The sequence below is a fragment of the Emys orbicularis genome, chromosome 4 (genome assembly GCF_028017835.1).
Source record: "Emys orbicularis isolate rEmyOrb1 chromosome 4, rEmyOrb1.hap1, whole genome shotgun sequence".
Taxonomy (NCBI): Eukaryota; Metazoa; Chordata; order Testudines; family Emydidae; genus Emys; species Emys orbicularis.
In genome coordinates this window covers 30,806,612-31,094,969 of record NC_088686.1, presented here as the reverse complement: position 1 = coordinate 31,094,969, position 288,358 = coordinate 30,806,612, and the positions used below count along the sequence as shown (strand labels likewise).

Genomic DNA, 288,358 nt, shown 5'->3' with positions numbered 1-288,358 from the left:
AAATTTGGCCCAGCCACTCCTACAATTCTATGATCATGTCAGACAGAGGACTGGAAGGGACCTTGAGAGGTCATCTAGTCCAGTCCCCTGCACTCATGGCAGGACTAAGTATTATCTAGACCATCCCTGACAGATGTTTGTCTAACCTGCTCTTAATCTCCAATGATGGAGATTCCACAACTTCCCTAGTCAATTTATTCTGGTGCTTAACCACCCCTGACAGTTAGGAAGTTTTTCCTAATGTCCAACCTAAACCTCCCTTGCTGCAATTTAAGCCCATTGCTTCTTGTCTTATCCTCAGAGGTTAAGAAGAACAATGTTTCTCCCTCTTCTTTGTAACAACCTTTTACATACTTGAAAACTGTTATGTCCCCTCTGTCTTCTCTTTTCCAGACTAAACAAACCCAATTTTTTTCATCTTCCCTGATAGGTCATGTTTTCTAGACCTTTAATCATTTTTGTTGCTCTTCTCCGGACTTTCTCCAATTTTTCCACATCTTTCCCAAAGCGTGGTGCCCAGAACTGGACACAATACTCCAGTTGAGGCCTAATCAGCATGGAGTAGAATGGAAGAATTACTTCTCGTGTCTTGCTTACAACACTCCTGCTAATACATCCAAGAATGATGTTCGCTTTTTTTGCAATAGTGTTACACTGTTCATTCATATTTAGTTTGAGATCCACTATGACCCTCAGATCCCTTTCCGCAGTACTCCTTCCTAGGCAGTCATTTCCCATTTTGTATGTGTGCAACTGATTGTTCCTTCCTAAGTGGAGTACTTTACATTTGTCCTTATTGAATTTCATCCTATTTACTTCAGACTATTTCTCCAGTTTGTCCAGATCATTTTGAATTATAATCCTATCCTCCAAAGCACTTGCAACCCCTCCCAGCTTGGTATTGTCCACAAACTTTATAAGTGTACTCTCTGCCATTATCTAAATCATTGATGAAGATATTGAACTGAACTGATCCCTGCAGGACCCCACTCTTAATGCTCTTCCAGTATGACTGTCAACCACTGATAACTACTCTCTAGGAATGGTTTTCCAACCAGTTATGCACCCACCTTATAGTGGCTCCACATAGGATGCATTTCCCTAGTTTGTTTATGAGAAGGTCATGCAAGACCGTATCAAAAGCTTTACTAAATTCAAGATATGCCAGTTTACCACTTACCCCACCCTCCCATCCACAAGGCTTGTTATCCTGTCAAAGACAGCTATCAGGTTGGTTTGACACAATTTGCTCTTGACAAATCCATGCTGACTGTTATGTATCTCCTTATTATCTTCTAGATGTTTGCAAATTGATTGCTTAATTATTTGCTCCATTATCTTTCCGGGTACAGAAGTTAAGCTGACTGGTCTGTAATTCCCCAGCTTGTCCTTATTTCCCTTTTTATAGATTGGCACTATATTTGCCCTTTTCCAGTCTTCTGGAATCTCTCCTGTCTTCCATGACTTTTCAAAGATAATTCCTAATGGTTCAGATATCTCCTTAGTCAGCTTCTTGAGTATTCTAGGATGCATTTCATCAGGCCCTGGTGACTTGAAGACATCTAACTTGTCTAAGTAATTTTTAACTTGTTTTTTCCCTATTTTAGCCTCTGATTCTATCTCACTTTCACTGGCATTCACCATGTTAGACGTCCAATCACCACCAACCTTCTTGGTGAAAACCAAAACAAAGAAGTCTTGAAGCACCTCTGCCATTTCCACATTTTCTGTTGTCCCCCCCTCCCCCCATTGAGTAATGGGTCTACCCTGTCCTAGGTCTTCCTCTTGCTTCTAATGTATTTGTAGTATGTTTTCTTGTTATCCTTTATGTCTCTAGCTAGTTTGATCTCGTTTTGTGGCTTGGCCTTTCTAATTTTGTCCCTACATACTTGTGTTATTTGTTTATATTCATCCTTTGTAATTTGACCTAGTTTCCACTTTTTGTAGGACTCTTTATTTTATTTTATTTATTTTTAGATCACTGAAGATCTCCTGGTTAAGCCAGGGTGGTCTCTTGCAATACTTTCTATCTTTCCTATGCAGTGGGATAGTTTGCCCTTAAGAACGTCTCTTTGAAAAACTCCCATTTGTCTTCAATATTTTCCCCCTTACACTTGCTTCCCATGGGATCTTTCCTACCAACTCCCTGAGTTTGCTAAAGTCAGTTTTCTTGAAATCCTTGAAATGATGTGGGGATGCGAGGGGTAAACAAGGCCAAATTTGAGTGGCGATGAGACCCTGTACACCAGGTTACAATGCCACTCAAATTTAGGGCAGCCAGGAAGCTAACCTGGGCCCTCCGTTCTGGTTATACTTCTGGCTCAAAAACTGAGCCTGGGTCTGCTTTCCAGAATGTTGGTGGAGCCTGGGCCGCACATCCTACGTAACCCAGTGCCTAAGTTGCCCCCCATATTGTCTGTGCACCTCACAATCTCTAATGTATAAGTCCTCACAACATCCCATTTTACAGATTGGGAACTGAAGCACAAAGCAGCTAAGTGACTTGCCCATGGTCACATAGGAAGTCTGTGGTAAAACAAGGACTTGAACTCAGGTTTCCCAAGTCCTAGATTAGTGCCCTAACCACTTCTTCTCCATAAAGGGTAGTATAGTTGGTTATTAGCCATGGTTCTAAGGCGACCGGGTCAAAGAATAAAAACTTAGTTCTGCAAAAGATTTCAGTATTTCAAAGTTGTTTTCATTTAGAAGGGTTTGAAACTGACCCACTTTCATTTTTCAAAATATCTGACAAACTTGATAGCAATTTCTCCCCCCAAAATTCCTATTGGAAATGTTATTGAAAATGTCATCTGAATGAATGTTGACATTTTAAATTTGCCAGAAGCCTTGTTTTTGATAAATGAAAAATATTGTTGATGTTTTTGACAAACACTTCAGTGAAAAAGATGGCAACATTTTTCACTAAAAAGAAGTATTGACAATGTTTATGGAAATTTTTCCTTTTTGAACAAAGCTTTTTCATCAAAAAACACGTGTGTCTTAGTTCAAATATTTTCAATCAGCTTTAGTTATTTGTAGTGTTGGGTGAATAACTACCTTTTTTTTTGGTGGCAGCTCCTAATAATAAAAAAAATTGGTTTGAGTCAAACCGAATCTGAAAATGTTTGGAATTTTTCAGAATTGAAAGTCTCTTTTGGGTCTGTTCTAGGCAAATAATTCAAACCTGGGTCTTCCAGTTCTTCAGTGAATTCTCTAACCATTGGGCTAAACCTTGGTGGGGGTGAAGGCAGCAGCACCATCACCTCTTCTGCCGCATCCTCTGACTTTTTGGTGAATGGCTAAAACGATCTGTATCAAATTTGCAAATCGTTTGGAGTGAAACTGCATTTTTTTGTCAAACTATTAGTCAAAAAAATTTCACCCAGCTCTAGTTGTAAGTAGCTTATGACCTCTATGACAATTGAGTGACCATTTTAAACAACATCTGTTAGTAATTTATTTCCCTTTTATTTATAAATGTTCCCTGACTAGAAAGTGTGTCCAGAAACCCCATTAACATATTTTGTGTTGCACTTTCTCAAACAATGGTCTTATGACTTCCAGGGAGCTTTATTGTTTAAAATGTTTGCTGACTGGAAATAGACGATTTGGCTCTATAGCAGGCAAAATGTCATTGGAACGATCTGTACAGTATGACAGAGGCAAGGATAGCACTACACATTTCCTTTGGCTCCCTGAGAACCAGCATGTTTAGATTAACATTTTCTGAGGAAAAGTTTGACTTAAGTGGGGTTTTGTCAGTAAAGTGAGTTGATAATTTGGCTCCAACGTACATGTAGCTCCTTTCCTGCACTACTGAATTTTTACTGTGATGGAGCAGTAGCTACATCATACTTAAGGGCATGTTATAGATTTCAGTTTAATAGGAGCTGTGAGCCTTTATTTTGTAAAGTTTTTATTGGAATGGCAGAAACTAAAACATAAATATAAACTCTGAGCACTATTTTTCATGGTGTTGGAAACATGGATTGAGAGAGAACAAGGAGAGTTCAAAAATTACCCCCTTTTGGTAACTTTTCCGTCTTGTCTCACTTTTTCTTTTCATCCCTTTTGAAAGAAATCTAAATCCAACTCCATGATCTGTCCTCTGCCCACAACAGTGCTGCTCACATGCTGATTCCTTGAATAGCGTTTTAGACATTGGTAGTGTTTGCCTATTGAACACTTCAGAACTTTGGAACCATAATGGCAAACTTGTGCACCAAGCCAAACCCACCAAATTTGACAATGTGTCTGCTGCAGTATGAACATGTTCCCCACACTGTACAACAGGTGAAATCCTGGCTCCACTGAAGTCACTCGTGTCTGGGGGTGCCAATGGGTGGGGAGTGGAAGAGACCCTGCAAATAGGTACTGTATATACTCGTTCATTAGCCCGTTCATTTATAAGCGGCCCCCCCAAGATGGATAGGTAAAAATAGCAAAAGCAGTATAACCCTTTCATAAGCTGACCCTATATTTCAGGGGCTGGCAAACTTTGGCTCCTGGCCCATTAGGGTAAGCCGCTAGCAGGCCTGGACGTTTTGTTTACCTGGAGCGTTCACAGGCTCCGAGCCCCTCAGCTCCCAGTGGCTGCAGTTTGCCGTTCCCAGCCAATGGGAGCTGCGGGAAGTGGCACCACTTCCCGCAGCTCCCATTGGCTGGGAACAGCAAACTGCGGCCGCTGGGAACTGAGGGGCTCGGAGCCTGCAGACGCTCCAAGTAAACAAAACGTTCCGACCCGCCAGCGACTTACCCTGACAGGCCGGGAGCCAAAGTTTTTCAACCCCTGCTATATTTTAAAAACTGGCATCACAAGAAACACTCAGAAGTTTTGCTAGAATTATTTTAATGTAATCTAATGAAAAACCTGTTATAATTATAACTGAACAAATATGTATTCACCTTCAAAATTACAGTCAATATTTAAAATCAGTAAATGGATATTTAAAATCAGTAACTTAGAACAATATGAGACTTTAAAAAGTCTTAAAATCCTTCAAAGTCTAAATCAGTCTCTGATTCACCATAGTAGCAGTAACTTCAAAAAGGGGAACTACACAAAAATGAGGAAGCCAGTTAAACAGAAATTAAAAGGAACAGTCACAAAAGTGAAATGCCTGCAAGCTCTATGGAAACTTTTTAAAACACCATAATAGAGGCTCAAATTAAATGTATACCCCAAATTAAAAAAAAAAACATTGTAAAAGGACCATCAAAGTGCCACCGCAGCTAAACAACAAAGTAAAAGAAGCAGTTAGAGGCAAAAAGGCATTCTCTAAAAATTTAAAGTTAAATCCTACTGAGGAAAATAGAAAGGAGCATCAACTCTGGCAAGTCAAGTGTATATATATAATTAGGTAGGCTGAGAGAGAATTTGAAGAGCAACTAGCAAAAGACTCAAACTGTTTAATTACACCGGAAGAAGGAAGCCTGCCAAACAGTTAATGGGACTACTGGATGATCAAGGTGCTAAAGGAGCACTCAAGGAAGATACGGCCATTGTGGAGATGCTAAATGAATTCTTTGCATCTATCTTCACTGCAGAGGATGTGAGGGAGATTCCCACACCTGAGCCATTCCTTTCAGGTGACAAATCTGAGGAACTGTCCCAAATTGAGGTGTGAAGAGAGGATATTTTTGAACAAATTGATAAACTAAACAGTAATAAGTCACTAGGACTATATGGTATTCACCCAAGAGTTCTGAAGGAACTCAAATGTGAAACTGCAGAACTACTAAGTGTGGTATGTAACCTACCACTTAAACCAGACACAATTTGTTGGGGAGGAGTCAACACAGCTTTAATAAAGGGAAATAATGCCTCACCAATCTATTAGAATTCTTTAGGAGGGTCAACAAACATGGACAAGGGTGACAGTGTACTTGGACTTTTAGAAAGCCTTTGACAAGGTCCCTCACCAAAGGCTCTAAGCGAAGTAAGCAGTCCTGGGATAATAGGAAAGGTCCTCTCATGGATCAGTAATTGGTTAAAAGACTGAAAACAACGGGTAGGAATAAATGGTCAGTTTTCAGAATAGAGAAAGGTAAATAGTGGTGTTGCTCATGAATCTGTATTGGGACCAGTGCTGTTCAACATATTCAGAAATGATGTAGAAAAAGGGTTAAACAGTGGTGTGGCAAAACTTTCAGATGATCGAAAATTACTCGAGACAGTTAAATCCAAAGCAGAGTGTGAAGAATTACAAAGGGATCTTAAAAAACTGGGTGACTGGGCAACAAAATGGCAGATGAAATTAACTGTTGATAAAGCAATGCACATTGGAAAACAATCCCAACTATACATACAAAATGATGATCTAAATTAGCTGTTATCACTGAACAAAGGGATCTTGATGTCATTGTGGATAATTCTCTGAAAACATCTGCTTGATGTGCAGCAGCGGTCAAAAAAGTGAACAGAATGTTAGGAAAGGGATGGATAATAAGACAGAAAATATCATAACGCCGCTATTTAAGTCCATGGTACACTCACACCTTGAATACTGTGTGCAGTTCTCAAAAAAAGATATACTGGAATTTGAAAAGGTAGAGACTGGCAACAAAAATTATGAAGGGTGTGTTGTCAGTTCTCTCTGTCTGCTGTGTAGATAGCTGGTCCAGCAGACCGCGATCAAACTGCCCAAAGACACCGCAGACTCAGTTCACTTGACCAAGTTTATAGACAACAAAGCACAGTCCTAGCTCCTCGGATCAATGTCTACAGTTACACTAGCACATGTATGCCTGTTACAATGGACTCTGACCAGTGAGCAACAGGACTTTCCACCACCTCCACCCCCAGGCTGAACAAAGACACCCCCTTCGCGACCTCTCTTAGAATCATAGGACTGCAAGGGACCTCGAGAGGTCAGCTAGTCCAGTCCTCTCCATTCAGGGCAGGGCCAAGTATTACCTAGACCATCCCTTACAGGTGTTTGGATATTTTTAAGAGCAGGTTAGACAATGAGGGAGATTCCACAACCTCCCTAAGCAATTTATTTCAGAGCTTAATCACCCTGACAGTTAGGAATTTTTTCCTAATGTCCAACCTGAACTGCCCTTGCTGCAGTTTAAGCCCATTGCTTCTTGTCCTATCCTCAGCAGTTAAGAAGAACATTTTTTTCCTCCCTTCTCCTTGTAACATCCTCTTATATGCTTGAAAGCTGTTATGGCTCCTCTGTCTTCTCTTCTCCAGACTAAACAAACCCAATTTTTTCAATCTTCCCTCATAGGTCATGTTTTCTAGACATTTAATCATTTTTGTTGCTCTTCTCTGGACTTCCTCCAATTTGTCCATATCTTTTCTAAAATGTGGTGCCCAGTTGAGCCCTAATCAGCATGGAATAGAGCGGAAGAATTACTTATCATGTCTTGCTTACAACACTCCTGCTAATACATCCCAGAATGATGTTCGCTTATTTTGCAACAGTGTTACACTGTTCATTCATATTTAGTTTGTGATCCACTATGACCCCCAGATCCCTTTCCACAGTACTCCTTCCTAGGCAGTCATTTCCCATTTTGTATGTGTGCAACTGATTGTTCCTTCCTAAGTCAAGTACTTTGCATTTGTCCTTATTGAATTTCATCTTATTTATTTCAGATAATTTCTCCAGTTTGTCCAGATCATTTGGAGGATAGGATTAAAACCCCTCCCATCTTGACATCATCTGCAAACTTTATAAGTGTACCCTATGCCATTATCTAAATAATTGATGAAGATCTTGACCAGAACCAGACCCAGAACTGATCCCTGCAGGACCCCACTCGATATGCCCCTTCAGCTTGACTGTGAACCACTGATAACTACTCTCTGGGAACGGTTTTCCTACCAGTTATGCACCCACCTTATAGTAGCTCCATCTAGGTTGTATTTTCCTAGTTTGTTTATGAGAAGTATGCGAGACAGTATCAAAAGCCTTACTAAAGTCAAGATGTACCACATCTACTGCTTCTTTGCTGCCACTGCATGTACTCCCAACATTGCCTGTCTGAATGCAGGGTTTGTTTTTGCACTCAGCAGCTCTTTCTTGGGCCCTTTTATTGTCAAAGAAGACTTTTTAATAGCATGTGAGGCTTAGGTTTACATAACCCCTCTACTCGACAAAGCAAACTTGTTGGAATCTAAATCAATATGAGGTCTAGAAAGTGTTTGACATCTGTTGTTAGGTTTACCCGGGTGCAACAGGATTACCATTTTATTTGGCAAGGTATAGAATTTAATTACATGCATTTTTTCCAAAACTTTCTTCCTCTTTACAGCAATTATTACATTCTGCTGTGTTCATCCTAACTGTTGCCCTCCTTGCTCACCTGTAATTGACATGAGTTCCCATTATGTGGAAATGCTTCCTTAACACCACCTGCTTGTAAAACTCTGGATGGGCAAAATTTATCAGGTACCAAATGACAGAGCACAAAACTGGGCATGTGAGACCACACAGGCAAGCTCAGAAATACCAGTTTTAGAGCCTGATCCAAAGTCCCCTGAAATCAACAGGAGTCTGTCCATTCACTTCTGTGGGTTTGGAATCAGGCCATTAATGATTTACAAATGCAAGCTGCAATTTATATGTGAACCTTGCAGTTGCTATGCTGAGCAAAATAGGTGCAATTTTCTTTTAACAACTTCTAAATATAACAATCATGTTTAGTACAACTTTAAATGCCACGTAAGCTCGCGCGCGCACACACACACACACACACACACACACACACACACACACACATAAATACATAAGGGTAACCTCTGAGTTTAAAGAGGATAAAAGGGATAGTGTGTGTGTGTGTGTGTGTGTGTGTGTGTACACACACACACACACACACACACACACACACACACTCTCTCTCTATCCCTTTTATCCTCTTTAAACTCAGAGGTTACCCTTATGTATTTACTCCACTGGGGTTGGACATGACAGAAACAAGCCCTTGTTTGGAAGGAAGCTTGTGAAAAGATTTCACTGATGTTTTCTGTTACCTAGATACATACATATGCATTAAAGAGACACTGTCAGGTGCCTTAAACTCCTGATTTAGGCTTTGTTAAAAAACAGAACACAAAACAAGATGTTTTTTGGGAAAAATCTAACAATAGAAATGTCAGGCTTTTTTTGTTCAGTTTGGGTTTTTTGCATTTCAATGAAAAGTGTTATTTGTGCCTAAACCTTCCTATATAAGGTTGGCAAACCTAAGCTGAGTGAAATGCAAAAAGGAAAGAATAACTTCTAAGATCAAAATGGTGACATGTAAATTAGATTTCTAAATCATTCAGTTTTGCAGAGTTACAGTGTTGGCAGTGACAGCTAGAATGAGCATCTTGGAAGGAAACGTTTAAATTGTTCATATACCTTAGTGTTCTAAATTAACGTGCATCAACTCAGGAAAAGAATATGAGCATCATTACGGACAGCAATGAAGGCCTCTGCTCAATGTGCAGCGGTGGTCAAAAAAGCAAACCAGACGTTATCATATTAAACCAATGGTGCAGTCTCATCCAGAATACTGTGTGTAGTATTGGTCACCCCATCTCAAAAATGATACAGCAGAATTAGAAAGGGTTCAGAGAAGGACAACAAGAATGATCTATGGCCAGGGAGAAAACTCATAAAGAGAGACTGAAGGGATTGTTCACCTTAAAAAGGAGACAAATAAGCGAGGACATGATAAATGTATATAGTACATCCTAAAGAAAATAGATCAGGAACTTCTGTTCTCTCTGCCTTATAACACAAGAAGGAGGAGGAGACATTAAATTAAAAGGGAGTAAATTTAAAACTGTGTGGTTAAAAGGAAACTTTTTTTTTTATCAATGCACAATTAGACTGTGGAACTCATTGCCACATGAAATCACTAAGGCCACAAACTTTGCAAGATTCATAAAGGGTCTGGACATTACTATGGATAACAGGTCAGTCTCTAGGTTTTATCCTGGTCTCTAATAGTTAATGTCGGCGGTGGGGCAGATTACCCCACATCTGCCTACTCCTCTGAAACATCTGGTACTGTTGGAGGCTGTATACTGGACTAGATGGACTGTGGGTCCAATCCAGTCTGGCAATCCTTATGTTCCTATGCACCATATCATTAAGTAAATTGTTCCAATGATTAATTACCCTTACTGTTAAAATGTGCATTCCCAGGTGATCCAATGACCCAGTCTAGTCAGTGCAAAAAAACTCTGCTGGCCCATTGGGGGTTAGGAAAGAGAAGACAGTTCCTGGCGTTCCCTCATCCCACTCTTCCCTTCTCCCTACAGTGCAGGGGAACGAGGCACAGCTTAGTCTTTGAGCTGCTCCAAGTGGAGCTTTTACACTACAGGCAGAACAGATCAAAAAAGAATCAGAATGGGAAGCTCTTGAGCACTTCACAACCAGGCAAAATATTGCTACAAAAGTGTCCTGTGTTTTTTTTAATTTTATTTTATTTTGAAAATCTGGTCACATTATCTGTGGGAATCAACTCAGTATAAAGAAGAGTCAGTATAAGGGGATTGCTCACTTTAGAAAGGAGCCAAATAAGAGGGAACTTAAATTACACAAGTAGGAGAGTAATTAAATTATACAACACCTCTGCGTTTGGCCCAAAGGGTCTACTCCTGTAGAACTGGACTCAGTGTGTCCTCACAGGCAAGCCTATGCTGTGAATTTCATTCTACAATGGATGGCTTTATACAATAGCACACTATATCTACCACAGGGATAAAAATATAGAGCTAACTCTGTACTCCTGGGGCAACCGAAGCTCACTTCGAACTGAATGGGAGTTTTGGATGCCCAAGGAATACGGGATTCGACTCTTAATGGAAGTAGATGGAGTATAAGAGTCATCCAAGTGGAAAAACTTCAGTCAGTCCTTGTGCATAAATTATGCTCCAGTTTGAGCTAACGGGGGAGCCACATCTCAGCAATGATCTTTAGGAAGTGCAGAGGCTGTCGTGTGAGCTCAGGAGCTTCATGATGCTTGTGCCTGTCTAAAGCTTTCAGTTATTATACTGACCTCACTAACCTTTTTTTAATGCTTGTATCATAGGAAAAGATCTGCTATGTCCAGGTGATACATCTGTGTGCAATTTTCCATTGAAAGTCTGGTAATTTATTTAGGCTATAACTCTGCCTATTAGGTTTAAATAAACATTTCCTCATTTGAAAAAAAAAAAAACTAATTAAAAACTCCAGGGCTTGTTTGCCATCACTAACTCCCAGCCATAAACCACACTGGCGTCTGTAGTGTAATGAAATAAGACTTTATACACCTGTATCTTTGAAGGTGCGTAAATGTTGTGCAATATGAATGTTCTAATCTGTTTGATCATTTGCTTTAGGCCAGTGTAGATCTGGAAAAATTGTTTCATGCTACTTTAAATGTTTTTTTTTAATGTGACAGGCTTTACCACCACAATCAAATAAATAATCATCGTTTTCCATGGGAATAATCAATTTACAGTAGATGTTGCAGAAAGTTCCAATCAGACTGATAGATAACATTCATCTTTATGGGTCTGTCTCCTCAACCCTTACACACGTCAGGTAGCCTTTATTAACATGAGTCAATGGGACCGATATGCATGAGTTAGTGCTACTGCTCTGAGTTAGGGTTACAGAATCAGTCTTTGCATGTGTGTAAATTTTCAGATTTTAATGCAATTTGATCATTAATGGACTTTGGAAACCAATATGTTCATAATAGCAACCTCTTGCTACACCTTGACCAACTTCTGAGAACTAATGGTCTGTTCTCCCATCAATTCACATGTCCCATGGACATTGCCCAGAAGAATGCAAGTACATCAAGGAGAGAATGGGGATAGATACCTAGAGCAGTAGCAGGATTTGGCACTACATTAAACATTTTTGACAGTTTGTAAGAAAAGGCCTGAATGGTATGATTGATTAATTTCAGATTAGCGTAAATGCAGTCTAGACTAAGAAAATCAAAGCAAGTCAACAGCAGTTTGCTGCTGATCTACAAAGGAAAAGAATGAAAAATGCCATTTAATAGTGTGCACGGATGATCGCAGCAGCAGTATGACCTTTGATAGTCTGGTCTGGTTACGGACACAATACATGGAAATATTCTTGGCTTGTACTGGAAAAATGGCAATGCTCATGGGGAGAAGTGAGTGGAGAAATGATTAAAGCATGGGCCTGGCAGCTGAGTGATGTCTGTCCTGTAACTGACTCTGCCATGTACTTGACCCGTGACCACAGCCATCTTACTTGGAGCCAGACTTTCAAAAAACAGAGAGCCAAATATCTGTGTGCAGTCTCATGAATGAATCAGGGTGACAGTTACAACTTGTATGCACAGGTTAATTCCACATGCAATCATGGCAATTGTAGGTAAAAATACAGATGGACAGTTGTGCATGGACCTTGCACTTCTTTACATCTTTTCTGAGAACTTGGCTTTAAATCTCTCTGCCTCAGTTTTCCTACCTATAAAATCACAAGGTGGCTCAGGTGGTAAGCACTGTTGAAGTGCAAAGCTCTATTTCCAAACTGAATACAGTGAATTTGGACTGGATAAATTGCCACATAAATATACCCATTAAGCATGACACTGTGTCTGAACTTCTCCAGTTACACAACCAGACCTTTTTCATTTTCTATCTTCTGAATATAGCAACTCGGCTCTCCTCATCTCATGGTTTTAGTGGGCCCATCACCATGTTTGTATATAACTAACTTGGGGTGGATTATGGAAGAGGGGACTTTTTATTATATCAGCAGCCAGGTTTTGGGGGCAGCGTTCATGAGCCTTTTCTTACCACACTGTTGCATATTTATATCTACCTACCCTCACCATGTTAGTGATCACAGTAGGTTATAATGGAAAATTATTTATTATTCATATTCTGGTCATGCCCCCAAATGGATCAGGACACTATAGTCCTAGATATGTACAACCATATCAAAGAAACAATCCCTACTCCAGTGAGCAGGCTATCCATTGGAAGCATGCCGTAAGCAGGGATGGAGCAGCTGGTGGATGTCTAAAATGTCACTTTGCTAGCTACTAACAAGCCGTTTCTGTCTGCCACTTAGTCTCAGACTCTTTGAGAGACTCGCAACCTCCCTCATCCCTTGAAGTCTGTTTTTCAGCATAGACTGCCTCTCTCTGACTAGCTATCTTTTACACTCAGCTTTGATCACTTTTGTACTGCCTTTTGACATAATTCTTATCCTGATATGCTTTACTTCTGCAGTTCCTAATATAGCTTTGCCTAATGAGACAAAAGTCAGATAGGCAAAGGAAAAGACTGATTTGCTGAGTTAACAATTTCATATCCATTCATCTTCAGCTAGAAATAGACAAATCAACAGGACATTGGCAACAGGGCTGGTGAGCCCAAAGGGATCATTCATGCTATAGTGCAATGTAACATTTAGGGCCCAGTCTTACTGTTGACTTCAGTGGAAGCACTGTTAGACCCTCACAGAAGGGAAAAAAAGTACTTTTAGTGGGAATTGCAGGTGTTTCCACACCTCACAGCAGCAGGCCCCAAGGGAGGAAAGCACAGGATAAGCAACTGGGTAAGGGCTGAACTAACTTATAGCACTAATACAGTCATATTTATATGGAAGGATGAGTGAATGTTGACTATATTAACAATAACATGTTTGGTCAATCTGTTTTTTACTGTATGAAGAACATATATGAAATAACCAATTCAGTACTGTTAAATGTACCAGATGCATACTCCAAAATGCACCTCCAGGCCACACATCAAAAAGCTATTTGAAGGGAGAGAGAGGACAATGGTATATGAAAAGAGGAGAAAGATCATCTACTTGAGGGTACAGATTTCCTTAGACAGCAAAGCTGTCATTGGTGTTCATTTCATGGCCTCATAAACACTTAATCAATATAATGCATAAAACACTTTTGAACTGACCAATTCACCACTGGCTCTTCAGTATAGTTTAAGGAAAAATATGTAAGCAAGGGAATTCTACTTCATATATTTTTTTATGAGTGGGCTTCTGCGACCCAACCCTATGTTTAGGGACATGCCCTTAAACGAGAAAGACACTGGTGGACATTTGACAATTCAGAGGCCATATGAAAATGTAAGTAGGAAACCTGCTATGGAATTTGAACCCTTAGTTAAATCAGTCCCACAGTAAAGATCTGGTAATCTTAGATCTATATTACATTCTAGCTATTTCAGGAGGCACTGTCCTCCAGGGGCTAGACCCATGCAGTGGGACTCGGGAGACCTAGGTTCTGTTCCTGTCTCTGGTTTGTTAAATGATCTTGGATAAGTCACTGTGCCTCATTTTCCCCTCCATGTGTCAAGTGGGGATAATGGTACTTAACTCCTAAAGTGCTTTGAGAGCTATGGATAAAAAGCACTTTATAGCTGAATGCTTTCTTCAGGCTTGGTGATGGTATTGAACACATTGTACATATTGAAAGGAGCAAAAAATTTGCTGAACTTGTCCTAAAGAAACCGTGTATTTGCCTAGAAAAGGAAGTTTAACTGACTAACCTGACTGATCCCATAATCTAAAGATTAGGTCAAGACTCTTAGCAGCTGCATCTTAATGTCATCTTGTCTGTTATGAAAAGGTCTGGAGTATGTAAATAATCCTGGTAGAGATGTGGCAGATTGCAGTGCCAGGGAGAGGGCACTGGCACTAGTGCCAAAATCAATCCATAGATTCCAAGGCCAGAAGGGCCCATCCTGATAATCTGGTCTGACCTTCTGTATAATACAGGCCAGAGAACGTCTCCAAATTTTATGTAGCAGATCTTTTAGAGAAACATCCAGTCAATTTTAAAATTGCCAGTGATGGACAATCCAGCATGACTTTTGGGAAATTGTTCCAATGGATAATTACCTTCACTGTTAAAAACTTACACCTTATTTCCCGTCTGAATTTGTCTAGTTTCAACTTTCAGCCATGTTACATTTTTGCCTGCTAGATTGAAGAGCCCATTTTCAAATACCCGTTCCTCATATAGGTACTTATAAACTGTGATCAAGTTACCCCTTTAACCTTCTCTTTCAACTAAATCTATTGAGTTCCTTGAGTTTATCATTCTAAGGGCATGTCTACACTTACCTCTGGAGCGATCGATCCAGTGGGGGTCGATTTATCATGTGTAGTGAAGATGTGATAAATCAACCGCCGAGCGCTCTCCCATTAACTCCAGTACTTCACCGGAGTGAGAAGTGGAGTCGACGGGGGAGCATCAGCAGTCAACCTACCGCAGTGAAGACACGGTGGTAAGTAGCTCTAAGTACGTCGACTTCAGCTATACTATTTTCATAGCTGAAGTTGCATAACTTAGACCGATTTAGCTCGCGTGCCTCCCCCCACCCCCCTAGGTAGACCAGGCCTAAGGCATGTTTTCTAATCCTTTATTCTTGTGGCTCCTCTCTGAAACCTCTCCAATTTATCAACTTCCTTTTTGAATTGTGGATACCAGACTGGGACACTCATACCAATGCCAAATACAGAGGTAAAATAACCTTTCTACTCCTACTCGAAATTCTCCTGTTTTTACATCCCAGGATCACATTAGCCCTTTTGACCATGGCATCAGACTGAGAGCTTGTGTTCAGCTGAATATCCACCATAACCCCCCAATCTTTTTTTTATTAGTCACTGCTTCCCAGGTTAGTGTCCCCCATCCTCTAAATATGGCTAACAGTCTTTGTTCTTAAATGTATACATTTACATTTAGCCATATTAAAACACATATTGTTTGCTTGTGCCCAGTTTTCCAAGCGTTCCAGATTGCACTGTATCAGAGATCTGTCCTCTTCATTATTTACCACTCCCACAGTTTTTGTGTCAGCTGCAAACTTTATCAGTGATCATTTTGTTTTCATCTAGGTCATTGACAAAGATGTTAAATAGCATAAGACCAAGAACCAATAAGTGCAAGACCCCACTAGAAACACACTCACTCAGTGTTGATGCCCCACATGCAATTACATTTTGAGACCTAGCAGTTAGCCAGTTTTTAATCCAGTGTACCATGCTAACTTCATACCATTCTAATTTTTTAATCAAAATGTTGTGTGGCACCATATCAAAACCTTACAGAAATCTATTGTGTCAACACTATTACTTTTATCAACCAAACTTGTAATAATCAGCTAGACTTACTTGCTCCAATTTTGGAGACACGTTAGCAAGGGGAATAATACCAGAGTTTGTTAGGCTGTGTGTCGGGGAGGGGATAGCTCAGTGGTTTGAGCATTGGCCTGTTAAACCCAGGGTTGTGAGTTCAATCCTTGAGGGGGGCCACTTAGGGATCTAGGGCAAAATCAGTACTTGGTCCTGCTAGTGAAGGCAGGGGGCTGGACTCAATAACCTTTCAGGGTCCCTTCCAGTTCTATGAGATAGGTATATTTTCCAGATAGACTGTGCTGAGCAAAGAAGAACTAGATGGCATGTCTTCTTGCACAATCCTGACAGCCTTTGTCTGCCCAGACTGGCTGTTTGCCGACCAAGGCTGCATGTTATGTTGCCTGTCTTCCAGCACAAGAAGTGACCTGTCAGCTCCACTGGAAAGATGCCCAGATGGCTGTAAAATTGAATCATTCCACCGGGCTAGGGGTTCTCAAACTGGGGGTTGTGACCCCTGCTGTGGTTACAGGGGGGTTGCCAGCTGTCAACCTGCTGAGCCTCTGTTAAATTAAATTACTCACCCCATTTTTAATTTCTAAGGGAGCGTCGCACTCAGAGGCTTGCTGTGTCAAAGGGGTCACCAAGACAAAAAGTTTGAGCCCCAGTCCACTAGTCCTTGAATAACCCTCCCTTCCTCACCCCCACTAATTGGCCCTGTTCAATGGGTGACTTTGATCCAGCTCTTCTATGCTTGTTACCAAAAATAAAACGTGTGACCAGATCACACGCTCCCTTCCTGCCTGAGTCAGCCGCGTGGGAGGCGATGGGGGTCCCGAGCTTTGCTGGCCGGAGCGCAGCGCAATGGCCAGCAGTTGCCGGCGGAGTGTGTGTGAGCCGCAGGGCGCTCCGTGCCTGGGCGCCGCAATTCCCGGCTGAGCAGGGGCTGGCAGTGGGCGGACGAAGGGGCGGTGGCTTGCTCCTGACGCCATTTCCGAGGGCCGGGGTATATAAAGGAGGGGGCTGCTGCTGCAGTGCCCTGTCGGGATCTTCGGCAAAGGCGGCGGGGTGCTCTGGGGAGAGGTGGACACACACACGAGCTAATCCCGCCAGCGAATCTGCGCCGGCCCGCCCCGGGTCAGAGCCCCGCGTTACCTGCTCGCCCTAAGCCGTCCGGCAGCGCCGCAGGGGGAGGAGCGCATCGCCCCGTCCCGCACCCGGCCAGCCTTCACTCCGGTCTGCCGGCGCCATGGGCTGCAGAGGAGGCTTCGCTGTCCTGCTGCTGGCGGTGCAGGGTAGGTGTGGGGCGTGGCGGGGCTTAGCTGGCCCCGGGCAGAGGGAGGTGGCCCGGGACGCTCTTCCGCAGTGACTGTCCTTTCAGCACCAAGGACAGCGCCTCTCCGCTTGCGGCGGCTGGGGCAGCCGAGAGCCGCTAGGGTCGCCCGAGCCAGCCGCAAAGGTGTTTCTAGCCAGCGCTTCCCCCCAGCCTTGCCTGGTCGCAGACACCCAGGGGTGTCTTCTTTGGGGGCACTGAGACAAGCCTCTGCGTGGGTGGGAAATGAAAGTGCCCCGAATACATCCCCGATGCACTGAGTACACCTGCAAGGTCATCTCCGCCCGCGGGGACTTTATAAAGCCCGATCCAGCCACCAGCTCGCCCCTCCATTGCTCTGCTCGCCCGTCTCTCTGTAGCTAGCAGCAATACGATCGGTCTCTAGCCCCTAGCTCAGAGCTAGCGGTAGCCGGACAGGTACTGGCTACCGGGAACGGCTCGATTTCATGAGCCTTGGCGTTGGAAGAATTCTGCACAGGCTCAGCCACATGAGGCTGATCATTGCAAAACGTCTGGTCAGATAAAATCTCGCCTGCAGTCCCGTCTGCTTCACTTTGGGGGCCTGTTTAAGTCAACCTCTAAGGTTGGATAGGGAGAAACCCAAGCCCTATGGTTAGAGTCCGCCCGATTACTGCTGATTGGTGAAGCCCATAGTTAATAAGCTGGTGTGGTTTATGGTCGAAAATCAAGCCCAAGATTCCACCTTCCTGCTAACATTCTGGACACAGCTGGAGCGCTCTGCCTGCGTTTCCCCAGCCGTTCCCCGGTTCTCTGGAAATGTGCCAGGAGATGGAGACTAACCAGGTATTCTTTCCTTCTTTTGATGTTTACAGTCATTGCCCTCCCGGTAACCAATCCAATGAATAAAGGGGATGCTAAGGTAAGCTCTGAGCCCCTGTTGTTAAAAATCGGAATGCTGATGTCTCTCTTGCTGTTAATTCAAGAAACCTGAGGGACCTCCTTCTCTTTTATCTGTCCAGAAGCATTATTGGAAATAATACTTGAAATGTTAATGAATCATTTCTTATTAGGGCAAAGATTTTCCAGCTGCATTATCTGGATTTACATTTTATGCATAATTCAAACTGTTTTTGTTTGTTTGTTTTTGTTTTTTGTCAACCCCTTGACAAGTTCAGCAACAGACAAAGGAGAGTGTGAATGGTCAAGGAACTGGCTTTCTAGTTACATTGTATTTTGACTGATTATAAACACATCGTGAGCCATCTTTGTTGAAAATGTAAAGACTTTATGCAGGTGCACACATGCATGTTTAGAGGACTCACTTTTTTCTGGCTGTTAATATTTCTTCAGATATCTTGACTTGCTTAGTGATATCTTTCTAGATGCACACCCACATGTATGTATGTATGTGTGCATAACAGAGAGATACATATGTGAGTATGTACGTATTTGCACATACATATGCATGTATACTTATACATGTGTATAATTACCTACTTATTTACATCTACCTATCAACCTACCTAGCTGTGAGAGAGGTGCAGTCAAAAATTCTCTAACATTATTCTTTCAAGTATGTACCTTTTCAAATTAACTTCTCTCTCAAACTAGCTAATTACACTTCTCTAATATTTGCAAAAGGAGCAGAAATGCCAGTCCTCATCCCCTGCCTGTTGAATGTGTTTGTTAATCAAAATCTTCTCTCAAGGATAAGCTACAAAAGGCGCTTTCCCTTTTCCTTACAGAGGGGGGGGAAAGCGCCTGTCAATCTCCGTGCTAGCTCCCTGGTACTCCACCATTCATCATCACTGTTACTTACAGTGCAAGTACTACAAGATAAAACTCCCCCTCCTTTGTCTACAGTCTGGAACCTGGAGAGCTGTTGCAGCTGCTTTGTTTAGAACTACTAGCCTGCTAGCAGTGCTGTGAGCTAAGCTGATGGCTCATGAATGCAGCAAGGCATTTGCTATTGTCTCAGTCTTTTTTGCTGGCTCAAATGACTGTAATTGTAAAAGGTTACATGGGTAGGTAAGGAGCAGAAACGTTTTCTGCTCTGTACAGACTGCTTCAGTGGTTGCCATCTGAGGACGCCTATTAAACCCATAATTTACCCTCTACTGTAACTGGTGATTTTCTGAGTCTGCTTTGTGATGGCTTCCCCAAAGTTAAGTGCACCATCTGTGTGAAGTGCTCATTTTCCAATCCTTTAAGATTAAAGGGCTAAATCCAGCCTTTGTGTAAGTAGATGTAATGATGTGGAAGTCAGTGGGGTTACACCAAGTCTGAATTATTCCCCAAGAGCTCTGTTTGTTCATGATCCCAACTCCTGTAATGGGACCTGGTCCAGCTCCCAGTGATTTCAGTGGGGGTCTTTCTATTAACTTTAGAAGGAATTGGATCAAGCCCTTGATGAGTAATTAGGCTACCAACACACTAGTATGAGCCAGGCAAAATTCTAGTTTGTTACAGAGTAAATAGAAACCTCATCAACCTGCCCATGGTGCAAGACTTTGAGGTTTCAACACAAAGCCTCCATTGTAGGATTCTGTCTGCCATGTTGCCCTGTGTTCCCAGTTCTTGACGTTGGCTGAGAGGTGGAGTAAAATTTACGCATGTGCAGGTGTGGGCAATGGGAGTTTGAGCACTGAAAGCTGTTCCTCCATAGCTAGGTATATTTTCTTAACACAAAATTACTTCCACTGAGAGTCTGACCATAACTTCTTAAAACATTTGAAATACTCCTGGTCCTTCATCAGTTCCAGGGCCCCAGAAGGCCAGTATTTCCCACTTAAAGGCCTTTATTGTTGCTGAAAATATTTCAAAGGTTCTCATCTTTTGTTCCACTCCTTATAAGGGCTTGAACCCTTCAATGGGATTTTCTTCTGTGTAGATACAGCAGGATGGGATCTTTTCAGAGTTTAATTCCATGATCTTACTTAGAATAGATCTATGGAGAATGTAATGTCACAGTGGAGTATTAGATCCTGAACCTGCAGACCTTACTCAGGCAAAACAATCAGTGGAATCAATGAGTTTTGCCTGAGTGGGGACTACATGATTGTCACATTAATAGCTGCCACGTTCTACCCAGATGTGGCAGCATTTCTGTGGTGAGTGAAGTGAGGGGTTTGGGGTGCAGAAGGGTGCTCCGGGCTGGGATCGAGGGGTTCAGAAGGCAGGAGTGGGATCAGGGCTGGGGCAGGGGGTTGGGGCACAAGAGGGGCTCAGGGGTGCAGGCTCTGGGCAGTACTTACCTCAAAGAGCGGCATATCCCCCCCTCTGGGTCCTATGCGGAGGTGCGGCCAGGTGGCTCTACGCACTCCCCTGTCCGCAGGCGCCACCTCTGCAGCTCCCATTGGCTAGCAACTGCGGCCAATGGGAGCTGCGGGGGTGGCGCTTGGGGTGGGGGCAGCGTTTGGAGCCCCCGGCTACCCCTAAACGTAGGAGCTGGAGGGGAGACATGCTGCTGCTTCTGGGAGCTGCGTGGAGCAGATGACGACCCTCTCCCTGGCTGGAGTACGGGAGCAGGGCAAGGCCCAGCCCCGCTTCCCAGCGGGAGCTCCAGGGCTGGATTAAATCGGCTGGTGGGTCAGATGTGGCTCCCGCGCTGTAGTTTTCCAACCCCTGATCTAGTCCAATATTTCTCAAATGTGGCTACCAGGGGCTTTTCTTGCGGCCATAGCCTCCTGGGCAGTGATTAGGGGTTGGGGAGAAGCAGAGGCCCTGCCCCTGGCGCTGCCAGCAGGGGTTGGGCCTGCCCCCCTTTGGAGACACAAACACTAGAGGAGCAGGCAGCCAGTGAGTCTCTCCCACCCCACCCCACTTCCCAGGGGCAGTGAGATCAGACTTCAGCCCTGGGGTAGGAGGTGGCAGGCTCCAGCCATGGGGCTTTGGGCTCTAGCTGCTGAGATTCAGTCTCCGTCTCCGGGCCCCAGGCTCTGTCCCAGGACTCCATCCCCTGGCCAGGTGGTGGCAGGTTCCAGCCCCAGGCTCAAGTCTGCCCCCCTCCACCCTGGCCCCTGCTGCCGCCTCTGGCCTTGGCTCCTGGTCACGTGGCAGTGGGCTCTGGCACTGGACCCACCACCCCTCCCCCATTACTAGGGCCCTACCAAAGTCACAGTCCATTTTAATCAATTTCATGGTCATAGGATTTTAAAATTCATAAATTTCATGATTTCAGCTATTTAAATCTGAAATTTCATGGTGTTTTACTTGTAGGGGTCCTGACCCATAAGGGAGTTGTGGGCGAGACACAAAGTTGTTGTTGGGGGGGGGGGGGGGGGTTGTGGTACTGCTACCCTCACTTCTGCACTGCTGCTGACGGTGGCTCTGCCTTTAGAGCTGGGCGCCCGGTTAACAGCCGCCGCTCTCCAGCCACCTAGCTCTGAAGGCAGTGCAGAAATAAGGGTGGCAATACCATGACCTCCCTAAAATAACCTTGTAACCTCCCTGCAACTCTCTTTTTGGGTCAGGGCCCCCAGCTTGAGAAATGCTGGTCTCCCCCGTGAAATCTGTATAATATTGGGTAAAAGCACACAAAAGACCAGATTTCACAGGGGGAGACCAGATTTCACAGTCCATGATGCGTCTTTCTTGGCCGTGAATTTGGTAGGGCCCTACCCATTACCCCCGGACCCCACTGGCTTCTCCAGATCCCGGCTTTGGCTGCGCAGTGGCAGGCCCCAGGATCCAGCCACAGGCATCAGGCTCGGGCTCTGGTATCTGTCCACAGGGGTTTGAGCTCGGGCTGCCAGCAGTGTGGCGACAGGAGCCAGCCTCGGGGTCACCTCCCCCTCCCCCATCGCTCTGGGCCCCTGGTGCCTCCCTCAGGTCCCCATTCAGGGCTTAATTTGTCCCTGAGCTTGCCGGGGCTGAATAAGTCTGCTGTGAAAAGTGATATTTGTATGTTTATTAATATCACTTTTCACAACAGACTTAGTAGCTAGCTGTGAGGCTGTGAAAAGTGATATTAACATACAAGTACCACTTTTCACAGCAGCAGACTTACTGGCTAGCAAGTCTATTAGGGAAAAAACCGCAAAAGAAACAACAACAAAAAAGACAAGAATGTGTAAAGCACCTTATTTGTTTTTCTATTCTGCTTAGGTCCAGTAAAGAATAGAGACAACTGTACATTATTTTATTATTGAGGCTGCAAAAAAACCCTACATAAATAAATTACAATAATTTGGACATGTATATGTGAATATTTCTTTGTTTTTCCTAAAGTTAATGAAGTATTTTAGGAAAAATTGTCAGAATGGCCACCAGCAAGAGTTGGTGGCTGCACTCTGAGGCCACCAAAAACTTTGTGGGACCCCCAGATCTAGTCTGACCTGCACATTGCAGGCAACAGAACCTCACCCACCCACTCCTATATTAGACCCATAACCTCTGGTTGAATTACCAAAGTCCTCAAATCATGGTTTAAAGACTTCACGTTACAGAGAATTCACCATTTATTTAGTTTAAACCAGCAAAGTGACCTGTGCCTTGTGCTGCAGAGGAAGGCAAATACTCCCAGGATCTCTGCCAATCTGACCTGGGGGGAAATTCTTTCCCAACCTCAAATATGGCAACCCTGAGCATGTTGGCAAGACCCACCAGCCAGACACCTGGGAAAGAATTCTCTGAAGTAACTTAGATCCTCCCGATCTAGTGCCCCTCTATGGCGTTTGGGGAAATTGGCTACTAGCAGTCACAAATGGGCCACATCCCATTGTAGGCAATCTCATCATGCCATCCCCTCCATTAATTTATCAAGCTCAGTCTTGAAGCCAGTTAGGGTTCTTTGCCCCCCACTGTGCCCCTTGGGAGGCTGTTCCAGAACTTCACTCCTCTGATGATTAGAAACCTTCATCTAATTTCAAGCCTAAACTTATTGATGGCCAGTTTATATCCATTTATTCTCGTGTCAACATTAGTGCTTAATGTAAATAACTCCTCTCCCTTCCTGGTATTTATCTCTCTGATGTATTTATAGAGAGCAATCCTATCTCCCCATAGCCTTGATTTGGTTAGGTTAAACAAGTCAAGCCCTTTGTGTCTCCTCTCATAAGTTAGGTTTTTCCATTCCTCTGATCATCCTAGTAGCCCTTCTCTGCACCTGTTCCAGTTTGAATTAATCTTTCTTAAACATGGGAGACCAGCACCGTACACAGTATTGCAGCTGAGGTCTTACCAGTGCCTTGTATAATGGCAATAACACTTCCCTATCTCTACTGGAAATACCTTGCCTGATGCATCCCAGGACTGCATTAGCTTTTTTCACTGCCGCATCACATTGGCGGCTCATAGTCATCCTGTGATCAACCAGTACACCCAAGTCATTCTCCTCTTCTGTCGCTTCCGACTGATGTGTCACCAGCTTATAGTAAAACTTCTTCTTGTTAGTCCCTAAGTGCATGACCTTGCACTTTGCACTATTAAATTTCATCCCATTTCTATTATTCCAGTTTTCAAGGTCCTCCAGATCTTCTTGAATGATATTCCACTTCTCCTCTGTACTGGCAATACCTCCCAGCTTTGTGTCATCCGCACATTTTATTAGCACACTCCCACTTTTTGTGCCAAGGTCACTAATGAAAATGTTAAATAAGATTGGTATCAAAACCGATCCCTGAGGAACTCCACTAGTAACCTCTCTCCAGCCTGCTAATTCATCTTTCAATATGGCCTGTTGTAGTCTCCCCTTTAACCAGTTCCTTGCCTTTCAATTCTCTCATTCCCCACCTCTCCAATTTAACTAATAATTTCCCATGTGGAACTGTATCAGGTGCCTTACTGAAATCCAGGTAGATGAGATCTACTGCATTTCCTTTGTCTAAAAAATCAGTTAGCTTCTCAAAGAGATCAGGCTGGTCTGGCACAATCTGCCTTTTGTAAAACCATGTTATATTTTATCCCAGTTACCATGTACCCCTATGTCCTTAACTAAAAATTTAAAATTTGTTCCAAGATCTGGCATACAATTGAGGTCAAGTTAATGGGCCTGTAATTTTCCAGATCACTTTTCCCCCCCTTTCTTAAAAATAGGTACTATACTAGCTATTTTCCAGTCATAGATTCATTAAAAATCCTTGCTATTGGGTTTGCAATTTCATGTGCCACTCCCTTAATAGTCTTGGATGGAGCTTGTCATCCAATCTATATCTGGGAAATTAAAGGAATAGGGAAATTTTCACGAGTAAAGACTACAGGTTAGGTCTGCGCACTAGCGTAAACACAGCATTGGTTTGAATCCAGCAATCATCCCTCACTTTCCCAATCACTTCATTCAAACACAAACACACTACTGTGTACTCAGATGTTGGGGTTTCCATGTGCAATGGACTCACAGACACACGGCACATTTGTTGCACTTGTATTTTGAAATCTTCAGCCTTGTGTCTCTTCTCACATCAATATTAATCAGACGTAACTCCAGAGACACCAATGGAGTTACTCTTATGTGAGAGGAGAATCAAGCTCATTGTCTCATTTCTGTTCAACAAATCAATGAGACAAAAATGGTGCAAAATTCTCTTCTCATTTACATTGATGTAAATGGGAACCTAGAAACACAGGAACGGCCAGACAGGATCAGAACCAAATCATCTATTAGTAGTAGTATTACAGTAGCAGCTAAGAGTCTTAGTCCAGTATCCTGTCTCTGACAGTGGCCAACACCAGATGCTTCATAGGAAAGTGTAAGAACCCCACAGTAGGCAATTGAGGGACAAGCTGCTCCCCATACAGGTCTCCTCCTGGACTCTAATAGTTAGTAATTGGCTTAGGTCCTGGAGTACAAGTTTGAATAGTCCTTCCTAAATTTGTTATTAATTATAACTTTGGATATTCTTGATATTCATATAAATGTCCAATCCCTTTTAGAATATTGCTAAATTATTGGCCTCAAAGACTTCCTGTGGCTATGAGTTCCTCAGGTTATTCACATGTTGTGTTCAAAAGAATCTACTTTTATTTATTTTTTAATTTCGCACCTTTTAATTCCATTGATTGCCCCCTTGTATTTCTGAGACAGGGAGAACAGAAACTCCCAATCTACCTATTGTGGAACTAATGTATGTATATATGTATGTGGAATGTAAATATTTGTAGGATTTGCCCTATGATTTTTTTCACTTAGCTTGGGTAATAAATAAAGCCAAGATGAGAGATATTTTAATCTGTATGTTTGTATCTTTCTAGGTGATGAAGTGCATTGTAGAGGTCATTTCTGATACTCTGTCAAAGCCAAGCCCGCTGCCAATCAGCCAGGAGTGTCTAGAAACTCTCAGCGGAGGTACAGAAAGACACTCAGTATTTCATGAGACCATGGAAAAGTATCTGTTAGTTAGGAAAAATCTATTTACCAATTCAGAGACTTTAACCTTTGGCAATGAAGCTCTTGTGCTGCAGTCATAGCATTGATTGTCCCGAAGCTGAAGTCCGGGGTCACTTGCATGAAATTAAAAACCTAAGTCATCATTTTTTTTTTTAATTTAATTGATTTTTGATGGGTCTGCAATTAAGAGCAAATTCAGTAAATAAACTGACTAGCTAAAGGAGCATGTGACCAGAACGTTTGCTTTGCTGCACCTATAACAAGAATCTTCTGTTGCAGATGAAAGGATCATTTCAATCCTTCGTCATCAAAATTTGCTGAAGGAGCTTCAAGAACTTGCAGTTCAAGGTACAGTTCTGCTACAATTAAAGTGGCAGGAGGGTGTTATTATTTCTGAGTCATATAAATGTTCTACAGATAACTTTATAAAACTGAAAACTTTTCTATCAGGGTTTCCAACAAATAAGACCATAAACTCAGAGGGTCAAATTCTGCCCTCAGTTACACCTGTGTACATCCAGATTGACTCCACTGAAGCCAATTAAGTTACTTCAGGTTTACATCGGTGTAACTGACTGTATAACTTACCCAAGAGAGCCTACTCTTTTATGGATAACAGATACCTAAGGGAAACACTATGGCTTATTTAAACTAAAGCAACCTTTATAGTTAGAAATACAGCTGAACTTTGACCAAATCAATGTCTGCTGATTCTGAACTATAAGATCCAGAGCCAAAGCTCATAGAAGTCAGTGGGAGTCTTTTCCCCTGTTAAATGCTGTATTTCGGTCATCATTTAGACTGGAGGACTTCAGAGCATTAAATATTAATTCTTATCCCTCTTAACAGCAGGTAGGGAGAAATGAGGCTCAGCTGCAGAGAGCCCAAAGCACTTGGGTAATCTGCTGGTGTGCAAGCAGGAGTGTTGAAATCCATCAGCCCCAACCTGGGGCTATGCTGGGGGCCTGCAATGCTGTTTCCTCTGTGGAACTTCATGTCCTCTGCACCTGTTGCTTGGAATGTTGGGGCTAGTGGATTCTGTGGCCTCTCCCCCAAACCACCTGCATCACTGTCCTCTGGAACCAGGCTCAGCCACCGAGAGCCAGAGCATTTGGGTAATCTGAGTTCTGCTCCTGGTTCTGTCTGTGTGACCTTGAACACACACATTCTGAACAGTGCAGAGCAGGCATGGTTGTCACTCTGCCTCCGTCCTCCCATGCAGCCACAAAGCAGAATTTAAGTCCTGCACATAGGGCCGACCAGTTCCCCCTTCTCAGCACATTACCTGTGTGGATGAAAAGCTGCTGCCTGCTCCCACTAGTAGGTACAAGTGTTGTACCACATTTGGGTCTGAGCTCAAATCAACGTAGCAGGAACAGAAGCAGCATCTAATTCTTGTATTCATTCATTCATTCATTCATTCATTCATTCACTGTCATTAAGGGATATTGAATGTTGAGGCTCTGGAATTTCATTGCCAGTGTTTCCCACAGCCCTGGTAAGAAGTAGAAATGTGGTCTGCTTTGGATGACCAGGAATAACATGAACTAACCTCAGAGAAGCGAAACCAGGAAGTCAACAGACAGGGCGAGAACAAACAAAAAGGAGAGTGGAAGGTCAAGAGATTAGGAAAAGTATCTGGTGCGTTAAAGAGCCTCAGTTATATTCAAACACAAACCAACCCCATGTGGGCCCCAAAGCAGCTTAAAAGCAAAATGTAAACTGTGCAGAGGGGGCAAAAGCAGCATTGACCTGCCCATCCTGCCTACCACGGAGGTCTCAGCCAGAGCTCACCAAAGAGAGGCGGGATGTGGGTGAGCCAGGAGCATGACCAATGACCAAAATGCTGATCCACTGGCCCAAATCCCTACTTGTGAAGAGAAGTAATGGGTTACCTCCACTCATTGCCCAGTAGCAGCAGCAGCAACAGTCCAGCTGCATGGACACCCTGACCGATGGACTAGGTGACTCAGTCCCTTTGGCCCTCATTTACCCTACACAGAGCTTTTACCCCCATGGGGTGCCATTCCCCACGGTTTGACCAAGCCCCTATTAAATGCTCATGCACTCTTTGGAGCTGTTGTACAGGGTGAGCCGTTGTTATGCTCTCAACTAGAGCTACCCCTGCAGTGTTCTCCACTGGGGTCTTTTCTTTCACTCACAAAATTAGGCCATGTTTAAAATAATGCAAGTTAAGCTAGATAAAGGCACTTCCTTCCCCCCCCCCTTGTGATTATTCTATCACATGCTGCCCTCCCTCCCCCGCCCTGACTACTGGGATCAGATCAAAATGTAGCTCACAGATCTCTAGTGGAAAATGGTTCTTGCAGAATAGGGAACCAGCGGGAGGAAGGGGAGGGGAAGCACTGGCCATGGAAAGCTCTTGCCTGCCTCCCTCCCTCTTCCGCTCATCTGGCTGAGGTAAAGTGGTCTGGAAGAGCCCAAATGGTTTTGCCTGTTCATAGAGGTGGAGAAGGATTGGTCTGAAAAAGCTGGCCTGTTTCCCTCTACAAAGATTTGGAGGCAGGGGCTAACTTGGGATTGGAGAGGCCATGCCTGGAGAGAGAGGTTGTTGTTCTGATGGAACTGCACTGTAGAAGAGCTGAGTGTTATGATGTCACTCAGGCACTGGCTGGCCTCAGGAATTCTGGGATCAATGCCTGTGTTTGCTTCAGACTTCCTGACTCTTCTTTCTCCAGTGGGCAAGTCACCTCATGTCTCTGAGCCTCCCATCCCCCTCTGTAAAATGAGGGTAATCAGACTTCTTTCTCCCACCCTTTGTCCTCCTTGTCTATATGGATTGGAATCTCTTTGGGGTAAGGCCTAAGTGTTTGTATGGCCCCTTGCACAAGGGGACTGTGATCGTGGTGAGGCTGGGACTTCAGGGCACTATGTAATACAAAGAATGTCATAATAAATGCCACTCCTTGCTGCTCTTCTTCAATGGCATGAGTTGTAAAACACCCTGTGTGAAGGAATCCCTATTTATCTTCTCACTGGGGGGATCAGGCATACGGGGCCTCTGGTGGCAGCTGATACATCAAAGGGGAGAGGAGCATGCATGGGAGAGGGGCAAGTGTGTGGCACAGTGGGGACAGCAAGCACTGAAAAGGGAACAGGTGCGCATGTACTAGGTGCTCTTGTATGATGGTAGAAGTGGGTAATTCATGGAAGGAGAAGGGTGAGGCTTCTATAGGACTATTCAGATGCTTAAAATAAGCACATACCTAAGTACTTTGCTAGACTGAGGCCTCACTGCAATTCAACAGCTACTTTTCTGTCCCCTTTCACCCCTAAGTCTCCTTCAGCATTACTGTTTTCCAAGTGACTCTTCCCATTAAATGTCTGTTTGCTTAGGGGTTATCTGTCTCCAGCTGCGCTGGCTTGCACATGATGTACTTTGCTGAAGCATGGTTAATACAGTTGGTTCATGTAGCTCCTAGTTAATGCATTTTTCTCGTTCCAGCTTCTTATTGTCAGAGTTTAGTATTAAAAGTGTACTGAAACAGTTTTCCCGACACAATTCTTTAAAATATAGTGGGGAATGTTGCTTTTTGACCCCCTCCCTATTTGACACAGGGGCCAATGAAAGAACCTGGCAGCAGAAGAAAAACGGTGGCTTTGAAGATGAACTTTCAGAAGTCCTTGAAAGCCAGAATGACAAGAACATGCAAAGAGGTTAGTGTCAGCCTAACCCCCAGGAAATCCAAGTAGTACAGTAAACAGGGATGTTCTTTCTAACAGCCTTGATGCATACAATCTGCTTCACATTTTAGCCCTTTTGTTGTTGTTGCTGAAATAGACTAGCGACCTTGGGTTTGCTTGGAATTAGTTAATGGCTTAAGAAACATTTCATTTCGCAGCCATAATTACTGGAAAAATTCTAAATCATAATGGATACTGATTTGCCATCCTGCTGCCATTTTCAGTATTCAAATGAGTAACAGGTGAGTCCTACAATGAAAGATGTGACAGATCCCATCCTCTTTAATAGTCCATCTTAGCTCTATGTATCGGACTAGGTTTTCATGCGACACCAATCACCATTGTATCTGAGCACCTGCAGCACTAATGGCCAGCTCAGGTATCCCTTGAAGCCAATGGGAGTTTTGGATGCACAAAAAATGTACGGTCCTAAACAGGGCCGGCTCCAGGCACCAGCTTAACAAGCAGGTGCTTGGGGCGGCCAAGGGAGAGGCGGCACCTGCGGCAATTTGGGGGTGGCAGGTCCCTCGCTCCCTCTGGGAGCGAAAGACCTGCTGCCGAGCTGCCGCCGCCAATCCAATCGCAGCGCTTTTTTTTTTTTTTTTTTTTTTTTTTGCTTGGGGCGGCAGAAATGCTGGAGCCGGCCCTGGTCCTAAAACAGACCAAACTCAGCTGTGATTATTTTCCCCCAGTCCAATCCTATTGGTTAACTGGAGTTGCCCCAGTGGAAGTAAAAGGAGACTTTAGGTCATTCTCTCTGGCTCAGAGCCTTCTCTTTTCCATATCAGAAGAAGGTAGTGCCTGTGGGATTAGTTTGCTACAAATATAGTTCAATACAGAATGGATTCCAAAGTAAAATCATGTCACCATCTAACTTAGCAAGTAGGATTTCTGGAAGAGCTATTTGTATTAAGCAAAATAAGCAGTCATGGGATAAGAGGGAAGGTTCTCTCATGGATTGGTAACTGGTTAAAAGATAGGAAACAAAGGGTAGGAATAAATGGAGAGTTTTCAGAATGGATAGAGGTAAATAGTGGTGTCCCCCAGGGATCTGTACTGGGCCCAGTCCTATTTAACATGTTCATAAACGATCTGGAAAAAGGGGTAAACAGTGAGGTGGCAAAATTTGCAGATGATACAAAACTACTCAAGATAGTTAAGTCCTAGGCAGACTGCGAAGAGCTACAAAAGGATCTCACAAAACTGGGTGACTGGGCAACAAAATGGCAGATGAAATTTAATGTTGATAAATGCAAAGTAATGCACATTGGAAAACATAATCCTAACTATACGTATACAATGATGGGGTCTAAATTAGCTGTTACCACTCAAGAAAGAGATCTTAGAGTCATTGTGGATAGTTCTCTGAAATCATCCACTCAATGTGCAGCGGCAGTCAAAAATGTTGAATGTTGGGAATCATCAAGAAAGGGATAGATAATAAGACAGAAAATATCATATTGCTTCTGTATAAATCCATGGTACGCCCACATCTTGAATACTGCATGCAGATGTGGTTGCCCCATCTCAAAAAAGATATATTGGAATTGGAAAAGGTTCAGAAAAGGGCAACAAAAATGATTAGAGGTATAGGATGGCTTCCGTATGAGGAGAGATTAATAAGACTGGGACTTTTCAGCTTGGAAAAGAGGCGACTAAGGGGGGATATGATAGAGGTCTATAAAATTATGAGTGGTATAGAGAAAGTAAATAAGGAAGTGTTATTTACTCCTTCTCATAATACAAGAACAAGGGGCCACCAAATGAAATTAATAGGTAGCAGGTTTAAAACAAACACAAGAAAGTATTTTTTCACGCAACACACTGTCAACCTCTGGAACTCCTTGCCAGAGGATGTTGTGAAGGCCAATACTATAACAGGGTTCAAAAGGGAGCTAGATAGATTCATGGAGGATACGTCCATCAATGGCTATTAGCCAGGATGGGTAGGAATGGTGTCCCTAGCCTCTATTTGCCAGAAGCTGGGATTGGGTGACAGGGCATGGATCACTCGATGATAACCTGTCTGTTCATTCCCTTTGGGGCACCTGCCATTGGCCACTGTCCGAGGACAGGATACTGGGCTCGATGGGCCTTTGGTCTGACCCAGTATGGCCGTTCCTATGGTCTTATGTATTTACCATGCTTTGTTATTCCACACTGTGCAGTGTTCTGAGCTGTCGCATTCACCAGTGGAGCGCCCGTGGCCATCTCAGTTGATTAAGTTGTTGCAAAGTCTAATATATTCAAACAAAACTGAGGGGACAGGAAGCTCCCCATCACCAAGGCTTGCTCCTGCTTCCACTGAGTTCAGTGGGAGCGGGATCCAGCCATCAGCCTTTCATTTAAACCAAATTGAAAAAATTAAACTGCTGGCATGTGCGCTCTTCCAGCCCCAAGGGGAGTATCAGTCTGAAGATTCTTGGCCCTGACCCTCTCACCTGCTGGGACAGCAGCCAGTCATTTCAGTGCCACGTTTCTGCCAGGAATATATGCTATAATGCAGGAGCTTGAATACATTAATGACATTTACTCATCTTAAGCTTTTTTTTTTTTTTTTAGCATTGCTTCATTCCATCTTCTCTCTCTCTTTATGCCCATTTACTTTTACCTCTTTTCTAGTTTTCTCGCCTCTCGTCTCTTCCTCTTTCTTTTGCTCTTAAAATACGATTGACTTTTTTGTACTGCCTCTGCCCCTTCTGAGATCAAGCCCCATTGTGAACGACAATAAATAAATAAATAAATAAAACCCTTTGGCCAACAGTAGCTGCCCCTGACTGTCTGAGCAGCCTTGGCCCAGTCATACTAATCCCATCTGTATAAAGTGGGAATAATACTTCCCTTTCTCTTAGGGTTGTTGAGAGTAGGAATTAGCCAGTCTTTGCACAGGACTTTGAGCATGTCAAGTGCTATCTAAATGTAAAGCATGATTATAATTCTAAGAGATTTTCTATTTTATATTTAATCTCAAAGGCATTGATAGTTGATCATCTGAGACAAGGTAGTAATATAGGCTCTGCTTCAGCAAAGCACTTATGCACATACTTAACTTTAAGTCTACTATACTGAATAGTGGGTTGGCTTAAGCACATGTTTATCTTTAATTCCACCCATGATTCAGTACAGTAGACATCAATGGGCCTACTCACATGGTTAAAGCTCAACATATATTTAAATGCATTGTTAATAGGATGGACTTACTCATGTGCTTAAAGTGAAACATAGGTTTAATTAAGTGATTTTTTTTTTTTTTTGGAGTTGAGCCCATAGATCAGTAAGAAGCCTCCTCATTTGTGAAATAGACTTCTAAAGAGAGGTTCTGGTTTTGCCATGTTGCCACTACAGATAAATCAAGGGAAATTGCTGCGGAGGAGCCCACAGCCTCATTTGCTGAGCTAGCGGCAGAGAGAAGCCAGCAGAACAGTGAGAGGGAGGAGTCCAAAGAGGATGAGAAAAACAGCCTGGAAGAGAGGGAGCTAAGACTGCGTGAAGCTGGCCCTGAAGACGACAAGGAGAACGCAGAGGAATCTGACAGCAACGAGGTCAGTGAGGCTGAAGAATCGCCAAGGGAAGATGCTTTAGACAACCACATCAATGACGACCTCCAAGAGGATGAGCTGGCCGAGCACAAGCTCCAAGAGGCTGAAGAGGAGCAGCTTGAAGAGACCGATAGAAGTCGGGAGCTTCAGGGAGAGAAGCAGATTTCCAAAAAGGGCCAGGAAGAGAGCCAAGAAGCAGAAGAGGAGACCCTACAAGAGCATACTGAGGAAGAGAATGCTGGGAGAAGCACCCTGGAAGATGAGCAGCCTACGGAAGCAGACAGGATACTTGGCTCAGCTGAGGATGAGACTGAGGCGACTCCCAGGGAAGGCGGTATGTATCCCATATGATGTCCCAGCCATCTTATTCATTTTGTGCTGTTTGACAAAAGGAGAGCTCCGGGCCAGTTTCACAAAGGTATTTAGAGGCCTAAAAGTGTAGCTAGGCGCCTAGTGGGATTTCCAAGTGTACCTAAGCATGTTAGAAGCATAACTCCAACCAGCAGTTATACATAAATCCCATTAGGCCCATCTGCATCTTTAAACACCAAAATACTGTTGTAAATCTGCCCATCAGTTACTTCACTCTGAGCCTTATGATGGGGTCTGGTCAGTTTTCAAAGAGCTTTTACATCATTTATTCAAGCTTCTCAGGCTATTTAAAAGTTTCTTGACTACTACTAGCTCCAGTCTCTTTGTCGTCAGTACTGCAGTGCATATGTGTCTTCTCCTCCTGCACGTCTAGCTGTATTTTCATGTGACGTGTGTTGTATACAAGAGGTCAGACTTGACATTCATAATGGTCCCTTCTGGCCTTCAGATCCATTAATCTGTTGCTTCAACATGTCCGTCAGTTCACGTAGAGCAATTCAGTAAGAAATAAGGCTTGGTGCAAAGACTGGGTCTAACTAATCTAAACACCATTTCATTGTCATTCTGTTCAATAAATACTTCAGATAACAAAGATGCTTTGGGCTTTGGCCAAGGTTTGAAGAGCTCGGAAGAGGAAGAGAAATCCCATGGACTAAAAGGAGGGAGGCATCGGTCAGAGAACGAAGCAATGCAGGCAGAGGACACCTTCCACCCCAGGGATGTCAAAAGTGAGGAAGAGGAGGAGGAGCCCTCCAGAGCGTGGGAAGACTCCAAGAGATGGAACAAAATGGATGAGCTGGCCAAGCAGCTGACATCCAAGAAGCGCATGGAGGAAAACGACAGCAGCGAAGACCCAGATAGGTCCATGAAAATGTCCTTCAGGTCTCACAAGTATGACTTCCATAACCCAGAAGAGGATATGAGAAGGTCATGGAAACATCATGCAAAGGAGGACAGCAGCGAAGCAGGGTTTCCGCTTGCCGCCATGCCTGAAGAAAAGAAGGATGAAGAAGGAAGTGCTAACAGAAGAACAGAGGTTGGTGTGATACCTGTGCATGCATTTGTTTATTTTTTTAAAAAAGCCCATCCAATCATTTTGCAGGGTATCAAAAGTGCACTGAGAGGTTTAGGAAGGTGCCATATTTTTTTTAATAGCTGACACCATTACTTTATTATACCGTGTTAGGCAGGTAGCTGTGTTTTGTTAGTCTGTGATCCTCTCTCAGTTCAGGGTTGGTTTTTATTATTTGTATGGTATAGCACCTAGAGGCCCCAGCCACATTGTGCTGGGAGCTGTAAAAACATGTAACAAAAAAATCCCTGCCCCATAGAGATTACACTCTAATAAGGCCATGAAGTTGGCCTGGTATGTGCAATAGTACAAATTAGTGCCAGTAATCCAGTAGCATTAGCCTGTGCACCAGGACTGATCCAAAGCCCATTCAAGTCCATGGAAATACTTCCGCTGACTTCACCAGACTTTGAATCGGGGACAGAGGGTGCAGATCTGGAATTTACTGTCACAGGCTTTTTTTTAAAGGATGCATCCCCAACATGGGGAGGTAAAAAGCATTTCCAGGTTTAAGGTTTATAAGAGAAATGTAAATACCTGATCCAGACTTCTAGGGCCAAACTTAAATAACAAAAACAAAAAAAAGAGGCCTAGATCCATGTGCAAAAAACACCCATATAAAAGCGTAGCTGCAACTACCATTACTGTAGTTGCATGGGTCAGTCAGGTACATTCACATGCATCTTGGCAGCAGGGTAACTAACTAACCTTTAGTACTTCACCCAGCTTGTCTCAGAAATATTATCTTTTGTTGGACCAACTTTTCTGTTGGTGAAAGAGACAAGCTGTCGCGCTACCCCGAGCTCTTCAGGTTGGGAGAGTCTGCAAGGGAAAAGATTGACATTGTGCTAAACACCACCACAATGTAGTCATTTTCTTCCTCCCTTCATTTCTATTTAAGGCCTTTAATTGTCATTTATCCAAAGCCCTAGCAGTTTCATCACTAGAGCTGAAGTCAGGCTGGCCTATGAATAGCAGGATGGATGATTTTGCATTTAAACCAGCAAAATGTTAAATGACTGTTTGCTATTGTATAACTACTTGTATGTCAAAACTCTAGCATGTCACTGACTAGAAGGTCTGTGGCCACCGAGCCATTCTGAGCACCTGAAGGATAAACCAGCCAGAATAATTAGAAGTTGTGATTAAATTGAGCAATATTGCAAAGGCGATGGTTCAGTAGGAGTGATCTACTGCCAGACATGGCCCCTTGCCACAGGATTTCAGTTGTTTCTGTGAAGGAGGAAGAGTTTTATTTAGTTTTCTGATCAGCTTTCAAGTCATCGGGGTCCTGATTATCCATTGCAATCCATCCACTGTACCATTAGTCCAGCAGCATCCAGCGGATGGAAAGTTGGTGGAGGTTGTCCACAGGAAACACCCTGAGCACAGGGAGTCTCCCCACCCAAATGCCAGGAAGGAGGCAAGAATTCTGGAATTCTGCTTTTATAGCACCTTACCATTTTTTCCTCCCTCCTTCCTGGACTGCTTCTCAGCTCAACCCTGGAATTAGAAAACAGACAATCAACTCCATAGTTGCCATGTTGGGTCAGACCATAGGATCTTAAGGTATCCTAGCTTCAGCAATAGCCTAGTACCTGATGCTTTGGAAGATGATCTTCCCCCATCCCATATTGAACTAGGAGTGTATGTTCATCCTGTTCTTGGAGCATGTTGTAAACTAAACAGATATTTTATGTATAAAATTTCTTCAAGTCACTAGTGGCCTGAGAAGACTCAGCTGCCCTGGTAGCACAAGGCAGGAGGAAAAGCATCACAACAGGAGCCACTTTTTTGATTGCTCTGTGAGTTTATAAGACTCTGGAACTAATTTACACATTGTCCTTCAGACCCTCTGAAGTCCAGGCACACGTGTCACTCTGAGCACCAGGTTTGCACACAGAACCAGGAGCAATGGCTTTGTATGCTCAGGAAACTGCAGGGAGCCCAATCTGCTCCTGTTTTTGAACCAGTCTTAGAAACAACCCAACCCCTTCACACCAGTTAGCCTGGCTCATAGGACTGGGACCAGCAGTAGAATTTCTCTTTTTGCAAGCTGGCTGTCTCAGAATGGGGCATCTTAATTTGGAAATCACCCCATTGACTAGGCGGGGCTGGGGGCAGGACTAGACAACTCTTGTGAGAGGCAACACCAAGACACCAGTAGCTGAGGGAAGATAAGCCATTGACTTTAGCTCAACAAGCGAGGGGCTACCTCCACTGTGCCCTGCTCAGCTACAGGAGGTAACATCATAGGTGTAGTTTAACTTCTATACTGGGGGAGAGTAGCAGGGAGCTTAATACTACTACTACTAACAGAGACAGTTCAGACTTTAGGATTTACTGATTGACAGACTGCCTCACACCCGCAGGGATACCCCTGCACCCTATAGGGAACCCTCCCCAGATCCTGTCCCTCTGCTCAGGGAGGGACTAACAGACCACCCCCGGCTCACCATACCCCATAGGGTGCCGCCTGCATCTCAGCTGGGGGAGGGATCAACAGCCCCCCCCTTGCACTCCTAGGGGATACCCTGCCCCGGAGAGGGACTGACAGACCCCTGGAACCTACCCCCCCCCCTCCAAGGAGGGATTGATAGATCACACCACACGCCCAGCGCTAACGTCTACAGATTTCCCCCCCCAAGTGGGGCCCCCCCTGCACCCCTCCATAGAGAACCTGCCAGATCCTGCACCCCCGTGAACCTCCCCCTTGAGCCCCCTCCTGGGGAACCACCATTGATCCTCCACACTGAATGCCCACCCCGCACTCAGGGAAGGGAGTGACAGACCCCCCCCACATGCACACCTCCTGGGGACCCCCCCCCCCACGCCCATAGGGAACTCTTATGGCACTCAAGTCCCCTGCACTGGGAAGAGCCCAGTGGACACCCCCACCCCCACCGCACTGCCCTCCCCACAGTCTTGCCATAGGGAACCCTCCCCAGGATCCAGCACCCTCCCATGGGGACCCCCTCCTGAAGCCACACCCCCCACCAAAGTACAACCCCCCCTACCAGGCAGCAGGGAGGTGTCAGAGCTGGGGGTGGGAAGAGCCTCGCAGGAGCCCCTCCGTGGTATTTCTTATTGCAGGTAATTTTTACCATAGGTCAGTGGGTCAGCACCCCATTTTAATGGGGTCACCAGGTGTGGCATTAGACTTGCTAGGGCAGAAGCTGAAGCCTGAGCCCCACAGCCCAGGGCCAAAGCTGTAGCACAGGGCTGGGTGGAGGGGGCTCAGGTTACAGACCCACCCCCACCTGGGGCTGAAGCCCTTGGCCTTTGACTTTGGTCCCCCTGCCCAAGGTGGTGGGGCTTAGGCTTTGGCAGGCTCAGGCTTCAGTCCCCTCTCTTGGGGTCATGTAGTAATTTTTGTTATCAGAAGGGGGTTGTGGTGCAATGAAGTTTGAGAACCGATGCCATAGGTCAAGCTGGAGCAGTGGTGGTTGGAGTGCAGTGAATTAGGTTTCATAACATCTTTGTCCTTGGAACAATGCCTGGAGAAGTAGGACCTACCCACCAGCTACCACGAGGAACAGCCCAGGAAAAGCTATACATTTTGGCTTCGGCAGGATGCTGTACTTGTCCTTTTGTGTGAAGTGGATTTAAATTCAATAACCATAATGGAAGTTACCCATACTGTCCCGTAGGGAGCCACTGCTGTTTACATAATGCTGAAAACGAGCGCTAGGGTAAGCTTGACTTTTTAATGGCAGAGGCTTGACATGCTCTCTACCTGCTGCAGCAGGAATGCAGCCATAAAGCCCCCAACCAAAGCTGGAGCATCTGCCATTTTCATGACCCTGTATAAATATGTCACACACACCCCTGACTCTAGCAAGGACAAGACCCTTCTACTTAGCGGAGACCTTTCTTTACCTCAGTTGGTGCAGAGTTGTGGTTTGGTGTTGCTTAATGCTTAGTTCACTTTTTGCAGATAATCAGTGTCTGTGCTTATGCAGCCATGGTCAGTGACACATGTACCAAATTAGCCTGCTGATTTAAGTCCCTGTTGTTGAAATATATTTACATTGTTGTAGCAAAAAATAGGATTTCAGGACAGACTGGAATTTGGACCAGCACCATACAGTTATGGAGGCTTAATCTGTGTATTTAAATTACTAACAAAAATATGCTCAGGTAAAGTAGCAGCTGTGAATACACAAGAGCAACTTTAGAAAAACCATTATCAATTTTAGAGCACATTTTCAAAAGAGTTGCTCATATTGTATACTGAGTTCTTCCCTATGATCTCTCAACTTCTTGTACACAGGTCATAAATGCACAACTAGGTGTAGCAACTGCTCTACTTCTACAAACACAGGTAGCTAGGCAGATAAATGTTGCAGGTATTTAGGCACTTTGATTTCAAGGGAAGTTAGGTGCCTTTGTGAATCCCACCCTCTGTCTCTCAGGTTTCTTCTCTCAAAGTAGGGGCACTGCTTACCTGGCTCACAAAGGTGTTGTGAAGACTGATTAATGTATAGTACATACTTTGAAAATATAAAACATCACAAAAGTGCCCAGAACGATTAAACCCAGATTATTCTACACATGCGTCTAGATTGGGGTTATGTTTCAGAAATGTTGTGCTGGGATGTACAGCACATGAATATTAACAATATCCAGCTTGTTTATAGCTTCTCTGAACAACCCAGCTCTATTTAAAAGAGATTAAACCCCCCAAACAACAGCTTCTGATCTCCTCTCTGCTCAGCTGGATGCCTCAGAACTCCTACATCAATGTATTGTAAATACCTTCCTTTTCTTAGATCTCAGAGAGCAGTGAGGCGCTCCCACAGCACCGATGTAGGTGCGAGGAGCATGACACCTGATTCTTAATTGAAATACTGTATTTTCAGAAAAAAAGGGAATAGGTGGGATGATTTCCACTTGCCTGAAGCCACAGCCAAAAATAGTTTATGCAAAATTCAGCTAAAGGGCTTGTGGAGGTGTCCAGTAGGTAGATGTCCACACCACCAAAAAAAACCCCAAACACATACTGATATTTATATTATAGTAGCACTTAGAGCAGTGGTCCCCAAACTTTTTACCTTGTGCCCCCAGTTACCCCTGTCTGTCCCCCCCACCGGTGACCCCAGAGCCAGGGCCAGGAGCTCTGGGAAGGGGGGAGATGCAGACATGGGTAAGGGGGCCGTGGTTGGAGCCATAGCTGAGATGGGGGCGGGAGCACTGGAATGGGTTACCTACGGAGGTGGTGGAATCTCCATCCTTTGAGGTTTTTAAGGCCCAGCTTGACAAAGCCCTGGGTGGGATGATTTAGTTGGTGTTGGTCTAGATGACCTCCTGGGGTCTCTTCCAACCCTAATCTTCTATGATTCTATGAGTGGTGCCTGAGGCCAGCAGCCACGTCCGGAAGCAGAGCCCCAGGAGAGGAGGCAGCAACTGGGACCCTGGGTGCGGGGCCCTGGGAATGGAACAGGGTGGTGCTCCCTCCCTGCCCACCATGGGGGCTGGCCCAGGCCACCACCGCACCCTCCACCCCCCAAATGGGCATGCCCCACACATTGGGGACCTCTGACCTAGAGGTTCTGACCAAAAGTCAGGCCCTAACATGCTAGGTCAGGCCCCACATTGTAGGAGACTGTCTCTGCCATGACAAGCTCATAGTCTAAATAGAGGCGCAAAGGGGTGATATGACTTGACCAAGATCACACAGTAGGCCACTGGCTGAACTGGGAATAGAACCCTTATCTCTTGACTTCCAGTGTGTTATCCACTAGATAACACTGTCTCTCCCCCTGCTTCATCTGTCGGACCCCAGATAAATACCATAAACTCTTTGATTGGTCAATGCAAAGAAAGAGACTTAGGGCTGACGTTATGCTGTGTAATTACCTCTCATATTTTTATTTCTGATGTTTTAGGATCAGGAGTTGGAAAGCCTGGCAGCAATAGAAGCTGAACTGGAGAAAGTCGCTCACAAGCTCCATGAATTGAGGCGGGGGTGAAGTTCCCCCTACGCATAACATGAGCAAAAGCCAGAAATTAACTCATCCTTTTACACTGCATCTTAAGTTACTGATTCAAAAAGTAAAAAATAAAAAATAAAGACGGAGCAGAAGCATTTCGTCCAGGAAGCCAAAATTGCTAGGAAATGACAGGCTTGCCCTCTTTGCAGTAATGTTACACTCATCGTCGGCTTCTTCCTTGATTTTGTGCTCCCTTAGCCATTATGGTTCTCTCTTGTACTCTTTGGATAATTGTATCCCGAGCAGTGTGACTTACTCATGTACTTTCTGTTTGTTTGGGTTTTTCTTTTTCTCTTTTTTAAAGACAGCTTTCTAGAATGTTTTACTTCTACCGTTAGATTCACTGGATAAAATTGCAATAACGTCTCTTTTGATTAAAAGCTGAGAACTCTGACTGTAATATATTCTATATAAAAATTTATCTAAGGAAAAATAAAACTGTGATGGGTTCCTTCCTTTGCCTTTCAAGCTCCAGCCTCAATCGTCAGTACTGAACTCAGCAAGAGTTTCTCTTTATATGGTGCCAAGTAGAGGAAGTGTTGAAGTCTCCACTAGTACCATGAAAAGATTTCAGTGTAACCTCCAGGTTTTGCATAGGCTTCCATCAGCATGAAACAACGGAACACATCAAGACTGCCACAGGGCATAGAGTAATTCAGCCCCCCCACTCACAAGCTGCACAGTGGTCAGGAAGTATGGTGATAGGCAACAGTACAAACCCCGAAGATATGAATGGCCTTTTTCCATTTTGCTAAGGAAAGCACAGGGCCCAATCCAATCGATCGACTTCAGTGGGTGATACAGAGCAAGGCCCAGGATCTATAGACCTACAACACTAAGTTAAGCAACGTGAATATAGTTAGACGTTTAAGGAATTGGTCAGCCTGGGGATTAAAAGGAAGTAATCTGGGGAGCATGTGAGACTCCTGTAAGTGAATTTTTAAACCCTAGTAAATATGAGAATGTAATTTTTGTATTTGCAGAGAATTAAACTATTGAAAGTCTTCCAGCAACAGTAAAAGGCCCAGCCTTAAGGAGTCTAATTCTGGTTTCAGTCACTCTGATCCCCAGGAAGCTGGACAACTTTAATTATAACTAAGAGCAGAATTTAGGCCAAGGTGGTCACAGAATTCTCTTGCATTCTGTGGGCCAAATTCTAGCCTCAAGACGCACATGTACAACTTCAAACATTTCAGAGAGCATCCCAGGAGTGTAACTGAGGACATATTTTGTCCTCTAAGGGTCCCACTACACTATAATACACCCATGCAGGGTCAAACAAAGCTAATGACAGGGTGGTACATCGTGCCAGCACTTATACCATAGCCACATCAGATTCTATAAAATAAACTTTTACCTTACAGCCACAAAGGCAACCTCTCACACATGGCTTGAGGAAGCAGTGTCTAACTGAGTCTACAGTACAGCAGTCAAACTACAGCTCTAAAAGGGTTGAACTGTCCCATTCATCTCAATGGGTGTTAACTCTGAAGCTTATGCTCCAATACATCTGTTAGTCTATAACGTGCCACAGGACTCCTTGTTGCTTTTTATAGTTAATTGATGAACATCATTTTAGCATACGCATCAAGCTAATCTGGGATTGTGGATAGAATTTAGGAAAAGTTCTTTTTTTAAAGACACCCCCTCGCCATCTGACCCCAACCCCATATTACAATAACCAGAAGAGCAGGCTAAAACAATGTTCCAATCTGTGGCAGACACCTCTTGCCTGTGTTTCACACCCAGATACAGTCTTGCATGTGCCTTAGGCTGGTTAGGGAACACTGTCATGGAACTGTGTTTTACCCAAATCAAGGTACAGTTTTCTTGTAGTCAGAGACCCCCATTCAGTTGTTCCTAGTATAGAGAAAGCTAATTTTCCCACTGCCCGAATTGCAGTGCAAAATTTTTTAAAAAAAAGATACATCTGGTACAACAAGTACTTTTTTTTTTGTGATATACCATCTGTGACTCTAACAATAAAATCCTTTAGCCTATTAATTTTATTTTTTGTACATGGATTTTTACCCCTGGATTGCATTGCAGTTAACCTCGCTAGTTAAATTCCATGCTTTGTTTGGGTAAAAGGAGCCTCATTGTTATTATTTATGTTGTACCAGTGCCTAGGGTCTCTATCCAAGACCAAGGCCCCACTGCATTAGGTCCTATACATGCACATCATGGGAGAGCCTGAAGAACTTACATTATAGATTTCAGAGTAGCAGCCGTGTTAGTCTGTATCCGCAAAAATAACAGGAGTACTTGTGGCACCTTAGAGACTAACAAATTTATTAGAGCATAAGCTTTCGTGGGCTACAACCCACTTCTTCGGATGCATATAGAGTGAACCATATATTGAGGAGATATATATACACACACATACAGAGAGCATGAACAGGTGGGAGTTGTCTTACCAACTCTGAGAGGCCAATTAAGTAAGAGAAAAAAAACTTTTGAAGTGATAATCAAGATGGCTCAGTACAGACAATTTGATAAGAAGCAAGTGTGAAAATACTTACAAGGGGAGATAGATTCAATGTTTGTAATGGCTCAGCCATTCCCAATCCCTATTTAGCCCTGAGTTGATTGTGTCTAGTTTGCATATCAATTCCAGCTCAGCAGTCTCTCGTTGGAGTCTGTTTTTGAAGTTTTTCTGTTTTAAGATAGCCACCCGCAGGTCTGCCAAAGAATGGCCAGACAGGTTAAAGTGTTCTCCCACTGGTTTTTGAGTAACATCACTGAACAAAAACACTGACCCAGGAACCTATCCTTGTAACAAAGCCCGATGCCAACTCTGTCCACATATCTATTCAAGTGACACCATCATAGGGCCTAATCACATCAGCCATACCATCGGTGGCTCGTTCACCTGCACATCTACCAATGTGATATATGCCATCATGTGCCAGCAATGCCCCTCTGCCATGTACATTGGCCAAACCGGACAGTCTCTACGCAAAAGAATTAATGGACACAAATCTGACATCAGGAATCATAATACTCAAAAACCAGTGGGAGAACACTTTAACCTGTCTGGCCATTCTTTGGCAGACCTGCGGGTGGCTATCTTAAAACAGAAAAACTTCAAAAACAGACTCCAACGAGAGACTGCTGAGCTGGAATTGATATGCAAACTAGACACAATCAACTCAGGGCTAAATAGGGATTGGGAATGGCTGAGCCATTACAAACATTGAATCTATCTCCCCTTGTAAGTATTTTCACACTTGCTTCTTATCAAACTGTCTGTACTGAGCCATCTTGATTATCACTTCAAAAGTTTTTTTTCTCTTACTTAATTGGCCTCTCAGAGTTGGTAAGACAACTCCCACCTGTTCATGCTCTCTGTATGTGTGTGTATATATATCTCCTCAATATATGGTTCACTCTATATGCATCCGAAGAAGTGGGTTGTAGCCCACGAAAGCTTATGCTCTAATAAATTTGTTAGTCTCTAAGGTGCCACAAGTACTCCTGTTATTTTTACATTATAGATAGGCATGACAGACAAAAGAGGGAGAGGAAAGAGCGACACAGGGAGGGTAAGTGACTTGCTTAAGGTCATACACAGGTCAGTGGCTGACCCGGAAATAGACCCCAAGACTACTGACCCCTAGTCCAGTGTTCTGTTAGCCCACAGGGCCATATCAATTATGAAAATGATTTTAGAGAAGAAATCAGTGGGGTTCCATAGAAATGATTCTAAAATGCTATGGACTATTAGAGGGTTATAGCTTTCATGTAGGATTTTTGTTTTAAACCATCCTATGAAGTTCTTAGCAGAGATTGTAAATTCTTTGGGACAAGGACTGTGTGGACAGTGCCTAAAACAATGCCGGTGCTATTAGAATATAACTATAATAATAATTTCTATAGAATGGCTCAAAAAACCCACAGAAAGGTGGCTGTTTTCTATTAAATTCTACAGGACCTTTCCATAATGGTAGCTCAGCAAAGATAATTAGTTTGTTGGGGTATCAATGGAAAGAAGAACAAATGTTGTTTTGAGGGAATCCTACAAGATACAGAGGCTCTTTGGGAGAATTTGATTTTCATTTTTTAAATAATTTCGATAGATATCAACGTTTACTTTTAAGCATTTTGTTCAATTTTTATTAATTTAAATTTTCACAGTTGTGGGAAATTATGGGAGGAGCCAGACAATTATTATTTAATGCCAGTAGTTGTTGAGACTCAAAAAGTAAAAGTTTTATAACCATTAAAACACAAAATTGTCAACATCACATTTCAAAATATACAAAATAAACATCCTTAAACCAAACGCTAAATTCTCAAGCAGTATTTTTCCTACTTTGCCTATCAGTACATTTTGATCATCATCAATGGAAAATTTTTTGGGGGTCAGTTTGTGTATGAACAGTGAATTGACATTCAAAGATACTAAATGTCTGTGCCTAAAGGTACATATCTTTTTTAACCAAGTAAAAAGCAATAAAAGGTATTTAGAATTCAGAGAATTTCCCTCATCTGAATAAATCTATTTTAAGCTATACTAGAAAACAAAAAAAAGTCATTATTTGCTGACTGTTGCCACAGATGAGTTAAGAATACCCAGTGTTAAGGAGAAGAAGAAATGGAGGTAAACTCAGACACCAGTATGGGGCTGTTGGTAAATGCTCAGTTGTACTGGACAGTGTCCCATTAATTCGCCAATTAAGGGGCTCATGCTTATAGAATAAACTGAAAGGTACACAAGGAAATAAGACACGGATTTTATTTCATACAGGCCCTGTTCATGCTTGTAACAAGAGCCATGTTTAAACAATGTTTGCTACTTAGCAATGTTGTAACATCCCTGCCAGCGTGGACAGGGATTTTTTTCTGTGGCCAAATTATGCTATTCATTACTTAATGCCCAGCAGAATTTAATAACAGGCTTCTCAGACCACAAATTTCATCTCTACTACAATCAAGGGAAAACCACACTAAAGCACTACCAATCAACAACCATAAACAAAGTTGTAGCTAACATGACTCCGACTGTATTGAGGGCCAAACCTCAGTGAAGTTTGATGCATATCCTACTTTCCCACCAGTCCTACTAGGGGAAAACACCTCCCTCATTAGCAATGGCAATACAAGTAGGTCCACAATTATCAATCAAAATAACTGGAAGTTTGGAAAGGGAAGAGGAAGATATTAGATGTGGAAACCAAAGTCCTGCAGGTGAATTTCCCATAACCACCTTTCCCCCTTCCCACTCATTAACAGAATGCAAGATAAGAGATGTTGTAAGGCATTTATTTCATTATGTGTTGGAAAGGGACAGTTGTGTCTCCAAAACAGTTACAGAAATAACAATACAATATGTACTGCATATTATTCTACTGTTAAAATCAAAATAGTGTCCATCACAGGTGCTTGGCAAATGAGGAAAAGGGGTAAGTTGCCACTGAAATAAATGGTACCAGAGAGAACAAAGCACCATCTTCATTGTCATCATCACATGTATTCAGTCATGCAGTATAAGTAAAAAGCCAAAGAGTAAATACTTTTGGTTTTTACAGTAAGCCATGAATTTTTCTCTTTTATATATTTATATACAAATTAAGTACAAAACTGGTTTTATTTTTCATAAGTCATTTGTGAACAGGACTGAAGCAAATCACAAAAACATACTTGTTAACACTATAAAGCTGGTTCATGTGTGGACATTACTGTACTTGTGAAACTCCGCACCCAAAAAAAAAAAAAATGGTCCCAAAAACTGATGGCTTTGGACTGGAGACACTGAATTTTAAACATGCCTAAGAGGACAACAAAGGGGGTATACAACTCCATTCACACATGAAGGGATATTTTTTTAAAGCTGTAGGATTTTAAGGGATTATTTGTAGGGAGAATTACTGCATTTTAGTGGGACGTGTGGTTCTCACAGGGATATGCAGGAGCTATGTAAAATACCAAAGAAATGATCCAAAGAAATAAATAATTAAAAAAAATACATCTAATACATTTTGTTGTTTTTTTAACAGCACTGACTTTTTACAAGAGATAAACAACTCTCTCATTCTTTTGGGCTGCTAACGTCTCAAACATAGGAGTCACTATTTTATACTTACATAGATGTGCCCTTTTATAATTTTAATATATGTTTAGATATATATGCCTTTTCACATACAAGATTGTTAAATTAATTTATATCTGAAAACTACTGTAGAAGGAATGGAAGATAAAGAAAATACAATATGGATTTCCTTAAAAGGATTAACAGGAAGACCTGATTTCTATGAGCTCTATTCATTAGCAATTATGGCTGATTCTGTTTTCCAGGGCACCAATGAAACAGCCCATCAGGAGCTTCAAGCCAGCAAAGGGATTTGGATTCTTGTTATTCACCATCCTTCCCTGTGCAAATAATGACAAATTGGCTCAAGCCACAGTTCCAAGTCCATGTGACACCATCAGACTATCTCTGTCTCTTGCACACACACACACAATCTTCTTATAGTGACGTCGTTGTCTTCCCACTACAGAAAAGCTTCACAGTAAGCAGAGGTTCAGTATAAATCAAACAGCAACCAAACATTGCTATGTGCTGGAATACTCCATAACGTTCACTCTACTTTACTATAGATTTCACTGCACTATTTAGAACCAGATTCACTTAAATGTATTTTAAAACTCTAACCACATGAGAGCTTGTTGAATCTAGTGGAGATATAAACAAACACATGCAGTCACGAGTTTAGCTTTTGGTGGCCTAGATCCATAGAGTGGGTGGGGGAAATGAAGGTGCAAAAGGATCTATTCTGGTGAGTACATCCCTATGATACTGGTATTAAAGCAGCAGGTACAAATAAAATCAACAAGCTGATCTGGAAGACAGAGAAAGTGTGAGTGTGTGTAAAAGGAGATTATATTAAAGGAAACATTTTAATCTACACTGAATGTTTTCTTCAACTTCTAATTTTTAAAAAGTATTGCAATACTGTGCATAATTTACATGTAAAGGCTATAAAACAATATAGCAGTTACTAAAAAGGAAGGGGGAAAAGAAAAGAAAATTAGCAAAGGTAATGCAAGTAAATTACCGCAAGTGGCACAGGGGTAACTGTGACAAACTATGTACTAGAATTTATTCATTTAAAAAAAAAAAAAACACACCACCAAGGTTTTCTGCACAGCTGTGCAGGCTTAGAGCTGCTAGCTAGTTTGGGGGAAAAAAACCAAACAAAAAAACAGATCCACTTGACACTACTACCACTCACACAATTTGTGAAGCAAATGTTTGCCTAAAAACTGAGAAGTCTGGAAAGGATCAAAGATTATTTTTTCCAGAGACATCTAAAGCTTTTGGCCAGTTTTACTCTGTTGCCTTTTGGCTGTATCCTGATACTGATTTCTGTGCAAAACACCAATTGCATGTTTCGTGATACAGTCCTAAATTATCTGAAGAATTTTGGGATTTACCTTGGGAGAGCCTTAGCACCTGCAACTCTCACTTAAGTCTCAGGGCTTATCTACACTGGCACTTTACAGCGCTGCAACTTTCTCGCTCAGGGGTGTGAAAAAACACCCCCCCGAGCGCAGCAAGTTTCAGCGCTGTAAAGCGCCAGTGTAGACAGTGCACAGCGCTGGTAGCCGTGCTCGTGGAGGTGGTTTTTCTGTGCCGTGACTACAGAAGCCACGTTAAAGCGCTGCCAAGGCAGCGCTTTAACGTTGCCAGTGTAGACTAGCCCTTAGGGTCAGGCTCTTAATGTGTATTCACCTACTTAAAAGAAAATGAAACAAACAAACAAAAACCTTATCAGTGGTTTTGTTTCTGCAACCTGCTGCAGAAGATTACACCAAAATCTAACAGATCTCGTACATACAAGTGCACATGCATTTAGAACTGGGATCTTTGAACCACTTTATCATTCAGATTTTTAAAAAGCCTAGATTTACAAATCAACAGTCTACAAGCTACAAGAGGCATCCTATAAGCCAGCCAGCCCAGTCAGTCAGCATCTAAAGCACATAGGTTTTGTATACTCAGACATGTGGATAAAACAAAAGGAAAAATGCCCTAGTCCAAGTGTATGTTCTATTTCACTAACCATAACCACTGATCATCATCACAGTTAGGTTGCATTTTAAAACTGCACTTTGAATAAAGCAGTATGTAACTTCTGAATGATTTACCATTACAAATCAAAGCATAATGTGGCAAAGCAAGCCGGTCGGGTGGATAGATGGATAAATGGTAACGGCTTTCCATTACAGGTTATTCTAATACCATGCAAGTATTCTCTACATAAAGGCAAATCTTGATCTTTGAATTGCGAAACTATAATTGGATTCAATAGGATCAAGACTTTGACCTTCACAGTCAATTCTGCTCCATTTAAACAAGAGTAAATGTGGAGAAAGGCCAATGAAGTTAATAGTGTTACTGCAGACTTACAACAGTTAACAGGACAGAATTTGGCCCATTCTGGGTAACAGTTGACCATTCTAATTACCGTGGAAATGATATCAATCCATACAATGATAAGTATGTAAACATCTGAAACCACAGCAGAATCTCACTAATTCACACACCCTATAATTCACATACACAAAACAGTGGTCTCTCCCTAATTCTCAGGAAAGTTTTAATAGCAAGGACACTATAGTGAGGTCTAATATTGCTAAGACTTCATTACTTTTATAAAATATACTATAGAATATTAACTAGTTTACTATGAAGCATCATCATAACTAAAGCTAGTCTACACTTGCCAAATAAGGCACTGATTCAGCAAAGCACTTAAGCACTTGTTTAAAGTTATGCATGTGTTTAAGTGTTTTCCAGAATAAGGATGGACTTAAAACATGCTTAAAGTTGAGCACACGCTTGAATGTCTTTACAGTGAAGTAATCTTGGGTGGTTTGTTTTGTTCCTTGTTTTGCTGCATTTGTTCGTGTACTTGATACATGAACACACATTTCAATAGTTCATCATTGGTCTCCCAGCTGTGCATGTGAATTAGCAAAATTATACTGTGTGAGTCAATCTGAAGAAACATATCACGATTGTAGCTACTTGAAATTGTAGCTACATGCAGCTATCTGGAAATCCCATTGTAATGCTATGTCATTAAAGAATATTTGCATGATATTTGTGCCTAGTAAATTAAAGTGATACCAATAAACTAGATAAATAAAAATAAATTATAGAATTTTGGAAAGACCCTGTCAGGGATCATGCTAGTGAGCTAAGCTTATTTTCTAATTATTGCCAAGGTCTGGATTATACTTAAATAGGTAAAGTATCTTGTAAGGCTTCAGAGAATTACAAAATAAACTTTTTAACAATCATTTGTAAACAAGTGTAAAATGCACAATTGTATTTCAGTAGTTTATTTTGGAGAAATAAAGCAGTGCAAAATAGGCCAACCAAAATTCAGAAGGTAGCCAGGGAAAATAAATTCTTATTCAATGTTATAACTAGGAAACAGCATACAGACATTTTAACTGGATCCAACACTCTGATTCACGTAAACAGTTAGTTTGAAAGGTCTCGTGTTACTAAACCATATTAAGCATCGCTTCTTTTCCTCCCACCACCACCCATTACATTTTTTCCATTTTAATAAAGGAAGCAAATGGCAAATCTATAAACATTCCACCCACCAGTTACACAAGAGTACCATACAAAAATACACACTGGTGGGTTCCTTCCTGAGGGCATCTTTGTTTTACTTGAAACATAAAAAGATCTCAAAAAAACCTTTAGATGTCTATTTTATTTCAGTCTTGGCTCTAGGAAAGGTTTGGTCAATCATGAACATTGTTATAAGTCCATAACTACGGTTGTCCTCCTCACTCCCACCCCTGCCACCTGGGACCTACAACATGCAGTAAATAAAATGCTGCAATTATTCAGCAGTCTCAATGCATACTAGGGTTATGACAGGTGCCCAATTCAGAATTGATTTGTACACAAATCCAGGAACCTTGCTGTATTCGTGTTTCATACAAATCTGACTCCAAAGACAAATGACATTCCTTATGGAACAGTCTTGTAGAATTTAACAGAAATTGATAGCCCCTCCCCCCAATAAAACCCTATAGAAAGGTTAAGAGTGATTTTTACAGGAACCTATAGGACTTCTCCATGAGGGATGGCCACCACCATATGGCAGTGAGCATTTTTCAAATGGTTTGGCTCACTCCTCCCTCCCTGTCTTCCTGCTCTGGCTACCTCCACTATCCTAAGGTTGTGTTACATCCCCTACCTGCTCCTTCCCTCCACACTGGCTATCAGATACTAGAATAGTTGACGCTACGGTGTTATGGTGATGCATGCTCTATAAATGCTTAACATAGAAAAACATGGAATTGTTACATCCCAGAGCTTAACTAAGGTGACGCTTTCGTAATAGCATCTCCGTGAACATATTTTAGGGATTTCTTAAAGATGGAAAGGCCGTGAGCCCCATAAAAATAATGTGTATGCTTGAAACCTGCTTTTACAGCATTGACTGATTCAGTTACTTCCGATTTAGTGTTCACGATTGACAAAAGCTGCAGGAAATTGAAAAGGACAGAAGATGCTGCCATGTTGCAGGAAGAGAACATACATTTTAGTTTTGCTACGGTATCTCAACTGTAATGTATGATCAGCCTGTGCTACAGTTCACAAACGAGTACACCCACTACTCTTGTAATTTACCTGCCTAGCCTCCTCTGGCAGTCCCAGACAGTAACAGTCTCTAAATCAGAAAAACTGTCACAAATCATAACCTACACAAAACCCCGCTCGCTCCAATTTTGCTCATGTTCAATCACTGTTGAGAGCAATGATTTATGCATAGCCGTGTATTAATGGAGAATAGTGGCTACAAATCTGAATTACACATGTATTTACAGGATGTGCAAGGCTGGTGTACTACTCTGTGAAAGTAAAAATGGATCCATTTGCTAGCCCTCTAGCAAAGCATTCCTATGCTTTGCCTGAGTGAAATGGAAGCACAATTATTTTCTCGGCTAAAGAATAAGCTTTAGGGTCTCATGGCCAGTCAAAAGTACAAAGAGCAGTGTTTTATCTACCAAGACACACAACTTCCACTAGTAGTATTCATCCTTTGCTTTTAAAACTCAAGCCTTGCTGGATCAGAAAAGATTCTTTACTGCCATGGTAGCATTCTTGTGGCAAAATACAATTTGAAGCTTCCTTTATCTTAAACAACTCGGTTCAAGGAAGAGAACCCCCGAGTTGGAACTGTAGTCTCCACCTCAGTTTTAAACAGGAGGGCAGCTGCAATCTGTTTTGAGCCATCAAATAAGGTGCAGCCCTACTGCCCGCAGCAAGTTGCCAATGAAGCTCTGGGCACACCTATTCTGCTGATACTGAAGCTTTTTTAAATGTTCTTTTCAAGGGTCCAGCTGGAAAGAGGGAATGGGAAGTACTCTGGAAAGGTGAAAATCTCTAGCATTGTCACGCACGCCATGTCAACTATAATTCTTTCCGGTTCCATGAGGTCTGATTTTAAAATGTTGGTCACTGGTGATTACAAATAAAATCTAAAACGAAACGCAAAAGCAACCCTCCACATTAAGGTCTAGTGTTAAAAACACAAGCATGTGCAAGCTCACTACAGATTTGCAACTGGAATCTGAAGAAATGTATCCGGATCATTTTTCTTCCCCACTCCTTTTCAGATAATTTCATCAACAAATCGTGTTAAATCAATAGAAATTTGTTACAGCCTGCTCTGATTCTAGGACCGTGATTTGACTCCCCACGGCTTTTCCTCAGTCCATGGTGTTGTCTGGCTATTGAGAGGAAGCTTTTGTTGCCAACGTGGCAACGCAATGCTGCTGAAAGCTGGGGGACACTGCAGAGTTGCAGCCTAGTCTCTGGTGCTGCAGCTTTACTGAGCTGTTGGTCTCACTTTCCACAATCCAGGAGGAGTCTTTTCCCACCACGCTTCGGCAGCCTGTACTAGCACAGCATGTCCGCTCCCCTACTATGCCGCCGGTCTGCTCAGCCAGGAGTTTGCTGAGGTTTAGCTGGGTCACCTCCGGTGTCTGGCCCTGCAGGACAGCAGCTATGTGGTTCAGGAGGTCTGTGAAGAACTCTGCAACACCCTCATAACCTGAGAAAGAGAGAAAAGCAATGCCATCAATTCCATCTTTCCATTTCACTGGCCTTGTGTACAAGTCTCCCTTCTCTTACCCCTTTCCCTGCACACGCACACACACACACAAAAAAGTGGCCTTTATTTTTCTGGGCACCATTTGGTGCACACAACTAATTGCAGAAGACAGACACCTGACTGCACCCTCAAATAAGCTAGTTAAACATCTACATGCTAATTAACTGCAGAAGCCAAACTCCACCTCCCACACCCCGCAAATAGATATTGGGTTGATGCTCTTAAAAAATGGCTCCCCTCATTACTTTATTTCTAGTTATGTAGGGTTACCATCCGTCCGTATTTCCCCGGACATGTCCGGCTTTTGCGTCTCTAAATAGCCGTCCGGGAGGAATTGGTAACAAGGTTAAAATGTCCGGGTTTTTTTTCTCCCTCGCCTCCCTCCCTCCCTTCCATGCAGAGTGCGGCTGCTGATTGGGCGGCTGGGCCGATTGAACCGCTCCCATTGGCCTCCAGCAGCCAGAGCCCTCCCCTGCTCCCCCCTCCCTCTGCCTGCAGCCCTGTGTAACACACAAACCGACCCACCGGGCAGCGTGTTTTGCAAACACATGGAGCCAGAATGGTAAGGGGAGTCGGGGGGGGGGGGCAGTCAGGGAGTGGGGGAGTGTTGGATGGGTCCCCGGCCTCCACCTGCCACCTCTCCTCCACGGGGTCCCCCCTCCCTGCCTGCCTCTCCCTTGCCTGCTTGTACTGCCAGAGCCAGCAACAACTGCTGTCTGCTGCCCCCGGGTCCTAGCGTCCCCCATCCACTAATGGGAAGACAGGCTGCCCTTACCCTGCCCTTCCACCCTAGCCCTGAGCCTCTCCAACGCCCCAAACCCCTCAGCCCCAGCCCTCATCCCCCCGCACCCTAATCCTCTGCCCCAGCCCTGAGCCTCCTCCTGCATCATGAACCCCTCATCTTCAGCCCCAACCCTCATCCCCCCGCACCCTAATCATCTGCCCCAGCCCTGAGCCTCCTCCTGCATCATGAACCCCTCATCCCCAGCCCCAGCCAGAGCCCTCATCCCCCCACACCCTAATCCTCTGCTCCATCCCTGATCCCCCTCCTGCATCATGAACCCCTCATCCTCAGACCCACAGCCCTCACCCCTGCATCCCCTCCTATCCCCAAACTCCCTCCCAAACCCCCTCCCCCCTTCCCACACACCCCCTCCTGCCCTCAAGCTCCCTCCCAAAGCCTGCACCCCCTCCCTTTGCACCGCCTCCCACCCCCAAACTCCATCCCAGAGCCTGTACCCCTCACCCCCTCCTGCACACCCACCCCCTGCCCCAGCCCGGAGCCTGCACCCAGTACCCAAACTCTATCCCAGAACCTGCACCCTGCACCCCTCCTGCACCCTAACCCCCAGCCCAGGACCTGCACCCCAGACCTCCTCCCCCCACCCAACCCCCCTCCCAGAGCCTTAGGCGGGGGGGGGGGGGGTTCTGGGCACCACCAAAATTTCTACAACCCTGCCACCCATGTGAGTGGATAAGGGTCGGGGCAGTCAGGGGACAGGTAGGGTCCTAGGGGGGGCAGTTAGGGTGGGGGGTTCTCAGCAGGGCGCAGTCAGGGGACAAGAAGCAGGGGGGGTTGGGGTTCTGAGGGGGGCAGTCAGGGGGTGGGAAGTGGGAGGGAGTGGATGGGGGCGGGGCTAGGGCGGGGCTCCCCCCCCCAATGTCCTCTTTTTTGATTGTGGAAATATGGTAACCCTAAATTATGATGTTCCTAAGGAAAAATTATTCAGCAACCAGAGATAATCTGGTCTGGTTGATCGTAAAGCCTCATGAGGGACTAAAACAACAAGGTGTTTGTAAAAGTTGTAGCAAAGAGACTCTAGTAAGTTCCCCTTACTTCGCTGTAGAATTTAAATTAACTTTTGTTTAAATATTTTGATGAGGTGACTTGTGTTTCTCTCTCAATTCAAGCTCTGGTTTCTGCTTCTCCCAAGTTGTTTGTTTTTATATCTTATCATCTGTCCTCAATTCCACTTTTACCCCTAAATTGCAGACTATTTGGGACAACCTTAACAAACTCTTGTCATCTGATTTCCAAATCTTCCTCTGAAGACTCCTTCTAAAGTACAATTGCCCTGAGGGGCTGATTTAAGGCACCCTCTAGAAATTCCTCAAACGAACCCCATCTGCAGGTATTTCACAGAGCAATTGGCCTGGCCTTACAAACTACAGAAAATGCACTTTGTGAACTTTCAATTCATGCTTGTCTAACCTAATCCAATGAGGTCTTTATATCATGCACCCCTCTGCGATACTGTGTGCCAGTGTTAGGGCAACGCTAAAGCCAAATCAACAGGGCAATATTATTTAGAAACAAATCTTTCATTTCAATCCTGAAACCTGGCAAGCAATTACTCAAACCAATATTGGTCTAATGGTTGGGAGTGGGAGGGGGCAAAATACTGAAATTTAAGAATTGTCCGTGCATGGGAATGATTCCTTTGTTCTGAAAGATTCCAAAAGATTTACATTACACAGTTTAACAGAAACACCATTATGGTTTTCTGAGTAAATAAAATTGGCCAAATCCTGGGAGATTACTTAGATTATAAACTCTTTGGGAAAGGGTCTGTTCTTTTTGTTCTGTGTTTGTACAGCGCCTAGCACAATCAGGTCCTGGTTCATGACTGTTTCTTTATATTCTATAAAAGAAGAAAAAGAAAGAAATAGCATTGAACACTTAGTATCTTGAATGTCAGCTGCAGGTGGTCAGAACCTTTATTTCAATTGTAGGCTCTTGGGAGCAGGGTCTATATATGTTTGTACAATGCCTAGCACCGAGTCAGTAGGTGGTACTGTAACATTATTATTATAATAAGATCAAGGATTTGGACTAATTATGTAAGAAGTATATCTATCAAATACATGACATTTAAAAAAGGCTATATACATATTTTAATGATCACTAGGCTACTGTGTAAATAACTAATATTTTTTAAAATTTCATTTGAAACCCATTCCCAGGCCACTGTGAAATCAGAGCAAAGAGAGCATGAACGAAGTAAATATATATTTAAAAACATCTGTAATCGTGTGGGTACAAGGTAGAGCAGGACAAGGAGGGAAAACTCAAATATTTATATTTTTAATCTCCTTCCCCTTTAAAAAACACCTTATCAGAATAAAAATACTACTACAGACTGAAAAATGTATGCTAAAATCAGAATCTAAACAGGGGTACTTTTGTGATTTTAAGGTGTATTTATAAACAATGTGTGAATCAATTAACTGTTACTTATATAGTGCCTTTTTAAAATTTTAGTGATGACTACAGGTACAAATTTTCATATGCTCCTTTGATAATGCAATTAGTGTGCTGTTCATGGTCTAAGATGGTAGCTTTTAAAATTCAGTTTTCTTAGCAACTTGGAGACCATTAAAAAAAAATTCAACCCACTTAAAAATGACAAAGTGCCAGGCCACCAACACTAACCATCACTATCTATTCATCAGCCAGGGTCTAGCTAAGACTGTTAGAATCACAGGAGTCATGGAATCCCCAAGCTCTCTCACGAAGAGTTGGCCTTCTAAGATTTCTTGCTTATGTAAACCCTTCCCCCAGGATTAGCCTTTAAATCTACTCTGTGTGCTTCAAACGCCCTGGGAATAAGCCATCTCCATAGTAACAGCTTTAATGTGCAGAGAACAGATCCATAGTTCCTTGGGGTGTTTTGGACATGCTCAGTGAGAACAAAATCAGACCTATTAGAACTGCACAAGGGAAACTCACAATGAAGTTGCTCTTAATGCTTTATGGCCATAGGACAGAGACAGTGATTAACTCCTGGTAGCAGCATGAGAGAACCCTGCACACGGTCACAGTCAGGTTGTTGGGTGCTGTTCACTGACACTGCTGCTGCAGCTATTTTGACAAGACAACTGGGGGAAAGGATTGCACATTTACATTCAGGAGATCAAGTGGAAGGATGATTTAATTAAGTTTGAAGAAATTTTAAGCAGCTGGGATGGGGTTTACATTGCATCAAGGAATAGTGGCAGGACATACTTTTCATAAGCCTCTAAGTGGGTGCCACTCCCTTGAAATCCATTCCAATCAATGTAGTTGCATCTGCTTACATGAGGTCTGAATTTGGCACTGTGTGGGAACGGAATGAAAATACTGGGTGTAAGTGGATAATATCAGTGTCACCTCATTGAATTGAGTATAAGAAGGAAGTCCACACAGAACTAGAGATGGGGCTGAACCAGGAATTCAAGTCCCCGGTCCTGAACTTTGGGGGCGTTCAGATTCAGATCTAGATTTGGAGACCAAGGCTCGTCTCCGCACAGCTCTGGGAAATGATTAATATTCCCAAGCTAATACTGCAAATGCTGTGGGCCTGCTTTTTAAAAGGGCACCTTCACTCATGCATATTCAGTTGAGTACCCATTTTTTGTGTGCAGTCACCTAAGCACACAGGAGAGGATAGTCACTGCCTTGTTCACACACACAAAAACCATATGTATCCAGATAGAACTGACACACTCAACCCCTGCCTAATGCACATGGAGTCTACACCTTGCATGTGCAGGTGATAATGCACAAGAGTATGCACAAAATTCCACAGAGGCAAGCAGAAGCCAAGTTAAGGCAACACGGAAAATCAAGCCGTTTGAAACCTTTTGCACCTTACCAGTTGCTCCAGATCAGGAGACCATAAAAACCACATGCTACCTGACTATTGGCTAGTATTAAAGATCTCCATGTGTAATCACAGCCAAGTCCAATCCAACCAGTTTTCTGCAGCACAGGATAGACAGTAGGCAACATTCATCTTTTAAATTTGCTGAGAGAGGGACTGTTACTAAGTGGAGCAGGTGACAGATGAGGTACCCCTACGGATATATCTTCTCCCAACTGGTTACGCTAAATCAGTCCCGAGATCACAGCACTGGCTTGGGGAAGTGACAGATTTAAATGAACTTTGAATCTGGTTGCAGCAGCAGCAGGAACCAGGTCTGGGGATGGACTGACACAGGCTTTGGCCTGGCCAATCGCATCCTGCCATCTGTGATTATACTGAGGAGGGTGTGAGCCCTTCTTAAAGGAACCCCACACACCTCCACTGAGTATGGATGGCCAGGTTTGGAAGCCACTACACTTGCATGGATCTTGCTTAGCCAAACTTGTATCCCCCACCAGCAAGTCAGGTAGATGGGACAGAAACTGCATCATAGAATCATAGGACTGGAAGGGACCTTGAGAGGTCATCTAGCAGGGTGGATAAAAATCAATGATTTTTAAAAAAATAAAATAAAATAAAAATCCGATTTTTTTGATAAAATGCTTTTTGAGGAAAAAACCTATCTAAAGATAGTTTTAATTAAGATACATTATGGCTCAAAGATATCTCATCATGGAATAGGGATTATAAATTCTAATTCTATAGTATGAGACAATATACTCATGTAATGTTTAAGAAAAGTTTTGTAAATTAGTTCCAATGGTTTAGAGACCCAATCTTATGGGGTTCCAGGGGCTTCTGTATAGTTTATTTAGGTTCATCTTTCGATCTACCCAATGGGACTAGAAGATACCATCAGAGATGCTTAGTTCTGCAGTTCTCAAACTGTGGATTTGTGTCTCCAGAGATAACATGCTTGTTAACAGCAAAAATGTTTTTAAATAAATAAATAAATAAATTAGAGAGGTGAGAAATAACAGACCTCCACCCTCTGCAAATTTGTGTACACAGAGTCAGTCCCTTACTTCTCTCTAAAAGTGCAAAGTTTCAAAAAGTTCAATGAATAGAAGATTGTTGGGAGTGGAATAGATCTGGACAAGGAGAAGAAGTCTGGAGATAAATGTGAGAAGGGAGGGTCAGGCAGCAGAAACAAAAGGGAAACTGTTTGAGCAGCATATTCCAGAAGTCTTGAGGTCTTTCTGAGTGTAGCCTTCATTGATTTGAGATCTACCATCCCATTCTCTCACTAGAAGGGAAAACCTATAATGGCAGCAGGCTGTAAAAGAGACCCAGTTTGGGAATAAGAACCATTCAAGAAATATATGTTTGCTGATGATGTTTTAAAGAAAGTCACACCAGTGAACTGGTGGAAGTCACTTAAGCACTTGGATTCAGAGACTGTTGAAGTGATAATCTCACTTTTAACAGCAGTAGCTTCTTATGCCGGAGTAGAAAGAATATTTTCTTCCTTTGGATTAATTCATTCCAAATTGAGAAATCATTTGGGACCTGAAAAGGCAGGAAAGCTTGTTTTTCTTTTCCAGATTATGAACAAATGGGGAAATGAAGGTGAAGACGACTGAGTTAGCTGCAGAAGCCAATATTTTAAGTTTCTCATGTTGACCTGGCTGACATAGTCGATTTAATTTTTGTTTAAAAAAAACCAAACAAATATTTCATTTAACTATTTTAATTAAAAACAATTTTAACAAAAACAAACCTGATTTTAAAAATCTTGAATGTTTAACTAAATTCAAAAAACCATATGCTTGTTTTGTTAAAATATTATATGTTTGCTGTTGAAGAAAAAAATCCAGAATACATAACATTGTTGTTTTAGTTAAATAAAACAATTTAAATGTCTGTCTGGTGATGTTCTCGTCCTAATACAACATGGCAAGAAAATCCTCCAAATATTAATGATTAACTTGTTGAATTGCAGATAGTTCACCTCCCAATGACTTCATAAATATCTGCTTCAGTTACCTTTGGTAAATGAAATAACCAAACAATCATTCATTTTGTGATATAGCTGTAAAACTAATCTGAAAAGTTTTCAAAATAAATTACTTTAAAAATGTATAGTGTGTACCTTCTAAGAATGAAATCTACATCTATCTCTGAGTTACGAAGAATACGTATCAAGGTTATACCAACCAACAAGAATGCACTTTTATGTAGAAATCCATGATTAAATCGAGTCTTCCTGACTAGTGATTTAAATCAAATCCACCCTGTTATCTAGTCCAGTCCCCTGCACTCATGACAGGACTAAGTATTATCTAGACCATTCCTGACAGGTGTTAGTCTAACCTGCCCGTAAAAATCTCCAATGATGGAGATTCTACAACCTCCCTAGGCAATTTATTCCAGTGTTTAACCATTGGTGGCATGAGGGGCTGATCTCCTCCATGAAACAGCTGAAGATTGGTGTCCAGCTTGATATTGTGAGATCCATCAGCTTCCTTCAATACTATTGACCAGGGGGTGTTGCTGACTCACTTGCAGACTGCAGTGCGGAGGAGTAAGACAGTTCTCAATGGCTCAATTCCTTCCTCAATGAGCACTCCCAGAAGGTAGAGCTGGGCAGTTGCTCTTCAACCCCAGGGGCATTGTCCAGTTCCATAGGGCTCCTTCTTGTCTCCACAATTGCTCAAAGTGTATACAAGGCTAATGGCTGGGCTGTGGGGCTCTCTATATTCTGAAGCCACCATGCTACAAGACTCCAGCTCACTTGAACAGCCAGTGCAGTCAAATGCGTTTCAGTGGCTAGGTGAGAGTGGGGCATGGATGAGAGCTAGCTGGCTAAATCAGGATAAGACTGGAGTGACATTCATAGATTGAGGAAAAGCAAATGGCAAGTGAGGATTATATCTGCCCTACCACGTGTGTCTGCCATTTGTGACTTAGGCTCACAATCTGGGGGTACTGTTGGATCCCCAGTTTGGTTAAATGATCCTAGCGCAGCAGTGCCCAGGGGGCTTTCCCCCTCCCCCCCAGCTACATCTGACCAGGAGACTGTGCCAGTTTGTTTTGGATGCGGTCAGTGTTACCATTATCTATGCCTTTGGCATTTCCAGATTTGAATGACTGCAGTGCATTCTATATGGGACTGCAACTTAAATCCACCTGGAAACTAAAGCTGCTGCTGAATGTGGCAGCCCAATTGTTTTAAAGAGAGATGAGCACACTACACCAGTGCTCCAGGATCTACACTGGCTGCCTGTAGGTTAAAGGCTGGAGTATTTGATCTTTCTTTTTTTTTTTTAAACATAAGGCCCTAAATAGGTTGGATCCTGCCTACCTACAAGACTCTCTCTCTCTCCTTGTAATACTGCCACCACTCTAGTAAAGTCAGCAGAGCTGCTTGAGAGCTGTACTGAAAGGGATCCAACAGAAAGGGCTGCTGGAAAGATGTCCTCTCTACGTGGTCTTAAACTTGGGCCTTCTTGGCTTGAAGCAATACCTTCAGGGCACTCTGCAAGGCCCATCTCTCCCTACCCAACCATTTGGGGAGGAAGCAGCAAGCTAAGGGCTGACGTCTGTGGGGAAAGAGTATTGTTTGAATTTGTTTTTATCGTGGTTGGCCATTTTCTTTAGCTCAGGGAAGTGGATTATTTTTGAATTTACCACATTTTTGACAAAGGCCCCTAGAGATCAGGACAGGTGTATAATTTCTTACAAATCTAAAATAAATACATGTTATAATACCAATGGTCAGCTGCACCTCCATACTGTCTGTAATGTTTGATAACAAATTTAAGAATATGAAACAAAAAAACGAGATAAAAAGTTACAGCGCTTCTCTGCTCTTTCAAAAGGGCAAGAAATTTACTTGCATCTTTGTCCAAAACACCTATTTACAGAGAATAGACTATTGATCCAAACCCCCTTCAAAGCACAAGCTATCATGCAGCTCAAAATGCAGGACACAAAGGGAATTTCTAATGCATAGCTCAAGATGCAACCTCATGCTGGAAGCACAACAAAGGAGAAATGGTGGGGTGCAGAGTGATTCCACGTGCTCCATGGATGTTTCTGCCCCAGTGAGGAAGCACTCCCCTCTTTAAACAGTTAGCTTGCATCCTAACCAGGATGCTCAACATTTTGGGAGGGGAGAGAGATTGAAGTTTAGTTGGTTAAAAGCACCACTGAAAATCCTAAGTGATTCTTCACACTCCGCTTTTTGCAAATCTTTTGTCATTTGTTTACGGATCACACGAACACCAGGAGGGGTGGCAAACACAGAGAAGGGCAAAACCAAGTTGTAAAATGTCCTGAAGAGCAGCTGGAGAATTGCAGATAACACGGGGAAAGTAGGTGTTTTTAAAGGAAGTCCTGTATCTATGGAGAGGAAAGACAACACAGATCCAATGGGAGGGGATCAAATCCGATAGTGATATTCATCACATTAAAGTGAGTTTATTTTCATCTAGACGCCTTAGTTCTACCTACTTCTCAGGGAGGTGAGGAAACAGGACTGAAAGATTAGGTTTGTGATAGGATCTCTATTTCAACAATCAAAAGAGAGGACGGGAGGAGCCCTGCCCCCGTCCTGCCCTAGCCCCGCCCCTGCCCCTTCCACTCCCTCCCACTTCCCGCCCCCCTCAGAACCCCCAACCCCCCCCCACTCCTTGTCCCCTGACTGCCCCCTCCTGGGACCCCTGCCCCTAACTGCCCCCCAGGATTCCACCCCCTACCTAAGCCTCCCTGCTCCTTGTCCCCTGACTGCCCCCTCCTGAGACCCTCCCCCCATCCTAACTGGCCCCCTAGGACCCTACCCATCCCCTGACTGCCCCAACCCTTATCCACCCCCCCACCCCCAGACAGACACCAGAGACTCCCACGCCCCATCCAACCACTCCCCACCCCCTGACAGCTCCCCCCCAGAACTCCCGACCCATCTAAACCCCTCTGCTCCCTGTCCCCTGACTGCCCCCCTGCTCCTAACTGCCCTCCAGAACCCCACCCCCTACCTAAGCCTCCCTGTTCCTTGTCCCCTAACTGCCCCCTCCTGAGATCCCCCCACCCTAACTGCCCCCCTAGAACCCTACCCCCTACCTGTATCCTGACTGCCCAAAACCTTACACCCCCAACCCCCAGACAGCCCCCCCCCAAACTCCCGACCCATCCAACCCTGCTCCCTGTCGCTTGACTGCCCCCTCCAGAACCTCCCTGCCCCTTCTCTGACCCCCTGGCCCCCTTACCGTGCCGCTCAGAACAGAGTGCTGTGGAGCGGCGCGCTGGGCAGCAGGGGAGGGTGAGCAGGGGGAGGAGCTCCAGACTGCCGGAGGCCCGAGGCGAACGGCCAGCCGGCGATCTGCGAATGCAGGGAGGGGGAGGGAGGGAGAGAGAGGAGGGGAGTGGTCTCAAGTTGCAGGGGAGAGGAGGGGGAAGCGGAGGAGGGGCTCTGGCTGTCAGAGCCCCGTGCGAGTGGCACGATCCGGCCAGCTGCCCTGTCAGCCGCGCGCGCTCTGCATGCGGGGGAAGTCCGGACATTTACAAATTCCCCCCGGATGCTATTTTTAACTCAAAAAAGCCGGACATGTCCGGCAGAATCCGGACGAATGGTAACTCTAATCTCTATCTTAAAAAGTGCTCTAAAATACAAAAAATGTGAGACCCACTGTAGTGGAACTACACCATGATAACAGTCTTGCATGTGTCACTTGAAGCCAACACCACTATTCGCTAATGAGATAAATATGTCAAATGAAAAGCAAACACAAGGAAATAGCTCCTGAACCTTGGACAATACATTCATTAGCCTGACCCCGGAAATGTAACGCTGATTCAGATGTTCCAAAGATTGAAACACCTTTTTTTGTTTCTGGGCTGTATCCTGCACTAACAGGACAAGGGGGAAAATATCAAATTAAACCTGATTATTTTTATTGTTATATTTCAGGGTTCAACTCTAGCAACTTGCCAGGATACTGAACTAGATGGAATGCTGGTTGATCCACTATGGCAATTTCTGTGCTCCTAGGATTCCAGCATCTTTCCCGAATCAATTACTCTCATTTGTGACTCCTAATTCCCCACAAAGGGAAGGTATCTTTTAAATGTTTTGCGTAGGGACAGATTTTTCATGAGAACATAGCTGATTGAGGGTTGGAAGTTTCCTAACAAGCAATGCCTTAGAATCAGGGAGCCCAAAAGAGAGCCGTCTTGGGAACCTGCTTAAAATGGAACACACTGTTGAAGGAAAAAGACCAGGTAGGGACCATCGAATTGTGGAGGTAAATGCGTGGTTACGCAGGTGGTGTCGGAGAGGAGGCTTTGGATTCTTCAACCATAGGATGTTGTTCCAGGAAGAAGGATTGCTAGGAAGAGATGGAATCCACCTAACGAAGAGAGGGAAGAGCATCTTCGCAGGCAGGCTTGCTAACCTAGTGAGGGGGGCTTTAAACTAGGTTCGCTGGAGGATGGTGACCTAAGCCCGAAGGTAAGTGGGGAAGTGGGATACCGGGAGGAAACACAATGAAGAAGGTGCAACTGGGGAGGCCTCCTGATTCATACTGAAAAAGTAGGGCAACCGGCTAGTTATCTTAGGTGCCTGTACACGAACGCAAGAAGCCTGGGAAACAAGCAGGAAGAATGGGAAGTCCTGGCACAGTCAAGGAACTATGAGGTGATTGGAATAACAGAGACTTGGTGGGGTAACTCATGTGACTGGAGCACTGTCATGGAGAGGTATAAACTGTTCAGGAAGGACAGGTGGGGGAGAAAAGATGGAGGAATTGCACTGTATGTAAGGGAGCAGTATGATTGCTCAGAGCTCCAATATGAAGCTGGAGAAAAGCCTGTTGAGAGTCTTTGGGTTAAGTTTAGAGGCGAGAGCAACAAGGGTGGTGCTATAGACCGCCAGACCAGGAGAATGAGGTAGACGAGGACTTCAATCACCCTGACCTCTGCTGGGAGATCAATACAGCAGTTCACAGACAATCCAGGAAGTTTTTAGAAAGTGTCGGGGACAACTTCCCGGTGCAAGTGCTGGAGAAACCAACTAGGGGCTGTGCTCTTCTTGACCTGCTGCTCACAAACAGGGAAGAATTGGTAGGGGAAGTAGAAGTGGGTGGCAACCTGGGCAGCAGTGACCATGAGATGGTTGAGTTCAGGATCTTGACAAAAGGAAGAAAGGAGAGCAGCAGAATGCGGACCCTGGACTTCGGAAAAGCAGATTTTGACTCCCTCAGGGAACTGATGGGCAGGATCCCCTGGGAGACTAATATGAGGGGGAAAGGAGTCCAGGAGAGCTGGCTATATTTTAAAGAAGCCTTATTGAGGGTGCAGGAACAAACCATCCCGATGTGCAGAAAGAATAACAAATATGGCAGGCAACCAGCTTGGCTTAACAGAGAAATCTTTGGTGAGCTTAAACACAAAAAGGAAGCTTATAAGAAGTGGAAACTTGGACAGATAACTGGGGAGGAGTATAAAAATATTGCTCGAGCATGCAGAGGTGTAATCAGGAAGGCCAGACAGAGCACAACTGGAATTGCAGCTAGCAAGGGACATGAAGGGTAACAAGAAGGGTTTCTACAGGTGTGTTAGCAACAAGAAGGTGGTCAGGGAAAGTGTGGGACCCTTACTGAATGGGGGAGGCAACCTAGTGACAGGTGATGTGGAAAAAGTTGAAGTACTCAATGCTTTTTTTGCCTTGGTCTTCACAGACAAGGTCAGCTCCCAGACTGCTGTACTGGGCAGCACAGTATGGGGAGGAGGTGAGTAGCCCTTCAGTGGTGAAAGAACAGGTTAAGGACTATTTAGAAAAGCTGGACATGTACAAGTCCAGGGAGCCGGATGCAATGCATCCAAGGTACTGAGGGAGTTGGCTAATGTGATTGTAGAATCATTGGCATTATCTTTGAAAACTCATGGCGATCGGGGGAGGTCCCAGACAACTGGAAAAAGACAAATATAGTGCCAATCTTTAAAAAAGGGAAGGAGGACAATCCGGGGAACTACAGACCAGTCAGCCTCACTGCAGTCCCTGGAAAAATCATGGAGCAGGTCCTCAAGGAATCCATTTTGAAGCACTTGGAGGAGAGGAAGGTGATCAGGAACAGTCAACATGGATAGATAAATTGGAGGATTGGGCTAAAAGTAATCTGATGAGGTTCAACAAGGACAAATGCAGAGTCTTGCACTTAGGACAGAAGAATCCCATGCACTGCTACAGGCTGGGGACCGACTGGCTAAGCGGTAGTTCTGCAGAAAAGAACCTGGGGATTACAGTGGATGAGAAGCTGGATATGCATCAACGGTGTGCCCTTGTTGCCAAGAAGGCTAACGGCATATTGGGTTGCAAAAGTAGGAGCATAGCCAGCAGATTGAGGGAAGTGATTATTCCCCTCTATTCAGCACTGGTGAGGCCACATCTGGAGTACTGCGTCCAGTTTTGGGCCCCCCACTACAGAAAGGATGTGGACAAATTGGAGCGAGTCCAGAGGAGGGCAACAAAATGATTAGAAGCTGTGGCACATGATTTATGAGGAGAGGCTGAGGGAACTGGGCTTATTTAGTCTGCAGAAGAGAAGAGTGAGGGGGGATTTGATAGCAGCCTTCAACTACCTGAAGGGGGGTTCCAAAGAGGATGGATCTAGACTGTTCTCAGTGGTGGCAGATGACAGAACAAGGAGCAATGGTCTCCAGTTGCAGTGGGAGAGGTCTAGGTAGGATATTAGAAAATATTATTTCACTAGGAGGATGGTGAAGCACTGGAATGGGTTACCTAGGGAAGTGGTGGAATCTCCATCCTTAGAAGTTTTTAAGGCCCAGCTTGACAAAGCCCTGGCTGGGATGATTTAGTTGGGGTTGATCCTGCTTTGAGCAGGGGGTTGGACTAGATGACCTCCTGAGGTCTCTTCCAACCCTAATCTTCTATGATTCTATGAACAGCAATACTAATTCTCACTGAACACACACGGTATGGTATCCACACAGTTTAGTGAAAGCTGAAAGGTCTCTCTTACCTGGGAATGCATTGATATCAATGACTGCATGCTGGCCGGTCTGATTGTTAATGATAATGTCAATCCCAAAGAGGGAAACCCCCAGAGCCTGTCTCAGTGCCTTGGAGATCTCCCGGATGACGTCGTCATTTGGCCGTTCAAACACACCTTCGATTTTATCAAGCTACAGTGAAAAAGACAAAGAGAAACAACTGAGGGGTTCTGAACTGGGCTCTCTCTTTAGTATACGTGTTGATTTACAGAGCTTCCCCATTCTATATCCTGTAGGATCCAACTGCAGGGAAGAAGCCACAAGAGCTTTTCTTGATTCTGCATCCTATATACAGTAAAAGTTAGGCTCGTCTATTGTACTCAGTGGGCCTGATTCTCTATTTGTTACACTGGTGTAACTCCATGGAAATCAGTGGATACACACACCAGCACCAAGCTGAATGGAGAATTAGGCCCAGTATCTTAAATATTAGACACACATTTTAAAATCAAAAGAAAACTGCAGCCTCTACTCCTGCACTGCAGATATTCTGCCTTTCATCATGTACGTTTGATAAGCCAATCTAAAATTAAACCTGCCTTAAGGGACTGATTAAGGGGCTGACAAGAATGAGTTACTTAACAGAAGGTGTTAAGGTGCATCACTACTGCGCTCAGCATTTTGGGGCATTGCTCAGGGCAGTTGTTTAATAAGGGAGGTCTGGGTTTGAAGTCTGAGTTATTTTAGAACAGTTTATTATTAAGAGTGACTCGGGTCACTTGTGAATGTGAAATTTAATCACACTCATTTCTTAGCCAAGAGGTTGAGCAATACAAGTACCGTTTTGTGTACAGAATAGCTGTGTATATATCCAAAAACATGCATAAACATACACTCATCACAAAATTTAGCCACTGGAAGGGATTTATGATTAGTTCAGTGACATGAATAATATTTAGCATGTCAATTAGTGGGACATTGCAATTCTACATCTGGTCACTGTATTAAACTTTTGACTACAAACCAACTAGATCACATGAACCAGAGAAGAATCTGGAGACACACTATGGGCTCAATCCTGCAAGATTATTACTTTAGTGGGAGTTGAGAGTGCTCAGCACCTTGCAGGATCCACCTTTACCTCAGCTATTAACAGGGCTAGTCATAAACACAATAAAGGTGTGCTTGGGGTTAATGTACTCTGAGGACATAAATAAAGAGGTGTGGCCTACTGCTCAGAGCTCAGGAATGCTTACATTCTAGGTGCATATCTTCATGGTCTTGGGCAACTCACTTAACTTCTCTGCTTTGGGTTTTCAAATGGGGATACCACTCCCTTACCTCCAGGAGTGCTATAAGGATTCATTAAGGCTTATAAAATTCTCTGGAGATGAAAGGTACTAGAAATTATTACTCAGGAAATTTCCTTTCCCCATCTGGGCTGGCTTTCAGTTAAGGCAAAGCACAGCAAAGCAGCAGACAGACATGCAGCAGCATCTCTGCTCCCACAACGGAAAGGAGAAAAACCTTGTAAGGGCTATCAAATGAACAGGGAAACAGCTTTAAATTGTGCTGGTTCTAAGTAGCAAACAGATCTCAATTTGCTATCTGGGAGCTGACAGGGCACAATTCATGTACAAGAGTCACTATTCATTAATAGCTTCATAAGAAAAAGAGATTTGTTTTCTATCAATGTTAAAAAAAAAAAAAAAAAAGACCTGGATTACTTACTGCTGTTAAGACAGAGGAGGATTCTGGCTTCGACACATTGTGGCTGTTGAAAAATATTGATTCTCTATCTGAAATTAAAAGGAAGTTATAAATGAATTGATAGTTGGATTTGAATTTTAAAAGGATTGGTTTATACTGTATGTAACACTAGGTGGCAGTGCAACGCCGGGGAATCTAATCCAGCTCAATGGCTGATAATGTCCTCCACTCTGTCATGGGGGGCATAGATCAGCGTGCATGTCAGTATCTGGCCCAAGCTGGGGAAGCTAATGATCCAACCAGCGGACCAAATTTGGTGATGAATCCTGGTCACATGCCATCTGAGGCACATTGTGCATGTACTAAGACGACTCTGTCGTGCAAAGCTTCCTCTTGCACATAGGCACCTGGCCATGGCAGAAAACCTAGCCCAAGACCCACACAGCTTCAAGATTTCAGGACACAGATAAGGTAAATAAAACATGGGTGTGTGTATATTATATAGAACTGGTTTCATTTCTGCAGTCAAATAAATCCCACTCATTAAAGAACGTTTTCTGTAAGTTAATGCAATAATTCCTAGGAAAGTGTTAGGAATTAAAGTGACCATTCAACTGAAAATGTGCAAGATTTCATTTACATGACAGATGGGAAAAGCAGATGATTTCACAGTTGGCACTAGATCCACCCAAGCAAGTGCAGGGGAGGTGTAAATTATACTGCCCTGTACCCAAGGTGGACCCCCATGACTAAGAGAGCAAACTTCACCCCAGTGGGGGGTAGGCAGGAAGGATCTTTAATTTGAAGACACCACAGCAGCTCTGCCATGGAGGCTGCTCAGGGAATTATATTAGCACATTCTCCGGCCATGCACCCTCCCAGGCCAATTTATCCTCCTAGAGGACCCCTCCAACGGGGGTTAGAGGGGTGGCGGGGGGGAGAAATGTTGTGGCAGCATTCTATTATGACAACCTGTCCTCTTGGGTTTACCAGAGGACACCGCCATGGTATACATCAACCCAGACGTGAATCTGGGACAGCATCAAACCAAACATAATGTTGAATGTGCAGAGTTATCACACACTTGCAGCATGATGTAGGATGTGTTTCTACTAGGCTGCTCCCTCCACAGACTGGATCACGGCAGCTAATCACAGCCACAGGCTTACTGCGCTTTATTATGGGAAAGATGCAGGAATCATGGGAGGCAAAATCAAAACAATCTGTGTGACCTTTGGTAACATGTTAGAGAGCAGTAGCCAAGATCTGAGGCAGGTTTTTTAAGTGATCTGTGGCCTGATTTTCAGAGGCGCTCAGCAGCTGCATCTCCCACAGAGGTGGGGGGCTCAGCAGCTCTGAAAACCAGCCAGTGTGTGCTTAGCTGTCCATAACTACGCACGTTCCTGAGAAGCAGGGACAGGTTAGAGTTGGACTTGGGCAAAGTTGGTGGGAACACAAATACAAATCTGACTTAGCAGAGGCCGAATATCCCACGCTGGCTTTTTAAATAAAAGGAATGTCAAGATAAGTCCCGAGATATTGTTTCAAAGGGGACTGAACTCCTTCTAGCGCTCCACGCCGACCAATCTAACCAATGCAATCCTCCTAGCCAGAGGAACGAATGCCAGGGAGCGTGAAGAAGGGCAGGAGCAAAGAAGCAGCCCCAGAAGGAAAAGATGCCTATTTGTTAAAAATCCTCATAACACAAATGACAAACGTCCCACAAGCTCTCTATTGAGGATGCTGCCAGGTCAGTTTTATTCTTCCTATTCCAGTGCTAATCACTGAAGGAGGAAGTGCTGCTCAGGAGGTGGAGCCAAGGGGCAGAAATTCAAATAGCCTGTCTATGCTCCTACTTTGTAAGACTTCACATTTCTGCAACCAGCTACTGTAGACTCTTGAAACAGTCAGACCTGCTTGATCCCTTGCTCATAATATGTCCCTTGCCAGCAGCAGATTTTAGGCCAAGAAATCCGGACTTGGAATCCAGGGATTCATTGAAACCAGTCTGCAAATTTCATTTTTACATGGGATTCAAAATAACATTAAAACTTTAGACTAACAAGCTAATGGCTGCATCTAAGGCACTGTCCTTCATAAAGATGCCTTAAAATTAGTTGATACTTCAGTACATTTCCCTAATGCTAATTTCTCACACTAGCTGATAAACGTATCACTATTTCACTCATACTAGTCCCACTAAAGATTTTCTGCTTCCTATAGTCCATTGAATGTAGTTTCTCAATTCCTCAGGCTTAACAACAGAAAGCTGTTCTTCTTGCAAAAAGGAAATTGCAGCAGATTCAATTAATACCCTTCAAATGGTCTCTGTTGATTTATAACTATACCTGTTGATAACTACAGGAAGACCATTAGCCCAGCAGCTCCACTCCGCTTATCCCAAAAATAGTTTCCAACTAGAACCAAATGAAAATGATCAACTGTATTTCCCCTGAGAATGTCAAGAACTGGCCTTCACATGAACAAACCTAGAGGCTCCTGCATGGGAGAACTCAACTGCTCTTACTTTAAACACAAACAAAAAATGAACAAGGTAAAGACAGGGACAGGAAGTTCCAAAATGATGGAATCCAGGAATTTCCCTCTATCTTGCAATTATAACTCAAGAGCAAATGACAAATGAACCTACTGAGTGTTTAGAGAGTTTCTAGTAAAGGAGCTTTCTCCACTTCCACAGTGACATAAAACACAGCTTTTAACAGGTAAGATTCAGGTTAATTTCACATAAACATTTACTACAAGAACCCTATTCACATGTATTCCAGAGCAGATGAGTTATCTCCCTTCCTGTTGAAATAACACAGAGGAGGAAATACAGCATGGAAAAAGCAGATGCTTTAATTTTAGCAGCCTATTCAAAAACATTTTTCATTCAGGATCTCTGCTGCCAAGGGCCTCTGAGCTCATGCTAGCAGTTAAGCTGGCGCACACAGGCACTTTACCTGAAATGCCTGCCGAAAAGTTCTTTAAAGATGGTCTTTTTACCACAGTGTAGGATTCCCCAACCACAAACACTTTATACAGCACAGCGTTGTGATTGATGAAGCTCTGAATCACGCAGGGGGGCTGGATGGCCTTCAAGCCTTCCTGGTTGAATATGATTGCCATCTGAAACACAAAATGCAAACAGTTCTCCACAAGGATTTGGGCTTTCATTTATTTCACATTGTCTGGCTGAAATATGTGATCTGGGAAAAATCTATCCAGGGATAATAACCAAGTGCAAATCCCTTCTCATCAGCTAGCTTCTCTTTTATTACATTTACTTCTGCAAACCAAGTGCAAATCCCTTCTCGGCAGCTAGCTTCTCTTTTATTACATTTACTGCTGCAATAAGCCTAAGTCCCTGAGGGTGTTATCAGCGTGGCTTTCAGTTGCACACATCATCATTTTAAATTAAGATTCTTTTTAACATGTACAATGGCATTTTATCTTTGTTAGTTATGTAACAATCCCAATTTCATTTTTAATTTAAAATCAATAAAATATCTGAGTGACAGAACCTGGAAAATACCCATCAGATTATACAGGGAATCAGAGAGATGAAGAAATAGATGTATTAGGTCATCCTGACCCTCTTTGCCAATGAAAGTTGTTCCCTACAGTTCTTTTTTTGGTTCGGTCCAGGTTTAAATCTCGCAAGCAACTGTGGTTTCTGCCACTTCACTGAGAGATTCTTTCAGAGTCTAACCGCCCTCTCTGCTAGGCAATGCTCAGCCAACATTTGCCTTGGCTCAGTTTCATCCCATCGCCCACAGTGTAGAGCCCCCTTAAATGAATGACACAGGGACTGGAAGAAATATGCCACAGAGAAAGTCATTTAGCGGCTCAACGATGAACAGCGGCTGGCTCAAACCTAGCCCATATAAGATGGAAGGGATGCTGATGGGTAAAAGGAAACACTCTGAAGAGCCAGCAGAATCCACATCACATGATACACAGTTCCACGCTTGGGCATCCTGATTAAGTCACTGGCCAGAAATGCTTATTCACATCTTTAATTAGCTTGAAGGCTATGCCCGCTCTTTGTGGGCAAAGACCCGGCTGCAGTGATCCATGATCTTGTCACTTTGAAAAGGGACTACTAGTTTTCCTATTGAGTTCAAATCGGTCCAGAATAATGCCCAGAGAGTTTAAGTGATTTGTCCTAGGTCACAATGGCAGAGTTCAGAACACCGCTTATGAGCCCTGACTCTGAATCCCTCTCAAAGATAGCCATTTCTCTCCATAAACTCTGCCCCTTTTCTTGCTTTCTACAATTAACTGCATCTCAGCAAAGTCAGGCTAACCGGAGGGATTTTACAAATTGCATACCATGGAACACTTTCTATCTCCTCTATGTGTACCTGTCAATTTGATTTATGTTGTACTCTTAGTTTATGGAGCTTTTTCTGAATTCATGTTAGCTTTCTAGTTTGTTCCTGTATAATAAGATGATAAATATTTCAACAAAAAGTAATACTTTTAGTCAAATAAGCAATGGGATGACTATACATTTATGACTAAAGGGCTGAGAACATGTTTGTCTCTAGCTAGCTGCTTATTATTCTGTTCTCTTCTATATCTGGCAGACCATATGAGATCACATAATTTTCTGCATGCATACACAATCAGGAGATTCTCTAACATTTTCTGAGTGCAAGTTAGTGCATGTAGCCAATGCCTATTTGCAACTGATTTTTTTACTCTATCATTATTCTACTAGATGCTATCTATTTGGCAGCCCATATCCAATATGTGCATGTTAATAACCTGTGCAAGCAGGCTTCTGTAACTAAGTTGGATGGGGCCTCTAGACACAACTCCAATACTGTACATAGAGGTTAAGCATCTTGCCTAAGGCCACAGAGAGGACAACTGAACTACAGTTACTTGCTTCCAGTCCTGTGCTCAAGTCACTGGACGTGCTGCTTTCACATCAGGAGCTTTCAACAAACACAACATTCCATGTTTCTCAAGCAGCCATTCTCCACATGTGGCTATTACAGGAGAGATTGCCGTCTGACAGTAAATGAGCCCCAATACTACTCCTGGGGGAACATGGCAACTTCAACAATGGTTCTGCTCCAGAGGGACTGAAGTGTCATGCAGGACCTCAGGCATCGCTGAGGACACCAGCCTGTGCAATAATGATCAGCTCCCATGAAAAGCCACAGAAGTACAACTCTATTTGAGCATCACATCTTGCAGATGTTGGGGTTCTAGCAGAAAACTTAAATAAGTCAGTACTTTTCATAAGAACTGCAAGGAGGGGCTTATCACGGTAATGAAATTCCATGCTAACTCATTAGGCACTGAAAGCTTTGTGCATTTCAGGTGGCAGTTACAGGAGAACCAGCAGCAGGGTCACACGATTCTGATCTCCAAAAGAACAGTATCTGAAAAATTGAGTGGCCAGCAGCTATCAGTCAATCCCTTAATTAAACTCCCAAGGGACCTATGTGCCTTGTCTTTGTAAAACAGGATGCATGGTCCAACTGAAAAATGATTTCTTTAACAGTGAATATTGGTCACTCCTCATTTTACCAACAGGCACCCTGTTCCTTTAGATCTGCATTTCACTCCAGGGCCCTTCGTTCTCAAAGGTGCTGCAGTAACACACAGCAGATTTTAGAAGGAGCTGGGAAACTTGGATGTGGCCATAGATAAGTTGTGAATGAAAGAACGAAAGCATGAATGAAAGAAAATATTTATTTACAGGGAGTAGGGCCTGGATTCTCACACTGGGATTTGAGGAGGAGGGAGGCAAGAAAGCTACAGGAGAATGAGCTGAAATAGGGTCTCTCAACCTCTGCTCCCAAGATTCTGGAAAAGGTGGAGGTGCTTCACCTCAGGTTCCCTATATTTATGGCCAGCTAAATGCACAGGAGATTCACTTACATCAGGAATAGTCATTTCAGTTATGGCCACCTCCCTGAAAGGTAAGTGGCCTTCTCCCAGCCCAATCCTTTCCACTCTCCCTTCCCACCTCATGAAGAGAACTGGGACTATGTGTGGCTCTGTCCCTACTTGCTTCTCCCTTCTCCTTCCCCCCGCCATGAAGAGGAGTACGAGAGGGCTGCTTCTCCTCACCCATCTTCTCCCCATGCCCATCTCACTGAAGAGAAGACACTGGGCAGCCCTTCTACCCGGAAACAAGATCAAAGGCTCAACATTTCAGAACCAATTCTCACCATCAGCACCACACAATGGAGCTGAGAGATAGGGGGTGAGGGGGGAGAAGACCCAATTGGCCTAATCTCCCACCAAAGGGCAGATTGAAGAAGGAAGGCCTCACAAGCCCAGCTCTTGCCTCACTCTGTTGCCAGAGATGGAACTTCTGCTCAAGGGCGATAAGCCCTGTTTAAACTGAGCCCAAGTAACCTTACAAAAGGTATCTGAAGTAAGGACATGTAAGGGGGGAGGGGAAGTAGTTTGGGGGATAACAATCACTCTATTATTGCACAGTAGAGCTCCCAACCAACCCATAAGCAGTCAGGAGAGGATAAAGCTGACTGAAGCCCCAGAGGTCTTTTACTCACCTCATGAGAGTTGGTTCCATGGGCCACTCTGGTTTTACAAACTGTGTAAATGAAGGGGGGGGGGGAAAAAAAGGAGAGAGAGTGAATGAGCGAAACGGGCCACACACAAAACTCTTTGTACCACCTGTTCCCAACCGATATAGCAGTTCACAAGGCTAAGACCTCAATGGTACCAGCTAGACTTGCTAGAGCTCACTGTCTCAACTCTATGTGCTGTCCATTGCCATGGAGTTTGGACTGCTCTAGACCCGTGTCTCTTAACTGCTATTCTGGAACTGGAGTGATACGCACTGGGTTAGAGTACACAGAACCCAGGAGAAGGCAGGCAGCACTAGCACCAAGGGCTCAGCACAGAAGCTGATCATTTAGGTGGGAAGGTAGCACAAGGCACCAGTTACGAATGCCTGAAATAGCAGTGCCAGTGTTCATAACTCTCGTGATTTCTTTGTGAGTCACTTGATTTCAGCCGGGGCTCAAGTCAGCCTGGCGATCATGTGAACAGCGCCAGTCCTCTTGTGCAAACCCGCTCTGAATGGCTGCCTTCCCCACTTGCCTGCTGCCTTCTGGGGAAGAGCAGCCAGCCAGGACTGTGCATAAAGCAGGAAGAGCTCTGTCTCCCTCTCATCACCAGCCCACTCCATTCTCACACGAGGGTGCAGAAAGTGCTCTCGGCAGTTCAGAGCAGCTCCACTCCCTTCTTCCCTCTGCCCAGCTGTGAACAGTGGGTCAGCCTGCTCTCTGCTCCCCCTCTCCATCCCTACAACACCAGGCTTGACAAGGGGGAAGGGGAGGAACCGGCTGCAGTTACTCCCCAGACCTGGAAGAGTGGGGTGAAGAACCCAGGAGCTGCAGGAGCAGCAGAGGTTAGGCTAGAAGGGCGGAATTGACGTGATAGGCAGATGTGAGGGCAGAACTAATGTGGGAGCTGGGGGGGGGGCAGGATTGATTTGAGGGATGGGGCAGAATTAATTGCTGTGCAGGGTGTGGGAGCTCCTACAGAGAGGATTCTCCTTAATACAATTGAGAGAGTGGACAACACTAATCATCATCACACATACACACAGGGGATGGGCAGGTGGAGATAAAAATAACCATCAAAAGACAGACAAAAAACCCCACAGCATAATCTCTCTCTAAAAAGATCTCATGGTGGTGGGGTTTGTTTGGTTTTTTTTTTTTTTTGGGGGGGGGGGGGGGGGAGGTCTGACTTCTGGCTGTTGAACCTTGGGGTTGGCAAAACTGCAGTCCGAGTGGCTGGGAACCACTGCTGTGCAGTTTGACCACCCCTGTGCTGCAGAACCAGACTGCTGCTAGCCAGTCTATAATGTGAATGAACTGGGGAGTCGAAATCATTCAGTTGGCTATAGGGTGTTGCTTCACAGTATAACTTCATGAGATCTGCATCTCATTTCGGTGAGAAGAGGGCAATACAATAATTGTTTTACCTCAGTAACTTACAAAGTACTGCAGCTTAAGGGTTTGTCTACTCTGGCACTTCATCGGCAAAACTTTTATCGTTCAGGGGTGTTAAAAGAACACACACTTCTGAACAAAATTGTTACCAACGAAAAGCGCCAGTGTGAACAGCGCTTTGTCGGCAGGAGTGCTCTCCTGATGACAAAGCCGCTGCCGCTCGTGGGGGGTGGAAGTTTTTTGTCGGCAGGTGAGCTCTCTCCAGCCGACAAACAGCAGCTACGCTGTGTGCCTTTTAGTGGCACGGCTGTAGTGGCACAGCTGTGTCGCTAAAAGCCTCGTAACGTAGCCATAGCCTAATACAGGAGACTAAGTCACAGAGCAGACACCACTTCTGTTCATTTTACACTGACGGGATCAAATGAGGAAAGGAATAAAAAAAAGTCTCAGTGTGGATGTCTGTTACAATGGGACAATCAGCTTACTGCAGCTGCCTGAGGCTGCAGCCCTCAAACCTGCCTTACACACTTTATTTTTTTTTTTTTAAATTTCCTGGCATTTAAAAGGCACATTTTCCATATGGATTTTGGGGTAGGGGAAAAAATGATTCTCTTGAGGAAAAACAGTGAGCATGGCTGGTGGGAGCAACCTCCTGGGCAGGTTCAAGACAACAGTATAAATGTTAGAACTACCAGGATTTCCCAGGAACGTGGCTTTGTTTACTGCAGTGCAGTGTTTGAGGTAGAGAACATCCATAGGGAGCTCTTCAGAAGCTTGTGGGGAGAGATATTGTTCTACATACCAACTGTTCAGTTTAACGGTGCTAATTATAGAAAGGTTCTAGTGTCCCTGATGAAGAAACATGCAGTTCTACATTGGTTACAGTGCTCTTAAAGGACAAATGTTCAGAATATGTGATAAAAAGCCTGTTTACATACTGAATGGGAATGCTAGTCCATTCTTCTCTATGACCTGCAAGGTGTCTTCTCCACAGGCGCTTGTCAGCTCCATAAAGGGTGGTGAACAGATCCTCTCATCTGCAAGACAAAAAGAGGAGTCAAATGGAAATCTGGGGCTTTTGCCTCCCAGTTCAGGTCATTACTGGCTCTCTCCACAGTAGCTGTTTTCTTTCCTAGTTATTCCACTAAGAGATTAAAGCAAAGCACTTGTAAGATCATTCGCCAAACATGGATTTGGGACTCTGGGATCATTAGAATGGATAAAGGCCCCAATTTACAGACCCTCTTTGAAGGAAACAGAAATGAAAGGACAAAATGTTCACAAGTAGCCACACAAAATCACTGCCCACTTTTGAAAATTTAGCTGCATATTACTCACCCAAGGACACAGCACAGAATAGAGCCCAAATCCTGCCCCACAATCTATTGTTTTAAGGTAAAATTCTCAAGTGTCTAAGTGACTGCATATCTTCACTCCAGGTGATAAGAACCCAGGTTAGCCTAGCCAACTTATGACCAGCCACACTGCAAAGCCAGACTTTAGTATGTCAACTTGATTGTATCCACGCTGCTGCTGTAGGACTTCTGTGGTCATATCCCATGGTTACTAGCATTGCAGTAAGCTGAGCCTCTCTAGGATTCTTTCCTAGTGAATTGTGTGAGAACTTGTCTGTCCTTCTGGGCACATGGGGGTGGGAGTGAGGGTTGTGGGAAGGCAAGGACTAGTAGTGGCAGAATTGATTAGCCTGTATCCACATTGCAAAGTGGGGGGTCACCAGCCCAAGTGTAAGCAGCACATAGGCTTTAGCCTATAGCCCCAGATGAGACAGCTAGCCTGGGTTGAAATCAGAGTGACCACCTTTTCAAAAGGCAAAAGTGAGACAACTGCAGGAGCCTCGCTACCTCCAAGGCCTGCCCCTGTTCCTCCTCTTCCCCCCAAGCCTGAGTGGCTCTTTCTACTGCTCGGCTCCAGATACTGGCCTGGCGGCAGGGTTCGGGCCTCGTGGCGAGAAGGGAGCTAAGGTCCACCTCAGCCCTCCTCCCACCACTGGCAAGAGGCTGGCACTGCCCCTGAGCCTTGGGCAAGCACTGAGCAGTGCTGCAGGGAATCCAGGATAAAATATGTCCCAGAATCATTCAGCCTGGGATCAGGACTTGAACTCTGCATTTCAGGGCTCTTCTACCCAATTCACATCACCCTACTTGAAAGGGCCACCACACTCAGGTGAGAGGGCTGTGTGTGTGGATAGGAGCTAGGGACAATATGGAAGTAAGAGCCTGGGTTAAGTCTGCAGTGAAGATCAACCCTTTGAGTTAAAGGTTTTGTGTGTGGATAGGAGTTGACTTAGGGGCAACACTCAAGTTATAACTTGTTAACTTTGCAGTAAAGACAAGCCCGAAGTTAAGCACTGCTAATTAGGAGGGTTAAAAAAAAACCAAAACACAACCAAACAAAAAGTGACAATAAAGAGTAGAGTTCAACAGCAATAATGAAGGCTTCACTTGCCTCTAAATATCAGCTGGAAACCAACACAGGAGGAGGAGGAGAAAGATAATTGTTACCAGTACATCTCTCAGAAATAATTTACATTTTTGGATCAACCAGAAATTTGGCTTGGCAGTAAGTGAAATTAACATGTAATTATTACTATTTATCTTTGTTATTGTGATAGCTCAGAGTGGCCAACCATGTTGAGGTCTCTGTCATAGGCACTGTACAAACAGAATAAAAGGACATTGTCTGTCCTCAAGAATGTATAGTCTAAAAGATGAGCATGGTAATTCTTAGTATTTACATGGTGCTTTACATCTGGAAATTTTGTTACAAACATTGTCTAAATTAATCCTCCTACTCCTTTGAGGATAGGTATAACATTACCACCAACTTACAAATGGGAAAAATTAAGCATTAAAGCTGACAGAGAGAGTGGGCATTGGAGCTGGGATTATACTTCAGGAGTTCCTGGTTTATAGTTCTCACCATTAAACCATGCTGTTATCATAAAAAGTTTTCGCCTGCAAAAATTAAGGGTCTATTTTCATGTAGCCTGAAAGGAGCAGATGTATAAAAAGATTGATGCTTTGAGGTCAATTTCTAAAAGTCAAAACAAAACTTCCCACACTTCAAAGCTTTCAGCTCATTGCTATGAAAACAGAAAACAGCATCCAAAAGTGACAGGTACTGTAATATTTACAAGCTTCTGCCAGAGCAAAGTTTCTTAACTTGGATTAATTTGAGGAATCAGATTTAGTTTATGGACACGTGGGAACAACTTTGGCTTAGGCTGTTTTCCCACCCATATGCTTGAAACTCACAAATAACTCTTGCCTTCAGTGAGTATATTCAAAAGGACATAGGATTCCATCTCACTTCCTTCCATTTATTTCCCCATCCTAACTAACAATTGATATTGGTACACTGCAGTGTTCTTGCCAGTCACATGACACATGAGGAGGGGGCAAGCGAGAAGTCCTTATAATTTCTTTGACTTCAGTGTTTAAAAGAACCAGCTGGATCAACACAGAATAAGAGGAAATGAAAACTGTTGGAACTTCAGAGTGGTCCTGATGCTTCTGAGTTGCTGACTTGGATGACAGTAAGCCCCCAATCCTACCCACACCACCATCAAGGGCAGGATTCTTGCCTGCTGAATTCATTGGAGCAGACCTATAACTCAGTGGGAAAGCACTTTCTCCCACAAGCTTAAGATCCCGGCCTCAAGCACAGAAAGCTACTTCTCAGAATTAACTGCACACATTGCAGATTCTAAAAGTGCTTGTTTTTTTCAAAAACACAGCTGCTAGTCACCAATTACTGACCTTTCTGGGGCTGCACAAATGCGCCGCATCTTTCTGATGAAAGCATCCTGCTTTCTCCACTAAGCCTCTGTTATCAGAGGGAAAGCAGGCTCCTCACAGCTGCTCAGCATCAGAACCCATGTGAGACAGTATGCAAATTTAGTGTTTGATGGCTGATCTCGATCCTGGTTCTCATCAGCATGAAACTGAGAGACCCAGTTATGTCATATAAGCCAAACCCTGTGTAAACAAGCACCCCAAGGTGGATTTAACCCATGGTAGCAATGCATTCCAGCATCAGGCATTATTGGATGCTGTCACTGTTTCTCAGTCAAAAAATGGTTTCCGGTTGCCATAGGAAACCACCACCAAGAGGGACAACAATGGCCATAACAAGAACTGGTCTAGAGATGAGAGCAGATGAATGAGAGTCAGGAATCCTGCATTCTAGTCCTGGCCCTGCCACGGAGTCACTCTGTGACACCGGGGCCTTATTTGCTCCTGTCTGTAAACAAGGGGATAATAATTATTTGCATTACTCACAGAGGTCTACTGAGGGCCAAGTAATTATGTTTTTAAAGTGCTTTGAGATCTTCTAATAGAAGATGCCATCTCCCCAATACACACACCTACCTCGCCTCTTCTAGAGCTGTGTTAGTTCTGCATGACTAATAGAAGTAAAAAGTAGTTCTGTTATATTTACTTTTGTCAGGAAAGTGAGGAGATATAACTCAGTACACACAGATAACAGGAGATGGTGCCACTTTTACACAGTCACTTTTCAGATTAGAGCTTCACATTAAAGTGTGATTGCCAAAGAATGTTTTTCAATGGCAGATCTGGGGAGGATTACATGTTCACCCTCTCCCAATGGCTAAATACAAGTGATTTTTCTGAATGCCAGTCCTGAGTACTCAGCTTGGGATTTTAAAGTCAAAGTGGGCTCCTTCTGCCTCCGATCATGCATAAAGATTCAATTATCAGAACTATGGCTGGTCAGGAAATGATAAGTATTTGCTGCACATTTTAAAAAAAATGTCATCAAAATTTTCCATTTTTTCCCCAACAAAAAACATTTGTTTTGGTGGTTTTCAAAAGCCAAACAATTTTCAGTTTTATATTTTCATCTACACACTGAAAATTAAAAAAAAATGAAAATGTTTATGGAAAAAAGGCCATTTTTCATCAAAAGAAATATTGCAAGGAAAAATGTCAACCAGCTCTGATTAGACCATAACGAAGAGCATTGGTCATCCAACAGAAATACTGATGGTTTTGAAGGACAGTATAATCTTTTGTCCTCTGCTATTGAACAAATGGCAGGGTCCCAGAGCTCAGGCTCCAGCCCAAGCATGGAAGTCTACACAGCAACGAAACAGCCCCGCAGCCCAAGCCCTGAAAGCCCGAGTCGGCTGGCACAGCCCAGCCCTGGGTGTCTAGTTGCTGTGTAGACGTATGTCCCATTTTCCAGCTCCATCCATGGACGTCACCGTGGTTTATGGATGACCTGAAGCAAGAGGGAGCAGAGCTGTTAAATAAGGAGGGACCATTTCTAACTACAAAACCTAAACAATATTTACTGGCTTCAATATCTACAGAATATTGTTAAGCACTAACCACTGACTGCAGGGGAACTACAATCTAGCATTCCTTTCTCCTGGAAATCCTCAGGGCTAATTTATTTATAATAATGATCAAAGAAAAGGTAATACATTCAATCCCTAATAAACATAATTGTTAACAATATCTTTCCCCAGCATTTACAAAAACAAAGAAATCAGTGAAGAGATCGCTTTAAAAATCTAAGGAATGCCATGATGCAAGAGACTCACTAAGTTCTTAAGCCCTCTTTTTACTCGCTCTGAACTGGGCATTACAGAAGGCTCTTTTGTTTGTTTTTAGTACAATGGCAGCCTATGGCAGAGACTTGAATTTGGAAACACAACCAGGATGCCACTTGGCCAGATCAGAGACCCCAGGTGTGTATCTGTCAACTTAAAACAAACAAAGAAAAACAAACAAAGCAAGAAAAAGAATACTAACGTGGATCGAACCTGAGAGGCTCACCTGCACTACATCTAAAGGGGAGAGAGGGATAATCTTGCATCCAAATCCAGTGCTGGAAATAGTTTTAGAATTTTTGTCATTGCTATTTGAAACAGCACCACCATTAAATCAGAGCTGAAATGTCAATGTGCCTTCTTGTTCTCTCCCCCCCTTTGTCCTTATTTTTCATTTTCTGTCTGATATGTTTTCTGCAGCATCTGCTTTCGCTCAGACTATATTTTCTCTAACCCTCCCTTCCTCTTTCTCTTCAAGACTCTGCTCTGACAGGGCTGCTTCCCTCCCCCACCCCATTTTTTTTATTTTGTTCTTTCTCTCTCCCTCTCCCCCTTCTTTCCCTTCTCTGTCCCAGTCTCTTTTCATCCTTATTTCTTTTCCTTCCATTGCTCTACCCAAGGGGTTCTCAACCTGTGGCCCATGTGACAGCACACAGCTTCGGCCCATGTGACATCGTCAGGGCCATGCAGGTAGTATATATATATTGTGTGGATGCGACCCACATAACACACAGAGAGCTGCATATGCGGCCCACAATGGTAAATAGGTTGAGAACCACTGCTTGCTCCCCACCTCCCCACTTTGGATGCAGGCCAGACTCAAGGTTATGCTCACCCAAAAGTAGGTGATAAGTGTGCTTGCAAAAGCAGGCTGCATATACGAACAGGCACTAAGTGATGCTGTAGCACTCTATGGCACTGCTGCACCTGGAACCTCACATTCAGTTCTGGGCATCACTTTCTCAGAAAGATAGAAAAATTGGAAGTAGTTCGCGCAGAAGCCAAAAAATGATCAGGGAGCTGGAGAAACTGACCTATGAAGAAAGAGTAAAAGAATAACTTGGCCAAGCAACAAATAAGAGGGTGGAAGGGAGATAGAGAACCGGAGGGGTATAAACACCAAGGAGGGAATTATTCTGGGTGACATGCAAGGATACTGCTACAAGCAATTAAATGCAATTAATAAAAAGGAAAAATTTAGATTGAATATTGGTCAGGAATTTTTTTTTCTGGCAGTGAGATGTGGTGGAAGTCTCAACGCTTGGGACTGTAAAAATTAAACTGGACAAAGCACCAGATGATATATTGTAGAGGACAGGGTTGGCAGAGAGAAGGTAATAGATGAACTAAAGTCATTTCCCTCTCTAACTTCTATGATCCTTAAGATTTGTGAAGCAAAGTATCAACACTTAAAAAAAAAAAAAAAAAATCAGCAGAATCCAAATACTGCAGACGTAGGATGATGGCAATGTGGATACACTTTTCCAGAGAAGAATTCTGCTCTAAAGTTCTTACTACCCATTCCCTCCATTCGTGTGGAGTAACTATTTCTGGAAGCAACATGAGTCCCTCCTATCAATCATGTCTAGAAAAGTCAAGCTAGGATGAGAACAATTAACATCCCTCGGGCCATGGCTGTAGAGCCTTCTGAAGCTTTCAGCAAAGTAGCTTTTAAAAGAGAAGAATAGCTTTCTACCGGGGGGGAGCCTCCAGCAAAACCACTGAAAGCTTCATCATGACCATACAAGGTGCAACCAAGTGGTTTTATTCATCCCAATCCAAGTACAAAAAAGGATTAGTTCTCCTTCTAAAGCCCAGGGATTTCCTATCAGGGTACTGCAAAGCCTGTGACTGGAAATAACACACTGGGACACCACCACCACTAATGCTCAGGACTCCAGCATCCAGACCCACAGCCTTCCTTAAATCTTCACTGCCGAGTGATTAAAGAATAGAATAGAGAACCAGGAGACCTGTGTTCTAGTCCCAGCAACACTACTGCTTCACTGTGCGACTGGCTAAATCACTTCATTTAGCTGTGCCTCAGATTTCCCATCTGCACAATGAGGAGAATACTAACCTCACATGGGTGTTGTGAGGCTTAACTAAAAAGGGCTCCCGAAACTCTGAGCTACTTAGATCAAAGGCACTATGGAAATGCAAACCATTATGAAGGTTATTATAGCAAATTAACACACCGTCCATAGACAGTTTTAATCTGTGAATTTTAGCTGCCAAAAACTAATCCCTACAGATCCATCAGAAAGACTAAATCTGTAACACAACTCTGAGAGCCAAACTGTTTATTTACAGAATCCACCTTTCTGAAAGAGCTCGGTGCTGCTTATTTACCATCTTTTTTTCTCGCTAGTTATAAAGATGACAACAGCTTCCTGTAGAAGCTGTGAGGACTGCTTTGAAGAAATAGGGTGGGTTACTTCTGTATGATAAAATACACACAATATACAATAAAGAGAATGCTCCCGAAGTCTTGGCCTCCTTTGTAAACAATCATTAAAATAAATAGGCAATTTCCATAACTCAGAACCACTGGTTCAGTTTATTCACTCTCAAAGGCTCCCAAAGCAAAAGTAACAATCACAAGAGATTTGTTAGAAGGAACAACAGTTCTGAATCCTCAGTCTTTACCAGAGAAAAGCCCTTCTTTAAATTGACAGAATACTTGGCCCTGTGACTTCAAGAAGCTTAAACCTGGAGTTTTCCAGTAAACTGCATTTCATTATCACTTTCACAGACTGGCACAACTGTACTCCACTCCCATGGGGCTATGAAGGACATGCAGCTATTGATCTAGTCAGTGCCACATATCATTGTCCTAATACACCACATGGAGGAAACGTGAACTTCAACCAACTCTTCCCCCTCCCCTGAAGTTCAGTTTCAACTGGAAAAAAAACCTAGCAGATTTCCTTTGTTAGTAGCCAGTTTACTTTTAGGTTGAGGGTTTCTCATTTTAAACCACCAAGGGTATGTCTACACTGCAATTAAACACCTGTGGCTGGCCCGTCTCAGGGGAGTTGGGCTTGGGCTGTCGGGCTGTGAAATTGCGGTGTAGATGTTCAGGCTGGGTTGGATACTGGGCTCTAGAATTCTTCCCTTCCCAGGGTCTCAGAGCTTGGGCTCCCGCCCGAGCCCGAACATCTAAACTGCAATTTTACAGCCCTGTAGCCTGAGCCCCCTTCAGGTGTTTAATTACAGTGTAGACATAGGCTATACGATGGTCTCTTCCTCATTCAGAATACATGGAATTATTATATAGTTACTATAGTGACAGCCATAGTTAAATTTGAAAACCAGCTTTCATTAGAACACCCCCTTTTGCAGTTGCTCACAGCTTTCTCAGATGGAATTTTTCATGTACATTTTTTTGAATACTAAGAAAGGGAGAAATCTCCACAACAACAGTCAAAGTAAAACTAAAAATTAAGATATAAAAATTAGTAAAACAGACAGGAGGAAGGAGAAGAAAATCTTAATATTGTGTAGAATTTTGATACGGCAACTAATAAACGTGTTACACATCTCAATGCAAGAAAAACTAGAAGCTTGGATCTCAACATGAGATAAAAGATGTTAATTGACACTATCAACTAAAAAGACAGAAGGAGAAGACGAAAAGCATCAACCACAATATGTGGTCAATATCACAAAGAAGAAAGAGACTGGTGATAGGTCTTGTAAATAGAGCTTTAAGGCATTCCAAAGGTCAATTTATAATTGTGTATTTCTGTATAATAGTAATTTTCTCTCTTAAGTTGTAAAACAAGATTTATAAGATTTCTGCTATAAAAATGGATCTGATAATCAATAAAATTTAAAAAGTCACACCTAAGCCAAGAGGCTTTTTTTTTAAGTTTCAGAAAAATCTATTCAGCCATTTTTGAGCAGTGTTAAAAAATACTCCAAAAATCTCATATTTGTTCCATTCCACTCAGTATTTCTGTGCATGCACAACTCAACATCAGCAGAATAGATTTTGTTCAAACATACCTTGGTTTGTAATACTACTGAGGCTTAAAAATCAAGTCAAGTCTTAAGATCAGTATGGTCGGCACCTTACTGCAAGGCTACATAAGAAATTCCAGATTATATTATAGATAAATTATTAATTAATACAATGAATTAAAGAGGATATTGGCCGAATTCATTCTATGGTGCAACTCCACTGAAGGCAAGAGAGTTACACTAAGGCCTGGTCTACACTACGACTTTAATTCGGATTTAGCTGCTTTAATTCGAATTAACGCTTGACCCGTCCACACAACGAAGCCATTTAATTCGAATTAAAGAGCCCTTTAATTCGATTTCTGTACTCCTCCTCGACGAGAGGAGTAGCGTCAAAATCGGTATTGTTAATCCGAATTAAGGTTAGTGTGGCCGCAATTCGATGTTATTGGCAATTCAATGTTATTGGCTACCCACAATGCAACGCTCTGAAAATCGATGCTACTACGGTAGCTTGGACGCACACCACCGAATTAATGGTGCCTAGTGTGGCCGAATACATTCGAATTTATAAAATCGGTTTCCTAAATTCGAATTATATAAATTCGGATTAATCCCGTAGTGTAGACATACCCTAAGTCTGAATTTGGTGCCATAATTCAAAGACACAAGAGGGCAGAGTTATACTTAGCTTTGTGGGTTGGATTCCTCAACTTTCACACTATTAATGCTACAATTTTGCATGGAGTATCTACATGTAACTGAAAACCCACATAAGCATGAGTCTCTACCTATAATGAATGGGCATTATTTGGATCCTCTGAATAATAGTGGGAAAGCTAAAACCCATACCTGAAAGTAAAGACGACAGGATTATAAACTCATAATATATAAACCTACTATAACTATCACAGTTCAGGGCTGTCAAAAATGGTTTTAGAACACGGCAAATTCAAGTTAAACTTGGAGGTTGTGGTAGGAGACACTTAAGGGGAAATAGAGGTGGCGAGAAAGGAAAGTCAGAACCACCACCCCTTGGTACAACTTTCCCTGTCATCACTGCCTGCTGACTTCTCCAATACTGAAGATACAACTCTCTCAAAAAAATGTGGTCTAAACGATACTGCCAATACATCCATAAAAATGTTTATCCCGCCCTGCAACCCACAATGCCCAAATAGCTCTTTTTTAGGGGATTTCCCACTGTTACAAAGCAGTAATATAGGTTTCTACCCTTGTACATCTGGTTGAAGGCAACTTCCCCCACCCTCCTTTCTCCTGCATGGCTAGAATGATTAGATTCCAAGATGTCAAATGTTTCATGCAATTCTGTTTTGGGAATTTGCTCCTGATTAAAAATGAGCATGTCTATCTCACATATAAACACTCCCGTTTAAAACAGATAAAAGTTCTGCAAACAAACTTTCAGCTTACTCACTGTGATTCAGCTTCACGAGTATTGGAATTGGACCAGTACTGCCAAAGACATGTCTGGAATTAAGATATGCCATGGGGCGAACACCCATTGGTCACTAGAACCTGATAGAGCAATCCCACGGAAACATAAAAAGTGAGAGGTGCTCTGTCTCATTCAGGAGACAGATCACAGGAAAGGCTGAGAGAAGCATTAGTGTCAGACATAGGGCAGACTTATTTTTCCAATGATGAAAGGGAACAGAATGGCAACACACCACCTCACACATGTGAAAGAGAGCAGAATGATGGGGGGGTTTATAGTTTAAAAAAAAAAAGTCATATTAAGGTGGAAGCTTCAAAATAGCTCGGTATTTGTTGGGTAAGTTTACATTTTTCTGATGATCCCTCAAATCAGCTCTGATTATCAGGCAAATCCAAGGGAGTTTGGTCACATGACCAAGCTGCTGAAAACTCCATGCCATAGATTCATAGATTCATAGATTCTAGGACTGGAAGGGACCTCGAGAGGTCATCGAGTCCAGTCCCCTGCCCGCATAGCAGGACCAAATAGTGTCTAGACCATCCCTGATAGACATTTATCTAACCTACTCTTAAATATCTCCAGAGATGGAGATTCCACAACCTCCCTAGGCAATTTATTCCAGTGTTTAACCACCCTGACAGTTAGGAACTTTTTCCTAATGTCCAACCTAGACCTCCCTTGCTGCAGTTTAAGCCCATTGCTTCTTGTTCTATCCTCAGAGGCTAAGGTGAACAAGTTTTCTCCCTTCTCCTTATGACACCCTTTTAGATACCTGAAAACTGCTATCATGTCCCCTCTCAGTCTTCTCTTTTCCAAACTAAACCAACCCAATTCTTTCAGCCTTTCTTCATAGGTCATGTTCTCAAGACCTTTAATCATTCTTGTTGCTCTTCTCTGGACCCTTTCCAATTTCTCCACATCTTTCTTGAAATGCGGTGCCCAGAACTGGACACAATACTCCAGCTGAGGCCTAACCAAAGCAGAGTAGAGCGGAAGAATGACTTCTCGTGTCTTGCTCACAACACACCTGTTAATACATCCCAGAATCATGTTTGCTTTTTTTGCAACAGCATCACACTGTTGACTCATATTTAGCTTGTGGTCCACTATAACCCCTAGATCCCTTTCTGCCGTACTCCTTCCTAGACAGTCTCTTCCCATTCTGTATGTGTGAAACTGATTTTTTCTTCCTAAGTGGAGCACTTTGCATTTGTCTTTGTTAAACTTCATCCTGTTTAACTCAGACCATTTCTCCAATTTGTCCAGATCATTTTGAATTATGACCCTGTCCTCCAAAGCAGTTGCAATCCCTCCCAGTTTGGTATCATCCGCAAACTTAATAAGTGTACTTTCTATGCCAATATCTAAGTCGTTAATGAAGTTATTGAACAAAGCCGGTCCCAAAACAGACCCCTGCGGAACCCCACTCGTTATGCCTTTCCAGCAGGATTGGGAACCATTAATAACAAGTCTCTGAGTACGGTTATCCAGCCAGTTATGCACCCACCTTATAGTAGCCCCATCTAAATTGTATTTGCCTAGTTTATCAATAAGAATATCATGCGAGACCATATCAAATGCCTTACTAAAGTCTAGGTATACCACATCCACAGCTTCTCCCTTATCCACAAGACTCGTTATCCTATCGAAGAAAGCTATCAGTTTGGTTTGACATGATTTGTTCTTTACAAATCCATGCTGGCTGTTCCCTATCACCTTACCACCTTCCAAGTGTTGCAGATGATTTCCTTAATTACTTGCTCCATTATCTTCCCTGGCACAGAAGTTAAACTAACTGGTCTGTAGTTTCCTGGGTTGTTTTTATTTCCCTTTTTATAGATGGGCACTATATTTGCCCTTTTCCAGTCTTCTGGAATCTCTCCCGTCTCCCATGATTTTCCAAAGATAATAGCTAGAGGCTCAGATACCTCCTCTCTTAGCTCCTTTAGTATTCTAGGATGCATTTCATCAGGCCTTGGTGACTTGCAGGCATCTAACTTTTCTAAGTGATTTTTAACTTGTTCTTTTTTTATTTTATCTGCTAAACCTACCCCCTTCCCATTAGCATTCACTATGTTAGGCATTCCTTCAGACTTCTCGGTGAAGACTGAAACAAAGAAGTCATTAAGCATCTCTGCCATTTCCAAGTTTCCTGTTACTGTTTCTCCCTCTTCACTAAGCAGTGGGCCTACCCTGTCTTTGGTCTTCCTCTTGCTTCTAATGTATTGATTAAAAGTCTTCTTGTTTCCCTTTATTCCCGTAGCTAGTTTGAGCTCATTTTGTGCCTTTGCCTTTCTAATCTTGCCCCTGCATTCCTGTGTTGTTTGCCTATATTCATCCTTTGTAATCTGTCCTAGTTTCCATTTTTTATATGACTCCTTTTTATTTTTTAGATCATGCAAGATCTCGTGGTTAAGCCAAGGTGGTCTTTTGCCACATTTTCTATCTTTCCTAACCAGCGGAATAACTTGCTTTTGGGCCCTTAATAGTGTCCCTTTGAAAAACTGCCAACTCTCCTCAGTTGTTTTTCCCCTCAGTCTTGATTCCCATGGGACCTTACCTATCAGCTCTCTGAGCTTACCAAAATCCGCCTTCCTGAAATCCATTGTCTCTATTTTGCTGTTCTCCCTTCTACCCTTCCTTAGAATTGCAAACTCTATGATTTCATGATCACTTTCACCCAAGCTGCCTTCTACTTTCAAATTCTCAACGAGTTCCTCCCTATTTGTTAAAATCAAGTCTAGAACAGCTTCCCCCCTAGTAGCTTTTTCAACCTTCTGAAATAAAAAGTTGTCTGCAATGCAGTCCAAGAATTTGTTGGATAGTCTGTGCCCCGCTGTGTTATTTTCCCAACATATATCCGGATAGTTGAAGTCCCCCATCACCACCAAATCTTGGGCTTTGGATGATTTTGTTAGTTGTTTAAAAAAAGCCTCATCCACCTCTTCCACCTGGTTAGGTGGCCTGTAGTAGACTCCTAGCATGACATCACCCTTGTTTTTTACCCCTTTTAGCCTAACCCAGAGACTCTCAACACTTCCATCTCCTATGTCCATCTCTACCTCAGTCCAAGTGTGTACATTTTTAATATATAAGGCAACACCTCCTCCCTTTCCCCCGTCTATCCTTCCTGAGCAAGCTGTATCCATCCACACCAACATTCCAATCATGTGTATTATCCCACCAAGTTTCAGTGATGCCAACAATGTCACAGTTGTATTTATTTATTAGCACTTCCAGTTCTTCCTGCTTATTACCCATACTTCTCGCATTTGTATATAGGCATCTAAGATATTGGTTTGATCTTTTCCTCCTTCCTCAACTGTGTTTTACAAGTCTTATAGTGGCATAGGGTTGCCAGGTGTCTAGTTTTCGACTGGAACACCCGGTCGAAAAGGGACCCTGACGGCTCTGGTCAGCACTGCTGAATGGGCCATTGAAATTGGAAAGAGTCCAGCGGAGGGCAACAAAAATGATTACGGGGCTGGAGCACATGACTTATGAGGAGAGGCTGAGGGAACTGGGATTGTTTAGTCTGCAGAAGAGAAGACCGAGGCGGGATTTGATAGCTGCTTTCAACAACCTGAAAGGGGGTTCCAAAGAGGATGGATCTAGACTGTTCTCAGTGGTAGCAGATGACAGAACAAGGAGTAATGGTCTCAAGTTGCAGTGGGGGAGGTTTAGGTTGCATATTAGGAAAAACCTTTTCACTAGGCGGGTGGTGAAGCACTGGAATGGGTTACCTAGGGAGGTAGTGGAATCTCCTTCCTTAGAGGTTTTTAAGGTGAGGCTTGACAAAGCCCTTGCTGGGATGATTTAGTTAGGGATTGGTCCTGCTTTGAGCAGGGGTTTGGACTAGATGACCTCCTGAGATCCCTTCCAACCCTGATATTCTATGATTCTAAGTCCAGTCAGCGGTGCTGCGGGGCTAAGGCAGGCTAGTCCCTAGCTGTCCTGGCACCGCACTGTGCCCCGGAAGCGGACAGCAGGTCTGGCTCCTAAGGGGGGGGCCATGGGGCTCCACGCGCTGCCCCCACCCCGAGCACCGGCTCCACATTCCCATTGGCTAGGAACTGCTGTGGTGGTGCCTTCGGGTGAGAGCAGTGTGCGGAGACCCTTGGCCCCCGTCTAGGAGCTGGACCTGTTGGCCACTTCCGGGGCACAGCATGATGCCAGGACAGGTAGGGAGCCTGCCTTAGCCCCACTGCACCACTGACCAGGAGCCACCCGAGGTAAGCCCGCGCCCCAACCCCGAGCCCCAATGCTGACCCCCCCAAACCCGGAGCCCGCTCCTGTACCCCAAACCCTTCATCCCCAGCCCCACCCCAGAGCCCGCACCCCCCAACCAGAGCCCTCACCCACTCCCAGACCCCAACTCCTGCCCCAGCCTGGACTCCCCTCACGCACTCTGAACCCCTCATTTCTGGCCCCACCCTGGAGCCCATGCCCCTGGTTAGAGCCTCCCCTCACATACCCCCCAACCCCCTGCCCCAGCCCAGTGAAAGTGAGTAAGGGTGTGAGAGAGCAAGCCACCGAGGGAGGGGGAATGTAGTGAGTGGGGGGTGGGGCCTTGCAGAAGGGGCAGAGCTAGGGTGTTCGGTTTTGTGCACTGAGAAAGTTGGCAACCCTTTGGTGGCACCGCATGTAACAGAGAATGAAGGCCCTCAGTGGGGCTGTGTAATAACTGGAACCAGAGTAACCTGACCAGTTCTCCAGAGGAAAGTGTGTATTCAGGGGGTTTTCAGACACTGCACGGAGGAGCTGGGCCTCTTATAAAATGCTGCACCTTCCAAAAAAAGGAGGGAACCTGGAAACAGAAGGCTAAAACAGTTTCTGCTGAAATCGCCAGAATTTCCATAGACCAGTGAAACTGTATGAAAGTTAAGGGGATTATTCTCACAGATTGGAACATTTCCAGTTTGCCAAGAGCAAAAAAGCATAGATGAAGAGCTATTTTCCAGGAAAAACAAAAGACCTTGTTGGTGAGTTCAAAGGAGCCTCTGTCTACATGTTTATACCTTTAATGATATGGTCATTGCAATGGCATTGTAAGTACGGACATCCAGGGCATTCAAGAGGGAGTTCTAGAAGGGAGGCAATGCAAAATCTACTTCTCAGGTTGTCTTCTATATTCAGGTATGGCTGTAGGGTTCAGTGTGAATATCTGAGGCCCAATGGTTATTCTGCCTTTTTAAAGCTAATTAACTGTCTCGATAAACATGCCAGTAACTCAGCCCTACTGCATTTGGCACAATTTCCCACAAGTTTTTTTTTTAATAGTGTATCAGACACAGAACTAGAACTTAGCTCTGCACTTCTGAGATAATTAAAGTCTTTCAACCTATTGGCTTTTTACATAACCCAAGGTATGTTATAATTATACAAATGCACTGCCTATCAGGCTTGATCACTTATGACATGGCTTTGGTACTATCTCCTATTATATTGTATAGTCTGTGATGTACTAATAAGCTGTAATAGCGATACTTAGCACTTTTATATTTCCATCCTCATATCTTCAAAGTGCTTTGCCAACACTGGCTAATTAAGACTTAAAAGATGCCAATGAGGTAGGCAGGCTGGTAAGCATTATCGCCAAGTTACAGATAGGCAAGTAGGTATGACAAGGTTCAGTGATCAGCCTAAGAACAACAAATACTGTAGTGTGTCAGTAACAGTGGAAATGAGGCATTTCTGGCTTCCTGTTTCCTGCTCAGATCACTCAACTATGCAGCCACTCTAATTAATAATATGATTATTATTTATATAGTGCCAAGCTTGCTATGCGTAAACTCTCTGCCTGAGGAACTTACAGTCCAAATACTACATTATTAAAAAACGGGAGAATTTCCTACAGAAAACTATATGTACCTTTCTAGCAACAACAGCATGTGAATCATTTTCTTAGTAGTTTATAAACTACTAACACTACTTTGCTGCTGGGCCTCCATTGCAACCAATGTGCTGCTGCCTGTTAAGTTAACATTCTGCTGGAGTCAATAAAAAGTTAGACTCTACCTAATAAATTCAGCAGCACAACAGGTATCTTCTGCCTGCACATGTCTGGCAAATTCAGCCGTAGTCAAGCAGATGATTATTACCTTCAGTTTGCACTCAAGTAAAGTATTTACTGTTTCCCATCACAGCCCATTTCTATACTTATTTCTTAGGTTCGTCTTCGGGGAATAGCATTTTCTATAAGAGCAGCACAGTGCAAAAAAAGGCCAAGCTAGGAGATTAGTAGATCAAATTTGGCCTGTGGAGAAAAACGGGACAGGCATCCCCTTTGATGCAAGGGCTATAGCAGCATGTCGTTCCCCACTAAGAATTCCTGCCTGCCACTGAATGGAAGAGATTATTCAATATCTGCTTCATGCTGAGAGGATTCACATACGCACGCACGCCTCCCTCCCAAAAAACTGTTCATAACCACTTGGTGGAGACCATCTGTACCAACAGAGAAATAATTAGTAGTTAGGGCGACACACTATTCAATACCAGTTTGAGAGAGACAGGCCCCAGTCCTGCAATAAGCTCTGATGCCCACTGACTCCAAAAAACAGTTTAAAAACTGGCAGAAAGTGCCAGACTGTTGCCTAAGGATTTTGTGCCAACTATGTTCCCACTTACCAATGAAAGCCCAGTATGAGAAGTTTCACTTTACACTAGGATAGCTCTTCCTACATATTAGGATACTAATCATCCAGATTAACCTTGAAGGATCAGGGTCTGATTCTCCTTTCTTGCTTGTTTTACATCAAGTCGTTTTGACTTCAATAGAGTTAACACCTCATTTAGACCAGCATGGCTGGAGAATCAGACCTTCTGTTTCTCACATGGATTACGCGGTCTAACAAGAAAAGAGGTGGGGGGAAAAGAACATTGGTGGTAATATCCATGAAAAGATAGGCTGCTGCTTCTCGCACAAACAGAACAGCTCACTTTCAAACGCTAAGGGGGTATCCAAAAAGAACAGATACTCTCATAAAGCTCTTTATAGCTCTAATCTAAGAGGGCTGATGGCCCTTAACTAGATCAATTTAATGAGATTTCTGCAGCTAAGTCTTGAGAGAGACTACAGAATGCACAGCCCATAGTCCCTATAAATATCACTTTCATTCTGCACAGTGCATGCCCACATACTGCATACTTAAGGCAGAAGCAAGGAAGTGGCCCATGGCAGTGCTGAAGAGTGTTTTTTAAAAAACCTTTTTAAAGCAGAGAAGCAGCTCAGTGGTATCTCCATCTAGTTCCTATACGGTGCCCATTATCATGCTGCCTGAGTGCCTACAACCATAGCATTTCCAAAAGGATTGTGCTCGACCAATTAGAGCACAGGAACAGTAGTCAGGACTGGCGTACCATCCTGATCCTGTCACTGACTCCCTGTGGAAACTTGACTAGTAATTTAACCTCTAGGCCTCCATTTACTCATCTGTAAATGAATGTGCACTAAGATCTGAGAGGGTTAATACATAGTTGTACTGTACGTTTAGATCCTTGGATGAAAGACAATATTACGAAACGTTAATTATTCTTGTTGAATTACCAAGAAGGGCCCAAAGCAAAATCCCACATCAGAACATCCCTGAGCTTTGCTGTATCTCAGATCCAGCCCCATATTAGTGCAATGCATGCCTATTTCTACTCTGCTATAGCCATAGGCTTTCCCACATTTGGGGACTAGTGTTTTCATATGGGTATGTCTTTGTTATGCAAACCAGCTTCCAAGAAACACATTGTGATATTAATGTGTTTCACACTGCGTCACGAAGAGTGAAATATAAGAACATGATGGAAAAATAAGAACACAATGGAGAGAGAGAAATATTCAGACATATGTTTAAAAGATGTAAATAAATAGGGGTGGAGGGGGGAATTCAAGCAGAAATCTAAAAATCAAGCCAGCAACATATGCAGATGGAAATCTGACCATGGCTTTCAGGTAACCTGCATTAGCTGAAAGCTGAGATCCTCTCTTCCTACTGCCCTCAACAAGAACAGTCATCAGTATGGCTAGTGAACTCTAATGTATGTGGGACTTCCTTTTATACTTAACAAGTCAGAGCTAGCACAGGGGCTTGTGTTTTATGATGGTGAAGTAATGGCTAGATTTACATTGTGCTTCTTAGTGAACCTTCTGAGATTTCCAATTAAGACTAGGAATAGATCTTTAGATGCATTTCAGATGCCTAGAGAAGTGGATTACATGGGTCAAAACGGAAGCTCAGACAAATCAAGGATTCTATTCTGCACTTATTTACAAGGGGTATTTTTTAGTGTATACAAGAGCGATGCTATCCATCACCATTACTCAGATTACCCAGACTGTTGCAATCTGGAGAATACCTGAGTCCTGAGTAAGAAGGAATGCGGTCCACTTAAAAAAAGGAAAAGGGGAGAAACTTGCCCAAGTCAAGCAAGTAAAATGTGCACTTTATTCAACACCATTTTTTAAAAAAAAGTGTGAAATCTTGTCATCAGAAACCGAGGTGAGGCTGGTCAAGCCTTGAGGTCAGAACAATGGCAGTTGGGCTCAGTGGTTGGACCGATGGCAGTCGAGCTTAGCAGTCAAAGCCAAGGGTCAGAGCTGGAGTCAGGAGCCAAGAGCAGGGTTGGGACAAAGCAAGAGTAGGGCTGAAAGCAAGGCTGGAGCTAGTGCAGGGCTAGAGCAGGATGAGGCCTGTGGAGTTTGTCACCACTATCAGGTAGAGGAGAATTCCAAGCCATGAGGCAACGTTGAGCAGACTGAGACACTGTTTCGCCTCTGAGGCTTAAATACCTGCTCAAAGTCATCGGACCACCTTGCGGATTGCCTAGAGCCTAACACAGGAATGGATCATCCCTGGATGTGGCTTCATCAGGCTCTAGTTCAGGGATGACTCATCACCTCACAAGTAGCTACATGGGACAGTTTTGTCGGCATATGCTTTTCCACTATAACTACACAGGTATAACTATGCCGGAAGAATGTGCCCACACTACTCTGTCTATGCCATCTTAAGCTACTGCCTTTGTGAATTATTGCATCCAGACACCTCTGCACTTTCTCAAAATAATGGCACAGCTTTCTGGGCAGATATCTCTTGGTGTGATGTTCCATAGTTAGGCTCTATGCATTCTGGGATTTTTCTTGCATCGCATTGTGGGATGCCTACTGGAAACTAATGGAATTCTGGGATTTGGGGTCAAACTCCTGTGACTCCTTACCTGATATCCCAGAATTAATCTGGTTTTGGCCAGCCACTATCTACTGGGCAGGAGAGGGAGCCTTATACAGCAAGGGAAGGAGAGTGGGGGCTGGCATGCTTAGTCCAGCATTTATCGGGATCGAAGGATTTGGTACATCATGGAAATAAACACTTTTGATCTTAAACTTCCCAGCACAGATGCCCTTTTGATCACTCAATGGAGGATGGAGGTGGGGGAATGTATTAAAAGCTAAGGAAGCAGAGAACTAAGGTGCACGTCTGGCTTCCTAATTAGCGATATCTGGCCAACATGGCAGCTCCCAGGTGGTCCCAGGAACAAAGTTATTTAACTCCCCTGATACAGTCAGTACCTGGACAGTTTATTGTAATAGTATTCACTGGTTGAGGTCCCCTCTGCAACACTGTCAGGCTGGCTATCCACCTGGGTCTCAGGAGTCATTTGCAGTGCTGTCTCTGACTGCATCTTAAGCTCAAGGTTTGGTTGTTTGGAGGGATGTCTCTTCATTGGGGTATGGGGTAGGCTGGGTGTCTTCAAACTGTCCACAACACACCGGGATTCCAGAGTGGCATTCCTGGTAAAAATCCAGTCCCGCTGCTTATGGTAAGCGCATGCACTGGGAGCACTGTCAAAAGTCTTGGTTTTGTCTTTAGCATTTTTATGATTCATAGTTTCATAGATTCATAGATTCTAGGACTGGAAGGGACCTCGAGAGGTCATCAAGTCCAGTCCCCTGCCCTCATGGCAGGACCAAATACTGTCTAGACCATCCCTGATAGACATTTATCTAACCTACTCTTAAATATCTCCAGAGATGGAGATTCCACAACCTCCCTAGGCAATTTATTCCAGTGTTTAACCACCCTGACAGTTAGGAACTTTTCCCTAATGTCCAACTAAACCTCCCTTGCTGCAGTTTAAGCCCATTGCTTCTTGTTCTATCCTTAGAGACTAAGGGTATGTCTACACTACGAGAGTAGTTCGATTTTACTTAAATCGAATATGTGGAATCGATATTGCAAAGTCGAACGCGTGTGTCCACACTAAGGACAGTAATTCGACTTTGTGAGTCCACACTAACGGGGAAAGCGTCGACATTGGAAGCGGTGCACTGTGGGCAGCTATCCCACAGTTCCCGCAGTCCCCGCTGGCCATTGGAATTCTGGGTCGAGCCGCCAATGCCTTCTGGGTAAAAAAATGTGTCGAGGGTGCTTTTGGGTAACTGTCGTCATCCGTCCGTCACTCCCGCCCTCCCTCCCTGAAAGCGCCGGCGGGAAATCAGTTTGCGCGCTTTTCTGGTCAGTGACAGCGCGGACGCCACAGCACTGCGAGCATGGAGCCCGCTGCGACCATCGCTGCAGTTGTGGCCGTTGTCAACGCCTCGCAGCTTATCATCCACCTTTCCCAGAGGCAGATGCAGATAAATCAGGCGAGGAGGCTACGGCACCGCGGTGAGGGCCTGAAGTCTGAGAGTAGCACAGGCCTGTCAGAAAGCACGGGACCCAGCGCCGAGGACATCACGGTGGCAATGGGTCATGTGGATGTTGTGGAACGGCGATTCTGGGCCCGGGAAACAAGCACGGACTGGTGGGACCGCATAGTGCTGCAGGTCTGGGATGAATCCCAGTGGCTGCGAAACTTTCGCATGCGGAAGGGGACTTTCCTTGAACTTTGTGAGTTGCTGTCCCCTGCCCTGAAGCGCAATGACACCCGGATGCGAGCAGCCCTGACTGTCCAGAAGCGAGTGGCCATAGCCCTCTGGAAGCTTGCAACGCCAGACAGCTACCGGTCAGTCGCGAACCACTTTGGCGTGGGCAAATCTACCGTGGGGGTTGTTGTGATGCAAGTAGCCAACGCAATCGTTGAGGTACTGCTCTCAAAGGTAGTGACCCTGGGAAACGCGCAGGCCATCATAGATGGCTTTGCCGCGATGGGATTCCCAAACTGCGGTGGGGCTATAGATGGAACTCACATCCCTATCCTGGGACCGGACCACCAGGCCAGCCAGTACATCAACCGAAAGGGCTACTTTTCAATGGTGCTGCAAGCACTGGTGGACCATAGGGGACGTTTTACAAACATCAACGTCGGATGGCCGGGCAAGGTTCATGACGCTCGCGTTTTCAGGAACTCTGGTCTGTTTAGACGGCTGCAGGAAGGTATTTACTTCCCGGACCACAAAATAACTCTTGGGGATGTGGAGATGCCTATAGTCATCCTCGGGGACCCAGCCTACCCGCTAATGCCCTGGCTCATGAAGCCCTATACTGGCGCCCTGGACACTGAAAAAGAACTCTTCAACTACCGGCTGAGCAAGTGCAGAATGGTGGTGGAGTGTGCTTTTGGCCGTCTCAAGGGGAGATGGAGAAGCTTACTGACTCACTGTGATCTCAGCGAAACCAATATCCCCATTGTTATAGCAGCTTGCTGTGTGCTCCACAATCTCTGTGAGAGCAAGGGGGAGACCTTTATGGCGGGGTGGGAGGTTGAGGCAAATAGCCTGGCTTCTGATTACGCCCAGCCAGACAGCCGGGCGATTAGAAGAGCCCAGCGGGACACGCTGTGCATCCGGGAGGCTTTGAAAGCTAGGTTCCTGAGTGAGCAGGGTAACCTGTGACTTTTAAGTTTGTGTACAGAGAAGCTGAACCTGCCCCCGTTTCTTTACCCAGTTAATGTTGACTATCCTCTCCAGTTACATACCCCCTTCACCCCCTTCCAACACACGTTTAAAAATAAAATCACTTCTATTTTGTTAATGAACACCGTTTTTTTTATTACTGTTTTCGCGGGAATGTTTTAAACCTGGGACGCAGACTGTGGTGGGGAGCGGGTGTAGTGTACTGATGCAAATGACGCTTCTAAACTCCAGGAATGACAGGCTCCGCAGTGGTGGACTGGTTGTTTCAACGGAGCCTGCCACCCCTCCTGATCAGGACTGTGTGTATGTGGGGGCTATGTGACTTTGTGGCAGGGGGAGGACGGTTACAGATCCCCTGCTGCGTGGCTCTGTGATCCAGGATAAGGACCGCTGCATAAGTTCTGTAACTGCCCTCCCCCGCCACAAAGTCACAGAGCAACCTCCCCCCGCCCCACAGAACATGAAAACCACCTCCCAGACTGACCAGGGTAACTAGTCACTGCACTGTGTATGTGCCCTGCTGCTGGACCTGCCCCCGCCTCTGTACCCTGCTAAAGGTGACTGTCCTGTCCAATTACCAACCCCCTTCCCCCCCTTCAGACAGACTCTCCTCCAAAAGAACATGATGGAAACAGTAATTAACAGAAACGTATTTTTTATTAGCAACTACACATGAAACTGGGGGGTGAAACTTGGACGGGGGCTTGTGTGAGGCGGGAAGGAAAGGACTTGTCAAATTTTGGGGAATGAGAGCCTTCTAGTAGTAGAGCAGTCTGCAGGGGTGGAGTGAGAGTTTTCACGGACTCTACCACCCCTCCTTCTTTGGACTTTGGGTGAGGGGGGTATGGGACTTGGTGGCGGGGGAGGGCGGTTACAGATAGACTGCAGCGGAGCTCTGTCCTCCTGCCTCCATTCCTGCAGAACATCCACAAGGCGCCGGAGCGTGTCCGTTTGCTCCCTCATTAGTCCAAGCAGCGTTTGAGTCGCCTGCTGGTCTTCCTGCCGCCACCTCTCCTCCCGTTCCATGTGTGATCGGTGCATTTGGGACAAGTTCTCCCTCCACTGGGTCTGCTGTGCTGCCTGGGCTCGGGAGCAGCCCATAAGTTCCGAGAACATGTCCTTCCGTGTCCTCTTCTTCCTACGCCTAATCTGCGCTAGCCTCTGGGAGTGTGATGCCAGGCTGGGTTGGGAGACAGTCGCAGCTGTGGCTGTGGGAATGGGAAAAAGGGAGTGAATTCCTCAGAAAGATAAATGTAGTTGTGAACAAAGAACATAGTCTTTCTCTGTGAACAAGACCATGCACAGCACCTATCACATGCGCACTCAGGACAAGGTCGAATTTTCGGACCTCGCCTTCAGTGCCTGGGGTCTTGCACTACAGATCTGAGAAGCAGGGCAGGACACCGGAATTTGTGTAGCAGGCAGACATGGTAAGCCGTAGACTTGTGGCTGCTTAAAACTTTAATAGTAGCACTGGCCTCCTTTCACATTGAAAGCAATGCCAGTCCCTGCTGCCAGCAATCCAGCAAGCATGAACTCTGCCCCTGTCCCACCCCCTCGCGGCTGTCCCAGGGAAAGATCCCTGTATGCCGCCCCTCTCCCGCCTCCACCGCGTGGCTGTAAACCGGCGGTTACAGTTCTGTAAAGGAACGGGCAAGCAGTCCCAATACTAACATTCCCCTACCTAATTCAAAGCAGGTCACCACGGAGGACCCAATAAGGCCGCTCTCCCCAGGAACCTGATGCAAAGGCTTTCTAATTACCTCCAGGAGAGCTTTGTCGAGATGTCCCAGGAGGATTTCTGCTCTATCCCCGGACATATAGACCGCATTTTACTGTAGCTGCACTGGCAGGGACCAAACAGTAGAGCGGCTTGGGCAGAACAATCATGCTAAACCGGACATTGTTAGATTTTTTTTCAATAGTTGCACTGCCCAGGACTGAAACGTTAAGCGCCTAGGGCAAACTAATCATGAGAAACCCATTGTTGGTATTGTTAATATTCCTGTTCTGTTAAAAATAAATGTTTAGATGTTTAAAACACTTACTGGCTGATCCTTCCCCTGATTCTGTGTCCGGGTTAACGGCTGGGGACGGTTGGTAGGGGATCTCTGTAAGGGTGATGAAGAGATCCTGGCTGTCGGGGAAATCAGCGTTGTAAGCGCTGTCGACTGCCTCGTCCTCCTCATCTTCTTCCTCATCTTCCCCGTCCGCTAACATGTCCGAGGAAGCGGCCCTCGACAATATCCCATCGTCAGAGTCCACGGTCAGTGGTGGGGTAGTGGTGGCGGCCGCACCTAGGATGGAATGCAGTGCCTCGTAGAAACGGGATGTCTGGGGCTGGGATCCGGAGCGTCCGTTTGCCTCTTTGGTCTTCTGGTAGCCTTGTCTCAGCTCCTTGATTTTTCACGCGGCACTGCGTTGTATCCCGGCTGTATCCTCTCTCTGCCATGGCTTTAGAGATCTTCTCGTAGATCTTTGCATTCCGTCTTTTGGAGCGCAGCTCGGAAAGCACGGACTCATCGCCCCACACAGCGATCAGATCCAAGACTTCCCGATCAGTCCATGCTGGGGCCCTCTTTCTATTCTGAGATTGCACGGCCATCTCTGCTGGAGAGCTCTGCATCGTTGCCAGTGCTGCTGAGCTCACCACGATGTCCAAACAGGAAATGAGATTCAAACTGCCCAGACAGGAAAAGGAATTCAAATTTTCCCGGGGCTTTTCCTGTGTGGCTGGTCAGAGCATCCGAGCTCGGACTGCTGTCCAGAGCGTCAACAGAGTGGTGCACTGTGGGATAGCTCCCGGAGCTATTAGCGTCGATTTCCATCCACACCTAGCCTAATTCGACATGGCCATGTCGAATTTAGCGCTACTCCCCTCGTTGGGGAGGAGTACAGAAGTCGAATTTAAGAGACCTCTATGTCGAACTAAATAGCTTCGTGGTGTGGACGGGTGCAGGGTTAATTCGATGTAACGGCGCTAAATTCGACATAAACGCCTAGTGTAGACCAGGCCTAAGGTGAACAAGTTTTCTCTCTACTCCTTATGACACCCTTTTAGATACCTGAAAACTGCTATCATGTCCCCTCTCAGTCTTCTCTTTTTCAAACTAAACAAACCCAATTCTTTCAGCCTTCCTTCATAGGTCATGTTCTCAAGACCTTTAATCTTTCTTGTTGCTCTTCTCTGGACCCTCTCCAATTTCTCCACATCTTTCTTGAAATGCGGTGCCCAGAACTGGACACAATACTCCAGTTGAGGCCTAACCAACGCAGAGTAGAGCGGAAGAATGACTTCTCGTGTCTTGCTCACTACACACCTGTTAATACATCCCAGAATCACGTTTGCTTTTTTTGCAACAGCATCACACTGTTGACTCATATTTAACTTGTGGTCCACTATAACCCCTAGGATCCCTTTCTGCCGTACTCCTTCCTAGACAGTCTCTTCCCATTCTGTATGTGTGAAACTGATTTTTCCTTCCTAAGTGGAGCACTTTGCATTTGTCTTTATTAAACTTCATCCTGTTTACCTCAGACCATATCTCCAATTTGTCCAGATCATTTTGAATTATGACCCTGTCCTCCAAAGCAGTTGCAATCCCTCCCAGTTTGATATCATCTGCAAACTTAATAAGCGTACTTTCTATGCCAATATCTAAGTCGTTAATGAAGAATTCTGCAGGAGCATCCTGGCTTTGGCATGACAGTGGAACCTATCCTGGGAATACCCCTTCTCCCACGTTTGTTCCACTAGCAGCTTGTAGAGCTTGGTGTTCCAGTGACTCCTGTTAAGACGGGAGTGGTCATGCTCCTCTCCCCAGACAGCAAGTAAGTCCAGGAACTCCAGATGGGATCACACGGGCATAGCTGCTGTAATGGACTCCAACTATGTGAATTTACCACAAGCTGGAATGGCAAAGGGGCACACCTATGTGTTAATTTAAAATAGGAGTGTATTCACATAAGTCTTAAAGTGGTATAACTCATCCTGGAATAGAGTTATGTAGCTTTCAAAGCAGATTAATTAAAGCGGGATAAAATGCTTGATAACTCAAAAAAATCCACCACTTTTGGGTGTGGACACAACGCAATTTATTCTGAAAAAAATAAAATTATAGTGGAGGGCAGGCAACAAAAAACCCTTCCCAGGCAGAGAAGCCCTAAGTCGAAGTTTTTCCCAGGCAAATTTAAACTGAGCAACTATCACTTACTAAGCAGATCAGGCTTTCTGGTTTCTGACCTTGGCAAGACTGCTCTTTTAAAAAACTGATCTTTAATGAATCCATCATATCAGGCAGCATCACACTGTTTCAATATGAGGCATGAATACCCCCTCTTTCTGCCTATTCAAATTCCTTCCACATGTATCTTGTGGCCACAGCAAGGAAAACCCCACATGCCCCTCATAGTTCATTTCCTCTTATATGACTCAACGAGTTGACTAATTACAACAGCCTGACCCATGTTCATGCTGGTCTTTAGGAAGAGTCCCCTTGAAAATCCCAGGCGTAGTGTTTACTGATCTTTCAATCAAGTGCAGGTGGGACTGATGTGGAGGCGATGGGCAGAAACAGGGAGAAGGCTTGAGACCATCCAGCCTAATCTTGGCCTGTGCAAATCTAAAGTGAGAACCTTGTCCTGCCTCCCAAGCATGTGCACTGATGACAGCAGCACAGTGTGTGAAGGCAGCAACTTTTCGGGTCTAAGCTTTAGCTCCAGGGTGCTGCTTTTTGGTGGAGGTTGGGTCTTTGTGGTAGAGAAATACTCTTCCTACGCTATTACTGCATTCAGTCAGAGGACAGGAATCCTCACACACACATGAAATTTGCACTGAAATATTACACCTATCCCCACCCAAAGCAGAGTATGTGGCTGTATGTCCTGAACCTCTTAAAGGAATACATTCAGTATTTGACTTCTGAGACCATTCTGACTACTAATATATGCAACTGCACCTGTCTTTACTGTTACCTTGTCCTCCTACCTTTTCTTTGCCTGTTTAGTCACCTACTGAATATCGTCTACACCCTAAAGCTGTGAGATGTCTGGGGCAGATACTGTCTTTTGTTATTTGTTTGTACAGTTTCTAGTACCATGGGGCTCTGATCTTTGACTTGGGGTCCTTAAGTGCCACAGCAATAGAAAAAACAATGATGTGGTCAGAACTCCCACTTCCTGGAAAGAAGATCTTTGGGGCTGGGAAGGAGAGGCACAGAAGATACACACACATAAATAAGCATCCCAAACTAAATCCCTAAGGAGGCAGTGGGCTTGTCGCCAGTTGTTTTACTACACACTTACCAATGTTAAGCCAAGGCAATTATTCCCCTGCATCATTCTTTCCATTTTAGCAAAGATTAAATCTCAAGAAATTTTGCTAATGTCATTTTACTTGTTTGAAGGGAGCAAAAAGTATTGTACTCTTCCATGTGAATGCAGGCACAGTATTTACAGACACGCTGCCACTTACTGAATCTTTCATCTGTAGTACAATAAACCAAGATTGCATCACCCTTTCTTGCATAACCAGCTGGCATAGGCTCTTCCGGTGACTGGAAACTTGTTTCTTTGTATTCCTTTGCATTGCATTATCTGGAGGGGCTTTTACAGGCCTTGGCGAGTAGTTCCAGACTGCTGATAGAGACACATGTACTGAAATTTACCAATTTATTTTCTTAATTGGAGTATCCATCAGAGGGGATTTTACAGCAAGTATCAGTGTAGTATCTAAAATCAGGCAGTCAGGATTCATGAGGTACAGAACGTGTTCTCCTAAAAATGAAAGTTGAGTTTTGCAAACTATTAAGCCCTTTTTCCTCGACAGAGAAGTAGCCTTTTTTAATGCACTAAAAGAGATAGCAACGCTTACAAAAGGCACTAATGACATATTCCTTTCCAAGTCTAAGGGTCACTTCTCCATAATTATTTCCCCTAAATCTCCCTGCTACCTTAAACACAGCAAACTAGTCACTGCTCCCCCAGACGCTCTCATCCTAGGGGTTCTGTGACTGGTTCTCATCCCACCTTGCTGACTGCCCCTTCAACATATCGTCCTGTTCTCCAAGGTTTTGTCTTGGTCCTCTTCTTCCCCACTGTCTTTCTACACTCACACCTTGGAGAACCTATCACATAGACAAGTCAGATTGGAAGGAACCTGGATAGGTCATCCACTCCAGTCAGTCCCTTGCACTGATGCAGGACTAAGTATTATCTAGACCATCCCTGAGAGGTGTTTGTCTAACCTGTTCTTAAAAACCTCCTATGACAGAGATTCCACAACCTCCCTAGGTAATTTGTTCCAGTGCTTTATTACTCTTACCATTAGGAAGTTTTTCCTAATGCCTAACTTAAATCTTCCTTGCTGCTATTTAAGCTCACTGCTTCTTGTCGTGCCCTCAGCGGTTAAGGAGACCAATTGATCACTCTTCTCTTCATAACAACATCTTACATACCTAAAGACTTATGTCCCCCCTCAAAAGTCTCTTTTTCAAACTAAACAAACAATATTTTCTTGTAGGTCATATTTTCTAGATCTTTAATCATTTTTGTTGCTCTCCTTTGGACTTTCTCTAATTTGTCCACATATTTCCCAAAGTGTGGTGCTCAGAACTGAACATACTACTCTAGCTGAGGCCCTATCAGTGCTGAGTAGAGTGGAAAAATTACTTCTCCTGTCTCTTATTAATACATCCCAGAATGATGTTTGCTTTTTTATATTTGCAACAATAGTACATTGTTGACTCATATTTAGTTTGTGATCCACTATAACCCTCAGATCCTTTTCTGCAGTACTCCTTCTTAACCAGTCTTTTCCCATTTTGCATTGGTGCAATTGATTATTCCTTCTTAAGTGTAGTACTTTGCATTTGTCCCTATTGAATTTCATCCTATTTATTTCAGACCATTTCTCCAGTTTGTCCAGATCATTTTGAATTTTAATCCTATCCTCCAAAGTGCTTGCAACCTCTCCCTCTCCCAGCCTGGTATCATCCTCAAACTTTGTAAGTGTAATCTCTATGCTATTATCTAAATCATTTATGAAGATATTGAATAGAACCGGACACAGGACAGATCCCTGTAGGCCTCTACTCGATATGCCCTTCCAGCTTGATTATGAACTATTGATAACCACACTCTCAGTATGCTTTTCCAACCAGTTGTGCGTCCACTGAGATGTGTCACATTACATATTCTTTATGAAAATATGCTTATGATATGAATATGACATAACAGATATCCTTTATGCAAGATTACTCGTGAGATATCATTGGAAAGGTTATGATTTACTGACTGCGATTATCCAATTTGTATGCCTGTATCATTTCTGTATCTGAAGTTAGGAATATTGACTATGTTTCTTTATTTCAGCTATGCCACTTTGGGTGACGCCCACTGCTAACAACTTCAGGTACAACAATGGAAAAGCCAGACAGGGCGGATGGCCCATCAGCGAGGACAATAGACTGAAAAGCTTGGCCTTCCTGTGGACGCTCCATACTGCCACTGACTCATGGACACTGTGATCCTACAGAGTCAGGTGGTCTTGTCACCTGATGCTAAAACTTTACCTCAGACTTTTTGTGATTTTCCACTGTAAGGGAAGGGGGGGGGGGGTAAAATTAGGAAAGAAAGGACTCCCGCCTTATACAAAGCTTTTTTAAGGGTGGGGAATGAGGTAAACCAGGTCGGCAGTTCTCCCATCCAAGATGACTGCTGGAAACAACTAAGACTGAACTGAGGGAAAGAACTGGACCCAGGCTGGAAGGGCATCTGGCCTATGAAGATTATTAGAACCACATTTAGGATGAGAATTTACATGTAACCAGTTTCTTTAGTGTATTAAGCTTAGTTTGCATGCTCAAAACTCCTTCTGGAGGATGAGAGATATTTCTGTATTATTTTTAATAAACATGGAATGTGATTCAGTATCCCCACTCACTTCTGTATTGCTACTTACTTAATATGAAGGGGTTAATTTATTTTCAGAAACAGGAAAATAAATGATGAACTGACTAGGTGCAGGTCATGTAGACATGTATGGGTTGGTATGAATGGACAAGTAAGAACTGTCAACATGGGACTGGAGCTACTTCAGAGATACAATGGAGACCAGTGTCCAGACCATTAACTTTTAACAATGGCTGCCCAAAGGGACCTAATGGATGTGGACGGGCAATTACCAGTCTGACTACAACGCTTCCCCTACCAAAATGCAGGGGGAGGCAGCACATAAGACTGGGGCTTGAGACAAAGGACCAAGTTGTTAGGAGAGCTCGTAAGAATCCTGCTCTCTCAGTGGAGGGGAACAATTCAATCTGGGATGGCCAAGGCCAGAAAGTTTGTTGCAAGCAAACATCCCCCCCTTAATGAAGAATGTACATTTCCTTTGGGAAGCACAGATAGTTGCAAAATTAATGTCTGATCGCATCCCACTATCACAACAGCACCTGCTGATTCTCAATCCCATCAACATTTGAATGGGAGACATCACTGGATACTTCTTGGAGTGGAAACTCAGTTCCTCAGCAGCATATTAGACATTCTGCACAAGCAGTTTTAGCTTCTTCTATATTATCTTTAATAGTTAATTTAAGTCATTCATTAGTTAAATGTGCAGAGCCACAGAGCTAAGTTCTACCCTCAGTTACACTGGAGTAAAGTTGGAGTTAACTCCACTACAGTCAGTGGATGTGCACATGGAAAGAGCTAAAGTTTTGGCTAATTTTCAGGAGAGAAACACTGCTAAACACAGCAAGCTAGACAGTTCTTGGCATGACCCATCATGGCTTGTATAAAATATCTTTTGATTTACTAGACAATGCTATTTCCTTTTTGCCTGATTTATTTAATGACCTTTTAAAGTCTTGTGGATTCAAGACAGTTATTTTCCTTCAGCCTGTTCACAGACTCGGAATGTAGTAACAAAATTAGGACCAGATAATAGACATCAACATTTTTAACTTTACCAAAATGGGGAAGTTGCCTATAGTTCTGGGAAATACAGATTAACCTCAAAAAGCAATTAGTGGATTTCAAAAGATATTTAGGGTCATTTCTTTCATTGAACCTCTAGCATATTAATCTTCTTCCTTTTAGAAAAACAGAATTAAGGAATGGAAATTTTTCTTTACCCCGAAGATTGTGGTTAAACTCTTAATTGGCCAAAATACAAATACTGGGAATAGGACAACTATAGATAATCGGAAAATGGCTACATTTATATAGCACTTGTTTTTGTCTTCAAAGAGCTTCACAGACATTAACAAATTGTCAGCACCACTGCAATATATGAAGTTATGATCCCTCTTTTTACAGATGAGGCACAGGGAAAATGACTGGCACGAGGTCACCCAGAAAACTAGTGGCAGACCCAGGAACAGAACCCAAGTTTCCTGAGTCTCAGTTCTCCGTTAGGGGAAACTACTCCCAATTCAGGAGTCTGCCTCCCAGCTTGGTACTTGACCATATCTATCTCTGGGAATCAATCAAAATTTGACAACTAAGCAAGATTTTTTCCTATATCCATGCATTTAAGTAACACACTAAGTATAGGAAGGGAAACCAATACTGAAGTAACAAACTGCAAATGAACAGTTTTTACAATGATGACCATTGTATGCACAGTGCTAGAATACAAATATTGTACCTATACCCTCCGTACACAATATTTGATGATAAACAATAACCACCCTGGGGTTTTCAAAAGGTTGTAAGGGCAATTCACTCATTACTGTGACTTGGTGCTTCGTTCCTTTGAAAATGACACCCTAAAAGCACAGAGCTCTATGACCATGGTTTTCAAACTTTTTGAGCATATAATTTTTGGTTGCATCCCCCAACCCAGACAAAAATAGACACATGCAAAAGTATGTTTGATAGCCTACTCATATACCTAACAGAGACCTTAACAAACTTTAAGTAAATTACCGACACCTGTAAGTTTCAAATGCACAGATACTTTAATGTGAAGGATGTGCCGGTTTCTCTGCATACAGTTTATCAATTTGTGGGGAGATTTTTGAAACTGACATTCTGAGGTTATCCTCTACTTCCAGTCTCGAATGGTACTTTGTCTTTAGCACAGCCAGCGCAGAGAATCTGATCTCACACAAATAAGATGAACCTAATGGTAAAAGAGTTTTGATCGCATACTTTGACAAAGCTGGATATTCTAAGCTAACTTTCAACCAAAAATCCCCCAAAGATTGTTGTTTTTTTTAAATCGAATGGCCAGTGTCCTCTCACTCTGAAGTTCAAACAGCTTCTCCTGAATGTCATTTGAAAGATGAGACAAGGTCACTGCCTCAGCTACAAAAGGTTGAATAATCCAGTCATTCAGGGAGGGATGCATTTCCTTCAGGAAAATATTTATCCAAACTGGCTCTGAGAGAAGTCAAGTGATTCTTGATTGGCTCCACAACACTCAATAGTTCAGATTCTGTTTCATCAATAGCAGGTGTTAACAATGGGAATGGAACTCTTAAACCAGTTTTGATCTTTGTTTTCCAGAGATCTCGCTTTCTCTTGAATGCTAATATCTTGTTGTGCAGGTCAAAAATAATACTTTCTGGTACTATTTTCTGGTTTGGTAAAAAATATCAGCAAGATAAGCCAAAAGCACAAGCCCGTGGGGATCACACAGTGTCTCTGCAGTGCTGAAATTCAAATCCACTAGAAAAAGTCAAACTTTGTTTCTAAGTTCATAAATGCACTGCAATACTTTCTCCCTGGATAGCCACCTGACTTCCATGTGAAACAACAAAACCTTGTGCTCCACTCCCATTTCTGCACAAAGCATTGTAAAGAGACATGCCTTTGTGGGCTGCGTCTTGATAAAGTTCACCATTTTAATAGCAGAACTCTGAACATCAGTAAGTTCCTGATCCATGTTTTGAGTTTTAAGGGCTTCACGGTGTATCATACATGATATATGTGGAGCAATTTCAAACACTTTGGCTTTCAAGCCAGCCCTATTTCTAGACATAGACATCCATGCAGATTCTGATGCAGGCTTCCCAATTCAACTCATGAGAAGTTAGGAAGTCGTTTAAAATGTTAGCTCAGATCCAGTTCCATGCATCTTAACTGGCTTGCAGAACAAAAACCTTCCAATATCGATGTTTCATGAGCAATTAAATGAGCTTCTTTCGATATATCCGTTGCTTCATCCAACTGGATTGCAAATAATCTAGATTGCAATCAAGAGATCAGCCATGCCTGGATATTTTCTGACATGTCAGAGACTTGATGGCTGACCGTGTTGTCTGACAGCGGGATCATTTTTTACTTCTCTGACGCACGGTCACCAAGCATTGTTCTGTAAATGTCAATTGCTGCTGGGAGAATCAGTTTTTCCCCAGTTGTGTAGTAAGGCTTTTTATTCTTCACCATGTGGTATGCAACTTGATGTGATGCTTTTAAAGCACTTGCAGGGGTGGATACCACATTTGTCCTTGTGTTTTTCTGTTTGTTAATTTCTTGTAGCTTTCGTTAAAACTCTGTTCTTTCCTACCAGATCACCATGTTTTGTTTCTAAACGGTGTCTTCATTTTGTTGGCTTCAGGCTATCATTTGATAAAGTTACTGCATATACTACACATTGAGGTCCAATTTATCCATTAACTGCAATGGAATGAAACCAAAATCCAAATATGCTTCAACATATCTTCTTGTTTTTGCAGATTTTTACCCTATTCATTTTAGCCATTTCAGCCTTTCATTTTGGAACACTACAATCTTTTCGCAGTAAGTACAGATCCATTTTTCACCACAATTATATGAAAAAATATCAAACTCACCAGCACAATAAGCAATACACAACAGCTTGTTGGAACGACAGGATAGGCTATACTAAATGGGAAGGCGGGAAAAGGTAGTTGTCGCTATAGAAATGACATTGGCTTATAATTAAACACAGTGTAACACATTCCTGCGTAGTGCATCAGTAGCACCGTATTGGTCAAATGCTACTTAATTCATGATATTACAGAAATTGCAGATTCTGCAATATTAGACTTGCACCGCAATTGTATCAGCCAGGCAGCTGACAGACAGCAGGAGCCTCAGCCGCTGACAGCTGGGGTTCCTGCTGTCAGGCCTGGGCAGTTGGGGCTCCCGCTGTCAGCCCAGGGCAGCTGACAAAATTGTGGTGGAAGCCTAACATTGCGGGATCCGCAATTTCTACCATATTGCAAATTAAATAGGTCCTTAGTAATAATTAAAAAAAAAAAAAAAAGTAAAAAATGCCGTGCGCATCACGCCCTCCCCCCGGAACGTTTCTCCACGTCCCCCCAGTTTGAAAACCTTTTCTCTATGGTGTATTTGTTTGTTTTTTCCAACTTACTTTATAACCATATATAACTGCATTGTTTTGACTATTATGAGTCTGTTTACTTTGCAGGATCATGTCTGTGCATCTCATTTAACAGCAACCCTGCCACCAAAAAGGTGATAGTGCCCAAAATGCGTGAGATGCTGTACAAACACATCTAGAATAAAAGGATGTATATTTAGATGTTCACACGCTTCATGGAAGAGCACAACATATGCTGCACAAACCCACAGGAAGATGCAATCCCAGCCCCCAAACGCCTACACTCTAATTTCCTCTATATGTACAGATGAGCTTAGATAACGTAGGACATCTGCGACCAGATCACCTTTGTCTATACAGCATTTTGGAGACCATGGGAGCAATCCTCCCAGCCCAGGTCAATAGACTCGGGCTCACAGGACTTGCACAAGCACTCTGAAAGTAGATGTAGACAGTGCTCTGAAGTTGTGGCTTGGGCTGGAGATCAACCTCTGAACCCCCTCCTCTGCCAGGTTTCAAAGTCTGAGCTCCAGCCCAAGCTGCAACTCCAAAGCGCTGTCTATGCTGCTATGTTTAGCACATAGCTGTAGTTTGACTGCTATATTGGAGGTGGGGTGGAGGGGAGGAGGGAACAGCTCCAGCCAGGCCAACAGAGTCACTTGTGTGGGGCAAATTCCACACCTGCCTGAGGCTTGCAGTACTAGGCCCACTGTGGGGTTACCGCTGCCCCAGTGTTTGTTCGGGACTCGCACACGGACCCTGAGGACTCAGTGTCCGTTCCTCTTTGGTTATGTGGGTGTGGCTTGTCATGCCAAGACAGGCTGAGTGAGTGGAGCGGTGTGTATGTGTCTACATGTGTGTGCCTGTGTTTGTGTGTCCCCCTGAGGGTGCGAGAAATGCAGAGTGTGAGAGGGGCTGACCCAGCAACATGTGTGTCTGAGTGTGTATACACCCCCCCCACACACACACACCCCTCTCGCACATGCTGAAGCCAGTTCCTCTGGCTCGCTGGCTCTCTCCCCGTCTGGAGTGGCGGGCACTTGCTGGTGACTGGGGTGGGCTGGCCGGCGTAGCGGGGGAGCCCCAGCTGCTGTGGTGAACTTAGTGCAGGAGCTGCGGAAGCTCCGGCACCGGCTGCTGCAAGTAGCTGGACTTGATGCCACCACTGTTCTGGTGCCTCCCAGTGCTGCTGCGGCCGCCTTCCTGCTGAGGCTGCTGCTCCTGCTGTATTTCATGGTGCAAATGGATGCCACATGCCAGGCCCCCACTTCCCTGCTGCACTGCACAGAGACACGCCAAACAGCGAGCACCCCAGGCTGCTTGGGGGTGAGGAGGAGGAGGAAGTCAGCGATGAGAGGGGCTGCTGGCAGGGGCCCATCCTGGTGCATTAAGTTAAATACACTGAGCCTCGCCCCTCTGACCACAGCGCCATGGGTGGTCGCCCTGTTTGGGGGGAAACGCCCCTTCTCCCCCCCCCCCCCCCGAAACGACGCCCATGGTTTAGAGTGCTAACACAAGCCCCACTAGTCTGAGTCTATTGATCCAGGCAGGGAGGCTTGCTTCCATGGGATCCAAAATACTGTGCAAATGTACCCTAAGAAGAGTCATTAATATGACCATAGGCTCATCCGGATAGCAGCAGATTAACTTTCCCCCTCCTCCCATAGGCCAGCTCTGGGACCATCTGACTAAGGTCATGTCAATACTAGAGAGCTTTCAGCGGCGCCGCTGAACTGACGCAGCAGCGTCGCTGGAAGCTCTCTCGTGCAGCCGCTCTATGCCGATGGGAGAGCGCTCTGCCTTCAACATAAGCGTCTCCCACCGACATAGCACTGTCCACACTGGCACTTTTGTCAGCGTAACTTGGGGGGAGGGATAGCTCAGTGGTTTGAGCATTGGCCTGCTAAACCCAGGGTTGTGAGTTCAATCCTTGAGGGATCTGGGGCAAAAATCTGTCAGGGACGGTACTTGGTCCTGCTGTGAAGGCAGGGGACTGGACTCGATGACCTTTCAAGGTCCCTTCCAGTTCTATGAGATATGTATATCTCCATATTATGTCACTCAGGGTGTGTTTTTTCACACCCCTGAATGACAAAAGTGGTAGTGTAAACACAGCATAAGAAAAAGTCAGACATTGCTATTCTAAGCAGTAAATCGGAGGGCCTGTGTCAGACCACTATTTTGGGTAGTTTCTGTTCTTTTAAAGTCATCACTGAAAAAGACAGTGTGAAGCCACTAGAACGTTGCAGACTGGTAGCTATACAATGTAATGCTGCATTAAAACAGGCCAAATGTAACCCATGAGCTGGAAGATGCATAACCCAACGATTGACGACAGCAGCTTTCCTCTAAAGATTCAACACAGAACAAGGGAATGCTATTCATTGTTGCCGAAATTAGCTTAGCAGTGTAAGCGAGGATGGAAAAGCATCAAGAAAGGAGTTGTATGGGTTCTAAACAAGGATATATTTGACTCCTATGGGGATACAAGCCAGGCAATACCAAAGTTTATTTCAACTCAATAAATCTGACCATTATTCACATCTATGCACTGATTGCAGCAGCCAAAAGATGATGAAACTGAAGGGCTGTACAGACAACTCAGGAACTCATTCATACTTTGCCAAAACACAACATGCTGCCAATTACAGGGGGATTGTCATTGCTATAACAGAGGGAAAGATGGTTATCAGACTGTAACAGGAGACATGCACTAGGAGAGAGAAATTAACAAGGACACCAGCTCATTGAGTTCCACTCAGAATCTGCTCATCTCTTGTAAACATTTGGTTTTAGCACTACAACAAGAGGAGGAAATGCACTGGGAGCTCCGCAGAACATCTCCACAGGAAGAGAAATTGATTGCATCATTGTGCAGAAAAAATGGAAAAATCACTGTTGAGAACTAGACAATCACAACAGGTGCCAATATCAACTTGGTCAGCAAAAACTTTTGAAGAAAGTTCAAGCTTCCCCCACCAACATTAAACAATAGCCACATTATAATACTCAGGAATAGTCTGGACAACATAAGGGAGCAGTACAAAAGAAGGAGGCTGTCAGAGGATTTGGTGCATTGCTAAAAGGTAAGGCAGAAAAACTGTTAAGTTATCTGTGAAAGGAGATGACTGTACATTCAATAGTAATGCAAAGAACATAAATGGGATACACACCATGGTAGAAACAGAAACCATTGCTGAATAGTACAGCTTTTGAATAGTACACTGAACTGAAAGCAAGACGACACTGAACTAGGGCACCAGGAGGGAATATGCAACCGTGAGCTTAGAGTGTTGATAAACAATGGATTCTTCATTAAAACAGCTTTTTTCCTTAGACCTCCTCCACAGCAATCCAGAGATAAAGCATTCACCCATCTGCCTCAATCAAAATGGACCAACATTTTGGGGTGCTGTGACAGTCTGTACCCCTGTATTTACCCCTTGCACACTATTGTAATATTCTTTGCACAAAGTATGTCTTGTGAGGTATCATTTGAAAACTCATAATTTGATGATCAGTATCATCCTAATAACATGCATGTGGCAACATTGTATGTAAAGTTCTAAGATTCTACTGTTTGGTGTTACTAACACATGTTCCACGTCTGGGGAGTAGCCAAACCAGTTCTTCAGAGACGAAGGGCAAGCTGACGCCTCAGCCAGGTGTAAACAAGGTCAAATGGGCCATCACCTGCTAAGCAGATATTCATTGGCAGGAATAAGGACAAATGCAAAAATCTACATCTTAGCAAAGAAAGAGTATACAGTTCTTGTGCAGGGAGACTGGCTGGCGCCCTGCTCCAATCTGGAGAAGCTTCTTAGAGGGAGAGAACTATAAATAGAAAGGGGGGATGCCCCAAATAATCTCTCCCTTCTTCTCTGTCCACTGCATTTACGACATCTGAAGAACAAAGGAAACATTGGACTGGGGGAGGGATCCTGACTGGTAGAAGTTCAGCCAGTAAGACTGCTGAAACATGGTGAGAGATTTTACTTTGAATTTAAACTTAGTGTGTTAAGTGAAGCATTAGTTGCATTTTACCTTTATTTTTCTTGTAACCAATTCTGACTTTTATGTCTCATTACCTGTGTTCATTTAAAATCTCTCTCTTTGTAGTTAATAAACTTGTTTTATCTAAGCAGTGTGTTTGAGAAACTCCATTTGGGATAACAGGATTTGTGCATCTAATTTCTATTAAGAGAATGGCAGACTTTATATGAGCTTGTATTGTCCAGGAGAGGGCTGGGCAGCACAAAACATACATTTCTGGGGAAAATCTGGGACTGGGAATATGCTGGTGTCACCCTGAAGTGTAATTCAAGAATGGCTGGCTGCAGCACTCTCACAATACAACTGGCAGTGATTTACATGCGGCAGGTTGTGTGTGAGCAGACCAGGAGTGGTAGCTACAGCAGCAAAGTAGTGAGAAGGGCACCCCAAGTAAGAGGGGTGAGGTGACATAGCTGTTCATCAGTCTAGATTGTACCCCAGGTATGTCACAGTGCTGCCTAGGAACAGAAGTTCCATGGAATCACTAGAGAGGATGTGATGGAGTTTTGTGGGCTCTGCCTTTGAATCACATGGTCCTGTTGCATCTAACAGAGAGATCAAAGAGATGACCCTCAGAATGGAGAGCTTAACACAGATATAACAAGACTTTGGTGGAATGGTAACAAAAGAAATTTACCCTCTAGAGATAACTCTCTAATTTCCTTACTACAGTCTGTCTGGGGCTAAAAAGAGACAGACATGACATTCCACCACACTAATCAAGAGGTAAAGTATTAACCATCTGATTCCACCAAAAAGAACTGGAAAAAACCCTCTTCCACACTATAAATTAGTGTTTTCCTTCCTCATCAGCCCAGATGCTACCTGCAAATGTATAAAAAGGGAAAAGGATGATTATGACCCTTTCACACCTCCCCCTCAGTGATTTAGATCATAAATCATCTGCGGAAATAGATAAAATTAATATATAGTGGTGATTCCTTTATCAGCAGAAATTATTGTAGCTATGTTACTGGAAACCAGGGGGCTGAATCTCTTAGGATTCTTGGATTGAATCTAAATGCAAATGAAAGTTAAAGGTGGAAACATTTGGGGAAGAAGCCTGCCCCATTGCTATAAAAGGTAGCTCTGAAGAGAATGAGCCAAGGGCACTGAGAATCTTCTGCAGGCATCTGGAGAAGGCGGACTCTAACATGGTCTCCAGCTGTGGAGACTGACAAATATCTTAAATAAAAAAAAGGGGAGGGTGTTAGGCTGGTAACAAAGTTAAGCCATATTGATGACAAGTGAAGGTTGTAAGCGCGTTTAGGACAGCTGATGAGGAACTGATCACATATTCTGAATATACATACATATATACATAGTAGGACTTTTCTGCCAAAGGACAATTAGTTTGTTATTGAAATAAGAACATCCTGTTCCCAACACCTGTTCATAAGCCTACAGGAATCCTTTGCAAATATCTGTGTCAGCTGGCCAATATACATATGTAGTTTTCAATAATATACCTAAAACTCTTCCTGCATAAAGCAAATTCCTCCTGCGTGTGCTTTGTACTTCTGTTTAAGACCAGGATCAGAGATTTGTTTTCTGTATGAAAAGCTACTTATTGTGTGGATGAACATTCACACAGAGCACTATGAAAAATAAAACTTTTCAAACCTGTATCCACTAACTGTGCAGTTATCTTTTGTTCACCAGCAACACTGTTAGGGATCTAGGTCTGAACAAAATAACTCTCCCTTGCTAGCTCCTCTTCCTGTTTATTACACAGAACACAATGCGCCAGAATCCTTAAAACCCACCTCTAATGAGATATTTTTCCAGAAACCAACTTGAGATAACACAAGCATGGACAAAGATGAGGAAATTAGAATGGACATAGATATTTTTGTTTGTTAGAAGTCACAACATTATATTTAATACCGTGCTCATTTCACAACAACTCACTTGGCTGGATGAGAAAGCTATTGTGATTTTTTACTTTTAATCTTTGTATCTGTTTTCAAAAGCATCAAATTCTGCCGCAACTATCCAAACTTCCTACTTTGTATTACATAAAGCTGTCTGGATCTCCAGGTTAAACTACAGCCAGTGATATTTAAGAACAATGACTTATGCAAGTCTTGTGAATAAAATCCAGAAACTTTACCACAGCTTCTCTCTGAATATTGCTCTTCTGGAGAGTTTGGAGTCCTTTATAAAGAAAGCTACAAATCCTCCTTGATGATCATTTCATTTTCTTAATTAATTTGCAAGCAGCATTCATAAGATGTAACCTGAAGGCATCACTTAAAAAAAAAAAGTCATGTATATTGCTTTACGATAATCATGCAAAACTGGAAAATCCTTAATTGCTTTAGATTTTAATACCTAGCTTAATACAGTTTACTTGAAAGGTAACATTGAAAATCCACTGCAGAAGGGGGGGGGGGGGGAGGAGAGAAGGGGGTGAATTTAGACAAATATTCCAAAAACAAAACAAGAAATCAGCCCTACCATTTGGATTTCTTTGTCAGTTACTAGCTTTCCTTAAAACTGCAAAGTAACTACTAAGTTCACACTAAACGTAGGACACACGTGTGCATACTTATACTTAGTATATGCCACACTGATGGGAAGTTTTGGGTTCCATCCCACTGTGTGTAAATACTCCAACTCAAATATTTTTTAAATCAAAATCTCTGCCTACTGTGGAAAGTGACTGGTCAGTAGAGCATTGTGTAGAACAGGGGTCGGCAACCTTTCAGAAGTGGTGTGCCAAGTCTTCATTTATTCACTCTAATTTAAGGTTTCGCGTGCCAGTCATACATTTTAACATTTTTAGAAGGTCTCTTTCTATAAGTCTATAATATATGACTAAACTATTGTTGTATGTAAAGTAAATAAGGTTTTTAAAATGTTTAAGAAGCTTCATTTAAAATTAAATTAAAATGCAGAGCCCCCCGGACCGGTGGCCAGGACCTGGGCAGTGTGAGTGCCACTGAAAATCAGCTCGCGTGCAGCCTTCGGCACACGTGCCATAGGTTGCCTACCCCTGGTGTAGAATGTGACTGCTCCCAGGAGTTCAGTGCTCCAACCCTGCAGAGAATTATGCAGGGTCTGTAAGATCTATCGGGATTCCTGCAGTAATTAATACTTTACAAGGTCAACAGGATGGCCTTGTAATTACAAGATTCGAAACAAAGTCACAGCTCTTCTTTAAGCTTCCCACGTGACGGTGGACAAGCTGATTACACTCTGTGCCTCAGTTTCCTCACCTGTAAAATGAGAGTATTATCTACCTTGCAGTGAGGTTGTAAAACTAAAATGATTACCATCTGAAATGCTCCAAAATGCTCAGATGGAAGATGATAAAGTAGTGCAAAAAATAATTATTTCACTCGTAAAGGCAGGTCACATTTTAAGCAAAAACTAGTGGATAGCATCCTTATACATATTTCTCATAGAAGAAAGCACAAATTTATAACTAGCATCAAGTTACTGGAAATACAAAAGGCCAACAAAATGGCCAGAAACTAGTTAAAAACCATTCCTTGCAGACATTCACTGCAAGGAGAGACAGTGCAGTGTGATTCCTGTGATTCCTGCTGGGAAGCAGGCTGCTTAAAAAGAAAAAAAAATTACTTGCCTCATTTAAAATTAGAAAGTGCTTCCTCTGATGCTATAATTTATGTTAACGTTCTGTCATCAATCCTCATTGCAACTCCTACTCAAGAACACATTTCCAGACGTGGCCTCTAATTTTGCCCTTGCCAGATTATACATGCACCTGTTAACATAGATGAAACTTGCCTTCGTCTGTGTTAAGTCTCATCTGACTGGCACATACAAGTGCCTGGAGGTTCATATGAAAGTAGATCTTATGTGCACAAATTTCAAGGTCACTTGAAAACTTGGCTCCAAAGGTTCATGTTCTAACCTGCTTTAAATCAAACTTCTTTTGTTTTGTAGCTGGTGGCTCTAAAATAGTGGAGGTAGCTCAGGAGAAAAAAAAAAACCTGATGCACTCAAATAGCTTCTGGTATGAAGCCTGGTCTGAATCCTGCTCTTTCAGTTAGAGCAGGAGCTGTAAACCCAGATGCTGCCATGGTTCTGAGTCCAGGCAACGAGAGCTGCCTTCTTCCAGAAAAAAAAAATCACAGTCTGGAATGAGTTATTCTTCCAATCTTATCTAACACACAATGCTAGCGAAAGGTGCCAGATTGACAGTGGAATAAAACTGAAATCTTCTGTCTACAAATACTTGAATATTACTTTTATTTACCAGAGACTTATTTTAAAAATTCATTTGCTGGATGATGGCAAGGACTTGGAAAATAGGGAATTTTCCAAACAGGAAAGCCTTGCATTAAACGGCATTGCTATTCTGCGCTAGAAGCGTCCACACTGGGGGAGAAGATTATAGGAAGCTAAATGACAGAAAATGGAACTATTCACAACATTATCTTATCCAGCCATCAGCCAGAGTCATACTAGAGACATCAGCTAGAGATTTTATGATTTGATAAATACATCAGAAAACTTACAATTTTGAAAACCAACCCACCCTGTTTTGGAAATGGACTGGCAGCTCTGTGATCATATCAGCTAGCCAAGTGTTTAGCCTCTTGCTCTACTAAAAATTTCACATATTTAAAAAAATGAAAGCTTAAAAGATCACAGAATCTAGATTGGAAAAAAAAACAGACTATATACTAGCATCCCCCCATATTTCTCCTCCCATCCATCCTCACCCAACCCCGGAAATTTGACTTTACCAGATGTAGGATTTTACTCTCTCAACAAACAGTTTTCCTACAGGAACAAGTTTGTTACATTATGCAAAAGTCTGAAGCCAATATGATATTATCCAGCATTCAAGCTACTTTTTGTTTTAGGAAATGCATATCTTGAACTGCATAAAAGTGTCTCCCTGGGTTATTTTTTAAAACCACAGCATACTTAGTTTAGCCAATTTACTCCTGTTGAGAGTCATTCTAAAGATAAAAGCCAAATCACAGTACTGAAAATTTAGACATCAAGTTTCCAACCGCGCTAATCTCCTCCTGATCCCCTCTTCCGAGAGACTGCTTGTTCCGATCTGATCAAACTTGAAAGCCAACATGAACTTCCAAAGATTAGCTGATGAGGTGGAAAAAGCAGTGAATTGTGTATGTGGGGGGGTATGTGGTGTGTGTGGAAGGAACATTTCACTGAACAAATGCATTCCTGGTTGAACACCGATAAGTTTTCAAGTGTTTGAATTACTATCTGCACTGAATTTACACAGCCTCTCTTCTGTCATCAGTCAGCAAATACCAGTGCTGTCACACAGGCCCCTCAAATTAACACTGAAAAATCAGGGAAAGATGCACGGGCCAGGGTGGAAGAAAGATCCCAAGGCAACACTTAGCTGTAAAGTGGTCTCACACTCTGCACACACAGAGATTTGCTTGAACCCAACTGTTCAGTGGGAGGATTTCAGGATCTTAATTCTCTAGCACTAACAAGAGGCTTCAAGTTTGTCAGTCTTGATCGATCAGGGGGAGGAAAAGATTGCTTCAGTTTTCAGCTACTGTTCAGGCACGTCAGGATTTGAAATCGTACTCTAACTGCTCTTCAAATTGATCTGGCTAAGAAGGAGCAATAGGAAATCGGAAAACATTTTTAACCACAGTTGCTTAAATGGCTTGTGGCAAAGCAACAACAACAAAAAAAATCTTGAAAGATATGTTAAAAAATACAATTTAATGACCGACAGCCTATAGAGATCAGGTGGTGGGACCAGACCCAAACTCTCAGTATAGCTCATGCTCGCACAGAAGACTAGGTCTCAGATTTTAAGATAGTATAAAGAGAGCTACCTTAATTTACACCAGCTGAGGGTCTAACTGTAAGTGGGGATTGAGAGGTGAAAGAGCTAACACCACGGGATACGGTATTCACTAAACCTAGAGAGTCACGCAGGAAGTCCCTCATTAACCTTTAGAGAAAGAGGTTCACTGCCATCACTCAGAGAGAGGTAACTTTAGACAACCAAATGTCATTGTTCTTTCCTGGCTCAATGGCAACTTCAGTTGTTGCCAGAAATTCAAACTCACCATAGACTGAACTTGTAACTTCTGAAACAGGTCAAAAGTGCACATGTAAGAATCCACCAAACCTTCTGATTTCCCAATGGACATTCAAAAACCTAGGAGATACTATCCAATGGCTACAGGAGAGTGATAGAAGGCAGATATATTAGCCCCAGATTAAGCAGGTCCCTTTTCCCTGGGTAAGGTAACAGGGGCGGTTCCAGAACAATCAGGAACTTGCTGGAACCAATTAAGACAGGCAGGCTAATCAGGGCACCTGGTTTAAAAAGGACCTCACTTCAGTCAGGGAGGGGCACGCAAGGAGTTGAGAGGGTGTGCTGCTGCTGCTGGAGGACTGAGGAGTACAAACGCTATCTGGCATCAGGAGGAAGGTCCTGTGGTGAGGATAACGAAGGTGTTGGGAAAAGGCCATGGGAAAGTAGCTCAGAGCGTTGTAGCTGTCACACAACTGTTACAAGACACACTGTAGACAGCTGTGATCCACAGGGCCCTGGGCTGGAACCTGGAGTAGAGGGTGAGCCCGGGTTCCCCCCCTTCCCCTGATTGGATATAAGAGGAGTTGACCTGGACTGTGGGTCCCACCAGAGGAGAAAGTTCCTGGCCTGTCCCCTGACCCACTAGGTGGGTCAGCAGAGACTGTGGGGATTGTGCTCCTTCCTTTTCCCCATGCTGGCCAGTGATGAGGTTAGCTGAGTGAACGGCAGGTTTGAGTCACAAGCAAAAGTGGCCAAACTGAGGGCCGCCGTGAATCTCTGAGGCGAGCAAATCCGCCAATAAGCGCAGGACCCACCAAGGCAGAAGAGGAACTTTGTCATAACATATATAGATCATAATTAGGTGCAGGGCAGCCCAGGTTCTCTTGAAAATGTATGTGCCAAGTGATAACTGAACAAGTAACTTCTGTTAATGTTTAACAATCTGTTTCATTATTGCTAAGATACAGTCAAAAGAAAGGCTCATTACCTGTGGGAGAAACATCTGAGACTTAAAAAAAATATTTTTAAGTATCTACTTTACTTTTCAGTTTTTGCTTTTTGTTTACTTTTCGCACTTCAGTAGGTTTGGACAATGAAACTAGATGAGTCATTTTCACTTTATTCCTATCATTTCCACTTTTTTATTCTCATAGATCAAATACTTTGGTCATGGATTCACAATACTGTAGGAGGATATTCAGATGTAAATACCCATCCCCCCACCTCCATGTGATCAATTAATTTTGTTAAAAAGTTTCATCAAAATATTTGTATTATAATTGGGTTTTATAAAACTTCACAAATGCAAAAACTTTAAGTCTTTAAGCTTACTTGCCAGTGTCTCTTTAATGATAATTTCTAGGATTAACATCCTATTAACATAACTATTAATGCAAACTGGATCAGCAGCCTTGTTTTCCTATGCCATTTAATTCAGCATTTCCAGACACTTCCCTGTCCTCTTTCCTTCCCCCTCCCTTTTATGGGGGGATGGGACGGGTGGGGAAGATAATAAGTACAAAAAAGAGCCAAAAACCCTCTTCTCAACCTAACTTCCATAAGATACCAACCTAGGAAGGAGGGGGGGGGGGAGATACAGGAGATACAGGAGAGGAACAAAAGGTCACCATTCTTCAACAACATCATTCCGCATCAAAAGGCAGTGAACTCTCGGATACAGCCCACAAATGTTGCTTTGAATTTAATCAACTGGATGAGAATAGCTACAGGTAAAATAGAGAATGCTTTCATTTGTTTCTCATGACACACTCCTAGTACTGTAATGACAGCTCAAGGCAGTGACTGGCTTATCTAAGCATGCATACTGCACAGTTCTTACCTGACTCATGACTCCGATTGAGCATCAGAACCCCACAAGGATAAAGGGCTGTATTCAAATCGGAGCCCATAATCCTCCCGCCTTTAGAGATCCGTACATTTTGTTGCTCACGCAGGACCGGTCAGCCCCCTACCGTGATTAAGGCTTTGTAAGAGTTCAAGTTAGAATACAGGCTGGCATTATAAAAAGAGACTAAGGGCTTGTCTTCACTACCCGCCGATCCGGCGGGTAGCAATCGGTCTATCGGGGATCGACTTACCGCGTCTAGTGAAGACGCGATAAAATCGATCCCTGATCGCTCTGCCGTCGACTCCGGAAATCCACCACGGCAAGAGGCGGCAGCGGAGTCGGCGGCAGCGGTCGACTTTCCCCCGTCCTCACAGCCAGGTAAGCCGACCTAAAATACGCAACTTCAGCTACGGTATTCACGTAGCTGAAGTTGCGTATCTTAGGTCGGACCCCCGCTGTAGTGTAGACCTAGCCTAAGAGAGTTAAGCGCCCAGTTCTCACAGTCCAAATTCCATTAGCACCCTTTGACTATCCCAACCAAACTATTGTGCGTGCAATTGCTCTCTCCCCTGGAAACATGTATTGTAGGTAGGGTGACCAGATGTCCCAATTTTATAAGGACAGTCCTGATTTTGGGTATTTTTTCTTATATAGGCTCCTATTACCCCCCACCCCCACCCCCGTCCCAATTTTTCACATTTGCTGTCTGGTCACCCTAATTGTAGGTCTGAATGTGGCTTAGGAAGCCTCAAACCTTGGCCACATGTCCTACTGCTGGGGATGGAACCCCACTCAATAGCAGAAGCCGGGCATCATAGTTAGCGCTATAGCGTTATAGCTGTACAAGGCACTTCACAAAAATAAAAACCACACAGGTCCCTGACACAAGGAGTTTATGATCTCAGGAACTGAACTTGCAGCTGCACATGGAGAGAGCCACTTGTGCACAGGAAGTTGTTGGATCAGGGCCTAAAGGCTGAGGATGTCCTGTAAGGTGCTGAGAGCCTACAGCTCTCGCTCAAATCAGTGGGAGTTGGGGTTGCTCATTTCCTTGAACGAGGATGCTTGGCATCTTGCAGGCTAGGGTCCTAAATTAGACTAAGGAGAGAACAGGACAAGGGCCTTAGTAAGAGATTCCGAGATACACTTTTGCTATATACATATCTTGCTGATTTCAGTTTCGTTTGTTTAATAAAAATGTGATTGCATCAGCCTTTTACATATATTGCTTCACTGATGTTTACAAGTTATATTTAATGTTGTAGGAATGAGATCAATCTGGGATACAGTTAAATACAATTTACACTCGTGCAACTTCCAGAAAACACCCTACTCAGTTCTGATTTTTTTTTTTTTTAAATGTAGAATTTAGTAAGTCCATTCTGTGGTCAAATCTTTGCTGGTCTGGGGAGGATTTCTTTTTAAATAGTTACAGTACCTAAGCTTTGGGAAGTCCCAATGACAGTACAATACCATAGGAATTCTGCCTCACATGCCAACATGCGTTCTAAATACCTTTCCTACCCCCCAATTAAGCAATTCACCCTATATTGGCACAATAATCAGTGCTTTTACACCACAGACCCTACTACAGTCATTAATTTCTCAGATGTCAGCCCTCAAGCACTTCTACAAAAGGATTTTTTAACACCATAAACCAAAAGGTTTACAAGTTTATGCAGTGTTAATATTATGACACAAACCAATGATGACATTTAAGCTTAAACCTTTTTCACACCTCCAGATTTCAGAGTATGACATCTATTCTCAGCATTTCATTGTTTGTCCAGGAATTAAGTGAGACTCTCCTCAGCATTCTTCTGATTTGCCTAAATATTACAGAGATCTCAAACCAGTGTGGAAGGTGATGTTAGAAAGGCCACATGATCCGAGTGCAGTGAAAACAGGAAAGAGCCAGGAACTCTTGCATTCTACTCTGTGCTCTGCTGCCCAACTTTGTGTGACCCTGGGCAAATCATTTAACCTCTCTGGGGCTAGTAGTTTCTATAAGCACTTGTTAAATAGGTATTACCTATGGTAAGGTTTATATAACCGTTTGAAAATGCAAAGCAGTGCAAGAGCAGTTATTTTTACTGTCAGATACCTCAGGATTCAATATGAAGGGCTAAAGCTGCACATGTGAAGAAATAGCTGTCCTAACTCAGAATGTCCCTGTTTTCATTAGCTACATGTTTTTAAAAACAATGCATTTTTCTGTGTATGACCATGATTAATCTGCTACCTGGATTTTTCTGTAGGTTGACTGTCTTCCCTTGACTTTACACTATTATAACTATTTGTATTATAGTAGCACTTATAGTCTCTAACTGAGATCAGGTGCCCATTTTCTTAAGCAATGTACATACTGATAGCAAGAGGCAGTTCCTGCCTCAAAGAGCCCATCTAAATAGACAGGACCGACAAAGAGTGGCAGAGAAAACAGATGCACAGATTGGGGAAGTGACTTGCTCAAGCGTCCCCACAAAAAAATAGTGATGAGGCTGTGGAGAGACTCATGGTTTCCAAGTTCCAGTCCAGTAAGATTTTGCTATAGGTTTACTGCTTTCTGGTAACATTTTTAAAATCCCTTTATTCCCCTCCCTTTCCTGAATAAGACACACTCGCTCTACTGGAGAGAGCTCTAATCAGCCTGGCCCAATATAGTTTTAATACTATGTGCCCTGAAGCCAGTAAGACCTGGATCAATATCCTTTAGATGTTACACTATGGGTATATGCAGTAAAAAAAAATAAAAAATCCATAATACTAAACCAAAAAACAGAAGTACCTCAACAACAATCTTCTGAAAAGACCAGTGATTTTCTAAGATGAAGAAAAGGCTACTTATACTTCAACCTGGGTAAGCTTCCTTGAATCCTCTATACAAACTCAACACACATGGATTTACTGTTACCAACTGAAAAAATAATCACTTTCCCATAAGGGCTCACTAAGCTTGGAAAGCTATTAAAAAATAGTGCCCTTGGACAAACTGAAATGAAAAACAAAAATTGCACAAGACCCAAAAGGGAGGTTGAGAGAAAAGAGACCAAAAAACAACAGCACAAGACCAGACACGCTGATTTCAACGGAGCTGTTTCGCTGTGAAATTCTGAGCAGGCTTTTTAATTTACCTTCTACTACTTGTTAGGTTTTCTACATGTTAATGTCTTTATATTATTTAGTTACTTATTCTACAGAGTGAAAATACAAAAAAAAATTAAAAAAAAAAGTTAAAAAAAACCCCAAGACAGATAAAGGTTGAGACACACGTTATTTTAACATTCTTTGATAAAACCCAAAAGAAAAAGAACAAACATAATGGTTACGGTTAAAGATCAACAAGCAAAATTATCAAAAGCTTCTCTTCTAAACTAAGTCCCTGGATAAATCAAGGATGCATATGCTGAGAGAAGTTCTGTCAGTATCATTCCAGGCATATTATATAGGTGTTAAACATGCAATTCTGATCCTGTACACACAGCATTAGGGTTACCATACGTCCGGTTTTTCCCGGACATGTCCGGCTTTTCAGCAATCAAACCCCCGTCCGGGGGGAATTGCCAAAAAGCCGAACATGTCCGGGAAAATGCCGGCCAGGCACTTCCCCTCCCGCGGCTGCTCTGCTCCTCCCCTGACTCTTCGGCTCTGTTTAAGAGCCGAGCTGCCCGAGCGCTATGGGCTTCAGGCAGCCCCCTTGCCTCCGGACCCCAGCTGCCGGCCGGGCACTTCCCCTCCCGGGCTCCGGCGGCGCAGGGTCCGGAGGCATGGGGGCTGCCCGAAGCCGGTAGCGCTCGGGCAGCTCGGCTCTTAAACAGAGCCGAAGAGTCAGGGGAGGAGCAGAGCCTCCGGCCGCGGCGGCTCTGCTCCTCCCCTGACTCTTCGGCTCTGTTTAAGAGCCGAGAGCTACGGGCTTCGGGCAGCCCCCATGCCTCCGGACCCTGCGCCGCCGGAGCCCGGGAGGGGAAGTGCCCGGCTGGGGGCGCAGGGTCCGGAGGCAAGGGGGCTGCCCGAAGCCCGAGCGCTACCGGCTTCACGGTTTGCCGAGCAGCCTCCAGACCCTGCGCCCCCGGCTGGGCGCTTCCCCTCCCGGGCTCCAGCTGCGCTGGGGAAGCGCCGGCCGGGGGCGCAGGGTCTGGGGGCTGCCCGGCAAACCGTGAAGCCGGTAGCGCTCGGGCAGCCCTTTTCGCGTGGCTGGGAGTGGGAGGGAGGAGGGGGCGGAGTTAGGGCGGGGAAGGGGCGGAGTTGGGGCGGGGCTGGGGATGGGAAATGGGCGGGGCCAGGGCCCCGTGGAGGGTCCTCTTTTTTTATTTGTTTAATATGGTAACCCTACACAGCATACACCTATTTGACTCTGGACTGCAGTTCCCAATAATCCTCTTTTTAAAACCAAGGCTGAGGTCGAAGAATAAGTCAACATCACATTCTGATGCCTTCAGGGCAGTGGTTTGAAGGATAAGAAGAAAGTCCTGTATTGCACCGTACTACAATTTACGCACTGTACCTACTGTAATTTTAAGATGTTCAATTTTATGAACTTTTCAGTTTCATTAATTCCTCAATCCCCAATTAGTTTGTAAAACAGGGGTTTCTACTGTAGGAAAAATGGTATAACTTTCTGGTGTCAACAAGCCCCAGACGGGTTCACAGGTGACTCAAGCTCTTCTTACCAAAAAGAGCCCATTGTCTGCCTCCTTGTGTGTCTGTGGATGTAACAGTTTTACAGTAATCTGAAGTTCTGATGTTTGAGTTCAGAACAAATAGGCATCACAAATACCTTTTGACAGTGGCTAGATTTCAGTGGCAGGTTAAGATACCTTCAGTGTCAGCCTATAGTATAGCTCTTTGGTCAATGGCTCCCTTTCCTTTTTTCCCTTTGGTATCCCCCCCCCCCCCCATTTATGAGTAAATGCCAAAATGATGATTCACCTTTTCCCCTCATTCCATTAGGTCAGCAGGAACTGGAAGTATGGAAATATAGCTGGGTGGGGTGTAAATATGGGAGAAGGGAACTGATTTTTCACCCCACCCCCTTTTTTTTTTCTTCCAAAAATTGAAATTTCAAAATTGTGAAATATTTTCAACAGGGCCGGCTCTAGCATTTTTGCCGCCCAAAGCAAAAACAATTTTGGCCGCCCCCCCCCCGTTTTTGAATTACCCCCCCCGCCCCGCCTCAACTCCACCCCTTCCCCAAATCCCCAGCCCTGCCTCCTCCCCCCAGGCTCTCAAGCCTAAGAGGGAGGGGGAGAAGCGGCGCCCGCGCCGCGGCCACTCAGCGTCTCCCCCTCCCTCCCAGGTTTGAGAGCCTGGGAGGGAGGGGGAGACTCCGAGTGGCCGCGGCGCGGGCGCCGCTTCTCCCCCTCCCTCCCAGGCTCTCAAGTCTGGGAGGGAGGGGGAGCAGCGGCGCGCGAAACGGCCGCTCGGGATCTCCCCCTCCCTCCCAGGTTTGAGAGCCTGGGAGGGACGGGGAGACTCCGAGTGGCCGTGGCGCGGGCGTCGCTTCTCCCCCTCCCTCCCAGGCTCTGAGGGAGGGGGAGCAGCAGCGCACGAAAACAGCTGTTTTGCGCGCCGCGGCCGCTGGGGATCTCCCCCTCCCTCCCAGGTTTGAGAGCCTGGGAGGGAGGGGGAGACTCCGAGTGGCCGCGGCGCACGAAACAGCTGTTTCGCGCGCCAGCAGCAGCGGAGGTGAGCTAGGGCGGCCGGGGCACATTTTTAGGGGCGGCATTCTGGCGCCGGCCATGCCGCCCCTAAAAATGTGCCGCCCCAAGCACCAGATTGTTTTGCTGGTGCCTAGAGCCGGCCCTGATTTTCAACCAGCTTTAGAGATGGTTGAAAAATAGGAACCAGCTTTTAACAAGAAAATTCCATTGAATGTTTTCCTGTTTTTTTTTTTTAATTTAAAATTTCATCAAAATATTGAAAATTTGAAAAATTCTGACCAGTTCTGCGGATGAGATCCCTTGAGTTACTAAGTGATTACCCCATCCCCATGCTGGAGATGTCCGTAAAGATAGGTTTGTAGAAGATTATACTTTAGAGACGCTCCCTCATAAGGGACAGTATTATGAATATAGAATTAGGAGATGTGCCCTGGAGGCGGGGTTGGGAACACCACATGGCTGTGTGCAGCAGTTCACCACAGCAACTCTCCAGTTTGTTTTATTCCTTTCTCATTTATTTGGTTTGTTGTTTAATGAACTCCAAGATCGTGACATGGTGTCAGAAGTGCTGCATGAGAAGGAAATTGCTTTCATTTTGAAGTTAACTCCTGTGTTTGCAACTGAAAGCAGAGACAAAGGGAGGCATGTGGAGTACCAGGCACTGAGACTTCTGCATGTATTTGGTGAGCACAATAGTAGCTTGACTAACTTAAGAAAGGGGGGGAAAGCCAAAAAGGGATGTGTTGTAACCTCCATCCAGTCTGCAATTGTTAGGTAATGTTGCAGAGAACTGGAAAAAAATTCTGACAGGGATTTGAATTGTATTTAGCAGCCAGAGAGGTAAAGGAGAAAAATGACAAAGTGAAATCAGCAATCTTTTTGCATGTTGTTGGGGAGGAAGCACTGGATATTTATAACAACTTTAAGTTTGAAGAAGGTGAAAGCATGAAGTTAAGTAAAATACTGACTAAACTGAGGAATATTGCTTGCCAAAAAGGAAACCTTTAAGAGACAATTTTTTTACATGCATGCAAAACACTGATGACACCATAGGACATGTCACAGAATTAAGGAAACTCCTAGCACCTCCACCTAGGAGCAAGCAGGATAGGTCGCCGCTTGCGGGGAGCCACCTGAGGTTAACGCGCCCTGGATCCGGCACCCAGATACCCCTCCTATGCCCCAAGCCCCTGCCCCAAGCCTCCTCCCACACCCAAACTCCTTCCCAGAACCCAGCCCAGTCCCCCCCCCCCCCCGTCACCCCAACTCCCAGCCCTGCATCTCTCCCACCCAAACTCCCTCTCTCTAAATTAACCGGCACCCCCCATTCCCCCAACATGCCGGATCAAAAAGCTCTTACTGTATATAGCTATAGTCCCTGTAATGCAGACATGGCCATAGATTTAAATGTCTTAGTGCAAGTGCCCTTCCTGAGCTGCATTCACTCCTTGCCAAAAAATTTTGCTGCTTATCCTAGTATGTTCAATAGCCTGATTTGCATAAAGGAAATGAAAAGGCTCTCCCTTGGAGTAACAAGTGTGTCAGCAAAGTACACATTGCTGAGATCAGTTGAGAGGACAGTCTTCTCGTACTTCTCTTAGAAAACCAACATTAAACTGAAGTTATTTCAGTACAGCAGCACGCTCCTGCTAGCAGCCCCAAATCAGCAAACAACATTTGGCTCATCATGCTTCTCCAGCTAACATATTATACAAATTATTTATAGATTTAGTCTCAATCTGCAGTTACCTAAGCTATGCCATGGTCAGACACACACCTGTTGCTTCAGGAAAGCAGGCTTCAACCGCCTCACCCTCCTGCAGCAGGCAACACATTCATTCAATAACTTTCCCCATCAGGAGAAAGGCATTTGTTTCTCTCCCTCTGAAGCACGTGCTGCTAATAATGCTTAGGTCGCCCACTGGTGAGCATCTGTTACAGGTCCCCAGCTGTGCCTGATTCACAGAGGATACGAGTCTGTTACAGTCCCAGCAAGAGAGCTCTAGTGCAAGCTGTAGAAACTAAGCTCTGAAGATCCCCGGTATGTCAGACAAAATAGCCCTCATCACACTTAGTGTTTTCAAAGGCCTGTACGAATATTAGTTAATCCTCACAACTCCCCCTAGGAGGTAGGCAAGTATCATCCTCATTTTACAGATAAGGAAAATGAGGCAGGGCAATGAAGAGTCTTATTCCAAGCCACAAAGTCCAGATTGGAACTCAGAAGTGCCCGGCTCCTTGCCCCATATTCAATCCACCATACTACTTCACAGCATCAAGGCAAATCAAGCTTGACTGTCAGAGCTTAAGGAGGCACTTAAACAATACAGCTGTTCCTGCTTTACAGTCTCTGACAGTGAGGCCCGCACAACACTGGTGCCACATTTCAACTCAGGGAACATGCCTGGGCTCACAAATTCCCAGGTTGTATTCTGAAATACATCTGACCCTTCATGCTAAATACAGACTCTGTCACACAATGGGGTTTGGTCATCTCCAGTTCACTTGTAACGAGAACTGCTTCGCCTCTGTGCACTGGTGACTGTACAAAGAGGGCTGTGGGGGGCAGTTTTCTTTAAGAGGTGTAATACTTATTTAGAGGGTCAGCTGTTAGGGGCAGGAACTCTCTCTTACCCTGTCTTTACCCAATGCTTAACACAATGGGGCCCAGATCTCAATTGGCCTCTAGATGGTATCATAATACAGAGTACTGCGACTACTACTACTAATAATTTTACTGGACGAATGGAGCCAACTCTTTGTGAGTTGTAGCTTTGAGAGCTGCCTCCTTGCTGAGGGTGTGTCTGCGCTGCACTCAGGGGTGTGATTGCAGTGCCAGTAGACATACCTGACCCAGCTAGCTCAACCAACAATGCAGTAAAGCTGTGACAGCATGGGCTGTAAGACCCTGCCCAAGACCCTGGATAATTACTCGAGTGCATAGCTGGTGCTGATGCAGCTTCACGAGTATTATTATTCGAGCTAGCTAGTCACACCTCTGATTGCAGCGTAGACATCCCCTGAGAAAGGCCTTTTGCTGCCTTCAAAACCTTGAGGAGTTAAAATATCCCAGGCCTCATCATTAGTGTGGGACCCAGCTTATCACTAAAGGCAGCCTAGTGTACACTGTTACCTGGTCACCACCCACACTGATGCTGACATTTTGTCACTAGGTAGTATGGATTTCACTGATAACAAATGCCCAGATTGCATCCTCAAGCTGCATATGAAAGGAGCTGGAATAGCAACATTCCCTTCCGCAGGAATGCTGCTGCCCTGCCTAAAGTTAACTGGCCTTAGTAACAGCTGAATTCTGAGCTCTACCCTCCTTGTCCCGGGAGATGCAAGAGAAGCTTGCAGCTGTCAAAGCAGAGCTGCTGAAAAAAACAACAATCCTCACTGTGGACCAGACATGAGGAACAGCCATTTGTGTGGGGCATGCAAAATATCCATTTTTTCATCCTCCTCACGTTAATGTGGGAGAACAGATTTTGTGGTGAGGCTAGTACATCATCATCATGATGCTTCCAGGCTGTTGGAGAGGGAATTAAAGGGAGAGTTTAAAAAGTCATTCCAATGTCCAGAAGTTCCAAGTAAAGCCCTGTCTAAAACAACGAAGTATCATGACCTGGGTCTGATCCCTCTAACAGAACTAAAACTCAAGCACGTTAACAAGCACAGGACCCTGTCCCACATTATTAATACCTGTCCAAAGGGCGACAGTCCTGGCCCTGCACAAAGCCTTGCTTTCTGGCATATATTTCATGTTTTATTCAACTCATTAGCCCCAAGAAGGCTGTTAAAAAGAAAAAATAGTTATGAGCACACAATCAAACAGGTGCATTATGGAAGAGATAAAATGGCTTACAGGTTTTCTAGCTTTGATGCTGTTATAGACTGTATTTGGCATTTCCCTTTAACTTACAGCTTGCTAATAATAAGATAGTAAAATTATAAACAAATCCCATGACACTTTTCAGAGTATAGAGGTGTCAGCCGTGGAGTCCTGGGTATACTTCAAATCTGATACAAGTAATCACATTCTGGCTACCTAAATCTTCCTTACAGCTTTAAGCATTATTATTTTATGGGAAGAGTGCTGAGAACACAGGAATTATACCAAATGAGATCAGTGGTCCATCTAGCCCAGTATTCTGCCTTCAGCAGCAGCCAGTACCAGATATGTCAGAGGAAGTGCCTCTCACTCCCTGACTCCTTAGTTTAATTAATAGCCTCTTTGAGGGACTTTTCTGAAAGTCCAAATAAAAATGGCCAACTGGTTCTCCTCTAATGACTCTTTTTTTATATGTGGAAAAATATCTAGATTAGAAAAGGCTGGACACCACCAGAACAATGTGACTGAGCAGTGATATTTAGCATGTGTCCTATCAGTTCTACAATTTGGGAGATTATTTTTTTTAAATGGTGTAAAAGTTGCCATTTGTTAACGCACAATGCTTCACACAAAAGCTTTGCACCTTCTTCCTCCGAATCAATGCACCCTGAAACATGCTCAAAGGGAGTACGTTTTGCACATCGGGTGCTGCTACTCTTTGTTCTTCGTGCAGCATCTTGCCGCTTTCATTTAGTTAAACCACATCCTGCATGGGTTATATTTTGTTTCCATCACACAAATACAGTAGGCTGACCTGAGCTGTGGGAGGACAGAAGTGCAGAGAAGGGCAATCTCTACACAGCTGTGCGTGTGCGAGCATCCACACGTACATACAATTTCTCTGTTTTTAAAAAAAAAAAAAATCAGCATTTCTGTCACTGCTACAAAGGGTATCCAAGGCACTGCAGTTCTCCCCTACCCTGAGAGTAGGCAACAACTGCGGTATCTCAGATAATGTCAAAATACGCCATTTTATTGGTGACTTCTGTTTAGAGATATTAGAATGTCTAAATCAGAGGTTCTCAAACTGGGGGTCAGGACCCCTCAGGGGGTCGCGAGGTTATTATGTGGGGGGTCACCAGCTGTCAGCCTCTACCCCAAGCCCCACTTTGCCTCCAGCATTTATAACGGTATTAAATATATAAAAAAGTGTTTTTAATTTATGGGGGAGGGGGGTCGCACTCAGGCTTGCTCTGTGAAAGGGGTCACCAGTACAAAAGTTTGAGAACCACTGCTCTAAATTATATCAAAAAGGATCTTGCTGGGACAAAAGAAGCCAACCCAGCCCAGGAAGGATAACCAAATCATTGACCTTCCTGAAGGTTTTGTTCAGTCACCCAGTCGTAAGCCATAGAAGCCTTGATGAGCATCTGACCCATCATCTGTGAAACTGCCCCTCACCCATCCTTTTTCAGCAGCTACCCTATAAACTGAAGTAGTTCCGCCAATTTTGAAGAGGCCTATGCATGAGACTGATCTTGCATAGCATCCAGCCTCTCCATTTTCCTGGCAAGGTCACTGAGGAGGTGGTGGATGCTCCAACAGCACCTGCCCTCTTCCAATATCCCAGATCCTTCATAATCAGATTTCAAACCAGGATGCAATCCTACTGGACAACCTACTTTAGCCCTGCAGAGACAACAAGCCTATATGCGCTGCTGTTATACTCAGAGCTCTCTGTGGCCCTCAGCACTAACTATTGAACACGCAGGGCAGAGAACACATTTATATGATACTTGGAAGTAAATGTGGCAACATTGCCCTGCAGAATGGATTAATTTAAATCACTGGTTTGAATCATGCTTTAAATCAGCAAGCAGGAAATCTGGATTTAACTCACTGATTTTAATCTTGTGCTGCATTTGTACCTTTTAGTTATTTTGCTAAAGAAAGGTTGATTTTCACTGGCAAGCATTAAAAAATGTTAATTTGAAACTAAATATAGATCTTACACTACATGTGGTCTTTTCGTTAAGCAGGAGGATGCATTACAGCTATACATATTCATTTAAGCAATTATATAGCTTAACTTACATTTATTCAGATTCTTAATTTTTATATTTTTTATTCTGTTAGAAAATGGTGAAAGATGCATTTCTTAAATAGAAATTAAAATTAAATTAAAAATGCATAAAACAGCATTTTAATTAGCTAAATAAAAATTACCTTAACCATCCTGGATACATAAGAAAAGAAGTTTATCAAAACATGCCTTGCATTTAAAACTAACTGATTTATTAAAGGAAGTATAATCTGTAGTTAGTGAACTGAACTAATTGGTTCAAATCACCGTGTCCTTCAAGATTTTACAACTAGTACTCTTCATCCTCTCATACCTAGTTTTTTTCCATAGGTTGGAAGAGGAAAGCCAGCTTTCCTGCTTTTTCAACCCCCAACTGGTTTCTTAACTTCAATGACTAGTTCACTCAAACTGAACTAGCTGAATAAACTGAAATGAAAACAAAATATTTTCTTTGCACCTGCGGACAGGGCTGCTGCTGGCCAAAGTTGGTTTAGTACTTCAACAAACTGGTTCCCGTCCACATAGTGACTTCCGCGAGGTTCAATGATATGACTTTCTTTAAAACGTGCCAGCAAACATGCACTGCTTAATATTATTTGTCAATGATTTTGATAGATTATATACATTTAGACCTTAAAATAGGTTGTGAATTTCAAATTTAATTTTAGATAGGTTTATATCTTTTAAATTAAATACAGATTTATTTTTTAAAGTCCAATTTTTTTAAATCATTTTTATCCACCTTGCTGCCCTGGATGCACTTGCTCCTCTCAGACAGATCCCAGCAAGCTGCAATGGGCATCCCTCTTCCTCAACTAGACCCCTCTTTTTAAGTTATGTTAGGGTCTCAACAAGGAAAGATGTTCCAGTGGTTAGAGTATTATCCTGGGACTAGGGAGACCCGGTTCAATTCCCTATTCCCTACACACTTACATCTCTTTGTAGTTAAAAAAACAACCCTTGTTTTATTCTTCAATCAAAACTAATTCAGTGTTGTGAACTGCATGGGTAATTCCATTTAAAGTGATAAATTGTTGCATATTGACCCCTTAGAGGGGCCATGGATGTAATATATCTGGACTGACCAGGAAAGGGCTGGACTGTGCAGCATGCACGTTTCAGGGGGGAAAGCCAGGACGGAGAGTGTGTTGGGGTCTCCCTGCATATGATAACCAAGGCTGATGGAAGCCAGAGTGTGACTGGAGTGTGCTTGCAGGCTGCAGCTATACACAGACACTTGGGGTGTGACCTGCATGCGGTTTGTGAGTGACCCAGGTGCAAGCTACAACAGCAAAGCACGCTGAGGCACCCCCAGGTTGCAGGGCAAGTGTGACACAGCCCCTAACTGATCTAGATTGCACGCCAAAATGGCACACATATTTAGGGACTTAAAATAGTTGGCCTGCTTTTCAGAAGTGCTGAGTGCACACAGCTCCAGAGCTGTAGGTGCTCAGCACTAAAAAAAAAAAAAAAAAACAGGCCACCTATTTAGATATCCAATTTTAGGCACCACTTTTGAAAACACTGGACTTGCTGTCCAACCTCGTCTTCCCTTCATCAACTGGTCTATTAGTTATATTATAGCAACACCTAGAAACCCTAACTGAGCTCAGAGCCCCATTGTGCCAGGCAGCGTACACACACATACAGGCTACGTCTATGCTAGGTTATACCAGTATAGCTATACCTGCAAAGCGCTGCTGGCAGGGATACAGCTATACTGGCAAAACTGCACTTTAGCCAGCATAGCTCGCTTCAGCTCCCCCAAGCTACTGTGTGTACTAGTAGGGGCTTTCGCTGGCACAGCTCTGTCAGTAAAAATCACATCTCATAACACATAGCTATGCCAGCAAAAGTCTTCCAGCTTAGACACAGCCATAATAATAAACAGAACTTACCAGCAGACAAAAACACTGAGCGGTAAAGTCATTTGTCCACGGTGCCAGAGCACTGTACAGCAGCATTTCTCAAACTCCCCTGATCAACTCAACTCCTCCCCCTCCCTCCCAGTGCCTCCTGCATGCCAGTAACACCTGTTCAGTGGTGTGCAGGAGGCGCTGGGAGGGAGGGAGAGGAGCGGAGCGTACTTGGGGGAGGGGGCGGAATCATGTCCAGGACCGCCGGTCCCGCTGATCAACTCCTCCCTCCTCCCTCCTCCCTCCCAGCACCTCCTGCATGCCTCAGAACAGCTGTTCCCTGGCGTGCAGGAGGTACTGGGAGGGAGGGGGAGGGGCGGGGGTTGGGCCTTGGGGGAAGGGGTGGAGTGGGAGTTGGGCCTGGGGCTTAGCGGGGGATTTGGGGGTCCCAAAAGATTTTAAATCAAAATGGGGGTCCTTGGGTTACTAAAGTTTGAGAACTGCTGCTGTAGAGAATCCAGGCTTCCTGAGCCCCAATCTGGCATTATATCTGTTTGATCACACTGCCCCTCTCTCTTTTGGCCATACACGAAACATATGACTGTGCAACAGGGATTTCTTTAACTGAGTCAAAGGAAGATCTGGTTTAAAAAGTTTTAGTGGGGAAAAAATAATGGTGCGCAGTATAATTTCCTAATCTTCCTAAACATGCAGAAAGCAGCACTCAAAGCAGCAGCATCTCATAACACAAAAACAACAGCACTTAAATGGTTTCAATTACATATTAGAACGGAAATGTCACAGTTAAATGGTTTTATATTGTTTACAGTATCCTCAGGAAGTGGCTCCTGTACTTCAAAGATGTACAAAGGAGTGAGAGAAACTTAAGAACCACAGTTTTCTTCACATATGAACTCTTTCAAAGGGGCATCAATCAGGATAAATTCACCCCAAATTTAATTTTTCCAAAAACAAATGATGAGAAAAACCTAAGGTCAATAAGAATTTTTATTTTTTTTCTAAATCATATGGAAACCGTTTAAAAGAACAACACCACTTCTCCTGTACTATTTGCAACCCAAACATTGCCCAAGAGAAACTAAAAGTGAAACTGACTAGTACATTTCCATTGTCCACCCTAAGCAAAATGGAAAAAAGTAAAACAGCATAAACAGAGAATGGCATGTTTTTGTCCTTTTTAAAATTCCTTCAGTTTTAATAACCTACGGTATTATTGGAACACAGGTAAGGATTTATTTTTCCAAATATGATTTTTAGCCTTTAAAAGAAGCTTCCCTTGAAAGGAAGGCTACAACGTAATGAAGAATTCTGATTGCTAAGTCTAATCGCAAGAGCAGCAAATCACTACAAATATTTGTTAACATCTTAACCATAATAAAAAAGAAAGTGAAGTCTTGAAAGTTTGACGCTGTGAAGGTCAGAGCTTCTCAATATGCCTCCATGAATCCAAAGGTATTTTTCATTAGGTCAACAACTGAAAGAGCAGACCCAGCTTAGATCACACACAGCCCTGCTGAAAATGCATTTTTCATTAAAACATGCAGCTAGTTTTCCCAAACACTGCTATCCTGTGGAGAAACTCCCATCAAGCTCATATTTGCACCAAGAAGTAATCCTTCACTGATAAGTAAAAAACCACAGCAATGCAATTGCTGAGAGAACTGAACTGCTAAACCAACAGAACTTTTCAGTGATTTATTTCACAGTGATCTGCTGGCTACATGGAGCACATGTGGGGAATGCAAACTTTTATTTTTAAAGGACTTTGAAAAAGGTAGAAATTAGGGTTTCAAAATGAATCAGTCATTCAGTGTTTGCACTGTGAAAACAAAAAAGGAACAGGAAAGAGCTCAGCCTCTGATCTATTTCTAATAAAAAAACATCTCATAGTAATGAGAATTATTAGAAATGTTTCCTGCTTCAGAGAGAAACATTTCCTGTTAAAACTGGAATCAGATCCATCTCTATACTTCATCCAGCAGGTTAAATCATTAATTACCTGCTAGTACATCAAGTAATATAGGAATGTTAGGGTCTCAACAAGGAAAGATGTTCCAGTGGTTAGAGTATTATCCTGGGACTAGGGAGACCCGGTTCAATTCCCTATTCTGCCACAAGCCTCCTGTGTGACCTTGGGCAATTTACTTCATCTCTTTATGGCTAAGTTCCCCATCTAAAAAACGGAGATAACAGTACTTACAACACATCTGTGAGACAGGGAAGAATAAACACATTAAAGATTGTGGAGCGCAGATCTGCTATGGTAATGAAGGTCAAAAAAGATAGAAATCTTTTCAACCAGGACCCAGGAGTTAATTAATCAAACAGTTCAACTTAAAAATCTTTTGCTAGACACAGTCTAAGGCTTGGTCTACACTTACCCCCCAATTCGAACTAAGGTACGCAACTTCAGCTACGTGAATAACGTAGCTGAAGTTCGAAGTACCTTAGTTCGAACTTACCTCTGTCCACACGCGGCAGGCAGGCTCCCCCGTCGACGCCGCGGTTCCCCCGTCGACGCCGCGGTACTCCTCTCGTCTAGCTGGAGTACCGCAGTCGACGGCGATCACTTCCTGGTTCGACTTATCGCGTCCAGACAAGACGCGATAAGTCGAACCCAGAACTTCGATTCCCAGCCGCCGAACTAGCGGCTGGGTGTAGACATACCCCAAGTGACTATTGATTTTGGGTGCCCAACTTGAGATACTTTAAAAGAGACCTGATTTTCAGCAAGTGCTGAGCACCCACTGCTTGAAAACATCAGACCCCTATAAGGTGTCTCAAGTTGGACACCCAAAATCACATCACTTTTGAAAACGTTGACCCTAGGTTGTAGAGCAAAGTGACCCAGCAATGTAAGCTACTTTTACAGAACGGTATAATACATCAAGAATGTGTTTACTGAGCCAGGCAGAGGCAGTTGCATAGCTAAAGAGGGTTTATTTGGGAATCAACAAAGCACAACATGTTCATCTTGTGTTAGACACACATCAGAGTGGTGATGGACAGAATATGTGGTGAGAAAAAATAAACCCAAAGCAAGAATTTAGCCTTTAGCCTAAATGGTGCCATTCCTCAGTTATCAAACTCCCTAACTGTCTGGAGAGTTGAAATGAAATGCAAACTGAAGGGGCAAACACTGTATTTCACTTTTAGTTACACTAAAAGGGAGCACAGCAATTCACACGTGAAAGGAATTATTATCTATAGCTAAAACACTGGTATATAACTAGTACTGTATATAGATTCTATAGCTCATGGGCTTCCATAAAAACAATGACATTTCTACCTTCATGGATGTTCAACTTTATATTTCTTTTTACATCCACTTCTGAGGAGGCGATGCAGCCCAATACTGTGTACATCACACAGCTACCTCGGGATGCAACTGGACATCTCTAACTGTGGCAATACCTAGCTGCAGCTCAATAATAGGACAGTCTTCTTGCAATGGATTTCCATTTTGAAGAACCTAAATGCAGCTGATGCAACTGTTAAAATCTCCATGTTATTTACAGCTGTATCACACTTGCCTTAAACTTTCTAAACTCTAGGGCACAGCACAATAGACAGCAGAAGAATATAGTGAGGGAATAACAGATTAGACAACCTGAATAAAGAGAAGGAAAAAAATAGTTTCTCTGATACAGACCTTTAGTGATCCACAAATTTGTGGCTCCCTGACTCAATTATTGCTAGTTATTCCACCTAGGAATAAAGCTACATGCCCTAAAAAAGCTCCTCTTGGAACAAAATGCAGCAGCCCATCTGCTTAGCAAAGGCCACCACGACCCGGTGCTCAGCTCTCAGTGCTGGGTCCCCACTCAATAGAGAGGGCAGTTAAAGGTCCCAGTCATAATATTCAAAGCCATCCATGAGATAAGCTAAGAGAGAGTCATAGACAGAGGGAAGGGGCACTGCCCACATGTGGCAGCTACATTCCACTGGAAAGATCAAACTGTCAACCAGCGCCAGTCAGACATTTTTAAAAATCAACAATTAAAATGAAAATGTTCTTCAACATTTCTTGACTGAAAAATGGATCAATGTGTTTGTGAACAATGGATCCCATTTTTCTACCAGTTCTGCTGTTCATTCCCACAAGAGATAAAAATACTACCTCTCCCCACTTTCAGAACAAACTAAAACTCACACACACACTTGAAAACTAATTAAGCTATTTCTCCAACAGACTGGAAAAGAAGAGAGCATGTTGGAGACTGTAATTCATATTTCTATTTTTACATACTTGGGACGATTTCAGACACCTTGCTGATGATGGCCAGACAAAGTGGATACAAACTGTATGAATATAAATCCCAAATCATAAAAATACAAAAGATAGCAATAGGGTAAGTTTCTGACCTGAGAACTGGGATAGCAATAGAACGACGCAAACATTAACCAGTCAAATGTCACATTGGAACATAGTTTACAGAAGCAACTTCTCAACACCATAAACAACTGGCTCTTGGAACAGCTACTTCTACAGCACTCAGAAGGAGAGGCTACTCTTGACTTAATCCTAACACACAGGAGTTGGCTCAAGAGCTAACTGTAGGCTTTAGTATTCCCATGACAAGCAGTTAGATTGTACAATAATTTCAGTTTACTAGTGTGCATGAAAAGACAGCATTTCTGCTGCTGCTCAGAGTAATAAATATGCTCCCCATCAAACACACACCTTGTTTAACTTAGATCAAACCCCTATTCTCATGCTTTCAAAAACAAAAGCCTAGATTCTGGAGTATAATTCTGCTATGAAGGACTGTGTCTGCAGCCTCTGCCCATTACTAACACTCACATACCTAACTCCAGGAACCAGCTGTTCCTTCTGCTACAAACCCACTGTGATGCATGGCTATTGAGGGTTAAAAATCCTGCAAAATAAATAACCCTCAAAAGACATGTGGGTAGATAATGTTTGTGTTTTTGTGTATTTGCATATGTATGAGTAGGGTCGACAATGTAATGAACAGTCCCTGTCTATGCTGTATTCTGATAATTCAGAGGTCAAAAGAACATCCTAGCATTTAAATGAATTGTAAACACAGGATATCTCTGTATTCATCTCTCTTTGAAATGTATAGCAAATAATCTGAGAATGGAGGAGGAACAAGCAAATTGCCTTATGTTAACTCTATAGCTAAGTACCAGTGATGGACCTCCTTCAAAGTCATGCTAATTACCTTCTGAACTCCAACTTGCCAAAAGACAAGAAATTGTATACAAGATCCTTGGGTCTTGAGTCTGTCATCTCAGACCTGCTTAGGCTTCACCAGGGGAAGTTTGAGTCGCAAGGCTAAGGTCCCAGTTATGCTGGTACACCCTGAATATGATATTTGGACATTGGACTATAACCTATGAAGTATTTCTAAAAGAACACTGCAACTACAAAGCTCACCATCTCTGCTATGAATCTGCACCTAAATGAATTGAATCATGTCTGTAAGTATATTGATCTTTTAACCATATTCTCTCTCTTATTTTTTAATAAATTTTAGTTTCGTTTAATAAGAATTGGCTGTAGTGTGTATTTGGGTAAGATCTGAAATATTCAATAACCTGGGAGGTAATGTGTCTGATCCTTTGGGATTGGTAGAACCTTTTCTTTTATATGATGAAATAAGATTTTCAGAAATCATCATATTTGACATAGGTACCTGGATGGAGGCCTGAGGCTGGATCACTTTAAGGGAACTGTGTTGTTTGGATTTGAGTAACCAGTGAGGTAATAAAGCAGATGTTTTAAGCTGGTTTGGTAAATCTAAGTATTGGAATATCCACCAGCTTTTATGGGATTGTCTGCCCCATTCTTTCCAGTTCACCCTAATTGAGTGACCACAGCTGGCTCCCCCCTAGAACCCCAGTCACACCCACAATGCAAGGAACATGCTTTTCTGAAATGAAAAGTCACTGGCCTACCTTGCATGTAGGCTTCTATTCGCCGAATAAGCTCATAAGACTTGGATCGGTCCAGCAGCGTCCGGATAGCAGGAAGGGGGTCCAGGATGATGGTTTCAGGGTGAGCATCAATATACTCCTGCAGAACAAACATGGAGCAAAGGCTACTGTTAGATTTGCTGGACAGCATAAAAAGCACCAAAGCATGGGAAAATAAATAGGAGGAGAAGGTTAAGGACCCAATCAATCTACAGCTCCTCCTCCGAATGAGGCTGGCACTTCGTAAATGTAATTGTAGGGCATGTCTAGACTTTCTCGTCATTGACATTGTAAACTGGAATCCTGTTGAATACAAATATAATGCCAGACAGTGTTTAAGACAGTGACATCCAACTGTGGACTCATCAGCCCTGCAACCTGCTCTGCAGCCACATCAGTTCAGAGCAGAGCCAGTGGCGAAGACTCATAATAGCAGCAGAGAGCGGTATTGGCAGGAACCATTAGGAGAAAAAGGACACAGTGCTATTGGGGCCAACCTTGTCATTACACTGAAGAGCTTAAACAGCATGTGGGCATCAGTCCACTTCAGAGTGCAGATCAGAACTACATCTGCATTCTGTTACATTAGTATTACAGTCCCCTACCTGTACTGACTGCCAAGTGAGGAGCTAGATCAGAGGTTCCCAAAGTGGGCGATACTGCCCCCTGGGGGGCGCTGGAACGATCCAGGGGGGCAGTAGTAGCCTCGGGTGCAATTGGGGGGCGTTGAATAAAAATAAGGGGGCGGTGGAAGCATAAAGAAAGAAGAGAATATAAGAAAATTTTGAAAAACCGTTCGTACATGTTTCATCTGTTGTGTAACAGAGTTAAAGTTGTAGTGATTAGTTTATTTTCCAAATAAATTCACAAATTATAACCGATCAGGTGTCAAGTCCGCCAACAGCTCTTAACAAGCAAGTGTTGGCAGGCGAGCGTGTCGCGCATTGTCGGGAAGTCCAGCATGCATCGGCAGGAATATGTGCGTGTAATGACTTGTTTACAATACGATACTATAAATAGTATGAAATCTAATTTAGATTGTTTCTGAATTGTGTAAAAAGCAATTAACAATAGTGCAATAAGTATTTAAAATTTTTTATTCATATTCGATACCTTCGATCTTTACGGATTACGGATCACATACAAAGCAAATTGTATTATTGTTGTTTCAATAAAACAGCAATTTACACGTGAGTATTTTTATACATTTACTTACATATCTACCGTACGTTTCTGTGTCTCTAGTGCTTACTAATAATAAAATCGTAGCAGGCTTGTGTTGGTACAGTATTCGCTGTATACGGTGTCATTCATCGTCAACATTTAGTTGCCAAAAATCTGAGGGCAGGTCTTCACTACGGAGGGGGGGAGGTCGATTTAAGATATGCAAATTCAGCTACGCGAATAGCGTAGCTGAATTCGACGTATCAGAGCCGACTTACCCCGCTGTGAGGACGGCGGCAAAATCGACCTCCGCGGCTCCCCGTCGACGGCGCTTACTCCCGCCTCTGCTGGTGGAGTAAGAGTGTCGATTCGGGGATCGATTGTCGCGTCCCGACGAGACGCGATAATTCGATCCCCGAGATATCGATTTCTACCCGCCGATTCAGGCGGGTAGTGTAGACCTAGCCTGAGTGAACGCCTACATAGGTCATTACATTATGACATTAAAGCAACCAACAAAATCAGAAGCAATTCATTGAATGACAGATTGTTTGGACAACTTTGTATTGAAAACGATGAAGAATTCAATCGCTTGCTGCTTCATACAGAAGTTCATTGGCTATCAAAAGGTGCCTGTTTGGATCGGTTTTATAAACTCTTTGACTCAGTGCTAGAGTTCCTAGAAAACAAAGATGATGCTTTACGAGCCAACTTGATTGATTCCAAAACTGACACAGCTTATTTGACAGACTTGTTTAATAAATTTAATGAAACAAATTTACAGCTCCAAGGCGATGAGCTGAATTTAATCAAAACAAAAACTGTTATTTCCGCGTTTGTGGCAAAACTTCTTCTGTACAAACGAAATTTAGGACGAGGAGAATTCAGCCAGTTTCCAAATTTATCAACGGTAGAAAAACACGATGAAGACTTGCTTACCTATTGTCAGCACTTGGAGGCTCTCCATTCTGACTTCAATCAACGATTTGAAGATATTCTTAAAATGAACAGACCCGATTGGGTTTTGGACCCATTTTCAAGTACAAACACAGAAGAATCTCCAAAATTACAAGAAGAACTGATAGAAGTAACAACAAATGAGGAATTGAAATTTAAATTCAAAGATGGCTACCGACAGTTCTGGCTGCAAAAGCAGATACCTACACTTTATCCTGGATTATGGGCTATAGTACAAAAGTTTTTAAATGCATTTCCTTCATCATATTTAGTGGAACGTGGGTTCAGTGCGGTCACAAATCTGTTAACTAAAAAAAGAAACCGACTGCAAATAGCTAATCGCGGTGATTTAAGAATGCTGCTGACAAAAATAGAGCCGAACATTAATAAACTGATAGCAGCGCACCAGGTTCATCCTTCTCATTAGGATTATTTTTAATGTTATTCGTAATTTTTATTTTAATATTATCCTTCGTTATCTTAATTTTCTGTGTGTAATGCGAATGTTACTATGGTTGATTTTAATAAATAATTTTATAATTGCAAGCTTCAAGGTGTCTTATTTACAACAACATCTTTCTTTACTATATTGTAGGACGTAGGTAGAAATATAGATATATAAAAGAATGCAAATTTGTCACAGCATCTTTCTGTTTGTTCGCTTAAAGAAGGTAGATTTCCAGGGGGGCGCTGAGTAATTTTTTTTCTGAAAAGGGGGCGGTAGGCCAAATAAGTTTGGGAACCTCTGAGCTAGATGATAAGGACTGAAAAAAGGTGGCAGGGCCAGGGATGTTATTACTTCATTGAAACACAATGCAGTTTTCAAAGCAACAGCACTATGTATCCATCTTGCCACCTCCCTAATCAAATGCTCCCCTGCCCGTTAGCTACGAGAACACAGCAACTCCCCCAGTGAGCTTCATATTGGGGGTATTGCAAAAGACGACCCGTAGCAGCGAGTCTCAGAACCTGGGTTGACCGACTCGAGCTTGCAGGGCTTGTGCCAAAGGGCTAAAAATTGCATTGTAGAGTTTGGGCTTGGGCTGGAGCCCGGGTTCTGAGACCCTCCCTCCTAGCCGGGTCTCAGAGCCCAGGCTCCAGCCCAAGTCTGAACGCCTACACTGCTATTTTTAGCCCAGCAGCATGAGCCTGAGTCAGCTGACCTATGCTCTGAGACTCCCTGCCACGCGTTGTTTTTTTGTAGTGAAAAACTCCGAGCACCAAATTCCCATTTCTGACATCATGACCGCTGCCTCATTACTATGAGGGAAATTTTATATATACCCCACTAGCTCTTGCCAATGTCTACTGCGATCTGAGATGCTCACGGTATCTCTCTTTCATACCCACATTGTGCATGCATACAAGAGGCCATGCGCCTGCCCACACTGGTTCCATAAAGTCAAAGTGATTAATGAGAGTCTCTCTCTCACCCCGTTCAGAGTTGGACAAGTAATTCCAAGCTAAAATCTGTCTTTATTCTTTAATGAGATTTCCTAATCAGCTTCCATTAACCTCCATTCATTTCTTCACATCTATTTAAGTGGATGCATGGTAAACGTTTCCATTAATAACTGGTTTAATTAAGTACCTAAACAGGATATTCTTCAAAGAAAAAAAATAATACTCCAAATTATGCTCAGGAGTACCACAAGGCAGCACTGGGAGACACACTTCACTGGCTACTGAGATACAGCGAAAGGAATGGAGACATCTGATCCCAACGCAGACTTTACTCCCAATTCTAAGTAGGTGAGAGTGAGTTATTTGTTCAACACCAACAAGTCTTTGCTTGCTGCTGAATGAATGCATTTAATTCACTGCTTGCTGCAGACGGATTATTCTTTAGGCTTTAAGAGGAGCCAGTGCTGGGTTAGCGGCCTCGTCACATTGCTCGGATCACGCAAATGGATTTCCTTCACAGCCCCTTGGCACATGCTATGTGCCACCACACACTTCTTACATATTTAATACGTCTCCTAGAAATGCCATACAAATTGCTCTGAGACGTGTGCATGGCACTGTACAATATTCTACCACCACTTGGAAAGGGAAAGGAGCTGAGCTATCTTCATAGCAAATCACAAGCATTCTCATTTAGTCAGCTGCCATGTGCGATATCCTTGCAAATGCTGGCCCTGGCTACAAAACTCCTCTCTGCCTCCCCAAAAGGAAGCCTGGCTCCATGCTTTGTTTTGAGTCAATAGCATAAAACATGTAAAGGGGCATTTTTAAATTATCTCCCGACCACAGTAATCCCAGAGTCTCTATCTGAGACCCAGGTCCCTTCCTCAACTAGTGCCCTAAGCACTGGACCATCCTTCCTCTCTAAGATGCCTGTTGGCTGCCTGTATGTGCCATTATGTTCACACACAAGCATACAGATTTATTTGAAAAATTGTGAGAAACATTTTAAGGCAACACAAACTATTTTACCTTAATTAAAAAAAAAAAAAAAAAAAAAAAAAAAAAAACAACCCCCACAAAAAAACTCTTCTCTCTCTGCTGAATTCCAGAGCAGCACCAACCAAGAGGGAGACACTGGGCAGTTCTCTAACTTAACTAATAATTTCCCATGTGGTACCATGTCAAATGCTTTACTGAAGTCCAGATTGACTTTTTTAGACAAGAAAACTGAATCTGTTATCTTATCAAAGATAAATATCAAGTTACGCTGGCATTATCTAACTTTAGTAAATCCATGTTGCATTTTATCCCATTTTCTGTTTACTTCCATGTCTAATTATTCTTTCCTTCAACATTTGTTTTAAAGTCTTACATACTTTTAAGGTCAACTAACAGGTCTGTAGTTGCCTGGATCATTTTTTTGCTCCCCTTTCTTAAAAATAGGTACGTCATTAGCTATTCTCCAGTCACAAAATGCCACCTCCGATTTGATGGATTTATTAAAAATCCTTGCTACCAGACTTGAGGTTTCACATGTCAGTTCTTTCAGTATTCTGGGATGGAGATTATCCAGTCGCCCCGTCTTGAGCACATTAAACCCTGAGTTTTGCTTCCACCTCAAATGTAGTAATTTCTATTTCTATACACTCATTTCATTAGACATCCTGCCTTTGCCCCCATGTTGTACATCATCATCCTTTTTGAAAATTAAGGCAAACTATTCACTTAGTTTTTGGGCCATACCTACATTATCCTTAATCTCTACCCCCATCCTCACTGCATAGCGGCCCCGTTTTTTCTCTTGTTCTCTTTTGGTTTATATGGCTCAAGAACCTTTTACTATTTGTTTTAATTTCCTTTGCAAGGTCTAACTCAGCTTGACTTTTGACAATTCTCATTTTATCCCTGCACTTTCTGACCATCCAGACGTAGCTTTCTTCGCTGATCAACCCCTTTTTCCATTCCTCATAGGCTCTCTGCGTACTCCTAATTCCTTTTTGAGGTGTTTCTTCATCCAGTTAACCTGGAACCCTTCTCCCTACAAGTTTTTTCCCTTGGATACAAATTTCAGATCGTTTTTGTACCTTTGACTTAAAGAAATTCCAAAACTCCTACACATTTAAGTCCCTGAGCTCTTCAGTTCAGTTGACTAATTCCCTTCATTTCTCAGTCTTCCCATTTGAACTTTAAAACCTTAGTTACTGACCTGTTGTTGATTAATACTTAGTCCTGCCTTGAGTGCAGGGGACTGGACTAGATGACCTCTCGAGGGCCCTTCCAGTTCTATGATTCTATCCTTCCATTTAATTTAAAATAAATCAGCTTGTGCTCACTCACAATCCAAGGTTATTTTCCATAACCAGCTCTTCTATAACGTCCTCACTACTTATCAATACCAAGTCTAAAACACCATCACCTCTTGTTGGTACAGTGACCTTTTGATGAAGAAATCTGTTGGCTATCACAAACATGAATAACTGAGTCCTCCCTAGGAGCATTTGTTCTCCAATCTATATCTGGGAATTTAAAGTCTCCTATAATGACAATTCCTGCTGGTACGTATCTCTCTAATAATATTACACAGATCTCTGTCTATATCCAAATCTGATCCTGGAGGTCTATAGCAAACCCCTCACACTACTCCAATAGAACCTCTGGAACAATCCATTCTCAGTGATTTTGACCCAAACTGATTCTGTTTGATACATGCTATCACTTCTGATTTCTTTACAGTCTACTTTATCATTGGATGTACAATGCTACCCCACTACCTTTGCCTCTCTATCTTCCCTGAATAGCCCATGTGTCACTAATCATCAACCCCTTCCACGTCCATTTCCCTTTCCTACTGCCCTTTTCACCATATTCTGCCAGGATTCTGCTGTGTACCCATCATTTCTGGAGCTTAATCTTGGTCCCATTGAAGTCATTGACAAAACTCCAATTGACTTCAGTGTGAATGAATTCAGACACCTCAGGGTTTGTCTACACTGCAATTAAAAACCTGTGGCTAGCCCGTACCAGCTGACTCAGGTTCGCAGGGCTCAGGCTGGGGGGCTGTTTAATTGCACCGTAGACTTCCCGGCTCTGGGACCCTTCCACCTTGCAGGGTCCTAGAGCCCGGGCTCCAGCCTGAGCCCAAACGTCTACACCACAATTAAACAGTCCCACAGCCCAAGTCCAACTCCACTGACATGGGCCAGCTGTGGGTGTCTAATTGCAGTGTACATACCTTCAGGCTGTAAGCTCCACAGTGCAGAGACCTTGTTGTTTTTCTGACACCTGACAAGCACCATGCACACTCCTGTTGCACTGTGAAATGATATTCTCTAGCCTAAGCATCAGCAACTCTGCATCTCTGATAGATATAATATAGAGGGGCAGGAGTGAGTATGTATAAGAAAAGCAAAGACATACCAGTCATCTCCTCATACTAGCAAGAGGGAAAGTATTGTGGCAAATGCACCTCTGCATACTGGTTTTCCCTTGACAACAACACTAGGCTCAAGGATAGTTAATTTCCTATCAAAACCAGAGGAGTTAGATTTTCAAATAAAGTCAGGATGCAGGCTAGACAAAGGGGGTCTAATCAAAAGGGCCCTCTCCCCCCAACCACCTCACCTGACATGCTCTAGAGATCTGAGAGCCAGCTGTCCAGACTGGCAGAGACGAGGCATCAGAAAGAGTCCTTGAATGGAGTAGAATTCAAAGTGAACACCAGGACTCCATGCCAATAAGATAATATTTTAAAGCCATTTTACTGCAACAGCAAAAAGCTTGTCCCAAATGCAACCATCCTCAGCACTTTATGTCTGCTAAAGGAGACAGCGGAGCCTTTCATAAGCCCAAAGGGAGCTGCTAGAAGAGTTTCACAGGAGTTTATTAAAAATGACCAAACTGGATCATGTGTGTCATTAGGGCCATGCTGCAATTGTTTGCAATCTGGTTTGGTGTCAACAGGCTCAATCCTGAAGACAATGGGAGTTTTGTTTAAGGACTTCAGGACCAGGCCCAATAAATTTGTTTAGAAAAAATGAGTTTAGCTCCAGTAACCCAGTTATTTAAACCTAACATTTTGCCTATTGGTCAAAGAGCACCTCAAAGAAGTACAACAGAATCTCCCATCTATTTACCTTCTTTATTTGGAACATTTTTAGCTGTCCCAACCTTGGCTCTGCCCTCCTTCTCCTCCTATCAAAGCTCATCTGGCTTGGCATTTTCAGAAGAATTCAACAATACCTTCCAGCAATGTTTTTTCTCTCCGCCCAGCCACAGGAGGCTCTCAGACATGTGAAGGCAAAGAGCTCTGATCACAGATTGCAAGAGGGAATGGCTCGCAAGAGGGAATGGCTCATTTAACCAAGGGCTTGTCTACACACCTAATTAGACCGTGACAAACGGGGTGTGACTACCCTGCACTAGCTTGCTACAGTCTAACTGTCTGTTTACACCCTGATGATGCACGATAACAGTTCCTTGAGGCGCTTTGAGCCAGTCTGATCAAAGCGCTCTAACAAACTGTTCGCGCACATTAGCAGGGTACACATGGACAGTTAGATCTCAGCAGGCTAACGTGGTGTAGGTTCACATCCCAACTTGCCATAGTCTAAATTTACGTGTAGACAAGCTTTTAGATGAGTTGACAGTCCTGAGCTTGTGTAAATAAAGTAAAAAACAAAAAAAGACCTTTGTTACCTAACAAGCATCATCATGGCCATGATTTAAGGAAGCATCCTTAGTCACAAAAGCACTTAAACATGTGTTTATGTCCTATTGAAGTAAACAGGATGTAAGCACATGCTGAAGAGCTTTCGTGAATCCGGACTTACGTGGTTAATATGCAAACACTGGTAAGGGCAGGCACAATGACCACCACAGAAAAGTTAAAAAAAAAAAAAAAAAAGGGGTACCACAGGTGTTCCTATATATTTAGAATGGGAAAAAAATCTTCATAATTATTTCACCATCTGAATATATAGGAACAGCTATTTAGCAGATGCTGTCCTCTTAATGGGGATCACTGTATGTACGGACAGTGGGACAACTAAGCAGTATATTCTACCCTATACTGAAGCAAGGGAGTATCCAATAAACAGGTTGAAACTTGATGCCATGAAAGTGGTAAGTCCTTAGAGTTTGAAGGAGCAGCCCTGTCCTCATGCCATGAACTTTGGTTCCTCTGCTTATGAAAAAACTACAAATAAATCTATTCACGATTCCCAGGTGAGGAGAGTGGAAGAATGCCAGGAGTGCAGGCTACTAACACACGAGCTTCAAAAAAGGGAACAGATGAGGAGATGGCTCAGTGGTTTTGAGCATTGGCCTGCTAAACCCAGGGTTGTGAGTTCAATCCTTGAGGGAGCTACTTAGGGCTCTGGGGCAAAATCAGTACTTGGTCCTGCTAGTGAAGGCAGGGGGCTGGACTCGATGACCTTTCAGGGTCCCTTCCAGTTCTATGAGATAGGTATAAAGACAGATCACAGCTCCCAACAAATCAAAAGCTTGGGGAGTCCAACTGGTCTCCTCAGCTCATTTACATTCATCTCTACAAAATGACCTTGCACTTTCCTTCTCTGAGCTTTACCAAAAGTTTACTGCCAACTGCAGACTAGCAGCCACGACAATCTGGAGGAGATTTAGGTTTCCCGACAATATTTTGAAAGGGCTCCATCCCTGGGCTGGAATTCAGCCTGACCCAGACAACGTGCATGTTTTTCTCCTTACAATCTTTGACAAAACAAAAACAAACAAGAAGAAACAAGGACTTCTGAGCAGATCCTCCTTTGTGTAAATTTCAGACCTGGCATTTAGTTATGCTCTGTACCAAGCTTGCCGCTGGCAGGAGACCAACAAGGAAACTGGAATTCAAAGAGAGACCCACTATTTTCAGTTCTATATCAGAGGGCTCTGGATGAAATTCTTATTCTGGTTCATGTGTGTGGGTGGGAGGAGGGGGAAGAGGTAGGCTAGGGTTGCTTGACATCTTATCTGAAAAGGTAACGGGGGAGGATTAGCCACTACAATTCTGCTTTAAAAGACCTGGGGTACAGTGAATTGACATATCCATACCTGTAAATATCAGCTGTTAGATGCTAAGAGATGGCGGATGAGCCATTTACTTCATCTGGATAACTTTTTGATTTTTACAAAATCCCCCGATATAACATATACATTAACCATGAAAAGTGTTTTCCCATTTTCACAAGCTTTATTCTTCACTACACCCTTATGAAGTAGATCAGCATTTTACAAGAGGGGGAATGGATGTAAAGAAACGCTTAGGAACTTGTCTAAAGTCACAGAAAAAGTTAACAGCAGGCTCAGGACTAAAATACAGGAGTTCCTGGCTCCCTGCCTTGTGCTCAGACTCTCCTCCTCTGATGCACTTCCTTCAGTCTTCACACACACACTTTGTTTTTGCTTTTTAAGGAGACACGATCAACCTTAACATTCTGATTGTTTTTTAAACATACTATAATTATAAGGAATCTCTGAGATAACTAGAAACTCAAAGAAAAAAATATATTCCTCTGTGGTTTTCTGGTTCACTGTGCATTGGACAGCAACCTTGTTTCATTGTTTTTCCCAGAATAGCAAGTCAAGGCAAGATTTGTAAAAGATATTTAGGTGCCTGCCTAAAGATGCAGTTAAGAACCTATTGAGATTTTCAAAAACGTAGGTGCCAAATTCTCATTGGATCTGCATCTTCAGGCACTTAAATACATAGGTGCCAAGTTTCTAATCTTCCAGGGGGGTGCTCCGCCCAGGCCTCTCCCGAGCACGCTGCGCTCTCACTCCCCCCCCCCCCCCCCGTGCCTCCTGACACAGTGAAACAGTTGTTTTGCAGCGGGCGGTAGGCGCTGGGAGGGAGGGAGAGGTGCTGATTGGTGGGGTCAGCGCCTATGCTTAAATACCTTCAAAAATCTGGTGCTCAGTGCATAATCCTGCAAACACTTATGCATGTGAGATACTCATGCACATACGTGTTTGCAAGATTGACCCCTTAGTTAATTTCACCTGTGGGTGGGTGGGAGGTCTTTCACACTACGATGTGAGAGAGAAAATGGGAAAAAGTGTCTGTAAAACCACAAACCTTGGTAGGTGGACTCAGAAGCAGGTGTAGTATTTTAAACTATTTTTAGCTCAACTTTTAAAAAAATTACTAGACTTACAAATTGGTTGTTTCCCGCTAATTCCTCAATAACTCTTATTTTCCGGTGTTACACAAAAGCCAAGACAGAAGATCATTTTTGCCTTTCAAAGAGTTTGCTGCCTTGCAACTTTTAAGGCACAGGCTGGAGATTGGGAGTGTGCAGAAGGAGTGATGGGCTGGTATGTAAAGAAGGGATAAATTTCATCCTGCCCATCCATTAGCAGAGAAAGCCACTGGCATTATCACCCAAAGGAAGTCCCAAAACTGCCGTTCCACTGGAAGGGAGGACTTCTGATGAAAGCAACTGCTCCAGCAGGAACAGAAGTCTGGAAAACACAAGAAAATTTTCTAGCTAGGGCCCATGGTCTAGGAATATAGGGAAACAAGGGCACCAGCTGCTCCTGGCAAAGTTTGGGGTGAGAGGGTTCAGAAGGAGAGACAGTAGAAACTATAAAAACCAAACCAGAAGTAAAGTTTATACACTTAAAACGCTCACTGGTCACAGAAACCTGCATGTAGGGAGAGGTGGTGATTTAGCTTTTCACAAGGCAGATGTAACAGAATCTGTTAACAAAAAGCGGCTCTGGAGGACAAATTAAACAAGTCTGTGGATCTTCCACCATATGCACGATCGTCTTGAATCTGTCAAACTAGAATGGAGTTCCAGTGAATAAATTTTCCCAAGTCCCTGTATAGTCAAGACAGGCATCTGGTTAGTATTCTGTTCTAATCAGAACATAATGAGGTTTCCCTAGTCACAGCCTTTTACACAAGACAAAACAGACACGCTGGCTTGTCAGAGTCGTAAACTTTGCTTGGAACGTAGGAGCAGGGGTGGCCATCTCACTAAGAGAACGTGAGGATTTTTTGCTAGCAAAAAACATTCATTGGAGCATCGGCATTTAAATTGCCGTAGCATTCAGAGAGCCTATGTATTCCTAGCCTGACCTGGTGGGGGTGCTTGGTTTCTCTCTCTTGCTCCAGGCTTCCATCAGTCAGACAGGAACCACAAAGGACTGTGGACAGTTCTGATCAGACAACACTCCCTCCACATTAGCTCAATCTCTGCAGCAGACCTGAAATGGTCCTACTCTGTCTAGAAAAATCTCTAGGGCCTAAAATTGTTCCAGATGCAGTGTCTTGCTCCTTTAACTCCTCTGATGAGGCACTATGGTAGCAGGACCAGGCATCCTGGAACTGGATAATTCAATTAGTAACCCACCAAAACGTAGTGCCTCTGAGGTCAGCTGAACAGTTTTTAGCTCTCACTCCCATCTTTGCCCTAAAACTTGAATGCAACATTAATCAGGAGTGATGACTCCCTAGTGATCTCTACCCTCCCACAATAAAGGGACTGATACAAAGCCTAGCCAATGAAAAGACTTCCTTGCCCAAGATGTTCACTTCCACGGATGTCACTGGAGCCTGGATCAGGTCCCTTTTTCAGGATGGGTAGAGATCATTCGGTAGTCATCCCTCATCACTAACACAGTGGAGGGCAATTTGCAGCAGGGGCCCCATCTGCACAGCACACCTTTACAGACTTAAACGAGGCGGGCAGAAGTCTAGCTGTGACACAGAGCCAGAAAAGGTTACACTACTAGCAGGCGTATTGACCCAGATTCAACCTTTAGAGACATATTAGTAGATAATGTTTGTGGGTTTTTTGTGTGTTTACATATACACCTCTACCCCGATATAACGCAACCCGATATAACACGAATTCGGATATAACACGGTAAAGCAGCGCTCCGGGGGGGCGGGGCTGCGCGCTCCTGCGGATCAAAGCAAGTTCGATAGAACGCGGTTTCACCTATAACGCGATAAGATTTTTTGGCTCCCAAGGACAGCGTTATATCGGGGTAGAGGTGTATATTGTTAGAGGTTGACAATGATACCAAACAGTTCCTGTCTATCCCTCTATTATGTTAATTCAGAGATCAAAAGAAGATGTTAACATTTAAATGAACTGTGAATGTAGCAATATCATTGTCTTAATTTCTTTTTGACGTATATAGCAAACTACCTGTAAATGGCAGGAGACAGGCAATTGCTTTATGTTAATTCATGTAGCTAATTACCAGTAATGCTTAGGAAATAGGAGGTTACTTCAAAAACACTATTCTTCACCCAAGGAACACCTGCTGTCAAAAGGCTATCATAGCCTGCCAGTGATCTATCTACAGAAATCTTGGGCCTTGATCCTTTCATCTCACATCTGCTTAAGCTTCATGAGGGGAAGTTTAAGTAATATGACTGAGGTGTCCAGTTCCATTCTGGATCACTCTGATATTAAATATTTGAACATTGGACTATACCCTAATGAATTAATTCTGGAAAGGACTTTTTGCAACTCTAAAGCTCACCATCTCTACTATGAAACTATTCGTGCCTGTATGTATAATGATTTTTTAACCAGTACTCTCTCTTTTTAAATAAATTTTAGTTTAGTTAATAAAAACTGACTGTAAGCGTGTATTTGGGTAAAATCTAAAATATTTAATAACCTGGGGGGTAATGTGTCTGATCCTCTTGAATTGGTAGAATTTTTATATGATAAACAAGATTTTCAGTAATCTTCAGCATATTTGCCTTGGCTGTCTGGGTGGGAGCTCAATGCTGGGTTGCTTTAAGGAAACTGTATTTTTGACTTCTGGGTAACCAGTAAGGTATTGTAGAAGCTGTTTTGTTGCTGGCTTGGTAAATCTAAGTATTAAAATAACCACCAGTTTTGGGGGATTGTCTGCCCATTCTTTGCAGTTTGCCCTAATTAAAGCAATCTCAGCGTGCTCCCCCTGGGATCCCGGTCACACCATCTCTCAGCTGATCTGTAGAAGAACACATCTAGCAGAGGTGGAAAGTCAGTTGTCGGGGTCTGTTTCTTCAGCTACAAGCCCCTCAAAGGCAGGCGAATAGTCCTCACCATTTTCAGTCAGTTTAAATGGTGTGACAAAGTTCTGTCCTTGACTCCATGGGTCCTGCGTTTCCTGGCGGATTTTGCTAGCCTCAGAGGCTCACTGTGACCCTCCACATAGCCCTTCTCTCTCTAGAGTCAAGGGTCACAGTCTACTGAGCCATTTTCATCATAAGCCAGCAAGGGAGGTGCGGAGAAACAACCCTCCCTCACACAGTCTCTGTTGTCTCCCCGTATCAGTGATTAATCAGGGAGGGGAGGGGGGGAGCCCGGGCCCGCCCTCTACTCCGGGCTCCAGCCCAGGGACCCTAAACTTAGCAGCTATGGAAGCTGACTTTTTGGAAATAGAGCATGTACAATTCCCTGGGCTACTTCCCCACAGCAGCCCCCACTCAATATCTTCTTCGCAATTACCTCAGGGCCTCCTTCCTTGCACCTGATATGGATTCGTACTACTTCGTTCCTCCAACAGCACAGCTCCCTCCTATAGCTCCTGACACCCACACCGCACTGACTAACTGGGAGGCTTTTAACTAGTTCCAGCCAGTCCTTGATTGGTTTCAGGTGTCCCAATCAATCTAGCTGTCTCTCCTGCCTTCTAGAAGGATCTTAATTGGCCCCAGGTGTCTTGATTAACCTGGAGCAACTGCCATTTGGTTACCATGGTACCAGGGATTTGTTTAGCCTGGGGCTAACATACCTGTTCCTCACTACTTTACTGTAGCCATCTGGCCTTGCCCCATCACAATGGTTATGTTTTAAGAGGAGAAGTGAGAGCACACCTTAGAGGTAGTCTGAGGGAAAGACAGAGGGGTTTCCAAGTCCATTAGCAGTGTGCACCCACTGGGCTGGAGCAGTTTATCACTGGGACCACAGACACACCTAGTGTGGTACACCGAAGGTTGGCCCTTTCTCTTTTCAGAGATAAGGCTGTTGATGCTATAAGCTTTTGAAGAGCCGTAACAAATCTAGACTATTCTCATATCCAATTTCTTCTCATAACACCATAAAGGATGCACTGCTCTCCAGTTCATCATATCCAGTTTGTTAGAACAGCACTAACAGAAGTAACAGTTTCTACCCTGAAAATTATATTCAATAGCAGGACAACTGGCTAGCTGGGAAGGATATATATCAAGCACTGCAAACACCTGACTGACTGGTCTGCTCAGGATCATCAGAGTTTCTTCCCCCCAATTTACTGAACAACAAGGGAATGAAACTAATTCCCATTTTGAATGCAATAGCAAGGAGGTCACAAATACCACGATCATGTATGCTCAGTCATATACACTCAAATAGCTCAGCTGTGGGGTTCATCAGTGTACATATTTAAAATTTGTTCATTGATTTATTTTTAAATTGACTCTCTCTATAAACTGACTGACTCTTAAGAGTTATTACTCCCTGAGAAAATACTTCTCTGTCCATTTTCAATGGCTTGCAATAGATTTAGAGATATTTATCACGCTGCTTCCCTCCTATGCTCCCTCCCCTAAACGCTCCTCTGTCTCTGTGAGGACACAAGAGCACTTTCTCTAAACAGTCTCTCTGGCAGGCTATTCAGCACTGGCAGCACTCTCCTCTGCCCTGCCAAGCACTGGGTATGTCTTTTAATACAGTGAGCAGCATACAAATGGTGCCATCAGCCATGGTGAGCTCTTCCTACATGCAAGTGACAAGAGGGTGTGTCTAAGTCAGCAACACACACGTTCCAGAGGTTCCTGTGCCTGGTTTATAAAGGGATGGACCATCATTCAGAACTTTGCTAAGATGCATTTCCACCCTCTGTATCTCGTTCACCAGAAAAAAAACAAACCACTCTGACTTGTTTTTGTTTTTTTATTAATAGAACCACAACCAGGAAGCAGCACAGTCCAGTGGATACAACACTAGACAAGAAGCCAGGAAACACAAGCTGATCCTGGCTCTGCTAACCTTCTATTTGTTCACAGGCATGTCACATCACCTCTCTGTGCCTCGGTTTCTACATCTGAGAAGTGCTTTGAGTTCAATTAATCAAAAGCATTTCGGTATTACTATTGTAACGTGCCTCTATGAGCCCATTCCAGTCAGCTACTGCAAACTCATAGTAGTTATCGTCAGAGATGGGGGAAAGAACCAAACACATCCCCTTATAATAAACAATTCAACTTAGATTTTATATAGATCGTCCACAGATCTCAAAGTGCTTTACAAAATAGGTCTGTATCCTTACTCCCATTTTACAGATGGGAAATGAGGCATGGGGAAGGAAGCGATTAAAGGATTAGAAAACATGCCTTATAATGACAGACTCAAGGAGGTCAATCTGTTTAGTTCAACACAGAGAAGGTTAAGGAGTGACTTGATCACAGTCCATAAATGTACCTACCTGGGGAGCAGAAATTTGATAACAGACGGTTCTTCAATTCAACAGAAAAAAAAAAAGATACAATAAGATGCAAGCTGAAGCTAGACAAATTCAGACTAAAATCAAGGTGCAACTTTTACCAGTGGGGGTAATTAACCATTGGAACACTTTACCAAGGGTTGTGGTGGATTCTCCATCACTGATAATTTTTCTCTCAAGATCAGAAGTTTTTCTAAAGGACAGGATCCAGTTCAAACTGAAATTAATTCAGGGCAGCCCTATGGCCTATACCATACAGGAGGTCAGACTAGATAATCACAGTGGCCCCTTCTGGCCCTATGATTAGGACTAGGATTGTGTCACGGAGGTCGCGGAAGTCACAGAATCTGTGACTTCCAGCGACCTCCGTGACACTGGGGACCCGCAGCAGCCCAGCCGCCACGAGGAGCCGTGCCGTGCTGGGCCGCCCCCTCAACCCCGCAGCTCCCCGCAGCAGACCCCGGAGCTGCTCAGCAGCTGCGAATGCCCCCCTCTCCACAGCTCCCAACTGCCAGCAGCAGCAAAGGGACCCCAGAGCTGCTCCGGAGGTGGGGGAGCGCACAACTGCTGAGCTGCCATGAGCAGCCGTTCCCCCCCCCATCCAGCTCCCAGCCGCTGCCGGCAGAGGAACCCCGGAGCTGCTCAGCAGCCACGGGCAGGGGGGAGCCCCCAGCAGCTCCCAGCCAACGGCAGCAGAGGGACCCTGGAGCTGCTCAGCACTGGCAGGGGTCCCCCAGCAGCTCCCAACTCTGCTCCCCAGCTCCAGCCCCACAGGGCAGCAGGGGGAAGCTCCCAGCCGCTGGGAGGGGGGAAGAGGGCAGGGTGCTGGACCCTCCTCCCTCCCCACTTTGTCAGGGATGTTTTTAGTAAAAGTCAGGGACAGGTCACGGCTTCCATGACTTTTTGTTTATTGCCTGTGACCAGTCCATGACTTTTATTAAAAATATCCATGACAGAATTGTAGCCTCACCTATGATCTATGAAAAGTGACTCACCCAAGGTCACCCAGCAAAGCATTGGCCAAGCCGGGAACTGAACCCAGGTATCTGGAGTCTCAGTCCAGTGCCATATTCACGAGGTCACACTGCTTTGCAAGAAGCGGATATAATCAAAAAGAGAAGCTATATTAGATATTAACTTCACTGAATGACCAAGAAACAATGGCAGGGGAAGAGGAGAGCACAGCGAGTTCCTTTTATGCATTTTTGGATTTTTCACTGTTATTTTTATTTGCGATTACATTTAATACTCCTAAAAATGAAGGCCTCAAAGGCAGTAACTAGAGACAAACATTTCGCAAGTTTCCACACATTGCTGGGTCAATGCTCCTCGGTCCCAGCCTGCAGAAGCCCTCCTGGAACACTTTCAGAGATGGTTAATCATTGTGAACAAAGCAAACCTGTATGGTCGTTAGGTGAAGTGCACAAATAGGGGACTAGGATAGTCCAGTGATATTATCTAGGATTTAAACTCTAGAGATGCTAGTCTAGTGCACTGACTGACTGGCATCCCCTGGTTCCTCACTCCTGCAGGTCTGGTTTTACACAATACGAGGATATTCAACATTCATACTGTGCTTTTCATCCAGTTTATAAGGCTCCTAGCAAAGTAGCTCATTCAACTTATCTTATACATTAAATCCCAATACAGGGAGATAGCAGTTTGTGGATTTATACTTTATCTGACCTAGGGAGGTGCTCACTGATACTCCCCTCAGTCTCTAATATCTGGTCTGGAAAACTAATAGAAAATGCTCTCCCGGCAGTAACATTTTGTAACTATACGTAGCCTGGATGAACAAGTCTCGTTATTGGCTAATATGTCAGCTGGCGAGCAAAGGGCATTATTTACTGTTATATTGGCATATTCCTCAGATACAGGAGTAAGTACCAGATTTCTTTCAATAGCACTTGACACAATCCTAATTCAGACTATTATGGTAAATTACCTCAGACTTATTATCGGACTATTTTAGATTAACTTAATAAGGATCATAATACTGTTTTGCTGTTCTATAGTGCTGCTTATAAGAAGATTTCAAAGCACTTTACAATTAATTAAATCTCAACAGCAATGCTGTAAATATTAAATCCATTTTACAGATGGTTAAACTGAGGCATAGAGAGACAGTGACAGCAACACCACACAGCAAGACAGAAGCAGATCTAGAAATAGAACCCAGGAGCCCTAACATCTAGTTATGTTATCTAACCTCTGGGCTATGTTTTGTCCTAGTCCACATATACATATTGAAGTTAGATACAGAAAACCAAGCTAACAGGCTGTCAATTTGCTCTCTGCCCTGTCAGAAGAATGCAGTGTTGTTGGAGACAGGCAGCTATGTGAAAATAACTAATGGAACTGAATAGCACAGAGGTCTATCCAGCACAAGAGCAATTCATTATGATGCAAGTTCCACAAATAAGAACCTGATGTTAAGTCATACATTCCTCAGCCAGTGCTTCATTGGTACTTTGCATACGACTTGCAATGATCACTAACTGTGTCCTCACATCTATACAGTAATAATCATGATTCAAACATATCTTCAGTTACAGTCACTGATTTGATGGGTGACCCATTACTTTACATTGTGCATGAGGTTAAGACCAAGTCAATAAGAGAGACTGCAAACTCCAAAGAAATGCTTAGGAGCACGTATGGGGGTGAGGGTAAGCTGGGGGAGATGTAAACCAACAAACAACCAACAAAGGTCTCTTCTGTTTGTCCCAACCTCTAGAGAGATTTTGAGATCATGTGGTCCACCAAGGAGAAGTAAAATGCTGGGTGACTAGCATCCCATATGTACAAATATCAAGTGCTGTAGAATAACCTCAGGGAACAATACACCTTGTTCATGGGATTCATTTGAACAGTTCATAGTGAGTTGCTCCCAGGTTTTACAAAGAGGGACTTAACTAGGCTATGAGATATTTAATACTGAGTACATCGGAGTGACCACAGGTCCTGGATAATTAATGGTTCAAACACATCCCGGAGAAGAGGAGTCAAAGGAGAGGGAGAAAGAAATCTCCCTCACACAGATGCACAGTTCTGAGCTGAGAACTTTGCTCAAGAACATAATTGGACAATTTAGTAATTTAGGAATGAAATAAAGAGACCGTATGGCATTCACATGTATAATACGCAGCTGATTGCAGATATATAAATGGAAGGCCCCAGTAGCATACATCAGCAGAACACAGGCTCTGAATGCAACCATCTCTTAGCTACTACGTAGCTGAAGTCAGGCAGTTCTGCAAACAGATCTGACACTACCGAGTATATATATCCCCACTTACCATACTAGGACAGGAGCAATATACCTGTTGGTTCTTAGCTGTACCATGAATAAACATTAAATTATTTAAAACAGTATGCTAAGCCCTAATTTGTTAAACTATCCGCAAAGTAATCTAGCTTGTATATACAGACAGGTTGTCAGCACAGCAAAGGCTGTAGTGTAGTCTGAGCAACATGTAAATCAGTCATTAAAACATAAACCAAAAAGCAATTTAGCTCTAACACCAGGAGTCAGGTTTCCAACCTAATGTGCTTTAACACAGTAATAGGTGATGACTTTTCAGCCCACCCACTGGATGTCCGCCCCCCTTGCTAGTGAAGATAGCACAAAGTGCACTACCTTCCTTAGCAAGGTGGGCATTGGAAAGGGTGGCTAACAAGGGAGTAGAGAACTCACGGAGCAGGATAACTGAGGAGCTGCGGTCAAGTAATGAGTGTGACAGCGTACCCCATAAGGCTTTATGGGGGGGTGTTTATAAATGTATGTATGATATAACTGAAATATGTTTTGTGCTGCCTGTGCCATGTAACATATCTCCGTAAAGGTTATGGTCTACTATATCTATTCATCCTATTTGTACATATATATCATTTTCTACTTGAGGTTAAGAATATGGGCTGTATGCTTGCTTGATTTCTAAGTAAGCTTTGTGAGGCATTTGGTCAGCTTCTTTAGGAAGGAATTCGCCAGGTTAAGTACCTGATCAGGAAACACTTGGGGAACAATGCATCTTGGAATGCTCCAATCCACATGAGAAGTCTTCCTGGAGACATGCAAGATACCATGTGGACAATGGCGTCGGCCTGTAAAGACTGAGTCATGCAGGGGCATGTGACTTGCCCAGGTGACTCCAAAACTCCATCTTGGAGCTGGACTTTGCATAGGAGGGAGGTCTCCACCCACAAGAGAGAGTCTATTTAAACCTGTGGGAGACCCCTCCATTTGGTCTTCAGCTGGCTAAAGAAGGAGCCTCTCCACCCCCCCAGGATACTTGGAGGAAACTGAAACAAAGGACAGTAACTACAGGGGTTGTGAGAGATTGCTGGACCCAGGCTAAAAGGAGATTAGCCTGTAAAAGGGAGCATTCTGGAACTGGTGAGGAACTTATCTGTATCTAGTTTGATTAGACATAGATTTGCGCATTTTATTTTATTTTACTTGGTGACTTACTTTGTTCTGTCTGTTACTACTTTGAACCACTTAAATCCTACTGTCTGTATTTAATAAAATCACTTTTTATTTAGTAATTTACTCAGGGTATGTATTAATACCTGGGAGAGCAAACAACTGTGCATATCTCTCTATCAGTGTTATAGAGGGCGAACAATTTATGAGTTTGCCCTGCATAAGCTTTATGCAGGGTAAAACGGATTTATTTGGGTTTAGACCCCACTGGGAGTTGAGCATCTGAGTGCTAAAGACAAGCACACTACTGTAAGCTGTTTTCAGGTAAACTTGCAGCTTTGGGACAAGTGATTCAGACCCTGAGTCTTTGTTAGAGCAGACTGGAGTGTCTGGCTCAGCAAGACAGGGTGCTGGAGTCCTGAGCTGGCAGGGAAAACAGAAGCAGGGGTAGTCTTGGCACATCGGGTGGCAGCTCCCAAGGGGGTTTCTGTGATCCAACCCGTCACAATGAGATCAAGAGGTAGCAAGGAACTGGTCATGGAGCTAAAGTATGAACCCATAGTTTATATTCTGGAAATGACCGGAGATTAAATGTATTCTCAACAGATGAGTCATGTCACTTCCACTGACACTTTCCTAACAAAACATTTATATGGTCAATGACAGCAGGGGCTGGAGAGGGATTTTTTTTTAAATTATTCCAGTGGTAAAAACAAGGTAATAAGATACAATAGAATGATGTTAAAAATACCACAAAGCATATAACAAATCAACTAAAGCAAGGGCTTCAATTTGAGGATGTCACTTCATCCCAACTCCAGCTTCGCAAAACGCAAGCCACATATACAAGATAGCACCCCATTAACTTCTCAGTCTCCACATTAAGGACAGAGTGCATATTCCTTTGTTTTGTTTATTTGATACTGGATCCTTCATCTTGGTATTTAGACACCAGCTTTAAGAAAAGATTCTCCCATATTTATACTCATGGTGCCCTCCCGTCCAAAACCCAACAATTAGAAACTGTCTTATTTATTTAAGAGCTATTAAATACACTGAGCTCATTGAACAAAGAACAACCTTCTTGTGCACAAGAACATCAATTAAGAGTTCTGGTTTAGGATTAAAAGAACCTGGATTTCAGATACTAATTGGAATGGGTTTCCCCTTATTTAACTGACTTGCATCTTGGTGGTCCCCAAAAAGAATAGTTTGTATTAGTGATACAGTCTCAGCAGCGGAAATGTGGGGACCAGGAGCTGCAAGACAGTAACTCAGTTTAATATCATGGTCAACCACTATTTTTCTCCACAGGAAATTAGGTATAAATCTAAACTACAGTATTTGTTATATATGATTAAAAAAAAAAGTCAGTGAAACGAACAAATAATGCATCGAAATCTCTCCATATTTTATATACATACATACACTCATGTAGATGTATAAATTAAAACTGCTTAGTTTCACGTATTTTCTCTTTCCTTTGGATTCCACAGCAGCTGATGAAGATCTCTGCTAGTGTCTAATGCTGGAAACCCTCTCTGATCTTCCCTTTCCCTTAGGAATCACAAAGGTACACATGCTCTGTCTTTTCTAACAGCTAGAATTTTCAACAATTAATTAGTTATCTTTGGGCAGTTGTCTTTTGGCTGAACTTCTGGGTCTGCAATTTGAGGTTGCCTGTGTATATGCTGGGGAGGAAGAGAAACCCAAACCCTGAATTTTGCAACTCCTTAATCTCAGAAACGGATTGCTGAGTCCATACATCAACCTGCTGACTCTCTAGCATGCTCCCCCTTGAGCATAAGCTTTCGTCCAGTGATATGTCTAGGCCTTAGTTTCCCCATCTGCAGAGTGGGGATAATACTTCCCTCACACAAGTGTTGTGAGGATTAATTAGTTAGCTGATATTTGAGAAAGTCAAGTGTTGTATGGGTGCCAGGGAGAGGCATTTGAAATCTCCCCCACCTCCAAATCTTTTCTCAGTAACTCCCACCATTTCCAAGCGCAAAAGGTAATGGACATCTCTCTTAGTCTGTGATAAATATTAGTCTTCTCCTCAACAAATCAGAACTAGAGGGGCTATCCCTGCAAATCAAACTTGTTATTTCGCCTAAGAGTTTGACCAAGGCAGGAGAAGGGGGAAGATTTTGTAACTCATTAAGCAGAGCAGAAAGAACACCCTTTCCTAGGAGTGCAAAGCTGCCAAAGTTGTGTGCTTTGTGGTTTTTAAAGCTGATGTCAACAGCATACACAGCAATTTCTTGTGATGCTGTGTTGAACGTTGCCTCTCTCTTTGAAAGAGAAACATGCATCATTGCTCAAAGTCACCAGCTAGAAACAATTCCTTTTAAAGCTGTGAACTCATCAGCATTCCCATTACTGATGGGAGGAGATCTTTGGAAAAACCTGCTCTCTGGATACTATTTTCATCACTAACGTGTCTGCATGGCTTTCCTGCATATCTGACCTATACTGTAAACTTCCCGGGGAGAAATAAATAAAAGTCTTCTCAACCGGAGACAAAACACTACAGAAAAATTCACAACGGCTCTGCTTTGCGTGAATCATAAATCTAGGGGGATAGAGAGAGCAAGGGCTTCCTCGATAGGAAAAGCTTGGGGACAAGCCAACTAAGGAATTCTATGCACCCCTCCAAAGTGGGAGAAATCTGGCACACGAAAAAAATATTTTAAATTGTTTAGTTACGTATCTTTGGCCCAAGGCTGTCTTCAGGGATCTGGGGAAAACCCTACAGACACCTACTCCTCTTTGGACATAGTAGCAATGTTTCTAGGATGATGACAGGAGGACGCCAGGGTGAACTGGGCATTGCATTGCTTACCTCCACAATGTAACAGAGCTATGGCATCCAATCTAGCTCAATAAAGCCACCTTTCCCGGAGCTCTCAGTAGGTGAGCAGCAGCGCACAGGGAGCTGGTTTAGTCAAGTGTCCCTACTCCATGGAAAAGGATTAAACTGGCAACACCAAGAGCCGAGCCTCCTGCTCTGCTTTTTGCCTCCACCTTAAGCGCACAAGGGCTGTGAAAAATGACACTCACCTGGAACCTGTAAACCAACTCCAACGACTGGCTGTCATTTTGGTCTGCTTCAAGGATGACATCTGTCAGTTTATGTATGATCACGTCCAACGGGCCCTGATCTTCTATTGGTTTGGTAAGGTCAAGCTGGAGGAAGTCATAAAAAAAAACAACAACATTTATTAAGACATCCACAACCAAATTCTTTATCTCCCCACCATTCCCTTTTCAGTTCTCAGTGTCAAAGTATTTCCCCGAAGTGTGATGTGTTGCTCTGGGCATCACTCTTGGCACTGAACTCCAAATGTACTGGGGTGTTGCTTTAATCTCATCCATTAAAAATGCATGAAAAGTACCTATTCCCTGGGCAGCTGAAAAGTCGAACTTTGCATAGAGGTTTCTGTAGTAACAGGTTATATCCAATATCAAGCATCAGCACCCAAACCACTACGAGGCACCTTTCGTCCACAGATCTCGTAGAGCTTCACCTGGCCCTTTCTGAGCTAGGGCACCAGCACATATCCTCTCCTCATTCAAATCCCTCCCCCAAATTCACTTGTGCCACCGTACATATATTTAAGAAACAAGTCAATGACATTTATTGATACGTTTAAAAGAAACGTGTTCACCATGTGGTGTTTTGGTCTTTGCTGAATAACCACAAGGAGCAGCATTCAGGTTAGCCACTCGGTGATGAGCATCTTGGGTAGAATTTTCAAAAGTGTCTATGCGACTTCAGCGTCTAAGTCATTTAGGGGATTGGAAAATTTCATTCAGCATAAACATCTAGACAGTCTCATGTTCTAACAATGATGCCAGGTTACCAATATTGACAAGTTAGTCACATGTCAAAAGATAGTGGCCTGTGCAATCTCTTTCTACCAGTGCCGTTGTGTTTAAGCACATGAAAGAACTTTAGCTTGTAAAATCACAAACAGAACTGATTTTAAAAAGGAAAAATAAAAGCAGGATCAAAAGATGTGCGCACAATAAACTGAAAGCAAGCCTACTCTTCAGGCACACGCATATATCATTAATGTTCTCTTGGAACACACAACTGTAATCTCTACAGGACAGGGCCAAGTCTGTTTGTAAGATGCCATGTACAGCAACGTACAACAGATTTATAAAATAAGAAAGATTTAAGGTGGTCTAGAGCGGTGGACCTTGGAAAGTCCCTAAGGATCTTCATACAACAAAGAGCACCCTGCACATCTCCTGTTGAGGCATCTAATGTAGGTTCTGCTGTTCCCTGGTTTGTCCACCAAACGTCTGAAACATACCAGAATGAACACGCACAAGATGGAAGATTTTAATAGCCAGGTGCTTGCAGAGTTTTAACTGTGGATGGGTATGAGTTCCATTCACAGCCATGATCCTGCACACACGTGCATGCTTAACTTTCCTACTGTGAATACTGCTGTTGATTTCAGTGGGACTAGGAACAGCAGTAAAGTTAAGCACACACAACTGTTTGCAGGATCAGGGTCCAAATTATATGAAATACTACTTAGTCTAGGATCCATGCTGAATGAGTAGCTATGCTTCTCTCCAAAAGCAGTAGGTGCTTTGAGTCTAGAACTTCAATTACTAAGGAAAGGAAAGAAAAGAAAAAAGAAAAGAAGAAAAGACAAGACAAGACAAAACATCCAGTTCCAGATTGACACTTTCCACAGCAGCCTATCATCTCTTACATAAAAAAGGCAACATAAAAGGGTCTGTTCAATTAGGTCTGAAACCCCTAATCCCTGAAGAGGTGCAGAAATCTAAACCAATCCATCTTCAGATCATCTAGCTAGGAAGACAGTAAGCAAGAAGCATACAAGTGGGCCAGGCTGGTTAGTTCTCTACATTTCTATTGTCCTTGCAGTTGGAACTGTAAGGACAAACTCAGAAAATGAAAAGACAATCTTCCCCATCAGTAAGGACCAGCCATGACCCAAGAATAGAAATGAGCCTGTAAGGCTCACACATGCATGTTGAGCACAGTGTCATCGGGCAAAACGCTTTCTGTATGAGAGTTATTTGTGTTGTCAAATAAAGATGGGTATGTTTTCAGAATGGAAACAAACCACATATTGTACACAAGTCAGACAGATGGCATTAGGACACATACCCATCAAGGAGCAATCTGAATTTCTTCCTCCATGAACAAAGAATACCAAATTCAACATTCTAATAGTTTACTCTGTCCAGAAATTCAGTGCTTACTAGGTTGCTTTAACTGGTTCTTTAAGGGTGAAGGGATAGCAAGTACATTTCAACCACACAATCTGTAGTTTTATCCAACATTATGTGGACCTGAGGATCAGACTGTTTGAAAAAATAAATTCTCTGTCTTCTAGTGAGAGCCATGGAAGGTAAACATTTCTAAACTGTTCAGGATTTGGAAGAGTTCCACCTTCCTTTGTATATTGGCATAAAAAAGTCCTTGAAAAATGAAGCCTTTTCAAGAGGAATATCAGCTCCAGTCACAAGTCAGACAAAGGCTAGCATAAAATTTCTGATGGTCTCTGCTGAGAGAAATAACAAGTTAGTGCTTGTCAGCTGGAATCTGAACCCTCCTTCTTCCTGTTCCTTTCAGTATCCTTCTCCAACTGTTCCTTGCATTTGACGTGATCATCCAAAGGTTTATTTTCAAGTAGAAGCAATGCCATGGCAACGAAAGTGAGAGAAAATGTTTACCATCATCAGCGTGAAAATGTTTAGGTTGCAACTGCAGCCCATTTGCCTCCATTTGATATGCCCTCCATTTGATAGAGGGGATCTTATTAGAATATGTCAATTTCACTTGATTGCTTCATCCAACAAGCAAAATTAGGTAAACGAATGACAGAGGAATGAGGGACATGCAGAGTGTAAGCTGCTAAGATGTAGCAAATGCAAAATACCATGACTATGCTTCCAAGGTGTTACAAATACACGTGCTGAAGAAAGCACTAAGTACTAGAGATAAACCACACGCACGCCGAACTTACATTAGGAACCTTGGTCCTTCAGCATAAACCAGGCCTTAAGCTAAAGGTCTCCCTTAGCGCACAATAGTAGCAGCTCCTGGAGGGGCGGAGGGGATAGGCAAGCATAGGGAGTTAATTTCCAATAAACAGAATTTGTTTAATTTTTTTCTGCAGAACGTTGGTGATTTTTCTGTATTCTGTGGACAATACAAATGTCTGGCAAAATTCCATTAATTTCTATTGGCCCTGCCTGCAACCCCACATGCTGTGTTTAAAAATAAAATCACATCCGAGTGAAAATCTGGATCTGGTCACTCAAAAGACACATCAACGGCAAATGCAAGTTTTAGCAAAAGAAGAAATGCTATTTTTCTAAATGTTTAAAAATCTAGTTTTGTTTCAATTTTTTTTAAATGCTCCTGGTACATGCTACAATATACTGTGTTTCACAGTGAGGCTCAATTGGATTTGTTGCTTAATGCTCGTCTTTGGAAATAGTTTGGATTATCATTTGAATCAAATGAAGTCTTAATACCATCCTGTTCTCTTAACGGTGGACAGACCTTGTGCACTTCTGTCCTTGTGACTTTTCTGGTCATTGCTCCCCACCTCAGTCTACCCCCATTCCTTACTCTCATCTTCCCCCTAAAATGATTCTCTGTATAAACCGATTAACACACCCATTGTTGAAACCTCTCTCTCCAAATCTTTAGATGCAAAAACTCCTCTAACTTGACCTGACATCTAGTGGTGACAGAATCTGAGATTGTGACCTTTACCCAATGACAGTCTATCCTGAGCAGGGAAAGCCTGTGTGCTATGGGTGAATCTTTCATGCTTGGAAACTGGGAGGAGGGAAGAGGAGTACTGGAGATCAAGACTGTAGCTCTGACCTCTCTGATTAAGAAAATATCAGAATGGTCCTTCGTGACAACCTCTGTGGCACTTTTGATGTTCTCCTGGATGCTAGAGAAACGGACAAACACTAAATTTGTTCTAAGGCAAAGAAGGGTTTTCTCCATTTCACTTTCCACTCCACGGGAGGGGGGACTGGGACAGGCTATACCCACTAAGATTTCCAAAAGTGCAGAATCCAAACTCTCTGCTGGTAATGTAGATGTTCTCTGGCACAGAATGCTCCTTCCTCTGAACAGGAAGTACATCACCAACTTGAGTCTGCCCTTTGTTTCTCAGTTCCAAAGGCTGTATATGGTATTTATTCCCAATGCAGTTCTACTGTACGCTTATTCAATTAGGACTGCGCTGACCCAGAAACGTTTGGAATTCATTTCAGGTTTGGGAATTCAGCCTATCAAAGTCCACTGAATCCAGGCTTTCAGATTGTTAGCCGCCTTTCTCCCCTCCTGGGCAAATTTCTACTCTGCATCTTTTATTGCCCTTTGTTTTATGATCCCTTTGATATAAATGCACCCTTTTGCTTTACAGTGTTTAGCCTTGGTGTGCAACAGTGATGTGAGTCATCAAAAACAGTAATGAGCTATGGGTTTCATTTGTACATTGCAAGTCTTCAAGGAGCTGAAAGCTGGCATGCTGGTGCGCACAGTAGAGTCCGCCAGCTCTGGAGAAAACAGCCTTTGAAAACCTTTAAACAGATTGGAGGGAGAGGGGAACAGACAGAAGTCACTCGCAAAATCCAGTCTCACTCTTTCCCCGTAGCTGAAGATGCCATTGTCAGAAATCCATTGTCAGAAATAAAAGAAACAGATGCAAAAGATCTACTATAGCTTATCTGCCAAGGAGACACTTAGTGATTTTATTTGCAAAGGAAACTCAGCCAGGACTGTATTTTATATATGTATGAAAAGGCTCTTTCCTGACAGCAATGTCTGGGAGTGACTCTAATTTAAGATATAGCAGCTTTGGTATAACACGGGTAATTCAGAGAGACTAAAACACAACAAGCAGATTGGCTCAGCACTTAGTGGTGTGTCACTCCACCCAGAAGGATCCCGGAGTTCAGACCTTGGTGTCTCTGGGGTCCAGTCACAAGCATAACTTAGTTCTAAAGTTTCCCATGTACTCCCCTCTCAGCTATGCATGCGTGTGACCGTGACAGCCCATAAACCTCCATTAGCTGGGAAAACAAATATCACCCAGAAGTCACAAGGTGAGCTCCAGTTGCCACCAAGTGACATTAGTAATAAGAGTCACTACATTGGAGGGCAAGGGTAGAGAAACTTCCTGTAGGAAATCTATGAGGAAGATATTAGCTTATGTGGTTGACCACAGACTGGTCTTTTTTAATCACCCGGGGGTTGGGGAGAGAAGCGCGCACACACACACACACACTTCTAATAATTGGGCTCACAATTTTACATTATGGTGAGCTCAACTGTAAGGAGTGAAAATTCAGAAAGCGTCACAAAATATTAATGGGAAAAGATGCAAAAGGGAGACAAAGATTAAATTAATCCAAAGAGTCCGACTGATATCATTCAAGGAATATGTTCAGATCTTGTCTGGCAAACAAGAGACGCGTGGGACTGGAAATTAATGGACCAAAACTGGTTTGTCAGAAATTAAGCCTAATTGGTGAATAAAATAATGAGGGGATGGGCTATTCCACCCATCACCCCCTTTTGGAATGCTTAAAGAGAGACTTGGGGGGAGGGGAATTAGATGCTGGCTAAATGAAAAACAGAAAAGGAAGGAGCAAGCTTCACTATCACGGCTGCCACCCCCACCATCTTCTGAGACTCCAGGTTCTACCATGACACTGTTGGGCGTTGTGATGGGGCAGAGTGGCTCCGCACTGGTACCGCAGGGGTTAACCCTTCCTTCCTAGCAGAGGAAGCCACGTCCCGGAAGCTCTGCTGGGCATGCTCCAACTGGAGAACACCATAGAGCGGGAGGCCCTGGCGTTTAAATGGGCGGTCGAGGCACTGAGGTACTACCTATTAGGGAACCCCTTCTCCTTGGTAACAGACCACACACCCCATCAGATGGATTAATAGCATGAAGGACACGAATACATGAATCATGCGGTGGTACTCGTCCCACCAACCCTACTCCTTCCACGTGTTACACTGGCCGTGAAAGGCTCATGGGAATGTGGACTTCTTTTCCCGAGTCGGGGAAGAGGAGGGGGAGGAAACGGTCAAGGGTCAGCCGGCCCAGGCGGCTGTCTTAAGGGGGAGGGGGAGTGACGGGGCAGAGTGGTCCCGCACTGGTACCATTGGCCCGGAAGGGGCTAAACCTTCTTTCCTAGCAGAGGAAGCCACGCCCCGGAAGCTCTGCTGGGCATGCTCCAACTGAAGAACAGGTATAAAAGCCTGCAGAACAGCTCAGTCTGGGCTGACCACCGGGGGAGAAGGAGGCACGCTGCTAGCTCCTGAGGAGGGAGAGCCTGCGCGGCAGGATCCAGGAGCCAGCCAAGCCAGTACACTCCCTGAGACCCCGAAGGAGGACATCACAGGAGGAGAACAGACCGAAGGACCCCCCGCAGCAGATGACCTGGCATTCATGGTAGGAAGTGACCCAGGGGAACTTTAGAGGCTAACGGCGTTAGAGCCGCATAGACGCTCGGCATGTTGCGGGCGGATCCCCGCTGAGCGAGTGCCAAGGGGAGCTTGCCACTACCAGGGCCCTGGTCGGGACCCGGTGGAGAGGGCGGGCCCGAGTCCCCCTACCACCTCACCCCCGAATCGTGAGGGGAATTGTATGGACTCCGGCTGCTAGGCCACGCTACCCCGCTCGTGAGGGGGATTGTATGGACTCCCGCCGCTAGGCCGCGCGCGCTACCCTGCTCATGAGGGGGATTGTATGGACTGCGGCCGCTAGGCCGCGCTGCCGCGCCAGACGGGGTGATAGTAGGGAAGAAGGCCAAGAGGCCGTAACCGGCCACCCGCAGAGAGGCAGGCACAAGGACTCGAGAGTGGTGAGGAGCTGACACCCCATCCTACCCCTGCCACAAAGGGGCGCTGTGGTGCCAGGCCCGCCACAGGCGTTTATTGCCCTGATCCTGGGAAATGTCCTGACCAGACCAGGCAAGAAAGAGAGAGACCCAGATGACATGGGCACCTTCACCAACTCTGGCTAAATCCCAAATAGCACTTGGGATGTCAGACTTCGTCACACATACACACCCCAAACACCATGTGTTTCTTTTCCTTCTCCACATTATTTCTTCTCTTTTCTATCCTTCTCCTTTTGCCTTCTATCTAATAAGAGTCTGGCCTACCCAGCCAAGGCTTTATACTTTGCAACATTGCACTAGGTCTGGTATCAGAGAGAAGCAGTTGAGAACAAATGCCATAAGCAACCCCATGCTAGTACAAGTTGCAAGCTCTCAGAGTGGCTAATAAGACCATTTGCCATGCTCGTGTTTTTCCAGCAGCATAGCTGCAAGTAGCAGTCAACACCAAAGACAGAAGCTGCATTTAATATCTTTGCTGTTCTTTTCTTTCCCTTCTTGTCTGTATTCGTCTTCTTTTGCTTTCTAGACGAGACAGGGCTTGAACAACAACAGTTCCAGCCTATTTCATCTAACTTCTTTTCTTTCCCCCCAACAGGACAGTTATTACTATCTTTAATACAGTCGAAGACCATCAGGTAAGGTGGGGTTCTTTCTAAAAACTCTCTCCAGCTACATAGAAAGCGAACCAGGGTGTTAAAATGAAACCCAGACTTCATACTTAACATTTCAAATGTTTTAACTATTTTTCCTTCTTTTTTCTGTATCTTTAATAAAAGGTTAAAAATAATTTTTAATTGTGTTTGCCATGGTGTTAAGCAGGCTGAGGTCTCTGTATGCCGAAACTTGTTTAAATTTGTTTAATGTTGGACCGTGACTGGCTTATGTTAACAACTTTAACTCTTTGGGCCCATTTATTCCATCAAAATTAGTACTACACACACTCCTTCATGTCTCTTTAAAGCATTTAAACAAGTAAGACTCATCTCATCATCCCTCTAACCCTGCCAAAAAGCTCGGTCTTCCACATGCAAAGCTAACAACTATTCAGCACTTGTTGCCGCTGATAATGGAGGGAACAGGGCAGGGAGTGAGAATTGGTTGAATATAAACCTCTCTTTGTGACAGGAGCACCAGCCTGATCCCACTGCAAAGGGCAAACGCAAACCAAGCCACAGCAGACTGTAAGGAAAAGGAGTGAAGAGTTCACTAACAGGATTCTTTTTGTTCCTCTCCCCTCACCACCTTCCACGGTGCCGAATTAACTTGTGCCATTCTCCATGAAAGTTCTGCTGCAGCAGCAAGAGGTCTGAGAAAGGAAATCAGCTATGGTATGGAGATTTCCCCTCCTCTCCACACCCTCCCCCTTCCCGACTGCCTGACTAGAGGAGTGACTATCTCTGCATTGATAAAAACACTCACACCAGCCATCAAAAGAAACTCGCCCAACGGGAACTAAATGCAGCTTGAAAGTACCACTGCTTCACTCTTCATAGATTCAAGGAAATTCAAGACAGTGATGACCTATTGGGACTTCAGGCCTATTCTTGCACTAATGCAGGACTGGTCCCTATGGTACATTTTCTACTAGTGCAGTGGTTCCCAAACTTTAACAACCTGTGAACCCCTTTCGCTAAAATGTCAAGTTTCACGAACCCCCTCCTAAAAATGAATATTTCCAGGGGTTTTCTCCTTTACCTGAGTATAAATTATAAAAGCAATGATCTTGGAAATATAAAATTTGTTTTATGACATGCTTTACGCACTATTTGTTATTAATTATTAGTTATCATTACAGTATTTTTATTACATTATGAAAACGGCAACACTCTTCCAAGATCTCACTTTCGTAGCTTGCATCACTTTGAATAAGCCTGTTATAAGACAAGGCTCCTATGTTTCATCAAGGAGTATCAGATGTGAAACAGCATGAAGGCATTTAAGAAGCCAACTCAAAGAGTTCCTCCTACACAAGCATTCAGGTCTTGAGTAGTCCAGGCAAACAAACAAAGCTTAAAATTGTTCATAATAATTTTAAAAACAATACTAGCTGCCCATTTAATTTTAAAAACATCAAAAAATATCCACCTCCCTTTCCATTTCTTATAAGGAGTCTTGAAGTTTAAATCTCCTCAGTGTGATAGATATGCTTGCTTTGATCTGCTTAGCTCTTGGAAGTCCAAGGGCTCTGGGCTGCTAGCCCCATGCTGCCCAGGATCCCTAGGGACAGCTCTGTCTGCCATTAGATAATTTTTTCCCCGAGAACCCCCTGTAACGTTTCATGAACCCCAGTTTGGGAACCACTGTACTAGTGCTTTGCCCAGTCTAGTTTTAAGTGGCACCCTTATAGCAGTCATGAAGAATAATACACACAGCCCCATCCATGATGCGTTCCAAAAATCCCAGAAGCAGTATAAACTAGTAGCAAAATCCAGTCCAAATAACTAAAATATAGGACCTGGCATCTTTTTAATATTTACTGGAATTTTGGGGATGAAGTAGAGCACTGTTAGGATAATCTGCAGCAAAATACATAGTTATCTTAGGGCACAGGTACTACTAATTCATACCACTAGAGGATACCTGCTGCATGTCTGCTCCCATCACTGGGCTATCTAGATATAAAACATACATGTCAGCTAGCTCTTTCAGGTCTTACCTCTTTCGTGATCACCATACAAACACCATCCCGGTAACAAATTATCTTGCTGAAAAAAAAATTGCGTACTTGAACTGGAAGCTGTTCCTCCTCTGTCCCAAAGAAACAAAACTGCCAAGCACCTCCACGTCTACAAGCATGTCAGCAGATCTACTCAAGTCAACCAGAAGACTTGAACAAGGACAATGACAGAACAAGGAGTAATAGTCTCAAATTGCAGTCTCAATTTAGGTTGGATATTAGGAAAAACTTTTTCACTAGGAGGGTGGTGAAGCACTAGAATGGGTTACCTAGGGAGGTGGTGGAATCTCCTTCCTTAGAGGTTTTTAAAGTCAGGCTTGACAAAGCCCTGGCTGGGATGATTTAGTTGGGGACTGGTCTTGCTTTGAGAAGGGGGTTGTACTAGATGACCTCCTGAGGTCCCTTCCAACCCGGATATTCTATGATTCTATGACTGCATGCCAGGCCATCCCTAGGCAGATTCTATTCCACCACCATCTTGCTTGGCCAGTCCCACACAATGCTTTGAAGTAAGCCTCTGAACAGAGCTCTTTGTCCATCACCAATACCAGAGATAAAACTACAGTTGTGACAGAAACCAAGCCAGCACTAATAAGAAAGTAGCTTCCCATTCTCATTCCTCTGTCCCTGTCATAAACATACAGCTAAAGGTAGCATAAAATCCCGCCTTTACCTGTAAGGGGTTAAGAAGCTCAAATAACCTGGTTGGCACCTGACCAAAAGGACCAATAAGGAAAGGAGATACTTTCAAATCTGAGGGGGTGGGTAGGAGGTTTTGTTTGTGCTCATTTGTGTGTGTTCCCTCTTGAGAAAAAGAGAGAGACCAAGCAGGTAATCCAGCTCCTCCTGAAAGGATACATCTAAAATTACAGAAATTGTAAGTAATAGCAAGGAAATGTGTTAGATTATCTTTTGTTTTAGCTTGTGAATTTTCCCTATGCCAAGAGGGAGGTTTATTCCTGGTTTGTAACTCTGAAGTTGAGCCTAGAGGGGAATCCTCTGTGTTTTAAATCTTTTTATTACCCTGTAAAATTACCTTCCATCCTGATTTTACAGAGGTGCTTCTTTTACTTTTTTTTTTTTATAATAAAGTTCTTCTTTTAAGAACCAAGGGTTGGTCTGTGCTTACCTTGTTAAGCAATTTGGTTGGTATATTATTCTCAAGCCACCCCAAGAAAGGGGGTGAAGGGGCTTGGGGAGATATTTTGGGGGGATAGGGCTCCAAGTGGCCCCTCCCTGAATGTTTAAATCACTTGGTGGTGGCAGCAATACCGTCCAAGAACAAGGAAAGGAATTTGTGCCTTGGGGAAGTTTTTAACCTAAGCCGGTGGAATATAAACTTAGGGGGTCTTTCATGTGGGTCCCCACATCTGTACCCCAGAGTTCAGAGTGGGGAGGGAACCCTGACAGTCTCAATCAATAATACTTAGATATGGAATCCCATACTGAACAGATTGTTACTTGGCATTTTCTTGTATTGATACCAGTAATGGTTACTTTACATCTCTATAGCACTATCTGTCATAGGGTCTCAAAGCACTTTACACGCTTCATTAAGTTAAGCATCACAACACCTCTGTGAAGCAGGTATTATCTCCAAGGAGCAGATGGGGAAAGCAAGGCATAGCGAGACTATGGGCTAGTCTACACTGGCAACGTTAAAGCATTGCCACTTGTGTGGTCACGGCAGAGCCCTGGCAGAGAGCTCTCCCAGCGCTCTAAAAAATCCACCTCCACAAGGAGCGCGGCTCCCAGCGCTCGTGCACTGTCTACACTGGCACTTTACAGCGCTGAAATTTGCTGCACTCAGGGGTGTGTTTTTTCACACTCCGAGAGAGAAAGTTGCAGCGCTGCAAAGTGCCAGTGTATACAAGCCCTTAGGGACTTGCCCAAGCTTTTATAGCTGGGGAAAGAACCAAGATCTCCTGACTCTCAGCCCTGTGCTTCAACCCCTAAGAATAATGGGGTCCTGGTCCATGACCTAGAGCTCCTCGGCACTCCAGTAATACAAGTAAATAATAATGATTAACCTTCCTCCTTATAAGGAAGCAATCCTGCCCCCATTAATCCAACAGAACTGTGACCAGAGCTGTGTCGCCACAGCCTTCTCAATAATCTTCCCCCCCAAACGGAATAACTGGTGAGACTGTTAGCATCAAGAAATGGTCTCCTAAGCAATGTGATTAAGTGACACAGGGGTTATGAAGGAGGACTTTAGGCTGGGTTTGCAGAACAGCACTGAAGTTTTTGGTCTGGGTTCTTGGCAATCTCCACTTGACTCAGTTATTTAAACCCCTTCCACTGGCTCCTATTCCTCTGTGTAACCAATTGAAAGTTCTGACCTTAGCATTTCAGGTCTTTCATTCCCAAATGCTGTCCTGTTTGTGTAACTTGATTTCACTACAGACACCTACACAGGACTTGTGCTCAGTTTATTACTTGCCTGTGATGGGGGGACGAGGGAAGGACACACACTGCTCTTATGAGCACCTCCTGTCAGTGGGGGTGCAATCCTGCACTCTTTCCTTTTTCTGTTCCTGGTGCTCCATGCTGGCGGTTGCCTTCGTCAGGCGGGTCTTCAGTGACTCAGCCGTTCAGCTAAGTCACACATAGTCTAAAGACAGACACATGAAGGAACCCCCTTCCGGATAACACAGTCCAACAAACAGTTGGCCTTCTCTGAGGTCTTCAGCCCAATCTCTGGGCCTGTTTAAACTCTAGTCCCTTTCTCGGTCTCCAAAACAAAACTTGCCCCCTTCTTAGGGCTTTGGCCACTTTGCCAGTGGGGGACCTGGGCCCGTCCACTACTCCAGGTCCCAACCCAGGAACCCTACAATTATCAGCCACATGCTTCTTTCTTTACTAGTTGCTACTGCTGCATTCTCTGACCTGCTTCACACACTGTCCCATCACCTTCTTGTGTTCTCTGTCTAAGCAGGTTATCATCCAGGCCTCCTTGCCTGGAGAGTTTCTCAGTCTCTACCCTGATTTCTCAGGGTCTTCTCTCCAGCCTCTTTACTTGGAGAGTTTATAATAGTCTCTGTCCCTTTTAGTCAGGGTTCCCTCTCCCAGGCCTCTGTGCCTGGAAAGCTTCACAGTCCTATCCCTGCTTGAGCAGGGTTTCTCCCCAGTCTCATTAGCTGTGGAGTCTCACAGCCTTCCAGTCCTCCTTCACCTTTCGGGTCCCAGCCAGCAACTGCCCTGTTCAAGCCCTGTAGCTCCTTTCAACGGAGCCTGCTGGGCTCTGATTGGCTGCTTCCCTGCAGCTTTTCTAGGCAGACCTGGAGGACCCACCTTCACTGCTTTTTCCTGGGGTGGAGTTGGTAGGACTGCAGGGCCTCTAGTAGGGGCCTCAAAGGGCCTGGTACACCCCATCACGTTGCCCTTAGTGGCTTTTTTTTTTTTTTTAATGTTTGGGCCACCATTTAAACATTTTCCACAGTGCATCTCTGACCATATTTTTCCTTTCAGTGAAATTCACTATCTGCTGAGAATCATGCTGCTAAATTGTTGCTCCAAGATAAATCCTAGCTAAAACCTTTTTTTTAAATTGCATATACAGCTCTTAATTTATCTTGTTCTTTTATATACACAGCTTTGGTGACTGCAGGAAGTACTTAACTGAGTCTGTCCTGTAGGGGTGTAGGAACAACTGTTCCTGTCATCAGACCAAATGGAGAGTTTAGTTTGCCATTAGGACCCCTGGATGAATGCAGCAAGCTGTTTCTGGTAGGCAAGTGGTTAAGTGCTTGAGGCTTGTTCACGGATTCAGAAAGGCAACTGGTGATTTTGAGCACTGTAGGCAGAATAATCCATGTCACCCAAATCCAAAAAAGCTTCTTGCCAGGGGTTTCTTCTGAGGTCACAAATGCTCTTGTGGATTAGGAACAGCAGCAGAACAAATCCTGAGATTAGCACAGAAGAAAAGTTGAACTGAAAACATGTGACACAGGAGGATTACAGCTCTGAGGAAGCACAGCAAGTTATAGGGAAATATAAGCTCCTGGAGAAAATTCTTAGTAAACATAACATGATGCTGAGACTCTCTCATTTCACTGGCTTCCATTTCTGTCAAAAAAAAACAGCATTTGTTTATATACAATAATTAAATCACAGCACCAGAAAGGTTGGGCAAATTAGGGGTGTGGATCAGAAAAGCAATCTAAACCTTGGGTGCTGTAGTCAAAACTTCTGCATTTGCAAATTTGGTTTAGAAAGAGCAGAAAAAAAGATTTCCCTGGGAGATTTCTGATACTTCTTGATAGTAGCTATGTCAGAAATGCTGAAAGAAATGGCAGTTCCATTGCCAAGTCAGGCCAGAAATGAATTGGGCAATCCCTCAGAATAGAGAATGTTATTTGGTCCTCAATACCATGTATTAAAATACTGCAACACACAGGAGTCAGTGCAGTCTGAGTGAGAGGTGGGAGGAGGGGACTCGACCTGTAATATCCAGGTAAAATAGGGTCATGTAAGCACTCACTACAACTAAAATCATTTGATATTTGGAGGCCCATCTAGAAGAGCACTTCTCACAATAAACAGTGACTAAGCTTAAAAAAAAAATCAAGGGAACCTGGGATATTAAGATGAAGGAGAAGAAATGTGAAGAGATGGAATAACCATTCAAGAGACGTTTTCATAAGAACACTAACCTAAACACATACTGCACTGGCTTCCACATTTAGTGGTGGCATCATCAGAAGCAGTTTATATTCATGTTATTTTGGGGTGGGCTGATCTCTGGCTCCATCCCCTGACCCTGAACTTTAAGGAAGTTCATTTCTGGACTAGAACTAGATAGCTCAGATTCCTAAAGATGAGTCCTAAGTAGTGTTTTTCCAGATACCAATGGGAGTAGATGCTTTGGAATGTGCTGCTGTACTCCTTGATGGATTCCTACTGCCTCAGCAATAATTCTCCTCTAAATGGGGGTTCCAGCTGGTGAACAGATAGTCACAGCCATGCTTTCATCATTCTAATCACCTTTCTTTTACCAGCTGACGGCAGTGTGTCTGGTTTCCACATGTGCTTCCCATTCCACAAAAAGACACACTGATGAGACAAAGCTGTAAGCAAACCCAGAGAGCATCCAGTATGCATTTAAACAAAGTCTGATCATCAGCTGGCTGAATCTGTACAATCTTTATTACATGATAAATATCATAACTGGGTGAAGTGAGAGATGGCTGGAAGGAGAGAAAGTGCAAATGTATTTGGCATTTTTGATTTTTTATTTCTCTCGAACTCATTAGGATCCTTTGTAAAAATAAGGAAATGCATTTCAGTTTCAGCTGATCAAAATTCCACCCTCCATCACATGGTATTATTTAGAGTTGCTCATAAATGCTGGGTGGCTAGCAATGTTTTTTTTTTTTTTTTAAACTCAGAGGGAGTAGGAGAAGGAGGAGTGGTGCAAAGCACTGAAATACTTGGTTGTGGGGGGAACGGGGACACAAAAGTATCACATGGACTCTGCTAACTTTCAGGAGAAAAGATGGATAAAATTTTGTATCTATAAACCCTAACACTCTCCATTAAAAAAAATATAGAAGATTCTTAACAAGCTTGCACACAACGCCGCCTACACTCCATGTGCTGAAATCTGAATTGATACAAAGTGGAGTGCTCAATGTTCTATCTTGCTAAAATGAGTGTTATTTATAGCAGGATGATATTAGCGCTCTTTCTATTAGAAAAAAATTGCTCAGTCTGAAACCTTTATTTCCCATGAGATAAATGACAAATTTTTACCTTCAGAGGATGAATTCAAAGACATTTTTATCTGTCAGAATGTTTATGTATTAACACCACAATTCTACCAGGGTCCTTACCTTGCGAATGTCAATACACAACTTGATCTACCTAGCTGATAGGTTTTTCATTTCTTAAATTAGCAGAATACTTATGGCCAACACTGGAATTTACAATGATTTCATGATTTTGCCATGTGTGTATGTATACTGATATGCATAACAGAACAGATTACAACAAAACAACAGCCAAACCCAGAACTTTTTAATTAGGATCTCATGGTTGTTCTCTTTGCATGTGATTGTTGATATAAGATGCATCATTAGGGTCGAATCCTTCCCTCAGATACATGCATGCAAATAAATTCTATCATAGACTTAATAGGACTTGAACATTCAGTAAAGTAGAGACACTGGGGAAGAAATCCTGGTCCTACAGAAGTCAATGGCAGATTTGTCCCTGACTTCAATGGGGCCAAGATTTCAACCTTGATCTTCACAGACTTTACAAGAATAATAGTGTGGAATTTGGCCTGGTGTAATTCTATGTATTGTGATCATTTTCTGTTAAGAAAGAGGTTCACAAACGTAATAAAGTAACACACACCCAGTTAATTTAGTCTTTCCTTTCTCCCTCATTTCTTGAGGCAGCACACATGGTTATTAAGCACCAGTATAATTTATGCCACATTTTGCAGTGGTGTAGTGTGACTGAGTGGAAATATACTCAAGAACGTATATGATCAAGGAGCAATTTGAGAATTTTTTTCTAAAGGGAAAGGCTAGAGGGGATAGGTGAAAAGATCAAAGTTGCACATTCTCGTGTTCCGAATTACACTTTCTCAAGCTTGCATTCCTCACTTCCATTAAAAATGGAGTGCCAAGGGGAAAAGATCACCAGAGGCACAACCCAATATAGGTCTGAGTAATGAGGAGGTTACGTGGAAGTCTAGGTTTAACCAAGTCTGGGACGTTCCGCAAAATCTGCCTCTCCCCTCATCCACGTCCTTCGTGCTACCATTTGGAGCGGGAAGTCACAACAACTCCTTTGGCTATGTGCCCAGGCCATTTCTTAACTCTTGCTTTGGTGTCCCTGATGTCAGATGTCTATTTATGTCTCCTCAGGCAGATGCACCAAATTCCATTTTTTAATTTTTTAAAAGATTTTTTTTTAATTCTAATTTTTTAATTTTTTAAAAAGATTAGTTAATAGTTTCAGGTATTGCCCGAATGCCCCTTCTAATTGCTGTGTTTACAGTCACATTTTCCTATTCTCCCCCCCCCCCCCCCAATTAATCTTTTTTCTCTCTCCTCTTGCTGTGTGAAAGGCCCACACAAACAGGAGAAACTAACTCCCTGTACAGGGGAGAAAGTGACAAAGTGCTGTCAAAGGCACCAAGTAAACAAAACAGGGAAGAATAGCAAGAAATGAGGGGCTAGGGGAGGAAAGGGATGCCTGCCCTCCCCCTTAAATTCCTTTCATTTAAAATAGTCTTGGAGATATCTATCACAATAGTATGTAAAACTTTTTCAGAGAGAAACAGGATCTTTAAAGTGATGGTGCCCCTTCAACAGACACCAGATCCAGTTCCACTTATAAACTGTAAGTTAACCTGGTAGAGGGCAGAAAGAAGAAAATCAAAACAAAAACAAAACAAAACACAGCTAGACTGCCAAAAGCACAGCTGGCCAGTTTCTAAGCTTTCTGACAGAGGAAGTTTGGTAAGTTACTGGTAGCCTGGGGTACATGAGGTCTACCACAATGTGGCTCTGTCTCCTTCTAGTACAGTGGTTCTCAACCTGCGGCCTGCTTGTGGCCCAATCAGCACACAGCTGGACTATATACAGAAGTTTATGAGTCTCCTATTGCCTCGAAAGCTAATAGACCTGGCTCTTAAGCTCAAACAGTGGAGAATCAGGCTTTTAGATGCAGAGGTAGAAATTGCTTATGCTCTTACACGTTTACCAGTGTGTCTTTCATCAGGCTGTCAGACTGTCAGCTAGTGTTTCTGATTCTCTCTCTCTACAGGTATGGCTAAATGGCAAAAAATGTATATTCTTAACTTGGGTTAGCTAACCAGGATTAAAGTGGCAGTGACGACACAGCAACTCAGCTTTTAACTCAGGTTAGAAGCTTGAGTTCAACCCCAGGCTGCCCTATAGACTTTAACTCAAGCTGCTAGTCCAAGTTAAAAGCCAAGTTGCCATGCCTTCACTGCTATTTTAACCTGAGTTAACAAATGCAGGTTATCTTAGGCTTCAACTGGAGTATTCTGTCCAGCTCTGGGCGCCACATTTCAGGAAAGATGTGGACAAATTGGAGAAAGTCCAGAGAAGAGCAACAAAAATGATTTAAGGTCTAGAAAACATGACCTATGAAAGAATATTGAAAAAATTGGGTTTGTTTAGTCTAGAAAAGAGAAGACAGAGGTGATATGCTACCAGTTTTCAAGTACATAAAAGGTTGTTACAAGGAGAAGGGAGAAAAATTGTTCTTAACCTCTGAGGATAGGACAAGAAGCAATGGGCTTAAATTGCAGCAAGGGAGGTTTAGGTTGGACATTAGGAAAAACCTCCTAACCGTCAGGTGGTTAAGCTCTAGAATAAATTGCCTAGGGAGGTTGTGGAATCTCCATCATTGGAGATTTTTAAGAGCAGGTTAGATATGGTGTGGGTCATTCACCAGAAAGGTGAGAGTCATAGTCATCCTCTCTCCTCCAGACTATCGTCAATTTTGTCTTCTAATGTGGCAACAGAAGATGTTGCTAATCCAAGTCTGGTCCTCTCCCATACAGACTGAAAATCATTATCTCTGTGGCATCTTCCATTTAATTTCTTCCACTATCTCCATCATTGTGGTATCTGAGCACCCTGGAAAAATGGGCTGTATTCCTGGAGGGACTGGAACCACCAATCTTTCGGTTAAGAGCGGAACAGACCAACCCATTACACTTAAGAGATACGTGAAATTAGTTGCTGTTCTCAAACCATTGGACATGTGCTCACATTGCAAACCTCACTGGCACCTCACCATGAGCAATTATCCCTTTATATCAGGATTAAGATACCTTGGTGGGGTAGTGTGGAAGAAGCTTTCACTGTACCTGCCAGCACTGTATCTGCTCTGTGGAGAGAGGACTTCTGCCAGGGTTGCCAACCCAATATCTAGACATTGTCACTTAAAGTGTATAAAGCATAAAAAGGGAGCCTGCTTTGTGACAAACCTCCATTCAGTTCGCTCTCTAATTGTCAGCCCACACTTACTGCTAGTCTAAACAAAACATCCTGAGCCCTTTTGTGCACACACACTTGTAACTTTCCAGCCAAATTCCATTTTGCAATTTACAAATGCAACGCTCTTTTCTTATTAAAAATCAGAAGAGGGAACCAGCTTCCACTTTAATTTACTGCAGGATTCTAATGGGCTATTGCTAGGATGGAGAACTTAGAGAACTGTTACATTTAATAAGGATCTTTAATGAACCGAGCTGAAGAAACAGGAGCAGTGCACAACCCCAAATCCCACCATCACCACCTCCCTAGCATTTCATACCTGTTCAAATCATTAGGGCAGAAAGATTGAATTGAAGACTACAGGTGACTGGGGAAAAGAGTTCCCATGAATCAGGTTAACATTGGAAGCAGCAGGTTTCTGCTTGACAGCAAGCTGACTGCTTCCCAGTGGGAGATGGTAAGCCAGTTTCCGAGGCTGGGTTCCTCTCAGTGGTGCTGGCAATGCAACAAAAAGTATGCTACACTAAGCAATCCTTTACATAAGAACCTAATCTATACTTGATGCACAGCTGTCAAATTTCTGATTCTTCTGGTACTGGAGGGAGGAGGTTAATAGATTCTCAGTTCAGAAAGGACCATTTTGATCAGCTAGTCTGACCTCCTGTATAAAACAGGCTCTAGACTTCCCCAAAATAATTCCTAGAGTGTAGCTTTTAGAAAAACATCCAATCTTCATTTAAAAATTGCTAATGATGGAGAATCCACCATGACCCTAGGTAAATTGTTCCAATGGTTAATTACTCACTGCAAAAACTTTCCCCATTCTTTCCAGTCTGTATTTGTCTAACTTCACCTTCCAGTCATTGGATTGTACAGGATTGGCAGGAGATTTGGATTGTTTCTACTGCTCTTTCCCCCCTTTGCTTCCTTGTCCCTTCTAACTCTGTCCCTCATCTCTAGCCAGCCCTTTTTGCCTGAACAGGAATGCTAAACCATCATCTTCCTCTTCTCCTTCAGTCAGTTCAGTTATCAGCAGTCCGCAGTCCTCCTGACCAGTAGGCTATCCCCGCTAGCTGTCTAGAGACAGGAAACAACTGAGGTGTGACACCCAGCTGGCCCCTATGAAAGATGTTAGCACAGTTCCAATTGCTCCTGTCTATGTCTCTGTTAGGAGGAAATAATCCATTTGTCTGGGCAGGAATAAGGGATGTTTGAGAATATTGATCTGTGGGTATAAATCTTCACCCATATATTGCATTTATAGGGTTTTTCATGCCGTTATAATGAGCAGCAAATTATTTGGGTAGCAGAGGAGAAAAATCAGGAGCTGGATGCAAGAGGCAAGATTTTGTGTCTTGCAGAAATAGCAGAGATAGCGCTTCAGCTATCAGCAGGGTCTGGTGCGGATACATGTTGCAATAAAAATTTATCAGCTACATAACAGGAAGTGTTACAGGATCTACATGCATGTGCTGAATTGCTAAACTTCAAGCTAAGTTCGCGGGGGGGGGAAAGGGGGGTGAGAGAAGGCAACTGAAAAATAATGGAGGAGGCCTCCTCCATCCGAACTTCCCATCATGCAGTGACCTATAGTGTAACACACCAAGGGGTCAGGCAGGGCCGCCCCTAGCCATTTGGGTGCCCTATGCAGCCCCCCCATGGGGAGGACTGCGGGGGGCCCCAGGCCTCCCCCTTCTCCCTCCCAGGATCTGGGAGGCAGGAGCTGTGGGGGGCCACTTTTGGGGGCCCCACAGGCCCAGAGTGGCCCAGGGGATTAGCGGGGGGCTGGGAGCAGCCTGCTCCGCTTCCCTCACTCCGGCCCCAGTCGAGTTGCTCAGGGGAGGGGGCTTGGGGGAAGGGATTCCCCCCTCCCCCCACTCACCAGCAGAAGCAGAGCAGCCCGGCCCCAGCCTGCTCTACTCCGCCAGCTCCCAGCCGCGGCGCTCCGCTTCCCGCTGCCGGTGAGAGCAGGGGGTAGTCCTTTCCCCAACCCGAGCAACATGGCTGGGGCTAGGGGTAAGGGAAGATGAGCAGGCTGGGGCTGCACCGCTCCACTTCCCGCTGCCAGTGAGTGCAGGGGTCGTCCTTTCCCCGCACTCACTGGTGGTGGAAAGTGGAGTGCCGCGGCTGGGAGCTGGTGGAGTAGAGCGGGCTGGGGCCGGGCTGCTCCAGTTCCCACCGCTGCTGGTGAGTGCGGGGTCACTGGCGAAGAGGCGGAATGGGGGTGGGCCGGGGGCGGAGCAGGGGGGGAAGGGTAAGAGCCAGGGCGGAGGGAGTTGTCTGGGGCCCCACTACCCCTTGGGGGACGGCCCTGCCCCTTGCAATGGGCGCAGCCCGCGGTGGGGGGCCGGCCGAGGGATAGGGCTGGTGCTGCCGCGTATGCAGCACGCAGCTGCCTAGGGCACCATGAAATTTGGGGATGGCCCTGGGGTCAGGTTCTTGCTTGGTCACACGTATTGAGAATGCTCTTCAGCGCTGACCTCCTAGGGCCTTTGTTCCACATAACATTTGAATGGCAAAGTGCTAGGGTTATAACTGGTCTAATTGTGCAGCTCTCAAACTGAAGCATGATGAAATGTGCTCAGAGGCATCAAGATTTCAAGTTTATTATTAAAGGAAATGCTTATTTTCTGTCCTCCTCCAACAGTAAGCATTTTCATTAGGTTTAACAGACTGGCTTGCTTTAAACTGCAGTGTCTGCATTAGGGGCTCTGTGCTTCAATCTCACGAAGGCCCCAATCCAGCAAAGCATGTAAGCATATGCTTAAACCCAATGACATCAATGAGACGTAATCATGTACTTAAAGGTAAGTATGTGTGTCATAACTATAAAGGGAAGGGTAACAGCTCTCCTGTGTACAGTACTAAAATCCCTCCTGGCCAGAGACTCCAAAATCCTTTTACCTGTAAAGGGTTAAGAAGCTCGGGTAACCTGGCTGACACCTGACCCAAAGGACCAATAAGGGGACAAGATACTTTCAAATCTTGGGGGGGGGAAGGCTTTTGTGTGTGCTCTTTGTTTTAAGGGGTTGTTCGCTCTTGGGACTGAGAGGGACCAGACATCAATCCAGGTTCTCCCCATCTTTCTAAACAAGTCTCTCATATTTCAAACTTGTAAGTAAAAAAGCCAGGCAAGGCGTCTTAGTTTTACTTTGTTTTCTCAACTTGTAAATGTACCTTTTACCAGAGTGTTTATCTTTGTTTGCTGTACTTTGAACCTAAGACAGAGGGGGGTCCTCTGAGCTCTTTAAGTTTGATTACCCTGTAAAGTTATTTTCCATACTGATTTTACAGAGATGATTTTTACCTTTTTCTTTAATTAAAAGCCTTCTTTTTAAGAACCTGATTGATTTCTCCTTGTTTTAAGATCCAAGGGGGTTTGGATCTGTATTCACCAGGAGTTGGTGAAAGGAAGGAGGGGGGAAGGGTCAATTTCTCCTTGTTTTAAGATCCAAGGGGGTTTGGATCTGTATTCACCAGGAGTTGGTGAAAGGAAGGAGGGGGGAAGGGTCAATTTCTCCTTGTTTAAGATCCAAGGAGTTTGGATCTGTATTCACCAGGGAATTGGTGAGAGGTTTCTAAAAGCTTCCCAGGGTAGGGAATGGTGGCAGCGGACCAGAACTAAGCTGGTAGTTAAGCTTAGAAGTCCTCATGCAGGCCCCCACTCTTGTACCCTAAAGTTCAAAGTGGGGATACAGCCTTGACAATGTGTATAAGTGCTTTGCTGAATAGGGATGGACTGCTGAATTGGGGCCTCAAAACCAGGCTGAGTTACTCTAGCTTACTGCATGTATTTTAAAAAATTGTTGACTGGACAGCTCATGCCTGCTGCTATTCTCATGCAAAACCAAATGACTAAAGTCATACTGAAAGGACCAGCTGACAGCAAAACTTGGCTTCTATTTGAATTCTTGGGAAATGGGGCTGGAGGTTTCTCATTCATTGGCAAAATGCAACACCTCTAATAGGATGTGTGAAAAGTATAATTTGTTCACCACTCTTCCTACCAGCATAAAACTGTAGGACAGGAACCTCCCATCAAACAAGGCAGCTATTCAACATACTGCTGAAAAGTCAGAGCACAAAATGAAACCAAAGGGATGAAAATGGAACATCCCTCAGCCAAGAATTAAAAAAAAAAAAAATTCAGTTCTCACTTTTGTACCTCTCCACACAGAACCCTACATTATAATTAAGGCTACAATTTTGTCACATAGGTCACGGAATCTGACTTCCAAAGACCTGAGTGACTTTAGCCCCGGAGGCTGGGAACTGCATGGTCCCGCCACATAGGCAGGGAGCTGTGAGGTATGCCCACCGCATGAGGCAGCGGGCCCCCAAGCTCCGAGCCGCCATGGACAGCGGGGTTACCCCGGCTGCTCCCTGGCAGCTTCCCCACGGGGCAGCAGGACCATGGAGCTCTGAGCCCCGACAAGTGGTGGGGGCCCTGGAGCTCTCAGCCACGCTGCAGCTACTCAGCCCTTTCCCATTTTATCATGGATATTTTTAGTAAACATCAGGGACAGGTCACGGGCTTCCATGAATTTTTCTTTATTGTCCGTGACCTGTCCGTGACATTTACTAAAAATATCCATGACAAAATCTTACCCTTAATTATAATCCAAGCAGACAAGTAAAGAGGACAGGAGTAAATCTTTTTGTCTTAGGACATTTCAAACTCTTTCAGCATCAGCCATCCTCAAGTCAGAATGATGCTGGTGCTCTCCCTCCTGCTTGTCACTGGATTTCAATTCTAATGATAAAATTATTATTAAGCGCCTATCTGTTCCCTCAACTTTAATTGTTTCTTGTATTTGGCTTATTTCCTAAGATTTGATCCAGAGAAGAAATTGATGTATGAACTGTATTAGAAAGAAATCTTACACTCCCACAAAAGTCACTCTTAGTTTTCACACGTTTGCTGTCCCAGTCACTCTGAGTAATAAAGTCAGAAAAGAATATAGTTCTTGCTTTCTTATAAACTCCTTTTTCCGGAGAAAGATTCCCTCACTGGTCTTCTCTCGGCACCCTCATGACCTGTGACACCATCCAATCATATTACTGTCCTACACTTCTATGCAAGGTGTCCTGACAATAGTAACTAAAATAATTACATTGTTTTAGTCTGCAGACTCAATATCTCCTCTCCTTAATATTGCCCATGCCTGACCCTGCTTTATCATACTAACCCCTCTAGAAAATTGCACTATACTATTTTAAACCCTCCTATGGCACTCTGTACCTCAAAATAGCACCCTGGAACCCCCAGCTTCACCAGCATCATGTGATTATGATAGGTTTTGTACAAAGTATGCCTTGTGAGGTATCATTTAAGAAGTCTTGATTTGTTGAACATTAATATACTGTTGGATTGCATGTACTATCATTGTACGTGAACTTATGAAGTATTGCTGTGTGTGTGTTACTGAAATATGTTGTGAGGTCGGGAAACACCCACAGATAGCCTTTCAGTTGCAACAAAGGAGCAGCTATCACTGGCCAGGCAGGTGTTAATAGCCCATCAAGAAGACTCCACTCTCCTAGAGGCTCTTTAGAGACCGGCACATACACAATGGGAATTGCCTGACCCTCATCTCACAGCAAGGATCTTTCTAGCAGTTGGAAGAAAGTATAAAAGAGGGGCAAGTGGCATCATCACTTGGCCTCTCTCCCTCCTCCCCCATCTCAACACCTGGGAGATTGTCTGGAAGACAAAGACTTGGAACTCGGGAGACTGGTCGCAGGCTGGAAGGGAGTCCAGTCTATGTTTTGAGGAACTGTGAGCTGTCTGTTAGGGTAGGAGGCTGCCTGATTTAAATCTTACTTAGTCTGCTAAAGTTAGAATTCAGACTGTTTCTATTTTATTTCTTAGGTAATCAATTTTGATCTCTATGTCTGCTACTTATAATCACTTAAAATCTATTTTTCTGTAGTTAATAAATCTGTTTTATAATTTACCTAAAACAGTGTGTTTTTGGTGGAAGTGCTAGGGAATCTCAGCTCAGATTAGAAAAGTGGGTACATGTCCTTTGAAAAAGTGGCAAACTTATTAACGAGCTTGCACTGTCTAAGGGAATCTTGAGCAGTGTAAGACGGTATATTTCTGGGGTGCAAGGCTGGGAGCTGGGGTGATTTTCTGGTGCCTCTCTCTGTATGATTCTTGAGTGGCTTGGAGTATTCATGCAATTTAGCTGGGTGTGTGGCTCCACATGTTGATGGCTCCGTGATCACAGCGCCTGGAGGGGTTTTGCTGCTTGTCACTGGCCTAGATTTGTGAGACAACTCAGGCTAGAGAGTTAAGGAAGCACAGCAGTCCCACAGTTAAAGGTTGTACTCCATGGATCCCGTCACACTTCCCCATTATCTTTCCTGGACAACCAATTTGCTGTACCCATAGTATTAGCCCTTGTAAATAACTTAATGCCCAATCCAAGAAGTTACATGGCACATACATTAGTTTTGCCTGGTAGCTCTCCTTTTCTTTACCTTCCCTGCATTGCTAACACTGCCAAACAGTGAGGTTACACTGGGATCTATTTACACTCTGTAAAACTCTCCCTTTCCCTTCCCATCTGAATCCAATCCCTACTGGGAGTCAGTTTATTCTTAAGAGTTGTAATGAAACTCAGCTTGCCTGTGTAACTATACTCACCCCAAAAGAGCACATGTGTAACACCCACTGGTTGCTCTCACAGTATTACCTAAAGGTTTGGCATTTTCACAGAAAAGACATTCCTGCTCTGCCACAGACTTCCTGCATGACCTTGGGCAAGGCACTTAGTGTCTCTGTGCCTTATCTGTAAAATGGGAATAATAGCACAGCCCTACTTCACAGGGGTGTTGCAAGGATGAATACATTACAGATTGTGAGGGGCTCAGATACTGTGGTAATGGGGGGGCCATATAAATACCTAAGACCGACAGACAGAGAGACAAGCTTTTATGTCAAGACAGTCAAATTCCCTCCCAGTTTCCATCTTCGATCAGCCATAACTGATGCTCCTTTCTATTGGATTTGCCATAGTCAGATTTCCTGTTTTGGCAGGATACCTTTTTGGCTCAAACAGCCTTTTGAGCCTTGCGATTTAGCTCCATGGGAGTTTTTTATTTTCCTGCCTTCCTGTTTCCTTTCCTGTTCAGGGGAGTCATACCTTCTGGGACTCACAATGTGCTCTAGAAGCCTCCATGCCTAGTCAAAGGAATTTAAACTATCCACTATTTTATTTAATGGTCTTCGTGATTACTGTCTTCATTTATTTTAAAATTATCCCCCCTTTCTAAAGTTAAGGGTAGGTAATTGTTTTATTAAATTGTTTTGTAGATTTACAAAGTTTTAAATTTTATTCCCTTTCCAATACAAAATACTAGTCTTGGGGAGGAAGCCACTCAGCGAAGTGTTTAAAGGGGCACACTTAAACTCAGCAGATTGGCTTCATGTTCTGACAGGGTTCTGTAACTGATGCACGTTTATAAGCATTTCTACAGCACCTGTTCTCCATAGTATGGACCAGACATTGCATCAGAATAGTCCTTCTGGGCCATCACAGAAGAGTGGGAGCAAACGATCTGGGAACATGAGCATTTTAGGACAGAAATTGTCTTTGGACTTGTCTATATGAATGGTTAGTTCACGTCAAACTGGGGTGGAAAATCTACCCCGTACTAGCCTGCTGCACTCTAAGTTTTCAGTTCCACAAATTAAGATTTTAAAAAAGAAAGAAGTAAGTTTCACCATTGGTTTTGGCAGTTATATATTTTAATTTGTACAAAAAGTGCCTTTTCCTAAAGTCCTGAGTGCTTCAAGCATAAATACGCTGATTGACTATGCATTGGTACAATGCCCTTTCAGACTTTGGTATAATAGTTTCCGTAGTTAATGGTTAGGAACATGCCCAGAGGAGATTACTGATATCAAATTGATTTTCAAAAGTTGACTTGAAATCTGAAAACAACTGTACACATTGTTAGTCTATATAATCACTTAGTCCTGTCACCGTTACACAGGGCCTGGGAATGGAAGGACAAAAGGTTCTTTTTTTCCCCATGCACTTGTTGTAGCTTGTCTTGCATTAGGCTCATTATGGCAACCCCCTGTGCCTGCGTAGATTTCACCACAGGTCTGTAGCCTTGCACTGTAAGCTCTTTGGGGCGGGGTTTGTGTTTGCATAACTGCATGTTTGTATAGAATTTAGTACTATGAGACTTCACTACTCATCTGCGTGCCACTGTAAGGTAAATTATGGTTATTGAGAGTAGTACGGAGAGAAGCACCATCTTCAGAAACTGTTTGCAGCTCCAGAGCAATTCAAGATGTCTACCTTCACAGGCAGAGGGTAAAACTGATGGGGGGGGGAAAATGAGGTGGGTTGCTTTTAAATGGGAGGATGCGGTTTTGTTTTTAACCAGACAAAAAAAAATGCCTAGGTAATAAGTTGGACATTTGAAAAGAAAGCCAGACAGATACCTGAGTTTTTATTAATCCAAATAAAATTAAAGTTAAAAAAACTGTTTCATTTACCAATTGTAAAATCCCTCTTCCATCTTGATAATTTGGGTATTAATATAAAAAATACCATCTGAGAGAACGGCAAAATGGGGTGAGATTCTCCTCACAATTCACTGTAAATCCTCAAACAGTCGAAATGTTCATGCTCAGGACAGCAGTTAACACTAAATAGCACATTGTGCTTCCCATGCTGTCCAAGAAACAAAACTAACTGAAAAATCATCAAGTATCAGAGGGGTAGCCGTGTTAGTCTGGATCTGTAAAAAGCAACAGAGAGTCCTGTGGCACCTTTAAGACTAACAGATGTATTGGAGCATAAGCTTTCGTGGGTGAATACCCACTTCGTCAGACACATGTCAAATCATCAGGAGTTCAAAACAAAACTGTGTTACTCAAACATCGCTGGCTCCCAAATACATACATAAATACATACTCTCTGACCAGACAGAGAGACAAAGAAGAAGAACAAGAACATCTCCAAGAGAACAATGGTCATTTGTCTTCTTCGCTGTAGGCGATCAGTGGCTAACAGCTGTGAATGCCAATGAGGGGGATAAAAGTACAACCATATGAAAGATACCACAACACACAGTAGGGTATAAAAGGCAAGGAAATGGGACCAAGCTCTTTAAGAACCCCTTTTGTAAGACAAGTCAGGTCCTGCTTACAACAACTAGGACAGAGGTTCTCAAACTGTGGGGTAGGACCCCAAAGTGGGTCACGACCCTGTTTTTATGGGGTTGCCAGCACTGGCTTAGACTTGCTGGGGCCAAAGCCCAAGCCTGAGGGCTTCAGTCCAGAGCAGCAGGGCTCAGGTTACAGGCCCCCTGTCCGGGGCTGAAGCCCTTGGGCTTCAGCTTTGGCCCCCACAACTGGGGCGGAAGGGCTTTGGCGGGCTCAGGCTTCGGTCCCCCCTCCTGGGATCCTGTAGTAATTTTTGATATCAGAAGGGGGGGCGTGTCACGGTGCAATGAAGTTTGAGAACCCCTGAACTAGGAAAATTAAGGGCCCAATCCTGCAAATTCTCTATGAGCAGAACTACCATTAAATCAATACAATCCTGTGTGCAGAAGGCATGCAGGCTCAAATTGAATAGGCCCCGCGCCCGAAGAGCTCTTCAGGAGCAGATCCCAGGACAAAAGAGAACAAACACCTGGCTTTCCTGAAAGGACTGGGGACCACAGATATTAAGCACCTTACTAACACTGTGCTAATACCATTCTAGTTAATAACTTTTCTGATAAGCACAGAAAGCAGCTTCCTGAAGAGTTCTGAAAATTAGGAGAGCTTTTTCCACCTTTCCATAGCACAGCAGAAAAAAACTGGGGAGGAAGAGACCTAAAAATCTAGATGCATGATGTATGAAGGTTTTCCAGAGGAAGGTATTTAAAAATAATATGCTAGTATCAAAACATTAAATCCCTCAACAACCAACACTGCGAAGTCCAAGCACTCCAAAAACTAAATGAAGTTCTCAAATTTGCTACAATGGCTCAAATCACAAGAACACTAAGAAATAAGAATAAAGCAAATGAAAGTGGAAGCGTATATCACTTACAGGTATACCCTTGTTCTAAGATAATCAAACATACAAAGAACGACACTGGCTCAACAGAAAGCTTTTCTACTATTGGGTGTGGGAACTAAACCAGGAAAACCTTCCCAAAGTACTAATGGGGGGAGGGGGGGAAGGCAAAAGCAATTCTATTGTACTGTATTAAACTGTTATAAAGTAAATCTGATCTGGAGAGCACAAAAGGATAACAGAGTTTATGTACAGAATTTGGATCTCTGCTAATGACACAGAATGAGATCTATTTCTTTCTTGCATTTGATTCTGGGCACCTGGTTGCCAGAAAAATATTGGCAAACTAGCAAAGAGCAACAAAAATGAGCAGGAGGCCAGAGAGATCAATACACAAGGGAAGCCTAGAAGAAGCAGAGTCAGATTTTCAAAGCTGCCTAGGAGATTCAGATGCCCAATTACCCAATTAATTTTAAATATGAATTGGGCATCCAAATTCCCCAGGCAGCTAGCTTTAAAACTCTCCGCCTCAATGTGTACCGCTACGCCAAGTGGTAACAAAAGGGCAGTGTGGTGCTGGAAGATATAACAACATAATACAAATATCTGAAAGCGATAAAGCCACTGTTGGAATTATATAGGGTGGTATAGTACGAAAGATGTTAACTCGGAGTAATGGGATGAAATTAAGAAAGGAAATGTTCAGACTGAGTAGCAGGAAAAGCTTCCTGGCAGTAAGAAGTACTAAGTTGTGTTATAATCTCCCAAAGGAACTGGTGAAAGCCCCGTCACTTAGCACTTTTAAAATTAGAGTGAACAATAGAAAAACGTATAGTAGGGAATATTCCTGCAGGGAAACAGGCCAAGTGATCTAATAGGTCTTTTCCATCGCTATGGATTCTTTCAAAAAGTCAGCACATTTTAGGAGAGTTAAAGAAAGTCCTTTGGACTTAAGTTCTCACTTTGCCACAACAAATTTCATTTCTCACAAAATCCAGGCACTGGATGTGGGAACAAGTTCTTCTCTTCACAGTATGAGTCAAGCAGAAGTGCAGTTCTTGAATTGGGTGGTCAGAGTCCTAAGTCTGCCAAGCACTGATCTGTATCTTGCATAATGGCAACAACAGAAGGTAAAAAAGCCTCCAGGAATAAAGGAATTGATCTTGAGGAATAATTCCTATGTTTGAAAAATAATTTAAAGCCCTATTTTGTAGCTGGTGACATTTGCCATTTATTTAAATTAGTCAGACTTGTGATCCCAGTGTTCTGGAACAATTTAATCAATACATATTAATTTTGCTGCTTGCTATAAATGTTTTTCCATCCTTGATGTAACCAAATCATGTTTAAGTAATAAATCTGTTTTGAAGTTTAACAAGTTTTTAATACAGCCTTGCTGCAGCATTCATGATGCAGCAGAAAACAGTGCATTATAAATGTACTAGGTCTTTTTGTATTTCCAGTTCTCTCCATTAAGTAGTCAGTGACTATGAATGGGCTGGTGAATTACCAGCTTGTTAGCCATACCCAATAGCTATTTACAATGGAAAATGCCAAGGGAAAATTTATTTTACTAAGTGTACTATTACTAAGTGTACATTACTACTATTGTAATGTGTTCCGTGGCTCCAATGGTTTCTTTGTACCCTTTACCAGTAACTAGTGTTAAACAAAAATCCAGCTCATTGAGTGCAAAAGTCCAGTAGACAAACTGTTTAAAGGGGGGGAAAGGGACTGATTTTCATATTCAGCAAGTTAATGGCTCTCAGAGTGTGCCCTTTGTCCTAAAACCGTCTGCAAATGTACAGTGCGTGTGAGAAATACCCTGTGCAAGCACAACAGAGTTTACTTGCTGCCTGATAAAATCTTTCAGAGGCGCCTCTGGCTCACCATTAACTAAGCATCTAAGCATCTAAGATTAAGGAACTTGCGCTTGCATGGCACATCCTGATTCAGTTGTTTCAGGATTCTGTAGGGCACCTCCACCTGACAACGATGCAGCAAGAGACTATGGTGCCCACATTCATACACCACATATTATGTATGTGCCTGCAGCTACACAGAATGAACCAGTCCACATAAAGTACTGGAAATACATGATAGGAAATATCTCCCAACTCGCAGGAAAATGGACAAGATGCCCTAGTAAGACTTTTCTTCTCTGTCACTGTTACTGTAATTTAATATGAAAAAGGGAGCATAGGCTCACCTAGATAATTTCAGAAGGCTGCTTATTTTAAGTTCACTTAGTCCACACCTGACTCGGGCTGCACTCCAGCCAGTTACAATGGGGCTAGCACAAGGTGATGTGCATACCTACACCAACACAGCAAAAAAACCCAATCACTATGAGCAGAACATCCACAAGGATGGGAGTTTAAACATGTGAGAAACTGCAAAAGAAGTTACCATCACCAGAGCACATTTTCAACCTACAGATGCTTGCTAAAAAACCTCACTGTGCTGGTGCTGGAAAAAACAAACAAACAACCCAAAACAAGTAGCAGCTGGAATGATCAAGCCCTGTGGTAAGCAAACAACAGGTGAAGTTTTTCAGAAAGGGTTTTCTAACCTGAGGCTGAATGCAGAGTTGAGATAGTGCAATCTGGTTCTTTTACTGTCACAGCAGAGGACTCTGAGACAGCTGGCTAATTAATGAATGATGCTCAAGGGCAGGAGGGTGAGGAGATGGAAGTAGGGCTTCTCTTTCCATTGCTCAGTGCCTGTCAGGGAGAGCGTTCTATAGAACTCATTGACAGTGCATGGCCATTCTTCAAAAAGTGACAAAGGTTCTTCCTCACACCAATTATTTTAAAAAGATTTTCCAAAAAGCCAACTGAGTATTTCACTCCCAGCATTTTTCAAAGTGTTTTTCCTCCTGAGGCAGGTGGGTGGTTTCCTTTTCTTCTCTTTGTAACCATTTCTACCTGTCTTTAGCACAAGGATTAGAGACTGATGCCTAATCGTTACCGGAACAGTGCTGCTGATGTAGAAGGCCTTTAATGCTGCCAAAGAAACACCATCAGGCACCATGTGGTGCACACCGAAGGGTACAGCACCCTGGGAAATCAGATATTTGGTGTGCTGTGATGTAGAGGCAAGATCAAACTAGGAAGCTATATTTACACAGTAGGGGCTGTAGCGCCTTTCAACAGAGGTTCTCAAAATGCCTTACACAGATTAGTTAAAGCCTCAGAACTCCCCAGTGAGGTATTTCACCTATTTTGAAAACGGGCATAATCAAGAGACAGAAAGGTTAAGTCACTTGTCCAAAAGTTGCCCGCGTGGGAAAAGAAACCGGCTTTGTAACTCCAATTCCTCCTGCTTGAAACACAAACCACGCTGCCTTAAAACAGCTGTGGTTGGAGTTACGTTCTGGGTTTTTTATTTTAGTCAGCCATTTCCCAGGAGAACAATAAAATCCATAGATAAGCCAGACACAGACCCCTACAACATTCTTGCATCATGTCACAAGTGCAGGAGAAACCAGCCACCTCCTCAATTTGTTTTCCTGTCAGCCTTTTCTTCCATTCCAGCAGGACGTAGGTCACTGCACTGGGGCATTTCCGTTCCAAACTTTGAGTTTGCAGGCTAATAAAACTAAAGCTTATAAAAAGCAGCTCATCTCCTGATTGACCTAGTCTCCTCCTGTTTAATTTGAGCCATGATAATGAGAAGTGATAAATTTGGAGTCCACAGGCAGACACCAAATGACAGGAAGGAATACAAGACACGCTGCATTTCTTTTTGGAAACCTCTGACTTTTGATTAGTTTCAAAGCAACTTCTGAAAGATGTTAAACACCTCAAGGGGTTTGCTGACTTTTCAGATGAACAGCAGGAGAGGGGACCGTCAGGAGTAGCTATGCAGCCTTCAAAGGGACAAAAAAGTACCCTTCAGGTATTTAGTGTCTATGCAGGATTTCAGGGCTTAAAAGTTTTCCTTATATGAGGTGTGTATTTTTTGGCAAATCAAGACTCTTTTTTTAAAAGGAAAAATTGTTGATTTTTAAAAAGGTATTTAAAAAATGGCACCTCTAAAGCCATATGCTCCTAGTGAGTATCATGAGAACTAATTCGCACCCACCAGCGACCTCTGCAAAAATACTAAAAGAAATTTTTTTTTTGTATCTACATGCAAAATTGACAGTACACATTTGGAGACAAATTACCTACAGTTCACATACAAGTCTTCTAATAAGAGCAAGCTACAAAACCTGCCCTCTGATTTTTGTATTAGGGAGTTGTGGGGTGGGGATGTGGCTGGAAGGAAGGGGTTAAATGAAGTTCAAAAGTGACAAGTTTTTCTTTGCCCCCTTCAGTGTCCTTTTAAGATGGACACAGATGACCTTTATGTAAAGATTTCCCCTCCCCTCCGATTTTTTTTCTTCATGTTACAAACGAGCCCATCAAGTTAGCCTGATATTTGTGTGGGAAAACTTGGTCAAGATGTTTGGAAGAACTTGATGGTGCCCTCAAGACAGGAGACGGACAATGACGCTGCAACTCCCCCAGACTCCAGGGACACAGCATCTAAAGCAGGGGCGGGCAAACTTTTTGGCTTGAGGGCCACATCAGGTTTCCGAAATTGTACGGAGGGCTGGTTAGGGGAGGCCTCTTCTTCCTGACTGCCCCCCCGGGACCCCTGCCTCATCCAACCACCCATTCTCCCTGACCACCCCCAGACCCCCCACCTCTAACCCCCCCTCATTCCTGATTGCCCCCATGGGACCCCCCTGTTCCCCGCCCTCTGACCACCTCCAGAACCCACACCCCTGACTGCCCCTTGCCGCCCCATCCAACCCCTCCTCTCCTTCCAGACAGCCCCCCCGGGACCCCTGCCCCCATTCAATCCCCCTGTTCCCTGCCCTCTGACCTCCCCAACCCCTGACCACCCCCCCCCGAACTCCCCTGCCCTCTATCCAACCCCCCCCCCCCGCTCCCTGCCCCCTTACTGCGCTGTCTGGAGCACAGGTGGCTGGCAGCGCTACAGCCGCGCCACCCAGAGCACCGAGACAGGCTGCACCAGGAGCTCGCAGACCTGCTGCCCAGAGCATTGCGCCGGCAGCATGGCGAGCTGAGGCTGCGGGGGAGGGGCCGGGGGCTAGCCTCCTGGGCCAGGAGCTCAGGGGTCGGGCAGGAGGGTCCCGCGGGCTGTAGTTTGCCCACCTCTGATCTAAAGCCAGCAACTCATCTGATGGTGGTTAAACTCTACTGTAATGAACCAGGATGTAATACTGTTCAGTTCAGCCTGCTGAACCAATGGCATTTTTCAATAAGCCTTATTCCATGTTTTGCCCCCTTCCACATTGGCCAAACAAAACAAAACCCTCTTGTACCCAAGGTCAAACACTGGCAAGTTGAAAAGTTACGGTTAAACTCTTATTTTGACCTGTGTAGTGGGGCCCTCAGATCCCTCCTATTAAAGCAGGAGCAGTGAGCTGTGGCTTGGGGTTTTCAGCCTCCTGTCATGTCATTATCATGATGAAATTCTCCTTGCAAAGAAGGATCATATTGGAGCCAAAGGTTCCCAACATAAAAAACAAGTCCGGGGGGGGGAGGGGTTGGGAGTACGTGTAAGAAACTTTAAAGACCTTCCTTATGCAGCCTAAAAAGTGGTAGAAACAGCACACATTTTTTGCTTTATAGGGGCAAGGTTTCCTTAGGCCACTGCATTATGCGATTCTATATTTAAGTCTGCTATGTTTGAACATTTCCCACAGAGTCAGAGTCCCTCTTTGAATACTTAAATACCTTGCTTCATGTGGAAAATAAAAAGGGGGGGAGCCTTTTATTCATCCCAAGAAAAGTTTGTCTCAAACTTTTTTCCACATTTTGACTAGCACTTCACTTACATTGTGCGTATTCTACTGCCAGCATTAGCTTGTTAATCGATGAAGGACTAAGTTAGAGAGTGGCCACAGTAACATTAACAAGGTTTTTATCTTCTATTGGTTAACAGGTTAAATCTGCCAAAATTGCTAAGCAATAAACATAACGTAAACTGGTAAATAAACTAGGATCTAGATTCCCTTCTTCCACATCACCCCAAAGAAGCAAGTTAACAAAAATAAAATAAATGGTACATTTAGTAGAGCCATCAAGATGTATGCATCCCCAAACTGAGTAACAGAGTGTTTTCCTCACCTCAGTTGTCCTGCCTTGCTTCTTACCACCTATTGTTTGTTACTTTCATGCAGCATGTTATATTTGAAAGAGTGTGAGGTCTACAGAGCAAGAAACATGTTGTATCTTTGTTTGCTGTGAAAGGAATCAAGCTAGCATGTCTTGGGGTTCAGTTCAGACACAGGCGAAGGTTGCCCTCTCCACTGGTAAAAAGTGTTCTGACGGAGAAAGAAGCAAAACAGACCAATCCAAAAAAAAAAAAAAAAAGTTTTCCCAGGCCTTGTAACCCGTAAGTCCCTATGTCTGTGTACTTTCTTAAATGTACTTGAACATGAAGGGTCAAATATGCCCTGATGAAAGTGGTTCAACTGAACTGAGGTCAATGAGGCAATTTGCCACTATTAAAGAAGAATGGAACTCACTTAGAAAGAAGAAAATGTATCAGCCAAAATTTCAAAAAAAATGGGTGCCTGTAGTTGGACTCCTAATGTCATATTTATGCACCTAAACAAACGGCTTGATTTTTAGAAGTCCTGAGCACTCAGCATTTTTCATTGACCTCAAGCAAAGCTAAAGATACTCAGCACCTCTGGAAAAAAATCAGGCCACTTATTTAACAGCTGTGATAGACCCAGGCCAGATGGGTACAGCAGAGTTGTCAAAGGCAGATATACTGGCCACTGGATAAACAGTTTTCTGTTCCCTGAGTGACCAGAGCAGGGGCTGTGCTAGAGCAATCAGGAACCTGCTAGAACCAATTAAGACAGGCAAGCTAATTAAGACACCTGGAACCAATTAAGAACATACTAGAATAAATTATGGCAGGCAGACTAATCAGGACACCTGGTTTAAAAAGGACCTCCCATCAGTTAGTGGAGAGCGTGCAAAGAGCAGGGAGTGAGAGCATGCTGCTGGAGGACTGAGTACAACAAGCATGATCAGACTTCAGGAGGAAGATCCTGCGGGAAGGTGCTGGGGGGAGGCCATGGAGAAGTAGCCCAGGGAGTTGTAGCTGTAGCTGTCACGCAGCTGATACAGGAGACATTGTAGTCAGCTGATATCCACAGGGCCCTGGGCTGGAATCTGGTGTAGAGAGTGGGCCCGGGTTTCCCCCATCCCCTGATCGGACACAGGAGGAGTTGACCTGGTCTGTGAGCAACACCAGAAGGGAAGGTCTAATTTGGAAAGGGATCTGGCCTGTCCCTGACCCACTAGATACTGCGGGGATTGTTCTCCATTTCCTCCATGCTGGCCAGTGATGAGGTTAGCTGAGTGAATGGCAGGTTTGAGCCTCTAGCAGAAGCGGCCAAACTGAGGGCTGCTGTGAACCTCTGAGGTGAGCAAATCCGCCAAAAAGTGCAGGACCCACCAAGGCAGAGGAAGAACTTTGTCACACAGGTTAAATAGAGATTTCATTGATTTTAAGGCCAAAAGGAACCAATATTATCATCTAGTCTGACCTCCTGCAATACACAGGCCACAGAATATATGCCAGTACGTCCTCCATTGAGGCCAACACTCTATACTTGAACTAGAGCATCTCTTTTAAAAAGACATGAAATCTTGTTTTCTAATTGATGTCAAGCAATGGTGAATCTACTTCATTCCTTGATAATCTGTTCCAACAGTCAATTAACCTCAGCATTACAATGGTGAACCTTATTTCCAGGGTGACTTTCCAAACTTCATATTCTAGCCATACTTTTTTACAGAGTCATCTGTAATTTGTAGGAAACACAAGGAAAATTTACTACTGGCAGCATAAGAACTCCTGCATATGTCCCATAGGATAACGTTTCTTTCTACGCATTACTGCTAGATGCTTATGGGGCCTTTTATCTTGTTCTCTCGTCAGGTTCGGTAGTGTGTCCAGGACCCCCATCTTGTGCTTTGTCAGTTAGAATGCTGATCCATAAGCACTCAAGAGCCTGTTCTTCCAAGTTTTCAATAAATCTAACAGATAACATATTTTGTGTAGCGTGCCAGTTCTCCCATTTTCACCCACTCCATCCCTCTAAATAGGAGATAGTAGACAGTGATGCTAACATTCCAGTCATATGACCTGAGAATTAATGAGATTTAGGAGCCTAGCTTTAAAGCACCCAATTTGGAAAATCTTGTCCAAGATGTTTACAGATGTTGAAAACAGCAGTATTGAAACAGGGTGGAAAATGGTTCGAGCGTTGCATTTCAGGTGCACCTACACTAGCAAAATAACCTGTTGACAATGAGCATCAACCAAGGAAAACCTCAGCCTGAAAGAAATTTACAGGTTGACAGAAAACAGCAGGTAGAGTGGAAATCATTATAGATCCGTAACTACAGAAGTCAGTGCCACTTCTCCTGTAATAGCTACATAAAAGTAGAGGTATACTACAGCAACTAGTTTTATGTACCCACAATAGATGTGAAGACTTGGAGCAGAGAGGTAAAAATGACTTGATTTTCTTTTAGTAATTCCCAAGTCCTGAACATTCCATAATGTAATTACAACACACAGGAGATGTTTAAAGGTATTTAGGCACCTAACTCCCATTGGCCCCAGTCTAATGTTTTCAAACTTGGTTTAAATAAAGCTCTCTCAAAACTATGATGAACATTTAATAGTCTTTCAGTCTGAGGGATCGGTATGTGCAGAGGTTTTACTATCTGAGCTGTTTTATTTTAAGAAGAATGAAGACCAAGGCAGGATGTTGTATGCTTCAGAATGTCACACACACACACACACACACACACACAGAGAGAGAGAGAGAGAGAGAGTACAGGAACACATGACGGTAGCCAAAAGTATGAGACGGCAAGGGAGGACAATGAGAGAATGGAGAAGAAGATGCAACAGGTTCATATTTTCAGAACTAACTCGGATTCCTTCCATCCCCTATCTAATTCCTGTGGGAAAGAGTGTTTCCATGTATGGCTCCAAAACCAATGAGAATGAAATCAAGGCAAACATCACACAGAATCTGCAACAAGGGCACCTCAAGGAAAAAAATCTAAAAAGTTAACTGCTACAAACGCTTCCTCATTCTGATAGCAGCCGTAGGTTATAGGCCATACTGAGCACTGCAGACTGAAGAACAGTCCCACATTCATTAATCTCTATATACCTCGCAGAGCACAAGGCATCAGCCTTGACTTACAACACTATTTCAGTTTGACTTCTCCATGATAACGCTCCTGTAGCAGATTGCATGTGACAACACTCAACCTGCCCTATATCCCTACCTATGGCTTATCTCAGAAAAACAAACCCATGATCTTGACAACAAAGTGAACTGTGAACTTCAACGTCTGTAGTGTAACGAACCATGTTACTCAAACTAAGGTTGCAAGATAACTTTTAAGCCATTTAATACGCTGCAAGCACATACATAGAAATCTCTCAAGATAATCACTCTTAAAACATATGACAGTACTGCTTTGGCAAAGGGGTGGAAATGGGATGGGTCATCTTCATGTTGAACAGCTCTGAATATGAACATGCAAGCTAGGAACTGCTAGAACAGTAATAATGTTCTGTATTTCACTGTACACCAACATCCTAACTGTCTCTCAAAAAATACCATGTATACATAAACACCATCTCCATACCTCCCCTACTGAAAGAGACATGCTTTGGTAGCCACATAAGGCATGCTTTTCAAGGAAAACAGTAATTTACCTAGTTTTCCCCCTTTCTGAGAACAGTGGATTCAAAAAGTTGTTTACATGTGGAATTGAGAAATTCATGACATCAACAGCGTAACTAATATAGCCATATCAAATCCTGTCTAAACTGATCCACTTGCTAAAAATGAAAACTGGGCCCAAAACAAAGACTTAAATACTTTGAACTTTAGTGAAGTTTGAACCCAGATCCAAACTTTGCAATTTGGTCCCATCTGTACTAAAAACATCTTCTGCCATCATATCTGAAGCATAAAGCAGAATTTAAAAGGGTGTACAGTATGCCCCATTGTCATAACTATAAAGGGAAGGGTAACAGCTCTCCTGTGTACAGTACTATAAAATCCCTCCTGGCCAGAGACTCCAAAATCCTTTTACCTGTAAAGGGTTAAGAAGCTCAGGTAACCTGGCTGACACCTGACCCAAAGTATCAGTAAGGGGACAAGATACTTTCAAATCTTGGGGGGGGGAGGGAAGGCTTTTGTTTGTGCTCTTTGTTTTGGGGGGTTGTTCGCTCTTGGGACTAAGAGGGACCAGACATCAATCCAGGCTCTCCAAATCTTTCTGAACAAGTCTCTCATATTTCAAACTTGTAAGTAAACAGCCAGGCAAGGCGTGTTAGTTTATCTTTGTTTTCTCAACTTGTAAATGTACCTTTTGCTAGAGTGTTTATCTCTGTTTGCTGTACTTTGAACCTAAGGCTAGAGGGGGGTCCTCTGAGCTCTTTAAGTTTGATTACCCTGTAAAGTTATTTTCCATCCTGATTTTACAGAGATGATTTTTACCTTTTTCTTTAATTAAAAGCCTTCTTTTTAAGAACCTGATTGATTTTTCCTTGTTTTTAGATCCAAGGGGGTTGGATCTTGATCCACCAGGAGTTGGTGGGAGGAAGGAGGGGGGATGGTTAATTTCTCCTTGTTTTAAGATCCAAGGGGTTTGGATCTGTATTCACCAGGGAATTGGTGAAGTCTCTCTCAAGGCTACCCAGGGAAGGGAATTAGCTTTGGGAGTGGTGGCAGCAGACCAGATCTAAGCTGGTAGTTAAGCTTAGAAGTTTTCATGCAGGCCCCCACATTTGTACCCTAAAGTTCAAAGTGGGGAAGCAGCCTTGACACCCATTTATTCAGTCTTCAGAACTCTGACCTCTGGAAACTTTTAAAGAATAAATGATTTGTGATTGTATGTTTAAAGTTTTGCTTCCAATACAAATTAAGCCATTCAAGAATGTTAGTCAAACAAGTTATTGGGACCAATAAAGGTGTAACTGGGTGAAATTTAATGACCTGTGCTATGCAGGGGTTCAGACTAGATCTATGGTCCTTTCGGACCTTAAACTATGAATCTATGGGAAAGAAATGCTGCATACTAGAGGGAGCACGTCTAATGGCTTGAAGACAGAACTGGGAATCAGGATATATGGTCTGTGGGAACGGAAGAGGAACTCGGAACAGACTTCAATTGTGACTTGTTCAAAGTCATGTAATTCTCGGTGCTCAGTTTCCAGTCTGTACGATGGAGATAAAACCCTGCCCAGGGAAACTGAAAGACTCATTCTGAGGATTAATTTATTAACATGTGTGCAGTGCTTTGAGATTTCTATTTTTTAAAATATGTGGGAGGAGCTGAGACATTACAGTGACAGAGATCATAGGAGCACCTACATAGATTTCAATAGATAGATGGAGAGAAAGCACTAAGAACGTGGAAAGTATCATTATTATTTAAATGGGTGACAACACTTCAATGGAGTCTGACATTCAAGAGTTTTAAAAGCAAAATACTAAATAAATGTGAAGCTCTTTGCTGAGTAAGCCACATTGTTTTTGTTTTAAATTTCCATTTATTTTCTATAACTGGATGTGTTTCTCATTGTTTTATGGTCCATCATCCTGGCTTGCTCTGCTTGTATTCAACATCATACGCTGCAGGCTGTTGCTATGTCACCATCTGCAAGCACACAAAGTTCTTGGGCAAAGGCATAAACAACCCTGATAGATTCAATAAATAAAGATGTAATGCATCAATCTGCAGAGCATTTTTAAGAAATTAAAATTCACAATCACCACGAACTACGTTCTGTATTTCTGTCTACTGATAATTAAGTAAACTTTACATTAGCCCTCCTTTTAAACACTCTGCTTAATGGAATGACTGCACTGAAGCTAGGGTGTACAGACACCATATCTGGGCACTAAAACAAAGTCTGCATGGCAACGTTTCCATGAAGAGAGAGGATTTTTCAGGCATGATTATGTAGTATTTACATTGCAATTCCTTATACAAAGTAAATAGCCAACACCATATTACTTGCAAATTAGTTAGTTATACTCTAAACAGACCTAAACTACTCCCATATCAAAAGTTTTAGAGAACATTTGTTACGTTCCTGCGCGCGCACACTACTAAGGTGCTGTACAACATGTTCTAAAATCAAGAGTGGGCAAATATTACAGGAGTCATGGGGCGGGGGAGGCTAGAAGGGACCGTTATGATCATTCATAGTCTGACCTCCTGCATAAAAAGGCTTCAGAGTTCTATCTAGCAATTCCTGCATCACACCAATAACTTCTGCTTGCCCTTCAACAGACTTTTCAAAAAGACAAGCTAGATTTAAAAACTATCAAGCTATGGAGAATCCATCCCGACACTTGGTAAGTTGTAACAGTGGTTAATTACCCTCACTTTAAAAAATAAATAAATGGTGCCTTATTGCAGGTTTGAATTAGTCCAACTTCAACTTCCAGCCACTGAATCTTGTTATGTCTTTGTCTGCCACATTAAAAACCCCTCTACTATCAGAAATCTTTTCCTCGTGTAGGTACTTGTAGACCATGATCAACTCATCCCTTTACCTTCTCTTCGGTAAGATAAATAGATTGATCGTAAATCTCACTTGAAGACAGGTTTTTTTAAGCTCTTCTGGACTCAGCAAGGGCAACCACTTGTGGAGGGATGCCTCATCCTTTGCTAATCATTGGAGAAAGAGGTCTTTCCCTGTGCACAAGCTATCAAGACGTATACAAGCTGGCAGAAGAGGATGCTAGTGACAAATACTAGGGACTTGAGAAAAGCAGCTCCAAACCTCCATAATCCAGACCCTCTCCAGCCTGAATGCATCTAGCTGAACCACACTAGTGACTCAGCCAGAGAACATAGCCATAAAATGGTTTTATCAATAAGAGCTTGCACGATTCAAAGTGGAGGAGATCACTAGACAAATAAGCTATCACGGGTTTTGTTACCTTCCTAATCCACAACAGAAATACACCCACACGGTTAATATCAGGCTACATCATCATCCACACACCTTCTCTAAACGAAATGGAAGACGGAGCCACTTTACACTAGCACAGTTCACTGGAAATAATTTAAAGCTATTAAGCCACTGTCCAAGATGCCAGAGAGTCCTAAATAAATAAAAAGAATCAGGTTGGCCTGCCTAGACCAGGAATGTGGAGGTTAGAACTCTGCGCTACCAGCAAGTTTGGGAGGGATAGAGGGGACTGTCAAAGAATTGCATTAGTTACCTTAATTATATTAATAGTATAGTGGGGGGGAACTTTGCAAGAGAGGAAAGAAGTGGAGGGGTGCATCAGTGACTAGGGCAAGCAAGAATATCAGAAAAATACAAACTGCTACAATACAACGACTACATTTGAGTCTTGGGTAAGAGGTTTTTCCAATCCCGCAGGACCTGAAAATGCTGAGAAGTAGCAAACTCAACCACTGGGAGAAGAAGTGAAGGGGAAGTACCCTGCAACCGCCCCTCTGATCCATGCAAGAGCAGCACAGTTAGACTTCAGAAAGGAACTCCAATCTGAAAGAATGCAGACACTGAGGCTACACTTGCAAGTTAGAGTGCATTAACTCAGCCCTGGGTGCCCTAAACTCCTGAGGGGTCCACACTGGCAAGGCACGTAGAGCGCCCAGACTCAGCGGCTGGAGCGCCCCTGGTAATCCACCTCCACGAGAAGCATAGTGCTTGCTGCGCCCCAGCTGGAGCACCGCGGTGCCAGTATGGACGCCCTGGTCCATTAATGTGCTCTGATCAGCCTCCAGGAAATATCCCACAATGCCTCTTCTAGCCACTCTGGTCATCACCTTGAAGTCTACTGCCCTGCCCTCAGGTGACCAACCGTCAGACCCGCCCTTTACATTCTCTGGGAATTTTGAAAGTCCCCTTTCTGTTTGCTCAGCTAGGCATGGAGTGCTCTCAGTGCATCTTTCCAGATCACCATGCCTCCACGCACCAGACGATCCCCAGTATGGAGCAATGGCGAGGTGCTGGACCTCATCAGTGTTTGGGGGGAGGAAGCTGTCCAGTTCCAGCTGTGCTCCAGCCATTGGAATTATGGTACCTAAGGCCAGATATCAAGGGCCATGATGGAAAGGGGCTATGACCGGGACACATTGCAGTGCAGGGTTAAAGTGAAGGAGCGGCGGAACGCCTACCACAAAGCGCAGGAGGCAAACCGCCACTCCGGTGCTGCCCCCCACGACCTGCCGGTTCTACAAAGAGCTGGACGAGATACTTGGGGGCGACTCCACCTCCACTCCGAAGAGCACCATGGACACTTCAGAGGCCGTGGCAGCCCAGAGTGCAACAAGGCAGGAGAAGGAAAGCGGGAGCGAGGGTGCTGAGGAGGAGGGGGGCCCAGAGCCAGAGGACGGCACGGCATCCCTAGATGCATGCAGCCAGGAGCTGTTTTCAAGCCAGGAGGAAAGTAGCCAGTCACAGCGGATGATACTTGGAGAAGAACAAACAGCAGATGAGGCGCCTGGTAAGCGGCTTTTTATTTTGAGAAGAGAGTTGTTGGGGGGTGTGACGTTGTGCAGTCTATATGGTTTTATAAAAACATGATAATAAGTGAATATAATGTAACTGGGATAGTTTTAGAAAAATATGGTAATAAGTGAATATAATGTAACTGGGATATGCTTCATGCAAAAGGTCTCTTGTAAGGTATCATTACAAAGCTTATAATCTACTGAGTATGATCATCCGATTTGTAGAAATGTACCACTCTTGTATCTAAAACTAGAAATATAAAATATAACTCTGAGGGCCTATTGTAATTATGTAAAGTGTCGGCCATTAATGATGGTTTGGAATCTTGATGACTCCCATTAACAAGGACCATTATGCGCAGATGGCTGTGTTTACCTGTGAGTCTTCCTGTATATGTGTGTGCTGGCAAGTGGGCAATGAAGTCTTGCAGTGACATGTGATCATGTCACCTGAACTGGAATCCATCTTTAACCTGGTGCTTTTCCAGTGTGTGGGGGGGAAAACCCAGAGGGACAAAGGGTTCCCGCCTTATGCAAAAGATATATAAAGGGGTGGAAGAGAACAGAGGAGGAGAGGAGCCATCATGAAGAATCCCCTAGCTATCACCTGAGCTGGAACAAGAGCTGTACCAGGGGACAGAATTGTGCCCAGGCCTGGAAGGTGTCCAGTCTGAGAAAAACTTACTGAAGCATCTCTGAGGGTGAGATTATCTGTATTTAGTTTGATTAGACATAGATTTGCGCATTTTATTTTATTTTGCTTGGTGACTTACTTTGTTCTGTCTGTTACTACTTAGAACCACTTAAATCCTATTTTCTGTGTTTAATAAAATCACTTTTTATTTAGTAATTTACTCAGAGTATGTATTAATACCTGGGGGAGCAAACAACTGTGCATCTCTCTCTATCAGTGTTATAGAGGGTGAACAATTTATGAGTTTGCCCTGCATAAGCTTTATGCAGGATAAAACGGATTTATTTGGGTTTAGACCCCATTGGGAGTTGGGCATCTGAGTGCTAAAGACAAGCACACTTCTGTGAGCTGTTTTCAGGTAAACTTGCAGCTTTGGGGCAAGTGATTCAGACCCTGGGTCTGTGTTGGAGCAGACGGGAGTGTCTGGCTCAGCAAGACAGGGTGCTGGAGTCCTGAGCTGGCAGGGAAAACAGGAACAGGGGTAGTCTTGGTACATTGGGTGGCAGCTCCGAAGGGGGTTTCTGTGATCCAACCCGTCACATTGGGTGCAGGCTGTTGGGGCGAGGGGGGATGCAGAAAGAATGGTTAAGGCTGTGTGCATGCCTAGATGCGGAATAGGGCATTGACGTACTCTCTCACATCGCGGTAATTGGCCTCAGTGATCTCATCAAAGGTCTCATGCAGAAACTGGGCAATCTGTTTGCGCAGGTTCTTTGGCAAAGCTACTGTGCTCCTTGTCCCAGTAAGGCTAACATATCCGTGCCACTGTGCCGTCAGGGGGACCATTGCTGCACACAGGCAAGCCGCATAAGGGCCACGGTGGAAGCTGCATTGTTGCAGAAGATCCCTTGCTTCCCAGGTCACCCTCAGCAGCGAGATATCTTCCAGGAAGAACCCATCCTTTGGAAAATGTGGGGACAGTGTTGCGTATCGGGGACCCCTGCAGCTGTTGGCTCTCCCCAACGCACAGGACCCCAGAGGACAATCAGTCCCCCCTGCCCCTGTGGTTACTCACCATTTTGGGGGTCTTGTGGGTTATGTGCGCTCACCTTGGGACAGGCGGTTTGTGCTATTGCGTGCACTGTGCTTGTCTACAAGTTCGGCCAAATCATTGCTCTGTCTAGCGTTAACAATGCTGCCTCTGTTAAATGTTGCATTTTGGCTTTACAGATGCAACCTTGAGATCCCAGCCGTCCTTGTTATCAACGGCCGAAAGGCTGCAAAGACTCAGGAAGCGGCAGCGAAGAAGCAAGGAGGACCTTCTGCACGAAGTGATGCAGCAGTCCCTTACTGAAAATCAAAAAGTACAGGAGTGGCTGGAGACCGAAAGGAGGGTCCGCCAGGAGAAGGCGGATTGCTAGCAACAAACCACGGAGCGGCGCCTAAGCATTATGGAGCGCCAAGCGGACTCGATGCAGGCACTCATAGCACTGCATACAGAGCAGATCCATGCCCGTCCCCCCCGCAGCCCTTGTCCCAAAACTCTTTCCCTTGCACCCCCATGTCACCGCCAACCCACTTTCCCCTGCATCTGGTTTCTTATCACCACCAGCTACCTCCAACACCTTCAGCTTCACCGCCCAGCCCTGCAAACTACGGCCTTACCCTCTGCACTCAACCCCCATCACCATGTATTTTAGCCAGCCTGAAGTGCAGCACTCATTGCATGGCACTCCAGACAGGAAGGCTGAGTATGATAACAGGACATACGCAAATCTGTGATTGTTCCATTCCCCACCCACCCCCTTCCCTCCTCCCACACAGCACAGATGTGTCATGCCATGTGTGTTTCTCCCAGCAGTTGTGTTTCTTTTCAATAAATGATTTTTTTGGCTTTGCAAACACTCTTTATTGCATTAAGTAAAAGATAGTGTAGCCCAGGAAAACAACAGGCACTGCTAGTCAGCTCATCATACGTAGCAAACACAGATGCCTACTAGCATTGGAACCACTGCACGTCACTCCCGTGCAGGGCACCAAACATTACTAGTGGCTTTCAGCATCGAATTGCTCCCTCAAGGCATCCCTAATCTTTCCAGCCCCATGCTGGGCCCCTCTAATAGCCCTGGTCTCTGGCTGTTCAAATTCAGCCTACAGGCATTCAACCTCAGCAGCCCATGCCTGAGTGAAGCTTTCACCCTTCCCTTCACAAATGTTATGGAGGGTACAGCACGTGGCTATAACCATAGTGATGTTGTCATCGGCCAGGTCCAGCTTCCCATACAGACAGTGCCAGCGGCCCTTTAAACGTCCAAAAGCACACACAGTCATTCTGCACTGACTCAGCCTGTTGTTGAACCGCTCCTTGCTGCTGTCAAGGCTCCCTGTGTATGGTTTCATGAGCCATGGCATTAAAGGTTAAGCGGGATCTCCAAGGATCACAATGGGCATTTCGACTTCCCCTACGGTGATCTTCAAGTCGGGACTTTCTTCCCAGACCAGCAGCTTCCTGAACAGGCCAGTGTTCCGAAAGATGCGTGCGTCATGCACCTTTCTGGACCAGCCTGTGTTAATGTCTGTGAAACGCCCACGGTGATCCACAATCATCTGGAAAACCATCGAGAAATACCCCTTCCGATTTATGTACTCAGAGGCTAGGTGGTCTGGTGCCAGAATTGGAATATGCCTACCATCTATCACCTCTCCGCAGTTTGGGAAACCCATTTGTGCAAAGCCATCCACAATGTCACGCACGTTGCCCAGAGTCACGGTTCTTCTGAGCAGGATGCGATTAATGGCCCTGCACACTTGCATCAACATGATTCCAATGGTCGACTTGCCCACTCCGAACTGTTTAGCAACCAATCGGTAGCTGTCTGGAGTAGCCAGCTTCCAGACTGCAATCGCCACGTGCTTCTACACTGGCAGGGCAGCTCTCAATTTTATGTCCTTGCGCCGCAGGGTGGGGGCGAGCTCCTCACACAGTCCCATGAAAGTGGCTTTTCTCATCCGAAAGTTCTGCAGCCACTGCTTGTCATCCCAGACTTGCATGACGATGTGATCCCATCACTCAGTGCTTGTTTCCCAAGCCCAAAAGTGGCATTCCACGGTGGTGAGCACGTCCGTGAATGCCACAAGCAATCTCGTGTCGTATTCATTATGCGTGTAGACATCATCGTTGGACTCCTCACTGTCACTTTGTAGCTTAAGGAGTAACTTGACTGCAATTCATGACGTGCTGGCGAGACTCATCAGCATATTCCTCAGCAGTTCGGGATCCTTTCCCGCAGACCGAAAGGGAAGACAAAGCATGCAGTACAAAAAACATTGAAAGATGGTGCCAAATGTGGATGGAAGCACAGTTATTGCTAGGATGCAAAGCGATGCATCGCGGGGCATTGGGACAGGAACCAGGATGCCCCGTGACCCCCGCTCCCTTCCCACAAGCCTCAGTGCCAGAATGGGAAGAGGTGCTCCGTGGGATAGTTGTCCATAATGCACTGCTCCGAATACCGCTGCAAGTGCCGCAAATGTAGCCACGCCACTGTGCTTGCAGCTTACAGTGTGAACACACGGCAGTGCTTTCCCCTGCTGTTGTCTCCGAGGGCTGGTTTAACTCCCGGCAGTCTACATCTGCAAGTGTAGCCATAGCCTGAGTGTGATGGAAATCAGGTGGGGAGGGGGGAAAAAATTGCTTCTTCTAGCCATATAGGAGAAAGAGCTGGGTAGCTCAATCCACAGATAGCCCAGTTATTAAGGGCTTGAACAGCATGCAAATCATCATGTCAGGATTACGAAATAAGCATCAGCAAGCACATTCTACATTCCATGCGCTCTACCTATGGTTAAAAAAAGTTGCACTTTTTCCTCGTTTATGGCTCCAGTTCTTTTTTCAGCCACTTTTAGGATGTTAACATAAGCGAAAGGACATTACAAGACAAGCCCTTCTAGGGCACAAGGAAAGAACATTTATTACTAAGCTAACCCTAAACACAAGAATAAAGCATAAGCAATCAACATAAGATAGCTATACATTGCACGTACCCTGTACAGGAATCTTTGCAATCAGTGAGTCAATGCACTATTATAACACAGGAACTCTACACTGCCAAGATTAAAGAGTTTAGGGGAAGGGTGTTTGTAAAGGTTTGATACAAGTAAATATATTCAGATGTATTTGGAGCCTAAGATTACAGGAAACTCTAGGCCTCAGTCAACAATGTACTATGAAAACAAAATTAGAAGGGTTTCCTTTATTTGGAAAGTTAGCCAAAATTCTTCTGTAGTTGTTTCCCTTACATTTAGGTCTCTTTCACTATTAGCTCAGACCCAATGGCATCTTTTCCATCCACTCTTCAGTTTATTCTGTCAGAACATTGTAAATAACTTGTTTCCACTTTGGCAGGACAGACTGGCAAAAACAAAAGGAAAGCATCTGGACTAACAAATACATCATGACTAACTTTTTGCCTAACAAAAAAGCACCCCCTGACAACTGATGCAAGGTGGGTATACGCATGCACACAAGTTACGAAATACATATAAAACCTCTTTGATTTAGCTACCACACTGGTCACATAACTAGAGTATGTGACGCAACTGATAGTTTCTTGGAGCAACATCAGCATGGCAAACGTAACCATTGTCAAAGGGAACAAGGTAAATTAACTTGGATCTTGAAATGACAGCTGAATTTTAGTCTATGATAGGTCTTCATTTAATAAAGGCAGCAAGGACCGCACATGCTGTGTGTGCACTTGCAGTCTCTGCTCAGTGGGGCAGAATCCTGGATGTGTTATTGTGTATCAGGAATGCGGGTCCTGAACCAGAGTCCAAGGGACTCTTAGGTGCTAGTCAGTGCCAACCTGATGCCCAGGGACCTGCTAACAATGGCTAGGGCAGAAGCCAGGGCCGGCCAACGGAGAGGGGCGGCTCGTCCAGCTCTTTGGCGGTGGGTCCCTCAGTCCCTCTCGGAGGGAAGGACTTGCTGCCGCAGAATGAAGCGGCAGTGGAAGAGCTGCCACCGATCACGGCTTTTTTTTTTTTTTTTTTTTTTTTTTAAACGCTGGAGCCGGCCCTGGCAGAAGCTGAACCCCAACAGAGGACTCCAGTCCTGGAACATGATTGGGTCATAGCTTCCATATAAACCTAGCAGAGGAACAGGAAATTGTCTGTGCAGCTGGGATTCACTCTGCTCCGGACGGTTTAACTCATGCCCCCCTGGCTGCACTTCCTGGCATTCCAACCCAGCTTGATTCCTGTCATCTGGTTTATTTATTTATTTATTGGTCACACTTAATATTCTGGGCACATTAATCAATGGTTTCGATTTCCTTGAGAATCCAACTGGTATTCAATAGGTTATTTGTAACCATGATTAACCATCTAGAATATAGGGTTGCCAAGTTTGGTTGGATGTATTCCTGGAGGTTTCATCACATGACATAATCTTTAATTAAAAATTAATCTTAAATTCCTAAAGACTCAAGGACAATCCTGGAGGGTTGGCAACCCTACTAGAACACCATCTTCTGATGTGCTTATATCTGTCTATAACACATTATTCCTGGCTATAACAGGCTTGTAACAGTAGCCCTTTATAAACATAACCTTAATATAACGTGTCACTTTTTAAATTGTCACCCTCGGATGAGTCTACATTTGTATGCTGCATCAAGACTGGCATCAAAAAAGGCAACACCCAAATATCAAAGGAAACAGATTTCAAAGAATCCTGGGGGCACTGAGGGTCTGCAAAACTGCAGAGCTTTATGAAAGAGCAAAGGAGAGTTAAGAGGAGATGTGTGTACAAGCTGTAGCCAGTATAATATAAAACATAATGCCGCATCCCAGGTCAGAGAAGGCTCTTTAGGATTTGTAGAATTCTCTGTCTTACAAACTTATTATAGGGCCTCCATTACCACAGAATCTGGGTGCCTCTCAACCATTACATGTTAATATCTCTATTTTAGGGTTGAGGAACTTAGGCACAGAGAGACTAAGTGACTTGTTTAACATCAGACAGGAAGTTTGTGGTTGAGCAGGGAACTGAACTTAAGTCTCCTAAATCCCAGGCTAGCACTCTAACCACTGTGCCATCCTCCCTCTCTAATGTCAAAGTAAATCCTGTGCACCAGCAGTTCTCAACCTTCTCCGCACCATGACTCCACATTACAAAATAAAAGTTTTAGGCACTATCCCCCTCCCATCTAGTCATAAAGTACAAGCGACTGTGACCCACCTCACTCCCCTGGACCTCTGCACTGTCCAGGTTTGGGACCCATGCTCAGCAATTCCCATGCCAGATTATTAACTGCTGTGCTATTGGACAACGATGCGAAGTTATTGTAAGCAATAAATGTGCACACCCAACTGATCACTGGATAATGATCATGAATAAAAATATTAACAAAAAGACAGTATTTTCCAACAATGTGCTAGACCTGATAAAAGTAAAGATATTGCAAAATAGCAACCAGAGGCAAGAAAAACATCTACAGTACATGGAGAAAGTGATTTTTTTTCCTATCTGTTCTGCCTACCTTTAGACATACAGTGAAAAGATATTTATGCCCTTGCCAAAAAAGAGACAGAATGCCAGGAATCCCAGACACAAACTCTCCACCTAAAATGCAGAATTAAATTGGACGACTACTTCTCCTACTGGAAAAAGTTGCCTTATTAAAAATACAATGCCCTGTGTAGGAAAAAAAGCATTCATGTTTAGCTATTCTGATTTAGGGCTCCAGTCTGCAGCCACTTCATGTTTTCTTCAATCAGAGAGGCACATAGAATCAGATTCAGGAAAGCATCTGTATTCAAGACAGCACTTACGCATGTACTTAGGTTCCACTGAAGTTAAACAAGTGGGAGAGAGTATTTTCCTACACACGGGGTCAGTTTAACCACATGCTTTAAGCCTTTTTCTGAATCATGACCATAGGGAAGTCACAACAGAATCAAGCCCTTAAAAAAAGTAGGTGAAGTCCAGTTCATTAATTTGCAAGTCATTTTTATGACAGATAAGGAGCTGCTCAGTAATAATTTAAGACTACTGATATGTAATACTGGTATGAACGCTGCAACTGACTTGGTCAGTGAAGTAACATAACTATGGAGGTTATTAGAATTTCCCATATGAATGACTGCATTATCTAAATTAACAGGGGGCTTTTGCAAGAACAAACAGGAAAGTAACACATTGGTTCACCAGATAAGAACATCCCGGCATACACTTAAAAGACAGTGGGGTGATCAAAAGGACTAAGCAGCTTTTGAAGGACGTTCTCCCTGATGCTGGAAAGAGAACTGGTTTGTGAGTTAAAGGCAGAGATTGTCACCCAAACCCTACCAGTCTTGGAAGGTCCATAATATGCTTACACCTACGAGGGTCCTCATGTAGAAAATGGACAGACACCTGATAAACTAGAAGACACGAGTATAATCTGTTTTATTGTTTTTAAGATCTCTTTTCTCCATAATGTTTTTGTTCTAAATAAATAATATTGCTCTAAAAAGGCTGTCTGGTCATTGGGTTCCACTGTCATTGCTTCCAAAGGGATCAGAAGAGCAAGGTCTGAGCCTAAATCAGACCTGCTGAGATAATCCGGGTGAGCACCAGAACACCTGCAACTCAAAGCCTGGCCTGAGAGTGGGAGAACTGCATGATTCCACCCTGAGGCAGGTGACAAAGGCTTGAGGGGGCAGTGCTCAGAGGAGTCAGAGGTGCAGTTAGTCTAGTACCTGTGACAAGTTTATGTCCCCACCTTTCCAAATGCAAGAATAAGGGTTAAAATAGGGAGTTCTGGGCTCACAACTACACACACAAATACACTGCAACAGTTGCATGTATGCTTCACTGCAAACCACAGATTACAAAACTAAAAAAAAAAAAAAAAAAGGCACAAAGCATTTCCTGAGTTACAAGTCCTCAGGCTCACTTCATTTGCTCTGCCTTGAGACCCTATCATGATTAGGGCCCTGAGAAAAATCTTGGATTTTTATTTATTTTTTTAAATGAGGCAGTGTCACGGGTAAAGTGGCAGTTTTCATGGCACGTGCACAGAATGCAGTCAACGAAAGGTCACTGCTGCATTCCTTTGCACAAAACCAGCCGCTGAGTCCTCCCCAGCCCCAAACTGCTGCAATTTACTCCCGGGGCTGCAGACTTTTTCCTCCTACTCTTCCTTTCTCCTGCTCAGTTCCCAACCGCCAAGCTCGTTCACCAAAACACAAGACTGGCACATGTGGATGCCCGCTACCACCTCCCCGCTGTTGGAAAAATTGTATCACTGAAATTGATGAAATTGCGATTTTCTCTGGCTCCTAGTCATGATGTCCACACCCAGAAAGGCAAAACCATTTCAGACGTCTCATGCAGTCAAAGATGGTCAACAGCCATTTGTGCAAAAACTTAAAAGCCACCAAATCCAATTGCCCTAGGTGCCTCTGGTACATTTCCATAGCACTTTGCAGCCAAGGATCCCAAAGCATTATGCTTACATAACCTTAATCATGTAATGCTAACTTCATTTTACAGATGGGGAATCCGAGGCACAGAGGTTAAGTAACTTGCCCAAGGCCACAGCAAGTCAGTAGCAAAGCCGGGGCTGAAATCTTGGCTCTATTAAAGTCAAAGGGAGTTTTGCCATTGATTTTAATGGGGCCAGGATTTTATCCCAGGTTTTCTGACTCTCAGACCTGTGCCCCATCCATTAGGCCACACGGCCACTCCTCAGAATCTCAAATTGATGTGCTGGGGCTAAGCATTCAAGTCTCCATGTGTCAAAGTAGCAGAAGATAAAATCTAAATGCACCTCATTACATACGGTTACAGGTTACTGAATTTTGGCAAGATTTTTAAAAGTGCCTAAAACCTATTTTCAAAAATCATTTAGGAGCCAAAACCTCACTGAAAGTCAATAGAATTTAAGTAATTTAGGTGATTAGGTAGATTTTGCAGGCTTGAAGAAGACAGGTAAAATTTTCAAAAGCACCTAACTATACAGTAATTCATACCCTTAAGATAAAATGCAGCAGATGTAGCTGCAATTTTAAAAGGTCAATATCTTGGAATGATTTATTTTTTAAAATATACATTTAACTTGTCTTCTTAATCGCTACAGTGTGAAGTATTTTATCTTTTTTCTATTTATTTTTTCCTACAAATATGTATTTCTGCAGGTGTTCTGAATGGAGCAGAAACAAATATGTTTGATTTTGCTTCTAACTCCAATTTGCAGGATATAATGTCCCATCAAGTCCAAACCTTCCTCTCTTTCTCTCTCCATGCATGTACTGTAATTTGCAATTCCTACCACCTCAGCAAATAGTGCTTTGCAGTTAGCGATATAACCAGCTGAAGGAGACCATCACATTGCCTTACTCCTAAAAAAAAAAGAGCTAGAGTTTTGTTTAGGATTTTTTTTTTTAATTCTTATTTCTTAGGGATAGAGTTGTGGATTTTTTTAAAAAAATTCCATACAGTACTTTAATTTTAGAAGACACTCCCGCACCATAACTATTTTATACAGTAAATCAAAATGTAACCTTAAGAAGTTACCAGAATCTCTTTTAATGTTAAATTGAACACCTGTAACTTCTAATCCCACGTCAAAACATCTGTAAGTTACCTGCAAAAGTCAGAGGGATTTTGAGGGCTTTGTACTAGCTTTTCTAAAAGACGCACTGAGGTCAGAGTTGAATGCCATACCCAGGAGAATGTGCACTTTATTGAGATGCTGGCACGCAAATGAAAATAAACGTTATTCTTCCAGCGAGCCAACTCCAACATCTCGGCCACTCTGCTTGCTTTGGAAGCTCTCCAGTCCCATCTTTCTGTATATGTTATTGGATATGTATTTTATAAGCACCCTTCCTCTTGGTTATATTTTGCCGTTCCTAATTTATTCCATTTAATACTTCATGTGAAAATAAACCTCTCAACATTTCAAGAAAACAACTGTTCCCTGGCAACAATTAGTGGAAACTGTTGTCATCAGTATTTTACTTTGATTCAAGATAAAAACCTCAGTTCTCTTTCACAGATTTCAGCAAAGCCAACTGTTTAAAGAATAGTTTTCCACTCAAAAATAAGAGATTTGAAATATCTGAATTCCCAGAGAGTTGTGAGGGAAAGGAAAAACAAAGCAGCAACCTAGACCATTCCGACTACTACAATCAGCTGTTCCACATTAAAAAACATTTTATCTTCCAGGTCCCATGGTTACTTTACTTAAAAAAAAAAAAAAAAAAAAAATCAGAGCTTGGAATTCAATGACTAATCCCAGTTTTGTAGCCAAGCAACTTCAATGTCTTACCAAGACAAAGCGTGCTAATGTTAATTAGGCACCAAAAAAATACTTATAAATCTTCATTTTAAAAATAGAAAAATATGAATTATGTCTCCAGGAAAGGTTGGGTGAGGTAGTTACTTAAGTGAGCTTTGAAGTGCCCCAAACTTTGCAACACAAAAGCTAACCAGGCAATTTGTCAGGGGCCTAAGGGCTGCAGCTAATTAATACTGATTTGCATAACTTGAAACAAAAATAAATGTAAGCCATCCTCAGATGTCCTTGTGAGGATTCCCCTTTATAAAAATGTGCATATCTCAAATCTTAGAGAGGTTTTGCAATGCAAGGTATTGTTACCCCTCACCACCTCAGGCCAGGCAGCCAAGCTGATGGGAGCAAGAGGCCAGGTTACTAGTAAAACTAATACAGGCAACTTAAATTGGACGCCAGGGTGGATAAAAATCAATGATTTAAAAAAAAAAAAAAAAAAAAAAAAAAGGATTTTTTTAATTTAAATCGGATTACTTTGATAAAATGCTTTTTGAGGGAAAAACCTATCTAAAGATAGTTTTAATTAAGATACATTATAGCTCAAAGCTATCTCATTATGGAATAGGGATTATAAATTCTAATTCTATAGTATGAGACAATATATTCATGTAATGTTTAAGAAAAGTTTTGTAAATGAGTTCCAATAGTTCATAGTTTTATAAATGCCTGGTACAAAAGTAATGTTTTACCAGTGGGTGGAAGAGGATGCTTATTTAACCTACCATTCACGTTCCTTGCCCTGCACCAGTTCATTGTCACAGATATGTTTGCTTGCTGACTGTCCAAGAACTTGGAACTCTACAATGCTACACCTACAGCCTGAAGTCTCAGACAAAAATCAGAAACATAGTCTGGCCTTAACATCAAATCCAGTAGCAAAGTCTGTAACTGTCATCCAAGAGTAGCTCACCACCAATATACAGGTAAAAATTAACTAAGGAAAATGAGGTTGGGGCTTTCATTAGCACTAGTGAAAGGAAAAGGGTCACCTTATCTTCTCACAGAGAAGAGAAATAGGAAAACATATCTGCACTTACCTGAAAATTTCCTTTCTTTTATTAGGAAGATCCATGGATCTTCCCCCACCCTGGGCAACATTTTAGGAAATGAGACAAAGATTTGGTGTTTGTTCACACAAATCACCACATGCCTGTTTAGTACACTACTGCAGACTAGCCATCCTGTTGAATCCAACAGGTTAGCAGCACATTCCTGTGACTGACTCTTTGGCTATCCTGGTAGACTGTACACACACACACACACACACACACACACACACACTAAATGTATTCAGAAATCAGTGGCAAAATTTCTGATCTTGTGCAAACAGGAATATAGATGCAAGAGTCTGTGTATTTGTGTGCGTCAAGTTGTTTGTTTATTGTCAAGAATATGAGGTGGCTTGTTCTGGGACAGCTCACAATAGGAGCTGTTCCTGGAAAGCAAAGAAGTCCTGCTGCTTAACACAAGAAAACAACACTACTGCCAAATAAATGTTGTCCAGCAGATCAAATACCAAAACTATCATTCCGCATCTACGAACACAGCTGAGGAAGCACATCATGTGGGTAATGGAGGTTTTCAGGCGGTCTGGTATGAAAAGAATATACAGATTTCTGGTTACATTTCTATGCAAAGAAAGTTTGCATTTTGGGGGGGCCATGTGCAGAATAGCTTGGTTTGGTTTGGTAGCAGGGAGGTGGCATCTAAAGTGCTGTCAGCAGTAAGATTTATCAGGACACCCTGAGCTATGGGGTAAATTCTTTACTAAGAGAAGGAAGAAAATACTCAACACTGCAGAGGAACTGTGATGGGTGTAAAATCCCGAGTGAGGACCATTACAGGAAGGTACGCCTCAGATCTCATGAAACTTCAACAGTGCAACCATGGAAGCATGTTCCTCCCTTGCTGCTGGGGGGGGGGAGGAAATAATTGTCTTTCAACAGCTATGCTCAAGTAAAGGTTACCCGTTACCCACCTGTTCTCTAGGTATAGCTGTTAGGGGCAGATCTCTCAAAGTCAAGATCCCAGGGCAGCCTGTACCTTTATGGAATCAAACCTCACAGCATTGTATCTTTTCACTGAGTCCTCACCAAGTTCTTGCCAAACGTTTCCAAACTTTCTCTGTGTAAAAAAGGTCTTTTCCACTTGGTTTGTGTCTAGTTGGTGAACAGACGTTAAACCACACTTAATTACAGAGTCCTCCATTCAATAACTGGACTCTGCTTATGAGCCCTGCTATAATGGAGACTCACCCAATCATCAGAATATAAGCACAGGAGCTTAACCCAGGGAAGTAAAAAGGATCTTCCCCTCTTCTCAGCCATTAGGTGCTGTGCTGAGTTCTTCTCATATGGCTGTCTCATCACTTTAGTAAACAGTGCAGCATATTTAGAAACCCAATGAAATATACCCAGGCCCACTGTCAGCAATTATTATTAATGTTATAATAATGATCATCATCATAAGATGCAGGCTAATGCTTATCTTCTCTAGCATGTAAAACTGATAAATATTACCAGCATCTCAAAGGCATAGATCTGGAGATTCTAAACAAACAGCAAACAATGAACAATGCACTATTCAGCTCCTGGCAGTAGCTGACAAAGGGAAGGAGGAAGAGCTTGTGACTGTAACACGCTAGGGGAGTAAGGATAAATACAGCTGGACATTAAGGCAGATTCTTTCTTTTCTTGTAATGCTGTCAAGCAGCTGATCTTCACGAGGATATTCTCGTACACCTTAAAGGGACACTCCCACATTTAATGTGGTCAAACTGACTTTTTCTTTTTTAAATGTATCTTTTCCTGAGAGAGGAGTCTTTAAATAGCATGATCTGATTTTTAAAAAAGAATTTTTTTATGTCTGCAAGGATTTTTTCTGCACCCCTGTTGATGTTTAGAAAGATCTTTCAGGCAGAAACAAGGGCAACACCAAACAACCTCAACTCACACCCCATCCCTCTTTTGTGGTGTACACAGTGTCAACTGTGCTGCGGTTACTGGTGAACTCCCTCTTCCAGCACCTGAGGAGCACGCGAGCAAGGTCCTCACTTTAGTGCAGGGCAAGAGTGCAACTGACCAGCAACAAAAGAGTGACGATGATACAAAGTACTGTAGAATGCACGAGATAAACTGGGAACAAAGCCTGTATTCTGATCTTTTTCAGTTACCGTGCTCTAAGGGGTTACCCTGGCACAACAAAAGCGTCAGATACTAATGTAAGAGACAAGGTGGGGGAGGTAATATATCTTTTACTGTACCAACTTCTGTTTGTAAGCTCGAAAAATCATTTCTCTCGCGATGTCCCTTTAATCAGTGCTTGAAGTGGGTGGGATCACAGACATGGCCACAAAAAAATTTTTTTAATCAAACTGTGCTCCTGAGAGGCGTACTTTCAGTCTTCTCTTCCCTTTATGAAGGACTTTGGAAGTGGTTTTGTCAGCTTATGTTGGACCATCACTAGAGTTAGCAAAGGACAGTATGTTAAAATTTAAAAATATCTCAACTAGTTATTGTCTCAATAGAAGTTTGGTGTGTAACTCTTTCCTCATTTAAAAACAATAGTAGCAAATAGGGTAAACAGCTTCTTGAGCTAAGAACTGAACGTGATTATTATGAAATAAATATATACACGGAAGTGTGAATTGTCTGTATCGAGCACATAAAATTTATTTCAGCTCAGATGACAGAACCCCAACTGTTTTCACACCACTTTTACCTATAGCACAGTGGAAATATAGCCATTCAGACTTAGCAAACAGGAAGAGAATCCAGCCACCCCTCAAGACCATCAGTAGATGCGCCAATACCAAATTAAGCGATAGTTTTGTCTCCTTCCTGTTCATTGGGTTGCAAGAATATTCTTTGTATAATGGACTAACTTCTTTAGAAGTTTCTTACACGCAGGCAGCTCTTCTTTCTTTTAAGCCTTATTGTATTTAAATGCAATAAACACAGATTACACCACCTAATCATAACCAGTGTTATTGACTCGTACTAGTTGATACAGAAAAGAAAAGCCTAATCATTGGCCACAAGATTGGATGGGATCCATCATATACACTTAGCAGCATCAGACTTGCTTTTCCCAGAGCGAATGTCTGAATAATAAGGGAATGAAACAAGAAAAAGATTGACGGAATGGGAAAAAATGAAGACCAATTGTTGGTGAAATCTGCCAGAGATTTAGTAGTTTTCTTTGTAAAGTGAGAGAAGAAGCGTTTTGCTTTTTATACAGAAAAGTTAAAATAATCTTTACTCACCTGTATGACTTCTATCCCTCTTTTCCTGGAAAAAAGAAAAGGACAAAGGGTTACTTTAGTAAATGATGAGTAGTAACAGAATTCAGATACTCAAAGAAATACATTGCTTGATATTAGAAATTAAGGAAAAACTCTACATTACAGTACTTGAGCCAATTCCAGGCCCCAATTCAGAAAAGCACATGCTTAAGTGCTGTCCTAAATAGGGACCACCTTCAGCACCATCCTGAATCGGGGCCTGGGAGATGAGGTGGAAGATTATGTAAATTATACATCAGTGAATGGTCATAAGGGATGTTACACTGGTTTAACTTATAAGCTACCAGACAAAGGAAGCATAAGAGGTTCACGTTAAAGCAGGGAACACCCTATTTTTAGTTCCTTTTCCCTGCTATCCCTCTCACCTCACCCTTTAATGTAATTCTCACACTGTGGTACTAGTGTCACCTACAGAATGGGTCAAATTCAGAGGTGACATGTAAGGGGACGTAAGTTTATGTTAGTCAGCAGGTGCAAGTTTAAGATGCTGCTTTTTATTCTATCTTATTCGCGTCCTTGTACCAAGCTCATCACCCTGGTACCTGACCACCTTCCACCGTCAGGCATCTACATGGAGATTTACGTCAGTCAAGTTTCCTCTTTTCAACCCCTCATGGGCAAGACGGGGCTGTGGAACTGACCTAAGGGATTTTTAAGCTGTCTTAGAACTGTTAACAGGTTACAAGAGCTGCTGTCAATGTCGTGGCCCAAAAACGTGGCCAGATCTGAAGCCATTCCTAATTCCTGATGGAGTGAACTGCGAAGTCTTGGACTCATTAGGAAGCCCTGTGCCCTGCATATATAGCTCCAGCCTTAAGGTTAATAGTTGCATCATGCCTAAAAAAACGGGACTGGCCAGAGCAGTCAGAGTGCCAGAGGTCAAGGAAGTCCATTAGGGGTACACCGACATGGCTAGAAGTTAGGCTCACCCCAAACTTGGCCCTTCATCTCTTGTGGCACTGGCAAAGCAGCCCATATGTACACAACCAGACATGCTTCCTTTATTACATCCAACAAGCTGACACCACACTAAACTACTAGTAGAAATCCATGCCCACTCCATGACACTTTCCCCTCTATGTGCAGACTATTTAAATGCGGAGCAATTTTCCTCTCAGACTCAGAGAGAGAATTTAATTTAGTGAGCCAGTTCTTCAGAAGAGGCATTAGACCAGGATTCCTTTTACTTGCCTCTGCTAACGCCCCAGGTAGAAGTGAAAGATCCTTTGGCACAAGGAGGAAAAGGAAAAAAAAGAGTGAGTAACTCAGGCCAACATTCCCCTGCTCTATAAAAGAGGTCTGACAGTAGAGTCCATAGCTGTGTGGGTGGGAGGGTGGGGGGGGGGGGAACAGCTGCTGACTACATAAGTGGCTGCTCCCGTTGTCTACCCAACCCAGAGTCTCGTTCTTCTGGAAGACAATAGTGAACATGCCCAGGAGGAAGAGACAAGCGATGCAAACGGCTTCCTTCTCCTACCTCAAATTCTGGGAATCACACAGCTATGGGAAGCTTCCCTTATTTGTACACCTAGGACATTGAGAGCTTGCTGCTCAGCAAAGACATTAAAATAGATATAAATGAGGTAAAATCATTGAACAGAGAAGTGGACAATCTCCAACTTCTTTTGCAGCCAGCAAGTTCCAGCTATGTTTAAAATAATGGGATAATGTATGTGTCCCATTATTCAGCAAGCGATAATAATGGGACACATACACATTGCCCATGGCATGGCAACTTGCTGCAGATTAACACACAGCAAATGAGGTTAGCCAAACAGCTATTTCTAGTGTGGTTATGGAGAAAATATGATTCAGCAAAGAAAAAGTTAGTGACCAAGTTTTACAACGGCAGGTAGCAAGGAAAATAAAAAATAATTTAACGGCCAGGGAGAGGTTTAGTAAACAATGGCTGCAACCCAGTCTGGGTATTCTGAGATGCTTGGAATGCTTCTGTGCTTAAGCTTCCAGCAAGCAAATGGGCTACAGTTTTGCCATCATTGCCTTGTAATAAGCAGAAAGTCTGAGGCTGTTGCTGAAACATTCAAAGCCTCATCCCCCAATGCTCCCACAGAAGCGCTGTTCCAAAGCCTCATTATGGACAGAAGCAAACCCAGGTGGTGGAAGAATACGTTTTTCCATTCCTATATCTATATAAGACTCCAGAAACCATCACTATGAAGCCTAGTCTGTCTGCACAGTCAGTGTGAAGCGATGGAAACAGCTACACACGTGGCTGAGAGCTCTTTTTGTTTAGAATATAACCAGGTTCAACCATCACAGGGATTTGTGGTCTGTTACCGTGCAATTTTTAAGGTCTCAGCTTTTTTGGGCTTTACGAACTTTACATGATTTACAACTTCCACCTGTGCAACAGCACAGGATTTCAGCTACTGGTACACAGAGTAAATCCTGTTCTGTTTTCAAGGAGTGAGAGGCTCTATCCTGGTTGCCAAACCCACTCAAGGAGCATTCAGTCTGAAAGCTTTGTATAATCCCAATAAAAATGGGCTTTACAAATGATTGGAATTTACTAGCACTGACTGTACCATAAATGCAACAATATGTCCAAAGAAAAAATTACACTAGCTTCTCACTACTCCATTTAGTGCAAAAATGGTAAGAAAGAAAGTTGTGTTGTGTTGTGTTGGATAAAAAGTTAAACACAAGCTCAAAGGACAGAGGGGAGGGTGGAAATGGTTGTGACTTTGGTTTGCATTGCTGGGCCTTCCTCAGCCTCTCTTCAGAAGAGCTGTGTTCCTTTTGGTTATTTGAAATGTTCTGTTTCACCCTTGAGAACCAAGAGGAGAAGGAACCAGAAAAGTTAAATCTTCTGAGAACTAACTTGGATGGAGTCTTTACTGAAATTGCTTTGTTAAAAGTAAGTTCTTTAAACAGAACAACACTCAACAGCCAAGATGACTTATTCCTGAGGGAAAAGCCCATTCAGACAGGCAACCATGTCATCAGTTCTGGAGTCAGCTACATCTCCAATGTACTGATCCCCCTACTTGGTGCTTAAAATCTAGATATACACACACGCATCCTGTATCTCAGACAAAGAGTTTCCATTGGGCAAATTCCTTTGACAAGACAACTCCATATTAGGCAGTGGACTAAACTGTACTGAGACCACTACCGATACAATCAACGTGCACAAAGATTCCCCCGCCACACACACACACACACACACACAAACTCCAAATAAAAAACTACCACCACTTTTAGCAGCAGTCAGTCCTGACCCAACAGACAGTTGCCTTGAGAGCAAAGAATGAAAAGACTGCTATGAAATCTTTTGGCCAAATTTGTGATTCTTGGAGAGAGACGTACGTGTTGGGCGAAGCACATGGATGTGGGTACGGCTGGATGCCGCCAAAGATGCTCAGCACTAACACTTGCCAAAAACTATAGTAAAAGATGCTTTCATCACAGGGTTTTCCCTTCTGGGTGCTACTATGTTCTTCCTGGTGGACAAAGGAGCCAGGATCCATCTCACTCACACACCCCGCTCCTTTGGAGAGAGCAGTGCAGCCAGTCTCCTCTCCTTGCACTCAGGAACTGCAAGCATCTGCAGTCTGACTGCCTCCTTCATAGGTCCAACAAAAGGCCTCCCTGCCCAGCTCACCTGAATGGAGCAGCTATAATTTAACACCCATCAGCTGTACACACACACACACACACACACACACACCCCAAGTCATTTCGGAGAACAAAAATGTAGGTTCATTTTAAAGCTTTCCCATCTTCCCTCAAAGTGGGAATCACAATTGGGGCTCAGGGTAACTAATCTGCACATTTTCATTTCATGGATATTATGAAAATGCCAAAAAGGTTAAAACTAAACTAGATCCCAAGACGCCATTTAGAAAAAAATGCATTTTGTTGGAAAGCACAAAGCTCCCATATCTAGGCAGGGTGTTTATATTCCAATTTTCAGTGCAGAAGAAATGTTTATCCCACATTTAAGCCTCTGAAAGAAGTGGTTTACAACGAAAAAAACCCAAGTAAATCCTTTGCAGAAAAGCTGCGATACCACAAGCAGCCGTAGCACGCCTGGAGCTATAGAAACCTATTTGAGTGCAGCACAGATTACAGATGAGGGCTTCTGGTTTATTTCCCTTTCGGCATAGGGCTCTATATTAATCACTCTTCTCAGAAGGAATCAGGTGTTGCTGCATGTAAAGAAATAAATGTTATCTAGTCATGTTTTTGCCACATCATTAACTCTCAATAGAAAAAAAAAATCAGAAGCTTGTTCTGGCTTGTTGTTTCTGTGCTTGAAATTTCTGAACAATTCTTATGCTATGAAGCAAACTGTACCACATGCAAGCATGATTAAAATCCTTAAAATGTAACTTATTAGATTCACCCACCTCTGATATTTTTAAGCTAGCTAGATCTATTAATTCAAAAGAAGGAGACACCATCAAGTTAATGTAGGCCCACAATTGATGCTTTGGAAGGTTTTACAAATCCTAAAGCTCAGAAGAAATAGTTCCATTAATTTATTCTTTTTCTATATATCCCAGGTGATTTAAACATTTCCCAGCAGTATCGGAGACCTAAACATTGCAGCATTGTGCTGCTGAATGACAGCCGGCAAGAGAAAATGACTGAAAACAAAAGGCTAACCTGACTAATCTATTACTGTCTGAGCTGAGTGACACGGAGAAAAACAAACAGCATTTATAATGATCAAATTTTATTTTTTAAATTATCAGTTTTAATAGTCTAAGAGATTATAAATACAAGTAAGAAAGCTTGGTTTTTTAATATAATAGGATTTTTAATCCAACATTGCCTCTTTAAATGTAGTAAAGTAAAAAAATATTTTGTTTTTTTAGAAGGACTTCCATAATGGGATCCCAGAGTGCTTTATAACTATTACTAAATCAAGCCTCCTAATACTACTGCAAAACCTTCCTTCTCGACAAAGCCTTTCCAGCAGGATTCCAAGACTGGAATCATCAAAAACCTACGAGTATAAGTTTGGATTTCACTTGAATCCCTAAGTGTTGAAGACAGCAATGATGGCCTCCTGGACCATATGGAAGTTACTATCATGATCTTGATCTGGAGTGATCCTCCTGTGCAGAAAGCTGAAGATTAGGAATGCTCGAATCAAAGGAACAGGAGTGCTTGTGGCACTTTAGACTAACAAATGTATTTGAGCATAAGCTTTCGTGGGCTACAGCCCACTTCATCAGATGCATAGAATGGAACATATAGTAAAAAGATATATATACACATACAGAGAACATGAAAAGGTGGAAGTTGCCATACCAACTCTAAGAGGCTAATTAATTAAGATGAGCTATTAGCAGCAGGAGGGAAAAAAAAACTTTTGTAGTGATAATCAAGATGGCCCATTTCAGACAGTTGACAAGAAGGTGTAAGGATACTTAACATAGGGAAATAGAATAGAGTACTTCTGTTCTTTTTGCGGATACAGACTAACACGACTGCTACTCTGAAACCTGAATCAAAGGAGTGCGTGGGTGTATCTACTGAGAGTGTCTTCATCTACTGATTCCAGATATAACAAAGCTTCAGTTGGCCAACAGGATCCACATATACTCACCTTCACTTGGTCATTAACATCTTGAAGACATTCTGCTTAGCCATCTGTCCTCTTGGCACAAAGGTTTCTTTGCCCAGCTAGTCTGCATCAGAATTTCACTATCTGAGTAGTCTGCATTTTTATTATTAACATCATGACCCTGCAGTATGGATCAATTATTTTCATGCCCTACAATTTATTCCAACTACAGTATCTGTAATCGCCACTAAAACTGATTGCAACAAGCAGTTACTAAGGAACCACTTGAACAGGAGAGCCAATGCAGATGGACTGCCCCATTCCAAAATGTTTATGGGCTACTGCCCTCCTTAGGGCTACACAGGCTCTTCAGTGGTTCCTTTACTAAAGGCTCAATTCCATTAGATAAGTGCCATAAACTCCCACTGACGTTCACTGAGGTAGAGGATGCTCAGTGTCATGCATGGAAGCACTTGGCACTTGCTCACTTGGGACTCAATCCTGCTTTTCTTGCACCCAGCCCCAGGAGCTCAAATCTGGGCTAAATTTCCCAATTTAGACCAGGAATACATTTGCCTTTCAGCAAGTTTTTCCTTCTGCAGCTAATTTCATAATGATAAAAATGCCACTCCTTGATCTGTATCTATCCACCTTTCCCAATGCTATTCTCTCCCTCTATACTTCTTGTAGCATAGGAAGAAGAAGAATACACCTCAGTCACAGCGAGGTAGCCTGCACTGCTGGAGAAAAAATGCGACTACAGTCGTTAACTCTGGAGGCCTCTCACTTTAGGTGGGTTGAAAAAGTGAGAGAAATGACCCTGAACTCCACACCCAGTTTACATTTCTGCTGTAATGAATGCCTCTTTAAAAAAAAAAATTACCACTGAGAGGAGTTACATTTGCCACAGTATTTGTGGTTTTTCTCCCCCCATCCTGCCCCATTTTACATAGATGGAGAACACCATGAGTATGAACATGAAGTCAAACACTATAGCATTGTAAATGATTTTAATATGATCCCCACTGTAGAAATATGAGACCTCGCAGGACCAATGAGTTCTCAACAGAACTTCAAAGCATCATACCATGTTGTATCTCAATAGACATGACAAAATATTGGCCAGCCAGAACTAATATGGACCACAAAAGAGTATATTTTTGGAAGACAGGCAGCAATGTGGCTCCTATTAATGTGAGCCCAGGCACTGACTCTCTGTACATCTCGTTGCAAAGTTCACCTCAGATGTATGCAAGCACTCATTCATCCATAAACACCACCAAATGACATGGAGCACAGTTAGAACCCAGGTAAGTTATGAACCATGGAGGACCAAAACTAAAGTGACAGCATCCAAATTTCACTTCTTACCATTGTTTTATTTAACAAGTGAAGTGGGGAAGAAAAACCAGCAGAAATAAACTGGACACTTCAGGCAATAATTGAAAAGAAGTAAGCTAGCTTCAGTCACCAAACATTAAGACTTTCATTTACCGAAATGGTTTCAAGATATATTACAGCGCTACTGATTTTAGCACTATTCCTAAACAAGCTGTATTACTAAAATAATCAAAATCCATAAACTTGAAAGGGTTTATTTTCCTCCCTTTGTTTTTTTTTAAATGAGTCTTTTAAACATATATCAATGCTATTGAGTTCTGTAAGACTTTCTTCTTCTGTCTAATAAGGATAAGGTTTTCCCAACACATGCTGTTCTGGGATTCCAGTTCAGAGTCCTTGCTCATCATTTGTGTAGCAGGGACACTGAATCCTGAAGTAAGAGAAACACAACCTAAGGAGGGCTGGAGAGGGAAGGAAGAATAATTTACACCTATCTAAAGAAAATGAATAGAAATAGTCAATTAGCCATCCTACTAGTCATTTGTAGCAATATTAGTAACAGATAGCCATTCTGAGTAATTGCATGCACCCTAAGAGAGGTCATCAGTGGATACAGCTGGTCATTACTGTCAGCAGCTGGGGGCAGTGTACACACTTAGCAAAGGGTCCCCAGGGATAGGACTTCTTAGCTCACAAGATCAGGAGTCGTCCAAGCCTAACCTTTGGCTAAATCAAATGCAAGGCCCATCTCTTTGAAAGATACTTGTAAGTTCTTTAAAATGTCTAAATCAGACAGAAAATCCATTGTTCTCTGTCTTTATGGGTACAGTTCTCTGTACTATACCTACAATAGGTTAGATTAGTATTATTTTTGTTAATTAACAATTACTAAGAAGTTTCTAAAATCTACACTTTACTTCAGTCTTAACAAACCCAAGCAAATATGCAATTGTTTGAGTCAACGGTTACAAATTACTGAATTCCTTTTGATTTAAGTAGAAGAGAAGAGATGGAACTAACACGGCATATGTCAAAAGAGATTTTTCAATCAAGATACTATCCATATAGGTTAGGAAATAAGGAAGATGAGAAAGGCCTGCTCCGTGCATTAGGACACTCACCAATTTGTTAATTGGGGTATTTATCATTTTTCTGCACTTTGGTAGGTTCTGGAAAGCCAGAGGCAGCCTAATCTCTTCTCCTTAGAGTCTCATTTCCACTAACTAAAAAGTGAAGATGTCAGGAACATCCCCTCTAACCCTTAGAGTCCTCTAGTGGAACCAGGGCCGGCTCTAGGATTTTTGCCGCCCCCCCCCCCCGCCGTTTTTTAATTACCCCACCCCCGGCCCCGCCTCAACTCCGCCCCTTCCCCAAATCCCCAGCCCTGCCTCCTCCCCCCAGGCTCTCAAGCCTAGGAGGGAGGGAGGGGAAGAAGCGGTGCCCGCGCGAAACGGCCGCTCGGGATCTCCCCCTCCCTCCCAGGTTTGAGAGCCTGGGAGGGAGGGGGAGACCCCGAGCGGCCGCGGCGCGCAAAACAGCTGATTCGCGTGCCGTGGCGCGGGAGTAGCAGCGGAGGTGAGCTAGGGCGGCCGGGGCACATTTTTAGGGGCGGCATTCTGGCGCCGGCCATGCCGCCCCTAAAAATGTGCCGCCCCAAGCACCAGCTTGTTTTGCTGGTGCCTAGAGCCGGCCCTGAGTGGAACAGTGTACAAAGGCCCACTGTAAAGACTTGCAGTGAAATCCTGGCTCCACTGAAATCAGTGGCAAAATTCCCACTGAATTAACAGGGACAGGATTTCACCCTGGGTGTCAATTCATCTCTGGAGAATATAGCTAGGACCACTCTAGCGTAAATAGCGGATAGGTGTATTCCTAGTTCAATTCCTTTTGCCCCTCAGGGCTCATCTGATCAACCTATTCATTTATATATTGCTTCTTTTTTTTTTTTAAAGGCACTATAGGTTAACATGAGAGTCCATTTTTGGTCAACACCCTGCAATAGGATGCATGTTACCTGCAGCCAAGAGTGCCAATAAGGTGAGCGCAAAACGACCCCCAGCAGCAAAATATTTTTCAAACTGACCAACCACTGGAGAAAACTATCTCCAGCTCCTCCATAGCAATACACTAATAGAGTAAGAGGCACATGGATGTGGTGTGTGACAAAGCACTGATGATGATCACCTGCTTCATTGGCACTCTTTTCATTCTATATCATAAGGCTTGTTTAAAGCGAATAATGCCAATCAAGACAGCACATACAAGGCTAAAGAAGGTCACATGAAATTAAAAGGAATATATTTAAAGGAAAGGAAAGTGAGCATGCCGCCAACAAATGAGAGACATTTAGTGTTAGTATGTAGGCACAGGAGTCTCAGGATAACAGATCTCCATGTTGCAGCTGCTAACAGGACCCACCCCATCACATGGGTTTGCCGCTGTGCAGTGAAGATTACAACAACAACAAAAGTGCTGGGTTGTGGCCCAATTCTTGCTTTTACATAGTTTATTCCTGTTATCAACTGCAGTGTTGATACCATGGGAATTCCACACCAGCAGCAGGGGGAGCTGCTAGCACACAATTGCTGTCATGACTGCACAGCTTTACCATTACAACATTAGCAGAGCGCATTTTGATGCCCTTGGGTATTCAGCAACATAGGGATTTCTCTCCTACCTATAATGAACAGTTCCTGATCACCTGATGCTGGTCAGCTACTTCTGACAACCTACTGACATGAGTTCACTGATGAGCACATGGCTATTTGGCAAGCTTTCTTTCTCTCCCTCTGCCTATAGCCAATACTGACTGTTGAATGCAGGAATTACTGAATGAAATTCTATGGCTTGTGTCAGGCAGCCAGCTACTTACCTAATCTGTCCTGCTGCCTAACACACACACTAAAAATTGGGATCATAATGGTCTCTACGGGCTTTAAAAAAAACCAAATCTATGAATCAACAAATGCTGGTTGTGTACAAGGCAGAAGTCACAAGGAGCGGGCAGTGCTTCAAGAAACAGCGGGGAAAAGACAGACAAAAAGCCAGGAGAGGCATGGAGAAGAGTTTTGTCCCTACACAACAGGGCCATGGCAGAAAAGGAAACCCCAGAGAACCCTTCCTCTCCAAAGACCCATGAAATGTTTTACTCACACAGACTGCCAGAAGACATAAGGAGATAAGCTTTCATTAACTGAACGGTTAAACCAGATGAGTCTTTCTAAGGTTCCTGCCTCTCTGTTAAAACGTGACCCAATATACAATTGCTTCATTGTTCAATATGGTTTTTAATCTTTAACAAATGCACACCAAGTGAGACCCATGTACGTATTTTATTATGGCCACAGCAGAAAACTGTATAAATCATTAATGTCGGGTGTGGGGAGACAAACAGCTGCTCCCCATACACTGGTTAATCAAACATTTCAGGTTACTGAGGCTTTTACAATGCAAAACACGGTTGGCATAGAGACAGTATGTGTTTTCCTTTGGACACCTATAGAATTACAACTCTCAGCACATTGAGACAGGCAGAGACTGTTTCTCTAGAGGTTTTGGACTTAGGCGCCATCAATTAGGCTTAAGAATCAGAAGATTCTTCTCCTTCATTGGATATAAGCTCCCTGTCTAGTCAATATCAGTTCACCAGTGTTAACACATAGGGCACACACACAGCATCAGCTATGTAGTGCAGAGTTAGGAAGACAATTTTAATATGGAGATTTGCTTTGCTATAAGATAGATCGGTTTTAAAATCACTTTAAATCTTAGTTTTTCTTTTAAGGTTCAACCCAGATTAAATGTGGGTTTTTTCCCCTTCATAGATAAGTTTTATTTATGCAGGACAACACAAGCCTACTTGACCACTAGAATAGAGAATAGCAAGAGAGCAGAAATTTGTCTAAGGCACAAGTGTCTGGGGAGCTGAGAAGGGGGAAGGTTTTGTTTTTTAGTTTCTCACTGCAGTAAGCACTAGTTCTAACAAACCACCAGAAGGGAAGTCACAAACCAAAAACGGGACACTAGAAGCTAATGTCAGGTCCAAAATTTAGACTGTGCCTAAAGAGAATAAAAAGGAAACTCTGGAGAACCCTTTTGTTTGTCTTTCACCTTCTGTGACTTTTGACAATGTCAGTAAAGAGGGAAGTTATGCTGCTACATGACAATTTGAAAGTGAAAAAAGATCAAAATTACTTCTAATATGGTACAACAAGTGCAATTTTCATCAGCCAATATGGGTGAAATGCACAGAGTAAAATCTGGACTTTTTTTGAGATGAGTTTTGTGGACAAGGACCTTTTCTTCAAGGTCTACAAGAAAAAACAGCTTTTAAAGCATCAATGTTTAGGCTTTTCTAACTTGATAGTGTCTTTTCAACCATGCTAATCTGCGTTAGAGACTAGACATCTGGGTGCTTTCCTGCTATATCAATATCCTTACAGCCCTGTCATTCCACCCTTCAACTCCTGACTTGCTCAGAGCAAAATAAATACTCAGTATCTGATATTTTTTCAAATAATTGAAACACCTCAGACTTCGCACTTCAGCAGCAACTTCCATTGGATGATATCCAAGGGCTGTCCAGAGATGAATAAATTAAGCCTCAAGACCCCTGTTAGTTAGAAAAGAAATATCCTTCCCATTTTATCAGTGGAGAGAGAGAGAGAGAGACCCCCAGATGGGGAAAGTGACTGTAGTAGAGCCAGGATTAGAACACAGTTGTCCCAACTTCCAATCCATTGTTCCAACTACAAGACTCTCCTTCCTTTCTTTGGGCTTGATCCTCAATATACTGAACATTCTTGCCTTGGTCCAGCAAATCACTTAAGCATGTGTTTAACTTTAAAAGTACAGTAGTCCTAGTGACCTCTATGGGACTTACTCATGAGTAAGCATTTTGCTGGATTGGGACCAGAACATTAAGCATCTTGCAGGGTTCTGTCCTAACTGACTGACTTGATTATAGAGGAGACAACTCACCATGATAACTTCCCCACTTTGTTTCCCTAGTACACCTCCCTTTCACACAATTCCCAAAGCTCAGGACTGAAATCTGACTAGTTATTCCTCTGGACATGGAATTATACACAATTCAACACAAACCAAATGAGTCTGAATGTGAAAGGGAAGGCTTATAATTCAAGAATTAAAAGAAGGGGACACCAATTCAGACAAGATGACCAAACCATGATGAAGGATCTATGCTCAGAAAGGGAAACAGATTCCTCCATGGCGACTTAGCCCTGTTTTCCACTAGCTTCCTCAGCCCTGGAAGATCAATTTAGCAACCACCAACCATCACCTTCATTGCTGGGTGAACAGCTGAAACAGCAAATAGGTCTAGTTAATTAGATGCTTTAACTGTGAAGCATAATGGGGTGAAGTCCCTAACCTGATGAGCTGAGACTCTCCCAATTGGGAAGAAAAGGACTTTCTTCAGTACAATGTAAGCCTTCTCTGCACAGGACAAGTTCACACCCTGTCCAAGCATCCGTCTAAAGACTACGCTCTCTTACATCTGTCTGGTGAAATTAACCAGTCGTTCTGCTTTCCTCAACACTTGCACCTTTTTTAAAGAAAGGGTCAACATCTGCCAGCTACAAAAAAAAAAAAAAGCAAAGAGAAATTGCACATCGCAGTACAGCCAAAAATACTGACCAAGTTTCTCAAAAGTAACTAACAATTTTGAGTGCTCAACTTGAGATACTTTAAGGGGGCCAGATTTTCATAAGGGGCTGGGCACCTACCCTCTCAGAATCCAGCCTCTTTATAGTGTCTCAGGTTGGGCACTGAAAAATTGAGGGACCAACAAGTCAGTCTTTTTTGGCAACCTTGGCCTCAGAAACTAAGTCTTAGTTCAAAGTTTGACCAGACATTACTTTGGACTTTGACATCATCTAGCCTTGCACATAACCTGCCCCATCTAAAAGCATGTTCTTACGGTAGTTTCCCTCATCCCCTTAATTGCTTGTTACACACATTGGCTGCAGCTTCTCTTAATTAGATAGTAAACTCTTTGGGGAAAGGATCACCTTTTACTCTGGGTCCATAAAACCCCAACATGGGCTTTTATGGACTATTGTAACATGAATAATAAATTAATAAAAGCAAGATCTGACTTATGAAACACTGAATCCTCGCTGAAGTTCAGAAAAGGTTCACAGAACACCAGAACTTGCAGTTCCCCCACCCTGCTGACATCAGGGCTAATAAGACCACTTTCCCAGGGAGAGGTTTTAAATGACAGCATTAGTGGCTTGAGGGGAAAATTCTGTCAAAGTCCTCACAGCACTAACTAAATCCAAAGGACGAGTTAACGGTATGCTGAAGGATCTCCTCTCTAATGCCTTTCATGAAGGCCTGTAACAGCCTGGTAAGCTAGTCTAAAACCCTTCTGTGCAGGAATGAAGAGATCAAACGCCTGCTTAAGGCTCTCAAATCAGGCAAAGCTGGAAGTGCCTGTGAAACAAATCAGGCTTCTAAATAAATAAATGCATTCTGAAAAAGACTGTAAAGGGGATGGCCCAGAGCCTGCCTCTCCCTCCCCCTCTCAACAGTGAGGCTTTCCAACACCTTACCGTTGCACATCTAATTTAGTGAGTTCTATCTGCATGCCTACTCTTCCCCCAAATACAAACCACTTAAGCAACTTGTCAGGAGCTCAAGGGCTCTGCTGTACTTAGAATTCAATGAAGCCACAGTAATCAATGGAGACAACTGCAACTGCCCTCATTTTGAACACTGATGTGCATTCCATAAAGACTACCAGTCCAGCATGGTCCTGTTAAAGATGAAGGTTGTTGCAGATTGCATAGCACAACTACCAGGCTGCATCTGGCCTGCTCTTACCCCAGACTAGGTGAAGGATTCCTTCCTAAGGTTAGTCCCATAAATTGTTGGAGAATCAGAGAAATGTAGGTCTGGAAGGGACCTTGAGAGGTCATCTAGTCCAGCCCACTATGCTAAGGCAGGACCAAGTACCTACACCATCCCTCACAGGTGTTTGTCCAACCTGTTCTTAAAGACCTCCCATGATGGGGCTTCCACCCCCCCCCCCCTCAGAAGCCCATTCCAGAGCATACCCACCCTTATTGTTAGAAACTTTTTCTTAATAGATAACCTAAATCTCCTAAACCCATTACTTCTTGTCCTACCTTCAGCAGACACAGAGAAGAATCAATCAATCCCCATCCTCTTTATAACAACTCCTAATATATTTGAAAATGGTTATCAAGTACACCCCCACACACACACTTTTCTCAAGACTGAACATACCCAGTTGTTTCAATGTTTCCTCGTAGGTCAGGTTTTCTAAACCTTTTATCATTTTTGTTGCTCTCCTCTGGGCTCTCTCCAATTTGTCCACATCTTTCTTTCAGCATGGTGCCCAGAATTGGACACAGTACTCCAGCTGAGGCCTCACCAGTGCCAAGTAGGGCAGGACAATTATCTCCCGTGTCTGACATACAACACTCCTGTTAATACACCACAGAATGAGATTACCCTTTTTCACAGCTGCATCACATTGTTGACTCAGATTCAATTTGTGATCCACTATAACCCCCAGATTATATGGAATAGGTACATAATTCTCAAAAGTCCTGGAAATAAAGGCAGGGAGCAGGGTTAAAAACAAAAACAAAAACAAAAAACAAACAAACAAACAACAAAAACTTACTTTCTTAACTGAAAGCTTGACTTGTCAATGACATCTAAAAGGTATATCTGGTCTGCAATTAGACACCCACGGCTGGCCCGGGCCAGCTGACTTGGGCTCAGGCCAAGGGGCTGTTTAATTGCATTGTAGATGTTCGGGCTTGTGCTGCAGTCCAAGCTCTGGAAACCTCCCACCATCCAGGATCCTACAGCCCAGGATTCAGCCCAAGCCCAAATATCTACACTGCAATTAAACAGCCCCTTAACCCAAGCCCCTCCAACCCGAGTCAGCTGACATAGGCCAGCCTTTATTTCAGTGTAGACATATCCTAAACGGCTAACCACCAAAACATCAAGAAAACATTTCATCCACATAGCCACTTGCGGACATAAATCCCTGAACAACTTTTTTTGGTTGCTGACAGACTATAATCAATATTGCCCAGGCACTGGTTGAGAAATTAGAAGTTGAGAAGAGCATGAGAAATTTGTGATAAACTCTGACTTTTCAGTTCTCATGTCACAGAAAAGAAACTGGGCACTTTTTAAAGGAATAGAAACACATTAAATTCATTCTCCTGACCTTCAGATAAACTGATGGTTTGATTTCCATAAAGCATGCAGGTATTTGGGGTTTGTTCTTAGACAAAGCTGGCATTAGGCAGGCAGGAAGGAGTTAAGTATATTGCCCGCACAGAAAAAAGGCGCAAAACAATTGTCTGCCATTGCTTTCACGGAGGGAGGGGCAACTGATGACATGTACCCAAAACCACCCGCAACAATGTTTTTGCCCCATCAGGCATTGGAAGCTCAACCCAGAATTCCAATGGGCGGCGGAGACTACAGGAACTGTGGGATAGCTACCCACAGTGCAATGCTCCAAAAGTTGACGCTAGCCTCGGTACTGTGGACGCACTCCGCCGACTTAATGCGCTTAGTGGGGACACACACAATCGACTGTATAAAATCGCTTCCTAAAAAATTGACTTCTATAAATTTGACCTAATTTAGTAGTGTAGACATACCCTTAGAAATGAAACCCTGGTTGTAGCCTTATTTTATTGGAAAAAAGCAGCCCCATCAAGAGAATTTTAGGGCCCCAGTATATCATGTTCACTTGGGCCCTACCCCTTCCCATGTCACCCCCAGTATAAGCTGAGCTTTACTGGCAATGGGTTCAGTAACATAGATATATCTAAGATAGTATGTTCTAGTGAAAGCTTCTAAAATAAATTCAGTTGTAAAAATCTAATGTAAGGCATATTTAATTGTCAGTTCCACCAGATTAGGAAAAGTGCGTGACTAGATCTCAGAATTTCCCTCTTTCTCCTAATAAATCAGCCTATTCCCATCAATCATAAGAGCATGGTCCTGTGGTTTTTGCACAAGACAAGTCAGGAGAACCGAGTCTTATTTGTTTTGAAAATATTCATGGTCACTTGTCCTATCTGTAGGCCAGAGATCGCCACTTGCCTGAGAAAAAGGAACAAGTTCTGCTTAATTGCAAATCCAGAGTAACTCACCCTATTTCAATAGTTACACAGGATTTACACAGCTGTAACTGACAGCAAGAGTGGCCCCAACTTTGCTACACTTAAGACTATACATTATACAGATTCATAACTAAACATGGAAAAATGACAAGATAACAACTGGTTCTTTGGGAACAGTTAGCAGGAAATAATTGAAGTGAACAGAAGTTGCTAGGAATCTTCACACTTTGAACTCTAGACCAGTGGTTCTCAAAGCCGGTCCGCCGCTTGTTCAGGGAAAGCCCCTGGCGGGCTGGGCCGGTTTGTTTACCTGCCGCGTCTGCAGGTTCGTCCAATCGCAGCTCCCACTGGCCGCGGTTTGACAATCCAGGCCAATGGGGGCTGCGGGAAGGGCGGCCAGCACATCCCTTGGCCCGTGCCACTTCCCGCAGCCCCCATTGGCCTGGATTGTCGAACCGCGGCCAGTGGGAGCCGTGATCGGACGAACCTGCAGACACGGCAGGTAAACAACCGGCCCGGCCCGCCAGGGACTTTCCCTGAACAAGCAGCAGCCCGACTTTGAGAACCACTGCTCTAGACTGATATAGCTCAAGCCCTCACCTGGTCAACTCCACTGCTTTGTTCACTATTATGCTGGCAAACCACGTGCCAGCTCTTGCCAAGGCTGTAGGTGTCAGTTGAGCACTGACTAAATCATAGCTGGCAACCAAACCAGATCACGTGCATGTTAGTGGTGTTCAAGACAGATGTTAAGACTTATAAAAATGTGTCTGTGGAATGCTTGTAAATTGCTGCATGCATTAATTTCACTTGTCATGTCTGTATCCCATGCTATAAGGGGATATGCAAGTTTTGCTTTATAACCTGTAAAAATGCCTGCTATGAAACCTGTGAACCGAATCAGCAGGAACAGTCCACTGCCCATCAAGGAGGACTATCAAAAACTAAAAAGGCCATTATGGAACATCACGATACAATGACTTGGTTCATGGCCCTCTCATACCCATAAAGGTGCTATGTGCAAGAAAGCCCGTCCATCAGCTCAAATGCTGGAAGAAAGGGAACACAAGAAAATTCTCTATTCTTTTATTTTTATTTATTTATTTATTTATTTATTTTTGCTGTTTGGATTCTCACAGGGCTGGAGCTACGAATCAAAAGCAGAGATCCCCAGGGTCAATCTAGGTTAGCCCCATAAAACATTCAATGCTGACAGATTACTATAACTCTGTCACATTTTGGAACCATAGATTGTAACTCATTTGCATATATGTTAGGGCTGTCAAACAATTAAAAAAATAATCGTGATTAATCGCGAGATTAAAAAATAGTCATGATTAATTGCAGTTTTAATCGCACTGCTAAACAATAATAGAATACCATTTATTTAAATATTTTTGGATGTTTGTTTTCAACATTTTCAAATATATTGATTTCAGTTACACCACAGAATACAGAGTGTATAGTGCTCACTTTATATTATTTTTTATTACAAATATTTGTATGCGTGTGTACGGGTGGGTGGGTGGGACGGAGCAGAAGCACTGTCTCTTTAAGCAGAGCACTCAGAAGTCTGAACATTTTTTCAGCCAGCAGCAGCTGCTGTCGGCAGCACTCACTCCTGAGCGGGTAGCAGCAGCAGACAGGCTCCCCCGTTCCCTGACTCTAGCTCAGTGGCGACTGGGTACATAGGTGGGGAGAGGGGGACACCCTGACATCAGGCCCCCATCCCTGCTCTGCGCAACAGACAGAAGGCAGGCTTCCAGTCCGGAGCAGCTTGGCCAGGGGGGCAGCAACAGAGGAGCAGGGCAACAGGAGAAGGGGCACACCCCCGAAGCACACAGCAGCGCCTCCCTGAGCATGATGCCCTGGACAATGGCCCCCTTGTTCACCCCCAAGGCTAGCCCTGTCCAGTGGGGAAGGGGGATGGTGTAAGTGGCGGAAGCTAGGCTCCTCTCTCCCTCCTGGAAGATGTTTAACCAGCTCTCCAATATTGTTCAGTCTCTTGTCCCCAGCCACTTCCTGCTCGCTGCCACAACTGGTGCCTCCCTCCCCGCCTGGCCGCTGCCGAATCCAGTCTCCAGAGGTGTGCGATTAACGCTCGTTAAAAAAATAACACGTTCATTTGTTGTGCGCTAACCGCATGCGTTAACTGTGATTAATTGACAGCACTAGTATATGTGTGTGCCTGCTTTAACCTGTAAATAACTCATTTCTTTTTCCAAGTTAATAATCCCTTCATTTACTATAGGATTGGCTACAAGCATAGTCTTTGGTGTGAGATCTGAGGTACAAATTGACCTGATGTAAGTAACTGGTCTCTTGGGCCTGGGAGCAACCTGAATATTTTGTGATCTTTGGCATATGGCAACCAACTAGCAGCACTAAGTCCAGCTTGCCTGGGTGCCAAGACAGACTGGAATGCCCCAAGGGACTGTTTGTGACTCCATGGTAAGACTGTTATAGTGCTTCAGGAGGTCACACTTGTTACTGGGTTGGTGAAATCTAAGTATAGAACATACAACCAGTTTGGGGTCTTCCCTGTTTTTTTTTGACAGTCTGCCCTGAGGTTGGCACTCATGGTCAGGAACCACGCCAGACAGCATGACACTCACTCCCTAGGGATACATCTTGAGTCTTCATCTTTAATTTTGGCAAGTTTTAAATGAGTGATGCTACTATTTTTTTAAAGGGACAGTATCAGGTAAATTAGGCCCAAGTTAGAATTGATAAAAATCATTGTATCAAACTTAATACAAGTTGAAACAGGATTTCATTTTGACTTAAACATTAATTTCCCTGCTGTTGTGTGATCCCAAAATGCTGCTAACAGACAAGCAGAGAGCAAAAGAGTGACCAGAAACAAAAGTGAAACTTATCAGTCTAGTTCCACTATTCAAGTGGAACAGAATGCAAAGGAGTAATCCCACTGGATAAAACAACACAAAGAAAATTAGAGATTTCTTTTCTCCATTTCAATAATCAAAGATGTCACCAGCGCAGGTAAAGGTATTTTTTGCATATATTATTTTTCACTTGATAGATTCACTTTTATTTAGGTCAATATAGCTACGGAATAAATCAAACCGCTTTAAAGAAAACTTCCTCCAGGGTGATTTCACCTCCTTTGGAAGCCTAGTTAAGGGATCCTGCCAAAGATAAAAGTCAGTCTGGCTTCCCACAAACTATAGCTGTATTTTTTCATGCCACCCCATTGATTGATATGTGCCCAACTTCCCCATGAAGCAACAAGACAGAGCATTGGCGGGTGGAGTTTCACAGTGGCCATGAGGAGGATTCATTACCATGTGAATCACACATGATTGTGCAAAACTAAGTGATCAAATGACACTTCAGCACTACAGCCAAAAACGGAGGTGATTAGTGAGTATGCCTGTGGCTTCAGTGGAAGATGAAGGGTTAGGCAGAGAGCATGTCAATGGAAGAAGAGTTCCATTACCTGACACGAAGGACAACATTAATTTTACCATGCTTCAAGGCGCCTTGCAAACAAAAACAGAACCTAAAATAGCAGATCATCTTGCCGGATTGGTACACTAGAAACTGTTGTGTAAGCAATTAAATAAAGCATTTTCCATCTTGTTTCCAATCCCCCTCCCCGCCCAGAAATAAAGGGTACTAAAAACTGACTCATTAAGGACAGGATTCAAGCTGAATAGCCTCTAAACTAGTGTCAAACTGCCTGTCTAAATGCTACCTTTAAGGTCTGATTGAAAACATGACTCTCTTTCAGTTACTCTAGGTTAAGTTCTGATTTTATTCATGAGGCACCTTTGGAAACAATATCAGTAAACTGGGTTCATTTTGTCAGGCAATGGAAGTTTTCCACTGGCACACACTCTACCCATCTCCTCCTCCTCCTCCACTGGAGTCAGTGGGGCTCCATAACAGCACACAGTGCCCACACAGTTCAGCTTGCAGGATAGAGGTCTACACTATGGAACTACTGTAAATGCCTTTCCTTGGAATAATACCTTGGAGACACAGGGGAATATTTTCAAAGCACTTAGTTACTGAAGGCCTAAGTCCCACTGACGTTCAATGGGGTTTAAGCTCCTGCACGATTTAACTGTTTTTGAAAATTTTACCCATAGTCAACTGGGAAAAAAAACAGTCTCAAAAACATTTTTATCTACTATTGTTACAACCAACACTTGAGATTCCTATTTAAAAAAAAAAAAAAAAAAAAAAGATGAAATGATATCTACTTTTCCCAATGTGCTCACTTTTTGTACTGGACAGCAGCTTGTGTATCACAGTGACCCTGTACAGTCGGTTTCCCTTGTTGCTTCTTTCACACAGCAGCAGAGGATAGGGTGATCAGACATCCCGATATTAGGGGCTTTGTCTTCTATACGCAATTATACCATCCCACCACCACCCCTGGAAACAAGAAAAAAGTGTCCCGATTTTTAACACTCACTAACAGGGGAGGGTTTGTTTTTGTTTTTTTTTTTTAAAAAAAGAGCTGGGAAATGTAACTGTGAATCCACAAAATTTGGCAGGGGGTCAAGGGCCAGGTGTACAACCCAAACCAACCATTACCCCGACTTTCTTCCAGACTGACTCAATTTCAAGCTGATGTTGTCCCTTTAGCAGTTCTGCTTAAGTGCAGAAAGATGAAATCTGGCAACAACACACTTCCTTGGGCCAAAGGCCCCACAGATTCTTAGGCAACTGCCTTGATATTTACAGTAACATGAGAAAGTTCAGTTAGCCACATTCTCATTTCCCCGCCTCTCCAGAGCATCGCTTGTGGCCATCGCTTTCACGGGTTTCCCTTTATGGTATGACTGAGCTAGTGTTTTCTAGGTTCTCAACTAGCTGCCTGCACCATTGATAACACAGGCAGGTTCACAGCAGGTTAAGGAGCTAGCAGCTAATCTAAACGACTTTAGAATGACAAGTCAGAGGGGTTTTTAAAAGCAACCAAGTTACAATGATCTCTATCTTTGCTGAGGAGGAGGTGGCTATGTAAACAACCCAAGAGAGCTTCTGTTTAGGAGATGTACGGGGAGGAGAAACGGCATGGAAACAGCTGGTTTCCTCACTTCAGGCTATTTTTGTCCAGGGTTCCTCACCACCACAACCCTCACCCCCATTCTCTCATCTATCGACTGATTGCAAGTAAATGAGAAGAAAATCTTAAACATGAGGGATTTAAGTAATTTCTATGGCGGCGATTACAAACCAATTTCGCTGTGATAATTCTGATCCCATCTTCCCCTACTCACTTTTCTCGTTTTCATTTCTAGGAGACTGGAAGTTTTGAGATGGTGACACTCTTACTAAATCCTATGCAGGGATTTCAGGCCCTTTTTCAGATTTACAGCTGGCTACACAAGCCAAACAAGCAATTGTATATGTAAGAAAAGAACACAGAACTTTAGAAACACAGCTGTCAGTTGCTCAGGCACTTAGGTCTCTAAACTGGCCTGTATTGCCAAGTTAGATACATATTAACAACATTCTATTTTCTCTTTGTGGTTTTTATATCTAGCTTAAAACAACCCATCACCACATCACCTCTCAATTACCTTGAGCTATACATCCAGGAGTGAGTCCACTGATGTCCATGGAGTTACACCACTGTAAATGAGAAGACCCTTAACATTTTTTAGGTTTTAAAACCACTATATAAATCATGCTGGAAACTTGGACTTTTAGTTGGGCCCATGAAGAGCCAGCTCTGCTAAGCAACTGATCCATTGAGGAATCACTTAAGATATGTTTCACCAGGGCCGGCTCTAGGCACCAGCAAAACAAGCTGGTGCTTGGGGCGGCAAATTTTTAGGGGCGGCATGGCCGGCGCCAGAATGCCGCCCCTAAAAATGTGCCCCGGCTGCCCTAGCTCACCTCCGCTGCTGCTGCCGCTCGCGCGCCGCTACTCGCCCTCCCTCCCAGGCTCTCAAGCCTGGGAGGGAGGGGGAGACTCCGAGTGGCCGCGGCGCGGGCGCCGCTTCTCCCCCTCCCTCCCTCCTAGGCTTGAGAGCCTGGGGGGAGGAGGCAGGGCTGGGGATTTGGGGGAGGGCCGGAGTTGAGGCAGGGCCGGGGGTGGGGTAATTAAAAAACGGGGGGGGGGGGGCGCGGCCAAAATTGTTTTTGCTTTGGGCAGCAAAAATCCTAGAGCCGGCCCTGTGTTTCACTTTGGATATACATACAATACACGGCCTACCAGTGGCTAAGTACACATGACTATACGTATCACGAGCTACATAACAGAATTAGGATTTCATACATGAAAGACTGTGCACGCTTACCTCCCACTTCATGAGCTACAAAGCCAACTTCTTAGCAAGCAGTACCGATTGTGCCCATAATATTTGCAAGGTGCACATAGCCTTTGAATGCAAAAAAAACTCTGCTTGTGTGTACAAAGCCATCTACATGAACAAAAGCAGGATTTTATGCTTGAAAGATTTTGCAAATCAGACCCACACAGTCATTTCTGGTCCTTAATGGAGTTAATTGTTCTACCAGCAAAATTACTTAAGTACATCATGTACAGATGCCCAATATTGTTTTTCAGTCCATATACATTCTTCAAATATATATTAGCTGCACACACTGATTTGCATGCATTCTTGCTCTGTCCGTGAACATTTCAAGATGCCATATTAAGCTGCGAGATACTTCCCTTAAGGTGATGTCTGTGTAACTATTCAGATTTAGGGTATGTCTACACTGGCAGAGTTACATCGCCGGCAGTTACAGTGCTGCTCAGAGAGCACTGAAGGGAAACCACTGTTGTGTGTTCACACTGACAGCTGCCTGTGCAATAGCCTATTCACACTTGCAGTGGTATTCAGAGCGGTGCACTCTGGGCAGCTATCCTACAGAGCATCTCTTCCTCTTCTGCCCTTAAGAGTTGTGGGAAGGCGGAGGGGGTCGAGGGGCATCCTGGGTCCTGTCCCAATGCCCTGTGATGCATTGCTTCGCATCCCAGCAATCCCTGTGCTTCCATCCACATTTGGCACGAACTTTCAACGATTTGCGTACTGCACGCTCTGCCTCTTCGGTCTGCAGGAATGGATCCCGCACTGTTGACCAATATGCTGCTCACTCTCACTAACACATCACAAGTGGCAGTGGAGTTATTCCTTAAACTACAAAGGCAAGAGAAGTTTTATATTGTTCTTGCCATGCGTAGTAGCTACAACACGAAATTGCTTGTGGCATTCACGGAGGTGCTGACCACAGTGGAACACCGCTTTTGGGCTCGGGAAACAAGCACTGAGTGGTGGGATCACATCGTCATGCGTGTCTGGGATGACAAGCAGTGGCTGCAGAACTTTCGCATGAGGAAAGCCACACTCATGGGACTGTGTGATGAGCTCGCCTCAGCTCTGCGGTGTAAGGACACAAGAATGAGAGCTGCCCTGTCGTTGGAGAAACACGTGGCAATTGCACTGTGGAAGCTATGCCTATCATTTGGTAACCAGTTCAGAGTGGTAAAGTCAACTGTTGGATGCATGTTGACGGAAGTGTGCAGGGCCATTAATCACATCCTGATCCGAAAGACACTGACTCTGGGCAACGTGCGTAACATTGTGGATGGCTTTGCACAAATGGGCTTCCCTAGCTGCAGAGGAGCGATAGATGGCAGGCATATTCCAATTCTGGCACCAGACCACCTAGCCACCGAGTACACTAATCGGAAGGGGTATTTCCCAATGGTTCTCCAGGCGCTTGTGGATCACCTTGGGCGTTTCATGGACATTAACACAGGCGGGTCTGGAAAGGTGCATGATGCATGCATCTTTCGGAACACCAGCCTGTTCAGAAAGCTGCAAGTGGGACTTTCTTCCCGGACTAGAAGATCACCATAGGGGAAGTCGAAATGCCCATTGTGATCCTGGGAGACCCTGCCTACCCCTTAATGCTGTGGCTTATGAAGCCATACACGGGGAACCTTGACAGCAACAAGGAGTGGTTCAACAGGCTGAGCAAGTGCAAAATGACTCGAGTGTACTTTTGGCCGTTTAAAGGCCTGCTGGCGCTGCCTATATAGGAGGCTGGACCTGGCCAATGACAATATTACTATGCTTATAGCTGGGTGCTTCATGCTTCATAATATTTGTGAAGGGAAGCTTCACTCAGGGCTGGACCACTGAGGCTCAGTGCCGGACCACTGAGGCTCAGAGCCTGGAGGCTGAATTTGAACAGCCAGAGATCAGGGTTATTAGAGGGGCGCAGTGCGGGGCCATAAGAATCATGGATGCCTTGAGGCAGCAATTTGAAGTTGAAAGCCACTAATATTTGTTACTATGCTCAGGAGTGCAGTGCTTGAATGCTAGGAGGTGACTGTGATTGGTGCAGACGATGAACTATGAAGGTTTCAGAAAATTACCATTTGCTTTGCAGGGCTGTTTACTTTCAATTAATGGAATAAAGATAACAAAGAGGGAGGCTGGGCTCCCAAAGTCATCTCTGTGAAGCCAAAATGCTACATTTTACAGAAGCAGTATTGTTTGCAACACACAGACCACTGATTCAGTGATTTAAAACACAGCCACTATTCACATACCTGTCACTAACTGGCTGACCCCAGGCAAGCACACATGAGCCACACGACTCCCAAAATGGTGAGTAACCACAGGGGCAGGGGAAATAAGTGTTCCAGGACCGTACTGTACACTGGGCATGTGGCTCTTGGGGACAGCCAGCACTGTAGGAGGGGCCTTATAATCATTTCTGTCCCCACATTTTCCACAGGCGGTGTTCATTATGGAAAAAGCAACAAAGAGTCCTGTGGCACCTTATAGACTAACAGACGTATTGGGGCATAAGTTTTCGTGGATGAATACCCACTTCGTCAGACACATGCGTCTGACAAAGTGGGTATTCACCCACGAAAGCTTATGCTTCAATACGTCTGTTAGTCTATAAGGTGCCACAGGACTCTTTGTTGCTTTTTACAGATCCAGACTAACACGGCTATCCCTCAGATACTTCATTATGGAAGATATCTCGCTGTTGAGGGTGAGCAGAGAATCAAGGGAGGGTCTTCTCCAAGACGGCGGCTTCCACCCTGGTCCTTATGCGGCTTGCCTGTGTGCAGCAATGGTCCCCCCCTCCCCAGTGACAGCAGAGTGACGCAGGAAAATTACCCTTAATGGGGCAAGAAACAAATCAGCTCTGCCAAAGAACCTGCAGCAGCGGATTGCCCAGTATCTCCATGAGAGTTTTGTGGAGAGCTCTGAGGCAGATTCCCGTTAAGTGAGGGAGTCAATCAACACCCTGTTCTGCTGCTCAGACTAGGTATGCGGTGGCACACGCATCATACAGACACAAGCCTGCTTTCTGCAACCCTCCTGCCCGCAACAACTTGCTTCAGCGATTCCCAAAATCAAAGCCACTTACCAGGGGCCTCCTCTCCTGTTTGCGCTGTGCCAACAGCTGACAGCTGAGACTGGCTGGCCTCCTCCAGCATAGAGAAGAGCTCCTGGCTGCATGCATCTCTGACCTCCAAGTCATCCTCTACCTCTAGGTCTCCCTCCACCTCCACATCCTCATCCAAGATTTCCTCTTCCTGGCTCAGTCCACTCTCAACTGGCACATGAGCCACTGAAGTATCCACAGTGGCCTTTGCAGTGGAGGTGAGGTCGCCACCAAGTATCGCGTCCAGCTCTTTGTAGAACCGGCAGCTTGTCAGCACAGCACCGGAGCGGTGGTTTGCCTCTCGCACCTTGTGGTAGGCGTTCCGCAGCTCCTTAACTTTGACCCTGCACTGCAGTGTGTCCCGGTCATGGCCCCTTTCTGTCATGCATCGTGAAGTCTGTCCATAGGTGGTATAATTCCTACGGCTGGAGCACAGATGGGACTGGACAGCCACCTCTCCCCAAATTCTGACGAGATCCAGCAGCTCGGCATTGATCCAAGCGGGGGATTGCCTGGTGTGTGGAGCAGGCATGGTCACCTGGAAAGATGCACTGAGACCACTGCATGAGTCACTGAGCAAACAGAAAGGGGACTTTCAAAATTCCCAAGGAATTTAAGGGGTGGGGCTCACGGTTGGTCACTTGAGGGCAGGGCAGTAGAGTTCAAACCAATGACCAGAGGGGCGAGAACGGGCATTGTGGGACACCTCCCAGAGGCCAATCGCAACGCTGTAATCGACCAAGGTGTCTACGCTGGCACCGCGGCGCTATAGCCCCGGCGCAGAAAGCTGTACATCTCTCGTCGGGGTGGGTTTTTGGTTTTTGTTTTTTAAAAACAGCACTGCAACCGCGCTGTTTCTGCACACTAAGTGGCTTGGCAGTGCGTACACCTCGGGAGTTACACCGCAGAAAGCTGCTTTACTGCACAGAAACTTGCCAGTGTAGACAAGGCCTTATTAGAAAATCTCCCCAGCTCTCAGGAACAAAAAAAGCTACTTAGGCCCTGACTACACTGGCAAGTTTCTGTGCAGTAAAGCAGCATAGTAGTGGCTTTCAGATTCAAATTGCTGCCTAAAAGCATCCGTGATCCTTATGGCACCGCGCTGTGCCCCTCTAATAGCCCTGGTCTCTGGCTGTTCAAACTCAGCCTCCAGGCGCTGAGCCTCTGCGGTCCAGCCCTGAGTGAAGCTTTCACCCTTCCCTTCACAAATATTATGGCGCATACAGCACGCGGCTATAAACATAGGATTATCATCATCGGTCATGTCCAGCTTCCCATACAGGCATCGCCAGCAGGCTTTTAAACGGCCAAATGCACACTCCACAATCATTCTGCACTTGCTTAGCCTGTTGTTGAACCACTCCTTGCTGCTGTCAAGTTGCCCCGTGTATGGCTTCATGAGCCACGGCATTAAGGGGTAGGCAGGGTCTCCCAGCATCACAATGGGCATTTCGACTTCCCCTACAGTGATCTTCTGGTCTGGGAAGAAAGTCCTTGCTTGCAGCTTCTTGAACAGACCAGTGTTCCGAAAGATGCGTGCATCATGCACCTTTCCGGACCAGCCTGCGTTAATGTCTGTGAAACGCCCACGGTGATCCACAAACACCTGGAGAAATACCCCTTGCAATTAATGTACTCGGTGGCTAGATGGTCTGGTGCCAGAATTGAAATATGCTTGCCATCTATTGCCCCTCCGCAGTTAGGGAAGCCCATTTATGCAAAGCCATCCACAATTTCACACATGTTGCCCAGAGTCACGGTCTTTCGGAGCAGGATGTGATTAATGGTCCTGCACACTTCCATCAACACAACTCCAACGGTCAACTTTCCCACTCTGAACTGGTTAGCGACCGATTGGTAGCAGTCTGGAGTAGCCAGCTTCCACAGTGCAATCGCCACACGCTTCTCCAGCGACAGGGCAGCTCTCATTCTCGTGTCCTTGCACCGCAGGGCTGAGGCAAGCTCATCACACAGTCCCATGAATGTGGCTTTTGTCATGCAAAAGTTCTGCAGTCACTGCTTGTCATCCAAGATGTACATCACAGTGTGATCCCACCACTCAGTGCCTGTTTCCCGAGCCCAAAAGCGGCATTCCACTGTGGTCAGCACCTCCGTGAATGCCACCAGCATTCTCGTGTCGTAGGTAGTATGCGTGGCGAGATCAATGTCACACTCCTCTTGCCTTTGTAGTTTAAGGAATAACTCCACTGCCACTCATGACAGGTTGGTCAGTGCGAGCAGCATTCTGGTCAACAACTCGGGATCCATTCCTGCAGCCAGAAAGAGGCAGGGCAGGGCGCGCAGTACACAAACCGTTGAAAGATGGCACCAAATGCAGACGGAAGCACAGGGAGTGCTGGGATGCGAAGCAATGCATCACGGAGCATTGGGACAGGACCCAGGACGCCCCGCTACCCCTTCCACCTTCCCACAAGTCTTAGCAGCAAAAGATAAAGAGGTGCTCTGTGGGATAGCTGCCCAGAGTGCACTGCTCCAAATAGCACCACAAGTGTGAACACGCTATTGCGTAAGCAGCTGTCAGTGTGAACACACAACAGCAGTTTTCCTTCAGCGGTCTCTGAGCGGTGCTATAACTTTGCAAGTGTAGACGTGCCCTTAGTGCAATTATCAGAAAATAATCAAATCTTGGGAGAGGTACAATTCCAGTCTTTAAATGGCCCTAGATTGTTAATTTATAGGGACCACACCCTCAGCACATCTTAATGAGTCACACTGTCATTTCTTTTGATTATTTTTGAACGTAGTTTCCAGATAAAGCTGGAGATCCAATCACACTAATCAAACATCTCAAGTTTTTTTTTTCCCCTGCTAGTTCTAGAATCACACTCTACCCATTATGGTATCATTAAAACTGATTTGTTTCCCCATACTGATGTGAATATGTGTATAATGCACACAGGTCTCACAAGAGAATAATCATCTTGTCTAACCCTCACTAAAAGCAGGGGGTTGTTAGAGCTACAGGATGCCAATCAACCCAGCTAACTGTACACCCTACTACAATCAACCTGTAGCGTAACTTCCAGCTGAGGTGCCATGTGTTCCCACCATTCCACTTTCATTTTTAGGTCTGTCATTTAACTGAGGGCCTAACAATATCAGAACAGAAAGCGTCATGCTGTGATTCTGCAGGGTTTTGCAACAGAAAATGCCCTTCTATCATCACCTCAAAACAAAACTTCCTCACTGTTAACAATGAAGGGTTATTTACACTTGCAGTACATGAAAGTTATTATGAACTTTTCCATGCATGAAGGCCAAAATTGGACCTAAACCCATACATAGGTACCTAAGAGTGAAATTGTCAACAGCACCTAAACAACTTCAAAGCACAAATCCCATTGACTTCAAAAGTACGAATTCTGAGGGAGGAGTACAGCCCAGTTGAAACAATTCCGCTTTCTTGACTACTGGAAGTTCAATCTATCAGAAGATGCTGTCGGTTGCACATATAACATACGTTCTTTGCTTGAGACTGCTATTCTCATAGTAAGGATGTTAATGAGGCTCTAGACTTATCCTTTTCAGTATAGATTAAGTATGAATTTCCATAGTGGGGGGGGAAAAATCTCAATGTAAAGTCTAAAATTCTAAACAACTGGGAAACTAAAGAAACATCCACTTTTGCAATTTAAGACTACAGAATGAAAACTAAATAACTAAAACGTAAATAAAAAGTGTGATTTAAATTTTGTTAAGTAATTTACATAACAATCATGATATAAAGTTTTAAGGTTTTATTAACTTTTTTAAAGTAAAAAATAGTTACTTTTATCCACGATGCAATTAAGATCCTTATCCCATGAAGTCTGGTATTCCGCCTCCAGCAGTTGACCAGTAACAGATGCTCCAGTATACATCCTCATGCTAAATTTGCCATCAAGTTCCCTCAACTTTTATGTCGATATGGGACTTGAAATACCACAGAATTCTTGGGCCCCTGACTTATATGCACAGTCAACACAATTAAGGCTTGGCCTGTTTCTTAATCATTAAAACAGACTCACTTCCCTTCTTCCTTAAGTTGTTCCATTGCCTAGAGATGCATTATTTACTGTCTGGACTAAGCTATGACAACACATTTCTTGTCCTATATCTGAGCTGTAAGTTAATGTCACGAAGTCAGTCAAATATTACTGGTGTTAAATCTTTATAGTGGTATAAGTAGCTATACCAATAGTGTCAAGCTTCAGAAGTGGCTACTATGACGAGGACAGTAATATAAGACCCCATAAAGAACAGATGAAGTTGATGATGCCTGCCATTATATAAACTCTCACGATGTTCCGCCCCCCCCGGATGTCAGAGAGGAGGTGGATGAGCTTCTGTTCTTTTGAGACATTGCTTCTTGAGATGCTGAGCCTCGGGTTTGCTGTTGTACTGGGGAGAGCTGTAGGATTAGCACTCCAGACCTCTCTGGAAGTAAACAACTTTTGCTGAAATCACTCTTACAAGAAAGACGTAAATACCAAACCCGCTGATTTTTATCATCTACCCCTGCAAGCCCTTATCAAAATAATCAACCAGACAACGGCATCACAGCATAGAACTGCTTTGTTTCTGGATAACAGCAATTTTTTGTTGCTGTAGCACTAAAAGCAAAATTGCTGTACATACTTGCACAGAGAGATTAACTGGACTCATCTGAAAAAAAACCCGAAGAGATTACACGAACAATTCTGCCCGAGGTGCAGAGGTTAGAATCATATTAAACATGGTCTTTAACCCAGTAATTCTAAGGTCTAGTACAGATCCTTTTATATAAAACATGCAACAAATGACAGTTATTTCGATGCACTTAAACTATAGAAACTTGGGTGTTGTCCATGGGCAAACTCAATAACCAAATTAACCAGTTATTTTCCAAGTATTGAAATCCAACGAAGGTTACATAGCACTTCACTGAGCTTCCCAGCTCCTCCCACCCTATCCACCCCTCTTTTGGGAAGTGCAGCTCACATTTGCCTTATAAGACCAGGCACAAAGGTGCCTTTGAGAGACTAAAGTTATAGGACTTGATTCTTCAAGCTCTGCATGTTTTGTATGAGAAAGGTGACTTCAAAACTGGTGGATGCTTTCTTACAGGGCACATTGAACAAAATCTCCTATACATTCTCAAAAGGTTTCTCAACTAGAGTTTAACACAAGTTAGAGAACAGAAACCCAATCTGTCTTCCTAAGCTGGCTGTCAATAGAATAGCTATGCTCTTTGCCATCCACTTTCCTGATCTCCATTCTCCAGCATAGATGGAAATTTCTCCTACAACTAGGCTTGGAAGGATTTGATTTTTTTTTTAAATCGGTAATTTTGATAAACATCAATTTCACCGTACGCACACAAACCAATGAAAAAATATTTCCATCAATAATAACTGAAATTTACAGGTAGGCAAAGAAAGAAAAATGCTACTTGAGAACTTAGAGTTTGATTTAAGGCTATTTACTTTGTATAACTTGACATGCAATGTTGACAATTTATGTTTTAACAGTTATAAAGATTTATTTTTGAATCTCAATGTCTGCTGTCATTAAATAGTTTAAAATTTACAAGATAAAAATGGGGGGGAAATGCTTAAAAATAATTGTTTTTATAATTTTGACAGATATAGTCATGTTTGGCAGAATTCGACTTAAAACCTCCATTTCGTGGGGAAAAAATTCATGCTTCCTGGGTCCAGTGCAGCGGAATAGACATAGGTGCGCCTTTTATCAGCTCTCCTGTGCCACCCAGAGTTCCCTATATTTTCACAAGGTCTGAGAAGGAGTTTGTTTAGGTTCAAGTCACATCATGTATCATGCATCCTGCTGAGATCTTTAGTCATATTCCAGTTTCATACTTCTTTGTAGTTATGGCTCACAACCACTCATTCGGTAGGAACCTGTGGGCCCAGAATGTTGTCACACAGTGCTAAAAAAACCCTCATTAGATCTGCTGTTGTGTTTCTCCCTTTTCTGACTCCTGAAGTTACCTCTGGAAACGTTCACTTAGGTGGGAAAGTTAAATGAGCAAGGAATCTTATCTAGAGAACCGAAAAGGACAACCCTCAGATCACTGCTCAGCTTAGAACACTGAGCTCCACCAAAAGCAGTCAATTCCTTTCCCCTTTTTCAGTCATAAAAACTATTTGATTACTTGCTTCCATTTTCATTGTCAGAAAGTGACCTGGCCAATGGTTTCTATTTACCCCATTCTAACTGGCTTAGGACGCCTAATGACTTTTTGTGCTACTTTTTAGACACTTGAAAGAGTTGTTAGCTTCCAAGTATTATTTTGTCAAAAGATCCCATTTTCCAGCAGAGAAATAAGCAATCTTGGAACCTCCTTTTACATTCTGGGCCTCATTTTGCTAGAAATAGGTTCTATAATTGGATTGTGAAACACTGTCCTTCTTATGAGAGAACCTGCAAGGATGCTACCTGGTCATTGATATACTGTATGCTAAGCATTAGAAAACTGAGTTGCTACCCTCTTCTGATACAATTTTCAATCAGCAGATCATGCATTCAAATCTCTTCTTTACATTTTGGGATGAATATCATTTAAAATAAAATCATTTTTATAACAGTAAATAGAAGAGTATTGAGGGCCTGTCTACATATGGAGTGAATAGCTCTTCTCCTTGAATAAGCATCCACATTAAATTTATACCCTCTCTTATTCCAGAACAACTTTCAGAATAGACAAGCCCTGAGTATGTGAGAAAAAGAAAGTAAATGAATCATTCCTTCTGGGAAGTGGTAATTTTTTAGTTCGAAGGGAGAACACTAGATTTGTTTATGGGTAAACTGATGACTCAAGGTTTTCTTTAGACTAGACCAGGGGTAGGCAACCTATGGCACGCGTGCCGAAGGCAGCACGTGAGCTGATTTTCAATGGCACTCTCACTGCCCGAGTACTGGCCACTGGTCCGGGGGGCTCTGCATTTTAATTTAATTTTAAATGAAGCTTCTTAAACATTTTAAAAACCTTATTTACTTTACATACAACAATAGTTTAGTTATATATTATAGACTTATAGAAAGAGACCTTCTAAAAACATTAAAATGGCACGCGAAACCTTAAATTAGAGTGAATAAATGAAGACTCGGCACACCACTTCTGAAAGGTTGCCGATCCCTGGACTAGACAATAGGAGCTGATCACTCTTGGCTATGGGCGGTGTTCCTTCCACGGAGCTCACAATGCAATTAGGCTGCTTCAGTATTTTGGATATCAATCAAGGATTTATTACTAGAATTGGTCTGATAACTGCTGAGCTGGGTGTGTGCAGGCATAGGTTCATTAACATCTGGAGCAGAGATCCCCCATGATGCAGTGCTTCCCTGCTTTTCTTGTCCCAGAGTTCAGTGCGGTTCTTGCCTTGGAATCTCTGTTCTCCATTCTGTATGCTAATGGACATGCCTCTCTGTCCTGTCTTTGATGCAGATGAGGCTAGGGGAGTTGCTTTAATCTTGTCACCCTTGTCAGGAGGGGTCTAGGTGTGTCTCCTACCACCCTTCACTGCTCTCTGCAAGTCTTTTCTCTGATCGGTTTTGGTTCAAGCAGAGGCTGGTGGGGGGGCAGTGTTCTGTTGCATGGACCCAAACTCTGCATCAGTTCCACTGGGATTTCATCTTCTCCTGACTGATCGTGCTGGGGGCTCTGCCTGTCTCCAGCACTCTGGACCCTGAGCTACCACCATCACCTGGGAACCCCGACCAGTTCAAGCTTCATGGAGTGGGTGAGATCCTTCCCTCTCTCTCTCTCTGTTTTCTTTTCTACCTCAGGTATTAACCTTTAATAATGTAACTGGTATGTTGGTTTTGGCTCTCCTTGTGTAGTTATCACTATTATTCAATAAATAACTTTTATGGTTAAGCTGGTTGCTTCCCTCTCTCTCTCTCTGAACTTTACTCTTTTGTATTTTTAGCTTCCTCATTTACTCTACAGCAACGCTTCTTTTACCTAAGCTAAAGATCCCTGTAGCGCCCAAAAATACTGTGGGGTTTGCTCCCATATAATTGTAATGTTAAAGTGGGAATAGGGACGTGCTAAACCTGTGGCATATAAGGGTGGCAGCTTGAAAGTGCTGCTTGGCTCAGCCTACTGAGCCCAGGGGCATATAAGAGGTCAGCTTGAAAGTGCTGATTGACCCGGTCCGCTCAGACTTCCTCTGTTAATGTGTGTTCATCTGGTTCTGGGACTGGAGGAACCCAGCCCTGGGGAACCTAGGCCCTGCAGGATAGCTCCATTGGGAGGGGACTTGCAGAAGGGAGGGGTAGAGCTCCATATGAAAACACAAGTGACACAAGCAGTACATTGATAGAATTACAGAACGCACACCCCCACAGAAGAGTAACCCTAATAAATGAGCATACCCCAAAGTAATGGGCAAATCTGGTAACAATGCCAACCAGTGCCAGATAAAGAGCAAGTCGCTCAGGAGAAAGTACATTGAAACACGGGATAAAAAGGAGACAATTTTGCAAGGGGCATGTGACCTGTCCATTTTTTGAGGACCTGGACAGGATTCCACACAATTATAGTACAACCTGTCCCAGGCTCTATTCACCCCAACACGGACGACCAGCTAGACCCCAGAGGATAAGCAGGAGGATGCCAGAGAGGAGCCATCCCGAGAGCCAGGATCTTTTGCGACTCAGAACTCTTGATGATGGACACCTGGAAAGCCAGCCTCAGTTCTGCTCTGCTACAACAGACCCAGATTCCTGCCCTGTAATCATTTTAGGCCTGGTCTACACTACGACTTTAATTCGGATTTAGCTGCTTTAATTCGAATTAACGCTTGACCCGTCCACACAACGAAGCCATTTAATTCGAATTAAAGAGCCCTTTAATTCGATTTCTGTACTCCTCCTCGACGAGAGGAGTAGCGTCAAAATCGGTATTGTTAATCCGAATTAAGGTTAGTGTGGCCGCAAATCGATGTTATTGGCAATTAGATGTTATTGGCTACCCACAATGCAACGCTCTGGAAATCGATGCTACTACGGTAGCTTGGACGCACACCACCGAATTAATGGTGCCTAGTGTGGCCGAATACATTCGAATTTATAAAATCGGTTTCCTAAATTCGAATTATATAAATTCGGATTAATCCTGTAGTGTAGACATACCCTTAGCCTAAGGCCAAAGAATCAGATCCTCTGGAGGGAACTTTTGGCATGTAGGTACCTATCTTTACCATTTATTATTATTGTGATGCTTCAAAATGGACCAGCTGCAGTCTGTACCACTCACCCTTGTAAAAATAACATTCATTTGTGCAAAATTCAATAGTTTATTGAGACAGTGCTAACAGGAAAAGAAATTTGGCTAGTTTTTGGAGGTCACATGAGGTGTAAGTGCACATTGCAGGCCCTGTGAAGGCACAAACAATACTACTTCCTGGTGAGGTACAGGTGCCCTGTAACACACATTGTAGTGACAGTCATTGTAGGATCCTATTTTTCCCTGCACTTTCTCCATGTCTGCGGGGGAGATAATAGCAGAACTTAAGACTGAGAAGCAGCTACATGGCCATGACCCCTAGCAGAGTTTGCCAGCCCCTTCCACTCCTGCAACATTTCTGGGGGGAGGGGCCACTCTGGTGAATAACCTCAAGCGTATCTCCCTGGTCTGCCCTTTGCCAGTCTGAATATGAGCAGTCTCTGCCTCCAAGTCACCTGCCTCAGCGTAACGTCATCAAGAGTGAAGACAGCCTAGAGGGGATTACTGTCCAGCTCAGTCTCCATGTCCCCATAACCCTTCCTTTACACCTCTGATGCCTTAGTAGTGCCTCCAGCGCACAAACCTGAAACATAGCTCTCCCTCCCCCCACCCCTAGCAGCATGAAAGCAGATATAATAGACAAATTAAAAACGCACCCAGCACCCTCCGCTTATGCAGACCGCTTACCAGCTCTGATGTTCCCCCAAGAGTGCGAAGAGTCTCAGGAAGGAAAGGTCACATACATACTAAAAAAAACCGTTGAGATAAGAACAAGCAGCAACTGTTCCCTCCCAACCCACTATTCCCATAGCACCTGCAACAGCCAGACCAGACAGTCAAGGACAGGCCTCTACATACTGCGGACAGGCTAGACAACCTGAGATGCAGAAAAGGAGGACTTGGGACAAGATGTTTGCAGAACTCATGGCAGAGTCACAGAGGAAAACTAGGCTGTACATTAAGACCCAGAGGTAGAAAGAAATACATAAGATCCTTGCAGCTGCCATGGACAAATCACAGTGGCCAGGGAAAATGTCACAGTGGCCAGGAACAGTATTGTCATGGTGAAGGAGAGCATGGGAAAAGACACAGATGCAGAGGCAACTCACAGACACTACCCTAAGCCAGAATGCCCTCCTGCTAGGCAAGCAGGCCCTGCAGGCCCATAATTTGGGACCCAGCCATGTCCTTCAGCCCCTGGACAATGCTGGTTACTGAGACAGAAGCCACTCCTACCCTCTGCATCCCTGCAGCAGTGCTCCCAGCAGAACCCATTCACTTCGGTGCACAGAGGTAGGATCTGAGAAGACACTTGCACCTGGGAGACCAGCTCTTTTGAGCCCTGCAGCCCCCCTGAGAATTTTGAGCTGAGGCACTCAGTCCCAGAGCCTATGCCGGTAAGAGGAGACAGCAACAAGGCATATATTCACCTGTAACTTTATACAATCCCTTCCCCCCCACAACAACACTGTTGTGTATTTAAAGTGTTCTTGCTGTTGCACTTTGAACTTTGTTTGCACTGTTGCAGGAATTAAAGTAACCAACTACACACAAATATTTAAGACGACTGTGTTTAGAAAAAAACATTTAACTAACCAAAGATATTATTTCTGGCTGCCTTAAAACTTTATTGTTTTTTTTTAATTGTTCCTTCATAATAAAACCATTTACAATACATCCATTCTGAGTCATCATATTTTGCACAGAAAATCCTTTAAATAAGACTGAAAACATTGATAAGGTTTTGACAAAAGCACATAGGGAACATCAAACTTAAACCACCCACACGCAATATCCCAGCGCTCGCAATGTCTGCATCTCAACACCCCCAAGATGGGCTAACACATTCAGGCATGTGACACAAAATACAAACAGGCATCCCTGACAGCATTCCCATGGGATGTGTGTGCTCTCCATGGGATGCCTTGCTGGCTGCTCAAGCCTCCGGACAAGTCTCCGCACCTCAGTCGCCCACCCGTCAGTAAGACTCTCCCCCTTGCTCTCAAATACTGTGCAAAACACAACATGCAGTTATATTGGTTGGAACATTTTTTTCTGCTGCCTCCAACCTATTCTAGAAGCAGCACCATCTGCCTTTCAAATGGCCACACGCACATTTGACTACCATTCTACACCAACTCAGGTGATAGTTAACATGTTCCTTCCTTCTGTCCAAGTGGTCAGCGTATGGTTTCGTTATCTACACTAGGGCATCAGGGGATAAGCCAGGTCTCCCAGAATAACCGGACCAACCTCCACACCATTAATGTCCACAGCTCTCCTGGGGGCAAACAGTTCTTTCTCCATTCATTTTAAAAGATCCCAGCATCATGGACCCTCCCAGAGCACTCTGCATTTATGTTTGTAAATTTGTCATAGTGACCCGGAAGTCCTTGGAGCACCATGAAGAAATGCACCTATCTATTTATATATTATGCATCCTGGGGAGGAGGGGGCAGAATAATAGGCACATGGGTTCCATCAATTGCCCCAATGCAGCTTGGGCACCCCATGCATGCAAAGCCATCAATAGTCTCCTGAGCAATACCCAGCTTCATGACCCAGTTAGACAGCACCAGATCAACAGCATAGCAGACCTGCATGAGAATAACCCCAGCAGCTGATCTGTCCGCCAAATTGGTTGGCTACAGACTGGTAACATTCTGGGTTGGCCAGCTTCCAGACTGCCACAGTGACCTGTTGCTCCATGGTATGGAGCACTGCATGTTGGTCTGCTCTCACTGCAGCTCCTGGTCAGTTCTGCCTAAGTCTTAACAACAAAAAAGTAGCCCTCCCCACCCTGAAGGTTTCTTGCCACTGCTGATTAGCACAGCTCAACAGAACAATCCACTCCCGCCAACCCACACTGGTTTCCCAGACCCAGAAGTGGCACTGAATGCTGCGTAGGTGATCCAGAAACCGGTCCGCCTCGTCCTGCTGCCACCAGTTGCAGAACACCCTTCTGTTGCTGCTGCCATAGAATATTCTCCTGCTCCACGTTTGATGGTGCAACAGGCAAAGTCCAATGCAGAATCTGTCCAGCTCTAAGTGCTGTAATACAACCCAAGCAGCCTGTGCGTATTCGCTCTCGTCGCCATAGCAGCATGAAGAACTGCTGGATCCGTGCTGGTCAACAGCAATTTAAAAATCGGCGCATGCCGGCCCAGAAAGGAAGTATGGCGCAGAGACAGTGGAAACACAGGATTTTTTTTTTTAAATTGAATCCACTGGGCTTCCCACAATTCACAGTGACAATCCCTGTCCACCCACTGCTCAGCAGTGAAGCAAAGAACCCCGGGATGGCATTGGAAAGCGCTATCCCTCAGTGCACAGCAAACAGACACCATGTGTTTACACCATGCAAATTGAAAACAGAACAGGCATTACATGTGCACACTATTGTGTGACCCATGTACTGCTAGTTACCTGACATGCAACAAAGAGCTTCAGATTAAATCCCCTATGGAGAGGCATCCAATGGTACAAAAAGATTAACTAACTTGCCTAAATGACAATAAAGCCTATGACAGAGCCAAGAATAGACTCCCCCCACGCCCCAATTCTGACTCCCAGTCCTGTGCATCCACCACAGGCCTTTCCTCTGCAACCTATCCTCATTCTGAGGTCCACTTCATTTCAGGTTAAGTAATGCTTGAAATACTTGTGAACATGGGGAGGGCATTCCAAATATTCCCAAGAGATTGAAATTGTTCACAGCACATTTATAAATGTATAGGATTTTCCTGAGACCAGGTGGATGAGGTAATACATATTACTTCACCTACCTTGACTCTATAATAGCCATGTTGGTTCCAGGATACAACAATGCAGGATTTTAGTCTAATTTTAAAACTGTCTGGGCAGAGTGCCTAGCAAACTGTGGGTGAACTTTACATTTACAGTTCAGATGAAGAGATACAGCTCCCACTCTTCTGGGCTTGCTCGAAGGAATGTCTTAGAGCTCTCCTGGGCTAGTGTAGGCGTTCACGACAGACATTTTGAGTAAACAATTTAATTTCCTGACATTCTCAGGGGCGAACGATTTTCACATGCAGATTAAATGTATAGGGGGAATGTCACAGGGTGGCAGGCCCCTGTGATTAAAATAAGAAGAGCTCCCCTGTGCCAAAGCAGTTGTCCAAACTGAGCCAATTAAGGAGCTCTTGTTATTTTAATCACAGAGCTGCACTTTTGCTATAAAGCTTCGGGGGCATTTCAGTGAGGGCAGAGCTAGAAGGGTAACCGCAGAGTGAAGCTGCAGGGAGAAAGGGTCTCCTAAAGTGCTCAAGGAAGGGAGTTGGGGCTGGGTAAGAAGACCCAGTTGAAAGTTTTGTTCTTCCTTTAGAAGAAGGCAGGCCAGGCCTTACATCTTCTCCCACTGGTCAGAGACCAGGAAGAGAGAGTACCTCAGGGAGAAAGGGCTAGGCCTAGCTTATGGCTGGGTGGAAGATTCTTGTTGGATTGGTTGCATTTTACAACTTTGTGGTAATTAAAAAAAAAAAAAAAAAACAGACCCCGAGAAGGGCTGCAATTGGATGAAAGAGACTGCGGGGTGGGGGGTAAAGACGACCTGAAGAAGGGCAAAACAGAGGCAGAACACTGCAGAGGTGCCCCTCACCACAAGGGGGTGCTCAGAAGGCAGCTGGCTGTGTTAGAGGGAAGAAAAATAAAAGGAAATGAACTCTTAACAAGCTTTTGCTACAGCAAAGGAGATCAGGCTAGCATATGGCAGCTCCTAGTCACCCTGCCTTCATAAAAGGCTCCAATAATTATCTCCTGCAGCCCTACTGCCAGCTAAAGACACCCACACAGAGGCAGGGTTTTCAAGACATTATTCAAGACTGAATAATATGTGCTTTAGCTGAAAACACTTCACCTAGATCCCTCTCTCACTGCAATGTGTTAATAGCGCTATTAGGTTGCGCCACAAAAAGGAAAATGCTGCCCACAAATGGCAATTTACTTTGATTTAAAAGAAAAAAGTTTAAAAGCACTGTGTGCTTCTAGGAATGAATATCCTCTGCTAAAACCCCTCACTAAAGGCAGCAGACAAGACAGTGTAAGAGCAGTTGTGCATCTCTCTCTCTCTCTCTCACACACACACACACACACACACACACACACAGCGCATAAGAAAAGGAGGCAGGAGTGCCAAGAGATAGGAAATGTGAGTACTGTACTTGATGCTGCAAAAACATTTTTTGAGATTACTATACAGAATATTTCCCTGGGCCAAACATGTATTCAGAATGTGCTTAAAAGGGGATCCTAGTAGCACAGCTCAATGACAACCTGCCACCGTAACAATATTAATTTGAAACAGGCCCAAGTTCCTGTTTTAGTGATTTATATGTTTATACAGGCAGCCAGGACTTAGTGCAACTAGCATGGAAGGGAGACAGTTCTCATTTCTAACCCCAGCCATGTCCCTGTCACCAATTGTGTGTGGTCATGAAAAATAACTTCCCACCACTCCGCCCTGTGTCTCAGATTCTCCATTAATAAAAGATGGGGAGGTGGTGTCTGGGTGTGTACGAGAGAGACATGCATACAGAGTTCCCAGTGAAGTCAATGAAAAGTCTTCCATTGACGTCAGTGGGTGCTGGACTGGGCTCTAAATCCAAAAAGTAAGGATTAGCCTTTGTACTGTGCTTTGATAATAGGAATAATTAGCACTCTTCAAGTCCAAACTGCTTTACAAACATCTAATCAATCTGCACATCAGCACCTCCAGACAGACTGGATCCTCACTTTACATATGGAGAAACGGACAGAAAGGTGAGCGACTTACCCAAGAGAAGTCAATTGCAGGGCTGGGTTTAGAACTCAAGACTTCATCTTCTAATCCTTTGCTCAAACCACTGGACCATACCTTCCTTTTAAGATGCACATCATCATATTAACAATAGAGATTATTAATTATGGTAACTGCAATAGTTTTTAAAAAACTAGATGAGTTTCACCATGAAGCTTGCTAACACAGAGCGCTTCTCACTCAAAGGAATGGTATCAATTTGTAATTTAGTCAGTTAAAAAGCCTTTTAAACATAGGTAAAAGTAGTTTCAATCTTAAAATGAATTAGAAATCGTTACACCTATCCCTGAGTCCCCCTGCCAAATGTTATGATTTCACAATTACATTTTCCCATGTTTTCTTTGCCTTCCCTATTTTTTGAGAAATACCCATACTAAGAAGAGACACCAAAAATAGAAGAAAAGCAATGTAACTGACTATACAAAAAGCACTGACAAAAGCACAAAGCAAACACTGAAACAAAGTTTTGTCTCTAATCTCTTGCAGTTAGAGTCATGATCATTTATTGCTACTTTAACGGCAGGTGAAAAATTGTCAACGAGTGGGATTAAGTAAAGTGTCACGTTAACTGACTGTACAAAAGAGAGATCAAATCAGAACAAAAGTATACTGTGCCCGCCTCCCAAACAATGCTCATTGTGAGCAAACACGGGGTGCCAGGCTGCTGAGGAAACTGCTGCCCACAGTAGCACAAAGAGCATACAGTGGGGAAGAAAACTTATGCGCAGAGACCTTGTGGCCCCCACAGCACATACTGAGGTATTATACAAGTATTTAATTTTAAAATAACCATTTAATGTCAACATGCCACACACATGAAAATGAAAGCGCCATGGGTAAACATAACATCTGACAGCACATAGTTTGGCTGAAAACATTTTTTTCCTGTTTTAACATGTAGAATAAAACACCAAGATGATCCTGCTTATTTCTCACATGACCACTTCTAGGTCATGCCAGCATCATAGCAGCAGGACTCCACATTGCCACATGGGAGACTCAGGTTGTATCCGATGCAGGTACTTACACCATGCCCATCAACATGACACCCAAGTGCTCTTCCAAGTTAAAAAACATACAAGCTGACAAACATCAATGAAGTAAGGTTTCCTCTCCACTCCAGTGCCCTTTCTCCCGGGACAGATGTATGAAGTTGTATGTTAGGAACTGTTTGGTTTTGATTAGCTATCTATATAAACCGATATCTTATGAGTGACTTTGAGAGAAACGAGGGCAAAGGAGGTGCCCTCATTTTTACATTTGGACTAGAAAGCGGCAAGGCTCCTACATAAATGAGTTCCGGAGTTTTGAGCTTGTCCGCAAGAAAGCCCTGTCCCCAAACACATGAGCTTCCCCATTGCTGGGGACAGTTCCACTGCCCCTAAGCAGCAGGGCAGTTGAGATCAATGAACCTCTGTGTGCTATACAAATCCTGGAGCTACACTAGAGCTCCTCCAGCAGAGGAATCAGAAGGGAACCAAGCTAGAGAGCTTTTTTTAAACAAACAAACAAAAAGTTATTTTCGCTGTGCTGACAGCTTAAACACACTTTTAATTGTTTGCTGTCTTGTTAAATCAGCTAGCCAGCAAGGACTTCCACTCCCCCTTTATCCACATTTTCGTGGAGAGAACTCCGCGCACTAACTCCCTCACAAACAGATCCTTGGCGCTCACAGCCCAGAATGTCATTCAGAACAGAAAGGACAAGAATAAGGGGAAAAACCTTGCTGAAGTATTATGTTTTCCCACCTAACAGCACCCTATTTTTTTAAATCATAATTAAAGCAGTTGCGTTTTTTAAAATTTTTGAATACAGCATATAAATTGAGAAAATTGTGAGCAAAATATTCATGAGTTTCTCCCTCCAGCACCATTTTCCCCAACTAGTTCTATCACTAACCCATGTGTAGGGCCAGCAGGCCCCAAAGAAATTTTTTGGAGGGAGAGAAAACATTATGCACAGATGGTGGCAAGTACCAGAGCCAAAATACACTTCCCTTCTCTACCCAAGATGTCTCAGAACATGATTACCAGTAACCTGTTCTATATTGGACACGAACCCCAGAAACAAAGGTGCATCATCACACACCTTGAAAAAGAAGAGGGAAACAGTATGAAAGCACTGAATTGGATTATCAGTACACACGTAAGACTACATGCAGTGTCTAGATGAAACAGCAACTTTAGGCCAGTGTGTTTGCGTTTTCTCTTTCTCTCTCACTCTTGCAAAGCACAGTCTCAGAACATTTTCAGCCATATGTTCATTGTTCAAACTAGAGCTGATCTGAAATTTTGAGACAATTTTTCCCCCACCAGAAAATTCAAATTTGTCAAAACCAAAACTTTTTGCAGAAATATATCTGTTTTGACAAAACTTTCATCAGGAAGAGAGACAAAGAGGGGAAAACAGTGGTCAGGGCACACATCTGTGACAGCCAGATTCAAGTCCTTGGTCTGAATCAGTCAGTGTGGAGAGACTTGAACCTGGGTTTCACACATCCCAGGTGAGTGCCCTAACCAACAGACTATTAACTATTGTTCAAGAGGGGTTGAAGAAGGGATGATTTAAAAAAATAATAATAATAATAATTTTGAAAGACCTCAATGCCAAATGGAACCAAATGCCAAAACCTTGAAATTTTTCACAAAATGGAATTCTTGTCTTCCAGCCAGACCTAAACACATTGAAGTCTGTGGTTTTCTTTAGCAACCAAAGTTTATTTGAGTGACTACAGTGCAAGGACCTGGAAGCTCTCATGACTAAATACTGCACCAAACCAGCACTGCAAACTAACAGAAAACAAAAGAGGCTGCTCATTCTCAGTATTAGTCAACAGGACAAACACAGATTTTGTTTGGAGTTGAAACAAGAGCTGCACTTCCTGGACTACAAAAAGGTACACATTGCTCCTGTATTATCCTGTACTTTGCTCTGTGAAAGCCACTATTAGCTACCATAATCAACTAAACCTAGCCAAGAAACTATCTCAGGAGTCCTGGCTCTTTTCTGTCTTTCACTAAAATTTGTGCGCGTTCATGTGTGTTTTACACAAGAGCCCCTACTGCTGTTCTGGGATATGCAAAATTTGATGGCTGTTTAGTACAAGGATAAAGACAGGCCGGCTGACTTTTCTTTTAAACAGGCCATATCTGCCGCGGGGAGGGACGTTTTCCTGAAAAGAAAAGTGTTTGAGAAACTGTTGGATTATTTTGCAACCCTTTTAACTAAAAAGCTAATTAACATTTTTCATTCATCAAAAAATGTTTTTAACATAAAAAGTGTTTATAACCATTTTTAAAAATATTAAAACTGGTTACATTTTGAACCCTGCAAAATGGAAGCAAATTAAGAATTCCTTGTAAAATAATATATATTTTCCTTAAAAAAAATAAAAATAAAAATAAAAGATCATAGCAGGGCCAAGGACCAAGACTAAAAAGGGACAAGAACACACCTGATATCTTTCAAATCTCTCACCTCTCCATGATGCCTACAAAACATCCCAAAGCGGCTAGGCTTCTAGTACTTTGTGCTCTCGCTCACCCCATCTATTTGTTGTGGCCATGTGTTCTCTAGTCATACACTTAGGCCCTGATCCTGCAAATGTGAACAGGTGGACAGACTGCTGCACCAATGCAGAGCTGTACTAACCTGAACAGGCCTCCACATGGGTGTAGTGGTCCCTTGCAGGATTGGTTTTAAGATTGTAAAGCCTTTGGAGCAGGGACTGTCTTTTTGTTATGTACGTGTACAGCGGGGCCCTGACTGAGGCATCCAGGGGCTATTGCAATACAAACAAATGGAGGAGCAAGATCCATTATTATTTACATATATCTCATATGTTTTAATCTAGAAAGGTTAAAGAGAAATACTACAGAGTCTCACTGAAACATTTAAAATAGTACAGCTAGTATATTTCTTAAGTGTCATCATTGTACTAATTGCTGGATTTGTTAATATATTGCTGCATAATATATTCCTTATATAGTGCTGAAGCCGATTATATATCATGGCCTTCCCATCTGAACACTTGCCCCTTTATGCCCTTGTAATGAAGCCATGCTGACAAGATAAGGAATAAACAGAACTATGATATCGGTTCTTGTAACAGTAGAAGTCACTTACGAGTGGCACAGTGAGACACAAAGCATTTTATCACTGTGGTTGGGATGAGGTTGGCCAATTACAAACGAACGCTTATGATACTGTCATTTCTGTCCAGCGCTGTTCTGCACACACACACCATTTGTTCAGTTAGCTATTAACTGATAATCTCAACTTGCAGATACCTTTAGCAAGGTGAGGCAGGAAGTAAACATCATTATATACTCAAATGCAGCAGTTTCGTTACCATGCTGAACTCTTAATTAAAAAAAAAAAAAAAAAAGTGTCTGAACTATTTAATGTAGTACTGTTATATCACATTAAAGCACTCTAGAGAACTTTTAGTGCACACTAGCAGGGTCCATGTGGATCAATTAGTACACAACACGTTAGTGAGGTTTAGAAATTATACCCTCCCTACTGCGTGTTGCTGCTCCTTGTAGATAAGCCCTAAATTATACTGTGTCCTGGACTCAACTTCTCTGTGTCTCAGTCATGTCTCTCGCCCCACAACCAGGCATAATATTTTTGCTGTGAAGTTTACTCCAACATGTGTAAAGCATTTTAAAATCCTTGAGTGGAAGGTGCTAACAATTAGCTATCGCTGCATTGGATATCATGTGTTTTTTGCATAAATACCTTTCGTTTTCAGACTAAAATGGACCCACCACACTATCCATGCACAGCTAATCCCAGTTTTGCACAGCCTCAACAGCTTGCTGGCCAACCACTGCCAAGGATAAGTCACTAAGTCATTCAATTCTCAATATGCTCTGCCATTTTAGTGCTTGTTAAATACGTAGAGCAAGTTGGGAACATTAGACACTAGTGACTTCTCAAAATCAAAGCTGAGGTAGTTAATTTTCCACTCTCCCTCTCCCCAATCTCCTTAATTTCAGAGGTGTTTGTAACTGTCCGGGGAATTATGAGCCAACATGAAATCAAAAAGCTGTTGCCAAATACCGTTTCCACTGAAGGTAAAGGAACACAGTGTCAATATTAAAAACCTCAATGTTACAACCTCATTGGCCTCTCCATTCTAACACTTTTCTAGGAAGTGAGGTTGTGTAGTACAGCAGTTCTCAGCCTTTTTCTTTCTGAGGCCCCCACAACATGCTATTAAAAACTCCAGGGCCCAGCAGGGGAGGGGGGGGACTCGGGGCTCTGGGCCGGGGGCTTGAGCATACGTGTAGTTTGACTTATATTTTGGGTGGGCAGGGGCCAGCGGGGCTTGAGCCAGCTCCGCACGGCAGGCTCTGGGGAGGGCGTGCCAGCTCCACCCGCCTGTCTGGGTTGGGGGTGGGGGGGAGAGGAGGTTTGCACACGCAACCAAAAATTATAACTCAAAAGGTAGGGGGCTCAGCTCAAAAAGTTTGAAAATAGCTCAGGGTGCAAACAGGGGGTAACTAGGGGCTGTGCATGGGCAGAAGGGTAGCTCAGGGTGCAGGCAGGGGTATAGCTAGGGGCTGTGTGCAGACGGGGGGGGGGGTAGCACAGGGTGCAGGCAGGGAGGGAGTAGCTAGGGGCTGTGTGCGGACGGGGGGGTAGCTCAGGGTGCAGGCAGAGGGAATAGCTAGGGGCTGTGTGCGGACAGAGGGAGTAGCTCAGGGTGCAGGGAGGGGAGTAGCTGGGGCTGTGTGTGGGCAGAGGGGTAGCTCAGGGTGCAGGCAGGGGTATAGCTAGGGGCTGTGTGCAGACGGGGGGGGTAGCTCAAGGTGCAGGCAGGGAGGGAGCAGATAGGGGCTGTGTGCGGACGGGGGGGCAGCTCAGGGTGCAGGCAGGGAGGAGGCAGCTAGGGGCTGTGTGCGGACGGGGGGAGCTCAGAGTGAAGGGAGAGGGATAGCTAGGGGCTGTGTGTGGGTAGGGGGTAGCTCAGGGTGCAGGATGAGGGGTAGCTAGGGACTGTGTGCCAGGAGGGCTCCCCTGCGGTCCCTGTTCCGAGGGCTCTGCCAGCCATGGAGCCAGGTCTGCCCCCCGGCAGCTCTTACCGCCTGCGTGAGCAAAGGGGGCTGGGAGCTGAGGAACAGCTTCAACCCCCTGTACCAGCAGGAGACGAGGGAATGCTACGGCCGCCTGCTCCATGGTACCAGCTAGAGCAGCAGCTGTCCCACACTGCCTGGCTCTAGCTTCCCCCCTCCGACCTGGCCAGGGGGTGGGGAGAGAAGGAGGTGGGGGGGTTGGAACTGCCCCAGGACTGCCCTGCTCTTGCACTGTAGTTGTGGGGGGGGGGGCACACCTCTGTGTCCCCACCCAACTCTGCCCCTGGGTTCAGGGCTTCTGTCCTGTGGGGAGCACCAGGGCTCCAGAATTCAGCCCTGCTGCTCCCGGCTTCAACCAGACGGGGGGCGCCAGGGATCGGGGCTTCAATCCCCCAGCTCCTGACTCGCAGGAGGTGCTGAGGCTCGGACCCTGGGTTTTAGTCACAGGGCCCCGTGGAGCTCCTGAAAGGGTTTGCGGACCCCCTGTTGAGAACCGCTGGTGTAGTATATATAGGCCTTATACTTCAGCTCACTAATTAGATTGTAACGTAACAGGTTTAAATCATCATCATCATCTTTGTAACAATGATCTTGCTCATCAAAATCCAAAGGGCTCCATATGGAGTGAAATTGATCCAGAGAGAAATAGCTTCTGGTCTTCATTATTCTTTAGTATAGTCCACACTTATTTTAAAAAAAAAATCATCTTCAAGATGCTCTGGGCATAATTAGTAAGGAGACTTTCACTAGGAAATTGACATTTTAACATGGCTTTTCTAGACTGGAGAAGGAAACGCTTGTTCTTACACATTTTAAAAGATATATTCTTGTTGCTTAGCACCCAAATGTCCAGCAGAGGTAAGGCCTCTTTAAAATATTGGTTTTTAGCCTGACAGCACTCTTTCAAAGGAACCCAACTTCAACTCCCTTCCCCCTCCCCCCCAAATCATAGATAGTCTAATAGACTGAGCAAAGGTGTGGGACCCAGAGTTCTTGGGCACAGTCCATTGGAACATACCAGCTGCAAGGGCAAGCATAGTGTTCCACCTTCTCCTATCCTTCACCCCCAGCCCCACCTGTCCCAAACTCTTGTTTGCCAGCTGGAGCAGGAGGGGTTCAGTGCCACAAGGGAATGCATGGTGAACAGGACCAGGATGAGTGTGCAGAACTGGTGTGTGTTTGGGAAACAGTGGAAGGAGCTTTCTTGTTGAACAGGAGGGGGGTAGCTGGGGCTGTAATAAAAGGGGGAGACATCCAAGTTCCCTGAGGGCTTTCAAGTTACCAATTCAGAAGTCAGCATGGATCAAGTGGTACTCTTACCTATGCGGCACTAGATCAATAAAGATCAAACCATCATTTCAACTTGTCCCTCCTGGGGTGAAATTCAGCACCTTTGTGTGAGTTGACCCTGCTTCCAAGCTCTAGATCGGTCTCTGCCAATGACTCAGTTAAATGTGCAGTTACGACCAGAAAAGTGGCACCTTCTCACTTATAGATCAGATCCCACGGGCCTTCAAAGTCACAGCTGCCAATTTTACTGATCTCAATAAACTGACTACCTGTTACCTCTGCAGAGCCAACGTGGCTATGGGAAAGAAGCTGGATTCGGTTTTGACTCACTTCACAGGAATCATTCATTCAGTTCCAAACCATTACTACTGGTGCTCCCACATGAGCCAAGAACACAGCTTGACTTTCATCTACCAGAGGAGGAATAAATACCTTTTAACTTGCAAGATGAGGAAATTGAACCTGAAGTTACAGCAATCTCAAAAATGGAAGCCTAAAACTGTCATTTTGAGAGACACTCTTAAGAGAACCACCACACACTTTAATATGTTTTCCTCTGCTGTAAAATGGGGATACTACTACTTAGAGTGCTATGAAGACTAGCTAAAGTTTGTATAGTACTTTGAAGCTATCAGACACTATAAAAGTGCTAGCTATTACATCTGATCAGGTAGAGGGCAAAATGCCAGCCACACAAATAGAACCATTATTGTGGATTACTGGATTTATGAATGAAAAATAAAGGGGATAAGAAGAAATATGTACCAACAGAAGAATGCTTGTTTCACATAGCGATAGACTGGATGCATCCAAGCCAGGTGCTTATTTTTTCTACATCTGCATTTCAGATGCCTTGCTCCACTGTTTCACTGGGATATGTTCAGTGTCATCTTAAAAGGAAACGGTCAAGTTTTCAGAGGAACAGCATGTTATCTGGACTGTATCACAGGATGTACAGTATCAATCTTCATTCTCCTAATGTGCAGTTCAAACACTGAACTTTCCGGGGTTTTCTTGTAACTACACCAACCCTAAAATCTCACCTCAGATCAAACCTCTGTTTCAGAGATTATTGCTTACATTTAAACCCTCCCCAAAGTCAAGAGTGTTGATTTCTGAATTAGTAAGGAGCCAACAAAATTGGAAGCAAAGATGCAGGAATTAACATATGCACATACTAGGAACTACTTTTCAGGAACCTTCTGCAATATAAAAAGGCCAGATTTGTTATCATCCCAAATCAAACTGCTTTGTGGAAAAAAGATGTACCAGGAAAAGGACTCTTGGCTCCTTAATCTAAGGTAAATTACTGTTAGTCCACTAAACACAGGCATGTAATGAAAATATTGATGATGTGAGCCACTCCCGCAGCCCAGTGGCTGTGCTCTGTGATCCCAGGGAGTAGTTAGGATCCTAGAAGGAAGCAAACACACTGCAAACTTTCTTTGGGGGTGGAGGAAGATGACCCCCTCACTTCCCTGTGGCCAGTGTTCACAGTGGTTTCAAGAGGCAGTACACCTCCGTCTCTCCATGACTAGAAGAAAGGTCACTCCTGCAGGAAGAAGGAGCATTGAACCCCCACGCCTCCAAAAGGTCATCAGTAGTTCACTCCTACCTTCAGTATAATTTCTAACACCTGACGGCTTGCAGCTATTGGTGAGAATTGCAGACAAAGAAGCTTTACTCTCCTCTATTGTCCATTGACTTCTTGTGATATAATATTACACACCAGTGTAGGTAACAATTGGAGCTATTGACTAGCATGCCTATGTTTAATTTTTATAGTTTCTACATAGGGTGACCAGCTGTCCCCATTTTATAGGGACAGTCCCGATATTTGGGGCTTTTTCTTATATAGGTGCCAATTACCCCCCACCCCCTGTCCCGATTTTTCACACTTACTATCTGGTCACCCTATTTCTACAGTCTTTAAAGCCAACTGGCACAAGCCATGCATTTAACAAAATCAGTATTTATTTTTTTGTGGGGAGCTGAGGTTAAAGAAAATCCCGAGTTCTTCCTGGAAAAACATGCAATATACTTAATGGTTTGCTATACAAAGAATATGCTTAATTTAATATTCTCGGATCAAAATTATTCCTAAATCTCTGTATCAAATCTCATATTTGGCCTCTTGTGCTTAGTCCAGTAAACACAGGAAACACAAATAAAAGTTCAGAACATAAAAAAACAAACACACCTATCTATAGCTCTGACAGTAGTGTTTACCCCTGTTTTATGATACTGGTTTGCTAAGACTGGTAGCTTATAAAATGCTACTAGGGAGGTTTAACTGCACAAAGGGCAGCTAAATTCCACAGATCACAGAAACCAGGCTGTAAGAATTGGAGAGAAAGGGTAATTGTGGCTTAAGAAAACACAATGAGCCAAGTGGACTCACACAGATCAGCTACCTGAAGAGAAAAAACAAAAAAAGGCACCACAGGTACAGCAGAGAATGGGGGGGAAAGAGGGGAAATATGTATATGTGCAATGCTCTAACTCACCACTGTTATTTTCTAGTCCTGTAAAAATATTCTTATCCTAAAGCAACAAAAACATGCTAGATGACCAGTGAAACCAGTTTCTATGGCCTTAAGTACAAGTGACACATGCACTGTAGGAGGACTTACTCAAACACTCAAGATAATGAAAAGAATGTCCCCTTTGTGTGGAATCCTAATAATGAAATCTTATCCATGTGGTTTTCTATAGAAAAAAAGTGTTCCTCCATTGAACCAATCCAGACATTGTCTACACTAATCAAAAATCCACAGCCTGGAGACTGTTAGTTATTATTTGTATTACTGTAGCACCTAGAGGCTCCAAACAAGATCTAGTGCCTTCATTTTTTTATATTTGTCAATCAGTGGCTGACTTGTCACACAGACTTCTTAGCAGGAAAGCAGTTTGGTTTGTTCACACAAGGGGTTGTTGCAACTGGTGTTCAGCAAGTGGAGTTTCTGTGGAATCCCTCATTTACATTTTCTTATGTTGGTGGAAACTGACATAAATTGATTCTCACAATTACTATGTGAGAAGCACAACTTCTCTCATCCACTTTCCTCTTTTGTGGAAAGAGAAGAGCAGCACCAGGCGCTCTTACTCTCATCATCGGGACACTGAAATGCACAAATGTGACTTGGCATGCAGAGTAACAACAAGATCTACCATGCCACTGAGTACACCCTCAGACAGATCCACAGCTAGTTTGCTATTACGTTCTCACCACTTAGCCTGCTTTGGGTGGAAGTTCTGGGACTCCTGGTGCCTCACTACTGTCCTCAATGCATGGCTCACTTTCTGATGCTAAACAGACCAGCTCTCTGTGAAAGCCCTCATCTTCCTTTGGGAAAGAGGCCTTTGTAGATGCCTGAAACTCCCCATTAATTTCAAGAGTGCAGAGCACATGGAACTCATCTCAGGATCAGGCCCATATCGATCTATAGTACTGATATGCCCCCCCCATTACCACAGTATCCAAGTAGATCACAATTTTTTATTGTGTACGTCCTCAATACCCCATGAGGTACAGCCTTCTTGCTATCCCATTTTACAGATGGAGAATGGAGGCAGAGAGAGACTAAGTGACTTGCCAAAAAAAAATCTCACAGGAAGTCTCTGGTAGAAGAGGGAATAGAATGCAGATCTTCCCAATTCACAGCCTAGCATCTTATTCACTGAGCCATCCTTCCTCAACTAGGCCTTGACTAAACTGGGGAAATCGATCCAGAAATATGAACTGGTTTTAAAAAGGAGTTGGAGCACTAGCGCAGACAAGGCAAAAAACAGACGGGCCAGTTTTTAAAACCAGTTTAGCTAAACCACCTTTCAGCAGCTGTACTCTGAGTCTCTGGACCTATTTGCACTTCAGTGCCAGTAACACCCATTAACATAATTGTGCAGTAAGTGTGGAAATTATAGAGCAGTGTTACGTAATACAGTAATACAAGTGTGCTATGTGGAAAAATGAAAACTTACAAGTCAGTCAGAAAGAGAAACAAAAAGGTTTGAGGAGAAAAGGGGAGGGGGGCAGAGAAACTTGGATTCCTACACAGAGGACTCAGAATGCTGGGTAGCAGGCACTAAGAAATAGAGTAGAATCTATGTTTGTTTCGAGTCTAACATAATAGCCCTATTAGTTTTAGGTTATGAAATCTGGTGTACACTAACCATCAGATTCTTTTATAAGCACAGGAAAAAGTGTACAGCACCAAAATGAACCAGAAAGTCAGTTAGGCAGGGCTAAGCCCCAGCATCAGTCATTAATAAAGCAGTTTGTTTGTATGACCAAAAAGGGAAATTATATATTAAATTGGAACTTGTGATCTATTTACATATAGTAAATTTACCCAAAATCTTATTTCTGTGAATTTTAATAGAATACAAAGTGATCACAACACAAACTGACACTTTTCTGTTATTTGGTTAAATTGCTTTTCCATTTTCCCCTTCATCTTTACAGAAAGAACCTGTGGTGAAAGTTCCTTAATCATAAGTGACGTTGGCCAAACAACTTTAAGAAAATAGAAGACTCTTAATAATATGTATTTCATAGTAGATGACACCAAATTTTAAAAGTGTGTGTGTAAACGGAGTGGATTTAGGAACAGTAGTTAAATAAGAGAGCTATTTTAAAATTGGAAAGTCTAATAAATGAATCTGATAGTTCACATTTGCCAGTTAGTTGAAAACTCTTATCTGACATTTACTCTTAGTTCACTCACAGAATCAAATTATTAACAAATTCTATTAAGCAATATAGCATGTGTCCTTGTAACTACATGTAATAGTAGCTGTAAAAATAAAAGAGTAACCTATAGTAAAAGTCTAACATCCCACCAATGGAGGTGAATACAGGCATTTACACTAATGCAGAAATCCCCTAAGCATCCCTGGGAAATTAAAATCTTACACAGGACTGAAAATATTCTAAAACCCCAATATTTTGTGGTATGACACCCAGAAAATTAACCAGCCACCCACTTGGAATTTATTAACAGGAGCCATCATGCTCCTCTTTTGAATCCCACCAAATTCTTTAAAAAGTCTGATTTGGATTATTTTATCATGAAAACAGGAGAGCTCAAGGAGGGATGTGCACATAGAAATGTACGCAAGTCACAGAGCATGACTATGTCTCATCCGCACTCACACACACAAAACCACAGTTCAAACTCGAGTTTCTCAGAAATTTGCAACATACTATGGTAAAAGCCATAGCACCAGTACCATGCATATGAAAAAGGGAAGCAGCGAGACTTCAGATCAAGATCCAGAAAACCAGGTTTGGGGTCAAGGGATACTGAATAGGTAGGGGGTGGAAGTCATGCATGCAGTCTGCCAAGAAGACTGTTAATGTACACTGCTCCTCTCTCTTCCCCAAAAGAATGGTACATGGATGCCTGGGTATCAGTTCCATTCTGCCAGGCTACTTCCAGCCCAGGGGAAACTGACACCATGGACAGTTTAAGATTTCTTACTTCTTGTATGCAATGTAGAGGGAATAATAAACAACATTAAAGAAAACCTTTTTACACCAGTCATAGTAAAGGTCAACTTAATGCAGCCTGGCTACCAAACTTCTTTTTTGCCCCTGCCCACAATGAAACCTCAAGTCAATAGCATGCTTTCACATCACCACCATGCCAGGCATTGCTTCCATGACAATCCTAGATCCAGGCTGTTAAAAATTTATGACTCAATTTCCAAGCAGCAGTCACCGTGCTCTTAAGCAATACTATATCATAATTGCATGTTAATTTGATAACCAGAGATGCGGCTGAAGGCCCACAATGTCAAATGTACTTTGGAGAGGGGGGGGGGAAAGACAGACTGTCAAGTTCTAGCGAGACAGAGGAGGTTGATTCTCCCCCCCGTTATAGCTCGCCAGGATTTGTTCCTTACCTGCAGAGCTCTGCAAAGGCCTGAAAATTCAGCTTCTTGATCTTCTTTTCACTCAGCCAATAACCAACTCTTTTCCCTTTCAGAAAGGTCTGCATCTTCCCTTACCCTCCAGCGGAGTGGGGGTGGGGGTTATTTTTAAAGGAGGAAAGAGAAATGCCTTGTACACAAGATGCAGCAGCTTGGTACTCGGTGCCTCCTCCCCCAAAAAAGAAGTCTCTAGAGGGAAGTCATTCAGTCCTTGGGGTGGCAAAGAACTCTGAGATAGGCAAAACGGGAAAATCCAGGGGAGGGGCTTTAATATTTCATATGCACTTGAGTTTTAAAGCAGAGACTTACAACAACAACAAAATCAGATGCTGTCTCGGAAGCCGCTAGCAATATTCCCCAGACAGACCCGTGCTTGGCTGGCTCGGGCAGGGTCCCGGCTCTCTGAGCAGCAGTAACTTGCAGGCCCTCCCAGGAAAGGGAAAGCGGAGAGGCTGGGAGGGAAGGTGCCTCTGGTGGAGGGGAAGCTTCTACCTTCTGAAATCCTCCTCCGTGCGCCAATGGAACAGCCCGCAGAGCAGGCACAACGCCGCGGCTCTCCGAGCAGCACCCCCCAGGCAGCAGCGGAGCCCCGAGCAAGCCTCTGCCCCAGGCTGCCGAGGCGAGCCCCAGTGGCCGTCGGGCTGCACGCCCGGGGATCCGGAGACCAGCTCGCTTCCTTCCCCCGCTGCTGCTGCTGCCGCCTCTCACGTCTCCATTTGCCCGCTATTCCGAGCCGCCTCCACTTCCTCCTGCCGCTGCTGGTTCCTCCTCCCTCCACCCCCAGAGCAGGAGGGTGGGCAAGCAAGGACACACCCTCTCGGGGGCTGCGCCTCCTGCCCGAAGGAGAGCTTGCAAGCAGCAGCCCGGGCCGGCCGGCACCCGGCTGCCCTACCTAGTCCCCGCGTCTCTGCCGCGCAGCAGCAACCTGCCCAGACTGACCCTGGCAAGGAGGCGGGCAAGGAAAAACTGCTGCGGCTGGACCTGCAGGGGGCAGCACTGGGCTGCAGCTCCTTAAAGACACAGCACACAAACACACACACCCTCCCCTTCCCCCGCTTTTAGGGCTGGTCGTGCCAGACTAGTGTTCTCTCCTGGGGCCTGGTGGAGAATGGGGTTTGAAAAGTGTGGTTTTCCAGTGTTAAACGAGGAGTCATTTGTAAAAGGGGAGGATGTGAAGCCCCGGGGAGGGGAGAGAAGAGGACTGGGGGGTAGGGAGTCCCCCTTCACACACAGACCCCGAAAAGCTGCCTTTCCTACCTTCCATTCAATGCAACTGCGGGCATCTGAAAGGCAAAATCCTGCTCTTCTTCAGAAATATAGATCAGAGTTATTCAATCTTTATAAGCCAGGGATACAAGCTACCCCAGCAAAGACCACTGAGCAGTAGGGCTGAGAGGGATGATCCCCCAGCCACTCACCAATACCTGACTTTGATTGAAAATGAAAAACCTGAGATGTTCCCTTCAGCTGATCCCCTGCCTCATCTTCTTGCCCCTGCTCCCAAGATTTGCCATTTGAAAGAAGAAGAAAACATGGACATCACATATATTTCCTTTTAAGCCAGGAAGATAATATTCCCTGTACTTAAAGTGATTTCAGACAAGACTGGAGATTAAGAGCATCGCAGTCTCCCCCCTTTTATTCTATTCAATGTTGTATTTCCAGTTACACCCTCCCTGGATGCAGCACCATCTGAGATTTTCATAGATTACTGGGCCAAAATGGTTGTCTAGTCTGACCTCCTGTGTAACACAGTCATAGGAAGTCCCTGATTAATTTTGGGGGTGTTTTGGGGGGCCTGAGAACAGACTGAAGTTAGACAAATATAGGAACAAGCCTCAGTAGAGGCAGGGAAAGCCCTCCTATCACATCTTCAGTTTGAATGCTGTCCCTTGTACCAGTTTTCTAAATGCAGTAGTAGCTAAGGCCCCAATGCTTCAGTGGAGCTCTGTGTGGGTTCATGCCTGCCCAGACCCCACCCCCCATCACCACCACCACTGAAATCAATAGTGGGTGCAGGGATCGTTCAGTGTGCATGTCATTGCAAGTATGGTGTATGTAACATGAAGGGTATGTCTACAGCGCAATTAAAAACCTGCAACTGGCCTGAGCCCTCTGATTCAGGCTAAGGGTCTTCTTCATTGCGGTGTAGACATTTGAACTTGGGCTGCAGCCTGAGCTTTGGGACCCTCCCACTTCACAGGGTCCTAGAGCCCCTAGGAAGAGAAGTTGTCAATTGAGCTGGTCAGAAAAACTACCTTTTTTTTTTTTTTTTTTTTTTTTTTAAACACAAATTATTTTTGGACTAAATAGGAATTTTTCAGACACAAAAAATAGTTTTAAAAAATGAGTTTTCATTGAAAAAAATCAAAGACCCCAAATGTTTCAGTGGTCAACAAAAACCTGAACAATGTTGAAGAAAATGTTTGACAAAAACTTTTTTTATTTAAATTTGTTGGCAGAGGGAAAAAATAATTTGCCAACCAGTTCTAGTTGTCATTCTTTTTCTATGTTCCGCACCTTTAAATATAGAGACACCTGTCATTTTGTATTTTAGTTCAGATGCAGAATATTTCAGACTGAATCACAGTGAGCTCTCACAGAGCAAATACAAAGTTTCCCTCTTTATTTTGTCCCTTAATCTGAAAAAAATCCCATCATCTAAACCAAAAAACACATGTTTTTCTCATTGAGGATGGAAAACGTGACACTACGGATATTTGCTTAACTAGCTTTTAAAAAAATTGTTTTATTTCTTTCTGTGACAAGTTGGCAGGATCTACAACCCTTTTCTGGTGACATGCTCTGTAAAACCGGATTAAGAGGACTCTGCATATATAAAGTTGTTGAGTAAACTCTGCTGACTCATTGCAGCCATAATGAGTGTGGCTTATTAACTGCACCAGGCTAGAAGAAAGGTAGGTATGAGCCTCTATTCAGAGGGAACAAGAGGTAGAAATAGAAAAGTCTTAGGAAACTGAAACTGTGGCTGGCTTGGGCTGGGTTGTAAGCAAAATACTCCTGGGGGTATTCTGCACCAAAAAATTAAAAATTCTGTGCCAAAAAAAAATTATAATTCTGCACAGAATGTTTTAAAATTCTGCAAATGTATTTGTCAAAATAACACTATATAATCATGCCAGTTTCAATTGGTAATTTATTTCAAAATACCTGTCAGCAAGTATATCTGTAACAATACAGACACACAGAAAATGTCCCTCAGGAGTAATGTTAAAGAAACCCCTCTGACAACCCAGTTCCTGTTTCTCTGCTCCCCCCCCCAGAGTCCAGCTGGGGGGGCAGACACACACCACCTACCCCCCAGAGCCCAGCCACGCCCCCCCAGCCCAGACACTCACACCCCCTCCCACCAGAGCCCAGCCACGCCCCCCCAGCCCATAAACTCACACCCCCTCCTCCCACGGCCCAGACACTCACACCCCTTACCCCACAGATACCAAGGATCCAGAGGGAGAAACAGCCTGATGCTGGGTCCCAGGCTTGCGCCACTGCCTCCTTCCTTCCGGGCATGCTGGGAACTGCAGCTGCTGGGAACCCTCCAGTTCCCTCCCCAGCCTTGTCTTCTATTTGTGAGCTGTGCTCTGCCGGGTCTAGCGGCCCCTCATGGCAGCCAACATCTCTGCATCCCATTTCTGTGTGGGGAAAAGAAAATTCTGCGCACCCAACATTAATTTCTGCAAAATTCTGCATTGCAGAGTGACACAGACTTCCCCCAGGAGTAGCACAGGCTGTTTTACGATCTGCTGTTGTTAATGCCAATGATAAAGTCAAATTCCAACAAACCGTAAACAAAGGAGATGTTTGACCTTATGCAGGGTGTGGAATATCCAGAGCAGGGTGGAAATACCCTCTACTTGCACTTTTGAAAAATGTATATTATAATAATATTTCTACCTCAAATACTGCAAAAGGAGAATGAGAGTATATCCCTTTCACTCAGCTACAAGTCAGCAATCTGAAGTGTTCTTCCATTCCCTTAATATTCTACAACTTCTATTTTTTAAGAACATCTTTCATGCAAATGATAACCCCAAGCATTTGACAAAGTTAATTAATGGTTATAAATAGAGTTGGTCAACGTTTTTTCAGCAGAACAGTTTAGTTTCGGAAAATGCAGTTTAACTGAAATCAAAACATTTTGAGGAAACCTCCATTTTGGTGAAATTGGTAACAGGAAAAAAAATCAAAACAAGGCATTTCTACTTTCTTGTTTCTCTTTGATAATGCCACAGTGTTTTGTTTCAACTTTGTTTCAATTCATTCATTTTCTCCTTGTATGGTATTTGTGTGTTAAATTATATAATTTATTAGAATGTTTTGACATTATTGAAACAAAATGATTCAACATTACTGAAACAAAATGTGTAAATTTTCCCAATAGACATTTTTGGGGAATTTCCTTCCCATGAGAAATTTAGGTTTTTCATTCTGATTCGGAAAACAGGTGGAGAACTGATGAGGCAGAAAGGTACAAGAACTTTGTTCCAGACATCAGAGGCCCGGTTTTCAGAGGTATTGAGCATTTGCAGTCCCTATAAAAACAGAAGCAAAGGAGCTATAGAACTCTTGCACCAATGGACAAGATTGTGTGAAGGGAAAAAGAAGAGGCTAGTGCTGAACAAGCACGGGGAGGTAAAGAGAAAAGGGTTGCAGGCTAGGGGAGATCTCTGGAGAAGCATTTGACCTTTGCATATGTCTAAGAGTCCTAGTCAGAGTTTGCATTTAGGATTGCATGAGATTTGAAACAATACAAAGAAAATGGATTCATACTACTAACTCTTATTGCTTAACTGATTGTTGAATGGTGTGTAGTTCAGTTTAGGAAATTAACCATATTCACTCTACTGTAATTTTTAAAAGATATTGTCAACGACGACAACAACAACAAAATCACACGGTGTACTCAAACTTTGTCTATGTTACTCATAACATTTTAGGGTCTGATCTAGTGCTTACTATTGGAAGTAGTCACTACTTATAATAAGTACTTCATTTGGTAGTAAAGTATCTGCAGAATAATAAAAAATACAATTTCTTGTCACTATTTACACTTCACTCTTTGTTTTGCTTTCTTTTCTGTTTGGAGATTACTTCACAGGTACATGGGAGGACAATTCCTAATAATAGGAGTTAAATAGTGTGAAGTAAGTCAGATCAGTGATTTAATCATGGGAATGAGAAACCTGGGAAATTCCTTCCTTGTAAATCACCTGTTCCCTGGATCTAATCATTCAATAACTTCATAGCCAAGGAATTTGTTTCCTCCTCTGTACATTGCTGCATTATCAGTTGCTAAATACATTACAACACTCTGTTTACCTTGCAGAGCCAGTTCAGGCAACATTGCCCCACCTGAGGCCAGATGGAGCCCCTAGATAATGTGTATCCAGTTCCTGATTGGGAACACATTTTAATATCAGGTTGACTTGCTCATGGCCCACTGCTGTGAGGTGTGTGGATTATGAAGTGCTTCATGCTGACTAAGAGCTTGGAACAATTAAAATCATGGCCTCTTGAGGAAATCACAACAATCTTCCCTATAATTCAGTTAGGTTTCTTTTGTGTAACTGGAACCTTCCAACCACTCTCCTTCTTACGGCCCAGGCCTAGTGGCCAGAGCAGGAGTTAGGCACCAGGAAATGGAACCAAGGGTCAGAACCAGAATTGGTCTGAATGCCAGAGCCCAGGGGCAAACCAGAATCAAGAACTGGGTCCAAACCAAGTTCCCTGGAGTCAAAGAAGGCAGGAGCAGGGCAGGATCCAAGCTAGAACAAGGCAGGAGCAGAAGCTAACACAGCCGCAGGTGAACACTTTGAGCAGCCAGCACTTGCTGCTGGTTTTAAGAACAGGTCTGCCAATTGGGCAGTTTGGCCAACCAGGTGGCTCAGTTGATGCCCTCTGCACTTGTTAGACTGCCTGAGTGTTAACTAACAGGTAAGCAAGCTAGCTGTGGATCCTTACTCCTGCCACTCGACCTATCACATTCAACAAATACATGAGCACACGCCAATTCTGCACTTACTGGCTCAAATCCATGTGTGGTGCAAGTGGCTGAAATGCCATTGAAATTAACCCAGGAATAAGCAGGTGCATCTCCATTCATTTCAATAGGCTTGTATTCAAATGCACCATGGGAGTTTGGCCTGTTGAATTAAGAATTTTTTCCTCAACTATCCCTTAGCAACAGGCAAAGGCCATAATATGTTCTTTTGTAACGAATGGAAAGAAGGCGATGGCATGATCTTCGTTGCTAATAGTCTTGCTTTTTCATTATTATTTTATGTTATTTAAAAGACCTTTGATTTCATACAACTGCTAGAATAAAATAAAATAAAATGTCAATTTTTATTTATTTTCAAGTCACAAGGGTCTAGTGGAATGGGACTGGGACCAGTGAATTTGTAGCTGGCCTCTGGAAGCCACCACTCTTCCTAATTTGTGAAACTAAGAAATCTGCAGGAGACTCTCAGCGGTTGTCTAAAAACAAAGAGTAAGTTTCTGAACCCATTTCCTTGAGAAGACAGCCTTGAAAATACAATGGATGGCAATCAGTTCTTAGGGGTGGAAGCTGGTCTCTAGTTTCTCTGAAAAGTCTTTGAGGGACCACAGCCTGTATAACCCATAGGCTTTATATTGCAGATGTTTAAGTCCAAAGAAAGGGAGAGACTCTCTGGGGAGGAGGGGTGGATTTGCTACACCAGTCTAGCTAAAATGGTACCACTCATGGATCTACTTATGCCTTGAGACCCTGCAGTTTCCTCTCAAGCGCTGAAGAACCCAAGTGACACACGCTGCATATTGGGTCTCACTATAGACTGAGGCCTGGTCTACACAGTTTTTGTACTGATTTAATTATTTTTGGTTATGGGGTGATTTCCCCCCCCCCCTGAAATAATTAAATTGGTACAACTTGTAGACCATATCCATACAGGGAAGGGTTTGGGTTTTTTGGGGGGTATATATAGTTTTTTCAACATAAACTCCCTTGCTTCCACTTACAAATGATCTTATCTGGCATCTTATCATGCTCTAATTCATCCATTTTGGAAGAGACATAGACACTACAGAATGAGTTATATCACTATAAGGTTCATGTGCCAAAGACAAAAAACAAGACATCTGGTAATGCTGTCAGTACGTGAGCTACTATGAGGAGCTGAACTGGATTTTTGCCTGAGAGGCCACCACAAAACCCCAGGATTTGTTTGCCTACTGCCCACAATGAGGCAAATGTGTCTTTGAAAACCACATAGGTAACCACTGCCCCTGACCAAGAGCAACAGCCAAGATCTCTTCAGATCTTATAGCCACCCTCAGACTCATCTGGAGGTGCCTCGGGAGACACCGCCTAAGATGTAGCCACAGACCCAGAGTGACAGTGCTGTAGCAGGAATCTTATTCAGTAAGTATTAAATACTGTCCCATTAGTGCCTGTTTTGGGGGATTTAGAAGCTTTTTTCCCAGGTACCAGTTGTGCTGTGGAGGGTGGACATATCCATCCTTGTGCAACACCCCTAATTCTCTGTTTACTTGTTTTTTTTCCAGCTCCCACAGTATGCTCAAAATGGCATCCAAGCAGGAAAGTTAAATGGTTAAAAGCAGGTTCCCCCCTCCAAAAATATATGTATTCTCACATCCATAGACCAAATGTGCTGTCCCCCACATCCCCATGTTGCTTCATGTTCCCTATCCCTCAACCATCTCTTCCTCCCACCTTTATGCAGTGCTGTGCAGTATGGAGGCCACATGGAAGAGACAAACATGGAAGAGACAAACAAGACAAACACATTATGACCATATGTACCTCTGCATTCACACCCTACGCACTGTTGTAAAAATCTTTGTATAAAGTATGTCTTGTAAGGTGTAATTTGAAAACTCATAATTTGCTGATCATTATTGTCCTGATAAAATATGTGTAGCAACATTGTATGTGAAGTTCTAAGATTCCACTGTATGGTGTTAACACATGTTCCAAATTGAGATTGGCGAACAAGTCCATCTCAAACAAAGGAATGCGTGCTCAAAGGAATGGTTCTCAAAGCCAGTCCGCTGCTTGTTCAGGGAAAGCCCCTGGCGGGCTGGGACGGTTTGTTTACCTGCCGCGTCCGCAGATGCGGCCAATCGCAGCTCCCACTGGCCACGGTTCACCGCTCCAGGCCAATGGGGGCTGCGGGAAGGGCGGCCAGCACATCCCTCAGCCCGCACCGCTTCCCGCAGCCCCCATTGGCCTGGAGCGGCGAACCGCGGCCAGTGGGAGCTGCGATCGGCCGAACCTGTCGACGCAGCAGGTAAACAAACCAGCCCGGCCTGCCAGGGGCCTTGCCCTGGCGGGCCGCGGGCCAAAGGTTGCCGATCCCTGATATATAACATCCCAACCTAACCCTGTCCTGAAGCCTGTAGAGAACACAGGATACTGTGAGCCCCTTTTCATACCCTAAAGTGCAAGGGAGAGACAGTTCCCATGTCATCCCCCTGCCCCCCAGGGAAGAAGAACAGGTACAATCCCACTTACAGCTTTTTGTGACCCCAGCTGCACAAAGATGGGTTTGTTCTGCACATTGGCTGTTTCTGTACCATTTTAATTGTTTTAAATTTGCACTGTGTCATCAGGAAAGTTTTTGAATTATTTACAATTGCACACTGTTGACAAATTTCATTAGGATGCAGCTCTCCCTAATAACTCCTTATAAAATCAATTCACAAAGCGTATCCTTTACACTGTATTCATTTGAGTCCATTGAATTCATTAAACTACATTCCTTTTCCTTCCCTACACCCTGCTCTCAGAGTGTTGATCATAACACTTCCCTGGCCTGTAGGGACATTTGATACAGACACCCTGTCTGGCTGTTCATAACATTCTGAAAGTCTCTGTGCCTCCATGATATTCTCTCTCTTACTTGCCCAGATGTTGTGCAAACACAACAAGCACCTATAACACGAGACAGACATTTCTCAGAAACCTCTAGCCTTGTTTTTATGAAACATCTTCACCTTCCTTTCAGTCTTCCAAATGCACACTCCATAGTTACTCTGCAACTATTCATAACAGAGTTAAGCAGCTCCTTTCTCCTGTCCAAGTGTCCAGTAAAAGGCTTTGTAAGCCAGATAAGTAGAAAATAACCTGTCTCTCCCTGAATAACAACTGGAAGCACAACACTGTTAACATCTATAGTGGGAAGAAAAGTTCCATTTTCATTGCATAAAACAGCGACGAGATTCTAAAAATCCTGGCATCATGGACCTATCCAGACTAGCCCACATTAATGTTAATAAATCTACCTTGATGATCTACCAGGCCTTGCATAACTCTGGAGAAATACCTGTTCCTGTTGATGAGTTCCAACGGGGTAGCGGGAAAAGATGACAGCAAACAATAGACACGTGGGTCCCATCAAAGGCCCTGATATGATGTGGGAATTCCAAGCATTCAAAGCTATTAATAATCTCCTGCATGTTGCCAAACCTTATGGCTGGAGGCAGTAGTACCCTCTCAGTAGCAGTGTACACATCCATGACAACAGCCCCAATTAGTTCATTTACCGACACCAAATCATTCCACGCAAGGCTGTTGAAGACAGCTGCTCCTCTAATTACTACACTGAGTGCTTATCTTATTTTCTTGTTCAAAGTGTCAAACTATTTCATTGACACACAAGCAGGAGATACTTTCATCTAGAAAATAAGATCAGATATTTCAATCATTACTAAGTAGCAGCTGTCCTTAATGATTTTAAAAAGAAAAGAAAATATTTGACTATAGTGACGTATGGTAGTAGTGCAGAATATATGACATGACATGACATGAAACATTTCAGTTTCCACAAAAATTTCTGACCAGCTTGTGATGGGTTCGGTCACAGAGACCCCCTTGGGTCGTGCTGAAACTATCTCTGAGCCTCCCTGCCAGCTTGGGATTCCAGAACCCTGCCTTGTTGAGCCAGACACACTAGCCGGTTGTAACACAGACCCAGGTCTGGTCCACGCCCCCAGAGCTGCAGACTTTAACCAAAAACTGCTCAGCAGGTCATCTCTCTCCAGCACCTAGCTCCCAATGGGATCCAAACCCCAAATAAATCCGTTTTACTATGTATAAAACTTATACAGGGTAAACTCATAAATTGTCCATCCTCTATAACACTGATAGAGAGATATGCACAGCTGTTTGCTCCCCCTCTGGGTTTACTAATAAACAAAAGTGATTTTATTAAGTGGTTTCAAGTAATAACAGACAGAACAAAGTAAGTTACCAAGCAAAATAAAATAAAACACGCAAGTCTAAACCTAATACAGTTAAGA

The 288,358-nt window shown here is 43.6% G+C and overlaps 2 protein-coding genes across 9 annotated transcripts; one reads left to right on the top strand and one right to left on the bottom strand.

The window, feature by feature from the left end:
• Positions 1–17,337: 17,337 nt before the first annotated feature.
• CHGA (chromogranin A) lies at positions 17,338–40,368 on the top strand. Its single transcript, XM_065404022.1, has 8 exons — positions 17,338–17,383; positions 18,255–18,301; positions 25,573–25,666; positions 25,988–26,056; positions 29,288–29,386; positions 32,759–33,286; positions 33,909–34,360; positions 40,285–40,368. Exons 1-8 carry the CDS (start codon positions 17,338–17,340, stop codon positions 40,366–40,368), a joined length of 1,419 nt encoding a protein of 472 aa, XP_065260094.1.
• Positions 40,369–49,721: 9,353 nt separating this feature from the next.
• On the bottom strand, positions 49,722–278,605 carry ITPK1 (inositol-tetrakisphosphate 1-kinase). Of its 8 annotated transcripts, none has more exons than XM_065403554.1 (11): positions 278,009–278,605; positions 224,212–224,236; positions 165,824–165,949; positions 142,327–142,444; positions 76,779–76,877; positions 74,428–74,468; positions 70,849–71,014; positions 67,907–67,974; positions 66,205–66,367; positions 55,083–55,183; positions 52,403–52,481 (listed from the first exon to the last, which is right to left on the bottom strand). In XM_065403554.1, exons 1-10 carry the CDS (start codon positions 278,101–278,103, stop codon positions 55,083–55,085), a joined length of 1,002 nt encoding a protein of 333 aa, XP_065259626.1. In that variant the 5' UTR covers positions 278,104–278,605; the 3' UTR covers positions 52,403–52,481. The 8 variants fall into 8 exon arrangements, with proteins under 8 accessions (XP_065259622.1, XP_065259630.1, XP_065259626.1 ...); XM_065403552.1 differs by lacking the exons at positions 52,403–52,481; positions 55,083–55,183 and adding exons at positions 61,464–61,570; positions 62,434–62,546; XM_065403550.1 differs by lacking the exon at positions 55,083–55,183 and having other exon boundaries at positions 49,722–52,481.
• Positions 278,606–288,358: the final 9,753 nt, after the last annotated feature.

Bases quoted from the DNA above. Each gene is read 5' to 3' on its own strand.
- ITPK1 (XM_065403550.1), bottom strand. From the start codon at position 278,103: ATGCAGACCTTTCTGAAAGGGAAAAGAGTTGGTTATTGGCTGAGTGAA. The intron at 76,878-142,326 runs GTAGGCCAGTGA...TTTGTCTTGCAG, and splicing joins AATAGAAGCCTACATGCAAG to ATGAGAGGATCTGTTCACCA. The intron at 71,015-74,427 runs GTGAGTAAAAGA...TTTGTGTTTCAG, and splicing joins ATGGAACCAACTCTCATGAG to ATGGCAATCATATTCAACCA.
- CHGA (XM_065404022.1), top strand. From the start codon at position 17,338: ATGGGCTGCAGAGGAGGCTTCGCTGTCCTGCTGCTGGCGGTGCAGG. The intron at 18,302-25,572 runs GTAAGCTCTGAG...GTATCTTTCTAG, and splicing joins TGAATAAAGGGGATGCTAAG to GTGATGAAGTGCATTGTAGA. The intron at 26,057-29,287 runs GTACAGTTCTGC...TATTTGACACAG, and splicing joins TCAAGAACTTGCAGTTCAAG to GGGCCAATGAAAGAACCTGG.